General features: G+C 43.2%; 2 protein-coding genes and 1 non-coding gene across 3 annotated transcripts; 2 read left to right on the top strand and 1 right to left on the bottom strand.

Annotated features, from left to right (window-relative positions):
* The first annotated feature begins 56,155 nt into the window (after positions 1 to 56,155).
* LOC101602722 (protoheme IX farnesyltransferase, mitochondrial) lies at positions 56,156 to 192,122 on the top strand. Its single transcript, XM_004663111.2, has 7 exons — positions 56,156 to 56,281; positions 61,066 to 61,199; positions 61,718 to 62,039; positions 88,654 to 88,778; positions 155,504 to 155,574; positions 176,218 to 176,450; positions 190,257 to 192,122. The coding sequence occupies exons 1-7, from the start codon at positions 56,239 to 56,241 to the stop codon at positions 190,658 to 190,660; spliced, it is 1,332 nt and encodes a 443-aa protein (XP_004663168.1). The 5' UTR covers positions 56,156 to 56,238; the 3' UTR covers positions 190,661 to 192,122.
* A 53,340-nt stretch (positions 192,123 to 245,462) lies between these two features.
* Positions 245,463 to 287,512, top strand: Hs3st3b1 (heparan sulfate-glucosamine 3-sulfotransferase 3B1). Its single transcript, XM_004663110.2, has 2 exons — positions 245,463 to 246,408; positions 283,648 to 287,512. The coding sequence occupies exons 1-2, from the start codon at positions 245,855 to 245,857 to the stop codon at positions 284,264 to 284,266; spliced, it is 1,173 nt and encodes a 390-aa protein (XP_004663167.1). The 5' UTR covers positions 245,463 to 245,854; the 3' UTR covers positions 284,267 to 287,512.
* Positions 261,923 to 262,029, bottom strand: LOC123453853. Its single transcript, XR_006633030.1, has one exon. It is a non-coding gene; the product is annotated as a U6 spliceosomal RNA (small nuclear RNA).
* Positions 287,513 to 288,358: the final 846 nt, after the last annotated feature.

The raw sequence follows: 288,358 nt of genomic DNA, 5'->3' as shown, positions 1-288,358 counted from the left end.
TGCATCTGGAGTGTGTCTGCAGTGGCTAGAGGCCTTGGTGCACCCCTTCTCTACCTGCCTCTTTTCTCTCTCACTCACTCTTAAATAAAAAAAATTTTTTAAGTATTTATTAATGAAGTTTATTTTTCCAGCTAAAGCCATAGCTGAAACAATTTCTGTATTATCCCTCTGGAATGATGAAGAGTTTACTAGTTCAGATTTCTCTGAGTTAACAACATATCAAAGTAACTTGGCTTGTGTGACTCTTGCCTGTGGCTATGCACCTCTCAAGTGTCTGTGTGTCTCTTTCAGCTCTCTCCTAACTTCCAACGTACATGCAACCATAGTCTCTTTCCATGAGCACAACCCTGGATTTTTAAAGAACCATAATATCTTACCCTGCATCTTTGCGTGATGTGGTTCTAGTGGGGCACTATGCGTGGTAGCGTAGCCCATTTTCCTGCAAAGCCGGGAGCCATGCTTCTTCGCCATGAGTTTTGAAGCATGGGTATGACAAGAGTGAGGATTTAAAATAGGATGATAGTTAATGTCTAAGGCGAAATGACATTTCAGTTCTGTTTCTAGAAGTCTCTTAACTTCAGTACATTTCTCTGAGCATGCTAAATTTTCTCTCGATATCTTCTCCAATTTTTTCTGAATTTATTTCCACTTGCATTTTTTTAATTTGCCCTCTAATTCCTGGTGCAGAAACTTCTCATCCCTAATTCCGTCAGTCACTACTGACCACCTCCCCTCCCATCATTGGTTAACTCATGTAACAGAACATTCTTCCTGTTTCTATTTCCATGATGCCCATGTGCCTAATACTTCCACTGTTTTAGTGCCCTGCTTTGGAACCAAGAAATCCTTTCACTGCTTGCTGTATATGACCTTCCATGAAAAAAAAAAAAAAAAAAACAGAATTATTCTTGGGAAAATACCACGCCCTGTCATCTGCTCTGATGTTTGTTACAGCCCTGTTTTCCAGCCAAACAACAAGAACTCTGTCTTCTCTGATCAAAGACACCGCAGTTTATTTTGGGTCTCCTGCTATCTTGCCAACAGAAGCAGAGACCATGTCTCTGGTCAGTCCTCCATCTTTTCTACATGATGGGCACCTTCAAATTTGAATATACTTCAAAGACTGGGGAACATTTTTATGTGCCTGCTATTTACTACGCAGGCAAATTCTCTTAACTTTCAAGATGGAAGCTGCACTCCCCATTAGACAGGTGGGAAAAAGTAAATCCCAGAGAATTTTCTCAGTAGCTGAAGTGCGGTGGTCCATGCCTATAATCCCAGCACTAGGAAGGCAGAAATGAGATCACTGTGAGTAAACCTGAGTCTGTATAGTGAATTAAAGGTCTGTCTGGGCTAGAGCAAGACACTACCTCAAAAAATATGGGCTGGACTAAGCTGGAGAGATTGCTTAGTGGCTAAGGTACTTGCCTGAGGAGCCTAAGGATCCATGTACTACTCCCCAGATCCCATGTAAGCCAGACACACAAGGTGATGTTTGTGGAAGGTCACACGTGTGCACAAGGCGGTGCTCACATCAGGAGTTCAATTATAGTGGCTGGAGGCCCTGGAGAGCCAATTCTCTCTCTCCCTCCCTCCCTCCCTCTCTCTTTCTCTCTCATATACTCTCTCGCACGTGCACTCTCTCATAAAAAAGCCAGTCGATTGGGCTTGCCTCCAAAACAAACAAACAAAAAGTCCTTCCATAAATGGTAGTGTGGGGAATCACAGCCAAGATCTGTCTTTCTCTAGAACCCACATTCTAAATCTGGCTTAATCACTGAATCATATTCTTCATCTTGCCTTATTTTTTTAATTACGTATTTATTTGCAAGGATAGAGAGGGTGTAGAATGAGTGCACCAGGGTGGCTAACTAATGCAAATGAACTCCAGATCCATGCACCACTCTGTACTTCTGGCTTTCCATGGGGACTGGGGAATGGAACCAGGGTCGATAGTCTTTGCAGTCAAGTACTTTAACCAATGAGCTATCTCTCCAGCCCCATCTTGCCTTCTTTAAGCTACAATTCTCTAATTTGTATAAGGGAGCTTCCACCAGGCACTCTATATATCTTAGCATAGCATTTTCCACAGTCTATTAAAATTGCTTTGGAGTGTCCTAGTGGAGTCTTAGCACAGTGAGGGCCAGTACAGGGACGGATGTGTAGCAGAGATGTTTGCCTTTCTTCTATTGATATTTTTTAACTATTTTATTTTATATATTTATTTGAGAGAGAAAGAGGTAGGGAGAGAATGGGCTTGTCAGGGCCTCCAGCCACTGCAAATGAATTCCAGATGCATGGACCACCTTGTGCATCTGGCTTAAGTGTATCCTGGGGAATCAAACTTGGGTCCTTGGGCTTAACAGGCAAACACCTTAACTGCTAAGCCATCTCTCTAGCCCTCTATTGCCATTTTTCTGTCACTACCTAGGCGCTGCTCCTTCCTTCACTGCAAAAGGATCTTAGCGGCACTGTGTTTTAGAAACATCTGAATCATTGGGAACCTTCTGGATCATCCCAAGAGAGAAGAAGCCTTCTGTTTCTTAAGGTATTTTATCTTTGCAAACACTACCCTAGAAATAAAAATATGTGAGAAACACCTTCCCCAAACTTTGTTTCACTTAACATTATTAATTTTAATTTTTTTTCTAATCACATACTCTAGTTCTTGGTACAAATAATCAACATAATTTCTGCAAAAAAATTCAACTTTTATCTTTGTTTTTATTTTATTTTGATTTTCATGAAATCGATATCAGTACATTTTTTTTTTTAACTATTGCAATATGCTCACAGTAAAAATTGCCATGCCCAGTTGCTACATGCCAGGAAACAGTTTCATCTTACTGCTTTATATCAATTTTGTCTATAGTCATTATGTGATGGCTCTCTTTCTGGGGGAAAGGAGGTTTAGCTTCCTGAACTAGCCTCAGACGCACACTTTTCTCCCAGAACACTTCCTGCTGATACCTCTGCTCACTGTTTGCAAACGTGATTCACAGCTGATGCCTGTTGTTCATGGCATCTATTGTTCTTTTACCTTACACTTTCTGTTTTCCCTGCAGTTAATAATCATCTCATATTCTTGACTTAGTTTGCTTGACATGTACCCTAAAGCAGCCCCACAGTTTATACCCAAACTGGCAAGCCTTATTTGGTTTGGTCAATGCAGCAGGTATTTCTTGCTTGACCAGTTTGATCTTAAGAAGACCAATTTATTTTCAATGTATAAATTTGATTTTTTTCTCTGCTTTGATGAGGATGGATTTTTAATATATATACTCCTTTTTAAATGATTTTTTTTTCACTAAGTAATGCATCATGAACATCTTTCATGCCTAAAACAACCTATTTAATGGATGCAGTGTCTGGTTGCATGAACACACCACAATCCATTAAACTAATTGCCCATTGTGACACATTTATGCAGTTTTCAATTTTTCACTTTTACAAACAGTTCTAAGACTCACACTCCTGAGGCTTGATTTTGCCTAATTATTTGCTAAGATAAATTCTAAGTGTAGAACTGCTAGGTCAAGTGATGGATTACTTGGGACTGGAAGCAAATTTTCCTCTAGAAATAGTGCTGGGTTTGAGTAATTGTTCATTCTAGGCTGTTTTAAATAGCACCAATTTTAATACTAATTGTGGCAGTTAGCATTTCTTTAATAACCAATGAGAGAATGTATGTTTTCATGTGTAAATATTATTATGCTTTGATATTTTAGTTCTGTATTTTGTGAATTGCCTGTTTATATCCCTCGTTCATTTTATCCTTCACTGCCTCTTGGTTTATGCAGTTAAAGATGGCTGCCTTGTAAAATGTGGTCTTTGCCGTCTAGCTCTTCCAGCTTTTCTCATGCTGGTCTCACGGCTAGTATAAATGCCCACACCTTCTTCATCGTATTGCAAGAAGCTGGGTGCTCTAATGCAAGACAATATGGAGGCTCTGTGGAGTTTGCATCTAGAAGAGGGAGACAGACAATGAACATATAAGTAAAAACAAAAATATTAGCTAGTAAAGGTTACAAAGCAGTCATGACTAGGTACCATGTGAGTATTGGGTGGCCTCTTTAAACTTAGCAGTTCAGCTCTTAGAGGAGGCAATACTAGGACCACCTGAAGAACAACATTTCAGAAAGGGAAAGCAATTTGAGACAGGACATTTTTTATGGTAATGTTCTGATTCTGTGAATCTTTTTTGTTTTCTTTTATGCTAACCCACAGACAACCTTCTGTGGATTTACATGATCAGAACTACTTATCTGCTTCTTATATCTATAGTCTCTTGTAATTCATTTATATTGATTTTTAATATTTTATTTTTTAGATAACTCAGTTTCTTAGGGTTTAAGCACTACATGTCTATAGCACCAACATTGGCTGAAATACTAGTTGTTCAATAATAAATTTATGAAACCTACGTTTTTAGACAATAGAATACTCAGAAGCCATAGATTGTACTAGAAAATTTTCAATGCCAGGGGTGGGATACCTTCCAGGGAGTTGTTGGCCAGGGAAGACCCTGATACCTCCCAAAATATTACAGGCCATTGCCAAGGCCCTTGTTTTCCCACCAAGAATATATAGTAAAACCCTGTTGCTGAAGATTCCACATACTTGGGCTGTAAGGTCACTAAGAAACCCTGCTGGAGCTGAGCTGAAAACCTCCTCCATGTAGACCAGCTGGCAGAAAGCTTGAAGAAGCCATTCTTCATGCAGTTCAATGGGAGAGAGAGAAATCACCAGTGAAGATACTCAACAGTGGACACTGAAAGCCAGCCAGGCCAAATGACCCAACGGGCACAATAGTGGCACATCTGCTACAGGGGAAACCAACCACTGTCTAATTGGACTGGAGGCCTGCTCCATGGGAGGGAATACATCCCTGATGCTGGAAACCTACAACAGAGGTAGCCATGAGCCCTAGGGGTGTAACATCTGTTGCTATCTGGCTAAATGTATATATTATGCTCACCAAACTGCCCAGTAAGCACTTCTCTTAATGTTCATATCCATATATTAATGCTACTCTCAATTTTGGTTAGAGAACCTTGTCTTTTTGGATGGCAGCGACCTAGAGATGACTCAAAGGGCACCATGGTGCTGAGAAGAAGTGACAGAGGAGTGCTCAGCACTGCAATATCTCTATCACACCTTCCAAGGTTCAGGGTCCATTGAGGAAGAGGTTGAGGAAAGAATATTAGAGCAAAAGGAAGGGTAGGACTCCTTAAATCATGCTCCTCCAGACACAAAATGGTCTGGATATCCATGACCTCACAGTGCCTGACACTACCTACATAAGACCATCATAATAGGAGGAAAAGATCATGAGATCGAAATAAAAGAGAGACTGACTTGGGGGGGATATGATGGAGGGTGGAGTATCAATGGGCAAAGTGGGGGGAGGAAGGGAATTACCATGGGATATTGTTTGCAATTATGGAAGTTGTCAATAAAAAACTAATAATAAATTTATGTTTAATTTATGAGATTACAATCTTACCTGCTTGACATAGCACTGTTTATCTAAGTCAGTCTTCAAAAGCTTGTGAAAGGCCAATGACCTAAACAAATTCGGGCTTAAACAGGCTAGAAATAAGAAAAGATGTCTGTTACAGAGTCTAATAACCTCATTAAGTAGAACACTGAGAAGTTTACTTCCTTCTTGATAAAATTTATAGTCAGTAAGTAGAGGAAAATGTCCAGGGTCAACGTACATAACTGGTAACTCATGTTCCAAAGGACGCAGGTCGGTGTTGGGTTTGTCCAAGTGTGTGTATGCGTGTATGTGTGTGTGCACGGCGGCATGTGGAGAGCATGCAGCGTCCCTTAAATGCCCCTGCACGTGCTCGCAGGTATTGATGAAAAGGAAATAGCCATATGAAAAAATATGCTTCTTATCTTCAAGGACCATGCCATCTATTGGCCAAGAATAAACTCTAAATTTCTAGAACTCATAAAATTGCTAGAAACCTCTAAAACTTTCAAAACTTAATGTAATCAGTCTTACATTTCAAAGCCACAGAGTGCTAAACATACAGCTAGGGAAAAGCAAACAGATGGCCTGCCACACCAGCAATGGCAGGTGACTAATTGCACGCACACGTAGTGGTGTGTGTGTGTGTGTGTGTGTGTGTGTGTGTGTGTTCTGATGTATGTTGAACATGCTGGAGTTGAACTTCTACCCATTTTCTTCTCACTCACCTCATCATGAGACAACCCACCTGTTATTAGTATGTCATTGAACAATTTTCTGATTCTTTTATATATCTTTAAAATTTATTTGAGAGATAGAAAAAGAGTGAGAGAGAGAAACAGTCACATTCACAGGGAAAGAATGGGCCTCCAGCCACTGAAAACGAACTACAGATGCATGCACTGCCTTGTGCTTCTGGTTTATGCGGGTCCTGGCGATTTGAACCTGGGTTCTTTGGCTTTGCAGGCAAGCACCTTAAAGGCTAAATCATATCTCCAACTCAGCTTTCTCATTCTTCTAACTCCAGGTATAGTAACCCAGAGATATTTTTTTTTAAATAATAAAAAGGTCCAGAAAAAGGCCAACCATCCCCAAAATATTTGCAGTACACAGGAGTGTGAAAACATGCTCCCAAAATAAGAATTAGCATATGTATGACATGGTGATATGCACCTGTCATCCTAGCATTTGGGAGGCAGGAGGATTGCAAGTTCAGCATGGGCCACATAGAGAGACTCCATTATGAACTCAATCAAATCAAAGAATGAAGAAACTTCATAGCACTGGCCTCAGGAAACATTTATTATTTGTTTGAATTACTTGACTAACTATGGAACAGGATTAAGTGCTCAGATGGGATAAAGAAAAGAGACAGAGGACAATATGAACAGAAGCTAGTAAAGTAGAATTGTGATCTAAATTCTGTCTGGACTGGAAGCTCAGCTCCAGAAATTAATAATAGTAGGGGATGGTCAATTTAATTAAGATCTACTTGGTCTATTTTCTTATGTAAGAAAAGGTGATTCACTTAACAATCACTAAGCACCTACATGTCTCATGCTCTGCTTTAAGCGATGGGAATTGCTCTTGGCGCCACGTTGTGGTTGCCCTCTCAGAGGACTGTTAAGAAGTTAGTCTAGGGCTGGAAAGATGGCTTAGCGGTTAAGTGCTTGCCTATTAAGTCTAAGGACCACGGTTTGAGGCTTGATTCCCCAGGACCCACGTTAGCCAGATGCACAAGAGGGCACACGCATCTGGAGTTCGTTTCCAGTGGCTGGAGGCCCTGGTGTGTCCATATTCTCTCTCTCTCTCTCTCTCTCTCTCTCTTTATCTCTCTCTCTCTGCCTCTTTCTCTCTCTGTCTGTTACTCTCAAATAGATAAAAATAAACAAAAAATATTTTTTAAAAAATTTGTAAAAAAAAGAAGTTAGTCTATAAATGTAATGGAATGACACGTTATCATCATCAAATTTCCAATTTGGGAAATCAAAATTCTGAAATGACTTTTAACTTCCTTCTCCCTGTATGTTCAAAGGTTCAAAGGGAGTCACCCAAAGCCCCATAGTTCATGTCACAATTCATAGAATACTGTTTTTCAATATTTTGGTTTTATTTATGTATTTATTTGAGAGAAAGAGAAAGAGAGAGAGAGAGTGGGCATGTCATGGTCTCTAGTCACTGAAAACAAACTCTAGATGTATGCACCACATTATGCATATGTCTTACGTGGGTCCTGGGGAGTCGAACCTGGGTCCTTTTGCTTTGCAGGCAAGTGTCCTAACTGCTAAGCCATCTCTTCAGCCCCACACAGAATACTTTTGAATGTACTTTTAAATGAAAATTGCTGGTAGCAAAGTAATCAATTTTATCTTACTACTTTCTGGGGGGGTTTTGTAGATTTTATTTCCTACTTACATGAATTTATAGAGCTTTTAATTTGCCAACAATCTAACAAATTATTTTGACCAAACTTGTTTTACCACTTTTCTGTTTTGCTGTCAAAGGTAGCAGAGTACTTCATACACAATAGGCACTTTACTAAGTTCGATCATACATCCCTTAATTCAGGGATATTTTCTGAGAAATGCACAGTAGGGTGTTATTTTTATGTTGTGTGAACACAGCAGAGTATATTGATACAAACTAAGATGGCTATGACATCAGTAGGAGATATAATCTTATGAGAACACCATCCCATATGTAGTTCACCATAGACCAAAGTACTGGCACGTGGAGAGTGACTGTTAATTCACTCACTGGCTCAATAGCTGTACCCATTCTGTTTGTTCTTCCAGGGACAATACCCAGGTTTTCTGTTGACCAAAACAATAAACATCCTTACAGGACCAACTCATAGGTCAAAGTTTTCAAAGCCTTCCTTTCCATACCCTAGATGTTGTCACAAGCAATGCTATTTGTGTGAGAGCCTTATGTGCATGCACACAAGCAGAATCTTCAAAGACTGTGACCATGGTCTGTTAATTTATGCACCTTTACCGCATTTACCTAGTATCTCCTATACATTCAAAGAAACAAACAAAAACCAGCTTGTTGAATAAGTGGAAGAATGGGTGAGGACCTGAACAGAAATGGCCACAGAGGTTTGTTAAAGGTTTCAGTGCTTGAGGGAATCTCTGTCTGGTTTCTTCGAGGCTTTTTTTTTTCTGGGCGTTCCGTCATTCTCCTTAACTCCCCACCCACCTTTACACAGAGTCAGTCTGTGTTTAGAGTAATGTGATTTAAAGGTCACACTTATTAGCAAATAGCTATGTTTATAAACTAAGCTTGACAAAAAAAAAAGGGGGGGGGAGAGCCTTTGAAATTAATACTGTTTGCTGAAACCAGAAGCAGGTTTAATCAGCAGTGCACACTGGGCCTGGCTATTGAACGGGCAGCTAATATGGCCTTTACAGCCTTTCTCCCCTCCCCCTACCTTTTTCCTTTCTTTTATGGAATTTCATTTTGTTCTGAAGCTGGACCAGGCCTGTTGGCTGGGATTTACCAAGCCAGTGTTCACTTATGCTGTCCTGGGGCCCTGCTTTAAGAGCTCACTGAACACAAGAGGTGAATTCCCATCACCTAATCTGTGGCCTTACTGTGTTCAGCCCAGCCACACCCCAGAGCTCTGGTCTCTTGATAAAGACAGTCAAGAACACAAGTTGTGACTACTGGCTGGGGCTCTTGCTGGGGCTGCATTTTTGCCTCTGATATTGCCAGAAAGGTGACCTTGAGGTGTTGGTGGCCTGGCTCATTGGTATAGATCAAAACAGGACAGGGCGTGGTGGCGCACGCCTTTAATCCCAACACTCCGGAGGCAGAGGTAGGAGGATTGCCATGAGTTCAAGGCCACCCTGAGACTACAGAGTGAATTCCAGGTCAGCCTGAGCTAGAGTGAGACCCTACCTCGACCCCCCCCCCCAAAAAAAAAACAGTCTTTAAAATAAAACACTAGAAAGAGACCTGCGCTGGTTTGATTCAGGTGTCACCCATAAAATTAGGTGTCCTGAATGCTAGGTTACCAGCTGATGGAGATTTGGGGATTAATGCGTGGTGAAAGCACTGTATTGTTGGGTTGGGTTTACGGTGTTATAGCCAGTTTCCCCTTGCTAGTGTTTGGTAATAAAAATTTGTCTCATTGTACTGCAGCCCAGTTTCATGCATTTTCATGTCTTCTCTTTTTTTTTTTTTTTAATTTTTTATTTATTTATTTGAGAGAGACAGACACAGAGAGAAAGACAGGTAGAGGGAGAGAGAGAATGGGCGCGCCAGGGCTTCCAGCCTCTGCAAACGAACTCCAGACGCGTGCGCCCCCTTGTGCATCTGGCTAACGTGGGACCTGGGGAACCGAGCCTCGAACCGGGGTCCTTAGGCTTCACAGGCAAGCGCTTAAATGCTAAGCCATCTCTCCAGCCCATGTCTTCTCTTTTAAATTTATTTGACACACACATACAGAGAGAGAGAGAGAGAGAGAGAGAGAGAGAATGAGTTACCAGGGCCTTCAACCACTACAAATGAACTCCATATGCATGTGCCACCTTGTGCATTTGACTTATGTGTATTCTGGGGAATTGAGCCTGGGTCTTTTGGCTTTGCAGGCAACTGCATTAACCACTAAACCATATCTCCAGCCCTCATGTCTTCTCTTATGTTACCTTAGACCTTATACTCAGACTTGAATGAAGTATTCCAAATCTATTAATCAAAGTGTATTTAACCTAGCCATCTGTTGCTAATTTCTGCCTTTATATCTCCTTGCAAATAAAAAGAAAGACAAGTGGAAAGGCAAATGTAATAATAGAGGTATGGATAACTTAATCATACAAGAACAATAAATACAGAGTTTGCATAACTCTGTGTGGTATCTACCAGCCTTATATATATCCTATTTATAGTAGGTTAATTCTATAACTTTGTTTACTTTGTATTATAAAGGTACTACATATTTCCTAAAGAAAAGCCACCTTTCCAGCCCTACAAATGTATTTTCATATGTGAATAATATATAAAATAGATAATCTTTTATAAATGTACAAATTATATAATTTAATTATATAAATTTAATTTCATAGATTAAATAATTTAATTAGTCAATTTTTTAAAAAAATGTTTATTTTTATTTACTTGAAAGGGACAGACAGAGAAAGAGGCAGAGAGAAAGAGAGAGAGAGAGAAAATGGATGCACCAGGGCCTCCAGCCGCTGCAAACAAACTCCAGATGCATGCACCCCCTTGTGCATCTGTGGGTCCTAGGACTCTAGCCTCGAACCAGGGTCCTTAGGCTTCACAGGCAAGCACTTAACCACTAAGCCTTCTCTCCAGCCCTATTTATTTAACTTTTATATAAAAATAAATAATTTTCCCACAAGAACTCAATATCCTATGCCTGCATGTTTGTAGTTTTCTTTGTACCACATTCATGGTGTGAGAAATCTTTCAGCTAAAAAGCAATGTAAAAATGTCAAAATGAGCTTATGATGGCATTGGGTTGTTCAAAGTAAACAAAACCAAAAACACACTGGAAGGATTCTCTAACAGATTCCCTAAGGAAAATAAAGTCCTCCTTCTAATCCAAAGTCTTAGGAGGCACAAGTAAGTTACTCACTGTGGGTGAAAGGCAGCAGGAAAAGAATACATAAAACTACAGCTACAGGGCTGGAGAGATTGCCTAGTGGTTAACGTACCTGCCTGCAAAGCCAAAGGACTCAGGTACAATTCCCCAATATCCACATAAGCCAGATGTACAAGGGGGCTCATTCATCTGGAGTTCATTTGCAGTCACTAGAGGCCCTGGCATGCCCATTCTCTCTCTCTCTCTCTCTCTCTCTTAAAATAAATAAGTAAACAAATATTTTTTAAAACTACAGCTACAAAACAGAAAACAGTACAGCAAAGAATATGACATTTGAGTTGGGGAAGATGACCCCACAGTTCTTACCTTCAAAGCATATGGCCTGGGTTAAATTCTACAACCATTCATGTCAAGCCAGATACAAGAAGTGGCCCAAGTATCTGGCATGAGTTTCCATTTACAAGAGACCCTGGTGACCCATATATACTCACATGTGTGTGTAAACAATTAATTTTAAATAAACAAATAAAAGGTAGAGCAATAGTAAGGTATTAAGAGAAATCTGTGTGCATTGTCCAGCACGTAAAATGAAAGAGATCCATAACAGAAGTTGAAAGACATCGAATACAAATTTGGAAAACCCTGAATATACCTAGTAGGAATTGCAGCCTGACAGAAAAAGATGATAGAAAAGGAATATTTAGGGCTGGAGAGATGGCTTAGCAGTTAAGGTGCTTGCCTGCAGCCAAAGGACCCACGTTCCATTCCCCAGGACCCATGTAAGCTAGGTGCACAATGTGGCACATGCATCTGTAGTTCATCTGCAGCAGCTGAAGGCCCTAGTTTGCTCATTCTCTCTGTCTCTATCTGCTTCTCTCTCTCTCAACTAAATAAATAAAATTCAAAAAAAGAAATATTTAAAATAACAATAATTGAGAATTATGCAGATTTCATAAAACTAACTCCAAATTAAAGTATAGTCTAAGCAAAATAAATAGAAATAGGACTGGAGGGATGGCTTAGCAGTTAAGGCTCTAGCCTACAAAGCTAAAGGACCCAGGTTTGATTCCCCAGGATCCACATGAGCCAGATGCACAAGATGGTGCATGGTTTTGGAGTTGTTTTGCAACAGCTGAAGGCCATGAAGTGCCTATTCTCTCACTTTCTCTCTGTCTCTCTGTCTCTCTCTCTCCCTCTCTCCCTCTTTTTGTCTCTCAAATACAGATAAAAATAAAATATAAAAAATTAATTAAAAATTAAAAATCTTGAAGTGACATTATATAAAACCTAAAAGGACCAAATGTCCAGAAAGATATAGATATATATATATATATATATATATATATATATATATATATATATATATCATATCATATCTAGTAGAACAGCCACTTAAGTAGCAAAACAATTTCTAACAGTAGGAACATTAGAGTCTGGAAAACTCTATAATAAAATTTTCAAGGTACTGAGGGTAAAGAACCATGAACTCAGGATTCTGTTATTAGCTAAGCTATAACTGAAGAGTGAGAATAAAGTAAATGCATTATCATGAAGGGTCTATTAAAAGAAAGCAAAAACAAGAAAATAAAACCTGGCAATTGAGCAAGGACTATGGTTGATCAACCTATGAGTAAGTCCTTGCCTCAAAGCATTGACTGAAAATATTTTTTTAAAAATACAAAATTTGGAGGAAATAATATGAAAACAAAATTAATTGTACTGTCACTACATGCAAGTTGGTTAGGAGATAGAAACTAGGATGAAAATACTAAGATCCTTTTCTTCTGCCAAGTCACGATACATGTTAAAAGGGGAATAACTATCACATGGAAACAGAATCTAAAACTTCCAAAGAAAGACAAAATGCAATTTGGTTCAAAATGTATTCTGGGCAGTGGTATTCATTTTAATCACACTGGTCTCTGTTCTTACATGAAGAAATGGCGTAGTTCATGTAAATAAGCAAACAAGAAGACCTCATCAAGCCAGAAGGCAAGAAAATCAATTACAAGTTACATACTTCCAACACATAATGGCACAGAGTAAAAATTGCCATTGTAAAAACTAGGCATAAGAAAGAGAGACTATACCAGTGCAAGATCAATAGCCATCAGACATACACCAAGCATCTGCAGTCCCGAGTCCAACATCTCTAACCAGTGATGAAGGCTCTGGGTTTCCAATTCTGTTCCTTCCATTGAGCTGCTCACAGCCCAGGGATGGGGTGGGGGTAGGAGAAAATGGAGCAAGGCATGATGATGACCAGTAACAGTTTGGGCATTCAAGAGGTAGAGGTAGAAGGATAGGGAGCTTAAAGAACATAGTTTTCTTTTTAAAGTCTTTTTGACGGAGTTCTTTTCAACATTATTTCTACATTTACTTTGTTTTTCCAAATTCTTTCAAGTTGATTGTACTGTTTTTTTTTTTTCCTAATCTTGGATTTAGATACTAAGTCAGACCATTTTCAACTTTGCTTCCTTGTTTAATATATGCATCTAAAGGTATATCACAATCTCATGCAATGAAATGCTGGAACCAACTGAAGCTTATACAGCTTGTACAAACTGATTGTGTGTATTTCTTCCAAACTCTACACTTTATATACTTTAAAATAGATTGTGGTGGGTATTTACACTGTGAATATTGGTAAGTGCTGCCATCAGCTGCTCCCACCTCATGACACACCACGCATACTGCACTATCCTGGGGAACCTGTCAGGAAACATTTACCAGCAGGTCATTGCTTGCTTCCTAAATGTGACAGCACTTTTCCTAGGGTTTGTTTTTAGGATCCCATCATTTCTTCTTGTTGGTTATATAGAAGACTTTTTTTAATTTCCAAACATGTTAAAATTTGTCATTGTATATTTCTTCTCTTTTTTGTCATACTGGGGAGAGCTCTTTACAGCCCTTGTAGTTAAACTTGTTCATTGAATTGCTTAAATTTTCTATGTCATGACTATTATCTTTCCTGTCTTATTGATCAATTACTGGTCAGTGTAGATCTAAATGGTAATTTTCTGGAAAATATGGAAAATTTTATTAAAAAGGAAATATAAAATATAAATGTATACATCAGTATATATTTTTTAAAAACTAAATTAATTCCTCCAACACCCTCTTGTTGACTTCACCAAATGACAGTCTCCAAGCCTGATTGGTTTTACAGGTAAGTTCTGCCTTGAAGAAATATATGATTTTGTATCATAAAATTGTTTCAGAAAATAAAAAAGGGAGGAAAGAAATCCAGTTAATTTTATAAGGCTATAAAAATCTTAAAATAAAATAGACCTTTTTGTCCAATTTCATAATGAACAAAGAGATAAACATGCTAAACATTCCACTTTGGAAATACAGTCAGATTATTTCTTAAATCATTCTTAATTAAGATTTTCCCAGGAATGCAAATATGCCTTATAAATTCTATCACATCACCATATTAAAATAGTTGTTGCAACTTAATAACCATTCTTGAATTAGCAGATAAACCTTCTCAAGCTAAGTTAGAACATGTAGAAGCTTCCTTAACAGTATTCTTTCAAAAAAGTCTCACATCTATCAAAATATGTCAAAACAAACAAATAACCTTTATTCTGCTTTCAGTATAATGTAGTGTGTCCTGGTGAGTATAATAAGCAAATTAAAATGATTTTAACTACTGGAAGTGTTATAACAGTCATATGAGTAATGATCAAGATCTTCACAATACGCAAATGTCCACCACCAGGAGGATGAGGATGAGGCAGCAGGTGGTGTGTCTTGAGCATCTTGTGCAATGCTCCTCAGTTGTAGTGGAGTATGAATGCAGGTGGAAGCTTGAGTGAATCTTAAATTGACATTATGCCACACAAAACAGTACCTACTTTATATTTCATTTACAAAGTTCAAGGACAGGAAAAGCTAACTGGTTTTGGAGAGAGAAGACTGTTGGTTTCCCAAGGCAGGTAGATGGCAGCTGACTGCGGGTTCACACACAAAGGGCTCCCCATCTCTGCTGGGGGTGTTCGTTACACAAACCTGTAACAACAGCAAAGCTGACAGTGTGTGATAATTAATATACGTGCTGTTTTAGTGTGTGGTAATCATACCTCAATTTTCAAAAGCAGAATAGACACGAAAAGCTAAAGCTTGAGAAAAGAAAGGAATGTAATCGATAATATGATAGTTTATGTAGACTATACAAGAGCATCTGCAGATAAATATCACCCCTAATAAGAAAGTTCAGCAAGGTGGCTAGGAATCAATACACAGAAATCAATAGTTATTTTTTAAATGTAATATTTAAAAGGCCTTATTAACTATGGCAATAAAACTTTTAGATGCACATAAATAAATCCAACAAATGGTGTGTAAGGTTTTTATGGTGAAAGCAGCAAAACTTTATTGAAGGGAAAGAGCATTTGCCACATTTATGGGCGAGAAGGTTCAATATTTTAAAGATGAAAATTTCCTCCAAATTTTCTTGTAAGTCTAATGCAATTTCAATAAAACCCCCCAGTAGGATTTTGCAGAGAGTTTGACAGGTGGTTCTAAAATGCATATAAAAACAAAACTTGAACACCAGGCTAGACAATTACAAAGAAGCAAGAGAGGTGTGGGCAGAAGAGAAGAAAGAAAAAAAGAGTTTTATGCCTTTGAATATAATACTCTATTACCATACAAAACTAAGCTAATTTAAACAGTGTGGTATTCCTCCAGCGGAGAGTTCACAAATAAAACCACTTAGAGACAGAGATGACATCACAAATCATTGTTCTAAGAAAGTGTTCAGTAAATGATGTGAAGACATCACCAATAGAGAAAAACACAGAGCCAACTATTCATATGGAAGTGAGTAAAAGTGGGTACTTATTTCATTACACCCTCAAAAATTCTCTGGACATGAAAACAAAACTTTTAGGGCTGGAAAGATGGCTTACTGGTTAAGGTACTTACCTGCAAAGCCCAACAACCCTCGTTTGATTCCCCAGTGCCCACATAAAGCCACATGCACCAAGTGGAAAATGCATATGAAGTTAATTTGCAGTGGCTGGAGGCTCTGATGTGCCCATTCTCTATATCTCTGTCTGTGTATATCCCTCTATTCTTGTAAATAAATAAATAAATACATATTTTAAAAAGAAAACCAAATTTTTAAAAGAAAATACAGGAGATACATATGGGACCACCTGAGCATTCCCACGTCTTCATGGTGTTAACATTACAAACCATATTGAGAAAATGAAACATGAAGGCTGTACCTATGACAAACTAAGAATTTCTATACATGAAGGTAACAATGAAAACTGGATCAACAGGTACAGAGGACCTTGATGTGCATAGCCTGGTAACTAGTATTTTGCTTTCTGCGTCATTACCATGAGCAATATATAGATCAATCTGATACATGGTTATTGTGGATACATAACAGCATATTTATAGCAAGCACACATGATACAGTCATAGCTATATAGTGGTGCTATATGGGAAACCCCAGAGCTATACTGCCTGGTTTGGAATCCTGACACCCCCATTGACAAATGGTATGGCTTTAGCCAAGTTATGTAATAAATTCTTTATCAGTTTCTGGTCTATCAAAATGGGAACAATAATAACCTTAAAGAAATTAATGTCAGATGTCACTAGTAGAGACCAGAAAGCTAGAAAGGGCTACAAAGGAGGAGGGACGGGGAGGTGAATTTAAGGAAAGGATACAGTAGATATATAAGTAGAAGGGCAGAATATTGGGGATAAAATGTTCTAACTGGGGGTCAGGGGAAGGGATGACCCACAGGAAGGTGTGAGAGGAGGGTTTATCAAAATTAAAAACGTGAGACTAGGGCTGGAGAGATGGCTCAGCGGTTAAATACTTGCCTGTGAAGCCTAAGGACCCTGGTTCGAGGCTCAGTTCCCCAGGTCCCACGTTAGCCAGATGCACAGGGGGGTGCACACATCTGGAGTTCGTTTGCAGAGGCTGGAAGCCCTGGCACGCCCATTCTCTCTCTCTCCCTCTATCTGTCTTTCTCTCTGTGTCTGTCGCTCTCAAATAAATAAATAAAATAAAATAATTTTTAAAAACGTGAGACTAGGAAGATTGCTCAGTTCTTAAAGGTGCCTCCTTGCAAAATTAAAGATGTTATGTATAAGTTGTATGGAAACCTCCTTCTTCGCTAAATAGATAAGCTATGGAGAGAGAGAGAGAGAGAGGGAAAGAGAGAGAGAGAGAGAGTTGGGGTGGGGAAGAACAAAAATATCTTTTGTGGGTAGATAATGCTGTGCCCAGAAGCCATAGATTGTTACAAGAAGTTTTTAGGGACAGGGGTGGAATACCTTCCACCCCTCATGATACTCCCAAAACATTACAGACTATTGCCAAGGTTCTTGGTTTCCCACCAGAACTATATGGTAAGACTCTTGCTGAAGATGCCACATGCTTATGCTACAGGACACTGAGAAATCAAGCTGGAGCTAACATGGAAGCCTCTTCCCTGTTGACTAGCTTTCAAGATGCTGAAAGGACCTTTGGGGGCAGAAAAATTACCATGTTGGTTATAGGGAAACCAACTGCTCTCTGATTGGCCTTGAGGCCTGCTCTACAGGAGGAAATTCTTTCCTGGTACTGAAAAGTCTATACCTTGGGAGGTCATAAGCCTTTAGAGGGAAAACTGCTATTGTCTGGTTAAATGGATATATTATATCCACCAAAGTGCCTTCTAAATGCTTACATTTAGGCCCATATATTAATTCTACTCTCACTTTTAATTAGAGAAGTTTCTCTTTTCAGATGAGGTAACCACTGGGGTGACTCAAAAGTCACCATAGTGCTGAGAAGAAGTGACAGTGGAGTGCATAGCACTAAATGAGACATCTCCATCATTCTCTCCAAGGCTCAAGGTCCATTGCAGAAGAAGTGATGGAAAGAATGTAAGAGCCAAAGGAAGGAGAGGAGTGCTAACAATACTGTCTTCCAGACACAAAGTGGTCATGGTACTCATGACCTCACAGTGGCTGATATTACATACACAAGACCTGCATAATAAGAGAAAAAAGAATGATTACATCAAAATAGAAAGTCTACTTGGAAAGAAGGATTCAGTAGATGGGGGATTTGAGAGGAGGTGATAGAAGGGGGTTATGATATATCATCCTTATGAAGAGAGATCACCAATAAAAAAGTTTAAAAAATATATAATGTATATAAAATGCTTAAAATAAAGACTGACATACAGACAATTTGCTGTTCTGCCATCATTGTTATGATGGGTACCATCATGTAGAGAAATGAATATGATTATACATTGTAATATATTTAAAACTGCATTTCAATGCATGGCTGAGTTACTGAGCACACGGCCATTTGTCAAATAAGTTTGTGGACTTTGCTATGTATTTCAAATACTTTGCAGGTTGAAAATGTGTCTAATTCCAGAGACCATCTGTGACCTATGATGGAAAAATGCTTACAGAGTCTTAGGTGCTGAATGATCACAGGGTATTGTAGGAACATGTTTCTGTCTAAATGATTGCTAGCTAGCTACAAGCAACAGCAAGTTACAAGATATCTGAAGAAGGAAACCAGGCATGTTCAAAGCAATGTTTTCTAGGAAACTTTGAGATCCCAAAGCAACTGAGCAATGTACAGAAATGCAATCTAGTGAAGGCTTCCCCACTGAGGTCATTGTGGGCCAAAGTAATACTTCTTATTGATAGGTGTTCCCTAAGAATATTGATATGTAACCTGTAGAAAACATATTACTTTGAAATAGATACTTACTTGGTTCAATTATTATATATAGAAATTTTCTGAGTTTTTTTTTTTTTTTTTGGCCTGAGGTGGGCTTCAGCTATTATTTTAAAAGGAAAAGAAACTTGTATGCTTTTATATATGTATGTCACAATAAAGGGCTTTTGTGATTGTATTTCTGAAGAGTATCCATCAGAACTTCCCACAACAACAGCATCATCCACTTCTGAAGCGATAGAGGATTATTGTTCTCAAGCCTATAGAAAAGTCTCGCAGCAAGCAGTCTTGGAACAGTGGTTTAGCACACATAAGCTGCCTTGCTGATCTAATCTGATCTGCTGTCCTATGTGTTGGGATTTTTTCAGTCAAGGTCATAAGATGGTATGCTTTCCCACAAGCAAGACCTACTGCAAAAAGGAAAGCAGGTGGCAGACTCCCATCATCTCAGGTCCAATAAGATCAGAAAATCATTCCAGAGGTCCCCACGAGAAATTCCTGTATGTGTCCATGGGCCCACATGGGTCACACGTGATTGTGTAAGGTTCCTCATTCATTAAGTTTATAAATAGAAATTGTCTCTCTGTTTTGGAGACCAAGAAGTCCAAGATCAGTGAACTGTAGATCTGGTAAGGGTAGAAAGCAAGAGAGAACCAGAGGTTGAATTGGCAACCTCACTTTTTTTCAAAATTGGCATTAATCCATTTGTGACCTAAACACCTCTCCTTAGCCCTCACCTCCTTGTACTATTGCAATGGGGATAAGTTATGTGATGTGGGGGTGGATACAATCAAAGTGACTCAACCCACAGGTGTGGAGCCATTCTTTAGCATGTGGCCTCTTGTATTTGACCCAAAGCTGGGTTGTGTCACAAGGGAACTTTGGGGCCACAAAGAGGAACTTGAGCTGGTCTTTGCAAGTGGAAAAGCCAAATGCAGGAAACACAGGGCAAAACTGCAGAGGGTATGCTCTGCTTTCTCCAGGATGATAGTCACTTGAAGCAGACACTGTTGGCTGTGTTATAGCCATTGCCGACCTGTTATGATTTAAATATCATTTCCAAAGCTCATGTGTTGGGAGCTGAATCCCCTCTAAATCATCTCACGTGTATAAGGCACCTTTTTGGACGATAATAAGGCATCTTGATGAGGTGCACACAAAATGAAATGCTACTGACTATGGATGGGCTTCTTATGAAATAACGTGCGTGTGTGTGTGTGTGTGTGTACATGTGTTAAATACAATCCTGTTATCCTTGATTTTTTTGGAGCGTCATTATCATGAACATATCATTAACTGCTAGGATGAATATGTCACAGCTAGCATGAAATAGACTTTAGCAGCATTCATTACAGTGGACATTGTAGTTTCAATCCAACTTTTAAGGAGATTGGCAGAAGATTGAACAAGAAAAGTATAAAGTGCAGGATCCTTAAAATCAAGGGGTTTAATATTCAGTTGACAATATAAATTTAAATTTTTATATCAATTTAAGGGAAACAGGTAGACTATTCACTATCCACAACATCATGTCGCCATACATCAAGCACCATGTTCCCTTACCACACAAAACCCACTGGGTCCTAAATAGAATAGACAGACAGCTCCTTAGTTTTGTAAGTTCAGCCCTTCTTCTGTAATAGCCACTGACATCTGAGTAGATTTACTTTTTCCTGGAAAAAGCTGAATATTCAAAGAAAAAGATAAAATGCCCATTTTGTCACTTGAAGAAATGTCGTGAACAATCACCATGGACTTAGAATTAGTAGAATGTAAATCAGTGAGTCCTCACTACACTTGCATTTGAGCAGGCTGACCTTTGATGAAATGACTGTCCTTAAACTGCAGAAAGTTAGTGTGGAGATGGTAGATGCAGTAGGGAGAATGCCAGAGGCCAGGACGTTTCTCAGCAGCAGTTGGTAGAAACTGTTCCTTCATGGCAACCCCAAAGGGCATAAAACATGCTAAGCCGCAGCAGAAAGACAGCCACCAGGTGGAATGACTCCAATTTTGAACGTGTCTACCGGAGGATACATTTATTAAAACTCCATTTCAGGGCTGGAGAGATGGCTTAGCAGTTATGCACTTGCCTGTCAAGCCTAAGGACCCCAGTTTGAGGCTCAATTCCCCAGGACCCACATTAGCCAGATGCAAACAGAGTGCACGTGTCTGGAGGTCCTTTGCAGTGGCTAGAGGCCCTTTGCGTGCCCATTCTCTATCTATCTATCTGCCTCTTTTTCTCTCGGTCTGTTGCTTTCAAATAAATAAATAAATAAACTCCATTTCAGACTGTAACGGAAATGCATCAAAAAAAGCATCACTCCCACCAACTAAGTCAGGCTTGCTTTTCTCTGTTATATACCTCTTTTCTGTATGGGTAAGTATTTTCATTTCATTTTATTTTAAACTATCTAACTGACAAAAGGATAGATATAGATCTAGATCTAGATCTGGATCTGGATCTGGATATAGATATAGAGATAGAGATAGAGATAGAGATAGAGATAGAGATAGAGATAGAGATATAGATATAGATGTAGATGTAGATATAGACAGATATAGACTTAAAACATGCCACATCAAGGTTGGGTAGACATATACGTGGCATGCTGATTGCCATTGTCAAATGAAGTAACATGTTCATCATCACCAGCTACCGTGGGTGTGTGCTTAGTATCTGCTGGGGATGCTCAACACCCACCTTCTAATCACATTTCAAGTAGACACCATAGTATTATTAGCTTGAGTCGCCGTGTGTGTGTGTGTGTGTGTGTGTGTGTTATATTTTCCCAGCTCACCTATCTTAAAATTTAAGATCTCGTGGAGTAGCAGCCCTCCATCTTCCCACCTCTCGGTTCCCTGGTAAGTGTCACTGTATGCTTTGCTCATAGGACTTTAAACATTGGTATTTGTACATATAAATGAGCTCATACAGCATTTATTTTTCTGTGCTTGGCTTACTTCACTTAGCATAATGTCCTCCAGGTTCATCCATGCTTTTGCAAATAGCAAGGTTAGCCGGACATAGTGGCGCACGCCTTTAATCCCAGCACTACTTGGAGGCAGAGGTAGGAGGATCACCAGAAGCTCAAGGTCACTCAGAATACAGAGTGAATCCCAGGCCAACCTGGGCTATGGTGAGACCCTACCTTGAGGAAAAAGCAAAGCAAATAGAAAGGTTATCTTCTTTTATGGATGAATAATATTTAATTTCATATGCACATGTTATTTATCTGTTTCACCACTGATAAGCACTAGGTTGTTTCTATATCTTGGCTATTGTCAGTAAACCTGAAAGTGCAGATAACACTTGGAGACGCTGGAATCATTACTTTGGAATATGGACCCAGAAATGGGATTGCCTAGTCAAATAGTAGCTCCATTTTTGATTGTTTTAAAACAATTTTTAAAAAACTTCCATAATGTTTTTCATGATCCCAACTGATTTCCTGCCAGCAGTGTACAAGACTTCCTTTTCCTCCATGCCCTCAATACTGCCTATCTTTTATCTGAGTTTTAGTTTGATTAAAGAGTTATTTTAAGAGAGAGCAGAGATAAAGCAGAAGGGATCCCACCCTGAGAAGCTGAGTGAGATCCTGAGCAGGTGAATCTCTTACTGTTTAAGAATGGCAACAGGGCTGGAGACATGGCTTAGCAGTTAAGGTGTTTGCCTGCAAAGCCAAAGGATCCCGGTTCAGCTCTCCAGGACCCATATAACCAAGATGAACAAGGGGGCACATGCATCTGGAGTTTGTTTCCAATGGTTGGAGGCCCTGGCATGCCCATTCTCTCTCCCTCTTTCTCTTTCTCTTTCTCTTTCTCTTTCTCTTTCTCTTTTTCTTTCTCCTTCTCTCTCTCCTCTCTCTCTCTCTCTCTCTCTCTCTCTCTCTCTCTCTCTCTCTCTCTCTCTCCCTCTGTCTCTTTATCTCTCAAATAAGTAAATAAATAAATGAAATATATTTAAAGAATGGCCACAGTTACTTGTAGAAGAGCTAATATGCTGCTGAGTGCAGAATGGACAAGTGGTGGCTTTCTCTATAAGACCATTTAAAAGCTTTATGTTGTGGCTTTATGCATTTTCCTTTACAGAAGCATAGACTGACAAGGGCTGAGGATGTGACTCAGGGGTAGAGGCACTTGTCCAGTATACCTGAGTCTTGAGGTTCCTAGTACCAAACAACAAAACAAAACAAAAAACAAGGACAAAGTAGGCTTGTTAATAGAAACTTCACTGATGTAGAACTGTCACAACTTTCAGTTCAGCTGAATCGGCACTGGGAGCCTTTAACAGCGTTGGAAAGAGGATGAAGCAAGCAGGGAGGAGATGAAAATGGTTCACAGATGAAGGAGATGTTTGACTTCACAGAATTCTCAGCTCTTGAGGATAGTTTTACCACCCTTGTCTTTCAAGGAGCGTATATTCTTTGTATCAGAGACATGAGAAACCAGGAAAGAAGGAGAAGTTATCACATAGTAGAAAAGATATTTGGCATTAATTAAAAACTAAATGAAGTATGATATCCTGGGCTGAGTATTGGAGAAGAAAATGAAGATGAGTGGAATGACTGAGTAAGCCCAGATATAGTCTATAGTTCAGCTAGTCCTATGATGAATGTTAATCTATATGTTTTTGTTAATAAACTATAGTTATGTTACATATATGGCTTATACACAAAGGCATAGAACATACTGAGTACTCTATATCTTTATAGTTCTTGTCTTTAGATATTAAAATTGACTACACAAATATAAATTTAAAAATAAAAACTTTTAAGAAATTGTTTTCTGTGTGACAAAAAAAAAAAAATGTAATAGACTTTTACCCAGAGAAACAATGATAATTGCTGGTTATAGAACCTGCTTTGAAGTAGTCTTGGGAATTTTCTTGACTTTGTTGCAAGGTAAGTATGATGCCCACTCCATGGGCTGTATGGCCTAGCAGACATTTGCGCCCAGTTAATGGTAGTAGAGCTGATATGCTGTTGAATGCACTCTATTCTCTCAGCTGAACTGAGGAAGTGTACATTGGTGATACTTTACCAGTTATACATTTCCTATATGTCAATTCATTTCACAGCTATGTTCTGGGACATTTTGGGAGAACCCAAGAGACAGGCCATGAAGTCACTAGGTAGTGAGAGCTCTGGGCCTTGATTTCTCAGTCTTGTGCATATCAAAGCAGCTATCCTTCAAACTATTATTTATACATTGAGCTTTTTCATAAGATCTTATTTGCTTTTTTAAAAATCTTTTTAGGGACTGAAGATATGGCTTAGTGGTTAAGGCATTTGTCTGTGAAGCCTAAGGACCCAGATTCCATTCCCCAGTACCCACATAAAGCCAGATGCACAAAGTGGCACATGTGTCTGGAGTTTGTTTGTAGTGGCCAGAGATCCTGCCATGCCAATTCTCTCAATATCTGCTTCTCTCTCAAATAAATAAATAAAAATTTTTAAAGTTATTCTATAGGAATTTGTCCATGGGGACAAGGAGGAGTTCCCTTTTGTGTTATTTAACTTTTCTTACAAAAACTTGAACTATCAGGGTGGAGAGATGGCTTAACAGTTAAGGTGCTTGCCTACAAAGCCTGAGGACCCATGTTCGACCTCTCTCCAAATCCCATGTAAGCCAGACGCACAAGGTGACACAAGCTCACAATATCACACATACGCAAAAGATGGCACACATGTCCGGAGTTTGATTGCAGTGGCTGGAGACCCTGAGGCACCAATTCTCTCTCTCTCCTCTCTCTGTCTCACTCTCGCTCTTGCTGTCTGCCTCATAAAAAAAAGTTGAAATATCTACAAAATAGAATGATTCCATGAATTCCCATTCAGTTCCCATCTAGCATCAACAGTTTGCAACTCATAGTTCAGTCTACATCACAATCACTCAGCCCCACACTTCAGTTTCCACAAGATTATATTGCAGCAAATCTTAGGTATGACATCCTTTATCTGTAAATATTTCTGTACGTATGTATCTCTGAAAGATATTTGCTTAAAAACATTACCATGCTAGCTTTATCATACCTAAAATGTTAACAACAATGCCTGCTATATGAAATATCCAGGCAGTGTTGAAACTTCCCTACTTACCCATGATTTATTTTTTTACAGTTTATTTAAATGAGGCCTATGTTTGCATTGGCTTTTATGTCTCTTAATTATTGTATAATCTAAAGCTATCCCTTTGTGATGGGCTTTCCACACTGTTTTGTTGATGGATGCCCAAGTGGTTTCATTCAACTTTCTACTGAGCTTTCCTGAAACAGTTCCTTCAGTTCCCATTAGCAATCTCACTCCTTACTATGGTTGCATTCCCACCCTCCTGATATCTGCATACCCAGCTACCTCACAGACATTGCCCTTTCCTTTCCTTCCTTCTATGATCTTTCATCACTCTTGGTATTCCCTTGTCTTCAGGAAATGAGCCACAAATCACAAGAAGGTTCAAGTCAGAAAGACTGTGTCATCTTTGACTCCTCATTCTCTCACACGTCCTCTATCCCGTGCATTCTAACCATTATTAATTCAACCAGACCCATCTAATCCATACGCTCTTCTCTTTTTCCATCAATACTCTCACTAATTCTTAGCTGGATTGCTTTCACAGCATCCTAATTTGTTTTCCTATCACAATTTCTATCCTATTTTTTTTATTTTTAAATTTTCTTTATGCATTTGCAAGGACAGACAGACAGAGGGAGAGAATGGGCACACTGGGGCCTCTGGCCACTGCAAATGAGGTCCACATGCATGAGCCATCTTGAGCATCTGGTTTTATATAAGTACTGGGGAATCGTACTTGGGTGCTTAGGCTTTGTGGGCAAGGACTTTAACCAGTGAGTCATCTCTCTAGCCCCCTGTCCTATTTTAATTTATTGTTTTCATTCTGTATTAAGAATACTTTCTCTAGAACAAATCTATTCACATCCTCTTACTTAGAACCCTTCAGTGGCCCATTATTGCTTTAAGAACCCATACTCTGACTGCCTGTCAGACTTATGTATCTCCCTTTTTCCTCACTTCCCTCCGTGCAGGACCTCCTCCTGAATCTCCACAGATGCTTGCAGACCCTGGTGTGTCCCCCACTGTCCTCATACCCTTTCTCCTTATTTGCTTTAACCTGACTTGTGCTTGAATTTCTGTGAGGTCTCTTCACAACGCCTGCAGCATCCTCATGGCGGTGATGCTCCCCCTCACTTCACAGAGGCTGAAGGTCAGGGAGGACCGTTTGTTGCTGTTTCATGCTCGGACCTCACATGTTTCCAACATGTCCTAAATACTCAATCAATTAGCTGATCAATAAAGGAGCGTGAGGGCTGGAGAGATGGCATAGCGGTTAAGCGCTTGCCTGTGAAGCCTAAGGACCCCGGTTTGAGGCTCGGTTCCCCAGGTCCCACGTTAGCCAGATGCACAAGGGGGCGCACGCGTCTGGAGTTCGTTTGCAGAGGCTGGAAGCCCTGGCGCGCCCATTCTCTCTCTCTCCCTCTATCTGTCTTTCTCTCCGTGTCTGTCACTCTCAAATAAATAAATTAAAAATTTAAAAAAATAAAAAATAAAGGAGCGTGATGGCTGATTTTATGGGCCAACTTGACCAGGATATCCAAACAGCTAGGAGGTCGTTATTTCTGTGTGTCTGGTAGGGTGTTTTGGGAAGAGATTAGCACCTGCATTTGTGGATATAGTAAAGGATACCCTCCTTCGCCAGTCGGGCACGTTCCATCCAAGCCCTGTGCTGCTGGCTGGAACAAGATGGCGGAGGAAGAGCAAAGTCTTTGAACTATGCACTCTCTCCTGACTTCTGCTTGTGGTACTTAAACCAGACTCCCCCCCCCACCCGCCCCGGCCCACCACACATGCACACCCATGCCCCACTTAGTCCTTTGGCTTTGGACTAAGAATTACAGTATTGATTCCCTTCCTTCACAGACCTCAAATTCAGACTAAATCACTTTGCTGGGTTTCATCACTCTCCAGCTTGCAAATGACACATTGTGAGACTCCCTGGCTTCCAATAATCATGTGTGCTAATCTCTCTCTCTCTCTCTCTCTCTCTCTCTCTCTCTCTCTCTCTCTCTCTCCTTCCCCCCCCCCTTTCTCTCTTGCTCTCACTCCCTGCATCTTATACTTTTGTTTTTTCTCTTGAAACCTTCAGTAATATGAGTGACTGATGAATGAATGGATTAAATGAGTGAAATGTTCATGAAAGTGGCTAGTTCTACACAGACCAAGGCTAGCTAGATCATTCTAATTTTTAAAAATTTCACTCTAAAGAGGTCTTTTTTGTCTTTCCATAGACATTACTTAGATCCTGCCAATAATTAATACTATTATTATCTTTTCTTGCTTGACAGGGCTCTTCTAAATGTCTCAAAGGAAAGTTATAATGAGAGCACTTCTCAGACAAATGATAAAGTTATAACACAGCACATAAAATGTGATGATAAAACTATTGATGTACCTATCTTCTTGATATCTAGAAAATATAAGAAATTGAATATTTTAAGACATTATGGAAATAATGTCTAAAAATAAGAAGCAATGTTATATTTTTTCAAAAATAATGTAAGCATATAATATGCTATATTTGTAGAATATTTTCACTAATATAAAACTTTCCAGGTCAAATTAGAGTATGTCTCATTGCATAAAAGAAAACTTGTGATGAGCTTTTGTAAAACTAGTAATGAATACACATTTTAAAATTTATTGCCTAATAGACATCCATATTGCTAGTGTTTATAGATGAGCTTGGAATAAACCCTTGAGTTGTCAATAATATGACTGTGAAAGTCTGGTTGTCTTTGTTAGCTGTCCTGAGGTGAGAGTCCTTGCTTCACCCTCAATGTGGTCTCTGTGGACCTCATTGTAACACATGAGGCTCTGGTCTGGCCTGCAGGTCTGAAAGAGGCATTGAAAACACTGCTGCACTACACCTGAAAGTGAGAGGGGTGTGGCTCTTCCAGGGAATAATCCCTGGAGGTTTGTGTACTCCCACCAATAGGCTCATCCTTCACTAGCCCCACCTAGCTCATCCCCTTTCCCTTGCCTACAATGTGTGATCTTCAAGCATCCCGCCAGGAGGGCTAGAAGCAACTCTGCAAACTCCTCGCCAGTAGCGTATGCATGCATGTCAGAGGTCTTCACCAGGCACTGGCCAGACAGCACTTAGGCCCACTGCTGTAGCTTCAAAGTGAACTGAGACCCATGCTGAGGTCTTGGTCCTAAATGTGACAGTGTCAGGAGGTGATGGCGTCTCTGAGAAGTAATTAGGCCACAGCTCTGCCTTCCTGAGTGGATTAGCGTTCTCTTGGGTCTCCGTATCAGAGTTCCCAGGAGCTGGTTGTTATCAGCGAGCCTGCCTGGGCGTCTCTTCTGCACACACCTGCTCACCACTTTCACATAGGCTTCACCAGGTCATGTCACCCTCCACGTGGTGACCCAGCCAGAAGACCCTCACCAGATGTTGGTGTTCTGCAGTTGGAGCTCTCCAGCAGCCAGAATTTTTGGCCAAATAAATCCCTTCTTTCGTTCAGTACCCAGAATCAGATGTTTACTTATAACTATGCAAAATAGACTAAAGCAATCACCAACTTGACGTGGGTTCATATAGATTCTGAGTATGCCCAGTGACAAGAACATCCATAAAGATGCTCTGGCAAAGCCTGGCTCCGGTGAGAAAAGCTCTAGGGAAAATGGGAGAAGGTAAAAAGCTTGCTCTCATTAGTCACAGCCAAATAAGCAGCCAGGCTCCCTAATAAATGGGTTGAGTTGAAATTTTGGTCCAGTTATTCTCATTGTACTTAAGGTAGCAAATTTATCTTTGAACACAGCTTAATGTAGAGCCAATAAATCACAACATATAATTTTGCAATGGTTAATGTGGTCTAATACTTGCTATGGGTTATTTAGGTGCTCCTTAAATTGCTAAGGAGCTTTAATTTCTGTGTGCTTTTATACTTGTGTTGAAACTTTTAGGTTTTATTTGTAGTCTGCTTCCATATAATTCCTAAATTTGGATGCTGACTAATTTTTTGGAATCTCAAATATGAAGGACATGTCTAACTGTGTCATGATAGTCTTTTTAAAAATTTTTCTTATTCACATTTTTTTTGATCAAGTAATAGTGATTGCTTAAATGTGAGCTTTATCAGCTTTCATACTTTTCCTTCCATATTCCCATTTATTTCTTGCTGTGTTTTCTCTTCTTGAATTCTTTGCTGCTTTTTAATTTCTAGTTAGCAAAAGTTTTCAGGAATATTTTTTTTTCAGGGTGAGGCATAGATCCAAGAAATCATCACCAAATTCATGATCACTTGGATTTTCTCCTATGTTTCTTTTTTATTTTTAATATTTTTATTTATTTGTTTGCAAGCAGAAAGAGAGAGAGGGAGGGAGAGAACATGAGAATGTGTGTGCCAAGGCTCTTGCCACTGAATACAAACTCCAGATGCACATGTTGCTTTGTGCATCTGGCTTTTGTGGGTCCTAGGGAATTGAACTCAGGCTGCAAGACTTTGCAAACAAGTACCTTTAATGGCTGAGCCATCACTCCAGTCCCTCCTATGTCATTGTGTATAGGCTTTGTAGTTTCGTGTTTGACACTTAGGTCTATTATGAATTTTGAGTTCATTTTTATGAAAGGTATATGGCTGGTGTCTAGAATCATCATACCATGCTTCTTTTTTTTGTATGTAGCTGTCCAGTTATCCTAGTACCATGTCTTATATTTTCCAATATTTTAATTAATTATTTTGTCTCTGAATGCTATAAAATCCTGTTGTTATCCAACCACAATTACTAATAGCTAAAAAGAGAATATTTAATGTACAGAAATACTCCAGTTTGGACAATAAATTAAATAATCATTCTAAAAAAGGCTTAGTTTTCTGAAGGGTTTCATTGGATCATCTTTTCAAATACTTTTGTTTGTTTGTTTTTTGAGGTAGGGTCTCGCTGTAGCCCAGGGTGACCTAGAATTAGTCTCAGTCTGGTTTCAAACTCCCAGTGACCCTCCTACATTAGCCTCCAGAGTAGGTGGGATTAAATGGCATGCACCACCATGTCTGGACCCTTTGGAATTTTTAGAGCTAAAATAAATTAACAATCCCCTTTCCTTTTGTCTGTGCGCCCTGTACACACAGCTTATCTCCCCAGACACGACCTCATTTAATACTCAAAACCACCTTAAAGGTTAGAACTATCACTAAAAAGACAACTAATGCCCATACTTTTTGGGTAGGGACATCCTGAGCTTTTCACTTTCATTATGTACGGGCAGTTTCTCTTTTCACTTCACTGAGGAAATATCCTGTTAGGGGTGGGAAGAGAGCCCTTTGCCCCAGAGGGTACCTAGCAAAGGCAGCACATTCTTGATGACCTATACTTCTATTTCCTGGGTAGAACACCCAGCACAGGGCTCTCCACCTGTGAAGAATCCAGTGTGAGAAGGGGATAAGGAATGGAAACAGAGGCAGTTTCCCTCTGTGTGAGGCTAGGATGACTCTTATCATTTAGACTGAGTGGTAGTCAAGACTCCAAGTTGCTCAGCCTCACTGAGCTACCACTAGCTCTAGATGTTGTAGACCTGAGAGTGAGAGCTGCCTATGTGGCCATATCTGGGCTTATGACATGGTACAGGAAAAATCCAAAAGGCAGTGTGGATAGACTGGACGGTCTGGATATGCTGATGGTCTCGACTCGCTAAATACACACTAGACTCAGAGGCTGGACACAATGGCCCATCCATTTACATGGGTCTAATCAGAACTTGGTCAGCTCAGATATAAGCCCAGTGATGCCTCAAATTGATGACTCGAGGGAGTAAGCACCCTTACTACAATGAGTCCTGGACATACCTCAGGCCTGATACACAGAATCTGCACTATCCCAATCCACTAGCCAGCCATTGTCCACTGGCAACCTGAGTGAGTCCAGCAAGCCGACTTCTGGCACCAGGGAGGTCCCGTTCACTGGAGCTAGGGTGATGAAGATGGAGGAGGCCAAGCTGGTTTGACCTATAGTCCCCAGCCCAGAACTTGTGATCTTCATTTAGCCAAAGGAAACCCTGCTACTCAAAATGGGGTCCATGGGCCAGAAGCCTTGCCATCATCTAGGAAGGTTGTTAGAAAAGTGCTAACTCAGGCCTCGCACCCACTGAATCATCTGTATTTAAAAAGTTCCCAGGTGATCTGTTTACACTCTCCAGAATGAGAAAACACAGACCCAAGTGCTTCAATACATTTCCAGAAGTTTAAGCTGAGCAGTAAAGGATCACTCCAGCCAAGAACAAGCAGCCATCATTCATGTGAAAGCATGTCTGTTGACTTGTGAATGCTATTATGGACAGGCAACTGGACAAGTGAGAGGTGGTCATTTGTGTTATGGGCAGGCAGCCTAACAAGTGAATGGTGGTCATTTTTAAGTACAGCATTATACGTCTTGGAAGCCTTATTTTTGTTAACATTAAAAAGGAAATCTTGCAGCTGGAAGATGGCTTAGCTGTAAGGTCCTTGCCTGCAAAGCCAAAGGACCCAGGTTCAATTCTCCAGGATCCTTGTAAGCCAGATGTACAAGGTGATCCATGTGTCTGGAGTTCGTCTGCAGCAGCTAGAGACCTGGCATGTCCATTTTCTCTCTCTCTCAAAAATAAATAATAAATAATAAAATCTTTTTTTAAAAGAAATCTTAGCGTATGGTGGCACACGCCTTTACCCCAGTACTTGGGAGGCAGAGGTAGGAGGATTGCCATGAGTTAGAGGCCACCCTGATACTACATAGTGAATTTCAGGTCAGCCTGAGCTATAGTGAGACCCTACCTGGTAAAAACAAAGCAAAACAAAATCTTAGAATATCTGTACACTTCTTTGAACCTAATCCTGTGTCAAAACTGATTTATAAAAATGATACAGGCTTCTGAGTCTTTTCTAAGGTGCATGACTGGCCGACCCTGCCTGCCTGTTCCCTTTGAAATCTGATATAATCCTAGTCAGGTACTCCTTTTTCACTGCATTCATTAATTGTAGTTCCTGAGGGGGCCAAGGCTGATAATTATGTTTACAGTGAAATATATGGGCAATAAATGAAATACGCACACAGTTTATGAACTACCACTAGCTGTCAGAATGGCCTGAGCGTCCAGGTGTATGTACTTCCTGTAATTACCACATCTGCAAGGAGACTGCTGCGCCCGCAGCTTGCATGGTCTCCCTCACCGAGTTGCAGACTGTACACATTCTGACTTCTGTTTGCTCCTCTTGCCACCAAGAGAATCTGTTTGTCTCACATGGGAAACTGAGCTGAGCTTGGCCAACATTGCATGCATTTCCTTTCTAACTCCTCAGCCTCAGATGAAGGGAGGAAGACAGAGTTTTATATATCTGTGTCCTTTTTTTTTTTTTCTTCTTGGCTTTATTCCCATTCTAGCTGCCTTTAAGGACTAAGTCATGAACGGCAACCTCCTTATCACCTTCCTTCCTCTCACTCTACTGTATACATTCCAGCAATGGTCAGCTAGCTGGGAGAAGTAACTATTAACAGAAAAAAAAAAAAAACGGGGCAGAGGAGAAAAAGGTAAAATGAATCTCTTCCTAGGCACTGAGCTTTAAATATTTACATGTGTTCCCCAAACAGGTTTGGGTGAGACTTTTCTTCCCTCTTATGATGGACACTATGATATTTTACATGGCTGAATCCATCATGATCCCAGTGAGGAGGCCTTTCCTCTAGCATCAGATCCCTCTCCATACACAGTCTTCATGGCCACCTCCATCCACGGGGCCACGGCTATGTAGCTGGGCCATACCTACACAGTGGGCTTGCGCAATGCGACAGGCTGGCAGAGGCCTGTGGGGATTCTTGACAAAGGGATCTCTTCTACATGGGGAGTAAGGAGAGGAGGCAGAGTTGACAGATGTGGGCCACACTTCCCACAGAGTTTCCTGAGATGACATGAAGACCTTCAAGGAGAACCAGCTGCGGAGCGTGCTTGGGCGAGGAGCTCTCCGCTTCACACAGTTTCCCATGCCCGGGCAGGGGGCGGGAGAGCTAGGCAAAAGGCTGTACCTAGAAAGGTCTTAGGGAAGGACAGACGACAGTGCAGGAGAATGGGCAGGGAAGCACGGAGAGATGAGAAGTCAAGCCCAGCTCTCCAGTGTGTACTGCTTCCTGCCCTGGGCCCCGCTCCCTGGCAGCACACACCTCCTTAGATATGCCACCATTTAGGGGAGAGGGTGGGACCATCAACAAGGCAACAGACTCCAAACTGACCAAGGTGAAATTTCCTGCAACGTGGCATAAGAGAAACTTGGAATATCTCCAAGCTGTCATAAGGGAATAAAAGATATTGGTTCTAGCTTCCCTTGGCTGCAATAATGCCTGGTAGCAGACATTTCTGACACTATTAAGTAGGATGGTGTTTGTCTGTTGCCGTTGGTGCTGCAATGGCAGGCACTGAGCTACTCCATCATGCTTTCAAAAAGCCGTACATTCTTATTTTTGTTTTAACATTGCAAACAACATAGATTATTAGAAAGGGGAATTATTTTGTTAGGGTAGTTCTTGTTTACTTTTGTTCTTCTTTTTTTGGTAGGGGTAGCAATACTGGAGCTTCATGTATGCTAGCCATGTGCTCTACCTCAGAGCTATAATCCATCTTTTTTTTTCTTTTAAATGGCATGGTTTTTAAAAAGTTTTTAAAGAGTTCTTAAGAAAATGCACACTTGCCTGAAAAATATGGAAATATCCTGAACTCTTACCAGCTGAGCAGACAAAGCTTTCTAATAGGACATACATTTCATACTTTCTTGGTAAAGTGATAGTTAGTACTAAGTACCACTGATTCTGTCAAGGTTTCAAATATACCAACTCACCTCAGCTCTATAAATTTTTCCACTTTTAAGGGACAAATTAGTTTTGAGCTCAAATGAAAAGGTATGAAAAAAAATAATGAAATAAGATATTTTGACCTATTTTAAAAGTAGTCATCTGGCAAATAAACCAAGGCTTAGTAAATAGAGGTCTCTGGCTATCTTCTCTATGAAGCGATGGTTGGAAAGATGAACAGAAACTGTTTTAAGACAGTAATTTTCCTATTTGGCTCTCTTTCTAAGCTCATTTTAGCTTCACAGTATTTACATCAAACTTGTCCTAGTTATTACATGGAAAGATGCTCTTAATGTGTTCTAAGAAGTTTGTTTCCTAATTAAGATATACTTTTATTTTTCTAATGTGGATTTTTTTTTCTGGAGTTTTCCATGCTTAGATGCCTCTGCCTAGATTTATGTGATTTATACAAGAAAAGTATCTTTCTTGCCTACAAATGAAAATAAAGGAAGCTGATTATTTCTTCATTTTCTTTTTCACAAAAAGGCACATCTCACGTGCATGCAGATTCATGCATATGTCCTGAAATTTAAAGTCTGCAAGCTGAACACTCACTAAGCACTGTTATGACCTGGCAGGCCTTGACATTAACTTGTAACAAGTTAGAGACAACTTAGTTTGATATGTTTGCTTTTTGGTCTCTCTGCAGAGTCCCACCATATTCTTATAATTCCCTTCATTTTCACTACACAACTGTGTCATTCACCTTGAAATCAGAGTGTACTATGACCTTTTCTAGAAAACTGTCCTTAGGGTTGCAGTTCAGGAACCCCCTGATGTTTCAGGTACCCACAGTAAATAAGAGTGTGAAATAGTAAATGGGAAAAAAAATCACAGAACTAAAAAGTTAACATGCGATTCTGAAGAACATGATTCAATCTCAGGCTGGCCTGCTCCATCTAACCTAGACATGAGTCACTCCTTTGGCCAGCATAACCCCAAGAGCAGCGCCTGCTTGCCGGTCACTTAGGAGCCATTTTGTCTATAGAACTGACTGCCATCGTACCCCAGGACTTGTATCTAACTAACTCTTACTTTACTTATCCATGACTCCAGAGCACATCGGGGTGTGACTCAAGGGAGACACCAGGCATACAACAGGAAAGGACAGGTCAACTCTGGTACAAGGCAGCATATATATAAATATATGTTCTGCATACACTGCATATATACATGGCATATATATATATGTGTGTATATATATGGTATATTTAGGGTTGGTACTGTATGTGGCTTCTTAAGTCGTCCACTCTGGGTTTTGGAATATGTCCCCTTAAAATGGAAAAAGGGGCAACTTCAAATCATCCCCTTCACAAAGTCTCACTGCAACTTATTTCTAGTCACCCAAATCACATCAGAATTTCATTCAGTTAGGCTTGCTGTTCTACCATGTTCAGTTTGACACCCCTCTCCTGAAAGGTAGCGATACCATTTGGATCTCAGGATGTTCCTGAATTTAGGGATAGACACACTTCCCTGCTCTGTAGAATTAGATATTTATCTTCCAACATTTCTCTCTCCTTTTCTTTGTAACAAAACCCTGGGTTGTAACTAAATAAATCCACTTCTCCACTGCCTTTCAAGACAAGGAGGGAGAAAGAGGTAAATAGAAGCTACTTTGAAGGATTTTTGAGAAAAAAAAATCTTTAAGCCTTTCACTTGTCCTCTTCATTTTGTCTAGAACATGAAGCAATGATTGCAGTATGATGGCTACACCTAGTGATCCCTAAATAAATTTTTGCAGGCAGGAAGGATGGCTGAACAGAGGCAAGGGCCCTGGCCAGAGTCCCTCATACCTAGATAGGGCCATCACTCCAAAGTTGATCTGTCTTATTCTAGGTGTCAGTTAAGCATCCATCAGTAAGGCAGATCACTAAGGTGTGTGTGTGTGTGTGTGCGCGCGCGCGCGTGCGCACATGCACACGCATGTGCATGCGCATGCTCACATGCAAGTGTGTGTATTCTGTTAAAGGGACTGGACCTGAGGCAACAGTGATGGGAACTGGTCGAGCAGTATCTGTAACCCTATTGTCCATGTGTCTGATGCCAGCAGCTACAGACGGGTGAAAAAGACAGATGGGTCAAGCAAGGAGAGGAAAGCTGAAATCTGCATCAGGACCTTCACCACAGAGCTGATCACACACAACCAGCTAAAGAGGGACCCAGAAGGAGCAGAGCAGTTGCTGGCCTAGGTGCTGCCTCACGCCCATGAGGCTCATCAGTGATAACACACATGGCTGTGGGATGGCTGGGATTTCTCTCCCCTCCATATCCCCCCTAGAATCTCTCTGTGGGATGCACTCCAACTGGAAATCCATACCAAAGAGAACTCTGGGCTGTGTAGTATAACATCACGCCGCCACCACAATACTGATTTTCTTGTTTAAATTATTTCATGTGAGACAATCTGATGGAGAACCAAATGGAATTCCTAATGGATACTAAAGTGGCCCTGTGTAGACATGTTGATTAATAGCTAAAGTGGGTGATGAATGTGTTCTGTGCTTTCAGAGAATGTAAACACAGAGAATTCTTAGCTTGTTCATAGGTAAGAAGTGACTTTTAAAACCTTTTTGGTGTATTTTGAGAACTTTAAAGGAGCTAGGGTGATGCTAGCTTCATAAAAGGAGTCAGGGAGGATTCCCTGGTCTCTGATTATGTGGCCTAGTTTGAGAAAAAATGGTTTCAGTTCTTCTATGAAGGTTTGATAAAATTCAGCTGAGAAGCCACCTGGTCTTAGACTTTTCTTTTGGGGGAGGTTTTGGATAACCTTTTCAAACTCCATGGATGCGGTATATTTAACAAATTTAAATGGTCAAGGAATTAATAGAGAATTATAGAATGAAAGAACCAGAAAGAATACTAAGAAGTGACATAACAGTTGTCCATTAGATCCTGAAGGCCATAGACAAGAGAAATATGGTCTTGGAATATTAATTGCATGTGAAAAGAATAAGATCATAACGTCATATAATTTAAATAATAAAGTTGTTTTGATCATGACATAAATGGTTCCAATTTAAGCATCTAGACCTTCAGTGTTCCTCCATCTTGTTCATAGCAGTTCCTTGTAACTTCTGAATGATTTCCATAAGCAGGTGTCAGTGCCACCTGGGTTCTCTGGGACAGCAAGGCTTGTGAGCAGGTTCTTGGAAGGGGAGTGATGCTTGTGCATAGTAAAAGAGGAAGAACTGGGTGGGCACCATGATGCCAATCTGAAGTACACTCATGAAGGAAAGGAGCAGGGACACAGAATTGAGCACGAAAGCCTCAGGTTGTGGTGGAGGTCTGACAGAGTGTAAGCTAAGCCATGGAGAGCCCTGGAGCAGTGGTGGTCTATCAGAGGGGTCTTTGCATGAGCAGAAATGCACCATCACCTTCTAGGCTTCAACTCACACACTGGCCAGGCCCTTTCTGCAAAGGGTCAAGAACATGGCTTCAGCTCCAAAGCTAAATTGGATCCTAAGTTTCTGGAGCTGGAGGCTCTCAGTGTACTGTACTTGTTTCAAGGAAACCTCAAGGATCTCTTGGCAGGAGACTGAACAGCCAAGTGGACAAGAAGAATCATTACTGGGGCAGAATAACTCATCCCAGTGTAAAATATTTAGGAGGCATGATTAAAACTTAATTAAGGGAAATGTCTATTCAATGAAACAAAATTTCATTTAGACAGGAAGAATAAGTTGAACAGATCTATTGTAAAATGCAGTGGTGCCGGGCGTGGTGGCGCACGCCTTTAGTCCCAGCACTCAGGAGGCAGAGGTAGGAGGATTGCCGTGAGTTCAAGGCCACCCTGAGACGACAGAGTGAATTCCAGGTCAGCCTGGACTAGTGTGAGACCCTACCTCAAAAAAAAAAAAAAACCCATGAAAAATAAATAAGTAAAATACAGTAGCTACAGTTAATAACAGTTGGTTAACTTGAAAATAACTAGTAAGTATATGAAGTCATGTGTACCTAAATCTGAGTGACTTAGCTAATCCATGTGTGTGTGTGTGTGTGTGTGTGTGTGTGTGTGTGTGTGTGTATAATCTCAAAACATTATACTATAGACTGTAAATATATACAAATTTGATTGCTCAATTTTAAAACCTAATAAGGAAAAGGGAATGGATTGACTTCTTCAAAAGCATATTACTATTTTGTTATTGAGTTGGAAGGTGTCTCTGAGTTCACACAGATAGGAACATGTGCTGATGTTTATTCACAGAGCTCCTTAACCCACGCCAGTGACAGAACACCCTAGCTTAGGAAATTTTGTTCTTAGCTTTTCCAAAGACTGAGGAATGCCCCACCCTCCCAGCATCCCCACTGCACCTCATTTCCCTCTTTGTTAGAACATCAGGCTTCCTATCTCCTCCAATATCCTTGTTTCCCATCTGTTTTATATTTCCTTAGTGAATGGATAACAACTTTGTCTAAACAGCTAATTGACATCGATTGATGAGAGGTGAGTGATCACTTGATTTGCATCTACAGAATTAAACCCAGATAAATTGCTGGCCAGTGGGGAAACTTTCAATAATCCATACAGGCAGTATGGGTGAACATTTGGTTGAAAGTCTATGTATATTGGCCTTTAATGCTGGAAGGGCAACAGCCTCTCATTGCAGATAACAAATGTTGGGCAGTAGGTTTTATTTTTAATAGTCTCTCACTCCTATATGATGTTCTCAGCACATGGGTCAATCATATTTATCAGCCTCTTTGGAAATATTAACATTCTGGAAGATGTCTTCCTATACTTTATATTTTCTACTCTCAACATAAACATAATAAAATAACAATTAAGTTCCTTCCATTTACAAAGAATGACATTCAGTACTTTAGAAGCACCACGTGTTTAATTTAGTTGTTCTACCAATTACATTCTATAATTCCATTGTATAGGTGAAGCTTAGAAAACTTAGTTGCCTAAAACATCAACCAAATAGTAAATAGTAATCTGACTCTAATTTTTGTTTTATTTTTTCTGCCCTATAAGTCACATTACATATCAAGGTTTAAGACTTGTTTCTTAAGTTCCATATCTGTGGAATGAGGAGTTTCTAATGGTTGGTGTGGGAGAATAAGTGACTGACACTATGATGAAAAGATTGGTCAGGAATTGATAACTGCTAAAGCAATTATACTGGCTTATATTTAAAAGGAGTCTATATTAGCCATTCTGTTTTTTATATATTTGAAATTTCCTACAACAAACATAGGTTGGTACGAGATTTCATAAAGGCAGTCAATAGTATTACATGGATCAGCATCATCTGGGGCTGTGACTGAGTGGTAGAGCACTTGCTTAGCACACTGAAGGCTCTGGGTTCAGTCCCCAACACCACAAAAAGTAAAAACAAAAACAACACAAGAAAATGACTTAGCATCTAGCCAAGACCTTATGAAAGTCCTGCCTGAAATGAACACAGAGAGGTTGGGGAAGAGAGAGAAGAGTTTAAAACAGAGCATAAACGATGTGATTACAGCTTTGGTCATGAAGGTACAAAAGAGAAGTCTAGGCTGGAGAGATGGCTTAGTGGTTAAGCACTTGCCTGTGAAGCCTAAGGACCCTGGTTCGAGGCTTGATTCCCCAGGACCCACGTTAGCCAGATGCACAAGGGGGTACAAGTTAGTTTGCAGGGTCTGGAGGCCCTGACGTGCTTTTCTCTCTCTATCTATCTGCCCCTTTCTCTGTCTGTCACTCTCAAATAAATAAATAAAAATAAACAAAAAAAGAGAAGTCCAGAAACCTCAGTGTTTCTGACACATCACATAAGCAAATGTTCTCTTTCCATGTGTAAATCAAAGCATTCAGCTCCACTCACTGCCCCACTTTCATTTGCTTAAACCCAGCCAACCCAAACTAGGGATGCCCAGTAGAGAGAACTGCCAATGTTTGTATGTGGTGAGCACATCAGGAGAAAGTTCTGGATTTAGGGAGACATGGGTTATTGTGTGCAGATATAAATAAACTTTGTTCTTAGCTCAGGTTCTGTCAACACCCCAGCACTACACACAAATCCATTCAACGATGAACGAGTTAGTGTTACTCGTACCTAATGAGCCCCCAAAACCACCTGAAGGGCACACGCTGTACTTGGCTAAGCTTGTTTGCAAAAGTCCGTCCTTGGAATACAAAGCTACCACAAAGTATGCAACTAGCTCTGAAATACGTGTGTGTTTTCAGGCAGCCACGGGGCAAAACAGGCCTTCTCTTCTGTCGATCTACACTTCAGATTTTGGCAGTGGGATTTCCAGGTATCACACACTTTTTCCCATCCACTCTCTCCATTTTTCAGTCCCCAAAGATATGCTTATTATAGAATGTTTGCGAAGGCTTAATAAAATATTAACAACTACCTTGAATCTATCAACCACTGTTAATTTTGAATATATGCATTTAGAACATTTTTTTTTGAGGCAGGATCTTAGTCTAGCCCAGGCTGACTTGAAACTCTGTAGACTCAGGATGGCCTCTGTGATGTGATGGCCTCTCTGTGATCTTCCTACCTTAGCCCCCTAAATGCTGGGATTAAAGGCATGCAGTACCATGTCTGGTGTGTCAGGATTTTTAATGCATGTACAGACACTTCAACTTTAAAATTGCATAATATTTTAGGTAATTTGTTCACTCAAGTATAGCCTATGTAATTTTAATAGCCATAAAGAGCCTTCATAATGATATTTATAGTGTTTGCACATGTGTATATAAAATAATTTCTTAAGTCAATGTATTTTATTGGACATTTATCAAGAATTATTATTATAGGTGTTGGAGAGAAGTTAAGGTGCTTGCCTGCAAAACCTAGTGACCCTGGTTCGACTCCTCAGTCCTCACATAAAGCCAGATGCACAAAGTGGCACATGCATCTGGAGTTCATTTGTAGTGGCTAAAGGCCCTGGCTCATCTGTTCTCTATCTCTTTCTCTTTCTCTCTTTCCTTGGAAATAATTATTTTTTTCAAAACTTAAAGAATTATTATTGTACATTCAAGAAAATTTCAAATTTCTGCCTTGTAAACTGATCCTGTATGAATATTTTATAGATAATGGTTTCTATGACCCTATTATGCCCTTAATATAAATTTTTAGAAATAACATGTACAGATATGAAATTTTGCAAGCTTTTCAATCATTTTGTCTCCTAGAGATAGAATAGAATTTACATTATCCCATCAGCACTTTTTGTCTTGCCAACTCCATAGGTAGGAAGCTACATAATTGCATCTGTATTTATATTTCTTTTATTAAAAACATCAATAACATTTGTCAAACGTGGTGACATACGCTTGAAGCCCTTGCACTTACTAGGATGAGACAAGAGAATTGACACAAAGTTGAGGCAAACATGAGCTACACAGTGAATTGCAAGCCAACCTAGGCTGCAATGTAAGATGCTGTCTCAAAAATTTAAAAGCTATGTGATACTTGTGTTAACTTTTAAAATTCAGTTTTCAAATTTCATGTGTGTGTGCTTGTGTGTGTTAAGTGCAGACATATTTGTGTCACGGTGCATGCATAGTTGTTAGAGGGCAACTTTCAGCTCCATGTTGGCCTTCCACCTCCTACTGAGACAGGATCTTTCACTGTTGTTCACTGCGCCCTTCATGAACCTCCAGAAAATTCTCCCATCTCTACTTCCCTTCTCACCATAAGTGCACTGGGATTACAGAATCCCATCACAGCTTCTGGATTTTTACATGGCATCTGGGGATCTGAACTAAGGTACTCAGGGCCGAGAAGCAAGCTCTTAACCTACCGAGTCCCCTCCCCAGGTCTTGTGTTAACTTTTTGTGTTTATAAATTTCTGTCATAATAATAAATACTTGGCCAAATCAGTCTTGTGGAACACTATTCTCCAGGAATGACAAGACATTGCATTTAACTGTGATTGACTGATGTGAGACCTGCACATGATTTAGATGATTAACACTCCATCACAGAGGTGGGAGGGAACAGCTCATGAAGCCTCATTCCTCCTTGAAGCTTTGTGGGCAGTTATGTTTTGGTGTGAGAAAGACATTTTCTTCAGCGGTATAACCTCGTGTAGGCTGCCCGGGCTCTGTAAATAGCCTCTCATCCGTGTCCTTACATGCACCTCTAGTTAAATCCGTTGATTTAATGAGCTAGGCTTGGGTGGAATCATTACTTTGGTTTGTTATTGGTGCTCTTTCTGAGGTATGCAGATGTTTGTTCATCTCCACAGGACAACTTCACAAGATGCTCGATGCCCCGAATGTGGAGCACAACAGAAACAAAGGTGACTTGGGAAGAGTATTTGCATTGTCTCTGCTGTGGGTGATGTGACATGCAAATGAAGCAGAACTGTCTGAAGGCAGAGCACCTGTGGGGACAGTCCTCATGTGGCTATTCTGCGCCAAGTGGTAGGAGATGGCAGGCTTCCTTGCTCATGTGAGAGTCGTTATCTTCCCTGCTATGGATCAGGTCCAAGCAAGTGAGGCTGTTCCCTCCAAAAGTGGAGTGTTTGTGGAGGAATCCCAGTGGCCATCTTCCTCTCTGTGGCAGTGGGTGGCACATATCCTTATCCTGAAGTGCGGGGAGACCACCCCCCAAATGGCTAATAGACTAGAAAATATAATACACTTTCTGAAAGCAGCATGATGGAATGGGGCTGCAAGTGAGCTGTGGCATCAAGGTGAACAGCCCTTGCTCTAGACAGTAAGACACGCTACTGAAACTGAGCTGCCTACCCAGAAAAATCCTTGCCCATGTAAGGGAGGGGTTATAACGAGAAAAAAGAGACATGACGATGCTATCAGCTTGAGCTTCTGGACTGACAGGAATGATTAAAAAAAAAAAAAAGAGGGAAAGACAGAAAGAGAGCAAGAGAGGGAGAATCAGAATAAGAAGGCTTGTGTGGCTTGACATGTCTTATGGAAAAGAATACAAGTTAGATCCGTGCCTAACAGTCCCTCTTGTGTCCAACAATTGGAATCCGTAGAAAGAAGTGGACAAGGAGGAGTGTGTGTGAAGCAGATTGCTAGGAGATAGCCCTCAGGTTCAACCTTTAGCTCAGAGGAAGGACAGAACCATGCTACAGCATGCAGATATGGGCCTGTACTTAGTGGCCCGGGACAGGAAATTATGATCATCAGGCAATATTCTATCTTTGGATTGTTTGATAAGACTTTTTATTTTTTTTGGGGGGGGGGTCTCTCAGTCACTACTACAATCAAACTCGAGACACTTGTACCACCTAGTGTACATGTGTGACCTTGTGCTTGCCTTGCCTTTGTGCGCCTGGCTTACATGGGATCTGGAGAGCCAAACATGGATCTTTAGGTTTCACAGGCAAGTGCATTAACTGCTAAGCCATCTCTCCAGCCCTAAGAAAGACTTTTAAACAAGAAATGAGTGAGCCTCTCATAGCCTGGCTCATGAGGCTGTTAGAACATAAGAACAGATGGGATCAACTTGAGTTCTGGTTGAGAAAGAAAAAAAAAAAAAACACCATGAGTAATATAACTACTCATCCCTTCTTAAGACACAGGTGGCATAATCTGAGACAATATGAGGGAAATTTGCCCCTAATAAACTGGCTTATATGAGCTATTAGGGACTCCTGGTTTATCTCCAGCTGAGGTCTCCATGAATACCAAGGACTGGAGGACCATAGAGGAAGAAGAGACATTACTAAGGGAACTAAGCAGAGAGAAGTAGATTTTTGTAGACAGTGCACTGGACCAGATATGACTGCACTCACAGGACACATCAACTTTGGGAATGGTAGAGGGCTGTAGTGGCTTTGCTGAGCCCCGTAGTGGAGCATGATCTATATAAGATAAGAAAGGCTTTGGCAGATCTGTTGAACTCTTATCCCTAAATGGGATATCATCTTCTCCAAGGCTCAGGTGTGCAGCATTGTCCTTCAAGCTTGACATGGTGTTGTGGAACACTGTCCTCTGGGTATGGCATGGTGGTTGACCTCTTGAACTCTCAGCAGCTGACTCCCCACAGGAGGCCTGCAAAATTGGTCCCATTGAAGCTCTCTCTTTCTCACAAGAGGCCCTGCCCCTCTCTAAGGATATATGGAGAGTTGATGGGAGAAAGATATTTTCTTCAGTGGCATCGTCACTCCTAAGATGCCCATCTTCCTGTGTATAACCCTCACCCTTCAGTAAGTAAACCGAATAGAACTTATTGATTCACTAGATTAGATTTGATTGGAATCATTGCTTTGGTATGTTGTTGGTGCCCTATCTGAGGTGAATAGATATTTTTTTTAATATTCCCTAGGAAATATTCATACTGGATGAACTTACAAAAAGAAAGGTTTATTTTGGCTCATGGTTTCAGTCAGCTCTGTTGTTTGGGGACTGTGGAAGCACATCATAGTTGGAGCACTTAGTAGAGCAAAACCACTTTATGCCTGGAAGTGAAAGAGAGAACAAGGAAGGGGCTAATATTCCACTGTTCCCTGTAAGGGCATGCCCTCAGTGACTGAAAACCCCTCACTAAGCCCCCACTTCAAGTTTCCAACACCACCAATTCTCCTGATCTGAGGACCAAGCCTGTCACTGCTGAGACTTTGGGGGATATTCTAAATCCAGACAATAGCAGTACTATATATATTTTCTTTTCGAGGAAGGGTCTCACTCTAGCTCAGGCTGACCTGGAACCCACTGTGTAATCTCAGGGTGGCCTTGAACTGACAGTGAGCCTCCTATCCTCCTATCTCTGCCTCCCAAGTGCTGGGATTAAAGGCATGCACCACCACACCCGGCCTAATTTTTTTTTCAATTTAATTTATTAGCTTTCTTTTCAGTAAATACAGGCAGTTTGGTACCATTGTTTAGGCTCATCTGTGATCTACCTCCTCCCATTGGACCCTCCTTGTTGATGAAAATGGGTCGTGCATTGTGGAGTTAGCCCCCAGTTATTGGTATGATAAAGGTCTCTGCAAATCATGACCCAACATGTGACTCTGACATTCTTTCCGCCCCCTCTTCCGCAAAATTTCCCTGAGCCATGATGGGTTCATTTTTGGTCTGCTTCAGTGCTGAGGTGTTGGGGGCCTCTGAGGCTCTGGCTCTCTGATTTGGTAGCATTGATTCTTCTCTGTGTTGGTCTCCTTCCCCCTTGTGCTGGGTGATGTTTTCCTGTGAACTGGATACCTAATTTTTTTTTTTATTACAATTGTTGAACAGCATATAGCCTTTCTGTTTGGGTAATGTTACACATTATTTATCTGTAAGGCTGGTTACACCTAATGGTAACTCCCTTTTATACACATTGTCCTTTCAATCCTAATTTTAGTTAAAAAAAAAAAAAACTCAATTCATTTAGGAGAGCAGAGAAGCTTTTAAATTACAAACATGCATGTGTGTATCTTTATCTTCTTCATGGATTCTTTGATGTAAACTATATCTAGATTATCCATTCTAAACCTTTCTTTTTTTTCTTTTTCTTTTTGTTAATTTGTATTTTATTTTATTTGCAAGAAATGGAAAAAGGGAGACAAAGAGAGAGAGAGAGAGAGAGAAAATGGGGGTGCCAGGGCCTCCAGCCACTGCAAATGAACGCCAGACACATATGCCACCTTGTGCATCTGGCTTACATGGGTCCTGGGGAACCGAACTTAGGTCCTTTGGCTTTGCAGGCAAATGCCTTAACCACCAAATCATTTCTCCAGCCCAAATCTTTACTTTTTTCTATTAACTAATAATTTTAACTCATCTTAAATCATATTTTGGAGTATTTATGAAATACAGATGTGCCACTTTTCCCCTCTTAGTGATGATACAGTAGTCCCTTTGTTTTACATTGTTTTTACATATAAGCATGTTTTATATGGTGATTTAAAAGGCTATTACTATCATATGTTGTGATTGTTAAATTCTGTTGCCAACTCGATCTATTTAGGAATCCACAGACATTCCTCTTAGGCGGGTCTCTGAGGTTGCTTCCAGGAAAGCTGGCTTTCCTGGAAAACTGAAGGAGGAAGTCCTTCCCCCCTGAGTGAGCCCTTCCCCCAGAGTGGGCTGCCCCTCTCAGAGAGGGGCTTTATCTAAGGAATCTCTGGGAGAAAAGAATCCCTTTCTTCCCACCTGGCTGCCTGCTTGCTGCCTTCCAGCGTGGACTGAAGACCAGCGACTCTCCAGAAGCCTTCATGCCTTCAGTGTCAGATTGGGACTGTTGAGGCATCCAGCTCTGTGGATTGATCAGCTACCAGGTTCCTTGACCCTCGGGCTTTCAGACTGCTATTGTTGGACTGCCCTAAACTAATCCAATAAACCCCCTTTTAAATACAATTCATTCTATAGGTTCTGCTCCTTTTGAGAACCCTAATACCTATGCTTATGTCTATCTGGGATTAGTTCCAGGTCTTTTATGGCATAGTATTTGTATATAACATATGTATGTCTGGTATATGTACTATGGTATAGGTACCATGTCTGGTATACTTAGAATCATCTCCAGATTACTTAAAATACCTACTACAATGTACATGTATAGGAGTAGGTATTACATGGTATTGTTTTAGAGACTATGACAAGGAAAGCAATTGTACATGTTCAATTTTATTTCATTTTCTGATCTTCATGTGTTAAAATTGGAGGGCATAGAGTATGACTGTTTGATTTGGTCTTGAGTGATTTAATTTTATTCAATAATTTTTGCCTATTCTTGAGCAAGAACTATCAACTCATTTCAGCTATTGAAGTTTTAGATTACATTTCCTTAGTATAGTTTATTTTCTAACTTTTCTTGACTATTTATAGCTCATTTATTCTACCAAAACATCTTTAGAATCATGATATTGGGACTGTCTGGGATAGTAGGTTGGGAGCAGTAACATTAGTCAATATTATCTCCACTAACACAGAAATACATCCTTCATTTAATCCTAATCATTTATATCCCTGGAGCAGAGAAGTATTCACTTTTTAGGTCACCATGGTCTTATATTTCCCAGATGCTCTTAATGTACAATCACAATGGGACTATGTGATTAGTTCTGAACATTTGGCCCAAGGAGTCTAAGAAATGACCAAGAAAGATTTAGAAATTAAACCTTTTTAAGAATCATTCTGAATGTTGGTTTCACTGCATATAAAATGGGCATATAAATATCTCTTTCAGGGATGGAGTGATGGCTTAGTGGTTAAGGCACTTGCCTGCAAAGCCAAAGGACCCAGGTTCAATTCTCCAGGATCTACATTAACCAGATGCACCAGGGGGCACACGCATCTGGAGTTCATTTGCAGTGGCTGGAAGCCCTGGTACACCCATTCTTACTCTCTCTCTCTCTTCCCCTTTCTCTGTGACTCAAATAAATAAATAAATAAATACCTCTTTCAGAGTTAAAATAGCACCAGCCATAATAGTGATTGAATTACATTGTGCTGCTTACACACTATGTTCTAGTTACCAAGATAAGGAATATGCTGGGTTAACAAACTTAACTCATCACTTTTTCATTAAGTGACTAATCCACAAAACAAAACAAAACAAAACAGCATTGATCCAGGTACTGTAGTAGCCCTCCTTCAAAAATGAGCTCGCTGAAGGCACAGACAACTAAACATCTCACCAAGTTGCTAGTAGCGGGAAGAACTTGAACTTAGAACTTGAAGCTAGCTAGAACTTAGGCAGAGACGATGATTTTTCAAAGTATTATCTGTCATACTGCATAGGAAGTCCACATACATAGGAGGTGGAGAATGTGTGGATGTGAGGGAAGAATTTCATAGTTATTTAAGTACTGTTTCTGTTCTTGTTTATAGTTTGAGCTCATGTTAGGTAGGGCTCCAGGACCCATCTTGACAAAACCTCCCAGTTTTATCCAAATCCTGTTCGAAGGCAGCTTTGCCAGGGCCCTACTGCTCTCAGCAGAGGGAGGACCTCATTTCAACAGACTAGGATAAATGCTCCAGCCAGCTTCTTTCATTCACCCCCAATTCTGGCGTCCTGTCTCCCATGCCCACTAAGATTGTGAAGGGAGGTGTTTATTGAAGGTTACCTTAGTCTTGCTTCCTTATCCACAGGTAAATCTCATCTTTTATATGCTGTGAACCAGACTGATGTGATCTCATCTATACTAAATTTCCAGAAATTCTTTGATTATAGCCAAATGGAAATGACCCAGTTGTAGAATGCAGATCTGATCTTTCACAGGGAATTTGGGAGGGAGAGCTAATTAAATATGTAAGTCTAAGCCATCACTTTAAACATGGGGTCTTTTCATAGATATTTCCATGAATACTTGGAAAACATTAAGTGGAAAGCCAGATGTTGGCTGAGGGAAGTTATCTTCTTTCGACCCTCCACCATCCACTGTATGTGGAAGGGAGTAGCACAGTGAAGATTTATTTTCCCACTGAAACTCTCCGTAGAAAATGGAAATGATTACAGTCAGTTTCAAATACTATTTTTCGTTTGGTTGCATAAATCATGGAGTGCAAGCCAGAGCTCATTTTCAGTTTCTGTCCTTTGTGTTACCAGTTCCTGGGCTTCAAACCCTCATTCACGGGTGAGATCTTATCTATGGAAAAACGTTCTTCATTTCTCTAGGGCACACTGATATTAAAGATTTCTTTCATAAAACTAACATCCAATATAAATAGCTATGTGATTATATACTTGTATTATTTTTTGGCATTAAAATGACTTCTGACAAAATGATTACAGTAGATGGTAGTTTGATATAAACACCCTTACAATGTTAAGAGTTGGCAACTAATTCTGTTGGTTTCAAATTTATTTTTGAGATTTTTTTTTTCTGCTCTATATAATTCTAAACCCTATAAACCCCTAGAATGGATCTTCAAATAGTTTTTCAATTAGCAGAATAGTTTCCAAGCATTTCTGAGAATGTCTGCCTGTCTTGCTCAAAAACAAACTGCTGTTTGTAATGATCAAAGCTCATAACTCTTCCTTTGTACAACCCCGGGGAGTCATTTGCCACTTAACTGTTGCAGAGGGAATGTCTGAGGCCAACTTGAAATTTTGTTCTCTTATAAATTTTTACTGAACAGTTGATTTTCCCCCTCCTTACTATATTTCTCCCTGTCTAAAGGCATCATGCATATCTCTCCCAAGTATATGCCACTGTGAACATTTTTCTAGCATCTCCTAAGTTCATTTGGTTTTTTTTTTTCCACTTTATTTTCCACTATATCTTTGGGCAGAATTATGGGTTAACATCTATCTTTCCAAAAACATCTTGAAATTGTAATGCTCAGTACATATGAATGTGATCTTAGCTGAAAATGGGATGGAATCATATTAAGATAAGGTTGTTATAATGGAGTTGAAACCAACATGACTGAGGATCTTACAAATTATAGAGCTGGGCATGGTGGTGCATGCCTATAACCCAATACATGGGAGGCTGAGGCAGAAGAATCCTGGGTTTTAGGCCAGCCTGGGATACATAGTGAGGTCCTGTCTCAAGAGAACAAAAAACAAATGGGTTAATATTGGATAGGTACACAGGATGCCATGTGAATAAACAGTGGGAAAATGTTACAATTAGGAGGTGGCAGACATTGGGATTTTGCTGCCTTATGCCCCAAATGCCTGGGGACTTCCAGAAGGTAGAAGTGACAATAAAGGATATTGTCCTAAAAGGTGTTAAGGGCATGGCCCTACTGACATGTCTGGCCTCCAGAATGCAAATACAAATATCTTGTTTTAAGTCTCTTGTTTGTAGGGTTTTATTACAGCAGCCCAAGGAAATCACAATAGATTTCTCAGTTTTAAACTTCAGTTTTTTGTTTGTTTTAATGTAGACGAAATTGTCAGGCATGGCGGCACTTGCCCTTCATCTTAGCACCTGGGAGACCAAGGTAGGAGGGGCACCACAAGTTTGAGCCCAGCCTGAGACTACAGAGTGAATTCCAGGTCAGCCTGGGCTACAGCAAGACCCTACCTTGAAAAACCAATATGTATACAGTTGATTATTGAGAATAAATGTGATTAAACAGAACAAGTTGTATAAATTTGGCACATTCTATTGAACAGAAAGACAGGACATTTTTTTTTTTAAAAAACGTATTTATTTATTTGACAGAGAAAGGAGAGAGAAAGAGAGAGAATGGGCATGCCAGGGCCTCCACCCACTGCAAAAAAACTCCAGATGCATGTGCCCCCTTGTGCATCTGGCTAATGTGGGTTCTGGGGAATCGAGCCTGGGTCCTTTGGCTTTGCAGGCAAACACCTTAGCCGCTAAGCCATTCCTCCAACCCAGATAGAACAATCTTTATTTTTCCTTACCATCACTACTACCCTAACAATACCTTTTCTTATTCTCAATAATTTTCACATAAAGCTAGTATTTTTATAAAATGACTTTTTAAAACAGTCTTTATTTTTTGCATGTATAGTGTGGTGTGTACAGGCTAGAGGTCAATCTCAGGTCTTATCCTTAGGCACACTGTCCATCTCTTTTTGAGAAAGGGTCTTTCACTGGCTTGGAGCCCGTAATTAGGCTAGCCTGGCTGGCCAGGAAGCTCCAGGGTCTTCTTGTCCCTGTCTCCCTAGTGCATGCACCGCATCTAGCATTTTTATGTGGGTACTGGGGATTGAACTCAGATCCTCATGCAGGCAAGTCACTTTGTTCACTGAGCTCTTTCTCCTGCCCCAATAGTTATTTGTTTCCAGGCATACTATCAAAGATCTCTGATTCAGTAGAAGAGTGCTGCTGAAAATGTCCACATATGGGCAGCACTAAGTGCAATGCAGTTTATGTTGTAGCCCTATTACCAGTACCTTGTATAGTCATGGAGAACTAAGACCAAAGGAAATTAGACCCATGTCAGGAAGCATAGTCTTTTTATTTTTTTATTTTTCAAGGTAGGTTCTTGCTTTAGTCCAGGTTGACCTCGAGTTCACTCTGTAGTCTCAGGGTGGCCTTGAACTCATGGTGATCCTCCTACCTCTGCCTCTTGAATGCTGGGATTAAAGGTATGTACCACCATGTTAGTTTTTAAAGCTGACTGTCAATAACTTCACTGATTTGGTAAGATTGGATATTCTAAACTACAATAAAAAAAAGTCCAGATAACAAGGACTCCATCATATATAAAGTATGACATATGGTATAGTAGCAGGATTAGGAGCATTTGTTTTATAATCAAACACATCTAAACTCTAGTTACGACACTAGGAATTCGGGAAGATGAGTGAACTTTTTAAAGTATCAGGCTCATCTGAAAGTGGAAAGAGTATGTATTAGAGTTCCTGGAAAAAGTGAGTAAAATTGTCATAAAGTATGATTGGTCCAGCAGTACATGTTAAATAAATGCTATCTTGCAAGTATGTAGCTCTTCATGTTCTTTAAACAATCATCTTCATCTTTTGCTGTTGTCAAAGGTTCAAATACAAAGATGCTTAGTCTACTGATGAGAACTTTAGCTGACTGCAGACAAGACGAGATGGTGCTCACTTTCCCAGGAGCTTATAATCACTGTTCTGAAAATAACTTACCTGGGATTCTGTTTTCTAATTTACTTTTATAACATCTCCTTATACTTTGGGATTTTTGCTTTGTGTAAGTGCATGTACACATGTGTGCATCCATGTGGAGGCAGAGGTTGATGTTAGATGTCATCCTCAGTCATTGTCCAACTTGCTGAACCTTGTGCTCACTGAGATTTGCATTCTAGGAATAGTCCTGTCTCCACCTCTCCAGCACTAAGGTTACAAGTATATGCTACCATACTTGGCTGTTATGTGGTACTGGGGAACTTGGGTTCTCAAGTTTGTGAGGCAAACATCTGAACAATCTCCACAGCATTGGGGTTCTCTGGTTTCTAATATGGAAAGGCCACTTACCAGAACATACAAGGACCATTTTCCAAGAGTTGTGATTTTCCCAATCAATAGGATTTGTTTTCTGCTATGCTTGGAAAATTCCACTATCTTCTTCACTAGGCTCCAAGGTGCTGAGAATAAGGAAGGGAATCCCTTCCTGACATGGGACTGGGTATGCTGCCATCATCAAAGGAACACACAATAAATATCAAGAAATAAGGTAGGAAACAAATCTGTACAAAAATAGCTTCTTTTATTTTTCGATTAAAACATTATAGGTTCATGTGTATTACAAATAATCACCAACCCAACCGGGTGGTGGCAATGCTTGGAATTCCAGCACCCAAGACACCAAGGAAAGAGGATCACATGTTTGAAGCCAACCTGAGCTACATAGTTGAGATACTATCTCCAAAACAGCTACCACAACTGATTTTCTTCTTGCCCAGCTGATGTGATCTAGTTATTTCTTCATACTGTCTATCCTCAGCAAGCTTTGCTGCCAGATTGCTTGGCTCCCTGAGCCAGTCACGGAATATGTCAACCTGGATGCAATGAGCACCTAGGTATCACAGTGGGCTACAGCCCTAAATCCACACATATGCATTCCTGGCTCGGTACAGTAGCTCCACAACTTCCTCCACCAAGTGGGCTGCTGATGTGTCATGACTGCAAATGGCTGCTCAGCTCTAAGGATCATCCTCAACCTTGTTTCCTGAGTAAAGAAAGGCATAGAACACCTCCCCTTACATGTCCAGTTCAAAAGTAAACAAAATCATTCCCCCAAACTCATCAGCAGGCTTCCCCTTGTCTCTCTCCTATCTAGATAAAACAGAAACATAGCCAAGCTAAAGGCAAGTATGAGGCAATGTAATTGAGGTTATCATGGCTGACTTCAAGCAAGCATGACTCCTATCTTGGGACTGGGAATCTTGCTTCTCTTAACAGAATCAATGTTGTACCTACTAATTAAACAGGTAGAAGGCCACAGCAGTGAAGAGAACTTATTATAGTATATTTTCCTGGTGCCTTAAAAATTTTTTTGATTCTGAATCGCTGTAGTCTTCACTCTTGGTATTCCAAATCTCGTGCATGGACTTGAGACGTGGAGAGCAGAGATGGAAAAGTATGCTGCTAGGTTAAAACTGAGGTGCTATCCAGAATGATCTTGGAGGAAGAGCCTATAATGTTATCACATACTTTGCTGGCACAATGTGGACATCAAGCTCACAACAGGCTGAAAGTGAATTCTTATCTACACTTTTAAGTAAGAGTGGAATACTTGTTCTAAGAACTCCTGTTAGTTACCTCCTAGCTCATCCTACCATACCATGTTAGCATTGAGAATGTGCAAGCTACAAAGCTGCACACTCCCTGCTTGGCTCCACCAGTAAGGCCTATGATGCCACAGGACTGGGACAGGAAAGACTTTCTTCTCCCCATTTCTGCTTCTATCTATCTGCAGCTCCTGTAAATGCCAACACTTCTTCACTCTAATAGCAAGTGAACCTTGTCTGTAGTTTTCTGAGCACTGGCAAGTTAGCTTAGGGCTGGGGATATGGCTCAGTGGTGGAATGCTGGCCTAGGCTCAATCTCTGTATTAGGGAAGGTGGGAGAGGACTAGCTTGATTAGCTTCCACTTAATAGCCTTGTTCTTAACTTGTCTGTTTTGGGAAATGGGGTACCCTTATCTGAGGGAATATTATGTACTTTGCTGAACAAATTATGAGTGAGAGACTACTGTGATGAATAATGAGGACAAAGGGATCTGTATGGTCTTTAAGAACATTTCTAAGAAGTAGAATAATGTCTACTATTCAACATAAAAGATTTTATGTTTGATAAATTGGTACCAACTGTTTATATTCAGTGGTTTCATTCCAAAACAGCAGGAGGTACATACAAAGGTACATTTTGAGCTATGAGCCTGACACATCTACTCATTTAAGTTTAGTCTCAACCAATATTCAAATTAGTGACCCAGTAGTTTGGGTTGAACAATATTCCAAGTGGCAGAAAACCTAAAATCACACTGTATCAAGTTAGAAGCTTGTTTCTCCTTCGTCTAAGCAATCCAGAATTTGTATAGCAGTTCCTCAAGCAATTAGTATCCAGCCTCTGCCTATCTTGCTGGAGTACCTAAGTGGTCCAAAATGATGAATTTCCAGTTACCACTTCCGCATCCTGGCAGTGAGGAACTGAGCTCTCCTATTAAGGATACTTAAGTGGTAAATACAACACTTCTAGTTATATCCTATTATCCAGAATTAGTAAGAGTCAAACCAAACTGCAGTGGAGGCTGAGATATGTCTTTATTTGGGGCATTGATGCTTTATAATCTACAGAAGGGAAGAACAGCTGTTGGTAATGATGAGCAGACTTCAATAAAACCATTACTTTGGTCTCCTTGAGTAGATCTTTCTGACTCTATCCTCAAGCTTTTTTGTTTGTTTTTCTATTTAAAATTTAACAATAAATTTCATAAGAGTTAATTCACATACAATAATTCCTATTTAAAAGTGCAAATTTATTGTTTTTAGAACATTACAAGCTGTGTAACCAATGTCATAATCAATTTATGGACATTTTCCTCTTCCCCATACTAACATAAGCCCTGTATCCAGATGCAATTCCTCTTCTTTCCTCTACCCACTCTACTAGCTTTAGGCAATCTAATAAATACTCTGTCTTAAAGGATTTGACGACTCTTGACTTTTCATGTCAATGGGAACCACCCAATGTGCTCTTTTGTAAATGACTGCTTATTTACTATGTGTCCATGGTTCCCACACTTTATAGTACGTATTACTATTTTACTTCCATTTTATGGACAAATAGCAGGACACTATATGGATGTAACACATTGTGTCTGTGTGTGTATGTATACCAGCTGGACAACTGGGTTGTGTCTACTTTTTGAATATTATGAATTATGCTTCTTTGAAAATATTTATATACACACATATGTAAGTTTTGGGGTGGACTTTTTTTTAAATTTGTCTTGGATATATCTTTGGGGAAAGGAGCTGCTGGGTCATATGGTAGCTCTACTTTTAACTTTTTAAGAACAGCTTAATTGTTTGCCAAAGTTGCTATGTTGTTTTACGGTCCCTTCAAGCAATGTATCAGGTCTGAAATTTCTTGACATACTCATGGAAAATGATTAGTACTGGTAGCCATCCTAGTGGTGTGTAAAGGGGTATCATTCTTCAGTATTAAGACATGGATTTTAAAAGACAAATATGAGATGAGAAAAAATGCTGTATGTCTAGGTCAAAGTTCTATTGCTTGGAGTGAAAACACTCAATATCCTGTAGACCTGTTTTCACATCATGAAAAGGTCCAGCTATGTGGGTGTCTGAGATCTATCTCTCCAAGTCTTATTAATGATGATTAAAAGACAGTCCTGTCAATGTCATTTCCAAGGGAAACCTGTCAGGAAAGACAGACCTAATTAAGCAAGACAGATGTAAAAGAGACAGTCTGGTTTTCCTAACAATAAGCAAAATATTTCAGTATGAAGATATGCCAATCTCAAAATTATTTGTTTATATATACATTTCATCTTGTGTGTGCTTAAAGTAAGGCTTGCATTTCGTAATTCTCAAAACAGGTTCAATGGATGGAAAACAATGGGTTACACATAGTTCAACTAGACTCTTTTGGCTACTTATCCAAAATCCATTCCTTGCCTCTTCCTTAGTTTTAATTTCACTGGGATGCTGACAGGGCACAATGATATACTAATGCTGACATAAGCTAACCGCTGCAATCCTATTATTTACTTCCTCAATCTTCCTGGTATGATTGAGATGGGGGTGGGAGGGACTCTCACAGTTCCTTCCACTGAACAGAAAGCTTCAATCAATAAAACCTTTCAAAATCAACCATCTGGGTTTCTGCAAGACTTTCTACCTAACCTTATCATTATCAATATCGAGTCCTAGGTAGCCGCCTCTTCCCGGCCCCCATGCTCCCACTTTTCTCAGTGTCCTAGGATGCCCAGCAACGCTGGCTGCGAGGAAGCACAATGGTTATCACCTCATCATTTAAAACAGGCAGAAACCGTTCTCACGAGACCCAGCTACCGACTTCTCGGTTCTCCCTTTCTACTTTTACTCACGGATTCCCCCACCACTGGATAATGAGAGGGCTGTGCAAGATCAGCTGTGGCATCCACGGACACGAATAATAACTGTGCATGTGCACACACTCTGAAGGGCACTAGTCTCTTCTCAACTGTCTTACAAAACTACACATTACTATCGTTTACCGTGGTGCAGCTAAAGAACGGAGGCTAAGAGACTTACGCGCTTTCCCCCAACCAGGTTTACAGGTCGCGAGCCCCGGGAACCCCCTTGCAGAGTCTAAGACTGTCAGGGCGAGACAGAGCGACGCGTGGGCAGGTCAAGGTCATCCAGGCTCCCGTGGACGGCGCACGCCGTGACGCTGGGCCTCTGGACCAGCCGGGCGGACGGCCGTGGTAGCCGGGGAAGCGTCCGTCCGACCTGGAACTTTTAAACAGCCCGGCCCTACGCCGGGTCACGGGCGGCTCGGCTAGTCCACAGGCTGCCCGCCAGCTCCCGGGTCCCGAGGCGCGGCGCTTCGGCCGGGACGTCACGGCCACCGTGAGCTTCCCGAGCTTCCAGCACGGCCCGCACTCCAGGGCCCCACGGCGCAAGCGCGGCTCCGCCCCAGACCGGAAGTGACGCAGCGGAAGCGCACCGGCAGGGGCGGGCCCGCAAGATGGCGGCGCCCAGTAGCCGGTGAGGGGCGAGGACGCGGGTGTCCCGGTGGGGAGGCCAGGCTGCTGCATTATGGCCGCGTGCCCGCACACACTTTCTTCACGTCTCCTGACAGGTACTGTACCGGTCTCAGGCACAGTCTTTGGGATAGGTCTCTTCTGGAGCCATGTTCGCCGCCGTGGTTCCCGCTTGCCTGGCAACCTTGGGAGCCCTTGGCGAGGTCGGCTTGTCACCGGGAAGGAAGTGACCCTTGGGGTTTAGCCTGGGGCACAGAGGCCACGGGGTCGTGGACCAGCTTCGCGCTGTGGCCCACGTCGTCCGCAATGGGATCCTGCTCCCCTTTATTCCCTGGTGCTTTTGGCTCTCAGACAGTAGGAGAGTGGAGGAGAGGACAGAGGTTCAGGGCTCTGCAAGCCACCAGCCTCAGTTCTTACCCACAGGCTGGTAAGGACGAGGGAGGCACCTTGCTTTCCATTCAGAACCCAGCTTGTAATATAGAGCCACGATGACAACTTCGATAGTGGTAAGTGCAGAGTGAGAGCCTTTTCACTAGACTTCATCAGTGTGGCTCCTTATATAATTCTTCAGTTTGAAGGTCCCACATAAGACCTCACCTTTTCAGAGAGGGGGTCCAACCTGAGCACTCTGTCTAAAATAGAGGCTCTTACCCTTTTTTTCTAACATCACCTTATATATTCCCTCTCATCATGGTTAGTGCAGATTATAACCGTTCACACACACACACACACACACACACACACACACACACACACGATTTATTATGTTTCTCCCAACTAGAATATACTCTGTCTCTCTTGTTCACTGCTGTATTTTACAATGCCCAGAGGAGTACCTTGTGGACACTGCTCAGTAATCATTTCTAATGAATGAGATTTGTCCTCACACAAACATTAAAAAAAGAGATTGGGAGTTGTTTTGCCTACTGTTAATTTGAGATGATAACTAATTGCTCAGCAAGGAAAGTTTACAGATGGCTGTATTACAAACAAGATAGTAGAAGCTAGAGACTACCATTGGTCACATCCCAGAAACTTTCTACACCTCATCTGTCACATACAAGCCCCCTGAAGTATCTGGTACTGTTGACTACTGTGACTCCATGAACTTGATTTCTTCTTTTCCCATAATGTTATTTTATGAGTCTGTTCTGGTCTGTATGATCTCAAATCAAATCATTTGACTTTTCTGTAGTGGAGTTTACTTGTCTGTAAATGTGGTAATTGAACTAGATGATCTCAAAGGTCCCTTCTGACTCACAAAATAGAGCAGTGGTGGAAGGGAGTATAGTTAAAACACAGATAGGATTTGGTAAATATTAAAAGTAGGGAATAAGTTATGGAAGGCTCACTGTGTGTGTGTGTGTGTATTTAAGGATTATGAGTCTTTCTTGAATCACTTATTGTTGCCTTCTGCAATCCCTGACTGTGACTGTCCTTTGATCCTGACCCTTAGCACTTGTTCTGAGAGGACTCATCCCCATCTTTGTGCTTGAATTTTCCCTTCTGTGTGGAAGTTTATCCAATGTCTGCTCCTCAGATGGGCTGCTTTTCTACACTTAACTGCTCTGTATCCCCCAGTACTAGGACATTAGCTGCATGCAACCCTCATGCTACTAGTTGAGACTTTACAATGATGGAGCCGAAGAACTTAATACTGTACTTTCAGAAACTGAACATTATGGTGGGAAAAATCATTTGATCTGTATGATTAATTTGAAAGATTCACTAATTTGGTGGAAAGAGGTGGTAGAGAAGGAAAAGTAGGACTATAGGTAATTAACAATTGTCTGGTTTTTTTTTTTTTCAAGATAGAGTCTTACTATGTAGTCTCAGGCTGGCCTCGAACTCATGGAGATCCTCCTACCTCTGCTTCCTAAGTGTTGGGAATAAAGACATGTGCCACCACACCTGGCTGAGTTTGGTTTAACAATTTTTGGTCTCTATTTGATGGTGAGCAGTGTCTATGGTTATCTTTCTACGTTTTAAGATACCTCTTGTAAGCTCTGAGCATATTAAAGTTGACATTTGATTATCTAAGTGTTGAAACCTAGATGTTACTAAAGAAAGTGTTTTCATTGTTAAGCTGTTTTTAATTGTTGAAAGAATGTCCAGGGTGGTTCCAAGGCAAACACATATTTATGTATTTGAAAAATAAGTGTCATAATTAAGTGTAATTATTTGAGAATAGGTTTCGATGAAGAGGTGACTTATCTCTAATCGAATTGCCATGTATTTCAAAGGGCCATGATAGTTCTTTACAGTCAAGGCTACATGGGCTGTTCACTCATCAAATACTGTTTCATATTATTATGTAGGAAGAGTTCTGGTAGCTGTTATAAGAAAGCTAAGAGCTGGGCGTGGTGGCACATGTCTTTAATCCCAGCACTTGGGAGGCAGAGATAGGAGGATCACCATTAGTTTGAGGCCAGCCTGAGACTACATAGTGAATTCCAGGTCAGCCTGGGCCAAAGTGAGACCCTACCTCAAAAAACCAAAAAATTAAAAAAGCTAAATATAGAAGAGACCTTCCCATCAACGACCTAAAAAATTATGATGGCAGAAATAATTTGCATTAAGACTCATCATAAAATATGATATAAAGTGAGATAATAATTAAAAGATTCTTTGAAAATTTGTCAGGCAGAGTGGATTGCAAGCAAGGAAACAACATTAAGTCGGTTAAATTGTATTGTGTGATTTGTTTAGTGGACATTCACAAACTAGCATTGGTTTGAGGATGCCTTTATAGGTACAGGTGGGTGGAATATGTATTCTGGGTTTCAGGAAGAAAACTGCTAGTTCTTTGGAATGTGAATTGGAAACATAAGGGAATTACTAGAAGCAGGATGTCTTGACTTCTGTTATTACCATAGTCCAATGTAAGGTCATAAAGAGTCTGTGTCATTAGGAATGGAAAGAAGTGGGCAGATTTGATATGTGCTTTGGAGTTGACTGGACTTGCTGGTTGGTAGATGAAAAAGGAAGATTTCAAGATGACTGTGAAACCTGCAATTAGAAAGAGAAGTAAGGGAGACCATGAAATGGTCTGAAAGACATCCTGCTATCCATGTACATGGAGACACTATGAGCAATTAGATATGGCTTAATTACTCTGTAGAAATGAGTTAAAGATTAGCAGTTGTCCCCCCCCTTTTTCTTTCTTTTTTCTTTTTTTTTCCAGAGACAGTATTGAGTGTTCAGAACAGTGGGAACGGCTGTCTTGAAGTGACAGGCTCAGTGCTATGTGACTTCCTGAGGAGACAGGGATGTCTTACTTATCCAGAGGGCGTCAAGGACAGACCCAAAGAAACAACTTCATGCAAGTGTATCTTGGTGCACCAGTGTGTTTATATTGATAACTTGCAGGAACATGGATGAGGGGTTACTAATACAAATGTGGGAGACTGAAGTGCCTGCAGTGTTAAAAAGTCCATCCCCAAACTGGTGGTGGCTCAGGAAAGCTGCATCACTAGAGTTCCCTGTGCAGCTTGCAGGGCATCTTCTTCAAAGAGTCTCCTCCCCAGTAATTTGGGGGAGGCACTTCATGAGTCTTGTAATTCTCTGAGCTTCTGGAGTTTTTTAAAAATTTTAGCTTCCTGAGTCTTAGGAACATCTCTCCATGAGACAGTGTTTCAGTGAAGCAGAAATAGATTCATAGCAGGGACAGTTGAGGCACCATAGAAAACAGCAAGAGCAAAGCCAGGCATGGTGGCACACACCTTTAATCCCAGCACTCAGGAGGCAGAGGTAGGAGGATCACTGTGAGTTCAAGGTCACCCTGAGACTACATAGTGAATTCCAGGTTATGGAAACCCTACCTTGGAGGGGGGAAAAAAAAAAAAAAACAGAAAGAAAACAGCAAGAGCAAAAAGAAGAGAACCAAGAGCCTGTAGTATCATGGAGGTTGTGGTGGTTTGATTCAGGTGTCCCTATAAACTTATATGTCCTGAATGCCTGATACCCAGCTGATGGCAATTTGAGAATTGGAATCTTGCTGGCAGTGTGTTTATTGTTGGGGGTGTGCTTATGGGTGTTATAGCCACTTTACCCTTGCCAGTGTATGGCACACTCTCCTGCTGCTGTTGTGTACCCAGTGTTGGCCAGGAGGTGATGTCCAGCGTCTGCTCATGCCACATTTTCCCCTGCCATCATGGTATTTCTCCTTGAGTCTGTAAGCCAAAATAAACCCTTTCCTTCCATAAGCTGCTTTTGGTTGGGTGCTTTCTGCTAGCATTGCAATGCTAACTGCAACCAGAGACAGAGGTTGTGAGGAGAGACTTATGGACAAGAAAGTTGCATGTGGGGAACACTAGTGTTATATAGATGTTCAAATACTTGTCCAGGCTGAGGCCTGAGACAAGTGATGAATCAGTTAAGAGATTTAGTAAAACAATTAAAAGCCGCATTTGGATGCAGGAGAAGTAACTAGCCAGATAGTCCTACTTCATTGAAAATTGTTTCCTCTTCCTTTTAGTTGTACTATAAGTGACCAAATACACACCTGAAATTTGAATGCCTATTTCAGTTATTAACATTTACTGAGAATTGTGCCCCTTTTATTCTCCTTTTTAAATAGGAAATTGATTTTTTAATTTTTTTTTCTTACAACTTTCGGCATTTCTGTATTTAGTATAATAATTTGGCATAATGACATAGAAGTGAAAATTTCCCTAACTTTCCAGAAAAATTATTATGACTAACCCAGTGAGTTGTGCTGCCAGATTGCAATTATTCGCAGATCTGAATCAGATAATTTATTTAAGCTCAGTCACCACACAGAGCAGCTGACTTGGTTGGCTATGTTTCTGGGTAGGTGTAGACATTGTATAGTGAGAAGCATTAACCGCTTTAACACTTCTTCCTCTTCTCTCTGTTACAGGTTGGGTAGGAGGATGTGTCTGGTATCTAGAAAGAAGAACTGTACACCAGTCCCCCCACACGTTTATGCACATTCTCAGAAATGTCAATAAGCAGTGGATTACATTTCAGCACTTTAACTTCCTCAAACGAATGGTGCGTGCATGACCCCGATTCTGCTTCTTTCTGCCTCCACTTTTCTCTATATGAGGGAATTTCAGAGATTCCCAGTAAAAGAACGCCTTTAAGAAATATTGTTTGAAAAGGACTTTTATCTAATGTTCTCTTAAGTTTGTCCAAAACTTTAATCTCTTGTTTTGATTATTCTTCAGCCAGAATAATTCTGGCATTTGAGGTTAAATATATGAACCTGAACTTATTGATTAAGGTTGAATGAAGATTGAAAACTTCTGGCATATTTCAGCTAAGCTAAAATTGGGAAAAGCTGAATTTGTATAATGCATCTTTTCACATTCTTTGCAGTTCCATAAATATAATATAGAAATAATTGTTTAATAGTATGTACCTCTCTTATTTCTTTCAAACATCGGTGCATTTAAGTCTTTCAAAATACTTATGAGTAGGAATTAACTTTTTGTAATTTTTTTAGGCATTTTATAATGGCATTGATGCTGTGTTTTATAATAGCATGTGCTACTTGTTTGTTTGTTTAGTACGTCACACAGCTCAACAGGAGTCTCAGCCAGCAAGTCAAACCGAAGCCAGAGCCAGTAGCTTCTCCCTTCCTTGAAAACACTTCTTCAGGTCAAGCCAGAGAAGAAGTAGATGAGATGAGGTCTCTCTCACCTCCCAGCCTGTTGTCGTCCCAAAGGCCAAACACAAAGGAGCTGATGGAACTCGCATCCGTCCCCATAGTTGAAGGTGCCGTAGATGTGGGGAAAGAGGCAAAAGAAGAAAAGCAGTGGAAAGAGATGAAGATTCAGGTGGATGATTTGCCTGGGATTTTGGCTCGACTGTCCAAAATCAAACTAACAGGTACTTGACTCTTCTGATGCAGTTACTTAATTTTGTTTTTCTTTGTGACTGCATTTCCTGCCTCCAAAGAATGATTTAAAACTCTAGATTGCCTCAGCATTTTTCTCCTCTTTAACAAAATTCATGGGGCTTGGAAGAAGGCTTAGTAGTTACAGACACTTGCTTGCAAAGCTTAGTGACCTGGGTTTGATTTCCAAGTACCCATGTAAAGCCAGATGCATAAAGTGGAGTATGTAGCTGGAGAGTTTTCAGTGGCAGGAGGCCCTGGAGTGCACATTCATATTCTCTCTTTCTCTCATCCTGCTTGCAAATAAATCAATAAAAGAATTCTTTTTATTTCAAAAATTTATTTATTAGTAAGGTAGAGAAAGAGTCAGATAGTGAGTGAGTGAGAGAGAGAGAGAGAGAGAGAGAGAGAGAGAGAATGGGTGCCAGGGTCTCCAGCCACTGCAAATGAACTCTAGATGCATGTGCCACCTTATGCATCTGGCTTATGTGGGCAGGTACTGGGGAATTGAACCTGGACCCTTAACTTCACAGGCAAGTGCTTTAACTGCTAAGCCATCTCTCCAGCCCCCCAAAAATTTTTAGGAAAAGAATTCAAACTCAAGTTATATGCACAGATTTATAAATAGTATTACAATGTAATTATTGTACTAGAATTGATCTCACTTTAATTTTCAATTAAGGCAGAATACTTAGCCTGCTTACTTCTATGTACTTAGTATTTGTATAGTTACTTTGATTTAGACATGCAGTCCTAGAGTTCTGGAACAAAAAACATTGAATGCTGGGCTTGGCGTGTTCTTATGGTATCCAGAGGGCTTGTGGCTCCCTCTGTTTTGCTCTGTGAAGGACTTCTGGAGTTATCCCATGTGTGTAGAGTCTAGAGTGTTTTCCAGTAGTGAGACTGGGAAAGTTTCCTTTTTATGTTCTTCCTTTTGCTAACTTTTCATAGTATATCAATTACAGGCTAATATATAAGTAAATTGCATATACTTGTATATTAGCCTGTAATTAGGTTATTTGGATGTGTTAGCTATCTTACAGACTATATTATTTTCTTACTGCAAAATTTGGGCATAGTTTATTCCGTGCTGTTTTAAAAGTGTGTTCCAGGGTTTCCTAGACACTGAAGACCTGCTCTCTTTTTTGGATGAAAATAAAGGGACAGAATGTGACAAGTGCACTGTCTCATTAAGCCAAGTACTTTTGAGGTCCAAAGATAACAAACGAGGTTGAGTTAAGTGAACAGAGGAGACTGAGGCTTCTGAATGTAGAGAAGGATTAAAGAAAGAATAATTTTACTTGTTTGTCTTTAAATGTCTTAGACCTGAAGACATGGTAAAAGGAGGTACACCAGGTGCTGTCTTTCCTTAGTGACAAAATTCAGTTAGAGAAATCCATTTGGTGAGATGATCGATAGACAGGGGTTTGCTGGTGTGGTGGGTGGACAGGGGTTTGGTGAGGTGATAGGTAGACAGGGGTTGTGTGAGGTGATGGGTAGATTGGGATGCTGGGTAGGCAGGGGTTTGGTGGGGAGATGGGTAGGCAGGTTGGTGGGTGGATGTGTAGGCAGGGGTCTGATGAAGGCACTGAAGAACTATAATGAGACCTGTATAGTATAACGCTAAAGCAATGAGCCTGATTCAACATGGTGTCCTTAAAATCAGGTCTACACAGTTTATGGGAGCTCAGCAAGAAGCCATCCCATGTCAAAAGCAGTTAATCTTTTGTCATTTGCACAGGAGGTCTGAGTGTCATGTTGACATGTTAAGGATGACTGCAGATAACTTACGGTATAAGCACGTAAGACTTTCTCCAGCTGCAGCCTCTGAAGTGACCCCTGTCAACAGCAGGCTCTCCTTGTGCACAGCATTGTTAACACGCCTGGTCTGCAGATTGCTTGTCCTCTTATCATCCCCTTTCTGTCAGTCGTAGCAGCATTCTCCTCTCCCCGGATGAGAAACCTTAGAGGAAGTCTTAACTCTTTTCACACCATTCTTCTTTCAGCTCTAATCGAGCGTCTAAGTGTTATTTGTGGTGCCTCTAAGATCTGCTTTTATCTCTTTGCAACTGTTAATCCAAGTTCAGGTTGGACACATGCAGAGACAGATTTTTGCAGCAATTTCTGCCTTCCTTTGCCTTCTTTCTCCCCTACTGCAGTTTATGGGAAAGGCTGCTTTCCCAAAGTGCTGCTCCAATTGCTTTTCCTAGCCTACACAGAAGTATTCTGTTGTTTCTGCATATTGCCTCCTTCCTCAGCTCTGCCTGGTTCTACAGCAACATACCTTCTTCCATTCCCTGTCTTCCATCCTGTAGTGGAGGCTGTCCCTTGCATCTCAATGCACTTATTCCCCCAGCCACCATGGGAGACTGGTCTGCCTATTTTGCATCCAGCCATGTCCTCAAGGGCCACTTTAGGAAACCTGACTTTGGTCCCAGTTTAGAATTTTGGCTGTAACATTAACTCAGCAGTCAGATTTTAGGTCGTTCCTTTACCTTTTGGAGATAATTTCTACATATGTCAGAAAAACGATGCATCATTCAAGAATTACCTTATGTCAGAATCACCCAGTAGTGTGCTTGACACTGAAATTCTGAATAGTTACAGGTGAATATTTAATTGTTGACTTACTGTGTTTTCTGTTTTCCATGGAATTGTTTCTGCATGTGCAGGTTGTTGGGGTGAATAAGTATTTAAAGCAGGGGAAATGTCAGGGACCTTGTGATTAGTAGAAAATCCTTTGGAAAGACAGAGACAAATATACCAGATGTATCCCAGTGTTTTCAGAGAACTGATGGTGTGACCTGAGTGTCATGGGGGAGGTGTGTGAATGTGTGAAGAGCTGGGGGGGGGGGGTGGGAGTATGTTGTCATATGGCCATGTATATCTTGCTGAAGAGTTAGCTGTTGAACCACAGCAATGAAAAGTTGTCAGAGGTTCCTTAGTGACATATTGTTACCTGTATTTTGTTTTATTTACCTTTCAAGTGTCTTAGTTACTGTTAAATTCATGTAAGCAATTGTTTAAAAAAAGATAATCTAGAGTTTCATGTCTTAAACTGAAGAAAAGTATATGTTAAAAAGTTTTTTAGCACCCATTTTCTAAGATAGTGAGTTTTATTATGTTTTCATATATGTATTTAGTATAACATTTGCATTTGAGAGAAAACATGTAATATTTGTCTGTCTTAGTCTGGCTTATTTTATTTAATGTGGCAGTCTCCAGTTCTTTCTATTTTCCTTCAGGCAACATAATTGAATTCTTCTTCATGGTTGAATAATACTTCATTATATGTACATACTTATCCATGCCTCTAGTGATGGGCTCCAAGGCTGGTTTGGTAACTTGGCAGACATGGATGTATACCCCTCGTTATTGCATGCTGACTTATAGTCCTTTGAATGTATACACCACAGTGATATAGCTAGTTCATATGCTAGTTTTTAGTTTTCTGAGGAAACGCTATACTGTTTTCCATGAAAGAATCCTTTCCATAAAATTGTTACTGGAAATACAGCTTTCTCTAGATACACATATGCACATGTTGATATGGTTGTGTTTTGTTAGCAGAAATGGGATCATGTTATGTATATATTTGTATATAAATATATACACTTATATAGGCTATATACACACATGTATATATAACATACATATAACTTGCCATTTTCCTGTAATAATGTAGCTTTTATTGACAGTATTTACCTTACATATACTATTCCATTATGTGAATCTGCAATTATGTACTTAAGTAATCTAAAAGTACATATTTAGGATGATATAGAATGTTGCCAGGTTTTCTTTTTAGTGTTTATTTTTGTACATGACCTTACCATATTTTTCCCAAACTGTCTTGGAACTTGCTATGTAGTTTAGGCTGACTGCTCTCAGTCTTCCTCCTTCTACTTCTCAAAAGCTGGGATTACAGGCATGAACCACCATGCCTGGCATGCCTAGTTTTTTGCTTCTAAAAGCAATTCTGTGATTAATTTATATGTACATAAGTCTTTATATACTTATTTGAATCTGTATATAGAATGAATGCTTAAGAATGTAATGACAAGCCGGGCGTGGTGGCGCACGCCTTTAATCCCAGCGCTCGGAGGCAGAGGTAGGAGGATTGCCATGAGTTCAAGGCCACCCTGAGATGACAGAGTTAATTCCAGGTCATCCTGGACCAGAGTGAGACCCTACCTCGAAAAACCAAAAAAAAAAAAAAAAAGAATGTAATGACAAATTTTAAGCATTTAAGTTTCTTTTAAAAATAGACCAATTTGCCTCTAAAATGGTATTATTTACACCTTGCACAACAGCATATGAGTTTGATGTACAAAACACAAAATGAGGAAATAAGAAGACAGTATAGCATCTAGGTTGTATCATGCTTATTTCTCATTGCTTTTAGCTAGATTTATAGCGCCAAAAACCAGAAAGTGGGGCAGAAACATGTGAGAAGGAGGCAGTTATATGGGAAAGGAACATGAGCCGGTTGATTGCAGAGAACAAAGAAGCTAAGGACACACCTGCAGTGGTTGGTGAAGAGAATTCAGTACACGGAAGCCAAGAACTCTGCATTTGGACAGTACGCAAGATCCCACCCATCAGAGTTCCAGGGTGCAAAACTGAAAGCCCATTGGAAAGGACAGTGTTGAATAGAGTGCCACCGCAGGCATTCTGTGTTGGAAACAACCTTCTAGGGTGGTGTCTTCCCAGGTTCAGCCACCCAGGCACACTGGAGGCTCTGCAGCTATGGTGAAAAGGGGCCAGGCTACAGTTCAAGTTGACAGCAGAATTGGATGGCCATATCCTTCAAGTACTGGTTTTATAGGCCTGTGGGATGTAAGAAAGCTGGTCATGGAGGCTTGCACGAAACTTCTGAAAAGCAGGAGCCATGCAGCACTAGCCTAGCCTGGCGGAGCCTAGACGATGCCTCCACGAGCCCTAAGTATTAGACCTGGATTTACAGGTTTCGTGTTTGTCCTGATAGATTTCAGTTTTGCTTGGTTCAGTCTTTTCTTGGTATGTTCCAGTTGGATCCATTTTGGAATGGTAATGTTTAGTCTGCTTTGTATGTTGGAAGTTTATAAATTTGATTTAAGTTTACAAGAGCTTGTAGTTAAAAGATTGCCTTGAGTCTAAGAAGGTACTTTGCACTTTTCACTGTGGTGGAACTATAAGATTATGGGGCTTTTGAAGTTGGACTGAATGTATTTTGTTTTATGAAATGGCCAGGAGTGTATGGGGACCAGGGCCGGAATACTATGGATTCAATGTGAAATGACCATTATAGGCACGTGTGTGTGAATATTTGGTCCCCTGCAGGTGGTGCTGTTCTGAGAAGTTTTAAGACCTTTAGGAAATTGGCCCCACTAAAAAAAAGTGGGTACTCTTCCTGGTTAGTCCTCAGGATATGAGAAAGCTGCCAGAACATTTTTATGTTTAGTCCTCCTTTACAGAAAACATTTGCTGGTCTAGTGATAAAGAACACAGACTGATAAGAAGCAAGAATGATGGAAGACAAGTAGATAGCAGTACTGGGTAGAGTGAGGAAGTAGAGTAGAATCTTAGGTAGAGAACTATGAAGATGTAAAATGAAAGGTTGAGACCTTGGAGTTGCATAGGTTTCAGATTCCCTTAGGCAAAACAAGTTTCTCTGTACATAGTATCCTAAATGTTGCCCAACTCTAAGAAAACAACATGGCAAACTGTGGAACCAGGATCCTCCCATTCAAATTCTGGATTTTGCTAGCTGAGAGACAAGTTTCATAATTTTTATCTCAGATTACCCATCTGCAAAATAGGCAGACTAATAGTGCTTACATGGTAGGGTTGTTTTGAATATTAAATGAGTTCATATTGACATACTACATGTTTGGAGCATCTATTCATGCTTAGTTACAAAAACAAAAAAAATGAGAAACGTGGTGTTGCAGTCAGGTTCGCATTGTTGGTAGAAATCACCCAACCAAGAGCAGCTTGTGGGAAAAAAGAGGTTTATTTTGGCTTACCAGCTCAAGGGGAAGTTCCATGATGGCATGATCAGAGGGTGGACATTACCCCTTGGCCAACATAAGGTAGACCATACTAACAGGAGAGTGTGTCAAACACTGGCAAAGGGAAACTGGCTACAACACCCATAAGCCCGCCCCCAACAATACACTGCTTCCAGGAAGCGTTAATTCCCAAATCTCCATCAGCTGGGAACCTAGCATTCAGAATACCTAAGTTTATGGGGGACACCTGAATCAAACTACCACATGTGGTTGCCTTCCCAGGCACTGAGTTTGCTACCTTGCTCTGTACAATAATTGTAGACTTCTGTGTGGAGACATGGCTGGATGGTGATATTGATATATAAGAATGTAAATGCATAAGCAAGAAACAAGTTTTAGTAAAGTAAGTTTTAGTAAAGAGAGTTTGATTTTGAACAAGTGAGATTTGAATTGCCTCCAGCATATCTACTGGGCATGTGGCTGTGAAGAACAGGAGTCCATAGAGTTCTGGTCTGAGCATGCTAGGCATCTGCAGTCCAGAGTCACTAGCAAAGCCTGGCACAGAGCGGTGATCCGGGACAGGCTAAACAGGGCGGAGGGGGACCGAAGGGCAGGACTTTGGGCCTGTCAATAGAGCTTGCAAAGAAGTAAATGGTCAAAGGGAAGAAAACCAGAAAGGGGTCTGTAACAGAAGCCAAACACATAGGACCAGATCATAAAGAAAGTGTGCCACTGTCAGATTTGAGAGAACTTCTGGCAAGAAAGCACTTTATTTTCTTTGGCAGTTACAGTTGACTGTTTGCTAAATCAGGAAATCAGTGACATCCTTGAACATGATCAATGTTTCCTGTTCGTGTGTGTGTGCATGTGCATGCACTTACTTGGTGCAGATTTGAGATCCATTGTGCACACACGTAGAGATATGACCTATGGAGGACAACATGTGTCTGTCTACCTCATTTCCCTGAGACAGAGTTTCTCATTGGGTCTTTAGCTGACCATTTGTCAGCTAGACTAGCTCACCAGTGAGTTCCGGTGAACCTCCTGTCTGTCTCTGTCAGCACTGGGATTACAGGCATTCATGGCCATGTGCAGCTTTTTATGAGGGTGTTGAGAATCAAATTCAGGTCCTCATGCTTTCACAGCCAGCATTCTTACACACTGTGCCATCTCCTCAGCCCTGATGTTTCCTTTTCTTAAAAATCGTACATGAGGGTTGGAGGGATGGCTTAGCGGTTAAGGTATTTGCTTGCAAAGTCAAAGGACCCAGGTTCGATTCTCCAGGACCCACATTGGCCAGATGCACAGTGGGGCACACACATCTGGAGTTTGTTTGCAGTGGCTGGAGGCCCTGGTACGACCATATTCTCTCTCTCTCCCCCTCCCTTTTTCTCTATCAAATAAATAAAAATAAAATATTTTTAAAAAAACCTTACATGAGATACTTTAAGTAATTTTCTGTTTCTGTGTTCAGTTATCTTCATGTGTATTCATTAGGAACAAAAGAAGATATTTAAATCAGTTATATTTCTGACTTTATGTTCCAGATGCAAATTGTTTTACAATTTTTCTTACACTAAGTAGAAACTTGGATGCACACATCATGTGTTGGTACCATCATTTCCCTCCTCCTGGCCCCCATTTCACTGAGGGCCCTCCTCAGTGAGATTGCTGGTATTCGCCGTGGGATTGTGTGTTATGAGATGTGAGAGCAGCAGTCAGTCATTGTGAGGGAGGCAGTGCATCTGGACGTTCCCTCCTACCCTGTGACTCTTAAAATCTTTCCACCCCTCTTCCACAACATTCCCTGAGCCACGGTGGGTGTGTGCAACTTCTTAGTATTTAAGACATGGTGTCTCACAGCTATGAAATCAATCACTTAATGTTACATACCATGCTGTTTGGTGTGCACCACCTCATTAGCCCCTCATTGTCAGCGTGGTACAGAACATTAATAGCATGGTTCTTAGAACGGTGATTTGTGTCGTCTCTCCCAGGTATTGATCCCATAGGTCTGGAATGGGACCCAGAGATCTGCATGTTTGACATCAACACCACCCTGATACAGGTTGTCAGGACATCCTTTACCAAGCTGAAGGAGTTTGGAATCAGTGTCAGACCTCATCAGGGTCCTGCTGGAGGTGGAGGGTGTTCACCTAGTAAGAGCCAGCACTACTGGTTAGGACCACTGGCAGCAGCACAAGCACCTGTGCAGAACTGGACCACAAGATGGGCATGAGAATCAAGGTGGAAACAAGGAAAAGGGCATCGCAGCCTCACCTCCAGCCACAGGTGAAAAAGTTCCAAAGCAGTATACTTCCCTCATACCCATGCCTCAGGTTTTTGGATGGACTAGTGGAATTTAATCATTTTCTTCTGGTTGTGTTGTTTTGTTTTGTTTTGTTTTTCCTATTTAAGGAAGGAACACCCTTAATCATGTTTCTGACTTTTACCCTCCCCACTTTAGTTTATTATTGAATTCACACATCTTGGTGTCAGCAAAATTTTTTCGTTAAGGAAATTCCTGGTATGTATCAACTGATTTCTTTTGGACTTTTGATACTATAGGCAATTCATTCATAGCTAATGGTAGCTGAGGCAGAAGTTTTTGGGAGTCAGCATCACTTTGTAAATAGTCTTTCTTTGCCTCCTTTTGTTTAGAGCTATTATATGCCAAGGATAATTAACAGTGGGGTAAGGGAGAGCCGTGCAGTAGCCAGGCTTACATTATGCTTGCAGTATGTTAGGATGGCTGTATATAGCCTGGATCCTTGGTGTGTATACCAGGACACGGGCCAAAGTTTGCTTGTGTGAATATCATTTGTAGATATTTTTTTCTATGAAGACAAGTAAGACTTAGTGTACAAGGAAGGAAGGAAATGGCTCTTTTGAATTTGTCCTGCCAGCTGAGATAGTCACAACATGTTTGTAGAGTTTGTTGCATGCACCACACAAGAGTGAGGACATTTTATTTGGATTAGGATCATAAGAGACTTCACTGAGTCAACTGAGTTTGTACTTAATGTAGGTCAGTAAAAAGCATGACCATTTTCCCTGAATAACATCTGTGCTGCAAAGTTTTAACGAATTTACCAAGACTAGTACACTAAAATAGATTGTTTATTGGTACCATTAGATTATGCTGCAGATACAGCCTATGGAAACTACCATCTGTCAACATATAGATGCTTTTCTTGTGGTCCAGGATGCAGCTTTTTATTAAAGGGAATAAAATAAACTAAATAGAGTAAAATAAAATAAAATAGAGGATACAAATACATTTAGATTACTTGTATAGTTTTTTTTTTTTTTAACTTTCATTTATTTATTTGAGGGAGAGTAAAGCATGGGCACCCCCAAATGAACTGCAGACACAAAGAATAATTTTGTGCATCTGGCTTTACATGGTTACTGGGGAATTGAACCTAGGTTGCCAGGCTTTCCAGGGAGGCACTTTTAACCACCGAATCATCTCTCCAGCCCTACTTATAGCTTTGAAAACTCACCTATTAGCTATACCAAAGGGCTTCTATGTTTCCATAAAAATATTACTTGCAGAATTATAATTTCTTGAAGATCACATTTAAACTATATAATAACACACTTTTCATTGTGGTATTTTTGTCACATAAATATTAGGAAAAAATAGTGATATGTTTAAAAAGAGCTGGTATGGTGGCACACACCTTTAATCCCAGAACTCAGAAGGCAGAGGTAAGAGGATTGCTGTGAGTTCAGTGCCACCCTGAGATTGCATAGTGAATTCCAGGTCAACCTGAGCTAGAGTGAGACCCTACCTTGGGCAAAAAAAAAAATGAAATCTCCTTATAATTTCACCATATGAAAATAATCTTTTTTGGAGATTTTAGTTTATTTGCTTGAAGAACTTAATATCATAATCATTTTCTTGTTTGGTAACCTTATTTTTTTTAAGTTTTCTTTTTCTTTTAACTTTTTTTTTTTTTTTTTTAAGGCAGGGTCTCACTCGAGCTCAGGCTAACCTGGAATTCACTATGTATTCTCAGGGTGCCCTCTAGCTCACTGAAATCCTCCTACCTCTGCCTCCCAAGTGCTGGGATTGAAGGCATGCCCCAACACACCTGATTCTTTTAACACTTTTATTGAGAAATATAAATATATATATACTTGAGAGAGTGAGACAGAAGCAGAGAGAGAGAGAAAATGGGTATGCCAGGCCTCTAGCCACTGCAAATGAACTCCAGAAACATGCACCCCCTTGTGCCTCTGGCTTATTTGGGTCCTGGGGAATTGAACTGTGGTCTTTTGGCTTTGCAGGTGAATGCCTTAACTGCTAAGCCATCTCTCCAGCCTTAAAAAAAAATTCTTATTTATTTGAGAGAAAAAGAAAGAGAGAGATAAGGTAGTGAGTATGGGCACTCCAGGACCTCCTGCCACTGCAAATGAACTCCAGACACGTACTCCAGTATGTGCATCTGGCTTTACGTAGTTATTGGGGAATCAAACCCAGGCTTTCAGGTTTTGCAAGGAAGTACCTATAACTGCTGAGCCATCTCTCCAGCCCTTTAAAAATACTTTTATTTATTTGCACGCAGAGAGTGGTAGAGGGAGATAGAGAGAATGGGCATGCTAGGGCCTCTAGCCACTCCAAATGAACTCCAGATGCATCTGCCACCTTGTGCATCTGGCTTTACATGGGTACCAGGAAATCGAGCCTGGGTCGTTAGGCTTTGCAGGCAAGCACTTTAATTGCTTAGCAATTTCTGCAACCCCTAAATATACTTTTATTTATTTGTGTGTGTGTGTGTGTGTACATGAAGATTATCTTGCCATGGCAAGTTTTGTGTTTGGCTTTATGTGGGTATTGGGGGAATTGAACCCAGGCCATCAAGCTTTGCAGGCATGCACCTTTAACCACTGAGCAATCTCCCCAGCCCTTTATTGAGGATTTTAATACATGAACTATAATTTAATTGAATCTCCATCTTATTACCCTCTTCCCCATTCTGTTGAGCATCATCCTCTTTCCAAGTAGTCTTTCTGTTTTGATGTCTCATTCTTTTTGTTCTTCTCCATCCTCTACACCAAAATGTTGGTGGGCATCCAAATGATGCAGGTATTATGGGGCAACATCAACTACTGTAAAGTCACTAATTTGTTCATGTCCAGAGGCCATTGCTTGAAAGTACTCCTTCCTACCCTGTGGCTCTTAAGCTGTTTGTGCCCACTCTTCCACAATGCGGTTTGAGCCTTGGAGGCCATGATAGAGATGTCTCACTCAGTGTTGAGCTCTCCTCAGCCTTTTATTTTCCACTTTGTTGAGGATTTTGTTGTTGCTATTGTTTTTGTTTTTGACGTAGGGTCTCAATCTAGCACAGGCTGACCTGGAATTCACTATGGAGTCTCAAGGTTGGCCTTGAACTCACAGCAATTCTCATACCTCAGCCTGCATACTTGGATTTTGTTGCACTTACTGTCTACCACCATCTTCATAGAGAAGCTCCTCTAGTTAGTAATGAGAGTAAGACTTTTACCTATGTCCTTCTTGGCAATGTTCTTTGAGCCTTGGTGGGTATGGCAGAGATGACTCATCCAGTGCTAAGCACTGGGCTTATATGTACATTTAGAAGGCAGTTTGATTGGCTCAGTGTATCCATTTCTACAAAGAATAGTGGCATTTTCCATTCCAGGGCCCATGTGCTTCCCAGCCATAAGATTTTGAGTTGGTTTGAAGTACCAGCAGTGAATTTTGTCCCCCTGACCAGGCCTCAAATCCAATCACAATGTGAGGGAGTATGCGACGGAGGGGCTTGTCAGAATCTTCCCAGGGTGAACCCTTTGAAAGCAGAGACCACATTTGTCTTGTTGACTATGGTTTTCCCATTAGCTAGTTTAGTGCCTTGCATTTATATTTTTGCAAGAACAAATATCTCAGCAGGGGAAAATGTGTAATAAACTCTATCACCATTTGCAGAATTTTGCTCAGCTGAAGCTTTTAACTATAAATAATCTCTTAGAGTGATGTGTCACTTAGTGATGAGCTCATATTCTGAGGAATGAGCTAGTAGGTGATTTTGCTGGTCATAGAGATTAGGTACAGAAAACCTGGGTAGATACAGTGTTACTGAGCAGTAGCATCTTATAAAACTACACTGTAATCTGCTTTAGGATGAAATGTTATTATGTGGTCCATGGATATATTTACATAGGCTGTAGAAGTTTAATGCTTAGTGATGAATAAAACATACTGTTTCTAAACCCAGTGATTTCAGCCTGCTTTTTTTGTAGTTCTTAGTTTGCCTACTGCTATTGTGTCCTGAACTTTGCAATCTGCCACTTTTTTTTGTATTCAGCATCACTATGAGTATTGAAGATGGCTTCATTCTTTTTCTTAAATATTTATTACATTTGTGAAAACTGCCCCTTGAAGCTAAGGGAACATAAATGTTATCAGTGAATCAATCCATATTAGCTTGGCAAGGGATTGGTTTCCATAGTGTAGTGATTATCACGTTCACCTCACACTTATATGGATAGCTGTGCCAGTAAAGATATGCTTCTAGTTCATCATCTAAATTCTTCTTGTCAGAAACTTGTCTGGAATGCTTAGAATAATGGCATATGCAAATAATTGTTTCATTACCAGAAGTAAATGAATACTTGTAGTAACAAAGCAAATCATGCAACATTAAGTTAGGCATGTGTTTAAGATATAAAGAATTAGTGAGAGGGCTGGGAAGGTGGCTCAGCAGCTAAAGGCACTTGCTTGCCATGCCCTCCTGGCCTGGGTTCAATCTCCAAGTCACCCATATAAGTTGAATGCTAAAAATGCCCCAAATATCTGATGTTTGTTTACAGTGACAAGATGTCCTGATAATGCCCATGCATACACGCATATACACACATACACAAATAAATAAATATTTTTAAAAAGTATTGCAAGTCCATTTTACTGACATATTACATGTTTTGAGAAAAATAACAAGATACTGTGAAAATTAGAATGAAGACTTCATCTTAGTTGTATTTGAAATGCTGACCTGTTCCAGTAGCTGCTTTGTGGATGGCACACAATTCTGATAAACTCAGCTGAGCTTCACTATGCAATGAGAACTTGTCAGCTAACAATTTCTTCCTGTCACACTCATTGTGGAAGATGTTTCCATGTCTCAAAAGTTTTCCTTCTGTGTATTTTAACTTACAGAGGTGCCAACTTTATGGAAATGCCATTTAGTTAATTGAAAGTTATAAATTTCTGTCCATTGCATCTCAAAAGAAAAAAACTTGTGGTTTTACAGTATTAGTTCTTGAATATAGGAAGTACCCTGAGAAGAAACTTTTGGAAAATGCCTAAGAATAGGACAGCAAAGCAAAAAAGGTCTTGGGCTCAGGGCAGTATTATAATTGCCAGAGCAATCTAAGGGCTTAACTCTGGCATACACACAGATCTAATCTATGTGTCCACAGGACTGAGGGCGAATTCATTCTCCTCTTCTGAGTAGACTTTGTGCTGCACACCTGATGCTTCCTGGTGAACTCTGGGAGCTGTGCCACTTGAGCAGCAGTGGTCCTGTTCAGTGTGAAGTTGAGAGGCTTTGTGTGATCCTAGGACTCTGAGACTAGCGTGGTCATTAAGTATGGGAGGAGGGAGGGAAAGAAGAAGAAAGGGAGGGGGAGTATTAGTCTTTGCAGCTGTTATTTTATTAATTTGATTTTTATTTATTTACTTACTAATTTATTAGAGAGAGGTAGAATTAATGGGCTCTACAGGACCTCTAGTCACTGCAAATTGAACTCCAAATGTGTGTGCCACAATATGCATCTCACTTACTAGAGAATTGAACCTGGGTCCTTGGGCTTTGCAGGCAAGAATCTTAACCACTAAGCCATCTTTCCAACCCTGAAGCTGTTGTTTTAATCTCTATAAAATGGCTTCTCTTTAGCAGTGTATGGTGTGTGATCAGTAACTCTTGGTTGATAGCCTTCTTTGTGGCTAAGAAAAAAATATTGTCTGTCATCATTGACTTTTTCTCAGAATTTGACAGTCAGCATGAAAATTCTCACCTCCTTTGATATATGTGCTGGTTAGATGGCTATACTAGAAAGATCTCATAGTACTACCAGCCTATGAAGCAAAATGCAAAACAAAACAAAACAAAAATCTTCACTTAAATTAGAAATTCAACCATTTGAAGCTTAAGGTGCTAACAGAAATAAAGGGAGACATGGATGCATAAGAACCATTGGTAGTAAAATATATACTCATTTGCAAATCAGAAGACTATCTCCTGTCTCTGAACTGAGTTATATCAGTTGAACTTAGAGATCTACTAACAAAACATTACTTAGGGCTGGAGAGATGGCTTAGTGGTTAAGCACTTACCTGTGAAGCCTAAGGACCCTGGTTTGAGGCTCGATTCTCCAGGACCCACGTTACCAGATGCACAAGGTGGGGCACTCGCTTGGAGTTCATTTGCATTGGCTAGAGGTTCTGGCGCACACATTCTCTCTCTATCTACCTCATTCTCTCTCAAAACAAAACCAAAAAAACCCAACAACAACAACAAACAACAAAAAACATTGCTTAGACACACACATAAGCAAAACCACACAAGTTCATTAACTACCTATTCCATACTTAAGAGCCTTAAAGAGAATACCTCTTATGGGCTGGAGAGATGGCTTAGTGGTTAAGTGCTTGCCTGTGAAGCCTTATGATCTCGGTTTGAGGCTTAATTCCCCAGGACCCACATTAGCCAGATGCACAAGGGGGCGCACACATCTGGAGTTCATTTGCAGTGGCTGGAAGCCTTGGTGTGCTCATTCTCTCTCTGTCTCTCTGTCTGCCTCTCTCTCTCTCTCTCTCTCTGTCACTCTCAAATAAATAAATAAAGATGAACAAAAAATATTTTTTTAAAAAAGAGAATACACCTTAAATCTTTGGGAATTGCCTTGTAGTATTGCATAGTATCAGCTATCTAGAATGAGATAATAGATCACAAGGGTATTTGAAATGTATAGAAAATCTCAACAATCATTTAGCCAATGGTATTTATCTTTCTACCAAATATTGTCAGAATAGTTCATTATCCAGATTGATTTATCAGAGCTGTCTTTCACCTCATTCTTTTGGGAGTGAAAGCTAAAAAATAGGGTACCATTACGAGACACAGACAAGCTGGGCATGTGGCACACGCCTTTAATCCCAGCACTCGGGAAGCAGAGGTAGGAGGATCACCGTGAGTTCGAGGCCACCCTGAGACTCCATAGTGAATTCTAGGTCAGCCTGGGCTAGAGTGAGACCCCACCTCATAAAACCAAAAAAAAAAAAAAAAAAAAAGAGAGAGAGAGAGAGAGAGAAAGAGGCAGACAATAGGATAGTGGGATATAGCTGTGCAGATTTTCAATGTCATCCTTATGGTTAGTTAATTGATGAGCTGAGGAGGAAATAAAGTGCATCTGCTGTGTTCACAGACCAGGAATTCTCGGAGTAGTAAGCCCTTTAAAAATCTTGAAGTAGGGCTGGAGAGATGGCTTAGCGGTTAAAGCGCTTGCCTGTGAAGCCTAAGGACCCCAGTTTGAAGCTCGGTTCCCCAGGTCCCACATTAGCCAGATGCACAAGGGGGCGCACGCGTCTGGAGTTCGTTTGCAGAGGCTGGAAGCCCTGGCGCGCCCATTCTCTCTCTCTCCCTCTATCTGTCTTTCTCTCTGTGTCTGTCACTCTCAAATAAATAAATAAAAAATTTAAAAAAAATTTTGAAGTAGCTTTTCTCAGAAAGTCTCTTGCACAATGGAAGAGGCAAAGCCTTCTGAGTGGTTAATTGCTTCTCTGGAAACTATCTGTGAGGTTGGTACTAGGGACACCAGCCAGATTGGCACTACCAGTCCTGTAAAACTTCAGTGCAGTGGCAAATGAAGCCCCCTCTTTTGCACAGCTAACAACGTGAGTACTGGATCTTTTTTTACCCATTCCCAATCAGGGGCCTTCTCCTCTATGACACTGTCACATTCCCCCAAAGCCTGTGCCGCAAGGGGGCGCACACGTCTGGAGTTTGTTTGCAGCGGCTGGAGGCCCTGGCTCACCCATTCTCTGTCTCTCTCTCTCTCTTTGCCTCTTTCTCTGTCACTTTCAAATAAATAAATAAAAATAAAACAACAAAAATATTTTAAACCAAAGCCTGTTCCTTGTGCAGCACTGTCATGAGTCCTAGGCAGGGACAGGATCTTAGAGCCTGCTTGTGATTGGATTTGTAATCTGCTAGGCAGGTATATGGGGGTCCTTCATTTAGTGAGTTTTTATCTAGTAAAATGAGTATTTGGAGCACTTATTGAAGAATCTTCCATAAGTCAGAGAGTAAATATGATACTGTGTGATCCCTGGTTAGACCTGGATTGATTTCTCTACTGTGAATTTGCATAATTCTTCATATGTAACATCGAACAGTACTGTTGTTGCTTGTTTGTTGTTTGCTTTAGAGCAAGTTTCTCCAAAGTTGAATTACCTCTATTGATTAAAAATTATACATGTACATGTATATACTTATAATATTTCTACTATTTTGAACAGATATCATAGAAAACACCTAAATTTGTGGCCATTTGTAAAGAAAATCATGTCTTCTTGACACTGATATATTTACTGTAAGACATGCAAACTACTGAGCTTAAAAGAAAAGGCCAATGAGTAGTATGTATAGCTTGGCTGTATAGTGCTTACATAGCCTGCGTGAGACCCTGGCTTCTGCCCCTAGCGAAACTCCAACAAACTAAAGTAAGAGATAATTAAACAACAAATATAAGTAAAAGTTTTTGTATTTTCTTGCCAATTGTCTGAGGTGTCCATGCCCTATTAAAGAACTGCAGTGTTTTTGAAATTTAAATAAATGGGGAAACACTTTGGCATTAATGAATGTTTTTTTGGTGCTAAGTTTTTTGTTTTTGTTTTTATTTTATTTTTTAATATTATTTACTCATTTGATGGGGGGTGGAAAGAGGCAAATAGAGAGAAAGAGAGAATGGGTACACCAGGGTCCCCAGCCACTGCACATGAACTCCAGATGCACATGCCACCTTGTGCATCTGGCTTATGTGGGTCCTGGGGAATTGAACCTGGGTCTTTAGACTTCGCAGGCGTGCACCTTAACCGCTAAGCCATTTCCTCAGCCCTTGTTTTTATTTCTTATTTTCTCTTTCTCTCCCTCTCTCCCTCTCTTTCTCCTTCTTTTTCCCTTCATCCTTCCTTACCTCTCCCTTTTAAAATATTTCTTATATCTTAAAGCATTGCTATCTGGCCACTCCAGACTCATATTTCCCAGAGGGTAACAAATGATACATTACCATGTGGAGTGTTTTTGTTTTGTTTTGATTTTATATTTTAGATAATGGTTTGATATGTGTTGCAGTCATGTTTGCATTGCTGATAGAAATTACCCAACCAAGAGCAGCTTGTGGAAAAATAAAAGAGGTTTATTTTGGCTTACAGGCTCAAGGGACGCTCCATGATGGCAGGGAAAACGATGACATGAGCAGAGGGTGAACATCACCCCCTGACCAACATAAGGTGGACCATAGCAACAGGAGAGTGTGCCAGACACTGGCAAGGGGAAACTGGCTATAACACCCATAAGCCTACCCCCAACAATATAGGAAGCGTTAATTCCCAAGTCTCCATCAGCTGGGAGCCTAGCATTCAGAACACCTAAGTTTATGGAGGACACCTGAATCAAACCACCACACTATGTAAAGCCCACAGTGGCCTGAGCAGTATTTCATCTAGAATTCTAGGAACCACATTTTAAGAATTACCCAGAGCACCACTTAATTAATCCCTTGTTATTCACCAGCATTGAGCTAAGTGCTTTTGATACAGTGAAAACCTATTGTGACTCTAGAAAGCATCCTTCAGCATGGACAGGAGTCTGGAAGCCAAGTGTGGTTGGTTACCAGGGATACTTTGCTGAGCAGAGCACAGACTGGGGGATAGTTCCATGTGTATAATTGAATTCTTTTGCCAAGAAAGTGAAAGTTAAGCTAGCATTGCACCAGAAGACAGAAGGGGCACCCACAGGGAGATGTTTTCAGAAAACCAATTTTGACGACACGATAGGCAAGAGAAAGGTGTAGCCTCAGGGTGGCCTTGAACTCGTGATGATCCTCCTACCTCTACCTCCTGAGTGCTGGGGTTAAAGGCATGCGCCACCATGCCCAGCCAGAAGTAGCCTTTTGTTAGAGCATAGCAGTCTCTGAAGTGTGGTCGAAGGATTTCCTAGGCCAGAGGTGAGGCTAGTCAACCTTAATTCTTTTTTGCCTTTTAACTTTTTTTTATTCTTTGAGTTTGTGGATGATATTTAGGTCAGCTTCTATAACTGCTCATATTTATTTAGCACTGAAACTCTGAACTGGGTTTACCCTGTCACCGTCCTACACAAGCGCTTCTCGTTTCTTCCCTAGCATGCTGCTTGGCCTCTCAGTGTCTCCCCAAGTCCGCTTTCCTCTGCTGTGCAGCTGATGTCCTAGTCTTTCGTAAGCACCACTAATTAGATTTAGGCCAGTTCTTCTCGTTTCCCCTCTTCACAGTTGTGACATGTGGTTCCCACAAACTGACTTTGTCTGAGATGTTGGAATCCCAATGGTTAGGGAAATTGACTGTGCCTCTTGGCCCCAGGACGTAGGAGGGAATGCTACCTCCTCACCTCACTTCCCAAAGGTTCCTTGCCAGGCCCCTCCCTCACAGTGCAGTGAGCCCCTACCCCTGTCCAAAACGCCTTAGTCCCTTTCTTCCCTTAATCTGTATTCAGAAGACTTGTTCTCTGCACTGTGTGTGGACCCTCCCATTCTCTTGCCTGGTATTAAATAAAATCTTGGGGCGAACAGTTTGTCCTATTCTGAAACCTGATATTTCCACCACCCACATTACAGTATATGCTAGTTTTTTGATGCTTAAAAACAATTTAGCACAAACTTAGCAGCTTAAAGCAAATGGTTGTTATTTTCCTATTGTTCCAAGTTGGAAGTTAAGGCATGGTATGCTTGATACTCTGTTCAGGGTCTTACTGAGTTGATGGCAGGTGTTTGTTAGCTGACACTGTCATCTTCGTCTGGAGCTCAGGGTTCCCTTCCAAGCTGACTGCTGGCAGAAGCCGTGTTTTCAAGCCTTAGACCCGAGAGCACAGTTGTCCTTCTGGCTGCTGCTCTTCTTAGCTCCAGGAGGGCTCCTGGATGGAGTTTTTGGCATGTGGCTCTCTTAGGCCTCTTTGAACAGGGTGCTTGCTGGTCTTCAGGCCAGTCAGGTTGATTGTTAGAGGGAACACCTGTGGGAAGCTCTCCCTGGAGACTGCAACGAGCCTCATTAGTGATGGGCTGAAACCGGAGGCCTGGCTAGACAGGTTAGTCAGTGTTTACTCCAGAGCCAGTATTTGGTCAAGCCTGCTAAGTGAAGGCTGTTCCTGAATCCCTGTAAGGGGAAGCATGAAGTTCTGTGGCTGACCACCCACCCGGGAGCTGGGATGGGTCAAGCTCCATGGGGTGAGAATATTCCTTGGGTTTCTTCAGTCACCCTGGGCCTGCAGTGCTCTGCCTCCAGGCCTTTATTGGATGGGCTATGCTTCGCTGGCAGCATTGATTTTATGTTTATTTGCAAAGGGACAGAATATGAGATTACCAAATAAAATATAATTTCAAGAGTTATTAATAAAAGAATATATTACATTCAGTTTTAATGAGATTCTGGTGTTGCAAAATGGTTTCATGTAATGAATCCCAGGAAATCAATGAAAAGTTTAATTACAGTTGTGGCAGTGTTGTATGGGAATATTGCTTTGGTCAATTTTACTTGTACAATTTATCAGTCTCTCTGCCTTTCTCTTTTTAATGAATTGCTCTGATGAAGTAAGTAAATACATTCTGTGTTAGCCTTTGATCCTTTTTATAACTGTCTGAGGAAATTCACGTTTCTAGCCTGATAATAATAGTAGTAGTTACTATCAATTTTATGTGTGTTACAATTTTCAATTTATGTCTTTTACAGTTAGGGAGTATTTCTATTCTATAAACTGAATGATTGATTGTTACTTCTCACGAAAATTTGTCCGTTTCCTCTGTCAGCTTTTTGCAAAGCACTTACAGTCTCTTCTCAGGGTATTAGGTTGACCCCCTATTGTGTTTTCTGCATTGTTTATCATCCAGGCAAGTCTTGGATGAATTACTAAAAAACAAAAACAAGATGCCTCCTTTGCTGTTTAGCTGTTTTCTGTTCCCAAAACTGCATATCCTTTTCAACTTTAAATGAGGCAGTTCTTCTTTTAGAATGGTTTCATTTGGCAGTGTGGTGCCTATGGCACTTTCTTAACCACTGTGATGGCCCTCAGCTCTTGGTCTTCCTGTTTCAGCCTCCCAAGTGCCGGTATTATAGACTTGTGTCACCATGAAAAGTATAAAATATCAGTCTGTAATGTTTATTAGATACCTAAACTTGTTCTTTATTTTGCTGTTTTTTAATTTTACTGATTATACTTGAGAACATGCTAGTGGATTTTCTTTTGCTACTACAGTTATGAGGAATCTATTTTTGGTCAGGGTTTAGGACCTTAAAGTAGAGTCAGTAATCATTTTGACTCATTTACTCTGTGGCTCAAAGCAGTTTACATAGTGGAAGAGGAAAAACCTTGTAGTCTGTCTTTCATCAAAGCCTCTCATTGATAGTATCAACACTTCTTCTGTTTGGTAGTAGTCTTCATATGCTGCTGAGAAGTTGCTGTTGTTAAGGATCACCCTTCACATCCTCACTTGTCACTGACCGTGTGCCGCAATATGTGAGGAACCATCTAACCCATCTGGAGAGGTAGTTATGTGTGCAAAGCAAGACAGTCAGACCTATGTAGCAGTGGCCTTCAATGAGGGTATGCATTTGTTGTGTGACAAATGCTGTTTGAATATCCTAAAGGATACCTGTTTGCTCTAAAATGTTTCTGTTCTTGATGGTCTTTAAATGTACCCAGGCAAAGCTAGGTGTACTGTACCTGAGGGGCTGTTTTTACTCTACTGGCCCATCCCATGAGTAACATGCCCCTGTAACCCTGTAACCAAAGAAAACATGCTGTTTTCTTTGGGGCCATATGTCATTACAGAATCTGAGCTAAAAACTTCTTCCAGAATGTTTCCTTTGAAATAAATGTTCTTTGATTGCTGTCCTATTGTGGTGCTTGCTAACTGCTTGTTGGTACTATGTGTGCTTGAGTTATGACTTAACAGTGCCCTATGTGGGCCAGGTAGTCTGTACCCAGTAGGAGTGGTATTAAGTACTCAACTGCCTTATCATTCTGCTTTTTCTTAGGATGTGCCTGGGTGATTTCTGATAAGCCTCCTTTTGCCTTTAGCTCCTGGTATTCGGTCATTTTAGAATTTCATCCAAACCTTTAATCTCACCTCTGAACCTTGTTCCCTTTTCTGCTTAAATCTGTGCCTGTCTCTTGTCTGCAAGCCACCTACGCTCTGTGATACTCAGGTGCTAGTCACATGACCAAGACACATGCTCTTTAGAGAATTATAGTTTAAAGGATGCTACAGTTTGGATTTTAAGTATTTCCCAAAGCCATTTGTTACAGGATTGTTCCGCAGAGTGGCACTGTTGGGGAAGACGAGACATTTAAGAGCTGAGCCCAGTGCGAAGTCTTTGGGTCATTGTGGTTGTGCCCTTGAAGGGGTGTGTACGACCATGATCCCTTCTGTTTCTTTTTATCTTTTGTCCCTTGGCAATGAGGTAAGCAGGTTTGCTCCACTCCATGCTTCTGTCCTGATACATTGCCTTGTCACAGGCCCAAAAGCAGTGAGTAGACCTGTCACACATGGAAACCTATAACCCTAAGTTTCTTTTTAAGCTGCTTTTCTCAACGGTTTGGTATAGACAGAGAAAGCTGGCTAAAATGGGGGTTAATCTCAGCACATACTTCACCTTGCAAAGTGCTGTGGAACATAATCAAAGAAATATGGCATATCAAAAAGCATATATATGACCCAATATTAAGAAAGAACTTGTCCAAATGACTAGATTATAAAGGACTTCTGTGAGTTGCTGATAAGACTAGACTGAAGGATCTTCCAGCCATCTTAGGTCATGAGGAGGAGCTCTTCACCTCTAGCACGTACCTGCTGGTGTCAGCCACGGCACCTCCCAGTTCACACCCTTTGGCATCTTGCATGACTATTAGATATCCATGCTGTCCCCCTTCATGTGTCTCTGTGAATTTTGGGTAATTCTATTTTTTTTTGCACACTTCTTTTGTACTACACATGCTGCTGGCTGATGTCATCTACCTCTCAGGGTCAGTTGGGTTTGTAGGCAAGCAACTTCCGAGTATGTGCTATGTGCCTCTTGTCTCTAGTGTCTCCTGGGCTTTAGTTTCATGTACTTGCCATGTATCTCCACCTGGATGGCCTGTGCTTCCAGAGAAGCAGAACACCTTCCTCAGACCAGCGGGACACTGCACCTCTTGTGTACTTGCCTGATTTCTGTCTTTCTTCACCTCTATCTTTTTTATGATGTTTTATCTTCCTACCTCACAGTCACTGAGTCCTGACAATTCTCTAATCAGACATCCCCTAGGGCTGGGGAGATTAAGCCTGAGTTTCAAACCTCTACCCCACATCCAAAGTGAAAAGTGTGTTGGGCTTCTGTAATCTCAACACACTGACTGTGAGATGGGAGGGAGGCGAGATGAGTTTCTGCAGCAAAGAACAGCATCAGAGTGTTGTCAAAGAGAAATTCCACCTCAGAATGAGTTGGACCAGTGGGGACAGAGCCAAATGTGGTTCTGTGACCTCCACATATGCATTGTGGCACAATAGACACACATGCTCATAGTCACACGTGTAAACACAAGAGTATAACAAAATACCCTATAATTCTTAAGTCCCCCATTACTACGCTCATTCATAATAAGTGAATGGTGTTGGTACATGTTTCTCTGCAGAATCCTCTGTCCCTGTATGTAATGTCGAGGTTACTCTCAGGCTGAACATCCAGTCACAGATCACTGTTCTGAGTTAGATTCTCACCCGATAGCTTGCAGTCTGGTAGCTGTTGCCTGTTCTGCTTTGCTTCTGATAAATACTACTCTGCTGACACTGATAATCTTGAGGGCTAATCTTATAGCAACTAGAGAAGTAATTAACACAGAAAATTGGTGCTAAGAAGTGATGAACCTGAAGATGTGGTTCTTAAGCTATTGCAACTCGATTGCAGGAGGCATGTGGAAATGTTTGAAACATTGGGCTAGAAAAACCCTAGAATGCTTTAAGCAGAGCTTAATAAGCCATTCTGGTTGGATTTGGAAGACCAGAATGCTAAGAGAGTGGAGGCCTGGCTCAAGGTTTCAGAGAGGAACAAGGACTCTATTGGGGACTGGGCTAGAGGACATTGGAGTTGTATTCTGGCAAAGACCCTGCCTGCATAAGACTTGAATAATGCTGTATTTAAAAAGCAATGGGCTATTCTTTTTTTTTTTTTTTTTTTTTGAAAAGATATGATAGGATTCTGGCTGTCGGTGATCCCTGCTCAGGACACGACTCCAGGTCCACAGTGAGAGCAATGAACAGAGCAGAAACATACAAAACTATGTCCTTTGTTGGGAAAAGAGAGAGTTTAAAGTTGCAGATGAGTACCATTAAAGAGAAACTTCCTGTGCTGCACTGGGATAGTAGGAAAGGTGCCCTGTAGGACGACCACTCTATCTTGCAAATGTCTAAATTAATTTGAAAGGAGGGTGCCTGAACTGACTGCCACTCTGAGAGCTTCCTACAGCATGCACAGAGGTTGGTACAACGTTGGTCTGGGGAGAGGGTCAGGCTTCACTAGTACAACGTGGCAGGATTGTACTTGTGGGTTTTGCAGGCATTAAAAATGCAGGTTTGAGGTGGTCATGGAGTCTGGTATCATAATACCAGAGAGTTCTATGTTCAGTGTGTGGCAAGGTCTGGTTTCCTGCAAGGAGGCCCCAAGAGGACGTTGTGTGACACCATGAAGGTGAAGCCTGAGTTGCAGTGCAAAGCCTAGGTTGTCAAAGTTGCCAGGTCTGTGGACTATCTGTTGAGGAAAACTACAGACAGGTAGTGGACCTGGCCCAAGGGAGAGGCTCTGTGTGTTCTGGGCAGCAGAGCTATTGGGATGAGCTTACTACCCAAGCCCTTTAGAGCCCAGGGGATTCCAGCATGTGCCTCAGGTTTTACACATGGAGCTGCAGGATTTGGTGTTTACTCTGCTGGATTTCAGGCTCTCTTTGGTTCAATCATTCCTCGCTATTACTGCACTCTCTCTTTTTGGATAGGAGTATTTGCTCTGTGCTGTTGTACATTGGAACTTGATTTTGATTTTATTAGTTCAAATTTAAGGGATTACCTTGAGTCTCAGAAGAGAAATTTGGACAGTGCGGGGACTCCTAAACACCATGCAGGGTTTAGAAGATGGTCTAACTGCATTTTGTGTTATGAAATGGCCGTGAGCCTATTTTGGAAAATGGGTGGAAGGTTGTGGCTTAAAAGATCAAAGTTTGGGTGTCACCCTGACATGGGGTGAAGTATCTGGTTTAATAACATGATAAGATTTGTAATTACCATGGAAACAAACCTCTGGGCATGTTTACGAGGGAATTTCACTAAGGTGGGAAGTCCTACTTTAATGGTGGGCAGAACCGTTCTATGGGCAGAAGTCCTGTACTAAATGAAATGAAGAAATCAGAGCTGAGCACCAGCATTCATTTCTGTCTTCTTGACTGCAAATGCACGTGACCAGTGCTTTAAACTTTTGCTGCCATGTCTTCCCCACCATAATGTACAACAGTGCCCTGGAGCTGTGAGCCAAAATAATCCCCTGCTTCCTTAAGTAGCAGCAACAGAAAAGTCATCAATTCAGTAATATTGAACACATAGCAAGGGTCTGTACCTGCCAGGCCCTTGCCAGCATGGACCTCCCATGTTTCTGTGAGGAGCCAGTGTAGTAAGTGCCACAGAGAAGATTGAAAGGATTGTATGTGGCAGTGCGTATCTGGGCAATCCTACTTTAATATTTTGTGTATTTTTATTTATTTATTTGAGAGTGAAAGGGAAAAAGAGGCAGAGAGAAAGAGAAAGAGAGAATGGGCACGCCAAGGCCTCCAGCCACTGCAAACGAACTCCAGATGCATGCGCTACCTTGTGCGTCGGGCTCATGTGGGTCCCGGGGAATCAAACCTTGAACCGAGGTCCTTAGGCTTCACAGGCAAGTGCTTAACCGCTAAGCCATCTCTCCAGTCCGGCGAGCCTACTTTAAATGAGATGAGTTCTCCTTAAGAAAAGATATCTTATATGAGATAGGAAGTCTGAGGAGTTGGCCCTAGAAAGAGACATGGCAAACCCAAGTACAAGGGCCCTGAGGCAAAGAGCCTGGAAGGCTCAGACAACAGCCAGAGAGAAGCCCGTGTGACCAGAGTGGTGAGTGAGGGGTAGGGTGCGCTCGTTGGCAGTGAAAGAGTTTGTATTTTACGACTGGGGCACTACCAAAAGACTTTCGAACAGGCAAGGAGAAGGCTCTTAAAGAATGGCCAGGACTAGATGAGTATTTTACCGTCTCTGCACTAGGGACATTGGGCACCTGGAAGTTTATGGGCATTAGTGTCAAGCTTGTCTATGCACTAGGATGTGAGGTTCTACCCACCAGAAGACAGAAAATACCCTCTGCTCCTAGTTATGACAATCAAAATGGTTACCAGTGTTCCCCTAGAGAAAAACCACATCTGATGAGAACCACTCACTAGAACGTGGTAGAGGTGATGGTTTGGAGCACATTATAACACACAGTAGTAGCAGAATATAGAGGATGAGAAAGGAGAGAATTATCCCTACGTGTCAGACGGCTGCCTCCTCCTTTTTCTTCCTCCTCCCCTGAAGGTCCAAATCCCAATGCCATCTTGAAGCTTTTCCAGATTCAGCTCACCAATAGGGAGCCATCTTCATCTTACTGCCCCATGTCAGTTCCCTATGGAGATGGCCCTGTCAGCTTCTGTAAACCCCAGGAAAGAAGCAGCAGGGCTCCCACAAAGCAGTGGCCCAGGTAAAGGCTTGGATTATGTGTGTTTGTTTTGAATCCCCTGTCTTCCTTTAATATACATCTTCCTCTCCTCATCATCATATGTTTATAGGCAACCCCTCCACTAGGCGGGTGTGGAGTTTATCACAGAACTATGACCTTTTCTGTTTGCCATCAGATGTCAGTTATTGATGTATGGCTGTCATCTCTCTGTCAGGTTACTCAAGAGCAGGAGTGAAAAAAAAATGCTTATAACTTTATAATGCCATACTAGCACAGTTCTGGTCATAAATGTGATAGTCAATAAATAATGTTGAGCGTATCAAGTGAATCTGGAAGATCCATTTTATATTTCTTCCTTTGAGTATGATAGATTTAAAAGAAAACATCTTTCTATAATTTACACAGGTAATTTTTTAAGTCGGGAAGATGTGAATTTTTTTCAAATGAAAGAATATTAGCATGCAGATTGTATTATGATTGTCATCCGGTTTGGTGGGAGGTGGTCTCTTTGTCCTTGTGATTTCTATAGCTGGCTGCCTTGTTGGTAACATGATCTTGCTCCATTTCTTGTTGCAGCTCTCGTTGTGAGCACCACCTCGGCGGGCTTTGCCCTGGCACCAGCTCCTTTCGACTGGCCCTGTTTCCTGCTCACTTCTCTGGGAACAGGCCTCGCTTCCTGTGCTGCCAACTCCATCAACCAGGTCAGTTTCCCATCTTTCAGCTGCTCTTGCTGTTGTCACACTTTCCAGGGTGGTGGCACTGCCATGTTTTCAAAGCCTCTCCATGTCCTGTTCCATGACGGAAAAGCACTATACTTCATCAAAAAGCATCTGGAGGCACAGAGAGGGTGAGGTAACTCACACGTCATGGCTGCTGGAGGCCTGTGGGACACTTAGCCGAGGTTTGTTTTGTTTTGTGAGGTAATGATTTTCAGATAGGTTCAGGTGAGAGCATTAGGGTACATGTTAGACATGACTAGGATTCCTTAGGCTAAAAAGTAGTATAAAACTGTCACAGCTTTCTGCTTTTTGTGATTCCTTTATCTTAGAAGCATTCCTCCTGATGTTCTCATTGGGGTACACTATTGACTCTTTACTCTTGGTTTTATAGCTTTGCATTTTATTTATTATTTCTTTTTATTTATTTATTTTTACCATGGTCTCACTGTGTAGCTCAAACTGTCTTGGAACCCAGTATAGTAGCCCAGGTTGACCTCAAACCTCCTGCCTCTACCTCTCAAATGCTGGGATTACAGGCATGTGGTACAGTGCCCAGTTTTAATTTGTATTTTAAATCACCCCTGTACAAAACTGAATAGTCTCAAAGAAGCATATTGAGCTTTTAAAAAATCAGTCATTCGGTATTACTGTTAATTTTGTCTATGGAATCAGATTGTTATCATAAAATTAGTGTATTAGTTTAAATAAATTTTTATTTCTCTCTGTTACTTTAAAAAACCAAATAATTCTCTGAAATAGTCTCCCCCTCCCCCAGTCTGGTCACTGTGGTATATCCTAACATTGTGGTTTTTCATAAGCTTCTGTAGTGAAAAAGTTTTGGCTAAACTTAAGGAAAATTATTTTCATCACCAGAACACCCAGGAGGACTTGGCAAAGTTTTAAACAGGAATTCAAGTTACCAACAGGAAAACAGTTTGACTGAGTAGATATATTAAAAGGTATTCTAAAATATGGGGATTTAATTTGATATTGGTTAAAATTGTTATGTTCCTAGAATATATTATCTGCTGTATATAGGAAGATGTATGTTTCAGATAGTGTTTCTTATCGTTGTTATGTTTAATATCATAACATTATTACAGCATCCCCAGCACTACAAAGGAAAAGACTGAATTCATGGCCAGCTCTGGCCATTGAGACTGTCAAAAAAGAACAAAAACAAAATCCCATAATGAGGTTTGGATAGGCTTGCCACTCTTAATACTTCTGGTAAAGAGGGTTTATTTGGCATTACTACTTGTATGTAGTAGATAGAGGTAAGTCAGGGGGATAAGCCAGGGACACTTTTAATTCTAGCTTCCCTCTCATAAGTTAAGAAGCTGTAGTCTGAGATGCTAATTATCATGTCCTATTGAAATTATCTTCATTCAATGGAATTTTTTTTTTTCAAGGTAGGGTCTCACTCTATAGCCCAGGCTGACCTGGAATTCAGTATGTAGTCTCAGGGTGGCCTTGAACTCATGATGATCCTCCTATTTTGGCCACCTGAGTGCTGGGATTAAAGGTGTGCACCACCAAGCCTGGCTTGGAAATGTTTTCAAAATCAATATGTGGCCAGTCAGGAGAAGAAAGAACAGAAACCCTCCGACGGTCGGGAAATCCAAGTTGCCTTGAGCGGGAGCTGCTCTCTCCCCAGCACTCCTCTCTATTCCCCAGCCACCGCCTTCAGAAGTTAGCTTAAGAATTTTTTAATGAAAAAAACCTTCTCAGTTATAGCACAAAAGTGTCTGGAGGGACAGAGTAGGATGATGATGTATGTTTAGGCAGAAACTGACAGGAATTGAGCCTGGGCCAAGACTTTAGAAACTTGAAAAGGACCATGCATTTAGATGGCCGCTGGGTTCCCCGAGTCTATAGAAGCTTATTTGCTTTAGGGGCTAGTTGAGTTCTGTAAATTTTTTGAAATGCTGAAGAAAGCCACAGAATTCATGACAGAATTCTTTCTGGTACCAAGAAATTGTAGTGTCTGCCTCTGTGATGAGTGCTTCTCTGGTTGGTTTCCAGCCCTGCTGTGCACCACATTTGCACAGCTATCCCATTCTCCCCTTGCACCCTTGGCCACATTCTGCCCTCTGTGTCACCCCCCACCCCACAGGCCACCTCAGTGTTGAGTCGCATTTACTTTCTGTAGGCACTGTGCTGCTCACATTTAACAATACATATATGTGGTTTGTCTGTAGAAAAGTCCTTCAGCTTCATTAGTTCTGTAGGTTAAAAAAAAAATCATGTCTATGTTATAAGAAGATTCAAATAAAAATATGCACTTTATTTGAGCTGTTATTCATTTAGTACTGTATCTTTTTTGTATCCAATTTCTGTGATCTCTGAAACTTTAGAAAAAAATAAAGCTTTGAAAGCAATTTTTACATTTGGAAAGAAAATGAGATTCAGCTTGTGATGTATCAAGCAGTTGCTAGTGCATAAGGAGATAAGTACCAGAAGCCACTGACATTGAGACACTAGAGTAAGTCATGTGCATGCCATAATATGCTTGCTTCACTAGGCACACGCTGTGGCTTTAGAGTGGGTGTGCCTTCAAAGGATGGAAGCTGCTGTGAAGTGTGTTTAATTTAGTAGCTGAAAGAAAAATGTTATGTGTTTTGAGTGATGGAATTTCATGAAGTGTCAAACAGAAGAGCAAAATAAGTACAAGTACAATGAGCTAAGAATTTGAGAAAGATAAAAATTACGAGAATTATTTTCAGTGTTTGACCTAATAGACAATGTAATAATGATATTTTATATGCACAGTAGTCCTCTCTTCTTCAAGGTTTTGCTTCCTTTGTTTCAGTTAATCATATTTTACCACCATCTGAAAATATTAATTAGGAAATTCTATAAATAAGCGATTCATAAGTTTTAAATCACTGACTACTCAGGATGTTGTTAAGGCAGTTTGGTTTTATTATTAGTTCCGTTATAACTCTGGTGGTGCCTCCTTGGTGAATTGTACCTTTATCGTGACATCTGCACTCTTCATTTTTTTTTTCTAAAATTTTTTGTTCATTTTTATTTATTTAGTTGAGAGTGACAGAGACAGAAAGAGGGGGGGAGAGAGAGAGAGAGAATGGGCACACCAGGGCCTCCAGCCACTGCAAACGAACTCCAGATGCGTGTGCCCCCTTGTGCATCTGGCTAACGTAGGTCCTGGGGAATCAAGCCTCGAACCAGGGTCCTTAGGCTTCACAGGCAAGTACTTAACCACCAAGCCATCTCTCCAGCCCTTCATTTTTTTTTAATTTGCAAGCAGAGAATATGAATGTGGGTACAACAGCACCTCTTGCTGCTATAAATAAACTCCAGATGCATGAACCTCTTTGTGCATCTGGCTTTATGTGAGAACTGGGGAATTGAACCTGGGCAACCAGACTGTAGGCGAGTACCTTTAACTGCTAAACCATCTCCCCAGCCCCACTCTCGATCTTTAAGCATCTAGTAAGAGCCTCTACTATTCAGCATTTTTAAAGAGGGATTATGCCAATAAATGTAGATAGCAGTAAGAACATTTCTACATGATAAATTTTAATAAAGATGATACTCTATTTTATGGTTATTTATGCCCCAATTCTCACAAGCTGACTTCTAATGCTCCTTTTTACATGTGTGTATTATACTACTGTTTCTAATTGTATTTGAAAGACAGATTACTAGAAGTAAATTTGCTGATAGGAAGGCTACCAGTCAGAGCACATATGAAACCGGTTTAATTTTGGAATGTATCCTAGCAAGATACGGAATTTCTCATATTCATCAAGTATTGTAGAATTAGAGTATATTTACACATTATTATTTTTAAAAACCTCACAGCCTCTGAAGTAGGTGGCATTATTTCCTTTTTGGGAGGAGGGGAGAGTTTCGAGGTAGTGTTTCACTCTAGTCCAGGCTGACCTGGAATTCACTATGTAGTGTCTCTGGGTAGCCTGGAACTCATGACGATCCTCCTCCCTCTGCCTCTGAGTGCTGGGGTTAAAGGTGTGTGCCCCCATACCCGGCATTATTTCCATCCTTATGTGTAAAACATTATGATTTACTGTTGATTTACTTTTAAGGACAATGGTTAAAGAATTTTTTTTTTTTTTTTTTTTTTGGTTTTTCGAGTTAGGGTCTCACTCTGGCTCAGGCTGACCTGGAATTCACTATGTAGTCTCAGGGTGGCCTCGAACTCTCGGCGATCCTCCTACCTCTGCCTCCCAAGTGCTGGGATTAAAGGCGTGCGCCACCACGCCCGGCTGGTTAAAGAATTTTTTATGCAAATGTTTCATTGAAAATCATTGAGAAAATATAAAAGCAAAAATAACAATTTTGTTTTTACTTTTCTTCTATGCCAAGAAATTTTATGTGGGTTACAGTTACAGGACGACAAATCTCTGCCACCCAAACAGATGTGCTGCTAACATTGTAATTTATGTTGACTTTTCCACTCAAACAGAAACCTTTATGTTAGGGCTGGAGCGATGGCTTAGTGGTTAAGGCTTATGCCTGCGAAGCCTAAGGACCCTGGTTTGATTCTCCAAGTCCCACATAAACCAGACGCACATGGTGGCCCATGTGTCTGGAGTTCATTTGCAGTGGCTAGAGGCCCTGATGCACCCAGTCTCACTCTCCCTCTCTTCTTCTCTCTGTCTCTAATAAATAAATAAAGTCTTAAATAAAGGAAACCTTTATATTAATGCATACATAAATAGATGCACTGTTAGCATTGTAATTTATATTGACCTTCCCATACAGAAATCCTTGTATTTATGCATTCATACATTTCTCACAGAAATTATATGTAGAATACATACATTTGTTTGAATGAAACCTTTCTGTTGATGTATTGGGAGCATACTTCCATGTTGGCATTTAATACTTTAAGAGATGCACATGAATATACCTTGATTTGCTTAGTTTTCTCTGATTTGGCATTTCAGAGATTTCTGATTTTATTCATATTTTTACTTTTATACACAATGCTGAGCTGAAATTATTGTAGCTAAATCATTTATGCTTCCTTAATTCCCCAATTGTTTCTTTTGTTGGATTCCTAAAACTGCTTTGTTGTGTCCAAAGATGTGTTATTTTTGAAGTAAAAGATAAAAAATGAATATTTTATGCATGTGTATAGTGTTTATATGTATGTGTGTTTGTGTGGAGGAGGGTGCACATGTACAAATGCATAGGCCTGTGCTCACATGTGTGCATCTGGAGGCTAGAAGACAATCTTAGGTGTCATCTTTAGGAATGCCATCCACCTCCTTTGAGACAGTTATCTCATGGGCATGGAGCTCATCAGTTAGCTTGACTAGCTAGCCAGAGCATCCTGGAAGCTACCTGCTTCTTCCACCCCAGTGCTGGGATCATAGCCACTTGCATTGCCATGCTTGTAAAGCAAGCACTTTACTGACTGAGGTATTTCCTTAACCCTACAGATTCCATTTTAAGTGCAGGTACACATCTTTCAGTCCCTCATTCATTTGTTTAAAATGTACTTACTCTATTTGGCCGTGGCTGAGATTGCTCATTACCCACATTGTAAATTAGGAGCTCTCAGCTGAGTTTACAGAAAATATTCCCAGTATCCTTTGAATTCACAGGGTAAAACTAAATTTTTAGTGCTTCTTAGCACATTTGGGCTATCTTTTATCAATTGTTTGACTGTTTTTCTTTTGGGATATTTGCCTTTGTCTAAATGTTCTTTTGTGTGGAAATTGGATTAATTTTTTGTCATACAAAGTGTGAATGTTTTCTGCAGTTTTCTTTTCATTTTTTTCCATATGGCAACCATATAAATATACTTATATTCTTCTTGTGTAACTGCCCACAGATCACTGGGCGCAGGGTGGAGTGGTCATTTGTCTTGCTTTCCACCTGTGCTCTTGGTGAATTTCTAAGAATGCCCCTTTTACTTTCAAATAACCCAGTTTTAATAAGAAATTATGTGGTCTTAGGATTCATGACCAACTTATGCTTTCAGTCCTTCACTATAAGTAAGTTGTATTAGAAGTAACCAAGTGAAGAGGTCTTGGATTGCATTATGCCTTTTCTCTTCACTAGTGTGCCCCATTGTAGCACTTTCCTGACCATAGCCTACTTCACACAGGCAGCTTACGTCACCCTCATCTTCATAGCTACATTTGTGTTCCACTACATGTTTAATTACGGTGCTTTATACACAGACATGTACACACACATACAGACACACCTTTGATGACTATTCTGCATCTGTTATGGACCAATTGTTCTAGAATTTTGATCTTTTTGTGTTGAATCTCTGTCATTTACAATATTCTTGTTGAATCACTTTTGGCTAAGATCAAGTGTAGACCCTGTTCTTACATTCTTGGTGAATTTTCTTTGGATTTCTGTATGTCACTGATTCTTATGACAGCTGGTAGATAGTCTACATAATGACAGCTCTTAAACCTGTTCATAACTTCATCCCATTGGTTGTAGTTCTGCTCATTGGAGAAACTGGGTAGTTTTTCTTTATCCATGTGATATTTCCAGTGCATCACTTTCTAACTGGCTAATAGGCACCTGTGGTATTGCAATAAGTTACTCAATTGTATCTCTTCCTTAGGAGACTCTTTACTTCCTTGAAGCCAGTATTTATGGCTTATGTGTGTCATTCATCCATCACCTGTCCAAACAGCACAGGAGCAGGGCAATGTCAAGGAGTATGGAGGAAGATGGGCAGGCAAAGAAATATAATAATCACAGACAATACTTAGCATTTACTCTGTGTCAAATAATGTTCTAAGCATTGTAAATACATTAAACCTTGGTTGAGTGTAGATTTATGCAATTCTAAAACATGGCTCTTTTAAAAGATCAAATCAATGATGAATGAATTCATAACTTAGACTTACATCTTAGAAGAACCAGCAATGTTTTCAGAGACTTTATTTAAAAAAAAAAACATAAAAGAAAAGCATAAAACGTTAAGTAGAGTCTCAGTTCTGTGTGGTAGTTTATAATCAGAAAGGCAAATCTGATAAGGGTGTGTTATCTTTGGCATCTAGTATATGCATGAATATTGAATTCTCATGAAAGGAAATGAATGAGATCAAGTGGTGTGAATAAAAGAGTCAAGAAGAAACGTGTATTTTTTTTATTGTTGCTTTGTTTCATATTGACAATACTTAAGAGACTTTCATAGTTGAAATAAGAGAGAAAGGGCTTTGGGTAAAGAGCTCTGAATTATACTGTGGTTAGGGCAAAAAGAAAATTCACAGTCTTTTTAACTCTGAAAGGAGAACCAGGGGAAGACTTTTGTTTTCTCAGTGAATATGAGATTAATATCTAATGCCTCTTCCTCCATTTTCCCTCTTTCTGTCATTTCTTTTGTTTTGACTATGCAGTTTGCCTAAAGCACTAGGGATTGACTTTCATCTTCCATGTTGAACAAAAGTGGTTATTAAATCTAGAGTTGTATCATAGGAGAGTAAGACTTTTGTTAATGAATGCCAGTGATGTGATTTATGGAACATTGTATGTGTATGAAAAATCAATATGAGAAATACATTTTTCTTCTTGAGTGTTGACTTTGAACTTGCATTCATCCAGTGGCCTCTGTAACTCCTGACTTGTGGCTGATTCAGGTGATTCTGATTAGCTACTGCACTAGTAGATTTGCAGAGAGAATCCATGAATATCATTTGAGAAAGAGCCTTCCAAGTAAATATGGTTTTTATATACCAGGAGAATAATGGGAATTGCTGAATGTCAAAAAGAAAATGTATTTTATATGCAAAGTCTTTTTTCCTGAATTTCTGTAACCCAAAATAGTCCCCAAATTACATTCGATTCTCTTGTCCTGAATGATCTATCTAAGTGGAGCGAGAATAGCATTGGCATTCATAATCAAAATAATCCCAGGTGAAGTTCTTCCAGAAAATATAGAAGTGATTATTTGAGCATAATATTTATAGATCATTTTTTAAAATAATTTTCATGCCATATGTACCATTCATTATTTTATTTGCTTTTTATGATGATTCTGTGAGGTAGCTTCCCAGAACAAAATAAAATTGATTACACATTTGAAAATGGCCAAATGAGTACCAGAAGCTGTGGGGATCAGTTAATTGCTTTGTCTTCTTAGTTGAAATGTCTTTCTTTATCAGGTTACTATCTCAGAATCAGGATGTTCCTATCAGTGAGATTCCCTGCCATGAAGGAGCTGTGAGATCCTTGTTACCCTGTGCTGGAGAAGAGTTACCTAGTAGATATGGTTGTGTGTCTGTCTCCAGTGCACTGATACTGTATGCTGGAGAGAAGTTGCCTAGCAGGTATGGTCCTGTGTCTATCTCTAGTGCAATAATGTGTGGTGGAGAGGAGATAGCTACTAGATGTGGTCATGTGTTTATCCCTAGTGCAATGATGCTGAGTGGTAGAGAGGAGTTACCTAGTAGATGTGGTCGTGTGTTTATCTCCAGTGCAATGATGCTGTGCGCTAGAGAGGAGTTAACTAGCAGGTATGGTCACATATGTACCTCTAGTGGGTTGTTACTGCATGTTAGAGAGGAGTTATCTAGCCGGTATGGTTCTCTATCTATCTCCAATGGGTTGAGACTATGAGAGCACTTAATGCCCTAGCCAGACTAAATGTTTAAAGTTAATTTAAAACTAAATGTTAAAAGTTTTTATAATGGAAAAGCTTGCTCTGGTTTTTGCCCAAATCCTCCATATTTTCTGAATCTGGTGTCTTCCAGTTAGGATATTGATAAAGAATAGAAAGCAAAAATGTACGTATTTTTTACATTGTAACAAGAGACATGGGTTTTACAGGTTGAGTGTCCTGTATATGAAATACTTGGGACCAGAAGTGTTTTAGATTTTAGATCTTCTCAAACTTTGAATGTTAAGCTATCTTAGAGAGTAGACCCAAATCAAACATGAAATTCATTTATGTTTCATGTGCATGTTATACTAATCTGGAAGTAATTTATACACTTTGGAATATTTTTTTTTTATTTTGCTTAGAGCTTGTCGCACGGTGTCAGGTGTGGAATTTTCCTTGTGGAATATCATGTTAACACTCAAAAAGCTTCATATTTTCGAGCATTTTTAGTTTTTGTATTAAAGATACTTAACTGTGCTTGCAAAGTATAATATATGTGTGAAAATAAGTACTTATTTATTTCAGCTCTGGGCAGATGTACATGTTGATTTTTCATATTGGATGATGTGGTAGCTGAGGCCTAACAACCATTATTTGGTTCTGAAAATACTGTTCAAAAAATTGATAGAAAAAAAAGCAAATATTTAGTTGAGACAGAGCACAAATGGTACCCATATGCATTTTGGAGTTAGGATTCTTGGTTTGTGTCTGGTGTGCAGCATTTAAATCTGATTTGGGTGGTTTGCTTCTTTTCTGCTTATCTCCTATCACCCCCACCTAGCAGAGGTTAACCTAAGGTTCTTTCTAAATTATCTTTCTTTTCTTGATTGCTTTTCTCCCCTCCCCCCATCTTCAGTTGTGTTATGCCTTTCCTGTCAGTGGGTTCTGAGTCCCATTAGTCAGTGATTCTCTGCTCTGAACCACAGACCCTCCCTGTTTTCTTGGTTAGGGTGACTCTTGCTTGACTGATGACTGATGCCCCTGATAGAAAAGCGAGCTGTGTGGCCCATGCCTGGGAAACTCGTCTCTCTATCTCCTTTTCACTCTTAGCTTTAGAGACACCCACAGCTTTAAAGGTTAATACTGGAAAATTCCTGGTGCCTTGCTGTATACCTGTACTTTAAAATTGGAGTCTTGTGATGACTCTGGTAGCCATGGCAGAAATGGGACTGGAATGGAGGTGGAAGGATGGCCAGTGAAGAAGATGTGCTTGTCCCTGGGCCTGTCTCATTCACTTTAACCTGAGAGTGAGTGCTCGGAAGTATTCCTAACTGGTAATGTAGGTCCATACTGCTTTAGGCAAGCTATTAGACCTTTAGAATTTGGGTGTGATTAACTAAATCTTAACATTCATGTTTTCATGACCACCCAGTTTTGCTTACTGATTTTCTAAGCCGTGTTAGAAAATATTGTTTGGCAAGAAGGGGAAATGACTTACCTATGTGATTAATCTTAAGGAAAATTTCACAATGGCATTTCCTTTAGATCCTATGCCAGATTTCTCCCGGAAGCAATGATCACAGGGGAACAAAGAAATTCTAAACGATTTGAATGATGGAATGTAGATAGGATGGAACAAAAGAAAAGTTTGGTAGTTAATAAGATTTACATATGCTTACAACTAGAGTACCTTATACCTTAAAATATACTGTGTAAACTTAAAAGACTATGAAACAGGACATTTTTGCTTTTATTCTGATTGACATTTCCTTGGTACTGGAAGATACATATCTGCCAGCTTGTCAGAAAAGAAACTCCTGTTGAAATACAAGTCTATTGTCCTAAGATTCCTGTTACCTGAGTGAAGTTGTAATTGTTCTGGTTGTGCTTTTAGCAAAGCTGTGTGATTGATCATCTATCTACCAGCATCCAGTGAGTGTGTTGTCCTTAGGTGACCTCATTAAGGGTTAAGAAGTGCTGTGTGTTGTTTCCTCAAACAGCTGCAGGTACCCTGGACAAGGACCCTTCACCTAATACTATTTCTGCTAATTCAGGATAATAGGGATTAAGAACAACTGGAGACCTGACAAACTAGACATGTGGGGGCTGGGGAGATCGCTTAGTCAGTAAGGTGCTTGCACTGCTTGCCTTTCAAGTGTAAGGATCTCAGGTTGATCTCTAGAGCACATATAAAAATGTGGGTGTACTGGCAAACATTTGTAATCCCACTGCTGGGGATGCAGAGACAAGATCCTTGGGGTTTACCAGATAGCCAGTATAGTTTAATTGGTGAGGTCCGGGTCAAGGAGAGAACCTACTTAAAAAAAAAAAAAAAAAAAATAGGTGTGCAGTGTTCTTGAAGATGACATCTGAGGTTCTCTGGCCTTTGCATGTACATGCATGCATACATGCACAATGCACACATACATATTAAAATCTTAAGATCAGGGCTGGAGAGATGGCTTAGTGGTTAAGCGCTCTCTTTTGAAGCCTAAGGACCCTGGTTCGAGGTTTGATTCCCCAGGACCCACGTTAGCCAGATGCACAGGGGGGTGCACAAGTCTGGAGTTCGTCTGAATGGCTAGAAGCCCTGGTGTGCCCCCCCCCTCACTCTCACTCTCAAATAAATAAATAATAAAAAAAATTTTAAAAATCTTAAGATCAAATTGTTGTTATAAAAGTGTTCAGTGGTTTGTAAATTCGTAAAGGACAGAAATTGCTGAGCCTGGATTCCATGATTTTCACTTTCTCCTGGTTAACTGACTGGTGAGATGGCTGAAGGGCTTATTTAAATAACAATGAAGTTAAATTAGAACATAGGCTGGATCGTTGTCCCCTAATTCCAACTTTGGCGTGTTTGCCCACATGAGGGAAAATAACATGTACGTTTCCAGCAGGTAGGTATTTAGCCATCTAAGAAACTGGCTTAAAAATGAAGTGCAGTTACAATAGAAATAACCTCCTGTGTAAGTGCTAAGGAAGCAGGAAACATGTCAGCACCTGCTCTCCCCTCTTAGTAGCACAAGTTGAAGTGGTGGGGATGGGCGCCGAGGGCGCTTACGTGCACCCGCCTGTGGACCGGGACGAGAAAGCAGAGGGCTGAAATACTTGAAAGTGCCTGTGCTCTTGGCAGCCGTGCCCTGAGCTTTGTTGTCCGAAAGGATCTTTCTTCTGGAGAGAAGCTAACAGTGGCTTACAGCCCCAGGCAGGGCACCCACAGTAGGCTAAAGGACAATTCCACCAAAATTCACCTGGCAAACCAGTAAGTGTATAGGTTTTCACATCAGAGCATGAGAAAGGACTTACTTATAGGAGTGTTACCTATAGCTACTTATAGGAGGCCCCAGAGTAGTCATCGCGTTGAAAGGACTCATCTCACCCTGCACAATGACCTCCTGTAGCTACATAGATGGCACTTTCAGCCCGTTTATCTTCTACCCTCTCCGTACTCTGTCCTGCACTGAGCCCACAAGGCCTCGTGCATCGAGGTGTACAGCTAGCACTGATGGAAGCACCTGAGATTGTTGGACCCTCCCCACTGCTTCTGTGGGGTGACATCAGCAGGCGCAATCTTAAGGATCTCTTGTGAGTGAGTGGTCATTACAGTTCCATCTGATAACATGGCATTCATTTTTCTTAGAAAACAGTGCCACACAGCAGGATCCTTATATATGTAATTATTACTTCTGCTACAGGTTGGTCCCTCCCCAGAAACATATTGTAGTCTGAAAGAGGATGACAAGTATTTAGAACATATTGGTGCTGTGGTAGATTTCAGACGATGTTTTAGGTGTTAAAAAGGAAGGTGTAGGGAGTGGGCATTTTTGCTTGGCAGATCAGGAAAGGTTCTCAGAAGATCCAGAGGTTAATGATTCATTTTACCAGGTAGGCATATGTGAGAGGAAAACTCTGAGGCAGAGGGAACATGGTGAGTAAAGAAGGACCTAGAGGGTGGGAGAGATGGCTCAGTGGTTAAAGGCACATGCTTGCAAAGCCTGCCAGCCTGGGTTAGAGTCCCCAGTGCCCACATAAAGTCAGATGCACAAGGTGGCACATGCATCTGGAGTTCATTTGCAGTAGCTGGAGACCCTAATGCACCCACTCTTTCTCTCTTTCTCAAATAAATTAAAATATTTTTCAGTTATTATTTTGAATGGAAGGCAATTGAATTCCTGAAATTCCTTATCTACCTAAAATCAGAGCCTCCACAGAAACTCAATTGTTACAATCCCTCCCCCGGAGCAGCTCAGAGCAGAGTGTGCTCCACACACAGACATTGTCACCACAAGCATATCTCCTGCTTGTTTTCCTAAGGGCTCACTTAACCTTTTCTAAAATCCACCTCACTTACTGAGGTGGAATTTCTATTTTTAAATCTTACCACTCTCTGGAGTATGGAGTATTCAGTTCACTGTGTGACACCTCGACACATACAGGCAAACATGAAGGCTGGAACGTGGCCCAGAGGGACAGCGCTTGCTTCACATGCATGAGGGTAAGGGTGCTGGCACATGCTTGTAATTTCAGCCTTGGGAGACTGGGTAGGTGGTTGGTGAAACTAAGGCCACCTTCAGGTATGTACAGAGTTCAAGGCCATCATGGCCTATGTAGCAAAGCCCTGACTAAAAATTAAGTAGTCTGTGCTTTCCTCCCATGTACCCATTCCTGTGCTGGCAGTTGCATGCCCAGGACACCAGCTCCTAAGTCTAAGAGTCTGTACTCTTCTGTGCCACTCAGACAAGAGTCTAGTATTTGGAAGCATCTAGTTACTGTTAATTATTACTACTATTTTTTAATAAAAATACTGAATGAAGAAAGGAGAGGAGATGCATTTTCTGTAACAACGGTTTGAAGATCATAGTAATCTAGAGGAGGATTATTAGACGTTGAGTTGAAAAGAGTTGGTCACTAATTCCATGTCCTCATGAAAAGAGAAAAACTAGCATAATGTGCATTTATTTCTGACACCATTAAATAGGTGGAAAAGTGGTATTCAATTAAGCAGGGAATTGAAAAAAAGGAACAAGTCTTGGTGAAGAAATAACTTGGTTTTGAATTTTTTTTTTTTTTTTTCGGTGGATCTGCTATGTTTTGGTATGTCCAGGTGGAGATAATGTCCCCTGTTGGATCTCAGAGACTTTTCAGGGAGTGAGTGATGACCAGGGCTTCAAGAACAACTCCGTGGATGAGTTGACTACAAGTGAGTGAAAACGGAGGCACAGGAGCAGTCTAGAGTAAGAACAAAAGACAGAAAAATGCTGTAACTCTTGAACAAGGAGTGAAATTGAATTTTTGGTGTTTTCTGTGATGAACATATAAAGGTATTGGACAAACTGAATCTAGGTTCTACCAGGAAGGCACAAATGGGTCGAGTCCAATGAAAACTGGATTTCTCATGTCTGCAGCTCTGGGAGGTCTTCTCAGTGCTGCTAAACTTCTTCCTTGGGCCTCACCAACCTCAGCCCAGCTAGACTTCTCCTTGAGGTCCCTGGCCTTAACTGTTCCCTTGTCTTCTCACAGCCATCCCCATGGCTTCATTTAACTCTGCTCAGATGTCTCTTCCCCAGAGATATAGGTACCCTCACATCCTTTCCATTCCTGTCACTCTCCTGTGACATTTCTATTGTTTTCCTGGTCTGCTTTTCCCATTGGAATGTCATCCCCTTTGTAGTCAGAGCCTTCCCTAAGATTTAGATCTATAGGCCGCAGTAGGATCAGAATAGTGAATGAAGAATCCAGGCTGTTTCCTTCAAGTTTGGTGGGAGCTGTGGAGATAAACATAACATTTCCCCCTATGGCAGGTTGGAAGGCCTGTAGGCCACACTGAGGGAGAGAAAGTCTGACTCCCTGAAGGAAGAACTAGGAGATCTTTGGTATTCATTTCTCACTGTCTTTCCTGTGTGTAGCTTCCTGAAGACAGGAGAGAATTCCTGGCTTCAGAGCTGTCTCTGGACCTGCCATGTTCATTACTTAGTTCCAGGGGGCTACAGTTACATCTATAGAAAAGTAAAGAAGTGCTTATTGGGCTGGAGAGATGGCTTAGCAGTTCAGGTGCTTGCCTGTGAAACCTAAGGACTCAGGTTTGATTCCCCAGGACCCACGTTAGCCAGATGCAGAAGGTGCTGCAGGCATCAGAGTTTATTTGCAGTGGCTGTAGGCCCTGATGCACCCATTCTCCCTCTCTCTGTCTCTCTGTCAAGTAACAAGAAAGAAAGAAGGAAGGAAGGAAGGAAGGAAGGAAGGAAAGAAAGAAGGGAGAGAGGGAGGGAGGAAGGGAGGAAAAGAAGGGGAAGGGAAACGGAAATGATCAGTGGTTATTGGTGACCTTCAGAAAAGAGTTTTGGAGATGACTTTGCCCTTGCCTGGGTTTCCCAGAGTGATACTTTGTACTCTCATAGGCATGCCCTCAGCTCTCTAGGCATAGTCCCGTATGGACTTGTGGTGGCCGAAGTGGATTGTCTTATGAGAAGCCCTGGCTGATGGCAGCTGTTGGATAGGCCTTGGAAAATAAAGTCCCAGGGTTACTAGAGCCTCTAGGTTTTCAATACAAACTAGGTACTTAGTCTTCCTGTGAAATTTCATGATTTAATATTTAACCCATCTTTTTTCCCAAACATTGTATGTACCATACAACACCTGTAGGTGGCTTGGCTTTGCCTTGGGATCACTCTTCCTCATTTTATCTATGTTTTGAAACAGGAAACATTTTTTTTTTTACTATCATTTACAAAAAAAGGAAAGATCTTTCTATAAAAATCAGAATTCTTCACACTTGAAGGCTACCTTCTGCCTCCATGCCATAGAGAAACTCTCCTTCTTTACACTGAAAGAGGGGTGGGTGGTATATTGCTGTTTTAGCACTCAAAAGGTAAAGTCAAGGAGGGTCAACTCAAAATTGCTTCAAGAAACATCTGGAAATTACAAATGTGTTTACAATTATTTCTTTACTAATGGCGTTATGTTTCAGAAAGTATCATTAATTATGATAGAGTAACATGGAACTCTGTGAAATTTAAGTCTTTTGAATATCAGCACCTTCAAGGCTAATAAAGAGCCCAGCCTGCATTTATCTCTTCCCACATGAGGAGTTACTAGAACATGCAGTGTATCATTGCATGTGAAATGCTTAGGCTTAATGTTCCTTCTTTTATAGGCAGTAGGCTGAGGTTACTTTTCCATTTTGCAGTCTTCAGACAGCTGTCAAATTAAACACCAGAACTCTAAAGTTAATTTACATTTCATGCCATTTCATATTAGTATGCTTCTTGACTTAAGAACTGACCATCTTTTCCTTTATTATCCCTTTTTTTCCACAAATGTCCATGTATACATTAAATATGGCTAGTGAGTAAAGTGCTTGTCCTGCAAGCTTGAGTCCCTGAATTCCTAAGCCCAGGCCCAGATTTACAAGTGAGAAGCCATGGTGGGCTTCTGTAGTCTGCCACTCCCTCAGTGCGATGGGAGGCAGAGTCTGGGACAATCCCGAAATTCGTGGGCCAGCGCCATGGTGAGCTGTGACAGTGAAACAGAGACCCTGCTTCCAATTCGGTTGAAGGGAGGGCCAAGCCTGGAAAGTTCTCCTGTGCACTCCACGTATGCTCCTGTGCTCACACACACAAACACGGACACATACATGTGTACATGTCATGCATACACACACAAAAAGTTCGTATAAACTTTTTTCAAGACATTTAAGGTTTATATTTTTCATGTGATAATATGATTCCATATTTATCTCTTAATATAGTTCCTATGTGCAAATCCACATATTTATAAAGGATTCAGGTTACTCATGAAAGTCTATTGTGTCTGCAAAGTTTACATGTGCTTGCACTATTGCAGGCTAAAATGACCACAACTGTGCAACCTTGCCACACTGGAGAGTTTCCTTTTGCACTAGGAGATTGAGATAAACAGGAAAACATTGCCATACTGGTGTGGTAAAAATACACAGTAATTTTGTGTGTGTGTGTGTGTGTGTGTGTGTGTGTGTGTGTGTGTGCGCGCGCGTGCGTGCACATGAATGTGAGTGTGGCAGTGTGTATGCCTGGCATTCATGTAGCGTTCAAAGTAGAACTTAAAGTGCTGGTCTAGCAGCCTTCCATATTGTTTGAGGCAGGCCCCTCTTCTCTTTGTTCAAGACAGCATTGTGTTCCATGAAGTCATGAGGCATTTTTGCACAATAGCTAATTTAGCAGTCCTCTTCATGGGGAGGTTGCATGCCTGTTCCCTTATACCACCACCCCCCAGCCCAGTACCAGCTAAGTGAAACTGAGCCAGCCTCCCACCGAACACCACCACTGTGGTTTAGTGTCCAACAACTGCACACACAGCTAGAGCCTGGTTGCCAAGCAACGTACTGCCAAACACAAGTGAAACACCTAGGCACTTCTTGCCTCAGACTCTTGTGCCATCCTGGTGCCCAGCGGTGCTCGCTGTGCGCTGCGTGGAAGAAAGCACAGAAGCTTCATCATTCCTGTCTCAGTATGCTACCATTTCCATCCGGGAAACAGAAGGTCCTATAGTGTTGCTAGTGATTCGTTATCAAAGTCCACAATGTTTCAGCTTTTTTGAGTTTTTTGTCCAAGTACCCTGACCATAATCTCCTGTGTCCCCCTTCCCCCTTCCTATGACCTCTGAACCTTGTCTTCTTTCCAGCTAGTCCCTCGTCTATTTTGATTTTTTTTTTTTTTTTTTTTAGTATATCCTCCACATCCCTGACAACATGCTGATGGGCCTAGTATTATGCAGGTCTTGCACAGGCTAACAGCAGCCACTGTGAGGTCATGAACGCACTGGTCACTTTGTGTCACACACAGCATTCCAAAGGAACCCTTCCCATCTTTTGACTTTTAAGTTCTGTCTGCCACCTTCTCGTCAATGGTCTCTAAGGCTTTGAGGGTGGGACAGAGATGTCTCATTTAGTGGAGAACCTAACTCTACTGTCCCTTCTCAGCAGTTTGATGAGTTATGACTCTTCCCAGTAGTTACCTGCTATCTGAAAAGAAAAGCTTCTTTGCCATGTCCTGGGTTTAAAGGTTTGTTTTGAGATGAATATAAACGTTCTCATGGTTGGGAAAATGTTCATCCTGTGTGAGAAGGTTTCTCACCTGGTCCAGCAGATGCACTCAGCCTCTCAGGGACAGCCTGCTCCAGGCCCATAGGCTAGCTGCCTAGGGAGCACCTCATTCCACCACCTTCACTGCTGCTTGAATGTTTGAAGACGCACTTGAGCTGGGCACTTAGGCCATCACTGCTGCTCCTTACTGCAGAAGAGAGAATCAAACCTTCTGAAACCTGCCACTTTTCTTTTCATCTTCATTTTTTAAACATTTCTGTGGATTGAAATTTCAGTCATAATTGAGCATGGAGTTATTTTTTACATGTGGTATATGTACATGTGTGCATGTGCCTTAAGTGTGTCTGGGTGTGTGTACACACATGTGCATGTATCTCATGTGTTTGGATACATGTACACATGTGCTTATGTATCTCGTGTGTTTGTACACGTGCATGTGTCTCATGTGTGTTTGGATACGTGTACATATGTGTGCATGTATCTTGTGTGTGTACACACATGTGCATGTGTCTCGTGTGTTTAGACATGTACATGTGTGCATGTATCTCATGTATTTGGGTGTGTGTACACACGTGCATGTGTCTCATGTGTGTTTGGATATGTGTACATGTGTGTGCATGTATCTTGTGTTTGGGTATGTGTACACACATGTATATATATCTTATGTGTACAAGTATATATATCTTATATGTACATGTGTGCACATATCTTCCTTAATTGCTCTCCACCTTATTTTTTTTGATAAAGGTTCTCTTGCCTAAGCCCACTGAACCAGCCATACTAGGTAGCCAGCAAGCCCTAGCTACCCTCCTGTTTCTGCTTCCCCAGTGCTGGTGGCACACAATGCCGGGCAGTATTTGTACAGGGCACTGGAGATCGGAGTTCAGATCCTTGTGCTTGTATGGCAAGCACTTTACCAACCGAGCTGCCTCCCCAGGCCCTGAACATAGAGTTCATAATTGCTTTCTAAATGTCCATACAGGGTGGCATAATAACAAAATTCAAGAAGTATCTGATAATGAAGAAGAGATTGGGCAGAGCTGAACTTTTGCACACTGACTGGGCTTGTGTGGCAGGCCAGCCCCACAGAAAGGAGGAACACATGGAATGGCCTGTATAAATAAAAAAAATTTTAACTAAAAATGTTCAAAATTCATTTTTAATCATTCATTGGTAGAAGAAACATCTGTGGTTGTGCCATTGATACTTTACAATAAAGCATCCCAGGATGCCCAGGTGTTACATTGATATTACAATCCTCAGTGAAGTAGTCCAGCCCTGAGGTATTTGATAACTGGTACTGTTAGTAACTTGGCCAAAGAATGAAACGCATGTACACATAAATCTTGAGTATTAGAAAGAAACACCTAAAATGATGTTCTCTTCTTATACAAATTGGACTTCTTATGTGGTAGCACAAAGCCACCCTCAGGTTACTTTAACTTACATTTATGACTATCATTTTAGTCAGCTTGCTTTTTGTAAACTAGTAAGTTAAGTAGGGCTTGAGTGAACTTTCTCTGAATTTTGACATGATGTCCTCTGGAATTAGCAGCATTAATTAAATTGCACTCTAGTAATGTTTTTACATTAAATCATTAGCATTTGAGCCAGCCCCTCTTGGACTAGAAGAGCATATTTAGTTTATTTTAATTCCTAATATTTGACAAAGAAACACTCAATGAGTGACTACTGAACAAATGAATGAGGAAATAGCAAATGAAAACAGCCGTTAAAAGAGCCTAAATGTAGTTTACTTCATTTATCTGATACTCTGGCTTCATTAAAGCTGTCATTTTTAAAGATAATTTTTATTTATTAATTAATTTATTTATTTGCAAGGAGGGAGAGAATAAGCACACCAGGATCTTCTGCTGTTGCAAATGAACTCCAGATGCATGTGCCACTTTGTACATTTGGCTTTACATGCATACTGGGGACTTAATTGAACCAGAGTCATTAGGTTCTGCAGGCAAGCACCTTAACTGCTGAGCCATCTCTCCAGCCCAAAGCTGTCATTTTTAAATGACACTACATTTCACAATGTAAAATGCAACGGAAGATAGCCCTGCTGTTGAGCTCGTTAGCATTGAGATTATAGTGAAACAGTTTAAAATAGAATTGGGTAATAAAAAGGATCAGATAATGTCAAGTTAGAGTTAATGGCAAGGTAAAAGTTATTTATAACAGCAGGGTAGATTTTCAGATAATACCAAATGAATTTGTCCACTGATTTTATCGTCTTTGTCATTTGAAGGTTGTAAAGTAATTCCTCTTCCATTGGTATCCCAAAGTGATTTGGTGGGAGCAGAGTCAGTTACATCTATGTTCTGTGGCTGTTTAGAAACATGCCAGTGGTCACTGCTCTTCAGAACCTTCATTAGGTGAGGAGCATTAAAGGTAGATCCAGAGAGCCAGACATTCAGCATGTGCCACCTCCTGCCAACAGCTCCACGTGGAGTTCTGCAGCACAGGAGAAATAGCCACAGCTATAATCTTTCCTCCTGAAACCTGCTCAGGCATCATTTCTCAGCTGCTGTCAGTCTGGCTGCTGGTCACTCAGGCCAAAACCGCTGCCCTCAAACCCTACATTCCAGCCATCAGGGGACCCTGCTGACCGTGTACACATGTGCACGCGCTTGCTGGGGAGATCCTAAGCAGTAGCAGATGGTTGGATCCTCATCATTCTCTTCCGTGCCTTGGCTCTTATCTTTGTTTCTGTGGAGGAAGTGCTGCTTGTTCTTGTCAGCACTCAGGTGACCTTCTCAATGTGCCAGAACCTCCCAGGGACCACCGCGACCCTGGGAGCACTGTGCCCCACCCCCAGCCCCTGCTCTGCCCTCCCAGGTCAACCCCTTCTTTGCATCTTATTTATCCTTAATTTTGAGGAAAGGAAAATAAGTTTATGTTAGCTTATGTTTATGATAGCTTTCCCTAGAGTCATTTGTATTTACTTGTTCATTTCCATTTGTTCTGTCCTGTCTTTTGACCATGTTATTATGAAGACTTTTTTCCTTCTTTGGGGGTAGGGGGTGTTCGAAGTCATGTTTTACCCTAGCCCTGGAATTCACCATGTAGTTGCAGAATGGCCTCCAACTCAGGGCATTCCTCCTACCTCTACCTTCTGAGTCCTAGGGTTAAAGGCATGCATCACCAATCCTGGCTCAGACATTTTCTTTCTTTATTTTTAAATATTTTTATTTATTTATTTATTTATTTTGGTTTTTTGAGGTATGGTCTCACTCTCGCCCAGGCTGACCTGGAATTAACTGTGTAGTCTCAAGGAGGCCTTAAACTCAAGGTGATCATCCTACCTCTGCCTCCCAAGTGCTGAGATTAAAGGTGTGCACCACCACGGGCCCAGCTTTTATTTAAAATTTTTTTTTTTTTTCAGAGAGGGAAAGAGGCAGAGAGAGAGAGAGAGAATTGGCACACCAGGGCTTCCAGCCACTGCAAACAAACTCCAGATGCATGTGCCAAATTGTGCATCTGGGTTACTTGGGTCCTGGGGAATCAAACCAAGGTCCTTTGGCTTTGCAGGCAAGTGCCTTAATGACTAAGCCATCTCTCCAGCCCCATTTTCTTTTTAACTCATATGCAAGAGGGTGTGTGTGTGTGTGTGTGTGTGTGTGTGTGTACACGTACGTACCAGAAGCCAATGTTGGTGCTTCCTAAATGTTTTCTACCTTGGTTTTTGGGGATTGGGTTTCTCACTGAACATAGAGCTTACCAATTTTGGGTAGACTATTTAACCAGCAGGCCGCAGGGATTCTTCTGTCTTACCTTCCTCAGAACTGAAATGAATGAAGTTTGCTTCCCTACCTGACTCTTATTTGAGTACCAGGAATCTGAACACAGGTCCTCATGCTTGTATGCAAGCATGTTACCCACGGAGCCAGCTTCCTGGCCCCTACAATTAATTGTTTTTTTAGAGAGAGAGAGAATCGGTGCTCCAGGGCCTGAGGCAATGCAATCAAACTCCAGATGCTTGTGCCACCTAGTGGGCATGTGCAGCCTTGTGTTTGCCTCACCTTTGTGTGTCTGGCTAACTTGGGGTTTGGAGAGTTGAACCTGGCAAGCACCATAGCTGCTAAGCCAGCTCGCCAGTCCCCTAGGATTATTTCATAATAGAATGCATCCTGTTATAGTTTGAGTTTTTCTGCTTTACTAATTTATTCTGTTTCTACAGCCACATTTTCTTAGTGGTATCCACCTGAATACTTGAATACATGAAAATTACTTGTCCTTCCACACACTTATTTTTCAAGACTCTTTGGGGTTTTGTCAGTTTATTGTTTTAGATGTTGTAAAACTTTTTTTTTTTTTTAGTTCTTTTAAAAAATGCAATTAGAATTACTTTGTCCTTGTAAATTTACTTGAGTAAAGTAGGCATCTTTGTACTATTTGGTATTCTTAATCAAAGGTACTTTATAGATTATAAAGCCAGCACTTGAGGACAGGTGTACAGCTAATATAACACTAGACGACATGACTGCGTTCCTATTGATGAGGGAGAATCTTGATTTCAGAAGTATTAAAGTCTAAGGGTGTATAAGAGTCAGAGAGCATGCTACCTTTACCACGCAGGTTTTGTAATTCTCAGTGCATCATGGTTAAGATTTAAAGCTATACTTTTGTTTTGTTTTTGAGACAGCTTCTAATCTGTACCTCTTATTGGCCTGGAACTCACTATGTAGACCAGACTGGCTTGGGAACCTAAATCTGTCCTCCCTCCCTCCCTCCCTCTCTCTCTCCCTCCCTCGCTCCCTCCCCCCCCCCCCCCCCCGTCTCTTTTGGCCTGTTCATTGCCATTTCCATCCATTCTACCTGTACCTAGGCTGCTTTTTTCTCACTTGAGCATGTTGACATGTCTTATTAGCTCCTTTTTTCTGGTATTAATATAAATAGCAAGTGCTTTCCAAAATTTAATTTTGTTTTTCCCTGGTAGGATTTGTTTTTCTAACATTCTACTGACTCCTAGGTTACTTTCCTTTTTTTTTTTAGTGGTGGGTGGGTTTGACAGTGACGCTCACTGTGTTTGCTTGTTACCCCCAGTGCACTACCACAGGGATACCCGTCAGTCATGACATTCTTCCCATGCATCCCGTATGTAGACTTCTTTGGATCCATAGCACGTACAGGTTTGATGTTCTAGCCCTCCTCTCTGCTCTTGTGATTTTCAACAGCTGATATGTATCTATCTCCTTCCCACCTCTGATGTTCATGAGTGTTCATCTGCATTTCTTGTCTCATTTCCCATGACTGGAGTGGGGCATGAATTGTAATGCCTGCTTTTGTTGCTTCAGATAGTTCATGTACTCAGTTCTTGTTGGTCTGGATCTTCAGTCACTGAGTACTCAAAATGGAGTTGCAAGCAAAAGACTGTTAGGAGTCTTGCTAGGATTGAGGAGCCAGGCAGTAATGAGAATCATAACTTTTATTTCAACATTAAAGACTTGCTTTAGAGTGCTGCAGTTGAGAGGTGCTAGGCAACATTTGAATTTGTATAAGGAATAAAAAAGAGGCTGGACTGAAATTCTAAAACGCACTGTGCGTTTACTAGGCCAACAGGGAGGTGTTGTAGGCAAAGTGGATGTCTGTACATGGCCCTGTGGCAGGCATGAGCATGATGTAGAGTCAGTGAGAGTACTGGAACTGAATAGCTGGTAAGCGAGTAGTCATGGACTGGACCCTGAAGGAGGGGAGTGGGGTTAGACTGCGGATGCTGGTATAAGCTATATTAATATTCCACTATGTTATTTTATTTTTAAAGCATTAGGATGGTTGTGCTCTAATCGAGTCCTGATTGTTTTCAAGCTAGAATGGACACGAAGAAAATAGACATGAGGTTTTTGCCTTACCTTGGGCAAAGGTGACGATGGCTTACACCTGTGTGATACTTGGAGATTAGTTTGAACTAAAAGAGTACTTAAAGGTTGATTCTTAGTGGAGGAAACAGAAAATAATAGTGACGGGTGATGCCAACTGGAGTCTGGTCTGTCAGCTTGTTTGCTGATACTGGCCACTGCCCCAGAAGTTCTTACTGGCTCTGGTAGGACTTCATTGTAGCCACAAGGAAATACCAGGTAAACAGGTGGCTATGTTAGTCTAGAAGTTAAAATAGAGGAATGTTGGTCTACAAGCTAAAATGGAGGAATGTGTTTGTATACTTTTCCCATGGGGATATGAACAAGTGTTTTGTCACCCTAACTAGGGCACCAAGGACACACCAAAGAAACCTGCCTATGACTGTACTTTTCTGCTTATTTGGTTGCCTTTGCCATGAATCTGGGACACATCTACCCCAGTTTTGCTGATGGTCATGACAGAGGAAGATAGTGCTTTGCCCAATGTTGTAGAAGATACACACTTGTCATCTTCACGGAGACAGTAATGGGGTGAACTGCACTGTTCAACAGAAAAGAGAGTGGGCTGACTTGGCAGAGGACAAAAAGAAGAAACATGATGTCTGTGGTGGTTTGATTCAAGTGTCTCATGTAAACTTAGGTGTTCTGAATGCAAGGTCCCCAGTTGATGGCAATTTGGAAATTAAAGCCTCGGCTTATGCATATTATAGCCAGCTTCCCCTTGCTAGTGTTTGGAACACTGTCTTGTTGCCGTTGTCCATCTGATGTTGGCCAGAAGGTAATGTCCCCCTCTGCTCATGCCATCATTTTTCCAGCCATCATAGAGCTTCAGACCTCAAGTCTATAATAACCTTTACTATAATAAAACTTTTTTCCCCACAAGCTGCTCTTGTTTGGGTGTTTTCCTACCAGCAATGAGAACCTGACTGCAACAATGTCATAGAAATAGAAAAACACATTACAAGTAAGAAAATGCCATTGGAGATGATAGCTAAAGACTACAGAAGTCCACAGGATAGAGTGGGAAAAGATCAGTGACAGCCTTGGGAAGATCTCTTATTGGGCTGTTGGGTAAGGAAACCACAGGTTAACAGTGAAGTAGAATTCTAGAAGGTGACAGTCACATGGATAAAAATGAGTGATAATGTTGTGTAGTTAGTTAGGTATTAATAGGTTTGAAGGTCACTGATAATGAATAGACTTCTCCCCTCATAGTCATGAGTTTGTAAAACCAAGAACTAAAGCTGCAAGACTCTTGAGTTCTGGTCAGTAGGAAATACAGAGCACCGAAAGCCTAGAGGCATGTTGACCAGCTTGGGAATTATTACCACAGCCTGGCAACGACAGGAAACAAGAACTCAGAAACGTGGGGACAATGTGGAATGAGAAGGGTATTTGAGAAAATTAACTTAATTGAGGTGGCTATCATAGACTGCAAATGCACACCTCAGGCAGCCCTTTGATCGGGTCCCTTCCTGGTACAGTTCATGAGCCTGCGCCGTCTCCCCCACCGATGCAGTTCATGAGCCTGCGCCGTCTCCCCCACCAATGCAGTTCATGAGCCTGCGCCGTCTCCCCCACCGATGCAGTTCATGAGCCTGCGCCGTCTCCCCCAACGATGCAGTTCATGAGCCTGCGCCGTCTTCCCCACCGATGCAGTTCATGAGCCTGCGCCGTCTCCCCACCGATGCAGTTCATGAGCCTGCGCCGTCTCCCCTCCGATGCAGTTCATGAGCCTGCGCTGTCAAAGGTAAAATAGAAAAATATATCTCTGTATTTTTTTTTTTTGAGAGAGAGAGAAAGTGAAAGAGGGTGCAAGAAGAAGAGTGAGAGAGAGAATGGGTGCACCAGGGCCTCCACCACTGCAAACAAACTCCAGATGCATGCACCACCTTGTGCATCTGGCTTACATGGGTCCTGGGAAATCAAATCTGGGTCCTTTGGATTTGCAAGCAAAGGCTTCAACTGTTAAGCCATCTCTCTAGACCATGTCTTCTGTATTTCTAATTACAAGAAAATAATTGGCAATTTTTAAATTAAATTCAAAATTTATTTTTCATGAGATTCCTTGTACCAAGCTAACAGTTTCATCTTCTAACATTTGCTGCATGGAATTTTCAAAAATGTTGAAATTTGTGTATGTTACAGGTGAAGCAGATTTGGCTTGTATGATCATTTCTTACACATTCTTAGTAAAATTTTGAAACTATGGTATGATTGTTGTTGGACCATGAACTTTATTTTATTTTATTTATTTTTTTTTTTTTTGGTTTTTCAAGGTAGGGTCTCACTCTAGCCTAGACTGGCCTGGGATTCACTATGGAGTCTCAGGGTGGCCTTGAACTCATGGCGATCCTCCTACCTCTGCCTCCCCAAGTGCTGGGATTAAAGGCATGTGCCACCACGCCCGGCTCTGTGAACATTTTAATCGGTGCGTACCTTGAATCAACAACTAAAATAGACCTAATATGTCAGAGGCAGTGGCCCTTTCTCAAGACCATACATAGTTCTCTTCAGTTTAATGATGCCCAATAATCGGCCTCCCTCTTCTATATGATCTGCCATTAGATTGCTCCCTCCTCTACTGGAGCTAAATTAATACTGTAAATCTTAGGCAAGGAGTCATAATCTACCTGCCACTTGCCCAGGTCTCCTGCCCTTAATTTCTTCTAACTGCTGGTTCTTAGTTAAATGAACCATATTTTGAGCTTTCCATTTGATCTGCTTGAAGGGTAACCTTTCTATGTTTTGATTTATCTATAAAGTGGCATATCATGATCAAGTCATCTGTATCAGGTGCTCTCATTGGAGACAAGTAGATAAGACATTATTTCTGCCAGTGCTTTGAGCCATATCCTCTGTCTGTAACTGCAAATAATTGTGATGTTAGTAATTGTGATAATGATGATAGTAATTATAATAAGCAATAGTGGCAATGTCAATAGTATAATGATACTAAGTAATGGTGATAACAACAGTAAGTAATCGTGATGATGATAACAGTAACAATGGTGTCACTTTAGTCACCAGGTGCTTTACATCCCTCATCTGATTTTATCTTCATAGCAACCTTTGTGCTAGGTACTGTGTTATCACTGACAAAAGAGAAAAATGGGTGTTCAGGGGAGGTACACAAATTGCCTAGAGCCATTTGGTCAAATGCTGAGTGGGAAGTCATCCAGTCTTATCTGACTTTGTTTAGACTGTCTTACTGCCCCATTCCTAGCCTTGCTGTAGCCCAATGTCAACACAGTGCACCTGTTCCCAGACTCCTTACCCTGGTGCTGGCAGCAGCTGGATCTGACTATTCTCTGATGTTCCCTCTTTGTTGGTTTCAGCCTGGCTGAACCTTGCTTCCTCCCTCTGTTGTCTCAGGTTCTAAGTGAAGAACTGCCTGGAGTCTTCTGTCAGTTGCAGTGACTGTTGGGATACTCAAAGCAGGAAAAAGTGTTCTTGGCCAGCTGAAAGAATCCTGCCAGTTGGGGGTAGTGCTGAAATCTCAGAAACTTGGTCTGCTCAACTGCCACTGAAATACACAGGGCCCCCTCACTCATCATAGACGCCAGGCTACCAGCTCGTCCAGTAGAGGAATCTCATTGCTTCAATAAGCATTAGGTGAATATATTTTATTTTAAGATTTATTTATTTATTTGAGAGAGAGAGAGAATGGTCACACGAGGGCCTCCAGCCACTGCAAATGAACTCCAGACACATGGGCCACCTTGTGCATCTGGCTTACATGGGTCCTGGGGAATCGAACCTGGGTCCTTTCGCTTTGTAGGCAAGTGCCTTAACCATTAAGCTACCCCTCCAGCCCCATTAATATATTTTATAATTATGCATCTTCCAGAAACCAACTAAAGCCTCCATGTACTCAAAGAAACCAAGATGATATTTCTCCAGAGTTTGTCTTTGGTCGAGCTGCCAAACATCAGAAAGGAAAATAGCACCTAAGATGATGGGTGATTGGATTCAGAGAGGGAATCCCTATGTTTTGCAAGCACAGTACCAAGCAGTTACCTTAGTAGAGGTCTACCTTGGAGCCCAGATTGGGAACTTGAAGCTATGAGTCCCAGCACCTTGCCTCAGCACACAGAGTTTCAGCACTAGGACTTAAAGCAAAATTCTAGCTTATTCTGTCATAAAACCTACTGGTTTTGCTATACATACATACAGTGAACCTTTGATGTTGAGTGGTGATTACTTCAGGCTGCATATTTGCAGCCTATCATAATGATTCTGGACCCTTATTATAAATCTCTTCTTAGCAGCCATAACTCCTTAACTGAGCAACCCAGTAGAATGGACTTACATAGGCAAGTAAGTTATTGATGCATGAGCTATGAAAGTGAAAACGTATTTTAGGAATTCAGGATTTTTCCCTAGTGTGAATAAAGTAGCTGTCAGCATGATGAAACACATGAAACTAATTTATCTGATTCAAAAAACTTATACAAATCATAAAATTAGGAAGGCAGTTTATAATCAAAGGCATTAACTAGAAAATGTAAATGTTATTTCTGTGGTCTATTTGGTATTATGTTTTAACATTAATAATGTATCCCCAAGAAACTGTGAAATTGATTAATAAATCCACTTTCCCCAGTGCAGGCCATGTGAAATGGAGTCAGTCAGAGTTTTCCTTCCATGGCAGGAGTTCTCACGTTCACAGGGGTACAGAAGGTCCCCCAGTATGAGGACAACAGGTGCCGGCAATTTATGTTCATGTTCACGAGTACTTTAACTCCCTTTAATCAGCCCGTTTTAAGTCAAACCATATGATGTTCAAACCTAGACATTTCCCTTTCAGCATCCAGCACTCTCCCTGTTCTTAGTGCTCAGTGAGAAAGTGTTCCACTGTGAAATAGGCTCGCTTTGTAATGTGAAAAAAGATAAGATGTTTACAGCAGTTACAGTTGATTGCATAGTAGTTTGTTCTCCATCTCCCCCTCCTGTCAAGGTGAAGTGGATCTCTGAAGAATAAATCAGGATACCTGACTTGTGTTCTGCTCAGTTCAGCTATAAGTAGGTTGCTGATTGCATCAAATACTGCAGTATGACCAGTCTGTGCGGCTTGATACTTTATTGTTGTTGTTGTTGTTTTTTAAGATTTTATTTATTTATTTGAGAGCGACAGACACACAGAGAACGACAGATAGAGGGAGAGAGAGAGAATGGGCGTGCCAGGGCTTCCAGCCTCTGCAAACGAACTCCAGACGTGTGCGCCCCCTTGTGCATCTGGCTAACGTGGGACCTGGGGAACCGAGCCTCGAACCGGGGTCCTTAGGCTTCACAGGCAAGCACTTAACCGCTAAGCCATCTCTCCAGCCCTTTATTGTTGTTTTTAAGCTAATAGAATTGTTTCATCTTTTCTACTGCACACATTGTGATCAAGTACCTTCAAGAGACTGGTATTTTCAGCTGACCACAATTGTTTGTCATTCATCAAAGACAGACGTGGAATCTTTTACAAAGAGAGCAGTGTCAGAAATGTTTCACACAAGTTTGTTGTTTTTTTTTTTTTTTCTAACTTCCTTTAACACAAAATTAAGGGATTAAAAAAATCAAGCTCCCTAAGACTAACTCCAGGAGATTCGTGTTTCTTCCTTCATTCAGCTTGAGTGTGCCCATCAGTTCATTGTCTATCATGGTGTGTGTCTTTATAGTTCCATTGCCCATGAACTTTGTTAATGGGCCTTCTGGCAATTAAGATGGTGTATTCATTTCATAACACCTGGTTGTTAGATTACCTGTAGGATTACATAGGAGGGGAAATGGCCTGCCATGTTCTTGCCCTTGATGGTCTATCCTGGGCAACAGCCATAGGGTGCTCTCCAGGCTTCAGGGTACAGCTCCGTGCCTCTTCTTTCCCACACCATGACCACCTTGTGATGGTTGGTATTTTAATGTTATGTGAATGTGGTAAATGTTTGGTCTTATCTGTCTAATGGTGAGTCAGTTATAGGTTATACTTGAAATAAATGTTCCCTGTTGTGTAAAATGATTTCAATCTCTTGATTCTCCCTATCGTTTTCCCAGTTACACTTTGGCTTGAAACCTAATAGAAAATGACCAGTAAAAGCAGTTGACAAATTGATTTATGAGATGCTAGCTGGTTTTCCTGCAATGTGAACAATGAAATGTGAGCTTCATCTTTGACTGTATTTTCACAGGTTGTCACTACTGGATGCACATCATGAAGTAAGGCAGAATGTTTTCATCCTGCCACCTCTAGTTGAGACGCTTCATGGAGGCTCTAGTTTTCACTGTGCTCTGAAAACAGAAGTCTACAGTCAATAGGCAGTGACAGCATGCCGACTTACAGTGTTGTCATTTTATTAGTAAAAATGGAATAAAGCCCTACCACTGTCCAGAATGGAATCTTATGTGTTATTTGTAATGCTTGCAGCATGAAATTCATTCTTTGACAGCTAGCCTTATCCTAAGAGGGTTCATTTGCAACTGACAGGGAAAATTTTTGACAGTTAAAAAATGAGTTCTTTTTTCTTTAATACTAAAAACCACATTGTAAAATTGAGAACATATTCGGAGGCCTGCATTCAAAGGTAGTCTATGTGATAACAGCTCTTTGGGAGGCAGCTAAGTTTGAGAATATTTCCAAACAGAATGCTGAGGAGTTTAGGAACTAAAGCAGGACTCCTCCATGGGCAAGCAGTAGACCCTGGGTGTATTCATCCTATTGTGGGCCCTCTGAGAGACCACAGCTAATGTGCTGGGGAGTAGACAGCATCCCATTCACGTTCGGTTTTTAAAATACATGTCCGTACTTAAGTAGGGTAGACAGCAGCACTAATCATATTAAGCACAGTGTCTGAGCTCCCAGTGAATGCATAATTAACGCATTGTTTTAGAGGACCTAATATATTAGTCAAGGGCAAGAGCTTCATGCCTTGCTTGTTCCATGGGTGAGGAGCAGAGCTATTCCACGGTGCCGCTCACAGCACTACGGCTAACTCTGCTCACTAAATCTGTTTTGTTACACCTCCCATACGAGCCAAAGCCACCAGACAACCTCCATTAAAGTGTTTGCCACGGAGAACTCTCTCTGGGATAGTAAATGCTAATTCAGTGTCAATTAGAAAAATGCTTCTAACAAAACACTGAGATTAATAAGGGGTACTTGTGTTGATTCATTGCTAGCAGTTTTTTTTTTTCTCCAGTTCCTTATAAGGATGTATCTTTCATTACTTTCTATTTATTATTTTAAATATGTTTAGTTTGAAGGCACTTTACCATTTCATCTTTATTTTAAAATGGACCCGAATGTTTACTTCTCTATCAGTATCCATTTAAACTTAAACCATTTGAGTCTTACTAATTTAAATTCCTTTAGTCAAACCATTGAATAAAAGGTTCAGTATAAACTCTTGAATTATTGCATTGAAACACACTTTTAGAAGTTTCTGATTTCTGTAATCCTCTTCTTAGTCTTGAAGAGTATAATATGTACTTTAAAAATAAATCCCGTCTAAATAAACATCCTGTTACCACAGATAATTAACAACCCAAAACTAAAACTTTTCTTTGCAACTTTCAGACTGTATGCTGAAGTCGTACTCAGGTTTTTGTGTGGCGTTATGGGTTTTGACGTGCATGTGTTTTATGCTGCCTGATTGAATTGTGTGTGCTTCATGGTGACAGTGGTCATAGCTCCGTATTTCTTACTACTTTTATGAAAATCATCTTTTGTTGTGCTTATTCATAGAAGGGTAGGAGCACGGAGTGCTGCTTGTTGATGGAAAAATGCTGGAAGTACAATGGGACTTACTTATCTTCCTGTGGAAACTTGGTTTACGTTTAATTCTCTTTAACTTGTGAGAGCATTACTGTCTAGTTTTTTCTTGGGGGAGGTTGCCTTTTTTTGCTGTGTGTCTTGTTTTGTTAGGGTTTAAATTTTATGAGGAAATATTTACCTTAAATGTTAAATTGAGAATTATTATCACATGCTAAATCATAGGTTTGGTCTTCAGGATGTCTTTAACTTTCGAAAAAATAGATTGGCAATAACTCTTAACACATTTTCTTATATAATGGCATCATAAATTCTAAGCAGGATGGGATGTTCTATACTTCATATTTAATCTTTAAACCTAAATCTTAAATAAAATAATTTAATTAAAGAAGTGGTATAATTTGGGCATTTTAAAGGGAATTCATCTTAAATCAGGTTATAGAGCAACCTGTATATTCAGCAATTTGTTCTTGTTACTAAGCCAACTTTTATTCTGTAGGTAAATAGTTTCTTAAATTTAATCATTTGACTCAGTATTTTTTGAAGGATTTGTGTGTGTGTCTGCGCAGCACAGCTATAGTGGGAGGCATTGGGTAGGGTCAGCCACTGATGTTTCCACTGTGTGTTGTCCTTAATTCCATGCTCAGAGTTATATGCTATGGCAGAGAGAAAGAGGCAAGGTATATCTATTTAAAATCTTGACTATCAATAAAAATAAGCCATAGTTTACATTTCCTGTCCTTACACGTATTTTTAAAATCACTTAGACAAATCCAAGTATAGCAATAATTTTCACTTACATGTGGACATGTAGGTCAAGGCTAAGAATAATATTACCCTACTGATTTGTATAAAATAAAACTTTTATTTATGTGAATGTGCTGCATTGATAAGCTATGCACTCGCTTTTGTTAAATGCACTGTTGTTACTGGCTTTGTGCTTTTAAAAGTAAAAGCTGAATCCTTTGCACACTTAGCTTTCCCAGCTGAATGTATGCTCTGGGGAGTTAGAGGTTTGCCCTCAAGGACACATCAAAGGGAGCAACACCTTTGGAAATGTGTTCAAGTTTTTTCAAAAGTTGCATTTTTAACAGTAATTTGAATCTTTCTAAGAGTTTATATGTGGGGTTGGGGGGTGCTTCTAATTATGGCCTGGAACCTTGAAAGCCTAGCCAGTACTTCAAATTTGTTGCAGATGCTGTTTATAAATTTGATTTATCTTTTTCTTTTTACAGTGTAGACATTTTGTGTAATTTTGCTGTTATCTCTAATAGTCTAGTCTTCACATTTTACTGAACTTAATTCTCAGTAAAAGAAAGAGAAACAAGCGGTCTGCTGCTCATAGACTTGAAAATATGAATGCATTATAAGAATCTTGTTATTTTATTGACATTTTAATGATGCAAATTTGAATATTTGCATTTCCAGCTGCAATCTATTTGGGTTTGTTTTGTTTACACTTCTGAAAATGAAACATTGGCTTTGAGCATTAGAAACAAGGTTTATTTTACAAAGGCAGTATTTAGTAAAAAAAAAAAAAAAAAAAAAAAAAAAAAGACCTAGTAGGAAGTGTATATTTTGGCATATCTTTCATCTTCCTACATTTCTAGGTGGGAATGTACCTTCTCTCAAATATTCCTTTGGTTAATAACCCATTAGAATTTAGTGGCTCAGGGTGCAAAATTATCCAGAATTCTCCTAGTAACACGTGCCTAAATATGGTAAGGATACTATCATTTTCTGCAGGTATGAATCCTTGTAAAAATACTTTCACTTCAAATATTTAGATAATTAAATAAAAAGGATATTGGAGGAGGGGGACAGGGTGCTTTGAGAGGGAGAAGATAAGTACGTTGTGGCTGGATTTATGATTGTACAGCTGGGCTGAGTTACAGCAGGGCCGTAGAACTTAAACAAGAGCGTAACTCGAAGAGAGCCTGTCACAAAGTGAAGTGCTCAATCTTTGTTTCCACATTTAGTTTTTAAACACCTAGTTTACACTATTAAAAGTCATCTTCCTCTGTAGTTACAGATAGTGCTAAGAATATTTGAGTTGATTTTATAGAAATAAAATTTTCTCTCTGATTAACACTTTATATTTCAAGATACTTATTACAGATGTATTAGTTCCTTTAGCTCACAAGCCCCCTGCCACTAGGAGCTATTTACTATTGTCTCCACTTTTCCTACCTGAATTTCTTTGTTTTCCAACTGTGTGCCTGCCAGAATCAGCTTAGAACTTCCTATGCTAATTACATCTTTTATAATCTGATCTCCACTAAGTTCTCAGTTCTCATATCTGAGTTGAGCAGCTCTTTCAAGCCTTCCATTTTTGTTTGTTTTTACACTTTCTTTAAAGCCCCTTGAGAAAATGCTTGTCATTTTCATCATTGCACTGTGAGCATTGTAATCCATGCATTCTGTAGGGAAAGATAAGAGATGCAGGCTGTTTGAGGTTGGCAAAAAAAGGACCTCCTTACCTTGGAAAGCATGCCTGTCAAAAATGTAGCTTCAGCATATTCTCTAGGGAAATCATTCCTCGTGTTGGTGGGTTGTTTTGTTTTGTTTTCATTTAACACAACTGATTTTCTCTTTTGTCTGCCTGTGACCTGGCTGTCTAAGAAACATTACAGTCATGTTAGGACGCCCACATCAATTAGCCTGTGATGTCCATTATCCCCAGGTGTGTACCTGTGAGTCCTGTGCATCTTCTTTGCTCTCTTCTGGGAGAGTAGAAGCCAGCCAGTGCCACTCTGGTTTTAGTAAGACCCTAGAAAGTACCATTGTCCTTGAGAAATGAAAGGGGAGTCTGTACTCTCTAGTTAAAGTCACACTGGAGCAGTTAAGTAGCCTATGGGTGATTGGAATTGGCCTTCCCTGAAATACTCCTCCCTTCTAGGAAAACATTGCTGTCATATTTGCAGAGTACTTTACAACTGCATTATTGCCTCGAAGATAAAATCTAAACAGAATGAAAGTGACTGGATAATTTGTAGCCCATTACTGCCACCAAGGTTCAGTTTCCTGGGCAGTTAAAATTTCCCAAGCATTTATGGTAGTTATGTGTAATGGGTAGAAACTCATATGTGGGTTAAGGTTGCAAGTTTGAAAGTGGAACAGGCTGAGTCACATGCTAACCCTGCTCATCAGGATCTTGTGTGTAATTCCTTAATCTTACTCAATCATAGTTCCTTCATATGCAAATGGAGTTTGAAACATCGACTCTGTTAGGCTTTCAAAGAATTACACTAGGTCTTTCATTTTGAAGCTTTCTCTCAGCTCATTGTCTTTCCCTCGTCCTTGTTTGGGGGCGGGCGGGGGTTCTGTCTTCCCCTCATTGCCTTCACCACAAGCAGCTCCCTGGCATTTCCTCAGCACATCTTAATCATGCTTTCTCTCCTGCTCCTCCTCTGCTGTCTTTCCTTCCTCCACTTTTCTCTCTTACTCCTTTTATCCCCAATTAACTCATCCCATCATCTCCTTAGAACAACCTTTCATAACCATTCAGGACCTTGTGACTCCAGAAACACTCTTGCTGTGCCATCATGAAATATTAGCTCTTCAGAACCAAGAGCCTTGTTTACCACTCTCCCTCCTGAAGCACAGAATATATGTTTGATAAAGGTCTTCTCAGATGGAAATTAATGATTAAGTTCTAATTATGGAGCATAATTTGAATATATTCAAGTCACTTGAATGGCCAACTGATCCAGACATCTTTAAAGCCCAGTTTGTTGAAGAGGAAGTTAAAGGACATGTCTACATGGTTACTGTCATTGAGGAGATTAGTCATTGAGCTACTTGAGAGAAGCCACAGAGGATTGCTTAAGTACTTATGGATGTAGCTATGGAAGGAAATACCCTGTGGCCATTACAGAAATGGAGGTAGATCTGTCTCTCTAGTGTGTGTCTCTACCATTGGACTGTATCATCCATCTTCTCCCAAGTCTACTTTCTCTCTATCTTATCTAGGTCTTTTTTTACACAAGTCATGTTCACTGTAAGTTAGAGAACTATATAAGAAAACAGTGTATATGAAGATATATGTGATCCTTTTCCTTTTTGAATGGCAGTACTAGAGCTTATCACTTCTTTCATTTTTGGTGTTTATTGATGTTATTATAAGAAAACAAACTGAAAATAGGAAGTGCTCACAAACACTGCACAACCTGCGCATTCTCCAAGTTCTCACTCAAAGAGCATATTTTTTTCCTCTTTTCCCTTTTTATTTTCTTGTTCTTTGGATGTCAGCTGAAGCCCTAAGCATTCTTGCCTTGACACTTTGGGGCTTTCCTACATTTTTCTCAATAAATAAGATTGCCTTTCTCTCCCCCCCCCCAGAAAAAAGACAGTTGCCTTCTGTATTAAATTAACATATAAATGTCCCAACTTACCTATTATAAGAACTCTGAATCATCAAGCCTAAAATTATCATAAAATAATAATTACAGATTATGGTTTACAATTCAAACACAATTTTGGTGGTATGTTTTTGTTTTTTAAATATTTTAATTTATTTACTTGCACACATCGAGAACAAATGGGCTAACAAGCACCTCCAGCTGCTGTAAAGGAACTCCAGAAGCATGTACCACTTTGTGCATCTAGCTTCATGTGGGTATTGGGGAATTGAACCCAGGCTCTCAGACCTTGAAAGAAAGTGGTTTTAACCACTGAACAACCTCTCCAGCCCCAGTGATATGTTTTCAGAATTTTGTGTTAAAACATTTTGACTATGTACTCCCCAATCAAATATATCATCTCTGTCTCCTCCCCCCATGCCCTGTCTTAATTTCCTTATAAATTGAGCTCAGGAGTTGGTGCTTTGAACACAGCTTTTCTTTTGCAATGTTTTGGTAACTAGTACTTATGTTTGTATTTTCCACTATCTACTCATTTTGCAAACTTGATCGTATTAACACTGTTGTTCGGAAGAAGATGGTAGTGCTTCACATGTAAGGAAAGGGCCACTGTGTAATCACTTAGGTGTTTATTTGTTGGCTGATGTATAAAAGACAATTTATGTGTATTTAAATGTGTCATGTATAAGAAGGAACAGAGGGGAGTCAAAGACTATCTAGAAGGCTAGAAGAATAAGTTTTCAGAACCCATTTTCACAGACTTTGATAAAATACAACAGTCCAATTTAAAAACAGGTACAAATTCCCTGCATGGTGGCACATGCCTTTATTCTCTGTACTCAGGAGGTAGAGATAAGATCTCTGAGTTCAAGGCCTGTCTCAGACTAAATAAGTAAATTCCAGATCAGTGGGATCCTAAAAAATAAAAATAAAAAAAAAAAAAAAAAACAGGAACAAAAACGAGTACAGGCCTGAGTCACTAGCCCCTAGATATGAAAATGGGTGTTGGGAAGTAGTCATTGCCCCAGCCTTGCCCAGATCCTCCTGAGACCTCTCAGACCTGGAGCTGTGGTAACAGCCAGGACCACATTCCTTTCTCAGTGAGCCCTTGCTCCTTGGTGGTTAAGCATTCAGGATTTGTTTTGATTTATGTGTTTCTTTTATTTTTATTTGGAAGAGTTCACTATTTTGGATCATTCCTACCATTTATTAGTTTTGTATTATAGTTTAAAATATCACATCAGTTTTCATTTTGCACCAAAGACATGATTTTTTTATGTGTACCTCAGCCAAAGGTGGGGGGGGGGGAATCTATAAACAACATATGGGACTATGGGGGGGTGCTGGTTGGCTCAGTGATTTCATGTAAAGCCAGATGCCATAGTGGCCATTAGTAATCCCAGTATGCCTATAGCAGCACGAGAGGCAAGGAAAGAGAATCCCCCAGAAGCTTGTGGGCTAGCCTACCTGGTGAAGAGCAGAAAGCAGAGTCCCTGCCTCAAACAAGGTGGAAGGCTAGGACCAATCCCTGGGGCTGCCTCTGACTCCCCCACTTGTGCCTGTACTCACACACATACACACAAAAATATAACGAAAAATCACTTTTCAAGTGAAATCATACATGTAAAAGTATATAAGCTTTGAAATAACATTTAGGACCAGCCAACCTGTTAAGTGTGAGACCAAAGAATTTAAAATGTTCATGAAAATTGATGGCCACTAATAATCTGTTGGGTGATAATTATAGGATGCTAGTGAGAACAATACTTCATTGAGTAATTAGAATATGCCAGGTGCCTTTGTGACTCTGTTATCCCTGGACAAATTTAGGGGACAGTAACAATTTCTCTTAAAGAACTGACAAAACAAGTTAGACAAAACATAAGAAACCCTTGTGTTAGCTTGAATTTCCTCTGTTTCCAGGCTGACTTATATGAACTAGAGCCATTTTGCCTGTTCTTTAAGGAAACTAAGGAGATGTTGAAACCTCCCCCACATCTACCAGAACCTTGCAGCAAAAATCTAGGGGGCTAGAAAAGGGCAGGGTTCTGTTCTTGACTACTTTCATTGAAGAAGGTGAAGAACCCTTGTGAGGAAATTTGTTCAGGCCTTGGTTATGTGTGATGAGATAATGTTCGCTCAGTGGGTGGACTGCATAATCCCATGACACTGGAAGAGTGCTGCATAGGGCCACAGAGCAGACTTCATTTCACATGTTCTCATGGCATTAAAATCAATGCCCTGAAAATGGAACTAGAAACTATTACCAAGCAGGCATTTCTGCTTAAAATCAACCATTATACTGTAACTCATCTTACTGCTGTGTGATAGTGCACGTATGCAGGAATATTTTGGAGCTGACAAAGTTCTCTTTGGAAAAACAAACAACAAAAGCCTTGTACTCTGTGTTATATTGACATACATCTTGTGTATGGAAAGTAGATGGCTTAGCAGTTAAGGCATTTGCCTGAAAAGCCAAAGGCCCAGTTCAATTCCCCAGGACCCATGTAAGCCAGATCACAAGGAGGCACATTCATCTGGAGTTCATTTGCAATAGCTGGAGGCCCTGGTGTGTGCGCGCTCTCTCTCTCCTCCTTTCTTTCTCTCTCTCTCTCTCAAATAAATAAATAATATTTTTTAAAAAGAAAGTATCTAGAAGACTGTGAAACTTAAGTTCAGTAGCTTTTTGATAGTCTTTTTTCAATTATTTGCGTCTTCTAACTAAAAAATGCCAGAGAGATTAAATTATAAAATGGTGGGGAAAAAAAAAACTAGTGTATATGGGATGATTTCATACTAACTACATTTCCTTTGATTATATGTTCATTTTCATCATTTATGTCTAAGTTGAAAACACTTAAATTTGCTTTTATTTGGGCTTGATTTTTCAATCATAGTTCTATACCTATGTTGGGAATTAATCACACACCAAATGCCACATCATTCCTCATCTGAGCATCATGAAATCATTGCCGATGAGGTGAGGAGATAAAGTAATTGGATTAGAAATGGGTGGTTTAAGTTTACACTGTTTTTATTATATCAGGAATTTTTGATATTTGAGATGTAGCTTTCCACAGCTGTGCGATCACTTGTGTCTAGGATACATATGTAACACCGAGTTCTATAACTTTCTGCTTTAAATTCATCAAGCTGTGTCTGCAGTAAAACAACTGTTGTTGCAGTTCCTGCAACAGAGTGTGACACAGTGCTAAGTGTTCCTGGCCTTGACTTTGCAGTTTAATACATGGATGGTGGTGGCATTATAGAAGCTTGACAGTTTGAAGTCTCCCATTTTCTACCTGTAATAGTTTCCTAATTATAAAGAATCTGTGCTTTGTAGAAAGTTTTACAAATTCATTACCCTAACTAGAATGTTTATATGAACTATTAAATTTTCTGAAGTATATAATCATTATTTGAACCTCTGTTTAAACTATTTGCAGAACAACGAAAGAGAAATGTGTATGTAACATTGAGAAAAATCTATGACATAGAGTGCTCCTGCTTATTTTTTTCTTTTCCTGTGTTCATTTTGAAGCTATATCATAGTTTGCAGTTTAACTTAAGACAAAATATAGTAATAAAGAAAAATTATATATTCTTCCTTTAGAAATTTAGTAATTAATAACATCCAAAGAATTGTGTCAGATTTTTAACTATTGATATTTTAAGTTTAGTTCAGCTTAGATTTATGTAATTTTGAAAGGAAAGAGTACAACTCATTCAATTTGGAAATTTTGTTGAAATGTTTAACTTAAAAACTTGCGATGTGGTCACGTGTGAGGCTTTGTGAGATAAGGTATTGTGTTTGGGAGGTTTCTGACTAGCTGTTTAGTTAGTTGATTTGATAAAATTATTTAGATTTCTCCTAGATCTATAGAAAATAAGCCAAATTTATTTGAATAAGTCATGATATTTTTAGAAATGATGTAGTAAAACTTGAAAAGTTTGTATTTTAGAAATTAGGTTTAATATTAATTTAGTAAAATTGAGCCAAAATCAGTTAGTATACTTTCTATGAAGTCAGAATGCATTGACTCTAATTATCTTCAGGTTTTAATCACTGAAAGTATTTTAGAAGTTCATATCTAAATCAAGACAAAGGAATTGTTTAAAAAATTCCTCTGAGTTATTCATTAAGGGAAATTTTGAGAAGACCTCTAGCTGTCCATAATCTGTACTGTTTTAGCTATCGTCAAATTATACTAAGTTAGACTAATCAGATTTATGAAGAGTTCAATTACTGGATATTTCTGAAGAAACTATTGTTTTAAAAGTTGAATTAGAAGAATAAAGTCCTCAAAGAGTTTCTTACTCTTAAGGGTAATCTTTGAGTATGGTTTTTCTGTGTTTTTATATGCCTGATAGGTATAAGAGTATAATTTATTGCATTTAATATGTGATATAAAGCACATGTTGGTAAAATATGCTTGAAGACACTTAAACAAGCATATAAAATGCTTGCCATCACTACTAACACCAAATATATTCAAACCATTGAAATTCCATTCAGCAAATGAAAACTATTAACAAAGTGGAGGTTACTTCCATCCTGATGTCAATATGAATGATTAAAAAAAATCTATAATTACAAAAGTGTAAATAAGTGACTTTTATAATAATTGAAATTAAGGAAATATTTCTTTTAAAATTGTCTTTGATTCAGATAATCTAGTGAGATTTAATCTGCGTCAGTTTACATTGCAAAATAATGAGATTTTATATAGCACATAGAAATCCTTTCAGCTTGCAAAATATGTTTAATGTCACATATGATGAGTGAGCTTGCTTTTACAGAGGAGCCTTAATATCCATAATAGTCAGTGCTTGGGGGCTCTTGGTTCTTTTTTGTTTGGGTATTAAAATTTTTCTTTTTATGCCATACACAGTTTTTTATAGTTACTTGTAACTAAAATGTTTTATGAAGTAGACCACATAATGCCTTTTATTCCACAAAGGTTTGGGCCTGAAGGAAAAGGAAATGCTTCTTCACACTCCACTAAAGATCCATATAAATCTTTAAAGAATAGAGTTGCTCAGGTTGTATCTAGTTACCTCATAATCATGACCTTTAGGAATATTAATAATTATGTACTTAAATGCTCATTAAAGTGTTATTAAAGAATGTGGAGTGACAAAAATGCAAGTTTATCTTCTGTACTGCCGTTTTGAAAAGCTGGTTCTCAAGAACTAGTAAACAATTGATGGTAAAAAGAACTTGTTTTCAAAAAAAAAAATGTGCTTTGTTTTCTGGAAAATATACCTGGGTCTTGAAGGGCTGTTGTGGCCATTCATGTTGAAGCATCAGCGTGCCCACATTTGTCGTACATCTTTCTGAGCCCTGGACAACCATGAGAGGTGCTGAATTCGGCTGTGTATGTGCGACACCGATGTTTTTACCTCCATAAAGGGGCAGCAAGCCATAGAAGGAGATTAAGCGTGCTCCCCAAGAACCTGCATGGTATAATATACCACTGGAGATTTTGAAATCAATTAGTTTAACAAACCAAAACCCAGCAATGTCTTTTGGCTGCAATAGCGAAATCTCTCTCCTTCCCAAGTAATAGTCCTTTGACTAGACGAGGGAAATGCAGTTGCCTTGGTGAATTTTTTAGTTAAAATATTAAGAGAGCATCATAAGCTGACTTGCAGTAGAGGTCCGTTGTGCCCTTCCCACAGGCTTCCCCAGTGCTGGCATCTCACAGAGCTGTGACAGTGTCACTAGCAGGCCAATGTAGTAAAGATGTTACTTGAGTCTGTCCAAATGATATTTATTTTTTTGTTTCTTATTTTTATTTTATTCTCAATACAAAACATAGCTACACAACTACCTACCTATCTATCTATATACATATGTATGTATATATGTACCTGTCTTTAAAATTAATAAACATGAGATTTCTGTCAGTATTGTGTGGGTAGAAATATTCATACTCTGAAGCTGCTCATTTTTAAATAGGTGGATCTTAACAAATTGAACAATGGAGTACTCTTCATTCCTGTTCAGTTTAGTTTAGTGATTCTATTGACAGATCTGATTTGAATATTTTTACTGTATTAGAGTTGTGTATAGATTTTATCAATTTGAAATCTATGAATAATTTTGTTAATATTTCAAATATCAAAATTTCTTTGGAACAAACATACTCGTTTTGTTGAGAAAGTGCATTCAGTAGCACTTTCACAAATAAAATTTTCGACTTTGTTATATCTAAGTTAGGAACCCCCTAGGGGCAGGGGCCCGACTAATATTGCAAACATCTGTCTCCACTTGGAGACCTTCTGTCGTAGAGGGTTGAGAGCATGCCGCAGGAATCAACATTGACAATTATACTCTACTGCAGAGGATTCTTGAGCTGCTAGTTCCTAGACTGTCCTCAGAAAAAACATTTTAGGCCGGGCGTGGTGGCTCACGCCTTTAATCCCAGCACTCAGGAGGCAGAGGTAGGAGGATCATCATAAGTCTGAGGCCACCCTGAGACTACGTAGTGAGTTCCAGGTCAGCCCAGGCTAGAATAAGACCTTACCTTGAAACACCCCCCCCCAAAAAAAAATAAAAAACATTTTAGTAGGTGTGGAGGCTTGTTAACATTATATTGTCAAAGCAATAGAGTGGTGACAGTATGTATGAGAATATCATTTTTGTTTACCGGTTTTTATTTAAATACAAAATCACTACTTCTCATTGGAATTTTTAGATGTGAGTGTTGGCGGTTGCATAGCACCTGTGTTCCGCATTTGCGAACCCTTGGCTGGGAATTCACAGATGCAGAGGGATGGGAGCAGTGAAGAGGCTGAACTGCACTGTGTAGAGCTGTTTGAACAGCACTGCTGTCAGATGCTGCATGTAGTCAAGAGAACTTCCCGTGTTCCGGTTGTTTTGTTTGTTTTACAAAGCCTTGAATTTTTTTCTTTCTAAGTAATGATTAAACAAATTAAAAGTAAGTTAGATTAGAGATGAAGATGGGGAGGGATAAAACATTGATATAGAACTGAACAAGGAGAAGATGAAGGTAATTCATTTTGAAAAACTCAGGAGTTTTGGATACCAAGGTAAAGGCCATCTGAAATGGATAACAAGGCAAGAAATGTTTAATAAATCATTTTGAAAACTCAGAAGTAGGAGAAACTTAATTTTATAAGTATTTGTGAATTTAAAGCAGAAAACGACTTCATTTTTCTCAAACATTCATTTGGACACAGTATCTTATTTCCTAGAAATAGTAGAAAAATTACTTAATTGTTTGACTTTTGAATATTAGGTGTCTTTCTAAGGAAAATATAGATAATTGCATGTACCGTTATTTTGAGTATTTTTTCACTACTAAATAAGGAAAGGAGTATAGATTTTTTTTCTCTAACTATTTTACATTTGTCTTGGCTGCAGCATACTGAAATATTTCAAAAAATTTCTTACCATTAATCAGTTTTGAGATTTAATTGTTTATATTTTGTTTGTTTTTTAATTGTATTTATTTATTTGCAAGAGAAAGAGGCAGAGAGAGAGGGAGAGTAAGTAAGAGTGAGTACAGGGCCTTCAAGCACTGCAAACAAACTTCAGATGCATGCATCACTTTGTGCATCTGGTTTATATGGGTCCTAGGAAATCAAACCTGGGTCCTTTGGCTTTATAGGCAAGCATCTTAACTGATAAGCAATCTGTCCAGCTCAATATTTTATTTGTTTATTTGAGGGAGAGAGAGAATGAGGTAGATAGAGAGAATAGATGTGCCAGCTACTGCAGATGACCTCCAGACGCAAGCGTCAACTGGTGCATCTGGCTTTACACAGATAATGAGGAATCGAACCTGGGTCTTTTGACTTTGCAGGGTAGTGCCTTAACCACTAAGGCATCTCTCCAGCTCTTGTTCTTGTTCTCTTGACATGTACATATCAAAACTTATAGCTAATGAGTTCAAAAACTATTTTTAGTGCTTGGTTGTTTTATTGGTATCTCATAAGGTTAGCAGAATAAAAAGTCTTCTTGCATCCCAGTATTAGAAATAACTACATTAAAAGAAGACAGGGGCTGGAGAGATGGCTTAGCAGTTAAGCACTTGCCTGTGAAACCTAAAGGCACCAGTTTGAGGCTTGATTCCCCAGGACCCACATTAGCCAGATGCACAATGGGGAGCATGCATCTGGAGTTCATTTGCAATGGCTGGAGGCCCTAGCGTGCCTATTCTCTCTCTTTCTCTCTCTTGCTCTCGCTCTCTATCTGCCTCTTTCTCTGTTGCTCTCAAATAAATAAATAAAAATAAACAATAAAAAAAAAAAGAAGAGAGAAGATGGGAATAAATTTGTATATGTTGACTGCTTCATTTTAAAAGCTATACTTTATCAACTTAAAGATTTTTCATAACATGACAACTTACAGGTTTTAATTTATATATTTTCTCATTGTTACTTGTCTCTTTTATTCATTTAAAATTGTTTGAACTTCAAGTTTACTCAAATTGTCCTAAGAATTTTTAAAATATTGTTATTTATTTGCAAGCAGAGAGAACTAGAGAGAAGACAGAGAATGGGCGGGACAAGGCCTCCAGCCACTGCAAATGAACTCCTGATACATGTGCCATTTTGTGCATCTGGCTTTACGTGGGTACTAGGGAATTGAACCTTGGTCATTAGGTTTTGCAGACAAGCACCTTAACCACTGAGCCATCTCTCCAGCCCTGTTTTTTAAAATCAATGAGAAGGATATTCGAGGCTATACGAGGTACCAGACAATTTAATGGGAAAAGATATTTTAGGTGGGAGTTTTAACTTTTTAAAATTTAAGAAATGCACTTTGTTCGAGTCATTATGTGTATAAATAATTTATGTATTATAAAATGTTAAAATCTGGGACTGGAGAGATGGTTTAGCAGTTAAGGTATTTGCCTGCAAAGCCAAAGGACCTCAGTTTGATTTCCCCAGAACCCACATAATAAGCCAGATGCACAAGGGGGAGTTGTTGGAAATTCTGTTCTAATTTGTAGCCACAATTCATGGAGTGATTTTTTTTTTCTGAAAGTCAAGTCATCACGTGAAATGGCAATTTTTTAAATTAAATATTCTAGTGTAACACAACCCAGTGATACACCAATTTTATGCTTAGATGATGGGAGTGATACTGGGAAAATGTAAATGTCTTTGTTTTTCTTAATTGGCCATCACATTTCTATAAAAGCTGTTGTAGTTGCCTTTGTATTGCTGGGACAAAACGCCCAGCCGAAAGCATCTGATGGGGGAAAATTTGTTCTGGCTTCCAGTCTTAAGGGGAAGATTCCTCATGGCAGGGGGCGGGAGGTGGAGCAGAGACTGGATGCCATTCCTTACCACAGCAAGTGGCATTAAGCAGCAAGGAAGTGAGAAGCCTGCCCCCTCCCCAGCACAACACCTTCTCCAGGGAGGCTCCATGTCCCAAATTGCCACCAGCTAAGGACCAAGCATTTAGTACACATAACTTCATGTACACAGCTCATAGCACACAGCACTCTTGAATTTTGTCTGACGCATTTCAGGTGACATCTGTTGGTGCTGTGCAGCCTGAGGAGTGTGCAGTGCAGTGACCTGTGTGCATTTATAACCAAGGTCACAAGAAAGCTAAAGCATGCAACGTGGCTGAGCACTGCCAGAAACGTGTCAGATTCATCACACGTTGGATTTTCAATTACTTTTTGGTTGTTGCTTACAAACTTTTACTATTACCAATTATTTTTTATAACCCCTGCATTCAGCTCCACTCCCTGTGTGGGCTGTTGACTCCATTTAAGAAGGTATACAAGACATACAGGGTAGTGAGGCACAGAGGCCAGGGACTCAGACTTCCTGTTGTCAGATCGAGCAGTGTGACTGTTGGTGAGGTTCTGTAGGCCTTAGTTTCATCATCTTGAAAGCAAGTGGAGAACAGTGCTGTGGTGAGAGCTACATGAAATCGTGCACAGATGAGCGCCTTCCGTGCAAGTACTGAACTCGGCAGCAGTAGCTAGCAATAGAAACGTTTCTGATTGGAAAGTAGTAAATCAGGGCACTGCTATAACCTCTCAGTATTAAAAGCACTATCCTGGCCAGGCATGGTGACACACACCTTTAATCCCAGCACTCAGGAGGCACAGGTAGGAGGATCACAGTGAGTTCAAGACCACCCTGAGACTACATAGTAAATTCCAGGTCAGCCTGGGCTAGAGTGAGACCATACATCAAAAAACCAAAGAGAAAAAAAGAAAAGGAAAAAAAAAAAAAAAAACACTGTCCTATTGTTAGTCTGCATTTCACTTACCTTTATATTCATCCAGCAAGAAATTAGCTAGATTTTTACTACTTTTGAACTTATGAATGCTTATCATAAGAAGTTCACATTTTAATTCAACTTTGTATTAGCAGCATCTAATGAATTGTTTGTTCATAACAAAATTGCCAGTTGACTCAATAGGAATAATATTGCCTTAATTACACAATCCATAACTGAGAATATATGTGATTTTTTAAGTGGAAAGCTGATGAAAGTAAAAAAAAAGAAAGTTAAAATTTTATTACTGAAATTTTTCTAAAAAACTTTCAAATGAAATAACTGCACTATATTTTATGCTTCAATAAATAAGATTTTTTGGCAATGAGATTAACCACATGAAGGGATAAACTGATTCCAAGCTTAGACATTTCACTCATGAACATCAAAGATTAAATTGGAAAGAAAGATGTGCAGATTCGAAGCCTTATGCTTACAAAGATCGCTGTGCTGCCTCTAAGGCTTCGAATCAAAAACTGTTTTTGTCTTAAAATTGTGTATCAGATTGCCAACTACTTTGCTGTACTGTGAAACTTGAACAAATTACAGAGTACAGTAATAATCATGGACGTGAAGCACAGGCTCTGAGCTACACGGGCCTGAGCAGCAGCCATGGTTGAACTTGCTCTTGGGAAAGGGTTTTCTGCCAGGAGGTAGGTGTGGGTGTGGGTGTGTGTGTGTGTTTCATCCTTATAACACTGTCCTCACACCAGCCCTCAAAAAAGCTTGGGAGGAAAGTTTCACATGTTTTGGAAAAGTCTCAAAGATTTAATGTGGTTCAGAAAAATATAATGTTTAAGAAAAAATTTCCACACCAAACCATGTACAAATCTTTTCTAAACAAAACACATAGTCACATCCCTAGTATTCTTTATTACTTGTTTCTGACTTGTCTCCATTTTATTCTAATAAAGGGAAATTTGAAAAATGAACAGGAAACAGTAGACCTGCTACTCTGAGCTGGCCGCTAACATATAGGTTACAGCATGAGTGTGAAGGCCTTCTCCAGATGATTAAAGTTTTCTTAGCTTTTTCTAAAGTCTGCCTGATGTTTCATATTTTTACAACATTTTAACCATTCCTCTAGTTTTCCTTCTAATTTAGCCTATCTAAAGCACTACTGCACAAGACACACTTTTCATAAGTAGCATGTAGACTTCTCAACTTCTGTACTGTTTCCTGCATGTAGTTTTGCAAGTAGAATCTTTTAGAAACCAATGACTTCTCTGCGCTCCTTTCTGTCCTTCCTAACTACATTTTCCTCATTTACCAATAAATTACATTGAGGCAGTACACTCTTAGGTTCTTACTCCTGGTTTTAACTTTAAGAGTTTTGGGTGGTTTTTTTTTTTTTTTTTTTTTTTTTTTTTTTTTTTTTTTTTTTTTTTTTTGGTTTTTCAAGGTAGGGTCTCACTCTAGCCCAGGCTGACCTGGAATTCACTATGGAGTCTCAGGGTGGCCTCGAACTTATGGCAATCCTCCTACCTCTGCCTCCCGAGTGCTGGGATTAAAGGTGTGCGCCACCACGCCCGGCAAGAGTTTTGTATTTTTAATAATAATCTCTTTGACTTGTAAGGAAGAAATACAAACCCTCGATGGTGAACTCTGTGTTAATGCACGGGGTCAGTATCGTCAGTCAGTGATCTTCAGTGAACCTGTTCTTCATTAAACTCAATGTTGCGTCTGATTTCTTGGTTGCATAGCTATCATTATTTTGACTTGTGGTAATTTTCTTATTTTTTATTTTAGTTTTTAGTTGGCAAGTAATTGTATGTATAATTGTATTTTGATATGTGTATATATTGTGGAATGTTCAGACCTGTCTAACATACTCATCACCCCAAATACCTATCACTTCTTTGTGGCTGGACCACCTAAAATCCTCTCTTTTAGCTAGTTTCAAATAGTTGATATATAATTATAAATTACAGTCAACATGTATTGCAATATATGTAAATTTTCTCCTAAAAATAACTCTTAGCAGAATTAATGACATCACATTATGATAAATGATCAAGAAAATGATGCCTCAAATATAATTAATTGTTAGAGCTATCATTTTGAAAAACTACATTAAGTTAGTTTATACTGTATTTTCTTTCACTGCCATTCCTCATATATTTTTTAACATGTTTATACATGATCACTGCCTGGGTTTGCCCTAAGTTGCAGTCTTGATTTATCTGAGTCAGATCACAGGTTATATTAGAAAGTTTAGAAACAATCATTACTACATGTCAATTGAGATTTGTATTTTACTTGTAAAAGCTGACTGCCTTTTATAAGAATAGGGTTGATTGTAGTTTTAGTTCATTCTCTTTCTGGAGTAAATGTCATTGTAGTCTGGACATTTGTAGTGATTGTCACCTCAGACTATGCTCTTATTAAGGCATTTATTTCCTAGCATGGTTTTATATCATAGCTTTTTTAATGATCTACTTATCTTTTCATTTGTTTTAGATTTTGTGGCTGGGATGATTATTGTTAATGTTTCTTCCAGACCTGTATAATTTAGAACTTCACTGACTCACATAAGAGAAGCAGCATATAATATGGAAGATTTTTACAAATACAGGATTTTATCAAAATGAGAATTGTACTTCATGTGACATTCCTAAAATAAAATCTCTGATGTAGTCACATACATTTCAAAATGTTTATCTGTAAAATTTAAAATGGGGAGCAGTTCAAAAGTTAGGCTGGGATAAGCTTTTCATTGATTTTTTTAAAGATTTTTATTTATTTATTTATTTAGAGACAGAGAGGGAGTGAGAATGGGCACACCAGGGCCTGTAGCCACAGCAAATGAACTTCAGATGCATGTGCCCCCTTGTGCATCTGGCTTACGTGGGACATGGAGAATCAACCAAGGTTCTTAGGTTTCACAGGAATGTGCCATAAGTGTTAAGCCATCTCTCCAGCCCTTCATTGATATTTTAAAGAACTCATTCTTGGGATGGAGAAATGGTTTAGCAGTTAAGGCACTTGCCTACAAAGCCTAAAGACCCAGATTCAATTCCCCAGTACCCATGTAGCCAGATGCACTAGATGGTCCATGTGTCTGGAGCACGTTTGCAGTGCCTAGAGGCCCTGGTTTGCCCATATTCTAACCATTCTCTCTGTCTCTCAAATAACTAAAATATTAAAAAGAACTTACTGCTAATATTCAACATTTACTCTTCTCCTCCCACCACAAAGGAAAAAGAGACAAAACAAGAGCATCTCTCTTAGAAAATTCTTCTCAGCTGGGCCCCTGGTGCAGGCTGTAATCTCAGCTGTTTAGGAGCCTGAAGCAAGAGAATACAAGTTCAAGTTCAAGGCCTGTTTAGGTGACAGAACAAGTTTAAGACCAGTCTGAGCAACTTAGTGAGGCTCTGACTTAAAATTTGGAAGGGAGAAAGAGAGAAAGAAAGGCTGGAGCTATAACTCATTGGCAGAGTGTTTGTCTTCATAAAGGATCCACAGGCCCTGGGTTTAATCCCAGCAGTGAGCAGAAGCATCTTCCCTTGAGCCTGAAACTAAGTGCCCAAAACTCAGTGATAACTGTCTTCTTGGCCCTTTGGCCAAGAGCAAGTATAGTGTCTATTTTGATCAGTCAGAATATTTTATATATTTTTTTGATTGTGTATTTTACAACCTGGTCCAGAGTGATGGAGACAGACACTGAGGATACTCAAAATGCACCAAAACAAAAATCCAGAAGCCGCCGAGAGCTCAACACTAATGTAGACTTAAGACACATCTACCAAGGCTCAGGGAAGTTTGCAGAAGAGGAGGCAGGAAGAATGTAGGAGCCACAGGGTTTCAGGGACTATCCAGAGACATTGCCATAACCCACAACTCCGTGGTGAATACCAGCAGTCCCATAAAGGAGGGTCCTCAGCAGAGTGGGGGCGGGGAGGAGAGAAATGATGGTACCAACATATGATGTGTCCATTCAAAGTTTCTACTTAACAATAAATTTTTAAAAAACTTTAAAACTAACAATAAAAATGAAAGATTAGTTTTTTAAAACTACGTGTGTGGGCTGAGATGACTTAGCAGTTAAGGTGTATGCCTGCAAAGCCAAAGGATCCCAGTTCAACTCTCTAGGACCCACGTAAGCCAGGTGCAGAAGGGGCGAGTGCTTCTGGAGTTCGTTTGCAGTTGCTGGAGGCCCTGGTACACCCATATTCATTCTCTCTCTCTCTCTCTCTCTCTCTCTCTCTCTCTCTGCCTCTTCTTCAGACATAAATAAATAAATAAAATAGTTTTTTAAAGAACTGTGTGGCGGTGGGGAGAGATAGAGAATGATGTGCCACAAGTACATGTGGAGATCAGAAATTGGATGTCAGTCTTTGCCTTTTACCTCTTTTGAAGCAGTATTTGTCTCTCTCATTGTTTATTGTCACTACTGTGGTTGTGTGGTTGCCAGCTAGGTGGTCTAAATGAGCTTCTGGGGAATCCTCCTGCCTCTACCTCTCATCTTGCAATTAGCAGTGCTGGCTTCTGGCTTTAAAATATATGTATGTATGTATGTATGTATGTATTTGCAAGCCGAGGACAAGAGAATAGGCCTGCCATGGCCCCTTGCCACTGAAAACGTGCTCCAAATGCCTGTTCCACTTTGCATCTGGCTTTACATAGGTCCTGGGGAATTGCACCAGGGCATCAGGCTTAAGCGAGCACCTGAATCACTGAGCCGTCTCTCCAGCCCAGCTTCTGGCTTTTATGTGGCAATCTAAACTCATGTCTTCAGGTTTTCAGCAACATCTCCCCAGCCCTTGATCAGTGTACTACCTGATATGTCCTCAGTTTGAGAACAATATATTCAGTGGAATTTTGGAGCTGAGATGGAATGGAATCTTGTTCAGTTGACTCCATGCATAGTTGTGATATTGCTGTACCAGTGGCACAGCCCTTTGGGGAACTTAAAGTAGGTTTCCGTAAAAACATAAGTAAAATTCAAACAATTACTAGCTCCTAAAACCTTTTTATGTAGGAGTTATTGATGATGACATTAACACTCTTCCTTTTACATGTTTGTCACAAAATTGATTTCTGTTTTATACGCTTAGCTGTGCAGGAAATGTCATGTATATTTTCTGCATCCTAAGAATTGTATAAAGGATAGAAGTCTGGCACAGACGGGCAACATCAGTTGCAGTTCTCCTAATGTGATTTGTTAACCAAATGACAGATAGCTAAACTGCATAATCATGCAAAAGATAATCAACATGTGTCAGTTATACCATGGGCACTTAAAATTGCTTGGCTGCTTTCTAGAAAATTAATATTTGCCAGAAGAATTAGAAATACATTCTTTTTATTCCATTTTTAATTAGTTGAGTTAAAAGTTTTCTGAAATAAAAGTAAGCCACTGAAAATTCGGATTAAACTTCTGATCCTTAATATGTTTTCTTTCTAGAAACAATAATTTGTAATTTTATCCACATAGTTGATAAATACAAATATTTCTTGCCAGGTTACTGTTAACAAAAGGCTTAGAAATAGTTCAGCTGTTTTCTAATCATTTCTCCCATTGATTGGCGCCTTGCTCTGTTCTGGTCTTTAGCGCACCAGTGGCGCTATCCAGCACATGGGACCATGCTTCTCCCACTCACAGGTTCATGCTTCGCTTCTTGGGAAAGAAGCTGTATACTTAGAAATTTGAGGATGCTTTGGCATAGTTGCACATGACTTCAATTCCAGCACTTGGGAGGCAGAGGTAGGAAGAACACCAAGTTTGAGGCCAGCCTGAGACTGCAGAGTAAATTCCTGTTCAGCCTTGGCTAGAGCAAGACTTCCCCAAGAACAAAACAAAAACAGGCCAAGTATATTCAACTTTATTATTTTATTATAATTATTTCAAGGCACTAGCCATTGCTCTTATTCACTATTCTAATTTTTTTCTACTTAAAATCGCAAGGAAGCACATTTTGTAATTGTTGCAGTCAGGTGTCTCTTTGCTGGTAGAAATCTCCCAACCAAGAGCAGCTTGTGGGAAAAGAGGTTTATTTTGGCTTATAGGCTCAAGTGGGAAGCTCCACAATGGCAGGGGAAAACGAAGGCATGAGCAGAGGGTGGGCATCACCCCCTGGCCAACACAAGGTGGACAATAGCAACAGGAGAGTGTGCCAAACACTTGCAAGGGGGAGTTACCTATAACACCCATAAGCCCACCCCCAAAAATACACTGCCTTCTGCAGGTGTTAATTCCCAAATCTCCAGTAGCTGGGAACCTAGCATTCAGAACACCTAAGTTTATGGAGGACACCTGAATCAAACCACCACAGTAATAAATTCTTGAAAATACACATTCTTTATACATGAAGAGATAGTTTCCTCATTTCAGAATACATTTTGGGAATCAGGAAGAGGATGCCTTAGTGCCACAAGGAAACTGTACAGAAGTCTGGGGTTTGAAGTGTGTGGAAATTGCGCGTGGCGCCACTGCAGCATCCCAGAGATGCATTGCTGAAGTAATTTCCAAAATACTCTTGTCTTCATCGTAAACACAGCCATCCCCTTTTCAGCTGTGTAGGAGCTGAAGTGCAAAAGCACACCACGGTGTTTAGAGAAATATATTAATCTTTCAAGGTGTTAGTGGAAACTATAGAAAGCCTGCATGACTATTTTTCAAAGGTCACATTGTCTTCATACTGCATTCTCAGACTGGCAAAATGAGTAAGACCTCTTTCCCTGTGCCCCACTTCTTCTGCCTCCTTTCTCGCCCCTCCCTCTGTAGCTAGAGTAACGAACGCTCGTGTGGTTGATTACAGCAACAGGTGCCAGGGGGGGACAAAGCAAGCTGGCTCTGTGCCACATGCTCACACTGGAGATCCTGTGTCTCCCAGGTTCTGGTGTATCACCGTGTCCTTCTGGGAGAAAGGATAACCCAGTTGAAATACATACTGCAACTCCTGAGGGATTAAGTGTTTCCTTTGCTTTATAGTACAGAATTTGATAGTTTCTTTGTTTGGGAGTTCTCAGATTGCTTAATGATTTCTCTGTACCCCGCCCCCACCCTACCCCACTGTGACCAGATGTCTATTATAGCAGCATTTGAACCTCTGTAGATTTGCCAATTTTATTGCTCAACATGTGGCATAACCTTATTTTTTTTTATTTTAAATGATGGCATTTAAACTCTTTGTAGTATTTTAGGCCACTGACTCAGGGGGTCAAATTGTTGTTATATTATTTTATCTCATTAATGCCTGGAAGCATGCCTGTGTTGTATTACAGTTGCAGAGAGATCTGCAGAGTGATTACTAATTATAAAAGTCTTGTGCCTACCCATATTAGATTATGATGAAATAGCACTAGCTAAGGATTGTTTTTCTAATCTTGAAAGTGGCTTGTTTGTTTGTATTGCAATCTTCTCTGTTCTTATCAGTAACTTTTGGTAAGTTTTCGTGCATTTAGTATTGCTTTCCAAGACTGGCCTTCAGAATTAACTATTTTTTAAATGGACTTTACAAAAAGGGAATTACAGCCCTTGGCAGCTGCTTGAATAGAAAGCGCTTTGTGCTATTTGGAGATGTTAGAAGGCTGGACACCCCTATTAACTCAGCATGCTGAGATGTGAGCTAGCCTTCATGTGCTTAAAAAGAGACCATTCTGTCTTTCTCAAATGCTATATAACCTTGTCCTCAAATGGATAATGCTGTTGGAAGGCAAGTATGGGTCATTAGGGAAAGGTTGAGGTGGAGAGAAGTTAAACATTTTGATGTAGATGAGCATAATACCAGTTAAAGCTAAAAGGCAAGAGCTCAGTATGCTAGAGGCATCAGTCATCGAAGGGCTGAGTGTCCTGGAAGGTAGAAGGGACAGGATTTTCAGCTTAGGTGGGGATACCAACCAGCCTTAGATTACTGGGGTAGGAGAAAAGGTTGCACATTGATTGCTGGGCGTGAGAGTAATAAAATAACATGTGTCCTGGTAAAGGGAGCCAGTGTCCCATACCATGTCCAGTATTGAAGTAGAGAGAGTCGAAAAGCATTGGGTGCTTTGTAGAGTCTGGGTTGGGAGACCTCTTGCAGTCAGGAGCAGCTGAGTTGGGAGATCCATTTGTAATTGTTGAGTATACATGAAGGCCGATGAACCCCCTGCTCCTGCAGGACATCTCTTTCCAGCAAAGCTGTCCTTCCCAGGCACAAGCTGAAAATTGCAGAAGCTAGAGTAACCCACTAAGCCAAGCAGTCACAGATGGGGGTGGGTTCCCTGAAGGTCCTCACAGGCAGGGATGGCGTGCAGAGTGCTGGTTCAGAACAGAGTGTGTGCACTGAGAAAGAGGAAGAGCAAACGAAGGGCTCATGCAGTGAAGAGGGGCAAGAGCTTTGCCTGCCAGTGTAATCTTTGGACAGTGAACAGCCATTGAAAAGTATTTTGCTGGTTGGGAACGTGGACAGATTTGCCTCTGAAAAGATCCCTGAGTGTTGTGTGCAGAATGGAAAGAGGAAGATCAGAACTGAAGGTAGGAGTGCTAGGGAGCCATATAAGCTGAGCACAGAGAGTGAGGAACTGACTGTGTGTGAGAAAGATTTAGAGTTGTTGTTTCGTCTTATGGCGATTTCCCATAATTGGCTCCATTAATGTTAATTTTGTACTAGATCTGTTTAATAGCTGTTTAAAACTAAAGAGGAACTGTCCAGATTTTATATCACATAAAATTATTTTATTTCATTTTATTTTTGAGACAGGATCTCACTATGTAAATATAACCAGGCTAGCCTCTAACTCATGATCCCCCTGCCTCTACCTTCTAAGGCTGGAATTATAGGTCTTCACCAATATGCTCAGCTTGGAAAATTTTTAATTACCTTTCTTGTTTCCTAAGTAGAAAAACAGCAGCTTTATAGACAATTGAAAAATATAAGATAAAATATAATAAATCACCCTGCTTCGCATTACCCAGAGACAAGTATTGTAAATATTTTGATTGCCTTCCATCTTTTTTCAGCAAGCAGTGTTTACAAATTGAAATCCTTCTGGCAGGAAAATGGATCCATTCCACATCAGTGATTCTTGAAAACAGGCAAAGCCACTGTTACTTTCTGACTTTTTTTTAACTTATAGATGTGGTATTTGCTTGAAAGATGGCTTGAGTAACCTGTTTAGAAGAGAATGTTGCCCAGTCACCACATGGGCAAAAAACCACTTTGGGTGGATGCCAGGGCACCCCCACTTGCTACTTCAAGTGCCTCCTAGGGAGAAAAATAAATGGGGATGATCGTCCTTAATTTGTTTACTCTAGGTAGAGCAGGAGGACATTTGTAATAGGAAAGAGTGATGACTGGGTGGATATCTTAACTGGTCTGCAAATTCAAAGAATGGTATGTGGAATCCTGCTGAATAAGGTGCCCTACCCTGGACTGTATTTATTTTTTTTTTTAGCATTACTTTTAACCTGGTCTGAGATTGATTGTGGCGTTATCTTGGACTATTGGAAGCTGTGAGCCTGGCTGGAATGACAAACACTTGTTGACAGCTGTGAGAAGATGGATGGAGAAACAACCAACAGCCTCTGACAGGCTCCACATGTTTGTGTTTCTATTGGGTCTTTAAGAGCGTGCTGAACCTCGGGATCAAGTTGGGCATTTTCTGCATCTTACAGACATCTGCAAAATAGTTCTCTTTTTTGTATAGGGTATAATTAATCATGGTAGAAGTAGGAAGATTAGCAGTTGGACAAAGCCATACTTCTGTCTACCTTTGTGTCTGTCATTTCAGCTAATAAAGTTCAGTGATATCATAGTCTACATTGTCTATGAGAAGAAATAATAAGTATATTTTGTCTCTGAGCATCAACTGTTTGGATTAATAATAATTATTTGATTTAAAATCTTGACTAACAGAAAAACTCAAACCTCAGAACTGGCATATTAAAAATAATGATTAATATAAAGATGTACTATGTTTATAATACCTAATGTCTATCAGATACTTAAATGAGAAATACTCTTTCTACTGTAGATAACTTCTGTGGAGGTATAATGTATGATACATGAAATGATTTGGGATTTTAGCTTTACACTGTATTATGAGTAATTTCATGGGATATATTTGTGTAACGTTTTGCTGCTTTGTTCTGACGATAGAATTTTTCTTATATACAAAGTATTGCATGTGTGTTGAATAGGAATAGCATGTCATTCCGTCTTTCTACCTCCTGTGATTAGTGGATAGTCCCCCTGGCATGTTAGTTCTGGACTACCTCCTGAAGCTCTCAGGGACTTACCTGCTGCTAAAGCTGCTGTGATAGAATGGGGGAGTGCCCAACCTACCTGCTACCTGGAAAGAGCATGTGTTTGGGACTCAAGAGATAGAGAGCCAAGATGGTGATGACATCATCTGAAGCAGAGTCCAGTCATTCCTAAAGGCAGGTGCAGTGCTGGTGCAAAGGCTAATACAGCCCCCTTCCTTCTGGGCTAGTTAGAGTTTTTCTATATTTGCCACTTTTAAGAGTGAAAACACTACAACCGCCCACACTGCTGGAGGGCAGGATGGGGAGCATAGTGACTGGGGGAAGATGATAAAGGTGTGAGTGTAACCAAGGAAAGAAAAATTCAGGATAAAGATTGGTAGATTTCTATGAAAAAAAAAAACAAAAACGAGGGAGTGAGAAACCTGTTGTGAAAATGTATCCTAGGGCTAGAGAGGTGGCTTAACAGTTAAGGTGATTCCCTGCAAAGCCCAAGGATCCAGGTTCAATTCCCCAGGACCCACATAAGCCAGATGCACAAGGTGGCGTATGCATCTGGAGTTCGTTTGCAGTGGCTGGAGATCCTGGCATGCCTGTTTCCTCTTCTCTTCTCGCTCGTGCATTCTCTCTCTCTCTCTCTCTCTCTCTCTCTCTCTATCAAATAAATACATAAAAATAAAAGAGCCAGGTGTGGTGGCACACACATTAAAAAAAAAAGGAAATATGTTCTAGACAAAAAATAGGTTGTTTACAGCAGAAAATCTAAGATATTTATTACTCTATCATTTAAATTTTCTACTGCCATCATAAATTAGGAAACTGGAATAAAGGGACAGACTCATGAAGGTTTTACTTAAATTAGAAAGGGCAGGAGTGAGAGCCTCAGTCCTCTCCTGGCCCATGGAGTCAGCATTATTTTGACGCCATTTTTATTTTCTCTCTATGTCATTTCATAGCCACATGCAATGAGAAGGGAGCAGGTCTTATTTTCCTGGGCTCTGATTTGCAGCTGGCCCAGTTTGGACCTTAGAGGACTAGTATTGTATCCTGGAGCAGGGTAAGGAGCTGGTTGTACAGCCATGTGAGACCGTGAGTAAGGGTTTCTGCGGGAGGGATAGCTCTGGCCCAAAACTGCCTGTAGAGGAGTGGTCTGGCCTAGAGAGCATCAGAGTTTGTCCTTTACTGCATACTCCTGTCAGTGTTCTTTGAATTAACATGGCAACAGTTGACCCTTAAGTTCAGCCTCCAAGTCAAAACTATGTGAACAACAACAACAAAAAAAAGTGGCTGTACTGAATAAAGTGCCTTTTTCTTCCTTGTCCTAAACCATACATTGTGACAACCATTTTCATATTGTAGCAGTTACTTTCTCAATGCTGAGGCACAATATCTGACCAGAACAGATTAAGGAAAAATTAGTTTACTTCTGGCTTACAATTTTGAGGGGAACTACATCATGGCTAGAACAGCATAGCAGAAGCACAGTGTCACAACCACATATCAGTGTGGAGGAGGTACAGAGAGACAGAGCAAAGGAACAGGGTTTGACTGTCACACCTCCACCCCCTTCTTCCCCACCCCCCAGTGACATAGTTCCTCCCAAGGTTCCACAGCCTTCCCAAACAGTGCCACCACCTGAGTCTATGGGGGTCATTTACATTTAAACCATCATGTTCCACCCATGAACTCCATAAACTCCTGGCCATCAAAATACAACCAGTTAACTTTAAAAATCCCCATAGTTTTTCTCAGTCCCAATTCTATTCAAAAGCCCGAAGTTTCATCTGAAACTCAAGTCAGTCTTTAACTGTGAGCCCTATAAAATAAAAATAAAAATCGCATACTTCTAACATATAATAGCACAAAATATATATTTCTATTCCAAAAAGGAGGGATGGGAGTATAGCAAGAAAAGATCAGACCAAACCAAAACTGAAGACCAGCAAGACAAACATTCAATCCTGTAGCTCCCACATCAGTTACTATGCTGGGACATAATACCCAATCAGAAGCAGCTTTAGGAAGGAAAGGGTTCATTTTCATTTTTCAGTTTCTAGGGGAAGTCCATTTTTGGCAGTGAAAGCTTGGCAGGAATAAGCCAATCATATTGTTACATCCACAGGGAGGAAGAAATTGAGACGTGGATGTTGATACTCAGCTAGCTATCTCCTTTTCCTGCAGCCCAGCAGCCCAGCCCATGGGGTGGCATTGCCTCTAATTAGAGTGGGTCATCCCAACTCAGGTAATCTAATCTAGAAAATCATAAGCATGACCAGAAATTTGTTTTCATAGTGCTTCTGAATACTATCAAGTTGACTGCCAGCAATTAAGCCTCATACATAGCATTTGCATTATATTCAGTAATATAAGTAACTAGAATTGACAGAGCATTATGAGAGTATGTTTGTGTTATCTGCAATCACTTCACCATATTTGTTGTATGGGACTTTAAGCATCTGCAAAGGTTGATATGTGCAGAGTCTTAAAATTGATCTCCCCTAGATACAAAGGGACAACTATATATGAAAAGGGGGTAAAACCATGTATCCCGAGAGTTGATATTACAACATTTGTCTTTTATTTGCAACACAAGTTGAAAGAATTTGACTTGACAGCCTCAGAAGTAGTTAGAGCCAACTTAAATGATAACATTGTTGAAAAAAATTACAAAGCACTGGGGGAAATGTGAGTAAAGCCAGCTATATATAAGATCTACAATAACTGTTAAACTGTTTAAATTTCTCAAAATATACTGTGCATTATGTTTTGGAAATGTGGTTTAAATATCTGAACCAGAGCAGTAACCTAACTAAAACACATTCTAGAAAATGCATGAAAAACAGATTCAAGTAGCATGAGCTCTCTCTTGGTTCTCAGATGGATTGTCACTGAAAGGAACCATAATTCTTGGTGGGCATGGTATTTCTGCCCAGATGTTGCTTGTCCTAATAAATTTAAGCATTCATTGGAATCCAAAGCTGCTGCCAATTTGTGGCACCCTGGAGTTCCTTGATACATGCTATACCTCAGTTGCCATCTTGGGATGGCTGGATGGATGGTTCTCCAGAAATATCGAAACAATTATACCCTTTCTTATCCAGATGAAATGGCTCACTGGAACTCCTGAGTTAGGAGCAAGTATGTATGTGCACACCCTCCATACAATTTACAACTCCCAAGGTGGTTACTTATCCACAGGTTTCTATGTTATAGCAGATATGTTTTAACCATATACAGAAAATAATTTGTAATTAAAATCCTCAGTCCTTTTAAATCAAATTAATATTTATATTTCAATTATAAAGGAAAGGTTATTTCTGATACCTAAAGAAACTGTTTGAAAATTGGGGGAAGGGAAGTGGAGTGACCATTTACCGCAGAACTTTTTTAAACTGACTTCAGCTAGTTCAGCATAGAATAGGGACTCCACAGACTGACAAGTAAAGGGTTGCTAATACTTGTAAATTGCATGTCACTTCTAGCTGTTTTTATGCAGTTCATGCAGATAAACATGATTAGTTGCCTGATGGCTCATTACATAAATTATTTATCACTTTCATGTTGTCACACTGTTTCTCTTTAACATTAAGAATTATGCATTTGTGCCAGGTGTGGTGGTGCACGCCTTTAATCCCAGCACTCAGGAAGCAGAGGTAGGAGGATTGCTGTGAGTTCGAGGCCACCCTGAGACTACATAGTGAATTCCAGGTCAGCCTGGGCTAGAGGGAGACACTACTTTAACCCCTCTCCCCCTCCAGATAAAAAAAAATTATACATTCATATCTCAAGAAGTCTGCCATTTGGATTGATAGAGAATATATTGACAAGTCATATATGCTTATTAAATAGTGGTTCTGTTAAAAAAAAAAAAAGAAAAGAAAAGGCTCCTGTGTTATTGAGGGTTTGCTCAGCGAGTGTCAGAGTCCTGTGAGGGGCATAACGGTTGTATTACGGGGATCTGTTGGTCTGTGAGCCTGTGAACTACCCCAGTCATGAAAGGGTTTTACTTTGTGATTTGGTGCTGAGCCTAATGCAAGGCAAGCCATCAACAGAAAAATAAAGAAGAGGGGGAGCCACCTTGAATATGTGAGGAGAAAAAGAAAGCTAAACCTTATGATCATGGACTGGACTACGTGGCTGTCTTTGCGCTTCTGTAGGCTGCAGACGTGTGCTGTAGGTGGCATACCTACAGAAGAGCTGGAGCACATTGCCAAGGAGCTGTGCACAAACTTGGCCCAGATATGAGAAGTGGGAAGAACTCAGGAATCAGCTGCAGCCCAAGGAGATCTGGCAGGAGCTGGAGAAGCATCAGGCCCACTGTTGTTGGAAGCCAGCTGCGTGCTCCGCCAAATCCACACCTGAGTGCTGGATGCAAATCATCCCTGAAACGATGCCAGCTTTCTAAGAATTCTGCAACAGTGCTGCATGTCCACTGGCAAACCTCTGCCAACCTTCTCTGCAGCTGTCCCTGACCTACAACTGTGCAGGAAGGGGAATTGTGGGCAGTATAGTCTCAGGACAACCAAACTATCACAACACAAAGTACCACAGTTTATCCTTCTGTGGTTGGCACCCAAGTGTAGCCTTCATACCTAATGTACTGGACATGATTAATTTACCACTCTTACAACAAAACCATTCATCTACTCCTCAAGAGGAAAAAAAAATAGAATTACTTACTCATTTCTGAGTGCTATTCCTTTTCTTCAATATCCTTAATAGTGTGCAACTTCTCGTAAGTAAGAAAGAAAGGGGTTTCTAAATACTGTTTCTCACAGGTTAGATGGTATGAGATGAGAAAGAGATGCTGCACTAAATACTGTTAACCACATGTTATATTAGATGTTATGAGATGGGAGAGAGATGTGGAAATAAATGCTTGTTAACCACATGTTTTATTAAATAGTATGAGAATGGGAGAGAGGAATAAAAAATTGGGTTATTGGTAGTGCGCCCACATTATCCCCATAGTCAGGTGGCAAGGGAGAAAGATGGTGGGTGAATTTAAGGCCAGCCTGGGCTAAACAATGAGATCTTGTCTCAAAGGAAGCAGAACAAAAGTTGGGTTTACATTACATAAATTGTGGTTATATCAAAATAAGAAAAACTTCCCCTAGCTCATATTCTTTATTTCTGCCCCTGGCCATAGAGTCCTGGCTGCTATATCCACGAAGATACTACTGCTAACAACCTCGCATTATCTCCTCTGCCCTTGGCAAGCTTTGGATGTGTATAGTTCCTCACCACTTAATTACAAAACGTAGATTCCAAAAACTGGGAACCTGGAACTTCACAGTGCTGTGGTAATGTAGAATGGTACTGTCACTTGGTGCAGCCATTCAGTAGTTTCTTAAGCAGTTCACACATTTCTCTATAATAAGCTCATGCATAGTTACTTTTGGAATTAAGAACATATCTCTATACAAAGATATACACAGCTATTCATGGCACTCTATGGTAATCAGAAACTACTATAGATATTCTTATGTCAACCTAAATATCAGATATCTGTCAACAAGTCAGACGGTGGACAGATCATGATACTAGCATATAATGGTATATTACCCAATAATTCACAAGCAAAGAGGAGGGCTGGAGAGATGACTTGGTAGGTAAGCACATGTCTTGTGCAAATGTGAGGGCATGAGAGGTCCTCTGAAAGTGCCTCAAATCTCCAGGTCCCACCTAAACAGCTGGGCATGGCCACAAATGTCTATAAACCCAGTTCTGTGGGGAACAGAAACTGGAGAATCACTGGGGCTATCAGATGGCAAAAATCAGTAAGAGACTCAAATACAAGGAAGAAAAAGAAAACAGGTGAGCTAGTGATGGAATGGGACACCTGACAGTCTCCTCCAGCTGCCACAGGCAAGCTTACATGGTGCAGCATCAGCATAAACAAGTGCATGCGCGACACACATGCGCAACAAACAAAAACGGTGAAAACTATTGATGTACTCTGTAGTGTGACAGCTGTCAGTTATTAGATAAGTGAATAAAGTCTAAACAAAAGCAATATATACCATGTAATTCCATTTACGTGAAACTCTGGAAAATGCAGACAGTCGATAGGGACTCAAAGCAGTTTAGTACCTGCCACATGACGAGAAGTAAGTGAAGAAAGAAGGCCTCAGTGAGGCATTTGGGGTGGTGGATGTGTACAGTGTCTTGACCGTGGTAGATATATGTACATATATCAAGACTAAATTGTATACTTTAAATTTCATATTATGTTGGTAAAAATGGATTGACCTTATAGTGAATAGTCAGTACTTTAATTGATCAATCATAATGACATTGCTGTGATTTGAAATCATACACAAATGTGGTCAATTGATCTACCTTTTAGAGTATGCAATTCTCGATACACATTTATTTGGATTATTTTGAATTTTTATAATCATATGCCTGTGGTTTGGACAAGTGCTGGGGACTGAAACAAAGAAGTATCACATTAGGTTAGCAGTTAGAGCTTCAGTTGAATTTGAATTTAATCTTGAAGCTCCCAAAGACTTTGGGAGCAGCAGTCAAATCAGTGGGTAAAGATGCAGCTGAAAATGAGTAGGAGCTCTGTTCATGATATACCATCGTGCCTCATGGGACTGTGTCTTTAATTCTCATGGTACCTCTGATAAAAGATGGGTCTCATTTACTATGGAAAGTTAAGACTTCAGACTTTTCCTTCATCCTCAGAATCAGAAACTATATGAGTCTCCTCCCTTACCAAGTTTGTTATGATGTTTTAAAGAATTTGGATATTTCTGAGTCCATTGGAGAGAGATGAGGAAGATCATTAAACATTTGTGAGCAGATAGTTTTATTATGATTTCCTAATAGTGCTAATCATAGAGGATCCATGAGGGTGGATCTGAGTGATAATGAAGTCCGATTTATTAGGAATTGGGGATGAACTGAGTATAGCTGGCCAGTAACTAAAGCCAATCAAAACAAAGTCTAAAAATTTTAACCTGGGTTATAGAGAAAAAGTTTTATGTTTGACAAAGATATAAAGAACTGTAGGGAAGTATCAGATCTTCATGGAGTTGTGCTAAACTCGATTGGGGACATACTGTGTTTGTGATTACATTTTACCATGCAAATGAAAAGTTTGGAAAAGAATCAAGTGACAGTATAATGCTAGCGGTCAGGAGAAAGTCAAGGTTGCACACAGGGAGGTGATGGACAGGAAGGAGGGTAAATACAGAGGCCTGCAGTCTGTGCTGTGGACAAGCTCACCCACTGTGTCAGCGGCACAGTGTGATGCTGGTTCGGGTTCTCTCCACCAGCACTGCCTTGTTCAGATCTCATCATTGTCTGTCTTTCCTGTCAGAACCATTCTGTAAATGGTTTCATAGGGATCAGTTAAAAATATACATACACGATGGGATCCGGTGTATTGGCATAGCGTGAGGTCCTCAACCGCCTCCAGAGCGTCACCACTGGCCAGCCATGCACACCACTAGTAATGGCAGTTAACTTCAGCATGAAGCACCTTCTGTATGCCAAGCTTTGTGCTCTAGATATACTATCTTTAGAGTATGTCTAGTGGGCAAGCCTTCCTGCCAAGAACAGAGCTGTGAATGTCTTCAGCTCTGTGGCTATACGTTCTGGGTGGCCGCTTCCCCACACTGCTGAGATGCTATGAGCCACTGTGGCAGTGTAGCCAAGTTACATTAAGCTTTGTTTGTGGACATTAAACTTTGACTTGCAGATGATTTTTACTTGTCACAAAATTATTTTCTTCTTTTTCTATTTGTTTCATCTTTTTTTTTTTTTTTTTTTTTGAGGTAGGGTCTTACTCTGGCCCAGGCTGACCTGGGATTCACTATGTCATCTCAGGGTGGCCTCAGACTCACAGTGATCCGCCTACCTCTACCTCTGCCTCCCAAGTGCTGGGATTAAAGGTGTGCACCACCACGCCCAGCTCTGTTTCTTCTTCTTAATATCATTTGTGGTTTAGTGTGTGTTATCATATAGTCCAGGCTGGCCTCAAACTCCTGGTTCTCCTGCCAGGAATACAGTAGGGTGCCACTACTCCTGATTTCAAAAGTTCTTTTTAGTTTATTTTTCTAATCATTCAAAAAAATGGGGAGAAAAGCCATTGCAAGTCTTAAAATGAGGGAGTATTGATATCTTGAAAGCAAGTACTGACTAATTGAACATTATATACATTGTGTGGCAGATAGGGTGCTCAGGAAAGTTGATGAACTGAATTATGAGTGTTAACAAAGAGCTTTAGAAGGATATAGACACAGAAACCCCTAAGTAGTGGGCCCTAGGGAGAGAAGGGCCTTTATTTCAAAAGGAGGAGACTGTCCTATGGGATTGTCAGATTACAATAACTGTAAATATATGTGGACCCATGTTTAAGACCCATGTGTAAAATGCAGTTGGATAAAAAAAAGCAGCTTGAATACTTATCAGTATGCAAGTGGTTTTATGGTATACCTAACAAGTAGAGTTGCCCAAGGACCTGGAATAGGCACTGCCCTCTGGTGTCTTCTCATGCAGCCATGGGTGAGTCGAACCAGGGATACAAAGGAGTCCCAGAATTTCGTTGCTTTTTGTAAATTCGATTTCTGTTAATATGTATTAATTATGCATATTAATGGTGTTCAGTGTGTTTACAAAAACGTACTAAACAAATTGGAGTGATTGATAGCTCTTGTCATTTGTTTGTGTTTGGAGCTATCAAGCTCTTCCAGGTGTCCCCTAAACAAAATAGGTTATCTTATTCATGGAAGTCTTCTACATGTTTAGGACATAAGAACTTGGTCCTGCTCTGTTATCCAACCTTCTTTTGTTCACCCTAATCCCACCCTTCCCAGCCTGTTACAGTCACTAGTCCAAATTCAGGCTGACTGGTTTAGCTTCGTAACTGAGAGAACTCGCAGTGTTTGTCTGTTGTATCTTATTTCATTTAACATTTAGTTGCTCTGACTATAGCCACCTGAAAGAGACCAGTGAAAAGGGACAAGCTCCTTGGGCATCACTGTGTTTAAGATAATATATTAAGTCATAGTAGAAAATTTGAAACTAAAGGCTATCTCTGAGTATAGTGCAGAATGTAAGGAAAATATCTGTTTGTTTTTTTTTAATTTTTTTATTTATTTATTTGAGAGCGACAGAGACAGAGAGAAAGACAGATAGAGGGAGAGAGAGAGAGAGAATGGGCGCGCCAGGGCTTCCAGCCTCTGCAAACGAACTCCAGACGCGTGCGCCCCCTTGTGCATCTGGCTAGCGTGGGACCTGGGGAACTGAGCCTCGAACCGGGGTCCTTAGGCTTCACAGGCAAGCGCTGAACCGCTAAGCCATCTCTCCAGCCCAAATGTCTGTTTTTTTAAAAAAAAAATTAAGGGTAAACCAGCTTGCCATATATACCATGTATTAAAAAGATAAATTCTAAATTTCTCGAATTGCTCAAAATGAAATTTCCTTGATTTTTAATGTGAACTTATCAGTAGATAATAATGATTACTTGTTTCTTCACTGTCTTGAGCAGTGGTAGTTTTCTTACCTGCATAGAACTCAGAAAGCTTGCAGTGCACTGCACATAGAAGAATGATTACTGACACTTAAATACACTCAGGCCAGACATGTTTTTCCTTTAAAAAAAAAAAAAAAAGATTTCATGCTCAAATAAGTTTTGGAAACACTGGCTAAGCAACATTAATTAAATTTCTTCACTTTGGTATTTCTCAGAGCCCTTATCGTACAATATGATTTGAACATTGAGTCATTTTGGAACAGCTCCAAGAGTTATTAAGAGCATAGCTGGAGATATACTAATGTCTATTGAATTATTGCTTCTTCTACTGATTGGTCTCAAGCCTATTTAGTCCAAGATTTTCTCAGATTGCCTGACCAGATTTTGGATTACTCTGCTATACAAAAAAAAAAAAAAAAAAAAAAAAAATTGAAAAGTAAGAGGCATTGATAATAACTTTAAGAACCTGTTTTGCAATTGTCAAGGTTTGCGAAAATGATTCCTCATCCCCTGGACTTGGTCTTTCGGCAGGTAATAAACAAGTGCACTTCACTTTTAGGTGATGTATGAGTCCCTTGTCGATGCTGCCAGACTGAGAGCTCCTCGTGGCACTGCCAGGAGACCTGGCTTGTGATGGGCAGAGTCAAGGGGCTTTCTAAGTGCATCTCACCCAAACACCTGTGCAGGGTTTACCTGGCCTTGATTCCTTCAGCACTGCCTCTGGCTGGCTGCACTAGCCTGGCAGTTGGATTCACAGGGAGTGAGATGTGTGAAAGGCTCTGAGGTCACTTACAGAAAACCTAAAACAGCACTTAAAGGATTATAACTGCATATTTAACAAGTGATTTTCAAAGTGGATAAAAGTCCATATTCCTGACGATGCACACTGTCTTAAATTTTGTCTCTCCCAGAGAATTTTTCTTCAAGAAATGCCAGGGTATTCTCGATGATATCAAAGGTGAGATGAGCAGGGATGTGGCTCAGGCCAGTGGGGAGGAAGCCTCTAGACCCTGTCCTCAACCCCACCCAAACAAGAAAGAAAGATGAAGTTTACTGTGAAAAGTGTTCATTACTAAAGCACCAGTATTGTTTCATATTGTAGTCAATCTTTGCTGTCGTTTTTCTTTTACAGTTTTTTGAGGTGCCATTTGACTCAAACATGAACAGAACAAAAAACAGGCCTCTGGTTCGTGGACAGATCAGGTAAAATTATGAGTATTATTCTCTTGCACGTTCCACAACATTCACTGGCTTGTTCATCCCAAAGCATTTCCCAAGCTTTGCCTCAAGCTGTAAACAGAAAAGAACACTTATTGTTCAGAGGGACAAATTGGTATGGATCTGCAGAACGCCCCTACTCTGCCCAAATGTGCCCAAAGCACTGAAGATATCACTAAGATTTACAGGGGCTTTTGCGGGAATGATGTGATAGTGGTTTTTATTATTATTATTATTAAATTCAATTTTGCATCTTAATCCTTGTTTCTCTTTAGTGCTGAAAAATCAAAACATTGCTGTAATACAAGTGATTTTCAGACAGATCTATATACAATCTCTGAAGGACACGACCGAAACCTAGTTTTTCAGATGAACTGATAAAGCTGTAACATACTGTCTCCATTACCCTCCTTTCCACCAAATTCAATTAAGTAGAACTAAAAGGCACATAAATATTTTAATAACACTAATGGTTAATAATTAAATATTTTATTTCCTGGAGACCCATGAATGAGGATTTAAATTCTTTTTTGACTCTAATATATATCGTAGTCCAAAGAATAAAAAGGTCAAATGGCTTACGCTGACCATTCTAAAATCAGTGAGTCTCTCTTATTTCCAGTCAGTGCCTCGTGGAGGTTATCATGTAGAGAAAGCAAATAGCAAGTTTCCAGGACGTTCCTTCATGTGCACCAGACAGATAGGAGGAGACACTCACAATGCAAACCACTGTAGTGGGGAGGCCTGAGTGTGTAGGTGGACATCACAGCCCAAGGACGTGTCTCTACATGTGGGTATGTAGTATGTAGTCATGGCTGTAGTGGGGAGGCGTGAGTGTGTAGGTGGACATCACAGCCCAAGGATGTGTCTCTACATGTGGGTATGTAGTATGTAGTCATGGCTATAGTGGGGAGGCGTGAGTGTGTAGGTGGACATCACAGCCCAAGGATACATCTCTACATGTTGAGCTAGGCAGGGCTGTTAAATCTGGGCACTGAAAGGAAGAGGACAGGTACTTTCTATGATCAATAGGAGCATGTCCTGCTGTGGGATTTGATTGAAAATGGCCTAGGGCTAAGGCGAGCCCAAGTAGCTCTACATTTGTACCTGCAGTCAGCTAAAGGTCCCAATGGTACCCTTTGTCAAGTTCAGCATCTCCAACTTGAATGCCACCTGTATGCCACCCAGATTAAGATAATGATGATGATGATTATGATACCAGCCGAATTCTTTTATTGTTAAATGCTGTTTCCTGCCATGCCTCATGGCTGATATTGCCTAGAAAAGGAAAAAAAAAAATCCACAGCTATTTTTCTGTTATTCCTAAAATTCTATCTAGTTATTCTTACTATTATGGGAAAAAAAAACTCAGCTACCTGTTTGGTCATTTCTTACAAAGGTACTATGGCTGTAAATGATTGCTGTCAACAGGAAGCTGGGCTTTGAGCTTCTTCCTGTCACGTCAGAAACTCACACTGAAGGGTAAATAACCACACTCTATAAATTGAATCTGCCCTTAAGGTGAATATCAGAGAAACATAATGTACTAGAAAGACTGAGTATACTCCAACTTCATTTGGCACTGGGAAAAGTTCATTAATTTTATTTCAATTTATTTGTTATTTGAGAGAGAGAGAGAGAATGGATGCACCAGGACCTCCAGCCATTGCAAACATACTGCCGATGCATGTACCACCTTTTGCATCTGGCTTTATGTGGGTACTGGGAACCTGAGTCCTTAGGCTTTGCAGGCAAGCACCTTAACCATTTAACTCTCTCCCTAGCCCTATTTTTTTTTTAATTTCTTATACAAAAACATCTAGTTGGGTCTTCAGATATTCTTAACGTGGTAATGCCCAGCTACTGGAAAATATTACCTAACTATAAGCTTAACATGTCATTTAATTAAACTTTCCACACTGCTGCTTCCTCAATGTTAAATGGGATCATTTCATAATCTTATGTATCTGTTAGCAGTACTGTGGAGATAGTAATTACAGGTTCAAGGAAATGATGCAGCTAAAATAAAAGTGCCCCATAAGGAAGAGCTCAAAACTTCTAGAGAAATGTTGTCTTGTTTACAGAACTTTGTTTTCACAGTTTGCTGTAAAATAAATATTTTGTTATTTATCAGGTAATAACATAAAAAGTAAAGGAAGAAAGGGAGGGAGAGAATATGGAAGGAAGTTAAGAAGGAAGAAAGGGAGGGAGGGAAGGAGTTACTTTATTTAACTTTTTTATTTAAAAATTCCATAAATACAAACAACATATGATGATTATAATATCTCATACCATCTTCCTTCTTCCCCTCCCAAATCCCCTCTCTACTGATTCCCTTCTTTTTCTAAATAGTCTCTCTTCTATTTCGACCTCATTATGCAGGTCTTGTGTAGGTAGCATCAGCCACTGTGAGTCTGGAAGAGTGTTGCAAATCTCTCCTCCCTTCCCATTGACTCCTATGTTCTTTCAGCCACCTCTTCCGCAGTGGTCCCTGGGCTTTGGAGAGTATAATAGATATGTCTCACTTAGTGCTGAACCCTCCACTATCACTTCTCAGCACTTGGGTGAGTTTTAAGTCATGCCAGTAATCACCGCCATCGGAAAAGAGAATCTTTTTTAACAAAAATGAGAGTAGCATTACTATATGGGCATAAACTTAAGTATTTAGAGAGAAATTTAGTGGGCATAATATATTCATTTAGCCAGACAACAGTAATAGTTTCACCCCTAGGGCTAGACCTCCCCAACCACAGGCTTTTCATTAGGTTTTCAGTACCTGGCATGAATTCCCTCCCATCGAGAGGGCTTCAAATCCAGTAAGAGAGTGGTTGGTTTCCCCCATAACAGACATGCCACTATTGCACCAGTTGGTACTTTTGGCATGGCTAGCCAGTTGTAAAACTTTCAGAGTCTACTTCTGGTTAAGACCATTGATAACTTAATAACTCTTTCTATCATCCTTACAGCTAATCAACAGGAAACAGGCATCCATCTCAGCTCTGGGTTGATTTCTCATGCAGCCCAAGCATGTGGTGTCTTTGGCAATAGCCTGTAATGTTTTGGGTGTGTCAGAGGCTTCCCTGGACAACAGCTCACTGGAGGGTTTCCCACCCTTGGCACTGAAATTTTTCTACCAACAATCTATGGCTTCTGGGTATAGTATCCACCTCCACAAAATGTTACTTTAAAAGAGAGGGAGAAATAAATTCTGGCAAAGATGAAAACTCAGAGCGAAAGCTCTGTTATCAGGACTGAATCAATAGCAGGAGCTGCTCATTAGAGATTTGACAGGTAGGTTACTGGTCCTTTTTTCTTGCTGTCACCATAAGACCACATTACAGAGAATGTGATCTGTGTAGAAAAGTATGCTATTTCCTAGAATAACAAAGAGGAAAATTACATGATATTCTCATCTTAGAATCACATGGAAGTGGGGTTAGAGGGATGCCTTATTAATAAAATGCTTGCACCAGGACCTGAGTTCAGTCTCCGGAACACACATTTTAAAAGCCAGGCATGGTGCCTTATCCTTGTAAGCTCAGTAGAGAAGTAAAGAGAGACAGATTTCTGGGGTTCGCTGGTTAGCCTACCATACTTGGCAGGTCCTAGGCCAATGAGAAACCCCATCTCAGTGGAAGTAGACAGTGCTCCTGAGGAACGGCACTGCTGGTTGTCTTTTGGTCTCCACGCACACAGGCACACGAGTGCACATGTACCCCACAGAGAGAATCACACTGAGCAGATAATAACACTTATCTATGAAGAGGACACTAAGTACTCTCCAAGGTATAGTTCACTAGTCTTCAATGTGCTTACCACACAGGCACTGTGGTACATCCTGAGGTGTAACAGTGACTATGACACACTTCTGGGGCTGTCAACTATTGCATCATCTTCCAGAATGTGCTGCATTGCCATAGGACAAGTTCTAGGTGACATGTGGACACAAAGAAGAGTGCCTGGCCCAAACACAGGAAGAGGTCATGGATAACTCATCTGAGGGAATGAAGACTTGAATTGAGAACTAAAATATGCTTAAGAGACAGCCGGTTCTGGCTGTCATTTGCATCTACTTTCTGTTCTATCTCTTCTGTCTGCTCTTTGATTGGTCGTCTTTAGCCTCCCTCTCATCTTCCCTGCCCTTACTCTCTATGTGGTCTATTCCTTCAGCCCAGATCACTGTTCTGAGTCCAGACCCTTTGAAGGTCTCTAGTGGGGTGCCCTTCAGCCTTCTCCCCCTCTGTGTGTTTCCCAGTCTCTTCTTTTCTATACACATTTTCATGTATATTCTAAAGCCAGGACCCCATGAGCCATTGTGGGCCTTCTCTTATCATTCTGAGACTATTCAACAAACCATGCCTTTCAGCCCCTTGGACTATGCTAGTCTCTGTGCCATCGCCACCGTGCTGCTACGAGCCACCCTCAGTGCTCTGCAGGCTGTCCTAAGCCTCACTGTCTGCTGTTCCTTTCCTGTCACCCCTTTCTCTTCCATCCAGCTGGTAGATGGCTTCCTTAAATGATCACATTAGTTTCTGGCTTCACCCTTTCCAACCAAACATATTTAAGGTAAAATATGGTCTAGAGAGATGGCTTAGCTGTTAAGATGTTTGCCTGCAAAGCCTAAGGATCCAGGCTTGATTCTTAGGTACCCACATAAGCCAGGTGCACAAGGTGGCACATATATCTGGAGTTTGCAGTGGCTGGAGGCTCTGGGGCACCCATTCTCATTCTCTCTCTCTTTCTCTCTCTCTTTTTCCTTCTCCTTTTTCTCTATCTCTGTCAAATAAATATTTTTTTAAAGACAAAATACTTGGTTTTAATTTTTAATTGTGTCATACAAGGCCTTTTCAGAGCTGTCCCCTTCCAAGCCTTATAGTCTCATCCTGCACTGTGTTGGCTTGTTTTCTCTTGTTATTTTGTGTTAACACTGTGGCTACATGGAGCTGCTTGTTTTTTTTAGTGTTCCCACTTTCTCTTCTCTGTACTTACCTTGCCTTTTCACTGTCTGGGTAGCTCACCTCCTTTGGAAATGATAGCTACTCAGTGATCCCGACAAAAGTTTGTGATGATTTCAAGCATATGTAATATATATCGTTAATGACGGCCCAGTGGATGGACCAATGAATGAGACAGGTGGACGGAAAGGTAATAGAGAAGTAGAAATGACTGAGCGATACAAAAATAGAAATATTTCTTGACTGTCACCGCTGCACACATGACCTAGGCTATTCAGGCAGTGAGCATGCCAGGAATCGAAGATGAGTGGAGAGCCTTGAGATTGGGGGAGTGCACCTTAGCATACCAAAAGACTTCACTGGGTAGAAAATAAAGCAAACACCATGCAAGGGCCTAAGAAAATGACTCAGTGGGTAACGTGCTTACTAAACAAGCATGAAGACCTAAGTTTGGATCTCCAGCATCCATGCAAATGACAGATATGGTATACATCTGGAATCCCAGTTTTGGAGACATGAGAACAAAAGAATTCCTGGGGTTTGCTGGCTAACTATACTGGCTAATTTGATGAGCTCTAGATTCAGTCAGAGACCCTGTCTCAGAAAAATGAGTTGTAGAACAATTGAGGAAAATACCTTACATCTACCTTTGGGCTCTACACACATGTGCACATACACAACCAAAAAGATCATGGCCAACACAATGGACAATGTGGTCACAACCCAAGGAACAGAGAGAGGTATCAGGTGAAATCAGAAGTAACCATGTTACTGGTTTGAATCCAGTATAAACTGGGAAGCCAGAGGTGAAATATGAGTATAGGACCACTAGGGCCAGGTTTAAATCGAAAGAATCCCTCCACTACCCTGGGGGAGAAGATCACAAGAAGAAGAAAGCGACCATCACAGGTCTCAGTAGAAACGTATGACAGTTTGGCTTTAGACAGGTCACCGGAGAGTGGAAGTTCTCAACTCAGAATTCAAGTTGCTACATCCATTACAGATCAAGCTGAGAGGGTAGGGTGTCTGCCTTTTAAGCCTCTCCCTATTCTTTTAGGGATCCTAGTCTCCCACAGATGAACTCTGCTCATCCCACCTCCCTCCCTCACCCCCTTCCTTTTTGCCTATTTCTCCCTCTTATCCTAAGGAGTTTGAATTCCCAGCTATATCCCTGGCCTTTTCTTTTGTTCCTTCCTTATATTTAACTGGTTACTCTCAAACTTTAGTGAGCATAGTCATTATTTTCCAGACTTGTATAGATGTAACCTTGCATGTTCTTTGTGGATGACTTCAGGGGATTTTAAAGGATAATTTAGAGCATAATGCATTTCCACCTTAGGGCTGACCTACATAAACTGAATAAACTACAGCTCCACAGTGTTTCAAAAAGATGAAAACGCATGTGGACCTATTATAGCCTTCATTACCAGCCGGGTGCTGCTTGACTTTCTTTGCACTGTGCGGTCTTTTGTCTGGCTTGATTCAGATGTGGAGAAAGTGACATGAAATATAGCTAATAAATGGTAAGTTGATTGATTTTTCTGAATAGTCATCCATAATAAAAGCATATTCCTTGCATTTTAAGCAATATAGAAACGTAGTGTTATTTTTTCTTTTAATATCAAAGAGGGAAGCATTTACAGTAAAATTATAATGAGAATAAACTTATAAAATTGTAATATTATTTATCTCATGTTTCCAAGAAAATTCCAATAAGGCTTGGTGACATAGACCTGTAGTCCCAGCACTAGAAGAGGCAAGGCGGGAGATTTACAAGTTTGGGGACAGCCTGTCTCAAACCTTGTCTTAAAAAAAAGGGGGGGGGGGGAGGAAAGCCCTAAACAAATAAAAAATTATTGCCCTTACCCTGTTTGGAAAATACCACTTTTCTGTTTTCAGCACTAGGAAAAAAAAAGGTGTCCCTATGTGAAAATGGTATGTCTGAACTCATGCTAATATGTAGGGAGACGCAGAAGTCATTTGTGGTAACTTCTATGGGGTGCCTATCACAGAGAACACTGCTGTCTTACTATAAAGGCAGACAGTTAATAGAAACGTCCTTTTGCAAGTTCTACTTACCAAAGACAATTCCTGTGGAAGCACTTGACCCCATGACTTTCTGCTTTTTACCTCGGCTCTGGGACCATTGTGGTAGAATTATTTATCAGATCTTTAATGGCCTGGGGCCACTTGGTGATGGTGAATATGAGTCCTGTGTCCCACCACTCAGGAAGCTTCCCAGGGGCAGAGAGTCTGGAGTCAGGGTGCCTTTGGCTAAAGAGCTCTTGAGTCTGCCTCCAGGGAGGGAGGAAGTCTGGAGAGAAGTGCTCCGGGGGTCTTAAATGGAAATGTCTTAACCTCTGCCATCAGCTCCTTACCACAGAGCTTGGTCCTATTAACTTGTAGCCACACCACCACCACAGTTCCCCAGGGCTGCATGTCAGGTCAGCCATGTTCCAGCCGGAAGAGTTGTGGTTGCAGGAAGTTTGGCCACTTATGTTCAAATGGGGATTTGTTGTATGTGAGGTCAAGAGGAGACTTGCTTCTGAGGTCTCTAGGCCTCCTGTTTCTCTGCTACTGTCATATTCTCATAGTAACTTCCTTCCATGCCACATAGGTGTCCAGTATCCTTGGACTACTCCTCCTGGTAAACCTGCAGATCTCTTTGTACCTGATCCTAATGGAATGAAATAGATTTGGTTGTCTTTAAAGGTAGCTGGGCCAGGCATGGTGGCACATGCCTTTAATCCCAGCTCTCGGTAGACAGAATTAGGAGTATCCCCATGAGTTCGAGGCTACCCTGAAACTATATAGTGATTTCCAGGTCAGCCTGGGCTAGAGTGAAACCCTACCTCAAAAACCAAAAAAAAAAAAAAAAGCAAGGGAAGGAAGAAGGAAGAAGGAAAAAGGAAGGAGAGGGAAGGAAAGAGAAGGAAAAGGGGAGGAAGGATGGAGGGAGGATAGAAGGAAAACGAATGAACGAACGAACATACATACATAGCCAGAAGGAGAGGTCAGGAATGGCTAAAAGTGAATATCTTCAATATTTTCCAATATTCACCTCAGTTCTAAGGAAGGTAAAAATCAAGAGCTTTCCACAGCAAATTAGAGCTACCAGGGTCTAACAGCTGTTTTGGCAATTGTCAGGGAGCAGATCTGATTCCAGCCAGAAGGTATAGGCAGAGTAGTTTGAGCTCTGGGTTCATGCTTGCTGCTGTTTGGTATTAGCTGCTGTTCTCGCTGTTCTCTCTTTCTCTCTCCCTCCTTCCCTCCCTCCCTCTTTGTTTCTCTCTCTTTCTCTCTCCAGTTGGATGTATGGAAGGAAATAGCTTCTTCCACCATTGATGGAACTTCCCCTGGGTCTGTAAACTTGAAATAAAAACCTTCCTCCCATAAACTATGGTTTAGAAGTTTGTTGCAGCATCTTGGAGGTGACTGTGACACCTGTCTACAAAGTGATCTTCTAAGCTGTGGAGATCAGCTTGTCTGAAAGCAGGTTGTCAGCTTGGACTCTGAAGTATCTCCTAAGACCTCCAAACATGCTGCTGTGGGGTTCACTCTCTTCTGCCTTAGCATCTGGCCAGGTGGGTCTTCTCTCTTAAAAAGGTTAAAGTCAGTGATTCTTGTGCTCCCATCAGAGAAGTGGCCAATTAGTACTTCCTGCGGCAGCCTGGCTTCTCCTATAACTACCCATCCCTGCTTTTCTCAGTACTTCATTTCTCACTCTGAATATTGGCCCTTTTCATCCTCTTTTACTTAAATTCACACATGGTCAACATGGTAACCACAGCCTTAATCCCTAAAGTCTTACAGTTCAGTTCTCTTGTCCTGAGTTTAGAGAATATGAACTTTGATAGCCCAGATGGGAGCCTGATTGTTTCATTCATGATCCACAGGTCCCTGAGGCAGAGGCAGTCCACATAGTGACCGTTACACATCAGGGGAGGAGAGAGGGACATCTAAGCTACTGGATCTGGGATGGCTTGCACCTAATTCTAGCTTGTGCAATATGTTATGTCTCTATTTCTGATCCTTCTTTGTAACCTTCACAACGTAATCCACCTCTCCCCCAGCACACACCTGGAAGTCTTTGTTTCATAGTTAAGATTTAATGAAGACTCATAGGTGTTATCCCATCTTCTGCTTTTTCAGCTAGATTCTGTAGCCTCTGCTCTTCCCTCTCACTGTGTTTGGCAACTCTTCTCTACAATGCTGGCATGTTCTATTAAAGCTGGGATTTTTCTGGGTTTCTTATTCTAAGAGAGGACAAAGCGATATAGGCATCTTTAATCTATAGTCTTTATTAAACTTGACACCCATCCAAATTAAATTTCTAATGTGCCTTACATGTGTATTTTTTAAATACACATTTTTCCTAGTCTATTCTAATCAAAATTCATCTTAAGAGTGCCAGAGCAGGTCTCTCAGGAGGCTAAGGTAGGAGGACTGTTGTGAGTTCAAGGCCAGCCTGGGGTTACAGAATGAGTTCCATCCAGGTCAGCCTGGGCTAGAGTGAGACCCTGCCTTGAAATATTCCTTTCCTCTTTCCCCAAAAAGTGTGCCAGTGTCTAATGTTTCTTCTAAATGTTTTAGAATTCATCTATTTTTCACACTTATATAACTCGTTGGGAATTTATTGACCACTTGTGATGTTATCTGCACTATGTGGTTTGTCTGAGGCTGGGTGCTTTTGTCATGTGAGTACTAAGCTCATCAGATGCACAGAATGCTGAGCAGACAGACTGGCAGCCCATACATGGCAGGTAAATGAAATTAATAAATCGGTACAAACAAGAAGGTCTCTGAGAGGTCAGAAGAGAAGATACTGATGAGGACCGGGTAGAAAGCTCACACTTCCTGCAAGAGGAGCCCTTGGACTGGGCCTTTTTGAAAGAAGTTCATATTTTGATTGTGTCGCTCTGAGTTTTCCATTTTCCAGCGTGGTGGTGCTGACAGGAAAATAATACATGTCAGCATTAGTTTTTCCAACTTAATGGATCAGATGAGAGTGAATTGTGGCTTGTAAGCTGAGGTGTGGGCTCCAAACGAGAGGCTGCATGATAAGAGCAGAACAAATGGTTATTTAGGGAGGATAAATTGAAACACTTGGAATCGGGTCAGCCAATACCTGGTTTTAAAATGAATGATGAAGATTGAGTTTTAGAAATGAAATGAATGGACTGTTTAGTTGGCATTATTAACTTAAAGAACAGGCTTTAGCTTAAGTATTATAGGGATTTTCAGAAGACATTTTTCAAATTTACTGAAGGTTTTACCAGTAAGCACTTAAGCAAATGTAAACATTCTGTGCACAGGGGAGCGTGGGTATTATTCATCCCCAGTCACGCTGGTCTGCAGACGCATACAGGACCAAGCAAAAGCTCTGCAGTTTCTCAGAGCTGTTTTGATTAGTCTCTTGCTGTGTGTATACTGCTAATGTAATAAGAACATAAACATTTTATAAGTATGAAAATTTCTTTTTGTAATGTTAACCAGTGATTTTAAGTGGCAGGAAGAATAAATTTGGTCTCAACTTAGTAACAGAGGTGTTAAGGTAGAGAAGTTTATTCTTGAAAATTCAGGAGTATGAGCAGGAGTATGAGCAGTCGACAGAAATTCTCCATACGTTGCAGGCCTTGTCATTGGGGTGGGTGGATGAGAGGAGACTGGGACTCTGTAGGTACACTCCTCGTATAGTCACGAGAAAGAAGAAGGAAGTGGTCACAACTGTTGAGAAGTCCCCTGAATTGTGAGCATTTGTTGACATTAGTGCCACTGGTGATGAATTCAATTTCCCATGTCTCTTTCATAACCAGAAAATATCCTTTATTACTTTTTTGTAGCCACTTGGAAAACATGCCAAGAGCAAACACTGTTACCAGAAATCTAGGATCATATAAGAAAATGTTTGCTTACTCTGATAAGGTTCTGTGAAAAGCTTGGGCATGCCCAGATGATGGAGGGAGTGGTCATCAGGGCATTGTTTTCTCTTCCATGCTTTCTTTCACATTCTTCTGGGCACCGTCTTTAGGTACATAGAACATAAAGTTGAATGCTGCAGAGTCACTGCACTGAAACATAAGGCACAGGGGATGGAGAGGTAAGGCAGCAGATCATGAGAGCACCAGGACCAAGAGTGCCTTGAGAGTCCCAGAATAGACGTGGAAACACACTTCCAGCCATGGAGGGGCTCAGGAGGAGAAGGGTGACGGAAGATGGTCCTGGAAAAGTTCTGTTGTTGTCATTATGTTGTTTGTGTGTCTGTGGTGGTATTGGGGATGGACCAGGGATGCAGGTATGCTAGGCAAGCATTCTCACACTGAGCTACACCCCCAGCCAAAGTTGGGTACTTTCTCTCCAGAAGAAACCTTTTCACCTAGACCCAGGAGAGCAAAACAACAGCCATCAAAGTCCTGGAGAGACCTCTTGGTGCAGCACGATGTTCTTTCTAGGTTTTTCTTAGTTGCCCACAATTAAACATAAACGTACATCAAAACCCCAGTTCTCGGGCTGCTTTAATGCACTCCCACATTATGTCTACCAGGCAGACTAAGTAGCGCCTCCACCTCCAGCACCGTTCCTCTGAAGTGGGCCCACGGACTTCCTTTCTGTTGCCAGCCTGCTCCCTGTAGAGCTCTGTATTTGCAAACTGCTGTCTGTGACCAAAGATTCAGTCCCCGAGGAGAGGTAGGGAGATGGCAGTCAGAGGAAGCCCTGCCTCTCAGGGCAGCACACCCCCACACACAGCACAGCTCCCACGTAGTCTCCAAACTGCAGGGAGATAGCTTTGTGTCTGGGCTTCACATTTTATAAGTTGTATTTTATTAAAGCTTTGCAAAGACTCTAAAATTTATTGGCTCTATTTTGTATAGGTGAAAAAAGCTGCTTTTTTATAGAGACCTATAAATTAAAAACTGAAAGGAGGGTAAGAAAATTAAACCGTCTGGTTCAATAGGAAAAAGGAAAGTGTGCATCCTCATGTGGCAGGCCCTGTGTATTATGTGAGCGAGGAGGAATGGGGGTTTCTGTGGGTGGCCCCTGCCCTCGAGTGGTTTGAGAAACAGATTATGAGATTCAACTGTAGCGCTGGGACTCTGGTTTTCATGGACTGGATCAAAGCACGAGAAACACCTCTGAAATTCTAAAGTCTTTGCCCAAGTAGCTTCCCTTCGTTTATAAACTGAGCTGGCATAGTATAGTTCGTGGTGGTCGTGGTCCTCCTCTCTCTGCCTGAGGAGGTGCTCGGGGCACAGCGCCCAGGTAGGGCTCACTGGGGTGTTTCCTTAGGGATTCATTGGCATCATTACATTCTTATCTTGCTCCTAGATTAGTAAGTTTCTTTCAGTTGATTTTCAAAATTGTTATTTAGCTCAGATCTACTGTTTTCTACCTTAAAATGCTTTATTATAATATTTAGCCCTGATATAGTAAATAATAAATACAAAATTTGCTATTTCTTGCATTCTTCTTATATGTGTTTTAAGCTTTAATCTTCTTCTTAAAATGCATACTGTGTCCCCATTTTCCTTAAGTTCTGATGCCACGTCAGGTCTCTGTGGCCTTGCAGTGCTGCTGACTTGAGACTGGCTCAGAAACAGTGTGTAATAAGATTCAGGGGAGGCATGTGCAGAACAGAACAGTTATCTGTGGAGACATTCTCAGAAAACTCATTTCAAAGCTCAAATGTGGGGCTTATGCAGGAAATTAAAGCTAAATTGGCTGGGTCTGATGAAGGTTTTAGGTTTTCTTTTGTTTTTGAAGAAAGAAAATTTTATTTTGTGATTTGAAAATCATCTATCCAGGAAGGGTAACTAAGAAGTATGAGATTAATTTTTATATAAACCAATTACCTGCAGAGCTACTCACAATACAGAGTTTTCTCAATTTCATATACCATTTCATAGACTTCCTGACACACTGCTTAAACAGAAAGACCACACTTCTCTAGGAGGTTTTGTAAAACTCAGGTAATTTAGATTACATTTATTTACTGCAATAACTAGACATTAGATTAAAGCTTGTATTTTTCTTTGTTTCTAATATTTACCAAAAAAAGTCTGTTTAATTATATCTGCATTGGGACTGATGTTTGGGAAACCAAGCAATGTCAAGGGAAGAGGAAATAATTCATAGAAATGTGTCGACAAACCCCCGCTGATGGTCTTAGTTTCTCTTCTTCAGTACCTTGGGCAGAAAGGCAGAAGCAGAAAAATCCCATGCAATGATGCCCAGTGGAAAGATACCTCAAGTTAAAATGTAATTCAGTTTCACATATGAGTTTTGAAATAAATCATCATTCAACCCTCAGCATGAACCGTGAATCTATTTGCATGAGTGAGTGAATGACTATAGAATTTTTTTTTTAAGTTCAGGAACAATCACTGGGTCCTCTTCTGCCCATCCTCTATCACACATTGCTGTTTGCTTGTTCATATTTATTCTGAATTTTGAGTTATTAGGCAGTTATTGAGTTGTGTCACATGTTGCTTTGTCACACCCTATTCACATGCACCTCTAATATTAACAAAGGCCCTTATAGCTGCTGTGTGGAGGGCTGAACCACTAACATATAAAGAACCATCTAGTTTTAACTGCGGCTCTTTTTTTTTTGGTTTGATATATCAAAATTAAATTCTAATGTAAATTGCAATCAATTGCATATAAAAATAGCTTATATTCATAAGTCCATAGGTTTGAAAACTAACCCAGGGCAAGAATTTATGGGCAGTTTAAAAGGCTTCTACTTCCAATTCCAGTTCAGTGAGTCCTCCTCATTGAAATACTGATCTCCTCTCAAGTGCTCCTGTTCACGTAGCTAATTTTATAGTCCTTGTGTTTCTGTGTTTGATGTCTGTCTTCCTTTCTAGATGAAACACCCCCATGTAGCTCCAATCACTTGCCACACAGTGTGTGGTTGACTATATAGGCAGCAAGAAATTTGAATGAATAAAAGAAAGAATGAGTAAGTGCAAGCTCTTGTGCCCAGGTAGTGAGCACTCTGCCAAGTTCATATTTACATCTTTCTTGCATTTCATTCTTTAGACAAGTCTATGATGTATCTCTGCCTTCACAAAGGAGGAAACTAAGACTATATCGTAAGAAGTTTGTTCAGGAGCTGGGGCAGCAACTCAGTGATGAAGTGCTTGTCCCAGCACCCATGTAAAACTGTCAGCCAGGTGGCATGCACCTGTAATCCCAGCACTGGGGAGGAGGGAGACAGGTGGACTCCTCGGGCTTACTGGCCAGCTAGTCTCGTTGAATCAGTGAGCACTAGATTCAGTGAGAGACCTGTTTAAAACGAAAAATAGGCTAGACAGTTACTGAAGACACCTGAGGTCAACCCCTGGCCTCCACATGTACACAGTCACCCCAGCACACATACACACAGGCAAAAAGCAAAAAGAGAAAGCAGTTTATTCCAGGTAGCATGAATAAACAGTGCAACAGGATGCTAGGGGTTCAGGATAATCCTTGAGCCCTAAAGCATAGGTCCATACCTACTTTTAAACAAAGAATAGAATAAAGAAATCTTGAGAAAGATCATTAAGAATTATTATACTTATTTAGGGAAGTACAGAACCAAAGAAAGACACCCAAGTGGCCTGCAAACCCATGTGGAAAGCCTGGAAAAACTGTGGACAGAAAAGAAAAAGTTCCAAGAGCTCCTGCCGTGGTGGGGAGCTGGAGGGGGTGAAGAGCCCACATGGAGAGTAAGGACTATGGGCTTTCCCCTTGGCTTAGCCAGGCTGGGCCTGGGTGGAAGGGAAACTTAACAGCAGCTGGATGTTCCCAAGTGGTCAGGCAGCTCAGAGAACGTGCCCTCTCCTCACAAATGTATTTATACCTTTATGGTGGTGGGCCCTACTTTCCAGCTCAGGTGAGCCAGAGAGGGCCAAGTTCTGGGGTCTGAGCTTGATCAACAACACTGTTAGGATTAGATTTAAATCCTAGGGAACACCTTCCTCCCAGGGAGGTGCTCAGGTCTAGAAAAACAGGTTTAGGCAACTAGGCTCTAGCGATAAGAAGTTAGATCATCCTTTGATTTCTAGCAAGTATAGACCATCCTACCTTTTCACTTTCAGGGGTCACCCTAACTGCCTAAAAGAGCTACCAGACAACCTCTCAAGAGGAGACCCTCTCCTTCCCTGAAGTCTTGGTATTGAGTCTTTTACTTAGTAAGTTTGGAACTAATGACCAGAAAGATTCTAGAAGGTATCCTTCCTTATCACTAAATAATATAATATAATAAATGCTTAGTCATACTAACACTAGAAAAATGGGATATAATAATACTATAAAAAATAGTATGACATTTTATTTATTTTCCCATTTATGTGCATGTGGGTGTACATGTGTCCTAGCAGTGATTCTCAAGCTGGAGCCAGCATCCCAGGGAAGCTAGATATGGATCTCAGCAACATCTACCCTCCCAGGGATCCTACATGCACATATCAGCTGTATCCACCCACCCAGGATTCCTAGCAGTGACTGTCAGTGGTAGCCAGCCTCCCAAAGTTCCGAGCAGTGGTTCTCAGCTATATCCAGCCTGTCAGGGTTCCTAGCAGTGGTTATCAAGCTATATCCAGCTCCCAGGGTTCCTAGCGGTGGTTATCAAGCTATATCCAGCTCCCAGGATTCCAAGCAGTGGTTCTTAGCTGCATCCAGCCTCCCAGTGTTCCTGGAAGTGGTTCTCAGTTGTACCCAGTTTCCCAGAGTTCCTGGCAGTGGTTCTCAGCTGTAGCCAGTCTCCCGGAACTCCTAGCAGTGGTTCTCAGCTGCATCCAGCCTCCCAGGGTTCCCGGCAGTGGTTCTCAGCTGCATCCAGCCTCCAAGGGTTCCCGGCAGTGGTTCTCAGCTGCATCCAGCCTTCCAGGGTTCCCGGCAGTGGTTCTCAGCTGCATCCAGCCTCCCAGGGTTCCCAGCAGTGGTTCTCAGCTGCATCCAGCCTCCCAGGGTTCCCGGCAGTGGTTCTCAGCTGCATCCAGCCTCCAAGGGTTCCCGGCAGTGGTTCTCAGCTGCATCCAGCCTTCCAGGGTTCCCGGCAGTGGTTCTCAGCTGCATCCAGCCTCCCAGGGTTCCCGGCAGTGGTTCTCAGCTGCATCCAGCCTCCCGGGGTTCCCGGCAGTGGTTCTCAGCTGCATCCAGCCTCCCAGGGTTCCCGGCAGTGGTTCTCAGCTGCATCCAGTCTCCCAGGGCTCCTAGCAGTGGTTCTCAGCTACATCCAGTCTCCCAAGGTTCCCGGCAGTGGTTCTCACCTTCCACCTCATCCACTGTACACCCAGAGGGCTTAAGCTTCTTGTGCTTCTCCGCTCTGCCTTCTTACACACTGCCCACCGCCCCACTGCTCCCACTGCCCTCACTGCTCCTGCTGCCCTCACATTGTCCCCTGCTCCCACTATTCTCACTACCTGAATTGTCTCCACTGCCTGCATTGTCTCACTGCTCCACTGACCTCATGGTCCCCAGTGGCTGCATTGTTCCCACTGCTGCCAGTGCCCTCGCTGCCTACATTGCTTGTCCCCACTGCTCCCACTGTCCTACAGCTGTCCTACAGCCCGTCCACCCCGTGCTCCACATCTCCCATCCAAGCATCAAGTCTCTGTTTAAGCTTCTCCTTGCAACATTTCCTGTAAGTCCTCCTAACAAAGCCCACCAGGATAGGTGTCCCACGTTGTCCTATTTCCTATATTGAAATGCACTCACTTGTTGCTGCATAGGTCACTATCAGAAGACCACAGAGCAGGGACCACTTCTGTCCTCTCACCATGTCATAATACGCATCTCTCCTTTTCTCACCCCCCCCCCACACACACTTAGAGCTTCCTTGCTGTGTTTGTGTCAGGGAATGAATAGATGTACAATGAGGAAAACTGAAGGGACATAACACAGGAAGCCATTCCCCAGATGACAGATCCCAGCAGACCCAGGAAATGAGATAGGCAAGTCATATTACAGCAGCATACCTCACTTGCCAGTGGGGAACTCTGAATTAAATTAATGAGCCAACAAATAAATTCAAATAGAGGTCCTTCTGCCAAGATATTTTACTTGCATTTAGTCTGTTTCTCATCAGTAAAGTGAAAATAATACTATCTCAAACTTGTTTTACTTTGTTAATTTTAAGATTTTTTTGAGACCTATAATATTGCTTTTCATCTGTCCTATTGGGAAATTTTAATATTGTTTTTCTTTGTTTTTCACCATACCCAGTGTTAGTATAGGTCCTGGAAACTCCTCTATGCAGTCTGAGTGCAGTATAAGCTGGAGTATATGTGGGCAGTCCCTTAAAATCTGTTTGTGTCAGTAGTAGAGGGCCATGGCATATGCCCTCAGGAGGCCAAGGCAGTATTGCCAGTTCAGGGCTTTGTCTGAGCAATAACGATGGCTCTCTCTCCAAACATACAACAAAACCAGCGCCTGTCATTGGACAGAACATCATCTAGGAAGTTATTCTCAGAATTTACCTTAATTGGAACTGTGAACAAAAGTCTCCCAACGTTATTTTTAATTTTTTAAAACAGGAAAAGATACCAAACATCCAAAAATGAGTATGTTAATTGAAATAATTTTCATGTACCCACAGAATAACCACTATGTAGCTATTGATGATGTAAAAAATACTTAATGACATGAAGAAATTATCAAGATGAGTTGAAATTAAGTGATGTCCTCATTTATTTTAAAGTAGATATAATATTTTTAAAGGCTAGAAAGATGTGAACCAGTATGTTTTTATGAATAACTCTTCTTTGCGGCTTTATAGTAGCAGATTTTCTGAATTGAACTTATATTGCTATGAAAGTTTTGGGAAAATGCAACATGGCTGAAAAGTAGTCATCCCAGCTGGAAATTGAGCGCCTTTGCCCCTGCGCTGAGAAAACACTGCCGCACTGCAGTCTGCCAGTTCAAGCCTCTCCCTGTCTCAGGTTCTGTGGCACAGGACAGCATCCTGGGTCAACATCTCCATTCTGTTTACGTGTCTGGTCAACCTCCTCGGCTCTCATTCATGCCCCTGAGCACATTGACTTCAATGCCGAAATTGAGTCTTGTGATTTTCTGTGATTCTAACACAGGTCAGAAACTAAACTTCCACCCAGAATTGCCTATCTTGATAAATTAAATTCACGTGTGCTTTTCTGAAAGGGCTTTTCATAACACTAATTCTTTTGAGTCCAACTAGCTTCCACAGACCTTGGAGAAGAAGGGAACACCCCCACCCCTGTTTTTTACACAAGGGCCAATTCAGGAAAAATAAATGTGTTTATGAGCCACATATTTCTCCCACCCAAAATAAAGCTAGCTTTTTAAGAGTTCCATGTGGGGGAGACCTCTTCTTAGAAACTGTGGACGACCTTAGTGGGAGAGTAGCACAGATGTACCCCACTTCTCTTTAGCCATTTGCAAGCTCCTTTCTAGGCACATGAGAGGCAGCCCTGGGGCGGCCTCCTACCCGTCCATCTGGGACATGTGCTGTGTCGGAAAGCTGGGCAGCTCCGTGTCCCAGGATACACTGTCACTACTGTAAAGAATTCACATTCGAGAATAAGATTCAAAGGGCAATGACAGCTAGGAAGCTGCAGGATATGGAGGTGGAGGTAACTAAGGTGTGTGAATTCCACTGCATTGGGGTCTTGAAGACCAGGTTAACAGTATTTTAGCTTGGGGAAAACAAAAATAAATGTATGAGGTCAGTAGATAGAAGATAAAATTCAGATTGTGGAGGAAATTATCGAAGAGCAAGAGTAGAATCTGTCTTTAAAACATTTTTAAACATTCAGTTTTAGATCAAACATTTGTCACTACTATGTAAGAAGGAAGGGAATCTGTTGGGAGCAAGAGTGAAGTTAGAGCCTTCAAAAGGTTGGAGACCAGTTCAGGGCCCACTAAGGTATAAGGAGGTACAAGGATGGACAGCAACCCCAGCTAGGCACTGGCACTGTTAAGCCATCCTTCTGAAATGAGGCGACCAGCATGTTTCCAGGGCCTTTCCTGGCAGGAGCAGAGCCAGTAGGTACCAATAAGGAGAAGTGTTAGGATGAACATGAAGAAAAGACAAGACGGTCTGGAAGACTGAGGATACCTGAGTGACAGCTTCCAAGGTAGCTGACAACGGGTCCAGATGAGGCAGCCCAGTGGTGGACGGGTGGAAATTCACTCAGGCCTCTGCTGTTTTCTGCCATGAGTACCTTAGGGCAGAAACAGGCACCTGTGTGTTCTGTGCTCTCTTTAGTCTTCCTGGCAGGGTGGCTACAGGCCTGGGAGAAAATAATGCCCTCCTGTGATAGTCTGAACTGGAATTCTCCTTCAGGTGCCCCAGCCCTCACATTCTGTCCCCTGTTGTCACTTGGTACTTTGAGCTTATCATCCCACAAGTTAGCCTTTTCGGAGGGGCTGACTCACAGAGCAGGGTTCTTCTCACATATGGGAGCCCTGCAGCCCTGAAAATAGGAGGTACAAGCTTGTGTGTACCATGGAAACTGGCCATTTACTCAAACCAGAGCTGCTAGAAGCTGCTCACTGGTGACTTGAGATTTCCATGAAAGCACATTGTGAGCCTTGAGTTGAATGGGTCAGTGAACGCTGCTCAAGCATTGTGGCTTCTACAGGCTAACATGGGCCTAAGCAACCTTTCACTTCCTAAAGAAAAAATTCTTGAGTAAGCATATAAAGCACGTATTGAAGGATACGTCGATACAATTTATCTAGACTCGTAAAGTCTTTCATAGGGGCCCATACTGTCTGGACTGAGAAGTGGCCTCTGAGAAACTGAGTTATTTATACACATCATCATCATAGGGTTTTTTGTGTACACATGACATGTGGGGGCTGGGTGCATAGTCATATATGTAAGGGCCCACGCTTGTGCAATATTGGGTGTCTTGAGTCATCTTTGCCTTGTTCTCTTGCTGAACCTAGAGCTCACCGACCCAGCCAGTGTTGTTAGCAAGCAAGCCTTAGGAATTTTTCCCATCTCTGCCTCCCCAGTGCTGGGAATACAGGCAGATGCTTCCAGTCCCCATGTTTTACCTGGGTTCTGGGGATCCGAAGTCAGGTCCTCGTGCCTGCGCAGTATGTGCTTTACCACTGAGCCAGCCCCTTGGCAGAGTTCTTTTACGTGTATTACATTGTGAGATTTCTCGCTGAAAATCTAATATCCACAATCAAGTTAGATCACTTGCAATGCACCAGTCACCGCATATTCACGATTCTCATAAGCCTGTAGTATACTATAGATGAAGGCATTCACCCATGTGGCTATTGCTAGTCATCGTCACTAATTAGATTGAAGATAAAGCATAAGTAAATGGGTAGAAGTGCTTCTAGAAGTGATCATTTTGGATTATTGTATTCTAAGGAGCTTGCTTAAAACTGCCTCCTATTTAACACACAGTAGCCTTGTCTCATTTAGTCCTTCCTGTATCCTATAAGGAACAGGGAATGAAAGTAGTAAAGACCAGGAGACTGGTAGCCTGGAAGGAATACAAGGGACTTTATCCTCCCCCTAAAAGTCTTTACTTGCTGCCCATTGCTGACTTTACATTTTCTAAAGGACTCCCCGCTGGGAAAAGCTTCACTGGGTATGAAGACTGCAGCTCTGCATTAGCACGGGTTCCGGGCAGTCTGCGGACCTCGATTAGAACATGATCGCATTGTATTCTCTGCTCTCTCCCAGCCCACTGCTAGCTGTGTCCTTTGCCACCTGTTGTGCTGTCCCAGGAGTGGCCCTTCTGACCTGGGGGGTGAATCCACTCACAGGAGCCCTGGGGATCTTCAACATCTTCTTGTACACCTGCTGTTACACCCCACTGAAGAGGATCAGCATTGCCAACACATGGGTTGGAGCTGTGGTTGGGGCCATCCCACCTGTCATGGGCTGGACTGCAGCCACTGGCAGCCTCGATGCTGGTGAGTGTCTCCTGATGCGACATTGTGGCTTCTTTGAGCAGATGGGAGATTGGGTGCCAGAGTGAGGGCTTATGGGTCTCCTGAGTACACATGGGCACCCGCTGCTCAGAAGCTGTCCTGCCAAAACCACAGTGCTCAGTACAGTTCTGTTCTGCCCAAATGATTCCTGTGCAGGTGCTGTTAGGCAGTGTGAAATCCTGGGAGTGCAGAGCTGAGGGGACCATGACACAAACTTTCCTTGTTGAAAAGGCCTGAGAGAAAGTGAAGTCTCATGATGGCCTCAGCTATGACTGCCTACAGAGCGAAAAGAAAGTCCCTGCAGCCACAAATCAAGTTAGAACTAGGCTGGTTCCTTTGCAGTGTGCCAGCTCATGAAGAAGGGATATGGAACTGGCCTCTCGTCTGCTAAATGGGTGTCACCTCACTGGCAAGCCTCCTTCCTTCCCCTAGGACCAGGGTTATTTTCTCCTTTTATGAAAAGACAGATTATTTTCATTAGTTTCTCATTTATTTTTATATGATTTGCTTAAATTGTTCATGCTGTCTATAATAAAACCATTGAAACACTTCTACATTTTTTTAGTGGTATGTCACAACTGAGTTTGTGGGGTGAAAATAGCTTATTTTTACCATCTGTAAGGGAAGTTTCAGAGTCTAATTAGTCAAGTAATTAGTGTTTTGACCGACACTTAGGAAGGAAGTGGTGAGGTTTCCTGTAGTATATGTAAGTACATATTTTTTACATGAGAGATCAAAAGGCAGTTGGCCATAAACCATTACCCTGTAAGCCACATTTCTGAAACTTTTCATAAAAGCTCATACACTCCAATTTGGCAAAAGTACAAATGTGATTACACCTTTACCATGATCATCTCTTAGAATGGTTTTAATATCCTGTAAATGGTAGATTTTAATGAATCTACAAATACAGTATTCTCAAAGTTCCGTGTCTGTTTGCACCATGATAAGCTGTAGGTCTGAGCCTCAGCCATGTGGGAGGCCACAGAGTGAGCAGCCTTCGGAGCAGGCAGAGCCACGGCGCAGCCAGGCACCTGGGCGCGCCAGCTTTCCCTTGTTAGCTGTTGACCTTGGAACTGAACTTGGCCTCTTCCTGCCACAGTCTCCCACACTGGCTAATGATGGTCTCTCCTCTTGCAGTTGTGAGGATGAAGCGGTTGTTATCTTAGTCTGGTCTGTGCCAAACCAGAAGACTACAGATTGAGTAATTAACTCAAAATGGAATTTATTTATTTCAGTTCTGGGGGCTGGGAAATCCAAGGTTAAGAGCTCACCATCTAGCAAGGGCCCCTGGACTCAGTCCACAAAAGAAGGGCAAAAAAGAGACAGGCAGAATACACATTCACGCACGAGATCAAGCTCACAGCCGCAAGCCCTAGCATGACCAGCGTTGATCCACTCGTAAGATTGGGATCCTCTAGGCCTACCTCATAAGCCCTGCTCCCAACTTTCCTGCATTGGGAAGTAGATTTCCAACACATGCTTTTCTGGGTCATATTAACCCAGAAAAGGTTATATGTGCCATTTGGGGCCATCATAAGGACTCAGCTTGGAAGACACTGCTGGTCTCATTCCAAAGGACTTTTATACAGAAGGGTTGATACATGTTAAAAAAAATTTTTTTTTATTTATTTACAAGCAAGGGGGCCGTAAGCATGCCAGTGCCTCTTGCCACTGCAACTAAGCTCCAGATGTATTCCCCACTCTGTGCATCTGGCTTTACATGGATAGTGGGGAACTGAACCCAAGCTGTCAGACTTTGTAAGCAAGCACTGAGCCATAGCTCCTGGCCAAGGATGACTTTTTATTTAGCACAAAAACTGAGCAATTCATCTTTGTTCCCTAGGTACTGTTGTTGTTTTTTTTTTTTAAATAAATCCCTTTTTTTGTTTGTTTATTTTTATTTATTTGTTTTAGAGCGACAGACAGAGAGAGAATGGGCATATCAGGGCTTCCAGCCACTGCAAACGAACTCCAGATGCATGTGCCACCTTGTACATCTGGCTTACGTGGGTCCTGGGGAATTGAGCCTTGAACCAGGGTCCTTAGGCTTCACAGGCAAGCGCTTAATCACTAAGCCATCTCTTCATCCCCGCCTCCACCCCCCAGCTACTGTTTTGAAGACTGTAAGGTGCCTATGGCTTGGTGGAAAGAGCACTGGGTTCATTAGTGAGCTCTGTCCTTTGAGGCAGGGTATCTGTTTGGCACCGCTGGACTAGATAGCACCCATGATTTTACCTTGGTTTACAGGTTATTGTCAAAGAGCTCACCATAGGCCACCAGTCCTCCCACTCCCACCCATACTCCCCCTCCTTTGTTCCTCATAGAGCACTAACCTCGGCTTGACCCAAACTCTCTCTCCGTCTGTAACTCAAGTGGACTCGTCCCTCTGGTCCTTCCGAAGCTCTGTAGCAATTGCACAGACATTTGAGATGGAGACCATGGACGAAAGTGAGTGACTGCTTCAGCTCAAGGGGGGGGTTCTTCAGACCCTGCCCAGACACCCTGTGCTCTGCCAGAAGTCCTGATCCCAGTTTGATTTCGTCTCACTTGACATAAAAGAACAATACACCAAAAGCCACCTTTCTATCTGAGGAATCCCAGGTAGAGCCAGGGTCAGGTGAGGGTCACAGCTCTAAGAGAGGTGACAGGGTAGCAGGTGAGGGCAGTCTGATCCAGAGCCATAGGAAACTTGGCTGCCACTGTTGTACACAGTCCTTGGCGGGGACTGGGGTCTCTTGTCACACTTTCAGTAATGTACTGGTAAAGAATTGGAGCCACAAGTTAGTGTGGCTCCCCAGAGGCCAGCGAGGTAATGTTTACAAAAGTTCTCACTTAGGACTGTGTGTGCTGGCAGGAACCTTTTGCTGTTGAGGGACAGCCTGGATTCGGTGAACATAGTCATATTTAATTGTTTTTGTTTTTCTGAGGTAGGATCTTGCTGTAGCCCAGGCTGACCTGGAATTCACTATATAGTCTCAGGGTGGCCTCAAATTCATGGCAAACCTCCCAAGTGCTGGGATTAAAGGCATGAGCCACCATGCCTGCCTAAATTTTATTTTATACACACACACACACACACACACACACACACACACACACATACATTTTTGTGATTACAGAAAGAGAAAGACAGAGATTGAGAATGGGCATGCCAGGGCCCCTTGCCACTGCAAATAAGCTCCAAGTGCATGTGCCACTTTGTGCATCTGGATTTACATGGGTACTAGGGACTTGAGCCATCTCCTCTGCTCCTTTAATAACAAAAAAAATTTTTAAGTGTTCAGTGTTAATATTTCTTCTTTTGGTCTTTATTGTTGTTTGTTTGGTTTTTCAAGGTAGGGTCTCTCTCTAGCCCAGACTTACCTGGAATTCACTATGTAGTCTCAGGCCACTCACAGCAATCCTCCTACCTCTGCCTCCTGAGTGCTGTGATGAAAGGTGTGCCCCACCACAAATGACTCAGTGTAGTCCTTCTGTAATCCACATTCATATGCAGATCTATTAATAATGGGCAGCTGAGGGCCAAGCCACGCTTTGTTTACATAGGTGCATAGTTGTCTGTAAAACAGGACCCGTTATCTACCAGAACAGAGTCTGGTATAAAACAGGAAGGGTTCTATAACCACGAGAAGTTCCCGTGGCAGTTTTTGACATTGTCTTATGTTAAGACTTTTGTCTTTAAATGAATGTGTGTGTGTGTGTGCATGCACACACATTTGTAGGTGCATGTACATGTGTGTACTTGGCTTGTGTGTGTTGAGGCCTGAGGCTAATGTAAAATGTCTTTCTCAATCACTCTGCATCTTATTTTTTGAGATAGGGTCTCACTGAGCCCAGAGATTACTGACTTAAACTATCCAGCAAACCCAGAGATCATCCTGTCTCCTTCCACTCCCAACCCTGAGATCAAAAGCTTTTATCACCATACTTTTTATATGGGTGTCAGGGACCCAAATTTTATATGATAACCACTTTACCTTTTCTCCACCCATTTTCTTTAAATCAAGATAATATTGAGCCAGGTACAACAATTCACAAATGGAATCCCAGAGGCTGAAGTAAGAAGGCTGTAAGCTGTGTCCTACCATAACAGAGATCGTCTCAAAAAGAAAAAAAATGTATATTGTAGGACCATAGTAACAACCTAATTTACTGACCCCAGAATTCTGATTTATGACAGATCATATCATGCACCTAAACCCTTATGAAGTTTATGCAAAAATAGTAATAATACTTTACATCATAATGCTTTAAACTGCTTCCAAAAAGCAAGCAGCATATGTCTGAATGAGCTGAGGCAATGAGTCAGGGAACAGTGATCTTCTGTCTTAAAGAGAACAGAATCTAGGAGTATGTATTTTAAGGATTTGTATTGCTGGCATTTTAAGGACTGAGTTGGATATAATTTAGTACAGTGTTGTTATTCCTCGCAGGCCCTGTCCATGATGGTAGCCACTAGCCACAGGTAGCTATTTAATTTTAAATGAAATAAACTTAAATTTGGCTCAAATGTCCAGAGCCCCATGTGGCTAGTAGCTGCTGTGTTAACAGCCCAGGGCATTCATTTTGTTAAGATTTGGATCTGGAATGTCTTCCAAAGAAAGGTTTGCATGTTGAATAAGGTCCTGGTCCCTTGCTGCTATCATTGCTGGAAATGGTGGGAACTATAGGCGGAGCCTAGCTGGATAAAGTCAGTCATTGTGAGTGAGCCCTTGACAGGCTCTGTCACAGCCCTGGCCCCTCTCCTCCCCTGTGCTTCCTGGACACTCTGGGTTAGCAGGGTCCTGCCCCATACTCCTGCTGCCCTGATATACTGCCTCGACGCAGGTCCAGAAGTGATTGAACCTTCAGACCTGTGAGCCAGAATAAATCTTTCCTACTTTTGTTATAAGTAGTTCTTTTTTTTTTTTTTTCAGTGATACAGAGCTAGTACAGTTTCTGTCATTGCAAAAGTTCATGTAGAAACTACTACCAAGAAGCAGAGAAGCCTCAAACTGTCCCATCCACCTGTGTGTGAGAGAGCCCTTCAGTACAGGCCACGGTATAGCCTGTCTCACTGGTTCACAGACACGGTGCCCATTCACATCGCTTGAAGTGCTGTTGTGACATGAGTTCCTGGCCTGGCCCCTTAGGTAGGGTTAAAAATATTCACATGTAACAAGTTACCAGGTGTTTCTGAGGCCCCTGGTTCAAGAACTACACTGTAATAATTCACAAAGAGATGCAAAAAGAGCTTCAGCTTTTAGATACTTTGGAAATGCGTAGAGTGGGATGGATGGTATTTTTCAGAAAGTTCTAATATCTGTGTTATGTACAGGGGTTATATCTCATCTGAGTTCTTATCTTAGGAGACATAACATGGCTGGAAGGAGCCCTTCTGAATAAAACATAATGGCCTCAAAGAGAGTAGCTCCAAACCATTTATTCTTTGAATGTCCATGTACTAATGACTGTGGAGAAGCCTATGTGTAGGGAAGTCTTTGAAACACCATCCTGAACTATAGTAACCGTAAGGAGGCGATAGAAGGTGACATACAACACATGAAAGGAAGCAAGAACAGCTGGGAGACTGTCACTCAATTACATAGCCCAGGCTGCACACTGCAGAGTATCCCACCTTAACAAACATGTCCCCAAAGCTGGTTTTGACCTAAAACTGACTAAAACCCTCTCCCTCTCATGGAAGCCATGTCTGAGCATCTTCTGGAAGAGGCAGATGAGTAATGGATGAGCTTTTGCAAGGTGTCTTGGGAGAGTGTGGACTTTCTGTCTGTCTCCAGATAGACTTGACAATGATTCTGGATGAAGCCGTGGCCAGTTGACTTAAGGAGGGCGTGTATACTCCACGAGGAGGCAGAGGAGGAGTGGCAGAGCTATACAGTGTGGGACAGGGAAGGGATGGTAGATGAGTGGCCTGGAAATCATGGTGCATTCAGAAACAAAGAAGACCTGGTGGTGCTAGAAGCAGGCAAGTAGCATCGAAGTTTAGGGCTATTTAAGCAAGAAGTATAGCAGCTTCTCCTGTGGGACTGGAAAATCAGGCTGCCTTCAGAGCCTGTGTTCATTTCCTCCCATGCCCGGTGCTTTCCCTCACATCCTTCCCCCCCACATACACACACCTTATGTCTTGCCCTTCTCACAAGAATTCTGCCCAGAGTAGACCTGCATCTCTCCACCCCCTTGTCTTTTTGCCTTCCTTGGTCCTTACTTCTCATACATAGTTAGTGAAACATCGGTCTGACCACCATTTGAAAGAGGAGCTTGTTAACACCAGCAGTCAGAGGATGGACAAGAGCTATATGCTTTAGAGCACTGCTCAGGCCAACCATACTCCTTTCCTTTGCCCCACCCAAGAACCAGAACACAAAGCAACCAGCACCAACATTCCATGCCCCTGACTATGTGCACTTTTGCAAAGGCATTGGCTGGAGCTCAGGAGGTGGTGGCCAGGATCCAAGGGGAAGCAGCTTGGGCCAGTACCTGAAGTGTAAATCCTGCTGCCTTTAAGCAGCTGTGTGATTGGAGGAAGGTGTATAGCGTATAGCGTGTGAAGACAGTAGGTACAGAAAGTGCTGTGTCTGAAGCGCTGTATGTGTAACTGTGACCCACAGAGAAAGGCCACGGATTTGTCCTCAGGGCTCCTTCTCCTCCTTGGCATGGACCTCTCTGTTGTTTTGTGGCAGCTACAGGACCAGGTGAGGCCCTCCTAAGGGCATTCATTGAGCACTGATGTGGTTACCCAGCCTCCACTTTTCTTGTAAGGACATGAAACGTGAAAGGGGATAGCCCATGGGACGCTGAGCTTTTATCCCACAGCTAGTTCTTTTCAAATCAAAAGTGGCGAGGAACCTTGTTGTGGGTGCCTGGGCGGTGAGTCCTGGGCAGGCACTAATCTGCCCTGCTCCCAGCGTGGGGTGAATGCAGTAGGACTTGTGGGGAAGTAAACAATGTAAGAGTAGCAGACTGGAGTTGTGGGATTGTGAAAGCTAGACAAATGTCGGTTGTTCTCAGTACTTGCTGTTTTATTGCTGCACCAAAAACTGTGAGCAGCGCAGCTTTTCTCTCCCAACTGCAGTGCCAGTAGCTCCGTCTGCGGCTGTCATGTCAAGGCAGCGCGGGCTGCGGCTGGCTGCCTCTGTATGCAGGAAATGCCTTCATCTTACAAAGCCCCTCTGTCTATAAAGGGAGTTGTTATACCAGGATTTTACCTGTGTCCACTTTCCTCGGGGCCTCAGAGGTGGGTCTTTTCCTCCCACCTGCCTAATTATCTTGCCTTTAATTTTACTATTTTTTAGATGCTTAAGTACTATTAACAGGAAACATTAAAAATGCTTTCCAGCTAAAACTCAGGAAGGCAGAGCAAGAAGCTTGTTTCTAGTTCCCAGTCTAAGAAGCTTGTTGTCTCAGGAAGTGAAGCACTTGGTTTGATTCCACACACACGGGACCAAGGACCACAGTGACAGAAGTGACCTGCTAGAGCCCTAGTTCTGAAAGGGGGTCTTGGCAGATAAGTGGCTGCCAGCTGCCATTCTCCCCCCAGTGGGCCTGGAGCCACATGCATTAGGCTGTCCACAGTGTTGCTCTCCAGAGGCTGTTTTGCTTATCTCCATGTAGGTTGAGCCCCTCCCCCTCCTCCTTACAAAAGCCACCTTCCCATTGCTCCTCTGCCTCGTCACCAGCTTCTCAGACAAGCATAGATTCTTTGTTGTCATCTGCCTGGATGTGAAGAAATGCTGTGTGGGAGGCTGCTGCAGCCCTCACGGTGACCGTCTTCCAGAGTTGATTTGTCAGTTGTCTTTGGTTTGTAACTCAGGTGTTGTGTGGTAAACATCAATTATGTCAGCCAAACATTCTGTTACAAACAGGTCTCAGAAATGACCTCTTATCAGGAAGTGACTTTTGGTAGATGGATGGCCTTAGTAACAACAACAGAAAAATTGTTTTAACCTCAGTTTATAAACTTCAAACATTAAATACCTTTTTACTTTATGTACCTTTAGTCCCAGATGAGAAAAAGTTGAGCCAGAGGGAATTAGTTCACTTATTCATTCAACAAATATTTATTGAAGGTTTACCATATGCCCAGTACTGTTGAACCCAAGCACTTTTAAAGATTTCCTTTAAAATGCTGCCTGAGTTTCAAATCAAACTCAAAAGGGAATATCTATGTTCAAGTGAGATTAAGCTCCAGCTTAATTAAGATAAGTGACATCCTAAAAGGCAAAACAAATGAAGAATTTGTGGAAATGCTTGCAAATAATATGTTAACCAATGATTAAAAAAAAAAAGTGTGGTGGCACACGCCTTTAAACCCAGCACTCAGAAGGCAGAGGTAGGAGGATTGCCATGAGTTCAAGGCCATCCTGAGACTGCATAGTGAATTCCAGGTCAGCCTGAGCTAGAGTAAGACCTTACCTCGAAAAACCAAAGGAAAAAAAAAAAAAAAGGATAGGGGTGTGCTGTGGAAGAAAGTAGTAGAAGAAGGCTGTTGGTGAGGTGATTGTAGACAAGAGCTGGGAAGGATGCTCAGTTCCTCTGTGCTGCACATGTTCCCTGGGATCCCTGGCTCTCAGGGCAGCTCCGTGCCTCCTGAGGGAGATGGCAGACACTACTCAGCTGCTGCTTCTGGGGGGTCCTCTGCCTGGTACGTCATGCACATGCACGGTGAATAGCTACTGCCCAGTGACAAGGTGACTATTTCAGGGGATAAAAATGGGAAGGCCTTCCTATTGGAGGTAAACTGGTGGAAAGCATTTGAATTTCTGAAAGAATCCCCAGGGGCTTGAAACTCCTGGGGAAATAGTAAGAGAGGGAGCCTCTTTTCCAGGATCAAAGCATTGTGCTTCTTCTACTCCATCTTTCCCTTCAAATGAAGCCTCCACAGATGTCTGTTTGATGACAAGAAGCACACAACAAGGTGAGGGACAGGAGTGCCCCCAGGCTTCACCCATAGGCCCTCATTATTCCCAAGTCACTTTCCAATGAATTCTGCAAGGGCAAGCAGTGTTGCCCACTCTCTTTCCTGTTTTCCAAGGACTTTTCATCTGTTCTTTTGTCTCCTGGGCAGTTGATAAACTGGTCTCTCCTTCTCCTCCCTTTATCTGCAGCTCCATAGAAGTCCATTGCACTGTTGTGGCTGATCTGTTTCACGAGCTCCTTTGTGTTAACCCTCAAAAGAAAGGCTTTGAAATCCGTGACCATGAAGCTCTGGGGTTGGCTCTCCTTCAGCCAGTTTATATAACTGTGTAACCCTGAAAGCACTAGTATGACCAGCCATGGGACAGATGAGCTTTGTAAAGCCACGTTTAGAGAGGAGCTGTTGTGCCTGCCACCAAGGCTCACTGGAGCTAGGAGTCTTTATCCTTTGTGAGGCTATGTACGGGTGGTGAGTGACAGTGAATGGGTTTCAGTGGGGACAGTCAGAGAAAGCAAACTAAAGCCATTGAACTAACTCCATTTCCAAAGGGAATTTCTTTGGAAAAGCCCTTACCAAGAGTCAGAGCCCTGCTCAGCGCCTCCCTCTCTCTCTGCTCTGGCTGGGTACCATTTAGCTAGAATTGCCTTATTTTGTCCACAAAGAGATGGATGCGCACTGAGGATGAAGATTTTGGAACTTTGACAGGGATGGAAATGAGTGAAATTCTACCTAGTCTAGTTGTTGAAGAGAACAAATGACTGCTAGATGTTTTAAAGGGAATTCAGATAACTGCAGCGTTACGGGAAGACACTGCTGTGGGCAGGACCCATAGTTAGATTGTCGTCCCTTCCAGTTGCTCACACACAGCTTTGGTGGTGCTACCTTGTCTTCTGAGGAGGGAGGGAGGTCAGCGATGCCCTGGAACCTGGATTCCCGACTGCTTCCTATCTCATGACCTCAGGCTGCACCCTGGAGTACGGACCTAGTTCATAGATTTCCAGTATTTTATACAGTCATACACTAGAAGGTGATTATTTCTTCAAGATGAGATTAAGCCAAATACCTACAAAAATTTCAACAAGTTAAGGAAAATGAGAAGGTCCATTTAAAGGAAGCAGAAGGACAAAGAGGATAGCTGTCAATAAGGAGCTTGCCTTGCAAGCATAGGACGTGAGGTCAATCTCCACTGCCCCTGTAGTTGTCAGCCATGGCAGTATGTGCCTATAGCCCTGGTGTTGGAAAGGTCGAAATAGTGGGCTCGTTGGCCAGTCTAACCTAATTAAAATTAAATTGCCCTTTCATTCCCCTCCCTCAGAAGAAAGGCTTTAATATCTATCTCAATGGAGGTAGACAATGGTCATGTGAGTGACAACCAAGGATGTCCTCTGGCCTTCACATGTGTTCACTTATGCATACTCACACACATACATACGTGTATGCATGCATGCATTGTGCACACATACAAAAAAAAATCACACATAAAAAAGAAGAAAAAATAAAAGGGAGAAACTGTACATATTAACCTCATGTCTGTAGTCCCCGAACTCAGGAGTCTGAAGCAGGAGAATATTGAATTCCAGGCCATTTGGGGCTGAATGATACCCTGTATAGAAAAGGGAAGGGAAGGAGGGAGGAAAAATGTGTGTGACTGGGTTGAAACTCAGTCTGCAAACTTCTTAGGAAGCCTTCCCTTCTCAAGTGAGCGAGGTGCCCTGCTGTCAGGCCTGAGGTGACACGGGCTGTAGTTCCATGTGTGTTGTCTGCCTCCCCGGCCGGAGCGTAGCAGTGAACCCTGGGAACAGACACTGCCCTATGGAGCAGGTGGTCAATGTTTGCTGTAAGGGAAGACAGCGTCAGTGAAAATCAAGGAAGTGCGCAGAGCTGGTGAATTCGCTAGAGGGGCTTTGTCTACCCCACCAGGAAGTGCACCCCAGCCCTGCACTGATTCAGGCCTTCCTGTCCCAGTTCACCTGATCTTGATGAAGAGAGCTGTTTGTTTACCGTCTTTGATGTGAGCAGAGGCTGTTGAAGCTGAGTGGAGCTGTGTGTGGTGGTGGTTTTCTGATTATAATCCATTAAGACTAAGCTGTGATTTCTGAAGCTCTTTCATTTGTGACATTAGCCAAACCCATATTCAATTTCCTGTTGCAGACAGCAGCAGCATGCTACTCCTATGAAAATGAGGCATTTTCCAAGGCATGTTATTCTAAACAGAAGCATAGCCAAAAATTGTGTTGAACAACACAGACTACTCCAGTTGGCACAAGAAGAGAGCTTCCAGAAAGACAAGAAAGTCCACGTTTCAGGCAGCCTTCTAACCAGTCCACTGTTTGCTCCTTCTTTGCCATTGCTAGAACAGAATCCACTTGGGTCTCTGAACCCGCCACCCCTCTTCCTACTCTCCTGTCCCCTCCCCTGACCCTCCTTCCTCCAAGTCTTCTTCCCCTCCCCCTAGTCCCTCCTCCCATCCTCCTGTCCCCTCCCCTTGAACCCTCTCCCTGCCCCCCCAGCCCTCTTGCCCCTCCCCCAAACTTCCCCTCCACCACATGTTAACTCTGCTGTGTTTTTCTTGACAAGACACTTAATCGCTCTTGTCAGTCCCCAGTTTTTGTGGCTGTCATCACTACAAACTTAGTTCAAACCCTGTGCTTTAAGGCAACAGGTGAGCGGGGCAGGGGGAGCAGGGTAAACTGCTCTAGACGTGGTGTTTGGGAAGCTTAAGGTCACCCTGGGCACTGAGCACCTCTGCAGAGCTCCCTCCACTTGGTGCCTTACATCCAGAGATGATTGTCATTTCCCATAAGGGCACGCTGCCCAGGGCCAAGTCTGACTCCTTCAGTTGCAGCTGGGTGGTCCAGCCTGTCCTCGACTTCCTAATTGCCCAAGAGGACTCCCTGCCAAGATAAAGGTCCTGGGTTTGTTTGTCACTGAAGCTGGTATCTGGACTCTCGTCATAATAAACTGGAAAACGCTTCTGCGGTTCCTCTTTCCAACAAGCCTCCTCCTGCTCAGATCTTTGGACACATGAGTGAGAACCCAACTGTCCCTGGTGTGGACTGCTCTGTGTGAACAGCAGCATCCTTCTATATGTGCTGGTCACTGTGTGGCACTACTGAAGGTCACAGGGAATATGAATGATAGTTGTCCTCCCCATCCTCAGAATGTCCCAAGGTGCCTCCTCATTGATGCCTGAACCTGCAGACAGGGCCAAGGCCCTGCCACTGGCTGGCAGCAGTCTGTGAACCAAGAGTGCTTAGTGCTCAGCATGAGGGCAGCATGGTCACTGGGCACACCGGATGAGGTGACGGCCACCTACTGAGAGAGCCAAGCAGGCTGCGAGAGTTCACACTACTCAAAATTGCACACTTAAAATTTACCAATTGCTCATTGCTGGAATTTTCTATTCAATATCTTTGCACTGTAGTTGACCACAGGTTACTGAAGCCTTGGGTAAGGAGAATTTCCATGCTCTTTTGTACATGTAAGTGATGGTAGGGTTGTGCATTGGAAGTATGTGTACAGTTCGTCTGTACACCCACCTGGTATGACAGCCACAGGCATGCCAGGCTGGATATCAAGTAAGCGATCAAATACCCCAAGCCCTTCATGACCCCGCTTTCTCCCTGACCCTGCCTCCTCGCCGTCTCCCCACGGTCTCTTCTCTTATGCACTATGGGAATGCCCTTCTTGTCTGGTTTCCAGGTGCCTCGCCAGCTGCCTCTTAAAAGCCTGCCAGCCTCCCTCCAGCTTCTGTGCTGTCTCAAAAATGTACTGTTCCCAGCATCTGGTGGTGTTCCACATCCAGGTATTGGGTCATGGCCTAAATACTACTTATGGAAAGGCCTTCCCTGAGCAATCTCAAGTCAGCCATGTTGCAGTGTCCTATTTTAAGCCCTAATTTAGCACACGCTGGTTTGGTGCTTTCTGCTTACACCAAATGGAAAGTGGTGAGAAGAGTTTGCTAAGCTCCTGCCCTGGAAACTTGGGCTGTCTGCTGGTACAATAGGCAGCATGTCAGCACAGCCCAGAGGCACGCTCAGTGCGGGCAGGGAGTGCTCCCGCAGGAGGCGTGTGGGCCCAGGGGCCTATGTGGCCGCACTGCTTTCATGCTGCGGCCAGTCCTAGCTGGAGCTCCAGCACAGCCTCCCAGGCAGGCAGGACGAAGTCACTACTGAACCCCTCCCAGTGCTCACAAGTGCGTGCACAGGGCCCTACTGTCACCAAGTGGGGAATTATGCGGGGTGCCAAGGGGGCAGGACCACCGGCACTAACTGCTCTGTAGTAACAGAGCCTCCCTGTGAGGGTCTCACTCAGCAGCAAAGGATCTTGGAGCAACTAGCCTTTCTTCCCCCTCCCCCTTGCCTGACTTCTCCCCTGAGGCTGGCCTGATGGGCAGAGAGTAAGGACAGAAGAGGATGTGAGCTGGTCAAACCTGGACCCCAGCCTCCAAGGTTCGGCCAGACTCCGAGGACCAGGAGAACCCTCCTTCGAAAGTCTCCTTGTTTGCTTTATTACTTTGGGGTGGGCACACCAGGGCCTCTTGCTGCTACAAAGGAACACCAGACATTTGCACCACTTTTTGCATCTGGCTTCCATGGATGGCTGGGGAATTGAACCAGGGCTAACTGGCTTTGCAAACAAGCACCTTTAACCACTGAACAATCTCTCAGCCCCTTGGCTTTTTATTTATTTATTTATTTTAGGTCTAGCTCAGGCTGACCTGGAGCACACTCTGTCCCAGGCTGGCCTTGAACTCAGTGATCCTCCTACCTCTGCCTCCAGAGTGTTGGGGTTATAGGGTGTGTGCCACCACATTCAGCATCCTTTTGAAGTCTGTTCACGCTGTGTCCCTCTTCTCGTCTGTACAGGAGCACTTCTTCTAGGAGGAATCCTGTACTCCTGGCAGTTCCCCCATTTCAATGCCCTGAGTTGGGGCCTCCGTGAAGACTACTCCCGGGGAGGTTACTGCATGATGTCTGTCACGCACCCCAGCCTGTGCCGGCGCGTGGCACTGCGCCACTGCCTGGCCCTCATCGCCCTGTCCACCGCTGCCCCCATCCTGGACGTCACCACGTGGGCCTTCCCCGTCATCTCTCTTCCCATCAACCTGTACATTTCCTACCTCGGCTTACGCTTCTATGTGGATGCAGACCGCAAGAGCTCCAGGAGACTGTTCTTCTGCAGCCTGTGGCACCTGCCGCTGCTGCTGCTGCTGCTGCTCACGTGTAAGCGGCGGCCGGGCGGGGACCTGCAGGGAGCGGCTCCCAGCTGAGCACAGCTCCCCAGGAGCAGCCAAAGCGGTAACGCGGACATGCAGTCCTTCCCCTCTGCTGTTAGCCGAGGATATGCTGTAATTCTGATGCTCAAGAAGAGAAATGGGTGGTTTTAGTACTGAACTGTAAAATCATTTGGTGCTCAGTGATCACTTACCAGTTCTTTTTATATGGATATACAAACTGCTTCCCAAATAGGAAATGAGCTGGCTCAGTCAGTTAATCCAAAGAAAGAACATTTTTCTCTTTGATGTCTTTATGCAGTTTCCTTCCACCTCCACCTCCTGTGTTCTTCTCACATGGCTGTACGTGCACACCTTCCTTCTCTGCCCTGCCCCCCACTTCCCGCCTGTCATCACAGTGCCCACTTACAGTCACATAGGTGAGTGAGACCTCCATAGGCCGCCTCAGAGGAAATGCACACTGTGGCTACAGCTCCCCTTCCTCACATGAGTAAGCCCCACCCCAGCCTTCTCTTCCCCACGCATATTCTGAGTATTCCCTCAAGTTACAGTACTTGAAATGGACTGCGCACAGCACTGGGAGCAAGAGTTCCAAACAGCAAGTCACAGGCTGGACTGCCAGCACCCACTGCCACCCATCCCGCCCATGACATACCAGCATTTTTTCAGAAGCTCCAAGGAAGCAGGAGAGTGCATGTAAATCATTTCAAAATGCAATCAATTCAAAATGCAAAAAGCATTCCTTTCTGGAAGAGCAGCACCACACCTACTTCCAGAAACCCCCAGCTCTGCGCCTGTGACGGCACCTGCCTCAGCTTAGTGCAGATGATCCGCTCCTCTGCTGCTGGCTCGCTCAGAGCTGTGGGAGAATGGAAGCCGGAAGAAAGGGTGAGATGAGCCACCGGCACACACAGCTCATGTCCTTGCCTCTTTCATGCAAATCCCATGTCCATCCTGGTACCTCCTGAGTTCAGAATTCACCTCCTTGTGTCTAGTAGTATTCAGGCCCAGAAGCCCAGCAGGGCCCTCAGTGGGGTTGGGTACAATTCTTAGAGAGTGGCCTCTGGCACCAAATGGTTATTTATGGGGGTTTCATCCCTGTCTACGACTGTGCAGGTTTTCAGAGTCCTCATTGCCTGAAGGAGTTGGAACTCAGTGGGACACTTTAATTACTTAGTTTCCCAGAGTACTGTGCCCTGTCAGGATTCACTTAAACAGTTGTTGCATTTAGGACTGTTCTGTAAAAAATGTTGAAGGCAGGGGGTGTGGCCCAGTGGCGGAGTACTTGCTTGGCTGTGCTGGGTGCTCAGGCACCACAGCCAAAGTATCTAAAGGCATTGCAAATAGTGCTCAATGCCAACTTCTACTTGGCTGTTTCCATGTTACTTACTGTGGCCATATGGCATTAAAAGTCTGAAATGCATCTACACCTTGCTGCAACCCTTAAATTTGTAAAACGTGTTGATTCTCCTGTTGCAATAAAACAGTTACAAGAACAGCAGCATGTGACGTGGCATTACTTACTCGATCATCTTGGCTGAGTTTGCGCTGTCCAACACAGGATTCCTCCTTCCAGAGCCAGCAGTAAATTGCACACCATGTGCCATTTTCTTCCTTTTTTTGTTAAATTGTAATTTGACATATTATACTTGTAAATATTTAGAGAATACAAGGCAATGTTAGGATTTATGAATCCAGTGGGGGAAAACAGCACACCACTTTCAAAGGTAACCCCATCAGAATTACTTCAGACTTCTCAATGGAAACCCTGAAAGCTAGAAGGGCCTAGAATGAAACTCTCCAAACTCTAAGAAACTATGGCTTCCAACTCAAACTACTCTACCCGGCAAGAGTCTCCCTTACAATAGATGGTGACAGGAAAACTTTCCATGGCAAAACTCAGCTTTACAATTATATGAACACAAAACCAAACCTACAGAAAGTACTCCAGGAAATTCTCCACAGAGAAGAAACAAATAACCAAAACACAAATGCCTACAAGAAGCAGATCACAGCAACCAAACCCAGAGTAGATAGAAAATAAATAAATAAATAAATTCCATGGAAATGCCAACACACCTCTACCACCACAACATGACAGGGATCAAATCAAATCTCACATTAATGGCCTTAATTCACCCATCAAGAGACACAGGCTAACAGGGTGGATCAAAAAATTAGACCCCTCAATCTGCTGCCTTCAAGAAACCCACCTTTTTCTCTTTATAACAGCTCTGGTATTGGTTACAGTTATGGGACGCTGACTGATGCATACCTTCAGTTTTCCTTGGGATCCTCTTAATTTGTCATTCTTACCCTGACAGAGACCCAGTGGCATGTCACATGCAGACATGCTGAAGTCTAGACTTCTGAGCACTCAAGACCCAGTGCTCTCTGGGGTTCTCAGCAGCTATCTTCGTGAGGCCACCTCACCAATGCAGGTTGCCTCATGGCTCCCTTGAGGTGACCCCACAAGGATAGCTGCTCACTCTCTCAGACACCATGGCTTTTCTCCCATGCCCACCTTCCTGAAGACTCGGCTTTCAGCATTTCAGAATTAGATGAAACTTTTGTCTTCCAAGTGTTCTTCAATCTAATACCCAGAGAAGACTGACCTCTAGAGAGTTACTGGAAAGTCCCAAATAATATGGACATAGTAAAGTCCCTGGAGACTTCAAGTTCCAAACAAATAAAAATGGCTGGCTTTATTTAAGGTAGAATTTTCCAAACCTTCTGGACCTACAACCATCAACCTGTATATGCAGCCCAGAGCGGTCAGGGCTGCAAGAGCCTCAAGCCAGCAGCCTGTGAGGGTTGCACCTGTGGCAGACTGCTGGGTGCAGGTGCCGCCACCCAGTGGGAGAGAAGGGCCGTGGAGTTTCAGCAGAATTGACCGTGCTGTTTATTCTGTAATACAGCAGCAAACCAAGGCCAAGGAAAAGGGACATACAAAAAACAAAACAAAAATATCATGAGCCTGGCATGCATGGTGGCGCAAGACTTTAATCTCCAGCACTTGGGAGGCAGAGGTAGGAGGGTTGCCATGGATTCAAGGCCAGCCTGAGACTACATAGTGAATTCCAGCTCAGATTGGGCTAGAGCAAGACCCTACCTTGAAAAACCAAAAAGTTAAAAACTCAATTCTTAATATAGGGCAAAAGGTCCCAAACCTGTGATTATTAAACTTTACTACTTCCTTTGCCTTTACCGCAATATGAAAATGATACACATTGAATAAGATTTGTACTTGGAAGTTTGAATTTTGATCTGCTCCAGGCTTACTGACATGTGGTCAGATCTCTTGAAATGGTGGGTGGTGAGAGCAAGTCTCAGCCACGTGGCAAAACTGCAGACACTGAGCCCTTCATGTGCTGTGCCGACAAGCATGCTCACTGCTTTCTTGTTGCTACAACAAAATAACTGGCAAAAGCAACTTAAGGAGGAAGGGCCACTTTCCCTTTACTCTCCAGGGTACGAGGCAGAGAAGGCACGGAAGCAGAATGAGACAGGAGCAGAGAGCGATGAATGCTGCTGCTCAACTCGCTTCTGCCTGGTGATTCAGCCCAGGACTCCAGCCCACAGGTACTTAGGCCTTCCCACCTCGGTAATGCAATCCAGAAAATTCTTCACAGACACGCCCAAAGGTTTCTTTCCATAGTAATGCTACATCCTGTCAAATTGACAACTGAGATTAACCATCACAAGTCCACTCCTTGTCATCTTGATACTCAAATGCCTAACACATAATGTTCCTTCCCATATCCCCATAGGAGCATAGTCTTCTCATAATGCAAAATGTATTCAGTTTAACTTCAAATTTTCCCATAGTCTTCAACAGTCCTGACATTGTTCAAAACTGTAAATGCACTCTCTTCTGAATCTCAGACAAGATACTTAACTGTGAGCTCCTAGCATATCAAAATACATAAAAGATGTATCTATTTTTTTTTCCAACATGCAATGGCACAGAGTAAACATTCCCAATCCAAAAAGAAAAGCACTGGGGTCATTACAAGGAGAAATTAGACCAAAGCAAGACTGAACCCCAGCAAGACTCAACAGGGAATCTTATAGCTCCATGTCTGGTATCTGATTCATGAGCGATCCATCCTTGCTCTTAAGGGCCTGAGTAGCCCCGCCCCTTCAGCTCGGCTGTCAGTGGTACACAGAGCCTCTCTCTGGAACCGACTCCTCAGCATTCTTTAAAAGACATACCAAGGTTCTGGCATCTCCAACATCCTGGGGTCTCCATAGCAACTTAGGGTTCACCTTCATGGTTTCACATAGTGGCTTCTCAGGGACTCCAAGCCTGATACACATTGCTTGACCTCCACATTTCTCTGGACCCCCCTCCATCTTATATCTTTCATGCCTCCAAAAGCAGTACGAGTGGACGGCACAGCCAGGTTTTTCTATCAGCTTGGATTGCACTCCGAGCCTCTTGTACCATGGTTGTAGTTCTGTCCATGTGCATTTGGCTGCTAAATTTGTGAAAATACTGTCTAGGCAGCTATTTGTGAGTAGAGAACCCCTTCTGTGGCATTCTCCTCCATATTCTCCATTCCAGCGCTTTCTGAAGAATTTGTATTCTCACAGGTTAGAGTCTTCGTTGGATGGGGTCTTGCCCTCAAGGCACCTTTTCAATTGTCCCAGAGCAGAGCACATAGTTTCTGTATCACACTTACAGCTGCTTTCTCAGTATTCTCCTGGTAAACTTCTTTAAATGATTAGCATTCTTTCCCTTGCCAAACTTCACATTTTTCATATCTTCCTGCTTCCTTTGCTGCTCTCACTGTAGTTCCGGTTAGGAGTGGTCAACAGTAGCCATGCCACAGCCTGAATGCTGCCCCATCTGGAAAATTTTCTCACCAAACAAATTACTATTGCCTGTAAACTACCTCACTCAAGTTCTCAGGACAAGGGGAGAATGCAACCAGATCTTTGCCAGCCCAGTTCCTACTCAAATCCTTATTCCCCTATAAAAAAGTAAGGCCTCACACTTAAATTTCCCTTAGCATTCTGACCATCCAAATTCCTAGTAGAATAGAATGACCCATTACTCTCTGCTTACAGTGTTCTTGGACTTTTCTGGCCCAAATGTTCACACTCTTGTCAGGCATGCACAACCTTGGTCTCCACAGTTGCCTGGGACTCCTTCAGGGAAACCAAGGCCAGGCTCCAGAGGACCCAGGAACCCACAACACTCCTTCACATCCTTCCCACAAAGCAGTTTCAGAAGCTTCTGAACCACATGGTCGGATTTATCGCAGCAAGATCTCCATTTCTTTATTAGTTACCTTTCTTGTTGCTGTAACAAAATATCTGACAGAAGCAACTTATGGAGCTTTTGTTTTGACTTAAAGTTCAAGTTCAATCATGGGAAAAGCAAGGCAGCAGGAACATGCAGCAGCAGGTCACAACGTGCCTAGTGACAGTACTGGGGTTCAGTACTCTCCTCATTCAGTCTGTGTCCACAGCCCATGGAATGCTGCAAGCCACATTTAGGATGGGTTTTCCCACCTCAGCTAACCTAACCTAGAAAATTCCTCACAGACATTCACAGAGATTGGTTTCCATAGTAATTCTCAACCCTATAAACTTGGTAGCTCAGATGAACCATCATACCAAGCTACATGTTTAGAATGGCAGGTGCACATGATACATTTCCAATTTAATTGTGATGAATATATTGGGACATGGCTCCATTATAAGTTGAGGAGCATGTGCATTCCTTTTGTCTAGGAAAATTCTAGAAAAGAAACTTCCTTTTGTTGTAATAAGCTCAGCCTATTAGTGAAGCATAAATGCAAATTTTACCAAAGGATGCTCTGTAAGACCTCAGCTGTGAGAGCTACTGGCCACCCCTAGTACCAGGTTTTGTTGTTTTTTTTTCAGCCTTAAAATAGAGTATGCCTCACATAGTAGAAAGAGCACTTCACATATGTCTTGTGACCTCCACACCCTAATTCCCGAGGAGCAAGGCAAACCTGGGAAGCTGGACTGTGCTTTGCTCTGCGTCTGCCTAGGGCTGAAAGATCTGGTGGTTTCCCTCTCTTCTGCACTCCACTGCCCATCCATCCTCATTTCCTGTTGGCTCTGATAGACAGCAGCTGGGACTGTGCACCACTTTGCCCAGTGAAATGCTGGGGACAGAGCAGAGCTTTTTCTGGCTTGCTGGCCCTCTGATGAATGCCACTCACCTGAGCACTGCAGGAACTAGGACCTCAGTCCCCTCAACACCCTCCCTACCTTCTCCTCCGCTCCCATCGCTTCGATGCTCCCGTGCCTTCCAGTGACAATGAGAATCAGACCTCTATGTACTAAGAGGCCAGACACCTCCCTTGGTGTGAAGGGCGGGTTTAAGATGCCAACTTGGCCCTTTCCGTGGAGTGGAAGAAGCTGGGGAGCTCACACAACGCCTCTGTGAGTGGCACGTGCTCATCGTCTGTCTGCTACAGTCAGTGCTGTAACTACACAGAATGGAAATGGGCAACAAACAGGACCTAGCGAGTTGCTGGGACATCGGGCATGGTACTTTTGGTCTTTTCCCACCAGCAATGATGCTTGCTAAATACAATTACACCTACTAATCTTCCTCCTAGAGAGGACATTAAGGGAGAACAGCGTGCCTGCTTCTTTAAAACCCAAATATAAACGACCTCATGCTGGGCAGATTACACTTCCCAGCACTGTGTTTGCCAGTTTGCTAATCAGCTGCAAGAAGTGGGATCAAAGGGTTTGCAGCACTCGCTTCTTAGGTCAGGTTCAGTCACTTAGTAGCTGGATCCCTCCACATACACCATATCTGACAGTATATGAAAACTTGGACTGGAATTCTGATTGGCCCAGCGTGGGTCATATCTCATTCTGCTCCCATCACTGAGGCCCATGGAAATAAGCACCAAATTTGACTGCTGTTCACAGCTTGGTTTAGCCATCCTTCCCCCCATGACACATGCCTACCAGCCTCCTAATAAGTCTCCCTCTTTCTACTCTTGCCGTAGTCCTGCCTGTTCTTCACACGGCAGCCAGAATGATCCTTCTGAAACCCATCTGACGCCCTGCCCCTGTGCTGTGCGTGCAAGGACTTCCATGGTGGGAAGAAAATGCAGACAGCCTGCCACAGCCCATGAGGCTCCATGAGGTCTGGCCACATCTCCCGCCCATCTCAAAACTGCCTTCCCGCCCCATCTTCCAGCCAGTCCATGGGGCTCCTCCTAGGTCCTCCCACTTCCCTCATCTCATAGGTCACTCCTAACTTCATTGAGATGACACCTCCTCAGGAATTCCTCAGCCCTTTTCTCAAATAGCACCCCAGTCACACCCCAACACTGATGACCTGGCTGCTGTACTTGATCTCTTCTTCCTAACATTCAGCACTGTCAGACATTATCTTTATGTATTTTACAACCTCTTTACTGACTATTTTTTCTCTGGAATAGAAGCTCCATGAAGGCAAGGATTATATCTTGGCATCACCTTGCCTCAGCATCTAGAACAATGCAATAAACAGGTTTTATTTATTTGGGGTTTTGTTTGAGAGGTACTAACTCACACATCCTAGGAAAGCCCTCTACCACTGAGCTACATCCCCAGTCCATTTCTACCTTTTCATTTTAAGGCTGGACTTCATTAAGTTTCCCAGTCTGGCCTCAAACTCATTCTGAAGCCCAAGCAGCACTTGAACTTTGGATCCTCCTCCCTCACCTTCTAAAGAGCTAGAAAAATGGGCCTCTTCCACTGTAATGGGGGCGGGGGGCTTGGAGTTCTGGGATGTTTCCTGGAACCCCAAGCCCTGAATTCTTACCTGCAAACTAACCAAAGAATTGGCAATTCCAGGCTTAAGAAAATAATTTTTAAAAATAAACACATTTTATTTAGGGCTTACAAAGATGTGGGGAAGGAAGAAAACTGGGGGATAAGGAAAGGAAGGTGTGGTGGCTTGATTCAGGTGTCCCCCATAAACTTAGGTGTTCTGAATGCTAGGTTCCCAGCTGATGGATATTTGGGAATTAATGCCTCCTGGAGGGAGTGTATTGTTGGGGGTGGGCTTATGGGCTTTATAGCCAGTTTCCCCATGCCAGTGTTTGGCACACCCTTCTGTTGCTGTGGTCTATCTTATGTTGGCCAGGGGGTGATGTCCACCCTCTGCTCATGCCATCGTTTTCCCCTGTCATCGTGAAGCTTCCCCTCGAGCCTGTAAGCCAAAATAAACCTCTTTTTCCCAGAAGCTACTCTTGGTTGGGTGATTTCTACCAGCAATGCAAACTGGACTGCAACAGAAGGTCAAGTGGGGAGAAGGAAGATATGCCATGTGGAACTCAGGAGCCCATTTACATCACATGTAGTCCAGAAGCCCACATAAATGAACATGGATCTTAGAAAAAACATGAAAAGGGACTTTTAAGATGTGCACTTCTAAAAAAGGTTAAAAATAAAGACAGTAGTAAAAAGTATCTCTTCTCACCCCATGCCGTGGTGGGAGAGAGATCTTACCTTTCTGAGTACCAAAGAACATTGCTGCCTTTCTGGAGAGGGAGAAAAATGGGTTCTTGTCTTTTTGGATCCAGGATGATATACTTTAGAATTTGCACCACCATACCTGGACATACCTATACAAGGTGTCCCAGCCAATTGGCCTGGGCTTAGGTGAGAAATCCCCTCAGACCTTGGTAGAGTGCATACTCAAGAGAGAGATCTAATTGGATAGGATGAGCAAGCACTAAATCCCATCACTGACATAGGCAGAGTGAGCTGAGATAGGTGAGGCCAACTGGAATAGGCATGGTGGCAAGCGTATGACGTAAGATTTCACTGAGGGCCATCATGCCCAGTCAGATCTTCCCCAAACACTGCACCAGATCTGGCCTTCCCACCAGATTTATACTCTGTTGGTATGAGAGTGGCAGACTTGTGAGCCCTGATTTTTGGGTCCCTGTCCTTTTTTAACAAAGAATTGATAAAAATGGACTCAAGAAGGATAAATTATGAATTACCAAGTTTATTTAGGGAGAAACTAGGAATTGTGGGATTTATTTAGGGAAAATCGACATCTATGAAGAAACTAGAGCAGTCATACATGCACGTGGAAGATGAAACCTAGAAGCCCATTGAAAAAGGTTTAGAGGAACCATTCGTAGACTCACATAGGAAAAAAAGCATAAAAGCATCTGCCCTGTACCTCACATAGGAGAAAGTTAGAAAATTAAGTGGTGATAGACCCAGATCTTAAGGAAAAATAACAGATGGAAAGAAAACACCAGAGCATTCAGCCGGGTGTGGTGGCGCACACCTTTAATCCCAGCACTCAGGAGGCAGAGGCAGGAGGATCACCATGAGTCCAAGGCCACCCTGAGAATATGGAGTGAATTCCAGGTCAGCCTGAGCTAGAGTGAGACCCTACCTAGGAAAATCAAAACCAAAAAGCAACAAACAAACAAACAAGCGCCAGAACAGTGACTAGGAAATCCAGACACCAGAAAAATGAGAATCAAAACGAGAAAGCACCCCGAAGAGAGATGCAGATAGAAGACAAGAAGGGAAAATACCCAGGCCAAGAAAAGTGCTCTCCCCTTCCCAGCATGGCTAAGAATTGATGGCATGGCTGAGAGGAGGAGAGACCAACTTACATGCATGTTCAGAGGAGAGAGAGGAGGTTACTACAGACAAGTCTTGATAGTTAATGAGGATGGGTTTCTGTCCTCAGATTCAGGTATACAGGGAAGAGATCTGGTTGGCTGGTAGATTCATGGGTCTGACCCCAAGGCTAGCCCAGCTATTTAGTGTACTAGTCTGGGGGCCGGTATGGGGCACTGCAGCCACTGTGAATAAAACTGAATCGGACACTGAATCCCAGTTCTGCCAAAGCCAGCAGAGTGACTTCTGTTTCTTTGGGCTCCTGCCCATGGCTGACTGCCTGGGAGAAACTAGCTTTTTCCTGTATTTTTCACTATCACCTCCTGAGAGTGGCTGACAGCCAGTATCATGGGAGTGGCTGAAATGAATGGTACCATCCTGGTTCACTGATTAAGGAGCTTCTAGGGAATAGATGCCAAGGGAATGGGATCCCAGAGGATAGAGGAGTCAGGAAGGCAGGTGAGCTCCCATTCATTCAGTGAAAATGCAGGCTGCCCAGCCTACCCACCACCTCGGGCACACACCCCTGCCTTGCCCTGGCACTTAAGCAAAAGCTTTCATGGTAGGACTAGCTAGTTTCCAGACAGGGCACACAGACCGCTGTGAAGACTAGCTGCCCACAAATGACGCTGCCTGCCTTCCAGCTCACAGCATTGCCCTGGACTCGCCTCTGACTGGTGCCTCCACTTAAAGCTTCCTGGAGGAGGACCTCCTCGTATTCCTCTAACCCATCCACTTAAGTCCCTCTGATACAGGAATTTTCGAGTTCTTGCCAATGCGCCAATAAAATATGCAATACATCAATAATTTTGGGGTGTCCCTGGATTCTTGTCTTACGAATTCAAAGAATGAAACCCACAGACCAGAGGATAAGGTTCAAAAACATTTCAATATAGCCTAGAGCTTTTAGAGAAGGAAGGAAGACATTGCTAGCTCAGAACTTGAGCGCATGAAGGGAGATAGGGCTCTTGTCCGAGGAGGCAGGAGGGGCTTTGAGAACCCATCTTAAGACACAGGCGGGGGTTGTATGAGCCCTCTGGCTGGGCAGCTAGTTTAGCCCATCCGGTCCTGGTGTCAGGTGTCTGGGGTTAGGGTTTCTGGACAAGAGCAATCTTTCCAAAAATCTTAATTCTCCAGACAGGGCCTTCTCAGAAGAGAGTGGAAGAACTCCCTAAAGGGGCAGAGATAAGGAACCCCCAGATCCTTCTCACATTTCTGGCCTACAGTAAAGGGTAATGACCTAGATTTCCCCCTGCAGCCCAAAGACAATTAGTCAAGGAGAAAGCTACTCATTGTGGGATCCAGTCACCCTATGTTGCCTGGCCAGTTTCTATCTCCTGTTCTATGTTTCTAAGCTGAAACACCCATCAGTTAATTCAGCCAGAGCATGTGTCTGCGTGCATCGTCCAGATAGAAGGATGGGAGGGATCATCTTAAACGTGCCTAACCCATGATCTGAACAGCCACTCCTCACAAGAAACTCAAGAAGTAGCCAGTTGATGGGCTGGAGAGACGGCTTAGCGGTTAAGCGCTTGCCTGAGAAGCCTAAGGACCCCGGTTCGAGGCTCGGTTCCCCAGGACCCATGTTAGCCAGATGCACAAGGGGGCGCACGTGTCTGGAGTCCGTTTGCAGAGGCTGGAAGCCCTGGCGCGCCCATTCTCTCTCTCTCCCTCTATCTGTCTTTCTCTCTGTGTCTGTCGCTATCAAACAAATAAATAAAAATTAAAAAAAAAAAAAGTAGCCAGTTGAGTACCTAGGAGATGCTTGATAACATGAGCCACTGGGGAATGCAAGTCAAAACAGCAGTGCCCCTCTAGCTCAGGAGGAGCGGCTGGTCCCGAAAAACAACATGTGCTGGACAGGGTATGGGAGAATGGCCCCCTGACTTGTTGTTAAGGGTGTAAATCTGCACAGCCGTTACTGAAAAGCAGGTCCACCTGAAAGTAGGAGCGATGAGTAGGAACTGGGAAGAAACCTGAGGCAGAAGATAGAAGAAGTTTGGATGAGTGGGGTCAGTGCAGGCTGTGTGCGTTGCTTGTGTGCAAACATCAGAGTGAACCCCACTCATTTGTACAATTAACAAATGTTGTTGATAGTTTCCAAAGCTGACCCAGATCGTGGCTGAGGTACACGTTCCTCACATGGCCATTTGGAACTTCAAAACATGGGACTCTGCCCAGATCCAGAATAGGAAAAAAATTTCTCCCCAGGGCCAGGCATGGTGGTGCACACCGACTCTGGAGGAGGTGGAGGTAGGAGGATGGCCATGAGTTTGAGAGACTACATAGTGAATTACATGATAGCCTGGGCGAGAGTGAGACCCTGCCTTGAAAATCCAGGAAAAAAAAGAAGAAAAAAAATTCTCCCCACTAAGTTTATTGTCCTTGTAAGCTCACCATTAACTAGGCTTCTTGTTTCAATATGAACTCATAATTGCACATGACAGGAAGTCCAACCTAAACTAACTAGTCAAGAAAAGGTGTTAGTTCTGATGGTTGAGAGGTGGAGAAGCAGCTGGCTTCAGGTCCTTCTCTGTAGTATTCTTTTGGCAAGCTCACTCTCCCCCTTCACAACTGTCAACACAACTGAAACAATCATTCCCTCGCTCACCTACCTCTTTTAGATGGTTTTAAACTTTTTTATTGACAACTGCCATAAATGTAAACAATATAGCATGATCCTAATCCTTTCCCACCACCTGCCCTTCCTCCTCCTGAGTCTCCCTTCCACCGAATCCCTTTTGCTTCCCAAGTGTCTCTTCTATTTTAATATCGTCATTTTTCCCTCCTATTATGGTGGGACTTGTGTAGGTAGCTTCAGCCGCTGTGAGTTCATGAATATGAGGGCTACTTGGTGTCTGGATGACAGCATCCTCCCTTCCTTTGGCTCTTGCATTCTTTCTGCCACCTCTTCCACAATGGTGCCTGAGTCTCAGAGGACAGGACAGATATGTCTCACTTAGTGCTTGTTGCAGTTACCTTCGTGTTACTGCACAAACACCTGACCAGAAGCAGCTTATGGGAGGAAAGGGTTTATTTCAGACTTACAGATTCCAAGGTAAACATCAGCAGTGGCGGAAGAAGCTGGCTCACTTGCCTAGATGCATAGCAAAGAGACAGCACCAAACAGCCAGCATGAGCAAGCAGAGCTTAAAGTACCCTGAAGAAACCTTTGGCTGGACTACAAGATCTACCCCTCATCCCTGCCTGAGACACCTCCTCCAGCAGGGCTTTGTCTGCTGAAGACTCAGGGGCAAGCTGAATCAAAAACACCTCAGGCTATGGGGAACATACAGTCACATTCCAACTACCACCGTTCTGAACACTCCACTGTCCCTTCTTCTCTGCACTTGGGTGAACTTCAAGTCACCCCAGTGGTCACAGTCACCTGAAAAGAGAAGCTTCTCTAACCAAAAGAGATGGTAAATTAATATATGGGCATAAATATAAGTATTTAGAGGGAAGTTTGGTGAGCATAATATATAAAAATTTAGTCAGACAGTAGTAGTTGTTTCCCCCCAGGGCTTATGATCTCCCAAGAAATATAGGCTTATAATTAGGTTTTTAGTGCTGGTCAGGAATTCCCATTGCTTTTGACCTCCCTTAGGCCAGGTACTCTTCTAGGTACTGAGGATGCAACCCATCTTTCTGACTAAAATATCTCCAGAAAAAAATGCCTCTGTGTGGGAAGCTGGAATGTAGTTTTCCGTCAAACCAATTGAGAAAGAGGAAGTCATGCAGGAGCAACAGGTCTGAATCAACCCAATTTGGGGTTCATGCTCATTGACTGAGCCTGACTAATGTCAGTTAGGGCCTGCATGCAGTCATTTTCACATGACCGAGAGGGGCAAAGGAAGCCAAAACACCCCCCAGGTTGGTGTTTGAAGGGTACTGGGTCAGGAGCTCCGAGGAAGTGAGCCCAGGAGTCCCCAAGCCTTGGGGAGCTAGGCCAGCGAAGGCAGGGCCCAGCTGCTCCTTGACCCTCCGACTCTCCAGCCACAGCCATGATGACAAAACGTGTCCTTTCCTGCCTGTGGGAGAAATAGGGCCAGAATAAGGTGAGCCTGGTGCAAGCCACTGATGATGGCTCTGCTATTTGCCGGGATTTCCAAAGCACTATTCAGGGAAGACAAGGCCAGTCCTGAAGGTCAAGAGCCCTCGCACCAATGCCTTTGAACTTCAGTCACTTTTCTCTCTGAACAGTGTTGCTAGGAAGCAAGCAGCCTCTGCTTTCTTCAGAGCCTTACAGGACACTCCTCAGGATGCAAAGCTGTCAGTGAGCCGGCCAAATCCACTCTCAGTTGTCCTGTGCCTTGAATTTCCGTGACAAACTCCAGGAAGGTCACCAAGTGCTCTGTGACCACAGCCTGCGGGGAACTCTCTTGCCCAGACCCTCTAGGAAGGAGGGAATGCAGCTGCCTTGAACAAGACCGCTGGGCGGAAGTGGTCTCTGCTTCCTCATCTAGAAAGGGACACTTGGCATTCTTCATGAGCTATTTGAATGCTAATGTGTCTAGTCAAAAAGAGGAGGCCAAACCAGATGTGGGCCATTTGGCAGGGATGTGGTTCATTTGTTAGCAAGCATGAAGGGTTGCTTGGCAGGATACTAAATATTACCTCGGCTGATGGCAAACACTTCATATTTCAAGAAGGGCAGGAGGTGAGGCTGCATCTGGTCAATCAACCTTCACTGCAGAGGCAGAAAGAGGCACACATTTGATAAATCTGTGTCATTGTGTGGGAGATCAAAGGCCCCAACATATGTATTTGTGAAACTGGCATTCCATCAGACAGCTAGAACAGACTCGGGCCTGGGACAGCTGGAGACAGAAAGATTTAGCCAATTCTCATCACTAGCTAGCTGGTCCCAGGAGTAGCAGATGAGGGTTAGTAACCAACAGGAAGGCTCGAAGGTGAGGGGCTGGGTGGGAATGGACTCCTTCCAGACCCTCCAATGAGCTGATGGTGCCATCTGAACCTTGAACTTGTCCCAAGACCTTGGTCACTTCCAGACACACCCAATCACAGATGACCACGTTAACCCCCCCAGTGTTAAGAGGTAAAATACATTGAATGCTAGCCACAGCCTGAGGCCAGGGTGGCCGACTCCGTTTGTCCCAGATTAGCCCAGGACACCACTTCAGTCCTCATGTTCTCATGCATCCTCATTCCTGCATTCTCTGCCTCTCCTCAGTCTGCATGGCGGATGCTTCTGGATTTATGTAAGTCAACCACGGCAAAGTCCTGGATAGCCCCATCCAATAGCTCTTGTTGGTACCTAATGCCCCACAGCATAGCTGTGCCTGATTCACGTGGCCTCTGTGGTGATAAGACCCATGTGCTGGTGCTGTGGGGCAGAGTAGACCCACATGGCATTTGTGTTGAGCTAAGGATGGAGATTCAGTGGTACACGGAGCCAGGAAGATGCATTTCAAGGGCACTGCATTGCACATGTCCCTTACACAGTGAGGGGGTCAATGGAAGGAGCTGCTTTCTTTCCCAAATGGGCAGGGTGGGCCCCTGTTGCCCACTCCGCTACAGCACAGCGCATGCCCACCCAGCATGCCCCTGGGGCCTGCAGCTGTGCACGTCATCAGGCACCCTGGGCAGGGACCTCAGCCCTGTGGAGAGCTGACTGTCCACTCACATCTGCACGCAGGCCAGGCTCATGGATCTCACGGTCAAGGACTCAAGCCCAGGTCTGAGTGCTTGGACCCCATCTAGATCCTGGTCCCTGGGTGTCCACCCTCCTCTATTAGCTGCCTGTGGCATCCCTTCTGTAGCTTTTCCTCTCCCAGACCCCCCTGCATCGGGCCTCCGCTGTACTAATCTGAAGCCAGTCTTCAGCACGTCATTCCCTGCCTTCTCCAGGCAGCGCCGGCTATCCCCCTTCTCCCTCTGCTTTTCCAAAAAGCATGCGGAAGTTCTATTTTTTTCCCATCTTAAATATAAACAAGACAACCTTATCTTAGGCCACTTGCTCTGCTGCCTCACCTAATTTCTTTGCAACAGAATTCACGAGAGTTGTCTACACTGCCTAGACTCGGGGGCTTTCATATTAGTGTGGAGGTTGCAGGTAAAGCAAAGCGACAGAGCACTTCTCCAGCTTCAATCTGAAGGCTGAAGTCCAGGGTCAAAGTTTCAACTGTTGTGTTTCTGATGAAGGCCCACTTCCGGCCACAGAAAATCACCTTCTCAGACTGTCTTTCAGATGACCCCTCAGCACTGTGTGCCTAGGAAAAGAGGGAGGGAGATCTGGTCATCTCCTCTCTTAAGGCCACTAATCCTATTAGATCAGGGCTCCATCCTCATGATTTCAATTAATCTAAATTACTGCTTTACTCAAAATATTTTTGGAGTTGAGGTTTTAACAGATTCTGAGGAAAAGGAGTACAAACATTTAGCCCTTGGTAGCTTCCCATTTTGTTCTCTGAAACACACCAACCAGACACTGTGCTGTAGCTGCCCTCACCAAGGCCACCGGTCACCTCCACACGGCTAAGTCCAGTGGGCAAGTCACCACCTCGTTCTGCTTTCCTTTCTGCAGCATGCTGGGACCTCAGTGTGCTGTTCTTTTTTGGTCCACACAGCATGGCACTTTTATTTTCTGAGGAAATGGCAAGCAAGCACTTGCTCCTACAGGCACTGCTTAGGGTCCTAGTCCAGCTGCCTGCCAGCCACGTGAAGACCTGCTGTCCTTCCACTCCTGCGGTGCTGAGCACACTGCCCTCTCCTGGGCCACCCCACCATCGCGTCCACAGCTCTCTGCCTGTGAGTCCTCCAGCTCACCCTGCCTGTGGGCTTCTCCCCTGCTGCCTGCCTCTCCCACAGTCCCCTCCTTCCACACAGCTTCCCACCAAGGTTCTCCATGCCCTGGTTCATTCTCAGGAGAGCAAGCCCCTGCTGGGTGGAGCAGGAGCCCCCTGACTTCTGGGGGTTCCAGGTTGCCATCAGACCCCATCTTCACTGAGTTGTGAGATGAGGGGGCCCCTCTGGGAGCAGGGGAAACTTGAGTGACAGCACAGCCCTCCTCTGGGGAAAGCCTGGACAAGGTGAGGGCCTAGCGAGTTGAGAAGCGTGAGCCCTGGAGGTGTGGGTGAGCCATGAGGGAGAGATTCAGTTGCCTTCAGGAAGAGCCTAGAAGAGATGGAGCCATAGCCAATGGCTTCTTCACGCAGCACACAGCCTTCTAGAGTTTTGACAGAGAGCACAGAAGGGGTGTTGGGGGAAGAGGGGACATTCAGCGTCCTCCCCTATTTCTCAGCGTCAGTGTTCAGACCCGCCTTCCTTCCTCATGCCCTCCTGCGCCATCTTTCTCCTGTTGACTGTTCTGGACACTAGGGTATTGGAATATTGATCGACTGGGGTAATTAGCATATCCATCACCCTAAACTTTGATCATTTCTCCACGGTGGGCACATTCAGAGTTCTCTCTTTCTGTTCCCTGATATATAATACATTATTGTTTGGTTGATTCACCCCACTGTGGCACAGAACATCTATGCTTTGGGAGGTAAAAACTCCTACAACTTTATTAAGCATGTTTCTTTCATGCCGCAATGGAGTAAGCTTTTTGAATGCCCAATAACAGGCTATTTTTAATATTTGTTAAATGACAAGAAAGTATATGAAATGAATATACTAAAGTAGAGGCACATTATATAAAGGGAATTAATGCCACTCTTACTTATGTTTCAAAAATTCTCTCAATGTTGGGTTTTATTAGCATCAGGACTATTATAATACTTGGGTGCATGGCTGTAATGAAAATTATTTGCTATCACATTACTAAGATGACAATCGTTCCTCCCAGCTAAGCTTTTTCCCAAAACCTCTCAAGAATAAAAAAGTACTAAAATCTAACATGCTCTCACATCAGTTTTATTGGGGGTTAGTTTGAGAAGCAGGAATAAAAGAGTTCAAAAAGGTAATGTTTCAAATATTTAAAAAATTTTCAAGGCCTACATACAAAATTTCAAAGATGCCATTGTCTCATTTCTTCTCAGTCATGGTACATATTTGCTCTTGAGGTAGGCAGCATATTGCTTTCATTACACTAGAAAATATGCCACATACTTGGAGAACCCATGTGTCTCCACGGCACAGGCCTGAAGTTTCTCTCACTGTCTGAAACCACTGTCCACTGTTCAATGAGAGGTAGTGCCCTGTTTGTGAGCGAACTCTGTTCACAGCAAGAGATGTGTCCATCATGCTGTGCCTGGGCAGTGGACATGTCGTGTTTCTGTTTGCCAATTTAATTTCCGGCTTCAGAAAGCAAGAGCATAATACGAGTGTTCAAGAAGCAACTGGCAGAAAGCAGTGGAAAGCCATCTTGGTAGTTTCAGAAGTGCCATCACCTTCATGCATGGGGCTGGCTGCTCGGCCACCAAAGCTACAGGGATCATTTAAAATCTTTAGTTGGGTCATGCCACTTCTCAGCTCTGTCCCCACGTAGCTCAGTGCTAATGACCTACAAAGCCCTACATGCGTGCACTTTGTTTCCTCCCTGGCCCCATTTCCCACTGGCCTCCCTTGCTTTCTATTCTCAGCTGCACTGCCTTTTATCCCCCAGTGCACAGAATCTCATGTGATTGCCGGTTCCCATAGAGTGCTAGAGCTCCAACCAAATGTGGACCACAGCGAGCTGAGGTTGCCACTGCAAGACCCAGACTCCAGCACCCAGATTAAGAGGCCGTCATTTTAAATGTTGCTGCTGTCTGTGTCAAGGGAAAGAAAAGCCTAGAAGGCTCATGTTTGCAGATAATGCCCCCCTCACAACCACTCAGAATGTCCCACCCATCTAAAAGTGAGCCAACATGTATGTCAGCGGTCCTTTCGTCTCTGTGCCTGGGACAGCTAATGTATTTGCCACTATAGTGTCATGGCTGGTTAAATGTCACCCTTGAAATCTTGGAACTTTGCTCATAATTTTACTGAAGCAGAGTTTTGAGCTACTTTTTCAAAAACCTGCTAAAAGACCAAAGTTTGTTTAAATATTTTATTTATTTATTTATTTGAGAGTGACAGAGAGAGAGAGAGAGAGAGAGAGAGAGAGAGAGAATGGGTGTGCCAGGGCTTCCAGCCACTACAGACGAATTCCAGATGCGTGCACCCCCTTGTGCATCTGGCTAACATGGGTCCTAGGGAATTGAGCCTTGAACCAGGGTCCTTAGGCTTCACAGGCAAGTGCTTAACCACTAAGCCATCTCTCTAGCCCTTTATTTATTTATTTATTTATTTATTTTTGGTTTTTGAGGTAGGGTGTCACTCTAGCCCAGGCTGACCTGGAATTCACTATGTAGTCTCAGGGTGGCCTTGAACTCATGGCGATCCTCCTTCCTCTGCCTCCCGAGTGCTGGGATTAAAGGCGTGCACCACCACACCCGGCTCTTATTTAAATATTTTATTAATTTATTTATTTACAAGAATAAAGAGGAGAGAGAATATGTATGCCAGGACCCTTTGTCACGACACACTCCAGATACATGCACCACTTTGTGCATCTGCCTTCACATGGCTGCTAGAGAATTGAACCAGGGCCGAACTTGGGCAGGAAAGCTTTTACAAGCTAGCACCTTCAACCATAGAGCCATCTTCCCAGACTCAAAGTCTTCAGAGAACTCTGATTTTGTGTGTGATACTGGGAATCTGACCCAGAGCCTTGCACGTGTGAGCCAAGTACTCTGTCACTAAACGACAACCCCACCCTTTAAAAAAAATTGTTTATTTTTATTTACTTATCTGAGAGTGACAGAGAGTGAAAGAGGCAGATAGAGAGAGAGAATGGGTGCGCCAGGGCCTCCAGCCATTGCAAAGGAACTCCAGACCCGTGGGCCCCTTTGTGCATCTGGCTAACATGGGTCCTGGGGAATCCAGCCTCAAACTGGGATCTTTAGCCTTCACAGGCAAGTGCTTAAATGCTAAGCCATCTCTCCAGACCACCCTGGTCTTTTTGAAATGAATGCATTTTTTATCAGCATGCAAATAATTAAGTTTTGTTATGTTGTATTTCAAACAATTGTGAGTTTTCTTTCCCTTTCCCCCGGCATCCCTCCCCCAACATAGCCTCCTTTCCACTTTCAAACATGTTTCCTTTTATTCTCCTCCTCCTCCTCCTCCTCTTCTCATCACCTCTTGTTCCCCTCTTGTGATCAGTCTATCTCAGTTCCTAGTCACTCACTCTTACATGCCTTACTTATTTATATGCAAGCATTCAAAGTTCGGACCTGCATATGAAAAAGAACATGAGATTTTTGTCTCATGTTACCTCATTTAGTATATTTCCCCAATTCCATTCTTTTTCCTGTAAATATTGTAATTTCATTTTTCACTTATCTATTCATAAGTTGGTGGGCATCTAGGTTAATTCCATTTCTTAGCTATTATGTCTAGAGCAACAACTAACATGGATGTGGAAGGGTTTTAGTGACAGGATATAAAGCCCTTTGGGAATATACCCAGGAGTGATATACTTGGTCATATGGTAGTTCAATTTTTAGCTTTTTAAGAAAGCCCCACACTAATTTCAATAGTAGTTACACCAGTTTACATTCCAACTAACAGTGAGTAGAGTTCCTCTCTCCCCACAACATCAGCAGTATTTGCTGTCATTCACTTTCTTGACAGTGGCCATTCTAAATGGGAAGAGATGAAATCTCAAAGAACTTAAAAAATATTTTATTTTTATTACAGACAGAAAGAGGGTGAGAGAGAGAGAGAGGATAGGCACACCAGGGCCTCTAGCCTCTGAAAATGAACTCCAGATGCATGTGCCACCATGTGCATCTGGCTTACATGGGACCTGGAGAATTGAAGCTGGGTCCTCAGGCTTCGCAGGGAAGCACCTTAACCACTAAGCCATCTCTCCAACCCTCAAAGTACTTTTAGCTTGTATTTCTCTGATGGCTAAGGATGGCATAAGGGTAATTTTGGCTTCCTAGAGTGAGTTGAAAAGTGTTTCTTCAGGGCTGGAGGGGTTGCTTAGTAGTTAAGGTGTTTGCCTGCAAAGCCAAAGGACCCAGGTTCGATTCCCCAGGACCCACGTTAGCCAAATGTACAAGGAGCTCATGCACCTGGAGTTCATTTGCAGTGGCTGGAGGCCCTGGTGCACAGACTCTCTATCTCTTTCCCTCTTTCTCTGGGAAAGAAAGGAAGGAAGAGAAAAAGGAAGAAAGAAGAAAAGAAAGAAAGAGGAAGGAAGGAAGGAAGGAAGGAAGGAAGGAAGGAAGGAAGGAAGGAAGGGAGGGAGAAAGGAAGAAAGGAGAAAAGAAAGAAAGAGAAAGAAAGAAAGAAAGAAAGAAAGAAAGAAAGAAAGAAAGAAAGAAAGAAAAAAAGAAAGAAGGAAGGAAGGAAAGAAAGGAAGGAAGGAAGGGAGGAAGAAAGAAAGAAAGAAAGAAAGAAAGAAAGAAAGAAAGAAAGAAAGAAAGGAAGGAAGGAAGGAAGGAAGGAAGGAAGGAAGGAAGGAAGGAAGGAAGGAAGGAAGCAAGCAAGCAAGAAAGAAGAGTTACTTCTCATTCTATTTGGTGGAACAGTTGGAGAACTGTTGCTATTAGATCTTCCATAAAAATTTGACAGAATGTAGCAGTAAATCCATTTTGTCCTGGTCTTTTCTTTATAGGGAATCTTTTAACCACTATTTTAATCTCGTTGCTTATTATGGGACAGCTTATTTATAACTTCGGGCTTTACTTTTGGGAGGTCAGAAGTAAATCAGGAAGCCAAGAGCAAGAGCCCCGCTTCCACGGCACACTGCAGGACCGGGCAGCCCCAAGCCAGAAGTGAAGAGGTGGGAAGGCGCCAGGAGCTCTGCCCTCCTCCCTCTGAGTGTGCACCCTCCGGAGCAGGGGATCCTGGAGTTGGGGACCCAGGAGCAGGTCAATCAGGAAGGCAGAGCAACAGGCCTGCTTCAGCAACATAGGCCCACAGGGTCCAGGCAGCCCCAATCCAGGAGCAGGAGTACCAGGACCAGGAAACTGGGGGTGGGGGAGGAACCTGGAGCACTCTTGAGTGGAGTTTGCTATACAACTTCTGGCAGGGGACTCCCTGTCTTTAAGAAACAGGGCACCTCCTCTTGCTCTGTGGAAGGGATTCTGTGGCTATTGCAGACAGGAACAGAGCAGGGAAGTCTGTTGCAAAACAAAGCCAGAACCTTGGGGCTTCATGTTAGCCAAGATAATACAGCATTGCTTTGCTGTTAAAGACAGGTTGAGTGGGTCGTCCGTCAGTCCTTGGTAGCCAGAAACACCCAAGTCGATACTATGAAGGGGAGGCAGGTCCTTTACCTTTTGTCCCACTTCCATTGTGCCACTGGGAGCCCCAAGGAATGTAGATGCCACGTTTACGAACCAATGCAGGCAAAAGGACAACAGTACAGGTGGGAGGGCAGCTTCCTCCAAGCACTGCGTGGTAGAACGTGCGGACTGCTGGGCTGGACCTCACAGAGGCCATCACTGGCCAGCGTTCACCATCTGTTGCATAGTTTGTTGCCCATGATCTTGACTTACAGAGAGCCCACTAGGACGTCCACACCTAATTGCTTTGAATCCGAAGTGGTCACATCAATGATTACCGATCCTGACATCTAGATGGGCAGGGCTGAAGTTTAGCTCCACAGCTAAGGGGAGCAGGGATGGCTGGAGCTTGTCCTCATTCTGAAGGACTAGTGTAGATTCCCAAACCAAAGGGGCAGGGATGTGTGCCCTTCACACAAATCTCTCGCTCTTCCCCTCCCTCTCCTCTGTCTCTCTCTTTCTCTCTCTCTCTCTCTCCTCTGTCCTCTCCCTCCCTCCCTGACACAGATTTTTGAGACTTTGTGTGCCCAGGCTGGCCTTGATTCCACACCAATCCTGCTTCAGTCTGTCAAGTGTTGGCATTACATATGTGAGCTACCAAGCCCTGTTTCTTCCTCTTTTTCTGATGACATGAGTTATGGCTTTCTTTGTTTAATATTTGTTTGTTTAAGAGAGAGAGAGAGAGAGAATGGGCTGGCCAGGGCCTCCAGTCACCATAAACAAACTCCAGATGTGTGTGGCCCGTTGTGCACCTGGCTTACATGGGTCCTGAGAAATAAAACCTAGGTTCTTTGGCTTTGCAGGCAAGTGCCTTAACCTCTAAGCCATCTCTCCATCTCCAAAGTTATGGCTTTCTTAGAAGTTTTTTTTTTTTTTTAAATCTTATTTTAGAACAAGGCTTCTCATTCTCAATATTCTCAACATCTTGTCCCAAAGAATTCTTCATTAGGGCTGCTGTCCCATGTCCTCACCACACCTTCCCCGACCCTCAGAGGCACCATCCTGCTATGACAGCAAACATATTTCCTCTCCTTCAGGACAATATTACTCTCCAGTGATAACCATTATTGTACAATTATTCTCAAATAGCGACCCTTTTTTTTTTTCAACCTAGGTAGTGAACATCCTGTTATTTTTCAGCACTGAGCTATCTATTCATATTTATTTTGTTAAAGTCACCCTGCCTTTCCAGGACTTCTTTGTAACTGTGACTCAGTTGGCAGGGTTTGGAGGGAGCTGACATCAATCAATACCATAGGTGAGATACTACATGGGATTGATCAATGGAAGTACAGTGTCCTCTTGTTCACAGGGATCTGGCATGTGTTCCAATTATTGATTGTGAGAGTCCCAGTAGGACTTCCACATGAATCTCTGGGCTTATACTTAGTAGACCATAAGCCTGGAATTGATGGCTGCCATCCTGCTACCCCAAAGCAAGAGCCTCTCTGGGAATGTAGCTGCGGTGGTTTGAGTCAGGTGTCCCCCATAAACTTAGGTGTTCTGAATGCTAGGTTCCCAGCTGATGGATATTTGGGAATTAATGCCTCCTGGAGGGAGTGTATTGTTGGGGGGGACGGGCTTATGGGTGTTATAGCCGGTCTCCCCATGCCAGTGTTTGGCACACCCTCCTGTTGCTGTGGTCCACCTTATGTTGGCCAGGAGGTGATGTCCACCCTCTGCTCATGCCATTGTTTTCCCCTGACATCGTGGAGGAGTTTTTATTCTCAGCTTTCTTGCTTCTCACAGACTGAGACTGAAGCTACATCATCAGTTCTTCAGGGGCCCCAGCTTGCCAACTGCAGATGTTGGGACTTCCTGGATCCTAAGACCACATAACCCAATTCTTGGTTTTTTTTTTGTTTTTGGTTTTGGTTTTTTTGAAGTAGGGTCTCACTTCTGGCCTAGGCTGACCTGGAATTCACTATGGAGTCTCAGGGTGGCCTCGAACTCACAGCAATCCACCTACCTCTGCCTCCCAAGTGCTGGGATTAAAGGCATGCGCCACCACGCCCAGCTAACCCAATTCTTTATAATGATCTCTCTCTCTCTCTCTTTCTCTCTCTCTGTGTGTTTCCCCTACCATGATCTTTCTCTGGTGAACTCCAAATAGCAGGTATGTTTTGGCAGAACTAGTGAGCAAGCAGGTCCTTTCCTGATCCAGGTGTTATCTCCTATGTCTATTAAGACTTCTCCAAGGCAGATGAGGCCCCTCTGCTAGTAAACTTTTGCCACTTCACTGGACTGAAGAATTAATATTGTGACAATATCAATCATAATCCCCATATTATTCATTAGAAACATTTTTTAAAATACCCTTAGAAGTCATATAGAAATGAAAGGACTCCAGATAACCAAAGCTTCCTGAGAGAATACTTCTGGAGTCATCATCATACCTGATTTCTAGCTATACTACAGAGCTGTTGTCATAAAACAGCACCAACGCAGACACATGGACTAATGGTATAAAAGACCCAGTTATAAATACATGAACCACAGCCACAAGGTACCAAAAATACACACTGGAGAAAATACCAATGGTGTTGGGAAAACTGGATATGTACATGTAGAAGAATTACTCTATTACCCTTACTTCTCACTGTGCACAAAAATAAACTCCAAATGGATGAAAGATATCAAAGTAACACTTAAATCTCTGAAACTGGTAGAGAAAGATGTAGGGAGTATACCGCAAAATATAAACATATGTAGTTACTTTCTAAATAAGTGTTCAGTCATTCAGGGCCAACAAGACCAGTGAGATCTTACAAAATTAAAAAGCTTTTATGCACCAAAAGAAAAAGTCATTCAAGTAAAGAGACATCCTACAGAATGTGAGAAAACCTTTGCCAGCTACACTTCTGACAGGATTCATAACAAACAAGCAAGCATCGTTTGGAGTGGGGGTGTTGCCCAATGGGTAAAGTGCCTGCCTAGCATGCACAAGGCCCTCCTGGGTTCAATCTCCAGCAGGCCATTAAAATGGGTGTAGTGGCATATGCCAGTAATTTCAACACTGTAGAGGTAGAGGCAAGAGGATCAGAAGTTCAAGGTCATCCTCAGATAGATAGTGAGTTCAAGGCTAGCCTGCGCTCCATGAGATGTCTTAAAAACAAAACAAAGCGAAACATAACAAAATCCCTACACCTTAAAAATAAAAAAGAACAATCAAAAGAAGAAATAAAAATAACTAATAGATGTTTTCTAAAGTGTCCAACACCCTTATCCACCAGGAAATTCAGAGTGCAGTGACTTTGCGATTCCATCTCAACCCAAAATGGCTGTGGTCATCAAACCCCTGACGGTGAGTGCCGGGGAGGTCGAAGGTAAGGGCAGCCCCGACTCACCATTGGTGGAAGGATAAACTGCTGCAGCCACTGTGGGAATCAGCGTGGAGGCGTCTCCAAAAACTCAAAATAGAACTAACATATGACCTAGAAATGCCACTCCAGGGCAATACACAAAGAACTGTATGCCCTCTGACAGAGATGCCCAACCACCCATGTTCATTACTGCTCAATTCATAGCAGCTCAGAAACGGAATCATACAGTATATATAACCATGGATTTCATTTTGACATTTTCCCCTATGGACACAGGGTTATTTAATTTACCATACTTACTCCCTCCATGACCCCGTCCGGTTCCTCTCCTGTCAGAGACCACCGCCCTACCTGAAACTGTGCTGAGAGCAGCTTGACTGAGCGAAGCACCGCAAGTCAAGAATGTTTACTATAGGGCTGGGCGTGGTGGCGCACGCCTTTAATCCCAGCACTCCGGAGGGAGGCAGAGGTAGGCGGATCACCGTGAGTTTGAGGCCACCCTGAGACTACACAGTGAATTCCAGGTCAGCCTGGGCTAGAGTAGAGTAAGAGACTACCTCAAAAAACCAAAAATAAATAAATAAACTAAATTAAATAAATAAGAAATAAAAAAGAAGAATGATTACTATGGCACATCCGATGAGTATACATCTTACATATCGTTGCAAGTTTGGGATGCAGCGCCTCTTTCTTCCAGATGGATGAGGAGTTTGTCCTTGCAGCAGCAGGTCACAAAGTCCTGCTAGCCAGCTTACTTCTTCCTCTGAAAACGTCCGCTTTCTCTCAAAATAGCACAGCAAGTAGTGTCATGAGAAAGTGCTCCTGTGATAATCTATGCTAAGCTAGCAGTTAATAATTAATGAACTTTCATAAGCCGAAGAACAAAAGCATCATGGGCTAAGGCTCCAGGCTTCTGCCCTCGGTGATAGAGACCCCTGGCTCCCCCACTTTAAAAGTAGCCGAAGTGTCTAGTGTGTTTACTTAAACATGCAAGACCTTCTACCCTGACCCTGCTAGGCAGGTAGCTGCACACACCCATTCTTCCTGGTCTCCCCCTCTTTCCAGCTGGTCTCCCTTCTATTTCCATGGCTTTTCAGGTTTTTATGTTGGTCAAATGACTTTCATTTGGGTTGTCCAGAGGAACTTGAATGAGGAATTATTGACAGGAGCATGGACTCCTTACCAGAGGTTATACCACTGAATAATTAGTCTTTATCCCAGGATGCCAGACCAGTAACTGCCTAGAGATACTCAGGGAAGGATGGAGCCTCATGAGTCCCTCCCTCTCCCCTAGCTACCGTTGTCTGACCGTAAGTCCTCAGGAGGGGGCAGGGTTCCATGGGTTCTTCTTCCCATGATGGGATGTTGGTAGGCTCAATCTTGTGCCAGCAATTATAACTGCTGTGAGATCAAGAATGCTCCAAGAGATCATTCCACCTTATACCGCTCCTTCCTCTGGATTTTACATTCATTCCACTCCCTCTTCCCTGAAGATTTCTGAGCCTTGGAGGGAGGTGTTATAGATGTCCCATTTATGGCTGAGCATTGACAGGCCTTATTCTTAACCCTTAAACCAGTTATGAGTTTCTGTGGTTACCACTGCCCACTGCAAAAGGGAGCTTCTCTGGCAAAGCTTATGGCAGCATTAACCCATGTGTATAAACATAATTATTGAGAAGACAATTTGATGGGCACATCATGTCCATTTAGCAAAACACCAGCAGTAGCTTCTCCACTAGGGCCTATGTCCTCCCCAGACAAGGGCTTTTGGCCAGGACCTGCACTGCCCGACATAGGTTCCCTCCAGTGGAGCAGGCTTCCATTCCAGTCATAGTGGTTGATTACCCTCAGTAGTGACATACCACTATTGCGCCAATGGGCACATCTTGCCTGGCTGATAAGTAGTGTAGCATGTAGGGACCACAGGTGAATAAGGCTTTTGATGACAATTCTTTGTCAGTAGCTAGCATAACACCTTCTAACACTCTGAGAGCTAGATAACAGGGAGAAAGCTTCTATCCCAGTTCCAGCTTAATTTCTCTATGTCCTGTGATCAAAGCATGAGGCATCTTCAGCCATAGGATCTTACCATCTAGTTCTGATGGACATCCAAGCATAGCAAATGCCTGCCTTATTTATTTTGGGGGGAGGGGCTTCTGAGGCCTCCCTAATCAACCACTTACAGGGTGCTAACTGGGTGCAGGTATTCGTAATAGACTTGCTCTCCCCCTTCATAGTGTGCGAATTCCCTGTAGCATGTCAGTCAGATGGCTTCAGAATATTTAAAGTGCAAGTGGATCCATTCAGCCTGCATCCTGATGAAACAAACTATGCCTTCAGAGCAGACCCAGAGGAAACCTCAAGACAGAGTAGCATTAAGGATGGTGCTAAGAAAACAGATGTATATATTAAGGAAATCAGTGCTTTAATGAGAAGTTACCTGGGACAATAGCCAAGGTATCCTGAGGGCAAAACCATACCCATTGGAAGATACATCTTGTGAAAATCCAAATCCACTTGAAAGAAGACAGCCTAAATCAAGGGAGTTCCCAGCCCCAACACAACTGGGAAATGTTTCCTCAAGGTCAGCCTGGAAGGCATAGAGATTTGTACAGCTGTTGTTGTTCAAGGAAGCCAGGCTTCATCCCTCAACGTCCACAAAATAATGATTTTGGAACAGGTAAGATGAAACACTGAGAGTGTCATGGAGTGTTCACCTCAGTACCAGAGAGCTGCTGAGGCTAGGCATTGTAGGGCAGTGTTGGAGTCTCTGCGGATAAGCCCCGAGAGGCCAATGCATGAAGCAATGATGATAAGCACTAAGTTGCAATGGAGACCCCAGGGTGTTGAAGATGCCTGGACTATAGGATATCGTCTGAGGAAAACTGAAGGCCCAGAATGGAGCCAGACCAAGAGAGATGCTATGAGTGCTACAGGCCGAACTGGAGGGGTGGGGCTACCTGAGTCCTTTGGTGCTCTGATAACGTCATCACAGGTGACAGGTGACAGACATAGAATTGCAGGATTTTAGACCTTGTCCTTCTGGGTTTCAAGCTTGCTTTGGTCTGATCATTCCTCACTATGACCCCATTTTTCCCTTCTGAACTAGAAATGTTAATTCTGTTATGATGCAGGATGGACATGTGGAAGGAGATCATAGTAGAAATTGCCAGAGTGGCAGAAGAGACTACACTTACACTGTTAACCAGTGTTGGAGCTGTTAAAGACTACGGGGACTTTCGGAGTTAGGCTGGAAACATCTCTGCGTTGTGAGATGACCGCGAACCTGAGGCGACAAAGGATAGAAGGTGACGACCTAAAAAGTGATGTGTTTGGTCGTCACGTTGGAAAGAGGTGTATTTGTGATGATTTATATTTGTCAGCTGGACAGGATCTAGACTTTTTCATGCAAAAAAAAAAAAGCTTTATATAGGCTTGTGAGAGATCTTCTTGGTTGGGTCAATGGAGGTGAGACAACTCACAGTAACTGTGGGCAGCTGGAGTTCCAGGCGGTGTTAGAAAGGGAGAGCTGGCTGAGCACCAGCATAACTCATTCTCTGAGCCTGACATGGAATCAGCGTAACCAGCTCTGCTTCATGCTCTGCCACCATGATAGACTGTAACTTTAAACTTCAAGCCAAAGTCAACCCTTCTTCCTTTAAACAGACTTTTCTTGCGTATGCTATCCCAGTAATTAGAAAGGTAACTAATATTCTATCTACCCTATATCTCATATGTATATGTAGACATAAACTGTATGTAACTATTTTTACATACAGCTCTATGCAATATATAATATATATGTATATCTTTAAAAAATGTTTATTTTTATTTATTTAGTAGGGACAGAGGCAGAGAGAGAGAGACAGAGAGAGAAAGAGAGTAAGAATGGGTATGCCAGTGCCTTAAACCACTGCAACTGAACTCCAGATGCATGTGCCACCATGTGCATTTGGCTCACGTGGGACCTGGAGAATCAAACCTGGGTCCTTAGGCTTTGCAGGCATGTGCGTTAACCACGAAGCCAACTCTCCAGCCATGAGTATCTTTTATATGTGTATATTTATGTATGTATAGTCACATGTAAATACATAGATACATGCGTTCATTTAGAACCTTCCTTGGATAATCCAGAAAGATTATATGTAAATAAATAAAGAATGTATGTAACTAAAAGTCATAATGTCACACCTTATTAGTGGACCACTTTCCTGAAGTTTATTTTGGCTAATGATTTTGTTGAGTTACTTTTTGGTAATGGAAATTGAACCCATGGCCTCACGCATGCTAAGCAAGTGCTCTACCAACGATATATTGCAGACCTTATTTTATTTTATTTTTTAAATTTAATACAGGGCCTTACTAAGTTACCCAATCTGGTCTTGAACTCATTCTGCAGCCCAAACAGATCTTGAGTTTGTGATTTTCATACCTGAGCATCTAGAAGAGATGGAATTACAGGCTTGTGCCATAAGGCCTGGCGGAGTTAACCAATTCTTTTGGCCTCATGTAAACACAGGTGATGTAAAATAAGATTTTTTTAAAGAATATTTTTATTTATTTGTGAGCAGAGAGAGGGAAAAGAGAAAGAGAGAGAGAGAGAGAGAGAGAGAGAGAGAGAGAGAGAGAGAGTATGTGGGCTCAACAGAGCCTCTTCCCACTACGAATGAATTCCAGATGCATGTGTGGGTACTAGGCAACCAAATCAAGACTGATAGGCTTTGCAAACAAGCCCCTTTAGCTGCTGAGCCATCTAGTCATTCCTATAAGACTTTTAAAAATCACCCTTCCGTATTTGTAGGACATAGGTGCACGCATGTGTTTGCGGCTGAAGCATGTGATTACCCTTCCTTGTTTGCAGGCCCCGCTCGTTCCATGCATGCCCTGCTCGTTCTAGGCATCTCGCCCTGACTGTTTCTGTTTGACACTATGCTCATAGTCACCCACTGTGATGCCCTTCGTACACTGATTCCTAAAGTGGATCCAAGTCTTCTACCTATGCTGTTTCCTTAACACTATCACTGTAGCATTTTAATTGTTTTCTTATTAGCAAATACTCATTTTACAAGATGATGGGTTTTATTATAACATTTCATACATGTATACCATGTGCTCTGCTCACACTCATCTGCCATTACCGTTGTTATCCTCTAAATCTTCCCACATAATAGTCCCTCTTCTATTTTGCATCTATCTATCTATCTATCTATCTACCTATCTATCTATCTATCTATCATCTATCTACTTGTCTGTCTATCTACCTACCTACCATATAGATAGATATGTATACATATGAAATACATATATAACCTATCTTTAGATAGATAGATAGTTCTCCATTTCTTTATATGACAGAAAATCTTATAGCTATCTTTCTGAGTCTAGATTATTTCTCTTAATATGATGTTCTCCAGTTCTACCCATTTTCTTTAAACATATTTTTATCCTTTATGGCTGAATAGAACATTTTTTTCACATTTTTATTATCCAGTCATCTGTTGATCAATATCTGTGCTGGTTCCATATCTTGGCCCCCATGAACAGTGTAGTGAACTTGGGATGTGCAGGTATTTCTGTAGCATGATAACATAGTCCTCAAGGTATGTACCCAGGAATAGTATTCTGAATCCAATCATAGTTCTATTTTTAGTGTCTTAGGAACCTCGATACCAATCTCCCTAGCAGCTTCACTAACTTACATTTCCCACTAAAAGTGTATAAGAACCCATTTTTTAATGGTGGCCTTTAGGACATCACATTTCTATGTTTTTCAAGGGACTTCACTTCAATATATCTAACTATTATAGAACATGTCTGCTGAACTGAATTGTTAATTTCTTTGACTTTCTTGTCCTTCCTTTATACCTCTAAATTCTCGTTCCTGCTTACAGGAGCCATGGTTTGGGCTACCTAATGAGGCCTTACTTCCTCCCTGGGTGAAGAGACACTCCCTGATTTATGCTGGGTTGTCTTACCGTTTGTTGACTTCCTAAGGGTGTGGAGGTGGCAGGCACTCATGGGAAAGCACGCTTTGAGCTTTTCTGAGGCTGGGTGTGCAGGTGTGGTGCTCTCTGCTGGGCACCGAGCATAGCTCCCTGTCAGTCACCAGATCACATGAGACACGACCAGTTCTCTTGAGTGTAATGCCCTGTTGAACTGTGGGTTCAAGTGTTCTGTGAACTGCAGTGTTCTGTGGGTTAGGTGCTCCTTATACCTTTGCTGTTCACGATGGGTTTATTGGCTGTGAGCTCAGTGTAAGTCAAGAACATCCATGTTCAATTCCTTGGGCTGCAATATAAGTGTGTTCTCTCATCACTGCTGGCCGTGTCACCACCAGTGTCACTGAGCCGCAATCAAGAAATCAAGGTGTTGATGGGGACAGCCCCCTTCAGAGGCTCTCGGAGGAACGCTCCTTACTTTCTCCCGTTTCTGATGCCCCCAGAGCTCCATGACTTATGACCATAAGTCACATTGTCTTCTCCTGTATGTGTGTATTAATTCTCCCTCTAGCTCCTCCTCACTACATGAAGACATCTATCTCTATTTAGAACCTCCCAGCTAGTCCAGGATAACCCACCATCTGAAGATTCTTAATCACATCTTTCACTACATAACGCAATATCCCAGTGCCTGCAAGTTTAAACTACTTGCCACACTTTGTAGTCCAAAGCCAAATTTAAGCACTCCTGTCTCTCCTTCCCCTGGTCTCAGTGGAGGCCACATTACATTGAAGGCAAGCTACATCACCCCTTAAACTTCTTTCTGTCTCTTGCAGCCCCAGACCATAACTGAACCATCCGTAGACTCCTCATCTGGGGCAAGCTCTTACCCAGTTTTTTTGTCACAGTCACCTGAAATTCAAGCTATGCACCTGTTCAAATCTTGACAAGTCACCACTGCTACCATTCCCTTCCTCTAGAGCTCATCCCTCCCTCAGACCCTTTCACCTTGTATTTATCCTTTCTCTCTTCCACAGGCTCCTGTAATCCCCACTGAAAACAACATCCATTTTTAATGAACCAGTGGCTCCCTTTGATCTCTCAGGCTCAGCCTGTCAGCCTTCTTGGGTTTCCAGCTCCACTCCCCACCTGCCACCCACAGGCAGGGATGCTCCTTACAGAGCTCTTGCCTCCACAGGGGCTAGCGCGGGAGTCACGTTAAACAGACAGGAACGTAGCTCTCCCTGCATGCTGTCTGCTTCTCCCTTCTTTCTTTCTGCAGACACCTGCGCCTTGTCACCTCCTCCTAGGTCTTCTGTGGTCTCTGGAACACACTGCCACAATTTCAGTGACGTGAAACAATGAAATTCTTTCTCTCCCAGCTCTTGAGGCTGAAATTTTGAAATCAAGTTTTCTCTTCAGGCCTGAGTGACAGTGTGTTATTCCTTGTCTGCTCCAGGTTTGGGTGCCTCCAGGGGTCCTTTGGCTTGTGGCAGCATCACTCAAGTCTCTGACTTCACAGGGCTCTTTTCTCTGTGCCTCCCCATTTCTCTTAAAGGGACCCTTGTCACTAAAATCCACCCTAATCCAGAATGGTCTTATCTCAAGACCTTTCACTAAATTATATCTGCAAAGATGCTTTTTAAAATGTATTTGGTGTGTGTGGGGTGTGTGTGTGGGGTGTGTGTGTGTGTGTGTGTGTGTGTGTTTTCAGAGAAAACTTTCAGGTAAGTCTTTGCCTCCTCCTTGCTTTTTGAGGCAGGGTCTGTGGTTGCTCACTGCTCCATTTTGGAGCCTCTGCGTAATTCTCCTGCCTCCACCTTTCTTTTTGCTGTAGGCACACTGGGATTGTAGAAGTAAGGTCACGTTCACAAGTTTTGAGCAGCCATTCTTTTGGGGACCGCCATTCAGAATACAACAACCCCCTATTTTTAAATTTGAAAGACACATTCACATGGGACTTAGTGTCCAGAACAGTCAACAGGAGAAAGATGGCGCAGGAGGGCATGAGGAAGGAAGGCGGGTCTGAACACTGACGCTGAGAAATAGGGGAGGACGCTGAATGTCCCCTCTTCCCCCAACACCCCTTCCGTGCTCTCTGTCAAAACTCCAGAAGGCTGTGTGCTGCGTGAAGAAGCCATTGGCTATGGCTCCATCTCTTCCAGGCTCTTCCTGAAGGCAACTGAATCTCTCCCTCATGGCTCACCCACACCTCCAGGGCTCACGCTTCTCAACTCGCTAGGCCCTCACCTTGTCCAGGCTTTCCCCAGAGGAGGGCTGGGCTGTCACCCAAGTTTCCCCTGCTCCCAGAGGGGCCCCCTCATCTCATAACTCAGTGAAGATGGGGTCTGCTGGCAACCTGGAACCCCCAGAAGTCAGGGGGCTCCTGCTCCACCCAGCAGGGGCTTGCTCTCCTGAAAATGAACCAGGGCATGGAGAACCTTGGTGGGAAGCTGTGTGGAAGGAGGGGACTGTGGAAGAGGCAGGAAGCAGAAGCCCACAGGCAGGGTGAGCTGGAGGACTCACAGGCAGAGAGCTGTGGACGCGATGGTGGGGTGGCCCAGGAGAGGGCAGTGTGCTCAGCACCGCAGGAGTGGAAGGACAGCAGGTCTTCACGTGGCTGGCAGGCAGCTGGACTAGGACCCTAAGCGGTGCCTGGTTTTCTGGGCCTGCTCTGTCTACTGGGGCCTCACAGTAAACTCCAGTCACCCGAGGAAGTGATATCAGCCTGAATATTTTTAGTTTATTTATTTTATGAAAGAAAGTGAGAGGGGCAGAATTGGTACACCAGGGTCTCTAGCCACTGTAATCGCACTCCAGACACATGTGCCGCTTCGTGTGCATGCATAACCTTGTGTGCATGCATCACCTTGTGTGTCTGGCTTATGTGGAGAGTTGAACCTGGGTCTTTAGGCTTTGCCAGCAAGCACCCTAACTGCTAAGCCATCTCTCCAGCCTCATCCTGAATTTTTAAAGGGAGGTCCCTCTAAACGTGTTCCTGGCATCATTAGCTACCCACTTACTCCACCATGACACCATGATGCATTTGCCATCTGTCTTTATGCCACTGTCTGGTCACAGACTCAGAGGATTTGTAAAAATAATTTTACTTATTTATTTTATTTATTTGAGAGAAGGAGAGAGAGGAAGAGGCAGAGAGAAAGAGACAGAGAGAGAGAGAGAGAGAGAGGGAGAGAATGGTTGTGCCAGGGCCTCCAGCTACTGCAAACGAACTCTAGTTGCATGCACCCCCTTGTGCATTTGGCCTACATGGATCCTGGGGAATTGAACCTCTGTCCTTTGGCTTTGCAGCCAAGTGCTTCAAATGCCATCTCTCCAGTTCATTTTAATCATTTTTAAATGTCTAATTCACCCCCTACACCTATAAACTTTTAATGCATAACCATCACCACTATTTCTGGAATTCTTTCATCACCCATACAGGAAATCTGTATTTAGGGAATGTTAACTGTCCATCCTGACTACTCGCCCGCCCCCCACAGCAAAGAAAAGCTACCCTCCGCTCTGCTTTCTCTGTATGTCTTGGCCTATCTGTGTACAACAGGGAAGTGGCCTTGTGTGGTATTTGTTCCTACGGCTGGCCTAGAACACAGACAACTGATGTTTTCAAGGTGCATCCAGCTTGTGCCATGTGTCAGAACTTCATTTGTTCTGCGGTGGATATAGGGAGTGAGTATCACATCTTTGTGTGAGTGTGTGTGCACGTGCATGCGTACATGTGTAATATAATTTATCTATCTGTTGATAGACAATTGGATTGCTTTACCTTTGGCTCTTGTAAGTAATATTGCCATGTGACGTGGCATACAAAACCCAAATATCTACCCGAGTCCTCGCTTTCAGTTCTTTTAATTTTTATTTATTTATTTGAGAGCGACAGACACAGAGAGAAAGACAGATAGAGGAAGAGAGAGAGAATGGGAGCGCCAGGGCTTCCAGCCTCTGCAAACGAACTCCAGATGCATGCGCCCCCTTGTGCATCTGGCTAACGTGGAACCTGGGGAACCGAGCCTTGAACTGGGGTCCTTAGGCTTCACAGGCAAGTGCTTAACCACTAAGCTATCTCTCCAGCCTGCTTTCAGTTCTTTTGAGAGCAAGAGTAGTGGTAGAATTGCTGATTCATACAGTAATCCTAAAATTAGTGTTGCAAGGAACCATCCAAATGCTTGTGTTACCAGTAGCAGCATTCCCACCAGCAATGCACAAGGGTTCCAATTTCCTAACACCTGATGCTTTGCAACGTTTTGGAATCTTGGCTTTGAAGGTCCATATATTTCATCAGTGTGGGCCACTCATAGCATGATATGGTCCGTCTTTCTCTCGTCTTCTCATGCTTGGATCCCTCTTCAAAGTGTCCTGCAAGTCCCCCATGCCCACAATTCTTCATGCTTTTTAATTTCAGCTTCTAAATCAGCAAGTTTATTTTCCATGTATTAAAGCATGATTTTTTTTTTCTTTTTGCTTGTTCTAGTCTATACTTGAGTTAGGCATGGTGGTGCATACTAGTAATCCCAACACTTGTAACTGGAGGCAGGAGGCTCAGCAGTTTGAGGATAGCCTGTTTTAGCCTCAGAGAAGAGATTAGCAAGAAAAGAATGGCAGGGAAAAGACAGAAAATAAAGGGGGGAAAGGAAAAGAAAGGAAAAAGGAAAGGAAGAAAAGGAGAGATATTTTTGAACCCCCTTCAAAACTTTCCATTTCACTTCTTGTATTTTCTGCTCCAGGATTTCTGTTTAATAGGTTTTTTTTTTTTTTTTTTTTTTTTTTTTTTTTTTTTTTTTTTTTTTAGTTTGTTTGTTTGTTTGTTTTTTGTTTTTCAAGGTAGGGTCTCACTCTAGCACAGGCTGACCTGGAATTTACTATGTAGTTTCAGGGTGGCCTCGAACTCATGGCGGACCTCCTACCTCTGCCTCCCAAGTGCGAGGATTAAAGGTGTGCGCCACCATGCCCAGCTCTGTTCAGGTTTTATAATTTCTTTCTCTCTCAGGACATTCTTATTTAGTTCATGTGTTGTTTTCCTTTGGTACTTTCTCCATGATCATATAAAGACAGGTTTTTTTTAAATCCTTGTCAAACAAGTGTGATTCCCATGACTCCTTGGGGATAGTTCTGTCAGTTAACATGTTCCTTTCAGTGAGTCATAGTTTCTTCTTTTCTGTATCCCTTGTGACTTTGTTGTTGTTGACAACTGAATGCATAACTATGATTGTGTTGTAATTCTAGATGGAATTTTCTCCCTTCTCTTGGGGTTTTCTGGCTGGTTTGATTGGGGAGTTTTGTTTTTTGTTCATTTGCTTTGATTATTGAAGATTATGATTGTTCATTTAAAAATATTTTTCCAAGTCATTTTTGCAGACTATTGTGTGTAGACATTGAGGTCTCTTCTTTTTGTTTGTGCTTAGCTAATGTTTGACATAGATTTCCTTGAATGCCTGGAAGTAAACATGTACACAAACTTTCCAACATACAAAAGAGAAGAGGACCTATCATCTGTCTCTACATATTGACTTTGTTCTGGGTCACACCTTCAACATGAGCTAGGCTAAACCAAAGGATTAACCTCAAGTAATCTCTGAAGATATTCTTGCTCTTTTCCAAACATTTAGTTAGCCCAAGGCACATGCATAGCTCTCTAAATTCTCCCTCATATGCGCAGGTTTGGATGCACGTGCACCCATCTCCAGACCTTGGGCCGTCTGCCCTGTGTTCTGACCCATCCGAGGCATCTGTGAGTCTTCAGTTGTTCGGTTTTATTTATCTCCTTACTTAGTTTTGGTGTGTGTGTGAGTGTGTGGACATGCATGTCATGGAAGCCAGAAGGCAGGTGTGATTCCTCACCTCGTACCTCCCCCTTTGGCGTTGTTTTGTTTTGTTTCTTTTGAGGTAGGGTTTCACTCTAATTCCAGCTGACCTGGAATTCACTATGCAGTTTCAGGGTGGCCTTGAACTCATAGTGCTTCTCCTACCTCTGCCTCCCAAGTACAGGGATTGAATGTGTATGCCACCACTCCTGGCTGTAGCTCCCTTTGAAAGCAGGGCCTCTTACTCTCATTGTTTGCCTCTGCATACACCAGACTTTCCCATGGGCGTCAGGAAAATTCTCTTCTTTCCACCTCCCTCCCTGCTGCAGACATGCTGGGATTACAGACACCCACCATAGCTTCCAGCTTTCACATGGAATCCGGGGACTGAATTCAGGTCCTCAGGCTTTTACAGCAAGGACTTTATCCGCTGAGCCATCTCTGCAGTCCTGGTGGTAGGATTTTTTGTTTTGTTTTGTTTTGTTTTGTGTTTTTTGTGAGGCAGGGCCTCCCTCTATAGCGCAGGATGGCCTCCTGCCTCTGCCTCTCTGGAGTGATGGTATCACAGGTAGTAGCAGCACACCTGGCTTCCCTGGGTCTTTGCTCCACCTCCCAGGGTTAATGAGCAATGCTCATCCTTCTTCCCTCCTAAATTTCATGCAAGGTGAAACAAAGATGAGTGCCTTGTATCTCTCCTTCAAGTATCCCCAGACAGGTGGTAACAGACCGTGACTTGCAAACGACAGCTCTGGTCTCTCTGGTTCAAAGACCCGGAGCCCCGGTGGGAGAACACAGATTGCTGCTAGTTCGAGTTCAAGCCGGCCAGGGTGCTGGGGAAGAGCTCTGAAGAGTGCGAGTGAAACACCACAGCCCTTTCCTACTAGTCTGGTGATGGGACGATGACCATGATGATGATCGTCAGTCACGAGACCAGTACAGACAATTGACCTTTTCCAAGAGTTCTGGGAAAATCAGTTCTGCCTGCTTTTGCTTATGTTTCCAATATTGCTGTGGAGGAATGAGCTTGAGGCATGCGAGTCTGCAGGTCTGCTCTGCCCTTCCCTCGGGAGTTTCCATTCCTTCACGTGAAGACCCATGGCATTGTTAGTGGATCTCCTGTGAGGCTCCCAGGTGAACAAGAGATGCCATCTGTGGTCAGTGTCTCTTCCAGGTAACTGCAAGTTCTAACGGCCCATCGATGGAGCTAAGTCTACCACACACGGGATGACTGCGCTGCTGGAGGCTGACAGAGCTGTTCTCCGGGGATTCCCAGGAAAGCCTCCCTGGCATGGATATGTGTGAAGAAGGTGAAGAGGTGGCAAGAGAGCAATAACTATCCTGTCTGCCTCTCTTCTCTCTCTCCCTCTCCTTGCAAATAAATAAATAGATAAATAAATATTTAAATTAGTATGCCAGTAAGCTGATCACCCTTCTACAGTGAACAGATTCCTTTAGAATATCCATTTTTCATGGCATTAATGTTACTCCATGGGAGCATGTCAGGATGGCCGAGTGATCCAAAATGCCAGACTCGAAATTACTCTGTAGGTCATGAACGGTTTAAAGCATGGCTTTGGTCTCCTTTGTCTCTAGGAGTGACTGTCGCTTGTGTGCAGCCCAAAGACTAGCTCAGTCAAGGCCAAGTGAGTAACTTAATGAATGCATGATGGCTTTAAGCTAGTGGAGGATCCAGAATCTCATTGACTTTTCAAGCTGTGTGGTCTGCAGTAGACTAGAAACACTCATTGTAATATCAGGGTTCAGCGAGCACCCAGTTTGTGCTGTGATGCTGCAACCCCCAGATACATAAATGCTTTCAGTCCCAGCAACATGTTGGGAAGCACTGTAGGTCAGGTCTTTGTAAGAAGGGGGCAAGAGTGGAGGGAAGTTTATACGGAGAAGGAAAACAATCCCTAGCAGTGAGCTAAGACATCTATGTAAAGAGGAAAGCAGACCGCCATACAGAAGTAGTATGGTCCCTAAAGGTGATTCACACGGCTCCCTGAGGGGTGACTTCTGGTGCCAGAGTCCCCTGGGTGGTGGGAGATGCCCTGCTGAGTCTGACTGGCTGAAGGCCAGTCACTTCAGCATCCAAGTCAGCATTCTCTTTATGAGAGGGAAGGTTCACAGTCTAGGAATGCAGAAGTCCTTCTGGTTCCAATAACCATGTTTCCTCCTGACCTTCAGGAACTATCTGGAAGGAAAAAGGTCTACGTAGGCCAACGATTGAAGGTTGTACCACTGCAGGTGGCCTCCACAGTGTACATGGGTGTCTGGCTAAACCATAGATGGCCCCAGGGCTTTTGTCAAAAACAATTTTAAAATTGCAGTACTTAAAACCAGCTCCTATTGAAACTACAGGTGACTGCATGTAAACACGGGCCTGACAGCTGCAGGCATGGAGACTGCCACGTTGGCTTGCCTTGTCGTCACCTCAGCCTCACTATGGGCCTCGTGGCCTTTCTGAGCTCAGGGAGGAGGAGCTCCAGAATTATCTTGCAGGCAAGTGACTCTCATGGGCAAGGATGTGGACATTGCTCTTGGTGGGGGAGAAACACAGCGAGGGTTTCAAACCAGACATTCAGATGGCATGTTCTCCCCACTCCCTCAGCTAAGAGTCATTGGAAATCACAAGTGACAGTACAAAAGCATGCTGTATGTGAGGTGAGAGATGATGAGAGGAGCCATGTCTGCGAAAGTCCTGCCTGGGTGTGGTCCCGCTGACAGGGATTTAGAGGCTTCATCCACCTTATATTACACATGGAACGTGAGGCACAGAGTTTGACAACTTCCCACAGAGCCCTGGGAGGGCAAGACACAGATCTAAATAGTCTCATTCTAGGTGAAGCCAGGGTGTCCAAGTCCAGGTGTATACAGCCAAGAATCCCTGTGTGTTCCTGAATGGGAAAATGACAGGCAACATGGGCTGCTGATGAACTAGTGTACTGTGGATGGGCAGAGAGGGCCTGGGGCTGTGTACTAGCCCAACTGATGATGGGGCTGGAAAAGTAATTTCTAGCAAAGTGCTTGCTTGTCCTCTTAACCTTCTCCTTAAAAACATTTAAGGAAATCAAATAAGAGGCGGCTCTGAGTTTTATGAGTCAACCTTACTTTTGGTGGGTTTATATTTGCACTTTGTGTGCCTACCAGATAGAAACAGAGCTGAAAGTCTGATCATGGCCTCTGGAAGTTGAAAAGCTGGGCCAAGTGCTGTGAGACAAAGTCTGCCATTCAGAAACGTAACTGGCTTTCACGGATGGCTTATGAAAGTCAGCATTATTATTTAATACTTACACACTTACCTCACAAAAGTGCCAGGCGTCCCTGTGTCAAGTGGGTTTCCAAAAAGCTCCAAGTGAAGGAATTCAGAAAGTGCTAATGGAAGTCAACAGGAGAATCGTATCGCAGTATGGCCAACATTTCCATAATGCACTTAGCGAAGTGCGGGAGACGGGTCTAGCATTTATGACGACAGGAAATTCACTTATCTGTTACTTCAGCGTGCTTGGTTACTGCTGGGAATTGAGAATGAGAGATAGGTTATAGAGGTGATTTCCAGGGGGAGAAAGAGTGGAGACATGGAAGTGAGCAGTCAGAAGTGAAAGGGGAGAATACATCTCTGGAGAACAGCATTTGCAGTGGGAATAAAGGGACAGCCAGTATATGTAGAAAGTTCTGGATCTGGCAGCACTTTGGATAAGAAAGGGAACCTGCCTTTATTAAAATCAAGCTAGGTCTCTGGGGGTGGAGCTCAGTGGTGGAACACTTGCCTAGCATGTGTGAGGCCCCGGATTTGATGCCCTGCAAATCAAACACACACACACACACACACACACACACACACACACACACACGCACGCACTCATATCAAGTTAAGAGAACCTGATAGCTCCTCACAAAATCAGGATAACAAACACCTGGCTGCAGGGGAAATTCCAAGGCGAACTCATTTCAAGGTTCAGAAGGGTGCCTTGCGTTATAAATTTCAGTGGATTTGGTTAGTCTGGCAATTAGTCAAAAAAATACAATGGCCAATAATATCTTTCCATTTTAAGAGGAATCAGATTGGAATGTCTGATACACGTGTTCAGACCTTGGGGAGATGTGTTATAAGAACCACTGGTGCCCCAGATACCTCTGAGGATTTTCTCTTCGATTAAAACACCAAGATTCCTTTTTAGCCAATAAGTAAATAGAATCTGGTTCAAAGACACTCAAACTGCCACCTGCTACTTCAAAAGCTCTCTCAATTCCCGGAGCAATTTACTGAGGCATCTGGACTCCTGGGTGTGGCTTTCTCTCTGTGAAGGAAGAGTCCCTGTATGAAGGCAGGTTTTCAGGTAGCGATCTCCTAGGAAATGTCAGCTTCTGTGTCAGCTATGGTGGAAGCAGGAAAAGGGTCTAATTTTAACAGCTGAAAAAATAGGTAGGCCAGAAATTTAAGGGCACTGACAGTACATTTGGCTTACAGTAAAATGTCTAAAACTGAGTGGTGAAATGACTAAAAAAATGCTTCATTGGTCATGTTGTAGATTAGTCTGATAGCTACATAAAATCATGCATAGGCTCCGGAGTTTTTAGGGAACATGCAGCCACAACGAGAGGCCTCACACCCACGAGGACGGCTGTTCTCAAAGAAACAGAGAATCAGGGTGTGGTGGAGCATGCCTGTCATGACAGTTTTCAGGAGCTTGAGGCAGGAGGATCAAAAGTTCAGAGGCATCTTGGGCTATCTAGCCAGTTCCAAGCTAGAATAGACAAGTTAGTAAGACTGTTTCACAACAAAAATTAAAAAGGTGTGGGTACATAGCTAAGTAGTGGAGCATTATCTAGTATGCACAAGGCCCTGGTTTCAACCCACAGTACAAAGAAAAGAATAACAGAGTGAAAAATAAACAGAGAGAGCAATGTTGATGGCCTATGAATAAAATAAAACCCTTGCATGCCATTAGTGGGATTGGAAAATGGTGTAGCCATACTGAAAACAGCAGGCAGACCTTAAAAAAAAATTAAAACAGGGCTGGAGAGATGGACTGGAGGTTAAGTTGCTTACCTGTGAAGTCTAAGGACCCAGGTTCAATTTCCCAGTACCCATGTAAGCCAGATGCACAAGGTAGCACATGTATCTGGAGTATGTTTGCAGTGGCTAGAGGCCCTGGCATGCTCATTCTCTCTCTCATATGCTTCTTACTCTCTCTCTCTCTCCTTCCCTTCCTCCCTTTCTCTCAAATAAAAAAAAATATTTTAAAAAAATTAAAATAGAATTACCATAAAATTCAGCAATTCTACTTCTGGGTATATAATCAGTCAATCCCAAAAGCTGATATCAAAATCAAAGAGGGCTGGAGAGATGGCTTAATGGTTAAAGTGCCTGCCTGTGAAGCCTACGAATTCCTGTTTGAATCTCTAGGTCCCATGTAAGCCAGATGCAGTGACACAAAAGTGCAATGTTGCACATGCACACAAGGGGGCGCACACATCTGGAGTTCATTCACAGCAGCTGAAGGCCCTGGCATGCCAGTCTCTCTCTCTCTAAAAAAAGAAAATCTCAATAAGATATTTGTTGCCGTGTTTCTAGCCACATTATTTACAAAAGGTAGAATGTAGAAGCAACCCAAATGCCAAGCATCCATTAGGAAGAATGGAGAAACGTGCTATAAGGGTTGGAACTATTGCACAGTGGGAAAGTATATGCTTTGCATGGAAGGTCTTGGGTTCGACCCCTCAGCTCCCAAAACAAAGACCAATATGCAACAGGATTTTAAATACCCTTGAAAATCAAGGGCATAATTCTGACATGTTGCAACACGGATAAACTTGAGATGGTGCTAAGAAAAAATAATGAGTCACAAAAGGACAAAAGCAGCATGATTCCACTTGTGTGAGGCACATGGGGGAGTAAATTCAGAAACACGGTGGTGGTTGATAGGCTGGGGATGGGAATCAAAAGTGATTAGAGTTTTGGTTTGTCAAGGTGAATAGAATCCGGGAGATTGAGCAATGTAAATGCGCTGACACTGAACTGTATAATTACAAATGACTAAGACACATTCTAGAGTTGAGGGTGTAGCTCGGTGGAAGAGGACTGATTAGTGCACACAAGGCTTAGGGTTCAGTTCTGAGCACTGAGGAAAAAAATGATAAATCTTGCAGTTGCAGTCTCACTGCTGGGACAGGCATGTGGTGTCTTTATCAACAGGGTTGTACCATCGAGTTCTGGTGGGCCACCAAGAGCCTTAGCAATACTTGTAACATTTGGGGGACACAAGGAGGCCTCCCTGAGCAAAAACTCACTGGAAGCTGGAATTATCCCTGGAACTGAAAATTTCTCGGAACAATCAATAGCTTCTGGGCATAGCACTCTACATCTCTACTCCATTGGGATAATTTTCCCAGACTCTCTTTTTCACCCTATATATTTTTCTTCTGCCCATTCTTACTTGAATCAGGATATCTTACTGACACTAGAGCTCACTGTTTTGTGTTTTTTTTTTTTTCCCAAACCCAGGCAATTCCATTGTCTCTTCTTCCTTTCATAGTACTGGGGTTACCGACACACCTGGCCCTATGCAATGGCTTACATGGGATCTGAAGATTTAAATCCAGACAGTTTCTGGCCCTCTTGCTTATACCTGAAGCACACTTAACCACTGAGCAATATTTCAGGCCCTAGTCTATTATTCCTAAATTCAACTTCGCTCAAATTCTCAGGTCATGTGCAAAACACAGGCAGAATATCATATGAAATGCTTCTAGCCTTGTCCCCAATAAATTACTTTTTCTCCTCTGAAACCTCATAAGATGAGCCTCCACTAACTATAGTTCTTCCTGCATTTAGGCCTTTCAGCATCTCATTGGAATGGTACATCAAGCTCTATTTACAGCATTGCAAGACTTCTCTCATTCAAAGATTCAAATCCTTCCATATTCCACAAACCAGTTCCAAAAGATGAAATGTCATATGGTCATGTTTGCAATAGCAATGGTCCTACTTCTCAGTACACCAATTATCTGTAACAGTTATCTTTTCATTGCTGGAAAAACATGTGATCAAAAGCAGCTTATACAAGGAAAGAGTTAATTTTAGTTTACCATTCCAAGGGAAGTTTCATTACAGTAGGAAAAACATAGGAGAGTAGACAACTGAGCATCACATCTTGTAACAGCATCAGGGAAAGAACTACTCTGGGTGAAGTAACTCTAACCACCCAGTGGGCTTGTGGGCTTGACTAATAAACCTCAAGGTCTGCCCTCAGCAACATGCCTGTACTAGGGAGACTCCACTTCCCAAAAGACCCACAACTCCCAAACTGCCACCAGCTGAGGACTAAATATCCAAAATGTATAAAGTTATGGGGGACATATCACATTTAAACCACCACAGTAAATTATTTTATTGACATTTAAAATGAAAGCAAACAAAACAAAAACTTCAAAATTCTAAGCAGATGTAAGGACATATCAGAACTTACTAGAAGCCTTGCAACTTAGAACACAGACAAGTTGGGCCCTACAAGGCATTTTTGGAGTGTCTCTAGCAAGTTCCCAGGCGGGGCTGATGGGTCCAGGTTAAGGACCACAATTGCAGAGCCATTACTCAGAGGGTTCCTAAAAGTATATCCATCTTTTCTTTCAAAAACAATGAGGATTTTCATAAACAATTTAAACCACCTGTGGTAGTTTGACTCAAGTGTCCCCCATAAATTTTGGTGTTCTGAATGCTAGGTTCCCACCTGATAGAGATTTGGGAATGAACGCCTCCTGGAGGCAGTGTATTGTTGGGGGTGGGATTATGGGTATTATAGCTAGTTTCCCCTAGCCAATGTTTGACATATTCTCCTATTGCTATTGTTCACCTGATGTTGGACAGGGGGTGATGTCCACCCTCTGCTCATGCCATCATTTAGCCCTGCCGTCATGGAGCTTCCCCTTGAGTCTATAAGCTAGAATGGATCCTTTTCTTTTCCCCAAAAGCTGCACATGGTCGGGATTTCTGCCAGCAATGTGAACCTGACTCCAACAGTAAAGTTGGTACCAGAGGTGTGGGATTGCTGTTAGATACATGACTGTGTGGCTTTGGCCTTTTGGAGCTGATTTTTAAGAGCAATGTGGGAAGATTTGAAACCTTGCCCTAAGAGACGCCTTGTAGTGCTGTAGCTTGATGGACTATTCTGGTCAGAGTTGAAAGACTTGAATGTGGTAGGAACTACAGACTGTGAGTTTTGGCTTATGAGGATGAAGAAGAGCTTTGCCTGGACTGGGTCAGAAGCAGTTTATGTGAGAGGCTTGCTATTATTATGCCCATGTCCTGAGAACTCGTACAGGGTTACTTGGCATGGAAACAGACTGATGTGAGCAGAGGGAAAGGAAATCTTTGGGCCAAAACTGCTGCCTGTTGAGCTGAAATCCTATGAGAGACTGAAACCTTCGATATTGGGCCAACTGACCTGCATTGGGGCAACATGAAGAATGTAGCCTCTTTTGAATGGGGCCTGAATGCTCAAGCAGTGTCCCATTCTTCAAAGTCTGCTTTATTTCCTTCTGGATTAACAAACTGGCACCTCACCTGGTATTATGGAATATAAGAAAAAGGGCTTGGGAGATGGCTTAGTGGTAAAGTGCTTGCCTGTGAAGCCTAAGGACCTCGGTTCAAGGCTTGATTTCCCAGGACCCACATAAGCCAGATGCACAAGGGGGCACATGCATCTGGAGTTCATTTGCAGTGGCTGGAGGCCCTGGTGCACCTATTCTCTATGTGCTGTGCTCTCTCTCTCTCTCTCTCTCTCTCTCTTGCTCTGAAATAAATAAATATAAACAAAAATTTTTAAAAAAAGAAATGCAGGAGAGGGTCACTGAGTTTGCAAATTGGTCTTGTGTTTTGGAAATGGCAACGGGCAATGCAAAGCAGAATTGCCCACATGGAGATAGAATGGAGCTATGAGGGTGAACCGTGGGTTGAAATGGAGACACAGTGGAGATGTTGAGACCATGAGATGGCTGCTAAGGAAAGCTGCTGGCCCCAATGAAGTTTTCCAGGACTTCAAATAGCTTAGCTGGAGGAGTGGAATTGGAATTCCAAAGACTTGTTGCTGGTTAGAATTATTGGGTGTGGAGACTTGTCACTGGCTAGATTTGCTAGACTTGGAGCTACAGAGTTTGATGTTTGCCCTGTTTAAATTTTGTATTGGTGGAATATTTCTTTGCTATACCCAATGCCATATATTACAGTGTGAATGCTTATTTGGTGCCATTATGATGTTTTTGCCATTATGGCTCCATTAAAAGATCTTGGGCTATGAGGATATATGAACATCATTAGGATTAATAAAAAAATATATATGGGGACTTTTAAAGTTAGGTGAATGCATTGCATTTTACTTCATGTATAGTTATCAGTTTATGGGGACCAGGGGCAGAATGTGGTGGTTTGATTCAGGTGTTCCCCATAAATTTAGGTGTTCTGAATGCTAGGTTCCCACCTGATGGAGATATAGGAACTAATACATCCTGGAGGCAGTGTATTGTTGGAGACGGGCCTGTGGGTATTATAGCCAGTTTCCCCTTGCCAGTACACTCTCCTGTTGCTATTTTCTATCTTATGTTGGCCAGAGGGTGATGTCTACCCTCTGCTCATGCCATTGTTTTCCCCTGCCATCATGGAGCTTACCCTCAAGTCTGTAACCCAGCATGCCCTTGTTTTACCAAAAGCTGCTGTTGTGTGATTTCTACCAGCAATGTGAACCTGACTGTAATACCACCTTTGTAGAAATGGCCACATCCTATATTAATTTAATTATTTCTAAATTTGTACAGAACACTGAGTGTGTTATTAGTCACCTTAAAGACATTTAGAATGCTCCTTCTCAAATGAACCTATCCAACTAAGATACCCTGAGACACTGCATTTCAGGCCACTGTGCTAGTTCAGTGATGACCAAAGTAGATATGTCCCAAGAAAGATGGTACAATGGGTAACAACACAAGATGACAACTCAGTTACAGATCAGCCTAAGTATGAAAGGAAAAAGTTAAGTCAAGCTACAGAACACCTGCTTCTAATAGGACGACCAGAAAAGGACCCAGAGAAGCATCACAAACATGACCCAGGCCCAAGTCTGCTGGAAAGAACAATTATAAGAATAATAGCATATGCAAAAGCCCAGTGAGTGGGGAAAACTTGGGTCACAGGAGGGGTTGACAACAGACCAGTACAATGGACTGTAAGTGGTCAGATAGTATGCAGGTAAAGTTGGGTTTGAAGGTCAGTAGGAGCTAGGGCATGGGCTAAAGTGTGTAGAGAAGATGCCAAGGACTTGCAAGGAGCACAGGAAATGGCCTTGCTGTGGGTATCTCCTACTAGACCCAATGGCAGTGATGGGGAAAGGAAAAAGTAGGTAGACCAGTTGAACCTAGTGTCCAATATGGAGAGGAGAGAGCCTTAATTGAGGCCAGAGGACAGAGAAGCCTCAGGTTGAGTGCTCTAATAGAGGTAACCTGACCAGTCAGTTGGTTAAACAAAGACAGGGAGAGGAATAAAGTCAATAACCGCTGATTGCACTAGGTGAGGGCAGGAGAAGGGAAGCAAACTTGGGGTGAAGTCAAGATTCCCATCCTGAGCATGTAAATTATTTTTGGTAAGAATTCCACTTGGCATTTGTTTTAGTTACCTTGATGCTGGGACCAAGCACCAGCTCAAAAGAAGCTGATAAGAAGAAAGATTTCTTTTTCGGCGTACAGTGTCCAGGGGAAGCTCATGATGGCAGGGAAAGCATGGCATGGGCAGAGGCTGGACCTCACCTCTGCCACAGCAGGTAGGAAGCAGCGGGACACGGAGCTGAACTCTGGCAAGGGGGAATCTGGCTATAGCACTTGAAAGCCGACCACAGGCAGCACACCTCTTTCAGCAAGGCTCCACCTCCCAAACTGCCATCAGCTGAGGACCAAGCATTCAAACCACATAAGTTTATGGAGGACAGCTGATTCAAATCAGCACATTTCCCCTTAGCTCCTACAAACACACAGTCATACATGGTGTAAAATTCAATGCATTCAGTTCAAGATTACAAGTCCTCATAGTCTTTATCAGTCCCAACACTGTTTAAACACCCCAAAGGCTTAATGGCACAGAGTAAATATTCATACTGCAAAAGATGGCATTGGGCATTGCAAGGGAAGAATGAAAGATCTAAAACAGGGCAAACTTAAAGTCCTGTATCTTCAAGTCTGACATCGGTAGCCAGTGATGAGATCTGTGGGGTTTTGACCCTTCAGTTGGGCTGCCCACATGGGAAAAATGCTATCCTAAACTAGCAGCTCTTCTTGGCCATCACAATGTCCTGGCATCTCCAAAATATCCTGGGCTCTCCACTGCAGCCCATGGGTCATCCAGGCCATGGCTCCATCGGGTCTCCATGCAGGACTCCAATAGCCCTGCCTCACATTGCCTAGTGGCCATTTCAAAAAAAAAAAAAAAAGTGTTGCAAATCTAATGATCCCAGCCTTCCTGCATTTGTTATACTCCATAGTACCAGGCCAGCTACCAAATTTGTTAATCCAGGGTGAAGTAAAGCCAACTTTGAAGAATCAGACTGAACGTACTTTCAAAGGGATCAGCATTCTTCCTCCAGTCCCAATGCATAACACCTGGCCCAATCTCAGCAGTGGCGATCTCTTAAATAATTGCAGCTGGAACAGGCTTATACCTCCAGCCTGAAACTTTCTTTATTTTTTTTCTGTGCCATGTCCATCTGCTCACATCAATTCATTTCTTATAAACTCAACCCTGTTCAAGTCTTCACCACACAGGCTGAATGCAGCAAGCCTCTCACACAAACTGCTTCTAGCCCAGTCTGGACAAAGCTCTTTCTTCTCCACATAAGCCAAGCCTACATAGTCTGTTCTGTGGTTTGGCATTCCAACTCTGTCCTGAATAGGCCGTCAAACTCTACTTTACAGCTCTACAAGCCATATCTCAGGCCAAAGTTCCGAATCCTTTCACATCCCTCCCACAAATTAATTCCCAAAACCCCAAAGCCACATACACAGGTTTCTACTTGCAATGACTCTACTTCCCTGCAACCAGTTTTTCTGTTGTAGTTCTTTTCATTGCTGAGAAAAGCACCTGATCAAAGGCAGCTGATGGCAGGAAAGATTTTATTTTGGTCTACTGTCCGGAGGGAAAGTGTGGCATGTGTACAGACAAAACATTCCTTCTGCTACAGCAGATAGAAAACCATGGCATTAGAGTGAACTGAATTCTGTCAAGGGGAAGCTGGCTATAATACCCAAAGCCTGCTCTTCAAAACACACCTCCTCCAGCAATGCTCTACCTCCCAAATTACCACCACTTGGGGACCAAGAAACACATGAGTTTATGGGGAGAGGCATATGGTTCAAGCCACCATTGCATTTCTGGTAATTAAGTTGATTGGGTGAGTCCAAACCTCAGGAAACATGCACGCTAGGGTCATCAGAACATGGAAAGTACTTAAAGCCAGTGGACTAGGCAAAATCATGCAAGAGAGGGCCCTAACTTCTCACCATGGACATCTGTGGCCAGACAGTCTTTCGCTATGGTGGGTGGAGGGGAGACTGGCTGGCCTGTGCCTTGTGGCACGTTTAGCATCTCCACTGGTCTCTGCCCGCAGATGTAACAAACTCTACTTATGAGAATCAAAGATGTCTCCAGACATTGTGAAAGACCCTCTGAGGAGGGGATGCAGGTAAAGTCAGTCCTGGAAGATGGCAGAACCAGGAAAGAGACCTGGAGGAGCTGTGAATAATGTCATTTAGAGGCTTGGTTAAAGGTGAGGAACAAGCACTGGGATGAGGGATGGTGAACAGTAAGGTAGGAGAGGGAGGAACAAAACATCAAAAGTAGCAAATACACAGGTTGACATAGCAGTCAGCTGAACCTAAGGCTGCCTCCCGCTGGCGTGCAATTGAATAGAAATGTGTCTGCCCATGATTGGGATTCTGGGGAGATGGTCTCTTCCAAGATAAAATTTTTCAGGCTCTTATCACCTCTGAGGTTTAACTTCAAACTCCTTCTAAAAGATAAGGAACAGGGTTGGGGTATGATAGCTCAATGGTGAAGTAATGGCCTAACATGTACCAGGTCAGGGAGAGAGAGAGGATGGAAGAGGAGGAGGAAGAAGAGGAGAGAGAGGGGGGAGACCGAGAAAGGCTGACTCACTAAATGCAGGAAAGTTCCATCTGTTCTCATGAGATGAACAGAGTGAACTGGTGGTCCAAGTCCTCTCTATCCATGTTGAGTCCAAGAACAGTCCAGCCGCCATGCTTTTCTGTAAGAGGCTGGCAGCATTGCCTCTTTGTAGGCACACAGGGACAGAGACTGCTGTCCTTGTCACCACTCAGGAGTGCAGGTGATAAACTACAGCTATCACAGCAGGGGCTAACCCCACTGAGGGGACATGGGGAACAGGACAACAAGCTAAGGGGGGCCCAGAAGCCAGAGAGAGGCAGAGCAAGCAGAACTGACAAAGAGAGGACAGTAAGACCACTGAAGAAAGTAACGCCACAAGATTGTCCCCCGATTTCCACAAGTGTGCCTTAAGCAAACAAATACAAATCAACAAACAAAAACTTGCAACTATGATGCAGCAAAGGCCGTGCGGGCTCCTAACAGGGGAAAAAAAAACGGCACCTTCCAGTAAGGGAATGTGAACAGAGTATAATCAAAGACTCGTTTGCCAGAGGGCAACAGGAGGAGAGGTCACACAAGAGACCAGAGCCACTGCAATGCTTTGCAAGGCACAAGGTATCTTCGCAGCCCTTCAGCCTCAGCACGGTCCATTGTCTGTCCCGGCCTCCAGGGACGTGGGCACCTCTGGCCCAGAGCCTGGTACAACAGCAGAATCAGCGCACCACAAATAGTCCACACACCCTAAGCACCAATCCAGTCTGGGCTTCAACCTTCTTTTACCTCTGGAATAAGGATAGAATCTCTAGTGTGTCTTAAGGGGCGGGAGTTCTTGTAAATTTAGCAGCAGAGATGCTGGAGGAGCTGCGGCTGGGAGCTGTTTGGCAAGGAAGGGTCCCCTCCATGCAGTGGAACCTCATGGCCAGAGGCCTTTCTTCCCTCTGGAAGAAGCTCTAGCCACTTCAAGAATTCACCCCTGCGGGGCCATCTGCTTGTGCTTCATAGGGGCAGAAGCACGGGGCAGCCTGTGACAGCCTGATGCTGCCACAGGTCCGGATCCTGAGCCCAGGGCTTTGAAAGCACCATCCCAGGGCATTGCGGAGACCAGCTGGCCCTAGCAGCTCGGGTCCCTGTCACCGAGCCAGCGCGCTCCCTGGCGGGCGGGCAGGGGAGAGGCCACCTCGCCCACCACCCTCGGTCTCCCGGCGCGGAGGCGGAAGGCCGAGCTGGCTGTCAGCTGCTAAGCCAGGAGGGGCCGCGGGGCAGGCTGTGCGCGGAGCCCAGGGTAGGGTTCCGGTGGCAGGAACTGGGGCTTTGGGGCGCGGGTTCAGGCAGCCCAGGAAATGCCTGCTCGGCAGTCCCGCGGGGACTGGAGGTGGGATCGCGACCAGGAAGGCGTCTTGTGGGAGGTGGGGCTGGCGGGAGCAGCTGCTGGGGCTGGCAGCTTGAGCGCTGGGTTCAATAGAAACGCACTGCACGGATCTTTGGGTTTTCAAGTCCTTCATTTTACAGATGTGAAATCTTAAAGCCCGAAGGTGGCCAGATTGGGGTCGCAATAGGGTGTGACAAGACCTGGAGCAAGAGGGCAAGGAGAGCCTTGCAGATCAGAACCCTTGGGGACCTTGGTTGTGCGTAAGTAATCAGGAACCAACCAACCCAAATAAAACCATGAGCCTCGCAGATGTGCTGAAGTCGATTGAGTTCTCCCTCTTCCATATTTTCTGAAGGCAAATGTCGCGGATGAGTTTATCATAAGCAAACTCTTCTTTGGTTTCGGTGGTGGCATTTATCTGGTCCCCAGGTGCCAGGCATGGAGGAGCCCCCACTGCTGAGCGAAAGATTAAAAAAAAAAGGGGGGGTGCTCCAGCTGGGCTCACCCGGTAGCCCAGCTCGGTCCAAGGTCGGGCCTCGGGCTTCCCCTACCTGGGACTGTGGCCGAGATAGCATCTGCCCAGGCTGACCCAACCCCCCCCCCCCAAGGAGAATTTCTGGGCATCTGGACTGACTGTGGGACGACAGCGGGGTGGGCAAAGGGGCCAAAGAGTGGGGTCGCCGCACGGTGGCCCAGGCCCGACCCATGCGCTGACCTTGGCTGGCAGAGCCCCCTCCGCGTCCAGCGCACGGAGAACTCGCCCATTGTTCTGGTCACCGGGTGGGCCAGGCGGCAACCTAGCCCCGGGGCGCTCGGCTCGGTGCCGCACTCAAGGCAATTTCCGACGCCCACGTCTTTGCTTCCACTCTAGCTGCCTTCCTCCCTCCACCCCCGGAAAAAGAAACCCCAAATATATCCGGCGGTCTCGATTGGTAATCGCTCTCTGCTCGATGGCCTTCGCTCACCTACAGGACAGGACCCTTCAGGCCCGAAGGGAGCCACAAGAGAGCTACAATTCACTCCTTAGAAATCAGCTATTTCCTTCTCATCTAAATAGTGTGAATCTGGAAACAGAAAAACGAAAGCCAAAACTTTCAGAGTACACGTACTCCTCAGGTTTCAAAACAAACAAACAAAAAAACTTGAATAATGCTCAGAAGTGTATTTTTTTCACATGTATCAGAAGTTTAAAAATCAATGGATTAATTAAAAATGAGTGGTTGAATCGCTGGGAAGAAAAAACAACCTCTCAGAGAGGGGAAGAAGGAAAAACTGCAAGTTCTCGCTGCCACAATAAACACAAGGAAAGAAAGTACTCTTCTCTCTCTCTGATTGATTCCCCTCCCAACAGTTTTGTAAGAAATTGTCTGGAGCCCCAGGCAGTTGCCTAGAGGTGGCGCAGAACCCTGCGGGGACGCGTGTGTCGTCAGCACCCGCCCTGGTCCTAGCAGTGGATAGGAGACACTTTCAAGTCCAAGGTGCTAGACCCAAACTGGCCTTCCCTGCACGGCCTCAACCACAGGGAACCAGACTTGGGGGCGGGGCTGCAAGGACTGGAGGACACTTGGGGTCAAATACTGCAGAAGGCACTTGCGCAGCCGGCTATTGACACACCTTCTTGGTAGCGAGACAGAAGCGCGCGGGGCTTCAGGTCGGTTCCGCTGCGCGCGCCCGCCGGCGCCGACGCTGAAATGCAGCGCAGGCGGTGGCCCGGGCTGAGTCACTTCGTGGGCGACGATAACCCACTGGGGCCCCGCGCAGGAGTCAGGTCGGAAGGAGAGTTCCGCCGCCTGGAGCCGGAGGCTGACTGACTGTGCTGGGTCTGGGTTGCAGGCACGGAAAAGCTTCCAGACAGGACCCGGGAGGAACTTGAAGATCCAACCTTCCTAACTCCAAACGCCTGCGCAGGGATTTAGCGGCGTGGCACCCCGGGGCCGCGCTTCCCTACAGCCAGGGTGACAGTTCCTAGGAAGATCCTCTCCCCTGCCCCCATCCCTGGAGGGTCGTTGTTGTGAAAGCAGGAGATGAGTCTTTTTCAAGTTGCATAAAGTAATGCAACTCATGCACTACTCGTGGATTTGTTCCAAACTGACGTCTTTCTTACAAAAAAAAAAGAAAAAGAAAAAAGAACGATGCCTACGAATCAGTGTCGTGGGTCAGTAAACCAGTCTCCTAAAGGGGGGTGAATTCTGGCTTTATTATCTATTCCAGAAAGGGGGAACAGCGCGCCGTCTCAAACCCACTGTCGCCAAGAAATGCGTACCCACATCAAACCTCTGTGTGACTGAGGTTTCAGCCGGGAAACCTACAAACAAAACATAACACCAGACTCAACCTTCCGTCAATTTCTCCCCCTCTCTGCCCACCTTTCATTCCTTTATCGGGCAGTTTGGAAAAGTTGCAGATTTTTTTTTCCTTGAGGGTAGTTTACACCTAAGCCACCAGGCGCAGAATCACTCCCAGCAAAGATTTATTACAGAAAAAGGAATGACCAGAGGAAAAGTTGTCAGCGACTCCCCCCACCCCTTCAATTTCTTTCTTTTTTGTTTTGTTTTTCGAGGTAGGATCTCACTCTAGCCCAAGACGAACTGGAATTCACTATGGAGTCTCAGGGTGGCCTCGAACTTATGGTGATCCTCCTACCTCTCCCTCACTAGTGCTGGGATTAAAGGCGTGCGCCACCACTCCCGGCAAAATTTCATACATAAGGTCTATCCTGGGGCTCCCTTCTGACCCTCCAGGGTGGGATGGGTGGGTTCAGGGGCTTAGAGTGTATCTCCCCTCGGCTTTCCTTCCTCAACACCCTCCCTGCTGTGCAACACGCACCAGGAGCCCGCCCGTGGAACATCTGGATAGGGAGTCCCGTCCTCGCATCTGGGCAACTATAGCCAACGCTGACGCCCGGGAGCGAGGGCGGAAATGCGCCTGGGTGCGGGAAGGGCATCTCCCCATTGGGTCGGACCCGGCGACCGCTCACTCCAGCATCCTTCCCACCATCTGCTCCTGTCACCAGCCACTGACTCCGCCTCTCTGAGTCCACCCGTTGCATCCTGCAGCCAATAGTAACCCCAGCCGCTCTCCCCCCCTTTCCACACCCCCTTGTCCCCCAAGACGATTGGCCGTTTAGCTTTGGGCTAAGCACCGGTATTTGCATGGCATTCGCGCTTCCTGGTAGGTAGAGAGGCCCGTCACTCCGGAAGCCAGGGCCCGCCCACTCCACCTCGGTGCCGAGCTCTCTTCCTGCGCAGTTTCTCCTCCGCAGCCTGTGCGGGCGAGTGCCGGGGCTGCTCTCAACCTCTGGAGCGCGCGGAGGCAGCCCCGGGCAGCGGCCGTGCGCACCGGCCGGCGGGTTCAGGGTACCGGAATTGCGTGCGGAGTTCTCGCAGCGCCCCAGCCGCGCGTCGGCCGCCCGTCCCCGCAGCCCGGGCTGGCGTTCCAGTTGCGGCTTGTGGCGGGCAACATGTCAAGAGCCGCCGCCGGTCCAGCTGCCGCCGCCACCTGGGGACAAGCAACAGCAGCGGCGGCGGTGTCTGCGGGCACGCCGAGGCAGTAAAACCGAGGCCACCCCTCCCCAACCCCGGGCATAACGCGGCCCAGGGGACGACCCTCCCCGAGCTCACGGCTCCGGCGAGGACTCTCGCGCCATGTGCTGAAGCCATGCCCCTGGCCGCGCCCGCGGGCAGCGCATGGGGCAGCGCCTGAGCGGCGGCCGGTCCTGCCTCGATGTCCCCGGCCGGCTCTGGCCGCAGCCGCCGACGCCACCGCCGCTGGTGAGGAGGAAACTGGCGTTGCTCTTCGCCATGCTCTGCGTCTGGCTCTACATGGTGCTGTACTCGTGCGCGGGTTCTTGCGCCGCGGCGCCGGGGCTCTTGGTGCTGGGCTCGGGGTCCCGCGCCGCACACGCTCCGCCAGCCTTGGTCACAGTCCCGAATGTGACATCTCCCAGGCTGCCTTTCCGGGAGGCGCCGGACACCGCACTGGCTGCGGGCAAGGATGAGCTGCAAGGCGCCGGGAACCAGGAGGAGATGAGTCCCGAGGCGCCGGACTCCCCGAGTCCCATCTCTAGCTTCTTCAGCGGGTCCGGGAGCAAGCAGCTGCCGCAGGCCATCATCATCGGCGTGAAGAAGGGCGGCACGCGGGCGCTGCTGGAGTTCCTGCGCGTGCACCCCGACGTGCGCGCCGTGGGCGCCGAACCCCACTTTTTCGACCGCAGCTACCACAAGGGCCTCGATTGGTACCGGTGAGTTCCCTCTCCCGGGGCGGAGGTGCCGGCTCTATCCGCATCCTGAGCGAGGGGAGCGGGGTTGGTGTTGGGGAAGTGGGACACTACTTCGGGCCACCGGGGGTCGGACAGGGATGCAAGAGTGACCCCGCACTGCAGGCGAGAAGCCCAGAGAATCCTGCACCCGCGAGGTCCGGGGTGCGCCCAGATAGGCTCTGGTCACAACCTACAGAAACTTGTCGCTGAGCTCTGGCGGCTCAGTGGTCCTTGGCGCCATGGAATCTGTTAGGCAATCTCGCCAGCAGAGCCTCGGAGCAGCTACCGGGAAAGCCCTTGGCAGGGGGTCAGAGAACCCTCAAACCGTGGCGATAACCCACGCAGGCGATGTCCCACGCGGAGTCACTCCAGGGGTGCTAGGATTTTCTTTTCTGTCTGGGAGCCCGGGGCGCTGGAAAGGAGTGTGGTGCGCTCCTGGTATGCTGCCTCTTCCCCGAGTCAACTTCCAGAGCTGCTTCTGCTGCCCAGATGGGAGAGAGGGCGAGGGCCAGGGCGCCCAGCCAAGGCGGGGGAGAGTCTGTGAACTTTTTTGTTACAGTTCTTGTTACCGGAACCCGAAGGGGGCCAGCCCCGCTTCCCTGGTGAGCCGCTGGGGCCGGGGAGAGTGTCTAGGTGGCTTCGCTGCCTGCGGATCGTGGAGTGGTGCTGGTCCCTGTCGGGCAAAGGCGCGAACTGCAACCGGCCTGAGTGGTACCGGACTTTGAAGGCTTCGGGAAGCCCCGGGGCGCAGCCAGCGAGTTGCTAAGTCTCAGGCTGGGATGCTGGGAGGGCCAGGGCTCGAACGCGTGTCTCCGCCAACTGTGAATTAGTCGGAAGGCAAAGAACATCCCGGGCCCACTGAAAAATGAGGGTTGCTTCGAGGTCGTGGCTTCCGGAAATTCTGTTTCAAATCGGGAGGTGAGGCCAGTTCCAAAGGGACAGCGGCTTCGGGGTCATCATGCTGACCTCTGCCCGCTGCATCCCGCCGACTGCTGGTCTTAGGTGTGAGTTGTTGGAGAGTTCACCCTCCCGGCAACCCAGCCTTCTCCCCATCTCTGGGGTCACCACCCAGCCCTGGTGACTCCCTGAAGTCCGGGTCCTCCAGGCCCCAATTACTTATCAAGAGGGTTGAGACTCAAGAAAACGAGGCGAGCGCAAACTGGACCTCCTCCTCCCCTGCACTCCCTTTCCCCATTTTACCTTCTAGGACCCGGACGGGATGGAGCAGAAAAGGGCCTGACCCCGCGGATTAAAGGGGCTCCTTTCCTAGCCTCGCTCTCTCCCTCCCCTTTGTCCTTTATGTTTTTTATTATTGTCAGAAGTTGCCCAAGTCTTCAGGTTTAGCCAGCCATGACATCCACCCTTCTCACTGTTCCCAAGGACTTGGCTTGTTTAAAATGGGGGGTGGGGTGTTCTGGGGTGCAACTCCTGGAGTCTCATCATTGGCTTCTGTGCTCTCACCAGCGCACTGGGCTGAGAAGGCCGAATGCCTGGTAAGGGCAGTTGCAAGGGGCGGCCATGGGGGCCTGTCTAACTGTTGGCTGTTGTCATTGATTGTATTGATGTCGTTACTTCTGCCCCCTCTCCCGTGATGTTGGCGGGGGTGGGGGTGGAGGGGGTGGCTAAGTGGCAGGCTAATCACTAGAGCGCTTAGTGGAGCCTGCACCGCCCAAGCCAAAGCAGCCGGGCTTTCGGAGATCAGAGGCGTTTGGCGCCGGGTTGGCCGGAAAGGGAAGGAAAGTTCCTGCATCCCGAGCTCGGGCTGTTGGAGAAGCACCTGGGGCAGGCCGTGGAAATCCCCACGGGGAAGACTCACGCTATATCTGGCTGCTATCTTCCAGCGGCCACAGTCCCAGAGGTTGACGAAAAGACGAGAGTAGCGTCCTTTGGACGCCCCGGCGGCGGCACATCGGCAGCGGCAGCGGCAGCGAAGCGCACAGCCCCGGAGCTTCGCGCTGGAGCCGCGCCCGCTCGCAGCCGCCGCCCGCAGCCGCGCCTAGACCTGCGGGCAGCGGGGCTCGGCCTTCCCGCGGGGACCCGGTGCCTTCGACTTCTGGGAGGCACAGAGCCCGCAGCGGTGACAGCCACGAGCAAAATTAAGTGCCTCCAGTGTGTAGTTCTCGATCTGTCCCAACAGAGCCTGGAGCGACCATAGTTAAGGCCCTTTTTAAAAAAAGGATAAGTATTCTAAATACTGTCTGAATTAAAATTTCGATACCATTTTATACTGTTCTGAATGTTTGAGCAACTATATGACCGTCACGATTGACTTGAAGGTGGCCTTGTAAACTTTAAACCCAATACTTGTGGGGACATTGGCCCAGAGTTCTGTACCTAGCCGGTGAGTTCCTCTCCGCTGGCGTCTCTGCTCCCAAATCCTGCCAAACTTGGGGTGCAAGGTCTCTCCTGCTCTGTTGAGAAGATGGGGGCCAATTGGAGAACAGTATAAATAATAATTAACCAGAAAGCTGCAGTGCAGCCTCGTGGTAAAAACAAGCCCTCCAAGCCAGCCAGTGAGCCAGGGGAGACATTTCAAAGGCATTTGAGGCAAAGAAAAAAAAAATAAATAAGGAGGGAGGGAGTGTATATATATGGTTGAGGAGTCTGAGGGTCAGCAGGTAACCCCTTGGAGGAAGGTCGTGGCTTTGGTGAATGAGTCATTAATGCGTTTAATAGATTGATACACAGTCCAGCCAGAGACCTAATCAGAGAACTAGGGCCTGGCCGATCGGCATGGTGTTTGTCATGGAGGGGAATTTGATGTTTCTTTCCACTTGCTTGTCGAGACTCTATGCATGATGTAGAGGTGATGGCAGCCCAGAGCTGACTCTGCTACTTGCCAGCAACTGGAAGCTGGTAGAACCCCAATCCCCCCCCCCCCAAATCACAAGTCTTGTGCCAGGGGGCTATTTGCACTGGGCCTCCACAGTGGGTTCCAGCCTGAGTTGACTTTTCTGTTCCTCTGTTCTGAAGCCATACTTAGCAAGTGTGGATGAGGCGACCCAGCAAAGTGGTGTATGGGGCCCACCTGATGAAAGTGGTCTTTCCCTACTGGTCAGGGGTGTGATGGCGTTTGAGGAATACAGGGCTGGAGACTGGAGTACAAAGAGGGCCAGTGAAGTAAACATCATCTAGGACCTTCAAGCTTAGCATCTTGCAGGAGCCCGGTGGTCAAACAACAGTTCCGCAGTTTTTAAAATTGACACGAGTCTCATGCCCTCAGTCTAGGAATTAAGTTAGCCTCACATTGTGTAACTGTGAACTGTCATCTGCTTTGGACTTTATAGTTAGGGAACTCCTTCCACACCCAGACTTCACTTTTAATTTCTCTATCTCCACCTCACTGCCTCTCTGTCATTCTCTTCCTCTGGTTTAACAATGTTAGTACCTAGCCCCATGCTGAATATTTTCCCAAGGATTAGCAAGTTTAATCCTCTTTAGAGTCCTGTGAAGTTGATAGTAGTACCAATGAGGAAACACAGGCACAGAAAGGTTAAGGAACTTGACCAAGATCTCATACCTGAAAAATGGCAAAGAAAAAAAAAATACTGTACCCACAAGAGGTCATTCTGTGCCAGGGTCCCTCAATTAAGTGACCAAAACATGATGTTTGTTCGTCCCATGGGAGGATTCGGAAGGGTGTTTGCTCTAAAAGGGGTTGACAGTTTCCTGCCTGTCTCCAATGATCCTGGTAGATTGTTCACTTTGTCATTTACTTTAAAGGCCTTGCAACTTTCAAACAGTTTGAGTCAGTGCTTTCCTGCACTGATAGGAGCTAGAGTGAGGACAATCACACCACTCTGACATTTTTATTTCTCCGTACAGGCCAGCTTGAATCAAAGGAGCCATTAAAATGACAAAAATATCCTTCAAGTAGAGCTGCTGAGAAAACAGCTAGTGTCCCTCCCAAGGAAGTTTACTTTCTGCCATTTGCCCCCTTAAAAGGAGGAGGTATAATTGACATGCATGAAATTGCTTGGTATGAATTTATTTATTCATATAAAAATGAAATGCTCTCAAATCACTGAAGATCCATCCAGTGCTTGATCTGTCTTTATTAGCCAGAAGACAAATATAAAATATAGCCAGAACTTTTGAGACTTCTTTAGAATGGGGTTCTGAAGAGAGATGGCAGAAACATCTTTCCGTGGCTGATCACTGGACACAGCAACTTCCCCTGTGTTTTTAGTTTCATGACTGCTGAGAAAATTGATTCCCCAATTTTCCTGGTCTGCTTCTAAAACAATGGTAGCCTAGCCTGCTTCTGACTTCACTGGGGAATTGGAGATTAGATCAGATTGGGAATAATCTGTTTTGAAATAATTTCACTCTCACAGTCCTGGAGTTTAAACTAAGTGTTCCGCTCATTTCCGGCTGCTGGGGTGAACATCAGAAATCTGCATTTATATGCAACAATTTGAAGTACAAACCATTATGTTACAGAGCTGTCAAGATTTATTAGCAAGACAGTGTAGCATGTGTTGAACTCTGTTTTTAATTAGGCACCTAAATTAGACCATAAAATGGTTGATTAATCTTTTACAAGTTGAGGGGAAAATATAACATAAATTAACCTAATCATAAGTGTTTTCCCAGATGCTCTGAGTTAATAAAATTGTCAATATTTAATAACAATCTATTTGTTTTAGATAAATAAAATGCTGAAATGCGTGAATTAAATTACACTTACTGTTTTCCAAATGATATGCTGTTACTGAGCAGTTCTGAGAAAGTTAGAATATGGTCCATATCTTAGGAAATTTTCATATAAGATAGGCTACTATAAGTAGGAAATAAATGCTGGCTAAACTAGATTTTTCTGTTTTAATAGAATTTTGTTATTCAGAAGTAGTAATTTCCTATAGGCTAACTTTTATGTGAGATATTTTCCCAGCTAATGTTATCTTGTTTGACATTGCAAAATCAGATGTCACTGCTTCTGTTCTAGTTTATTTTTTGTTTGAGGAGAACCTTTTGATATTTTGAAAAATCAATACCTACAAATCCTTCCTCTAAATACAAATGCTTTGTTTTAAGCCCTTTGGTTTAAAACACTGTTTTTCTTGTTATACAGAATGACTCTTTGAATCACTAACATTGCCTGTGATTAAAAGTGCACTAGGAATTGAAATAACTCCTAACCCAGCAGCCAGCCAGCTTCATGAGTCAGGGCGATGGCACTTTTGAAACTTGCTACCAAGATGGCTGCTTACTGCCTTTTGTCAGTTGTTTCTTGAACACTTGTATTATGCTCTTACTCTATGAAGCCGGAAATTAAACTGACCAATAGAAACACGAAATGTCCACTCCCCAGGCACAGCATAATGAACACATCTCTTGCTGTGAACAGAGTTCGCTCACAAACAGGGCACTACCTCTCATTGAACAGTGGACAGTGGTTTCAGACAGTGAGAGAAACTTCAGGCCTGTGCCGTGGAGACACATGGGTTCTCCAAGTATGTGGCATATTTTCTAGTGTAATGAAAGCAATATGCTGCCTACCTCAAGTGCAAATATGTACCATGACTGAGAAGAAATGAGACAATGATATCTTTGAAATTTTGTATGTAGGCCTTGAAAAAATTTTAAATATTTAAAACATTACTTTTTTTTTGAACTCTTATTGCTTCCTCTCAAACTATGCCAAAGTAAAAGTAATTCCAAATAAAATTGATGTGAGGGCATGTTGGGTTTTAGTTCTTTTTTTCTTGCTGAGTGGTTTTGGGAGAAGTTTAGCTGTGAAGAACAATTATCATGATAGTAAATTATGATAAAAAATTATCATGCTAGTAAATAATTTTCATTACAGCCAAGCACCCAAGTATTGTAATAGTCCTGATGGTAATAAAACCCATCATTGAGGGATTTTTTTTTGAGACATAAGAGTGGCATTGATTCCTTTTATAATGTGCCTCTACCTTAAATTCTTTAAAGTATGCATTTCATATACTTTCTTGTCATTTGACAAATGTTAAAAATAGGCTGTTATTGGGCATTCAAAGAGCTTACTCCATCGCAGCATGAAAGAAACATGCTTAATAAAGTTGTAGGAGTTTTTACCTCCCAAAGCCTAGATGTTCTGTGCCACAGTGGGGTGAATCTACCAAACAATAATGTATTATATATCAGAAAACAGAAAGAGAGAACTCTGAATGTACCCACCGTGGAGAAATGATCAAAGTTTAGGGTGATGGATATGGTAATTACCCCAGTTGATCAATACCCCAATGCATACATGAAGACATCACACTACTTCAAAACTAACTATACATATGTCAATCAAAGAAACAATAAAATTTAAAAACCGATTGCATACCTATAGAAATAGGCATGGTTAGGGTATTGCTAAAGAGTTTTTATTTTCTTAACATTTGAAAGGACACACAGTCATTGTTAGACTATTTTCCGTATAAGCCTGGCAAACTTAAGCCTGTGGTTGAACGTCAGGTTGACTATACACTTCTGCCCAGCACGGGCTACTCCTTGCTCAGGGCAGTCCTTTAAACCCCTTGGACTAGACCCTGACCCAGACACGTCAGGCATGTTGGGGCTCAGGATCCAGATCCGCTGTGTTCTTGCTTTTGCACCAGGTTACTGGGTGAGGCTTCCTCAGAAAGAATGCTTAAAGATGGTTCTGGACAATGAGATCGGGAGAAGCAAGTGGAGAATGTAAAAAAAAGTGGAGTGGGAGCAACTTCCTCCTCCCCCTCACCCCTCCGCCCACCCCTTCTAGGTCTGGTGACAGAAGTGTCCAACGTGACCCTCCGCCGCCACGTGTGCGCTTCTTGCTGGCCGCGGGAGCGCTCCGGGGACCCCGCACACGGGCGGGCAGGCCGGCCTCAGGGGTCAGTCGGCACGGCTGCGGCGTGATCGCGGGCGATCATGGCATCTGGCCCAAGGACCGTCGATCCAGGGACAGATGGCAAAGCTTCTCCGTGGGGAGGGGGCGGGGCCGAGGCCACGTGACCCGCCCGAGCCGCTTGCTCACGCCTCACCTGTTGGGCAGTTCCTGGGCCGAGCAGCCGCGCTTGCCGTGGGCGAAGGGGGGTGGGGAGTGAGGGAGGAGGGCGCAAGGCGGAGCTCGGCCCAGCGCCGATTGGTTCAAGCAGCTGCTGAGAGACCAATGGTGTTCGTCGTGCGCGAGAGCCCCGCCCACGAGGCGGACCGAGCACAGTCCCGCCCCCTTCGGCTGGCCTGTGGCCCCGGGTGGATTTCGTGCAGAGTGGGTTGGGTCCTGCAGGGCTTTCGCTTTCAGAATCGATCTCGTCTGCTCCGGTCTTCTTTTCTCTGTCCTTTCTCTTCCCTCAATCACCAGCTCCCCTACCACAGATGTCCCTGCTCTAAGCAATGGGACAAAAAACGGTCTCACTTTCCCTGCAGCTCAGCGGTGACTTGGAGGTCGTAGACCGGCAGCCTTTCAGGCCCTTGTTTTAGCACGGGGAAGGCTCATTTGCGTATTATTGTAAACGATGTTGAAGAAGTACAGGGTTTGTTCCAGAATTACATGAAAGTACAGTCCTCTGGGCTGGCTGACACCACGGAGAGGTCTGCAGGGCCTTCTGCCTAGGGGCCTCTGAGGATGAAGGCTGGTCCTGGCTAGGCCCAGCGCTTCCTCTTGGTGTGCTGTTTGGCTGGTCCCTGGTGCCCTCCCATCTGACTGTTCCAGAGTCTCCCGGGCACTTAGCATATGCCAGCGCTGCCAGTTAACACAGCTACACAAAAGAAGTAAACATCCCGTTCCCACCGAGGAGCTGTGCAAAACCTCCAGTGGGTGTGTCCATGTGTGAAAGGGGAGGGTGGAGCACAGAACATAAGGTGGGAAGCCATGGTTATTTTATCATTCACTTGAAATAGTGCCAGCAGCTAATGGGGACAAGCTTGTCGTTTTCGATAACAAATGGATACGACTCCCTCCTCCCCTGCCCACCAGGATTGGAGTATCTTGCATGGTAGGCAAGCTCTCTTCCTCCCCTTGCTCTCTTTCATTTTACTTTCAGACAGTATCTAGCTAAGTTGCCCAGGCTGGCTTCTATCTTGGGATCTTTCAGCCCCCTGAATAGCCGGGATTATAGGTTGTGCACTACCAGGCTCCATGAATAATGCATCCTAATAAACCATGTTTACCTTAGTTCAAGGACTTATTGAGCACTTGCTTTATCATAATTACTTTATTTTCTGTAGGTGTTTAAAGCTCACATCAAAACTAAGAGAAGCACAGAGACTTCCCATGAACCCCCATTCCTTCCTTCATATCACCTCCCATGACTGCCATTTCTCACCAAGAGGAGCATTTGCTATAATGAATGAGCCTATGTCAACACACATCATCCAGGGGCCATAGTTTTCATTGCTGTTCAGTTGGTGCTGTGTATTCTGTGGGTTTGGGTAAATGTATGTCTTCCACTAAGGTATCATGTCAGGTAGCTTCATTGCCCCCATTGCCCCACAGTCCTGTGTGAGCATCGACAGTGTCAAGTGCTTTGAGGCACTGAGGAAGCGCAAGAGGCAGAAAGCTGTCTTGGAGGAGCCGGGATTGCCTGAGTAACACTCCACAGACACATCACCTTCTTGGGATATCATGTCAAACCTAACATATGTGTAGTATGGAAGATGATCAATGCAAAATGTACAAAAGACACACACAGGGGGGTGGATGTGGATGAACTGGCCATAGTAAAATCAAAGGCTAGGGTTAGAAAGGGTTTTCAAAGCTATCTGAACATTGGATTAATTTCAAAAAAGCATGGATGTGGGGATACTGCATAATGGTAGAGAGCTTGCTTAGAAGTGCCCAGTTCTGCAAAACAAACAGACAACAAGCACCAGTCCTGCCAAATCATGGATCGATATAAAAGTCACTCTTGGGGAAAAGAGGAAGCATATTAAACATTTTACTGTGTGGGTTTGCATGTTGCTTTGTCAGTTACTGTGGGACGCATGCTATAGGCCAAGGGGAAAGTCTTCACTCTTGGAAGCAGCTTATTCTGAACAGTGATCCTTGATCCTTTGGTGTGTTCATCTTTTGGAAGGAAGAAAACCCACAAGGTTGGGCCTAGAACTCATGATTCCCCTGCCTTAGACTCTTGGGTGCCAGGATTGCAGGCCTGTGCCTGGTTTTTGAGGAAGGGTGAGAGCACGTGCACACACTGCCAGGGTGGACAAGTGGAAGAGCTCACAGAGCAGTGTGCATCTCCTGATGCTCGAGTTAAAGGTCTGACAGTATTGCCTCTCAGTAGCTGCACCAGGGGATGGGGCACAGCCTTGTTTGCCCTCTTCTCCCTCCCTGTCCATTGTCCTCCTACACATGCCTCACTGATTCATTCCTTGGCAGCTTGTAGAGGTCTATGCTGCATTCCCACATCAGGGGTGAACAATGTCTTACAGCCATATTTCCTCAGTTCATTTCATTTCTTTTTCTTTTTTTCTTTTTGGTTTGGTTTTGCGAGGTAGGGTTTCACTCTAGCCCAGGCTGACCTGGAATTCACTATGGAGTCTCAGGGTGGCCTGGAAATCATAGCGATCCTCCTACCTCTGCCTCCCAGTGGTGGGATTAAAGGCATGTGACACCACGCCTGGCCTCCTCCGTTCATTTCCTCAAGGCTGTGCTCAGTAGGTTTTGCCATTGCTCTGACCTGTTTCACTTCCTTTTCATTTCACCCCTGTGGAGCCACCCTGGGAGAGACTTAGCTCAGGAGATTAAACCCAAACTCACCATCCACAAGTCTTTTTCAGCGACAAAATTCTCCTATCTAACTTTTTGGTTCCCTAATGATGGGCTCTTCGATCTATCCTCATCCACTGCAGGTAATCTCTAGCTCAGTCTTTGGTGCAGACACTTTGAGACCTTGAGCGAGCCAAGTCTCAGTAGGCATTCAGCCCAGCAGTATTGCTGAACCAATGCTCAGCAGACTGCTGGGGGTCCATGCTTCCCCAGGGCACTGTGGACCAATGTGCCTTGTGGCTGTGGGACCCATGCCTGCGCCTCCTAGCATGTCTCCAGCAATGGCCATATTGGCCTGTTTGCTATTCAGTGAGCCTCTCTTGTTACATACAGCTCTGTGTGTTTTTAGCAATGTCTATTTACTATAATAGCTTTACAGCCTTTTGCTCAGGTTTTGTGTGTATATACTCTGAGACAGTTTGTCAGTAGTCTATGAACCATGATTTGAAAATCACTGTGCCCAGCTTTATTTTAGTAAATAGAAAGTTCTAGAAAGCTTAGTAGGTGATATATATGAGAAAGAGAACAAAAAGAGAGCTTCATGTTAGCATTTTAAGGGCCCTGAGAGGTACTGGCCCTAAAAACAAACAAACAAACAACAAAAAAGCACATTTGTTTAATTTTGTTTGTCTTAGCATTTTCTCTTGAGCGTGAGTCCTCTTTTCATTTGTACCAATCATTATCCTATGGAATGATGTTTGTACAGACAGCAATTGGGACAATTTGAGTTTGAGGCATGTTGGTGACACATGTCTCTTAAGTTTCTTGCAGTTACTTTCTCTCTGTCTCTTCTCTTTTCTTCATCTCCTTCCCTCTTTTCCTCTCTCTCCTTTCTCTCCCCTTCCCTTTATCCTAAGAACAGCTTTCTTCCTATTGCCTGAGTAACACTCCACAGACACATCACCTTCTTGGGATATCATGTCAAACCTAACATATGTGTAGTATGGAAGATGATCAATGCAAAATGTACAAAAGACACACAGAGGGGGGCGGATATGGATGAACTGGCCATAGTACAATCAAAGGCTAGGGTTAGAAAGTTGCTGAGGCCAGGGCGGGTAATCAGGCTTAAGTATGGGATGAGGGTTTCAAGTCAGGTCTTCCTGCCAGCTTCCGCAGGCTTCCCTGGGATATTCCCTCAGTGGGATGACTGCAGGTTCAGCTTTCTTGTGAGTGAGCAGTTCGGTCTGCCTGCCAAGGAAAGTGCTGTGTGTAGGGGTGTTTACAGAGCAGGATGTTTGCCTGTGTTCTCCCTGGCCCCTGTCACACCACAGTACTCAGGACTCAGGTGTATTTTCCTGGCCTTACGATCATGCTGCTTTTAGTGGTAGCACTGAGGTCCTCTTTAAATAATCTGAGGGACACACAAACATTGGCAGCTTTGAGCTGAGAACAAAGTCAACAACACACACACACACACACACACACACACACACACACACACACACTTTGCTCTATTTTTTTTTTTTTTGGTCTGTGTCCAAGATGGATGCTGAAAGTGTGCTGAGTCCCAGAGCACTGGAAACAGAGGAACTTTGAGATTAGGTGTCTCTGAGACAGGAGGCGAATGGAACCTTTAGCTGATGGAGATGGGTTGATTTACTGTTGGTGTAAAACTCAAGTTACAGGGGGTATCTACAATTTTCCTCTAAGCTGGCCAAGCAGGCTAGGATGATGCCATCTCTGCGAACACTGTCTTATCGTAGGCTCCTCCTACTTGGGGGCATTCTGACACCTGCCTAGAAGTCTCCCTTATCTGGTTCCTACTCAAGGGGAGCTGTTGGGCAAGGGTATCCTGGACAGTCGAGAGGTGGGCAGCCCCACCCCTCTGTGGGATCTCTTATTGCATGCTCTCTCCTACTTTTTCACTCTTATCACACTTCCCTTACTATACAGTTACATACCTTTTACAGGGATATCCAGTGCCTATCTTCTCTTTCTGTGGGGCCTGTGAAGTCAGGCAGTGACAAGACAGCCTTATAGATGTCACAACTAAGAGGACACTGCTGATGGAATAAAATTGGGCACTATTGTTCATTCATGATTTTCTCCACACATTCTTTGAACACCAAGAATGGGTTTATCAGTAGGCAGGCGCTTAAGAAAAGGAGATGTTAAGCCATTCTCAGAATCCCCAAGGAATTTACAGTCATGGGAGAGGGCCACTATGAGAAACACACAGAGAATGAGAAATACTATGTGCCCAGATAAGGACACCATCAAGTTGGGCTTTTGAGTGTGGATAGGAATTTGTTGGCAGATCAAGAGATTAAGGGAGTGAGGAGGAAAAAGAAGGAGTGAAATGGCTGATTGGCATGACACATGCATAAACAGAAGTAGGGTCAAGGTGATGAAATAGGGTCAGCAAGTATAAAAACCTATCTGCATAGGACAGGACTTGGACTGGGAGAGGTTTCAGAGTGGACACAATCCCAGAGTGAGGTTTTGATGAATGAATAGGAGTTCACTCAGAACAAGTGAAGAAGATGATCTTGGCAGAGACGGTGCCAATGGAGGGGCAGGGAAGGGCGCCAAGTGACAATGTGAGGTGGAAGAGCATAGGCCGATAAGAACTTTTGAGACTAAGTGACACGTTGTGACTGAAAAGGGTGTCTTTCCGTTTAAAGGTGAAATGCTTTCCACAGGCTCGTGTGTCTGGACACTTGGTCCCCAGTTGGTGGTGCTGTTTTGGGGTGATGTGTGAACTGTAGGAGGGGGCGCTTTGCTGGAGGAAGTGAGTCACTGGGCACTGGCCTTGAGAAGCCGCAGACTGGTTCCACTTCCTGTCTTCTGTCTGCTTCCTGTTCTGCCATGTACACACTTCTGCCACCGTGGGGCCACCTGCCACCATGCCTTTCCTGCTGTGATGGACTCTATGGTGTTATCATCATTTTGTATTATAAATCCTTCTTCCCTTCACTAGCTTCTTGTCAGGTATTTGGTCACAGCAACTAACTCAGTGACTAAGGCTGGGTTCCACAAGCTTGCTTCCCCCCCCCCCAAAGTATTTCAACTTGGAAGTAGAAATGACAGGATCCTTTTAGATAGTGTTCAGCAGGATTGTTTTTGTGGGTGACCAGAAAAGATGCTGCTCGGCACGAAAGGCTAGCCCGGGGACCCTTTCCGAATGTGTGAGAGACAGCATATTCTTGAAGCAGTCGCTTTGGCGTGGGCAGATGGAGCCCTTCATTAAGGGAAAGCCATGTAATTAGGAATTCCACTCTGCAGTGCCTCAGGCCTGTGGCAGCCTGGGACACTCGGACAACATTCCTGGATGTTGAAAAGGCCAAGTACCAAAGCCACACCTTCCTCTGCCAGTGACCAAGCAGGCAGATCTTCAGAGCCCAGCCATGCTGAGTGTGTGAGCATCACCGTGCCCCTCCTTTCCGAGACCAGCTCTGCCGTGGCAGGAGCCACAGTGTGTGTGTATGTGTGTGTGTGTGTGTGTGTGTGTGTGTGTTGTGACGTCGGTGGGGGGCTGCCCTCATCCTTTCTTGTTCTTTCTGCCCCACTTCCTTTTCCATCTTTGTTTTTGTTCTGAACATTTCATTTTTTGTAATGTAAAAAAAAAAAAATTCTTTCTGGGGATTGAGCCCATGGCCTTGAACATACTAGGCAAATATTCTGCAAACACTGATCTAGCTCCCCAGCGCCTTGATGCCAAATGTCTGGCCACATTATCTCATTAAGAAGCTTACCTCAGAAAGCTGAAAAAAGAAAGAAAGAAAGAAAAGGAAAAAGCCACCTCTTAAGCTGGGTGTGGTGGCGCACACCTTTAATTCCAGCACTCAGGAGGCAGAGAGGTAGGAGGATTGCTGGCCGTGAGTTCGAGGCCACCCTGAGACTACATAGTGAAATCCAGGTGGGCCCTGAGCTAGAGTGAGACCCTGCTTTGAAAAACCCAAAACAAACAAAACCCCCAAAATACCGCAGCCACCTCTTAACCAAGAGCAGTGGCGCACACCTGTAATCCCAGCTTTTGAGAGACAGAGACAGTAGAATCACAGTTTCCATCGCCAACCTGGGTTACAAAGTGTTTGAAGCCCTGTCTCAAAAACAAACGAAATAGCGGGGTGTGGTGGCGCACGCCTTTAATCCCAGCACTCAGGAGGCAGAGGTAGGAGGATTGCCATGTGTTTAAGGCCAGCCTGAGATGACAGAGTTAATTCCAGGTCAGCCTGGACCAGAGTGAGACCCTACTTCGAAAAACCAAAAACAAAAAACAAACAAACAAACAAAAAAACGAAATAGAAGACACCGCTTCATTAAAATGGTACCTGACACAGCCTCAAGTTACTCTACTTTTGTCTGACCACCAAAGGAAAGGCAGGCCAGGGTGTGCAGAGCACACAGTGCCTAGGTTTTTCCCAGGATTACTGGCTCATCAGACACATCCCACTTTGCACCCCTGGTTTATAGCTAAGCTAATTGAATTTCCAGCTGAGAGGCCACGCCCCACGTGATAGCAACCTCAGATAGTTAATGAGCTGGAAGGGGACCCCACTGATGGGATGGTGTCCTGTTTGGCTGCTCAGTGGCTTAGCAGGACTGATTTATGAGCTGTTCATTCGTGTTGCGAGTGCCCAGGCAGCCAGGTTCAGCTTCCCTGCTCCCCCTTCTTCTAAAGATCGAGCTGCGACTTCTGCATTAGCACTTGGACCTTTCTCTTTCCTTTCACGTCCTGGGTTGAGTGGAATGGGAGGGGGACAGCCCAGGGCATAAAGCCCCAGAGCACCTGAGGCCAGCCAGTGCCAGGGACCCTCCTTCTGCTCTCCTTCCAAAGGTGTGTGTCCCGCTCCTCCCCTGAGCAGAGCCCCACTCAGCAGCTGTGGCCTGAAATCCTGTCCCTGCGTCTGGTCGAGTGTTAACCTTCTGTGAAACATGGGCACCCTCGAGACAAGAAGGGTAAGAACTGTGGCTGGGCAGAGCTGATGATAGCTTCAGTCAGCCCTGACTCTTGGCTTCAGGGAGACTTGAACTCCCTCCATGCAGGCATAAAGGCATTTTGCTTCTGCTTTTCAGTGTCTACATACCACGCCCATTTAATGATGATGTGAGCAATGAGTCTTTCTGCACTGCCATAGTGTGAACAGCAGTCTGCTTACACAAACCTGGGCCACGTAGCTTATGCACACTGAGGCCATATAGAGCCATTGTCACATTGAGGACTGTCCTTGATGCACCATATATATAGATGATGCATTTGTGTGTGTGTGTGTGTGTGTGTGTGTGTGTGTGTGTGTGTGTGTATCTTATGGGTACAAATGTATAATTCAATTACATAACTGAAGTACTGTTTATTTCAGAATAATATATAGTTCATGTAATTCTGAACATCATTAGTTCTATATTTATTCGCTTCGTTTGGTGTATGTGCATGGTCACTCTGTGAGTGCATGTGTGAAGGTCAAAGGACAGCATCCGGTGTCCGTCCTCACCTTCCACCTTGTTTGAGGCAGGGTCTGTCATTGTTCCTTGAAGTCTTCGCCAGGCTAGCGAGCCTGCAAGCTTCCAGGTGATTCTCTTTTATTGTAAAGCTTTATCTTATTTATTTATTTATTAGAGACAGAGAGAGGGAGAGAGAGAGAGTGAGAATGGGCACGTCAGGGCCTCTAGCCACTGCAAATGAACTCCAGACGCATGTACCACCTTGTGCGTCTGGCTTATGTTGGACCTGGAGAATAGGACATGTGTCCTTTTGCTTTATAAGCAAGCATCTTAACCACTTAGCCATCTCTCCAGCCCTTCCAGGTGATTCTTTTTTTTTTTTTTTTTTTTAATATGGAACATTTCAGGAATTTGCATGTCATCCTTGCACAGGGGCCATGCTCATCTTTGCTGTATCATTCCAGTTTTAGTATATGTGCTGCCTAAGCGAGCACCCAGGTGATTCTTAATGCCCTGCTTCACCCTGAGCATGCTGGGATTACAAAAGCTAGGGCAGCCAGCGTCATATGGGCTCTGGGATCTGAACTCAGGTTCTCAGGCTTGTGTAGCTAGCACGTTATCCACTGAACCACCTTTCCAGCCCCCAACATTCATTTCAAACCAAATGCTTTTATTTGTGATTGCTGGGCAGGGAGGGAGGAGGCAATCTCTGTGGAAAGGGGGCGGGTGACAGCACATGGGTCAGAGATGTGACAGTGACTATGTTTGTCAGCATTTTAATCTTGGAGGTTTTTAGAACTGTAAGTAGACTTCATTTGGACAGGGTTCTAGAGTCTAAGCTCCTGCTCATCCATTGCCCAGTATTGGTTTTGAGGCTCCCGAGTCTCAGCCTGTCTCCACCTTTAAAGAGAAGGAAAGAGCTTCGTGCAAAGGTGTTACACAGAGCCAAGGCTATCCCACGTGTCCAGGCCTTCTGTGTGTTTGGGACTCAGAGGTGAAATCTTCGTGGCCAAGGTAGAGGAGAAACACCTTGCTAACAAATACTTTATTTATGTGTGAAGAGAGAGACAGAGTGTACCAGGGCTACTTGCCACTCTAAATGAACGCCAAACACATGTGCGACTTTGTGATTCTGGCTTAACATGGGAATTGGGGAAATGAACCCCAGCTAGCAGGCTTTGCAAGCAAGTATCTTTAACCACTGAACCATCTCCCCAGTCTGAAGACATCTTCGGATAGCAAGGGAACTGCTGACCTCAGAAGACTGCCATTTCTGTAGCAGAAATCCAAGCATCTCCCTGGGCAATGTCTTTGAGATGGTCAAAAGACATAGCCCACCATCCTGCCAGCTTATCCTTGCCATGCTTAACAGAATACAAAGCCCCAGGCATTGGTTAGGTGGTTCATGCAGAATATCAGGGGATGAGCAGAGGTCCTGGGGCTCAGTGCACTGCTAACCCCCTGTATGAGTGGAATCTAGAGAGCCCAGGTGAAACCATGTTGACTCTGCCCAGCTTGCTGACCATCGCAAACAAGCTTTTGGGCAGTGGCCAGCTGGTGGGCAGACATCAGGAACTTTGAACTTGAACTGGTTGCACCCATGAATTTGAGAGCCAAGTTCTTTGCATATGATGAAAAGGCGCATCTTGCTACAAAGAGGTTCCATCTGCTTGTTCTTTCAGGTTTGGCAGCTCCAAAGAGCTGAGGAGCTTTGCCCCAAGGGGTGCTGGTCTGCATGTTTTTGGTTTGATTTGGTGTAGTTATTATAGTGTTGAGTTGGGTTGGATTGTCTTCTTTTCTTTTTTGCTTACAGGTAGGGTCCTTGAACTTGAAATCCTCCTCCTTCAGCCTCCCAAGTGTTTGGGTTATAGTTGTGCACCATGCCTGGCTGGATCCCCCTGCTTCTTGCAGTCAGCTGGGGCAGCAGTGCTCTGTTGTGACATGTAACAAGCCCTGTTCTGTCTTGCACAAGAGGATGAACCATCTGCCACGGGCCGCAGCTCCTGCAGCCATGGTGGCATTCCCTCAAACCGTGAGCCAACATAAACCCTTCCTTCCTTAACTTCTTCTTGTCAGGCACTTTGTCACAATAACAAGACAAGTGCCAGACAGCTTTGTGGAGATGGGGTTACGCTGGCACAGAAGTTCCACACAGCATCCGGGGCCTCTTCATTCGGTGGTTGGTCCTAGGCTTGTGGTTGCGAGCCCTGAGTGACAAGTGACTATGTATTTAGCGGCTGCAGGAGAGGTGTGAGCTGGATTAGTTTCCCAGGCATGCCGAGGGGGTCCTGACAAGCAGCTCTCTGGCTCTTCACTTTAGTAGCGTTTGCTCACGGCCTTGGGCTGTGTGTGCTCCAGGCCAGGGACTTGGAAGTGGATTCTCAAGAGAGAGCAGCAGCTTAAAGGTCTTGATTTGATGTCATGAGATCAGAGAACACCACCGAGGATCTCAGAGAAGGTAACCACTGGCTCCCAGAGAACAACCCCACCCCACCCTGACCTGCTCAGCTACCCTGCCGGCCTCCCAGAAAAGCTGGGTTAGCCTGGAGTTTTGAGCAATGCTCACCTCGCATCCATGTCTGCCTGTGCTCATGCATGGACCATAGAATCTAAATCCTTTGCTTTGTAACGTTTTTGAATGGGCACCTCAACTCTGCTCGGCCCCACACAGTTCCCCAGGTGCAGACTGTCTTCCATGGATGGGGTCATTGCAAACAGGGCCCACAATCTTCTTGTCAGCCTTCCTTTTTAAGAGCCCATGCCTCGCCCCTACCTCTCTCCTCCTAGCTCTCCTGTTACCAGGTTTACTTTTGTCCTCTCAAGATAATTCTGAGTGAATTACCTTTTCACCCCTGTTATCCTCTCTCTGTTCCCATTGGCATGATTTCATGTGTCTCACATGCCTTACTGGAAAAGTGCTTAAGGTGTTTGCATTTTATATGCATAACGTGCAACAAACATATCAAATAGGATAGCAAGAGCAGAAAACCATCCCTAGGGATAAAAAATGGAGTCTGTTACTGTCGGCCTTATGTGACTGTGGATCCCACTTCTTGGGGATTTTGAGGAAAGATAAACCTCTGTTGTAGGCATCATAGAAGGAGCTGTTTGCTCAGAGGAAAGTGACTATTCCATGATATTTAGATAGTGACTGGCCACTAGCATAGCAGAGTCTCTCTGTCAAGATTTACTGTTCAACGCTTTGACAGAGGAAGGGAGAAAAGGAAGGAGGGAGAGAGAGAGAGAGAAAACGAATAAGAATGATTCTGTATAGTGCTTTCTGTGATTTCTAATGTTGTGAAATATCCCAAAGGCAGCTCAAGACTGAAAACAGATAACCTGGAAGGAGCACTCATAGCAATGCAGATTTCCACTGGAGATATCTATTAATGTCTTCTGATTAATCCAGAGTGCTTTCTTTTTTATATGCCAGTGCTTAGCAGTCCCGCGGGGCTGATAATCAGCTAAAAGCCCAATCTGTTTTAAGACATCTGCTGGTGTGTCTCCCATTCCTTAGACAACATTTCATGTCACTAGCTTCTATGTTTTATGTAGAATCTAATTAATTGCTTCTCAGGCCAAAGGCAGGTTCACCTGGCACTTGTTTATTTATTCATTTAGCTTCCATTGTTATAACAACCATTTATTTATTTTTTGTCACAGTGCAAGTAAGGAACAGCCTAGGCATCATGTTCCCTGAGGACCATCATGGATGACAGATAAAGGTTATGATGAAGGGTGTGTGTGTGTCTGTGTGTGTTCAGGGAGGATGTTGATTATGAGAAGGGAGCTGGGTTCATACAAATTTATTACAAAGACTATTTCAGAAGCAGGGAGGCCCATGTGGAGCAAAAGACATGACATGTTGGAGAAATGGCATCTGACTGGCCATAGCTGGGGTGAAACCGAGTTGGGAGGATCAGCTGGAAAGGGAAGGACAGAGGAGCTCAGAATTTACTTGGTGAAAGGTCATATGGCCAACAAGAGTTTACAGGTCATGCGTAACAAAATGAGATGCTCAGAAGGTTTTTAGATTTAGTTTTGGCCTTTAGCTCATTAGATGGAAGAGTGAGCAGGGCCAATGAGAGAAACCTCAGCCTGCCTCCCAGTGTTGATGCAAAATAACAGAAGAGTCAGCTCTCACTCCAAAAGGAGTAACAGATTATTCTTTGATGCTGTTATGGTAGTGAACATCAGGAGGCTGAGGCAGGAGCATCATGAGTTCCAGAGCATCTTGAGAGAGAAGGGGGGGGGGGAGGGAGAGAGAGAGGGACAGAGGAGGAGAAAGAGAGAGAGAAGGAGGGAGGGAGGGAGAATGAATGAAGAGGAAAAGAAAAGACAAGATTATTCTATTCTGGTCTGAGTGGCCATGACCAGTGGACAGGACTTCAGGTTCCATTGAATGACATCTTCCACCATAGAAAGCATCACATAAACTTTTTAGTTACAGGAGAAAGTCATGACTTGATGCATTTACCAAATATATCAGTGGGGGGACATCAGCAAAGTGGGTAGGGTAGGAAGCTCTCTGCTATAGGCCTCAGATGCTGTCTGATGACATTCTTAGATTTAGGGTTGTGGTATGTAGTGGTCTACTAAAGCTAATGTTCCCAAAGGTTTTATCTGATGGTGAAAAGGACATCCGTTCAGATAAGAGGGGGGTACTAGATGGCTACTAGGGAAACTAAGGACAGCTCAAGATAACTGGGTCTTGATCTGCAGCATTCCAGCTCTCCACATTCTCCACATTCTCCTCATTTGGAAAGTTCCAGTCAAGGAAGCTGCAGAACCTTTGGCATGTGGTGGCTTTTTCAGGGAATTAACTCAATTTCCTAATATTTCTCAACAAACTTTCTGTGCAGGCAAAGTGATCTAGTCACTGTCCCCTGAAGTGGGTTTTGTGCCTGGCCTCAGGTAATTTTCAGACTGGCTTCTTTACTTCCACCTGCCCTTGGCCCTGGCTGAGGAGGCAGCAGCTATCCCACTGAAATACCTTGTGGGTGCTTTACCCGCTCATTACTCATTTCAAGCCAAGTAGACATTGTGTAGTTAAGCTTCCTGGGTGTGGGATGGCGCTCCCCAGCAAGGGTAAGTTCCTGGGCATAAGCGTCAACCACAGGAGCACTTTCACTGACCCCTCCACCCTCCATGTGAGCATCACACTAAAATCCAGCTTGTGGAACTGGAGAGATGGCTCAACGATTAAGACACTTGATTGCAAAGCCTAACGACCTGGGTTTGAATCCCCAGTGTCCATGTTAAGCCAAATGCATAAAGTGGTGCACACATCTGGAATTCGTTTGCAGTGGCTGGTGGCTCTGGTGTGACCATTATCTCTGTGCGTTTCTCTTCTCTCTATTGTTCCCTGCTTGCAAATAAATAAATAAAAACCTGTTTTTAAAAATCTAGCTTGCTCTTAAAGTTGTACTTCCCCAGAGACATCTGGGGCATTTCAGCCTCCCATCACTTGATGGGTGCCTGGAAATGCAAACTAATGTTAATAATGATTAAAGCAGGATATTCGTTGCAGTGTCTCTGCTCGGGACAGCCATCTTCCTCATAGTTATTAACGGCAGTTGTTTATTGGGTTGAACCAGAGGGCTTGGTTTATTACTAGCCACCAGTGGCAGGGCATCCCAAGTTCAGTGGTGATATTTGCTTGTTTCTTTCTGGTAGTGACATGAGGATCTCTGCTCTTAGAGCACACCCACTCTTGGCTTTTGCTTAGCATTTAAACTCAAAACCTTTATGTCTATGGCATCTTAATGGAATTGTGCCACTTAATGTAATGGGAATGGTGACATAAACGTGTCATCTTTGGGTGTTAGAGGCTGAGACCTCATGGTAACTTATCATTCTGGGTTGCCCCCAATTCTCTTTATATATCTGCACTGTGACCTCCAGTCCTGAGCTGGATACACAGCTGGTTGATTCCTTTTCATTCAGTCATTCACTCATTGAACAGATATCTTCAAAAGGCGTCTTTAAAATTCACAGTTCAAGTAAATACAAAGTCAAACACAAGAAAGATGTAGTCACTTACTTTGTTCTTAGACATAGGCATTAGGAGACTGGGAGATGGCTTGGCATGTTTTGTCTTTTTTGTTTGTTTGTTTTCCCATCTAAAAGTACACACAATTTATTATGAGTTTCTTTAAAAAAAAGTCTTGTTTTTCTCTTAAATCTTTTTTTTTATTAGTTATGTATATAGTGTATACGCAGCTATGATGGTACCACCGTTAGCCTTCTCCCTGTCATCCCCCCCCCCCCTGAGGATTGTGGGTGTTGCATTGTGGGGGTGGCCTTCAGTTATGGGGGAGAGGTAATGTCTCTGTGCATAATGACCTAACTTATGGCTCTAAGAATCTTTCCACTCTCGCTCCTGCGAATTTCCCTGTGGCTCAGCATTTAAAGATGCTTGCGCCACAAGACACCCGGCTCCCATATAATTCTCGATGCAGAGTGTTGCAGACATCTATAATCCAACTTGGCCTGGAGAAACAGCGGCACAGGACCAGGAGAATCCAGAAGTTTATGGGCTAGGTAGTCTGGCATTCCCAGAGGCAAGAAAACAAGAGAGACTCTCTCAAGCAAGGTGGAAGGAGAGAACTCACACTCTTACCTTGTCACACATATTTGTATGTTTACACACACACACACGCACACACAAACAAGAGAAATAGTCACTGGGCTTTTTAAAAAAGTTATCGGGGACTGGGGTAATGGCTCAGCTGTTAAGGTGTTTGACTGCAAAGTCTAATGACCAGGGTGGGTTCAATTCCCCAGTACCCATGTAACGTCAGATTCATGGAGTAGTGCATGCATCTGGAGTCCATTTGCAATGGCAGGAGGCCCTGGCATGCCCATAATAACTCCACCCTCTTTCTTTCTTCGTTTCTCTCTGCTTGCAAATACATAAAAAAAAATAATTTTCAAAAGTTATCAGGTTGGTTTTTCAATGGGGCTACTTCAGGGTAAATTGTGAACCCCAGTTGTAATTGAATTCACTTGTAGTAACCAGTTAGTTAATGTGATTTGCTTAGGTCTTACAGTTTTGTTCCCTTAGGGGAACAAGATGAGGATGATTTATCTAAAACACAGAAGGGATGATGGGAACTTTATTTGAGGAATCACCAGTTAGGCAACATCATTTACCAGAAAATTCTCAAAGAATTTAGAAATGATGATAGGATCATGTGTAATATTTGCCAGAAGTTTTGCCCAACAAAGCTTTCCCTCTGTCTTACTTTAGGATGTCAAATATGCAAGGCAAATTGGAATCTGAGTAGTAATCTGTTGCAAATTCATTGATCTTTTAGAAAATGTGGTTGATGATGGCAATGAGAAAGTGAAAAGGGGGAGAGGATGGAGGAGGACTTACTTTTTTAATGTTTGTTAATGTGTTTATGTGACAATTTCATACATATAAGTGATGTATGCCAGTCATATTCACCCTATACTGCTCTCTGGTACCCCCCACACACCTGAACCTCTTCCTCTTCCCAACTAGTTTCCTCCCCTTTCATAGTTTTGGGGTTTTTTTTGACCCAGTGAATTTAAGTGTAGTTGCTTGCATGAACATGGGCCACTTACCAGTAGTTACACCACTGAAGAAGGTGTTTCTCCCAATTCCAGCAACCACCAACTGCCCATAGCTCCCCAGAGACGGGGTCATCATGATTCCCTCCCCTATCCAGACGGCATGCTGATGGACCCAGTGTTGCACAGGCCTCGTGCAGGTAACCTAAGATGTTGTGGTCACGTGAGTGCGATGGCCTGGCTTGCCCAGAAGTCAGTGTTCCTGAGCACTCCTCTCCCTCCTCTGGCTTTAATATTTTCTCCACCCTCTCCTCCAAGATGCTTCCTAGCCTTGGAGGGGATGTTATAGATATTATCCTTAGGGCTGTGCCCTCAATGAGGTTTTACCTTTTTCTCCTGCTGGAAGTTGACTGTGGGAAGCTTCAAAACTAAATAAGCTGAGAATTTCGGAAAAAGACAGGAGTTTGGTTAAGACTTCCAACATCATAGTCATGTTGTGGATTTTCTTTAGTCACGCCCCCCCCCCACGCCCCAGTAGCTTCAGGCCATAAAGAAATAAGTACTGATAAGGAAGACCGGATGTGCAAAGCAAGCAGTGCTTCCTTTCCTCGGTGGCAGTGTCTCCATGTTTTATACCTTCTAGAATGTTCTGTATAGTTAAAAAAGAATACTTCTTTCTGGGGCTGGAGGGATGGCTTAGCTGTTAAGGTGTTTGCCTGCAAAGCCTAAGGATCCAGGTTCGATTCTCCAGATCCCACATGGGCCAGATGCACATGATGGTGCAGGCGTCTGGAGTTCGTTTGCAGTGGCTGTATGCCCTCATGTGCCCATTCTCTCTCCCTCCCTCCCTCTCTCTCTCCTCTCTCTAATAAGTAAATAAAAATAAAATTTAAAAAATACTTCTTTCTAAAAGGTTCCTGGGCTCTTTTAAACTTGTGATAAGAAACGTCAAGGTGTACTTATATCCTTTCATTTTAGTTTAACCAAGAGTATGTCTTGAGGTTTTTATTGACCTGCCTCACTTAATGCAGTTTTTAGTTGAGAACTATACTCAGGGGCTCCATAGGTTGGACAGAAGGGAAGCAGAGGGCTGGATGAGCCATTGTCACAGACTTAACTTTCCTCTTGACTGGGATCCCAGTGGCCCTGTGAGGCGGGGCCTGCATCAGAGCTGGTGTCTGCTCTTTCCTCTGTACATCTGTGGCAGCGGTTGGCTTAAGGCTTCTCACTGTCTCACAGGGTCTCCCGTCCCCACACTGTGGCTGTCTCTCAGCCCTATGCTAACAAAACAAGAACAAAGTCAGTTATATTTGTATTAAAATCTGCATCTTTTCCCATGTCTTTGGCTGGGATCATCTTATTAATTTAGTAATGCCAGCCCAATGGGGAGTTTGGTTTTTCTTTGCCTTCCAGTGTCCGTGGGTTACAGAGAGAGCGCAGAAAGAGATTCTTCATGGCATAAGCCAGAAGTTACAGGAAATTAGACCCTTTCAAATGTTTGTCTTTAAACAAAACCTTTGAATTTAGGAACCCTTGGTGTCTGTTTCTCCTTAGCAGCATGTCCGTAGGAGCCTGTGCCAGAGGAGATGTGCAGAGGGGCAGGAGCAGGATCCCTCCACTTCACCCTTGGGGAGAGTTCTGCTTTTGGAGCTTGCTTGCCTACAAACTGTAAGATCAAAAAAAAAAAAAAGGAGGGACAAATGTTTCATTTCACAGATGAGGAAAGACAACACAGCTTGCCCCAAGCCACATGGTTGGAGTAAGAACTTCACATCCCACATTCTTTCTGCTACAACTGGGCTACTTATAAGCACATGCCTCGTTTCAAGGTACTTTCACACTGGCCTATCCTCTCCTCGTGGGGGTCTGCACAAAGTGAATTATCTTGTAGGTACTGAGCTATTGGGAATTTGTACGGTTTAGAGGCTTTCTCAACTGTTTCAAAACTACTGGGGGCCACAGGAGGAAGGACGTGGGGAAATGGGGGCGGAAGGGGTCCCCGTCCTAGAGCTTCAGAACTGAGGAACACCTGTTTAAGCCAATCCACTCATTTTCACATCCAAATAACAGCCCAGGTCTTGGAATGCCTGGTCCAAGGTCCTTCTGCCGGCAGTGTGTGCTGAAAGTTTCCTATGTGGGCATTTGTTTTCATGCTGTGTGTAGAAGCCCCTCCCTGGTCTCACTTCCTCCTGGCTGCCCTGTGTGCCCAGGTGAGATGAAGTGTTAGCGGTTTTCATCATCCCCGCATTGGCTTGGAATGCCCGCTGTTCCTGAAGCTCTTGCGTGAGAGGGAATGTGTTTGTAAACAGGTGTTTACTGTCAGCTGTCTTGGGATAGAGCGAGGAGCTGGCCGGAGGGGGCCCGGGAGAGAAAGCACAAGGTCATGTGGAAAACATGAACCAAGGCAAACTGCTTAACCCCTGATCAGGAGGTAACTTGTACTGGGCTGGGCTTGTATCCATCCACCTCCGAGGTGCCCAAGGTCTTCGGGCAGCCACGTGGGCCCAGGCTGTGCTGAGAGCCTGCAGTGCGGGAGGAGCTGGGCATCTGCTTGTAGACCGGGAGCCTGGCCTGTGTCTTCCTCCTGAGTCTTGCGCCACTGCTCTCCTCACCGTCCAGGCTGATTTTACTTTCTAAAATGTGTGCTGGCTAAAAAACTCTGTTTTCTTTTTCTTAATAATTTTAAGGTTTCTTCTTCTAGGAACCAGGACTCATATCCCTCTGATTTCATAAGACCTGCCCCTCATGGGCCACAGTGAGGCCCAGCAAACAGAAGGGGGTGGAGGAAGAGCCTGAACACAAAAGGCCACTAGCTTTTCACTGAACCCAGCTCCCTGTCCCCCAGCATTTGTATCCAGCCCTTTCCCTGAAGGAGAACTGGTTGCTTTGCGAACAGGGCCTAAAACCAAGGTGAAGGCTCCAAGGAAAGCGGGCTCTGGCTGGTAGGGATAGCTAGATGCACTTTTGGATCCCACCCCAGCATGGCTTTCAAAAGCTTTGATTTCGGAGCAGCACTGAAATTCCAGGACAAAGGAGATCAAATCCTTTGGCTGGGGTTGGGACAGAACTGGAGAAGACAAAGCCCGGGAAGACAATCTTTTATTTTGTCTCTTCTTTCCAACCCATTATCTGGAGAAAAAAAAAAAAAAAGGCAAAAGGACCTATATACTTTTTAAGAATCATGACATCACTTCCTCAGGACTTGAAATTGAGAGCCACAACTATTTACAGTTTTATCGAAATTATTTTAAGCCCTCCCAGAGGAGTGCTTTGATATGCAAATATCTACCCCCCACAAAGGGAGATCCTTATTTATGAAGAAGTGGCCCTTTGAAGGGGTTCAGCCTGGTGGGCTCCAGGCCTCTGAGGAAGTTCGAAGGCCCATGGAAGGCCACTACTGATAGCATCATCCTCTTCCCACCAAATGGAGCCTCCTGGGAAGAAAGCGGCTTTAAAGAACAGTTCGGGTTACACCTCTCCTCTGTCATTATCAAGGATAGTGTCACATTTCGGAAGAAAAGCTCCTATGCCTGGCCCTGGCTAGGCGTTTAGCTCTGGGAGTGGTGGGGTGGTGGGAGAGGCGCTATTATCTTCTATTCCTGAGGATCACTGTGACTTCCAATGTTATCAGGTGAAAAGACACCAGGGTATTTTGGACGTGCCTACTTAGGGTTGGTGGACTGGCCTGGGAGATCATGATTTGAGTTCATGCCTACCATGGTAGCATATTCTAGGACAAGCACCACTTGCCTTTAGCCCAAACCTTCATCTTAGCCTGGAAGTGTCTCCCCTCTCATCCCGTCTGACATAAACAAAGGTGTTTCCACTCCATCTCCCGAATTGCCCAACCTTCCTCTACCCTGTTGAGAAGTGGTGGAAGTTTTAAGAGGTTAGGTCTCATAGAAGGACGATCCATCAGAGTGGGTACATCCTTAAGTCAGAGTGGGTACGTATTGGGAACTTTTTCTTGCCACAGATCCAAAGGCAACAGGGCTCAGGAACTAGGAAACAGAACCTCTGAGACAATGAGCCAAAATGGATTTTTCTTTATAGGTTGTTTCTCTTGGGTATTTTGTCACAGCAGTGGAAACCTGGATAACATAATTTACACCCACCATTCTAGTGTCCTAGAGAAAAGTTTCCCTGCCCTGAAACATACTAATCATCCTTCTCCCCCTGGGCATCTCAGTGTGTTTTTAGGACAGCTGATGGAGTCTATGGGTTTACCAAACATTCAAAAGTGACACTCGGGCTGGAGAGATGGCTTAGCAGTTAAGGTGTTTGCTTGTAAAGTCTGTTGATCTGGGTTCCATTTTCCAGGACCCACATAAAGCCAGGTGTAGTGGCACATGCATTTGGAGATCGTTTGCAGCAGCTGGGGGCCCGGGTGCACCATTCTTTCTCTCTGTCCTTGTAAATAAACAAATAAAATATTTAAAACTTTAAAAAAGTCACACTTTACAAAAAATGTATTTGAGAGCAACAGGCAGAGAGAAAGGCAGATACAGGGAGAGAGGATGGGCAGGCCGGGGCCTCCAGCCACTGCAAACAAACTCCAGATGTGTGTGCCACCTTGTGCATCTGGCCAATGTGGGTCCTGGGGAATAGAGCCTCGAACCAGGGTCCTTAGGCTTCACAGGCAAGCGCTTAACCACTAAGTAATCTCTCCAGCCCAAATGTCACACTCTTTATGTACTTTATACTGTTAAAGGTGATGGTCTCATTGTCTGGACACTTCTGTCACTATACAGTTTTGAGGAATCAGCTCCCCCCCCCCTTGGGAAAAAGTTTGGGACATAGTATTCCTAGAAACCTTGATTCTCCTGTTTGTCATTTGCATTTCGTGAATTGTCAGAAGCTGGGCCTAGACTTCTTGGAAAAGCTGAAGCTAATGGGACATCCTGGTGTCTGGCCTGTGCCCTTGGGATTCTGGTCAGAACCATGAATCAGAACAGACAGGCTCACTTCCTCCTCTGTTAGGCTGATTTAAAAGAGATGGAATCCAAGACCTTGCAGTTTGGGAACATGGCCAAGAGTATGTGCCAATTAGAAGCCCAGACCTTCACAAAGGTCATTATTTTTAAAGCTACAGAAAACATGTCACAATTTCTAAGTTTCTATTGACCATTTTCTCATTTCAGTTGTGTTTTCCCTAGCATAGTATCAGAACAAGGATTTAGAGGCTCTTAGCCCTTTATTAGGCACCTGTCAAATCTTGATGGGAAAGGGTAGGAGAAGGAAATATCAGGTTATGACAGATTACTCTTGGGGGCAGCCGTAGCTACTTAATATTTACTTTTGTCAAAATTCTTAGAACTGGGCTTGAGTGAGTTTTCACTGCATGTAAGTTAAAAAGTAATTTTTTTTTTCAATAAGGGAAATAGTCTTTGGGCTGTTCAAATATATGGAGTATTTCTGCAACTAAACAAGGAACTGATTTTCCCAGTGGAAGAGCTCAACTCTCCTTAGTGGTCCTGGGATGTGGGGCCTAGCCCTTGTCAGCGTGGTCCACAGCCGCTTCCCTCTGGCGTTTTTCTGACTTCTCTTAAGCCACATCATCTGTTTTGTGTCAGTGAGCAGCATTGGTCTGGCTGTAGTGCGTGAGGTCGCACCCATTTCAGCAATCTTCCTTCTTAGTGTTGTTGATCCCAACAGTCAGTTCGGTGGTTGTACCATCTGATTGGGGTAGTTACTTGAGGCAAAGAGAGGAAATTAGGGCGGCATTTGGTCCTGGGACATAACCGAATTAGGGGCTTCTACAGAACGTTCGATTCACTCTACTTTCCCACTTCTTCAGGCTTGAGGGCTTGTGTTTAATAGTTGGCTTCTAACAGGCCATACCAGTAGGACTTGGTGTACCCCGTTGTGATCTCTGGGCTGAGACAAGAGGGTGGCAAGTTCTAGACCAGCTTGAGTCAGTTAATGAAACCTGTTTAAAAATAAAAGAAGGCTTGGTAGGTATCTCAATGGTGCCCAAGACCCCGGCTCTAGTCCTTAGCACCACCAAAAAGAAAAAGGCTGAAATTGCCTAGTGGCCTCTTCTTGCTTTTTCTCCCTTCCCTTTGTCCCTCACATTCCTTTGTTTCCTCTCCCTTCCTTTCTTCTTTCATTCCCTCTCATTGTGAGCAAGACTCACAGTGTTCTCAGACTCACAGCCATCTTCCTACCACAGTTTCCCAAGTGCTGGTATTACAGGCATGTACCACCATGCCAGGTTTGATAGACATTATTTTGGTCATTAATTCTTAGTTCCATGGAATTTTTTTTTTAAGTCACAAACATGGACAGAAGCCTGAGAGATGACCGAGTGACCCAACATTTAGTGAGGCGAGGAGGGGATGCCTTCTTTGTGGCATGGGTGCCTCATCGTGTCTTTCTGGAAACCTAAACTGTATTAGAAAACTACTGGGAGCGGTGTATGTGTGTGAGAGAAGTGGGTGGGGGAGAGGAAGGAGGGAAAGAGAAGGAATATATGCGTAGAGGCAGGAAGTATCCTTTTCTTCTGTTTACATTAACCCTTACTGTGTTTTATATGCTGTTTGTAGACCACCCGGACACACAGCCTCCTCACTCCTTTGTTCCTTTTTTTTGTTGTGTAGTGGCTTCTCCAACCTTACTTAGAGGTCCTTGACTCAAATATTAAGTCTTATATTCACCAAACAACTTTCATTAGTCACTTTCCACACTTATTTTTCTTTTTTTGTTCCCTTCTCTTTCCTTCCTCCCTCCCTTCCTTCATTTTTATTTTTATTTATTTATTTGAGAGAGACAGAGTTAAGAGGCAGAGAAAGAGAGAGGGAAGGAGAGAATGGGCAAGCCAGGGCTTCTAGCCATTGCAGATGAACTCCAGATGCATGTACCACCTTGTGGATCTGGCTTATGTAGGTCTTGGGGAGTTGAACCTGGGTCCTGAGACTTCACAGATAAATGCCTTAACCAGTAAGCCATCTCTCCAGCCTTTTTTTTTTTTTTTCTTTTTTTAAGGCAGGGTCACACTTTACAAGTCAGGCTGTTCTCAAACTTAAAGTCCCGCCTCAGCCTTCTGAGTACTGGGATTACAGGTGGGTCACCACCTCTGTGTCCCCTTCCTTCTATAATGATTCTGAGTATACAGATAGTGATTTTACGCAGGTGTATGCATCCATCAGCGGAAAAAAAAAAAAATTCCATGACGGGGTCCCGGGCCACAGATGCCCCAGCACAACAGCTTCCCAGTTTGGCTACACAGGACAATCATCAAACAGATTCCAGTGTGGAGCCCTACCCAGCCAGGGCCTGCTTCCATGTGCCTGGGCGGGAGCCTAGGCAATTAGTTCTTGTCGTAAGCAGTCAGGGTTGCTCTAATAATGCATCCTGGGGTCAAATCTGGCTGTCTGGGAGGACTTCACATGGCTTTCTGGTGAGCATCTTCAAGCCAGGTCAAAGCCTGAAGTGCCTCTCCAAGCCCGCCTGTCTCTCAGCATCCTGCTCTGTGGCCCAGCTCTTCAAGGTCATGGTGTCTCTGAAGGTTCACTGTGCTTGCCAGCCCCAGGCCGCAGTGGGTAGGATGGCAAGCCTGCCTTACCCTACAGGACTAATTGGAGAAGTGGCTCTTTTTTGCTCTCGGTCATACTGCCTCTGACCAGCATGCATGCTGGTGGACTCAGGCTGTCCTTGGGGACTGTCTGGAGAGATACGGGTGGCAGCATGTCTTGCTTAGCCTTGGATTGAGATGACCTGCACGATCAGCTTCACAAGCATATCTTAGTAGTGCGTGCCAGGTTTCTATATGTCCTGTGTCCAGAGAGGCATCCCTTCTTGTCTGTGCCCGTGTGGCAAGGGTGGGAGAGGGCGAGAAGGGCTGGGCCAGGGCTGCTGGAGGGCAGAACTGTTATAACAATTGGTAATTTTCTAGATGATATAAATGCAAGTAACAATGGGAATATGTGAACCAAAGAGGTTTATTGTTTCGAAATCTGACTCCTATTTGAACAATTATGATCAGAGTAATTTGATTAGCTCTGAAATACGTGCCATTAAGATCCTAATCTATGAAGCAGAGGAAAACATACAGGTATCTAGAGAGACATTCACAGCCCTGTGTGCGCTTGATCTGATTAAAGACACAAGAAGGGCCAGGAAGGAGAGGACCCTGAAGGATGGGAAACAGAGTCGCTGCTCTATGACCCGCTGGTGGCCAGGTTCCATGCGGCACCCTCTCCACTCCAGCCTCAGTTTCCTCATTAGAAAGTTGGGTATGATTATGCCTGCCTCAAAGGCTTGTAGAGAGGAATTAGATCAGATAATGTGTGTGAAAGTTTCCTTGAGAGCTCCAAAGAGCAGTATAATTATTAGCTATGATTATCCATTTGAAAAACTGGCTTTCATAACAAGCGGCTCAATTACCCTATGTGATGCGTTTCTGTAGAGGCCAGCCTGGGGCTGGGGTGGCTGGGATTCATAAGCAACCACCTGCAAGGGTACGTATTGTCCTTGGACGCCACCTCATCGTTGCTCCTCTGAGTCACTGTCAAGCTCACAGAGAATAAAGTAGGTGTGTGTGTGTGTGTGTGTGTGTGTGTGTGTGTGTGTGTGTGTATACAGAGAGTGGAAGAGAAGGATTCTGGGAGCTGCTGGTGGCTGTGGAGTTGGGTTGGGGTAAAAGGACACCTCCAGTGGAAGAAAGGGACTTTCCAATAATTCTCTAGAAAGTTCCATATGAAGAGTTCTTCATGTACTTCTCAGGTGGTAGTGTTGTGTTCCCCTTGTAGTAGGACCAAGATTTGCTGGTAGACCAAACTTCAGCCAGGCATCTGAGCCTTAAGCTAGGCCCCACCTGTGCACATGGTTGTAAAATCCACTTTTAGCATAGAAGCACACTATCTGTTCTGTAAGACCCTCTCACCCCTACCCCTTTGATCACTTTCAATATCTTATCAGTTCCTCTTCCTTCCCCTCTCCCAAGGTAGCACTTGGTTTCCCTGGCGTGACTTCAGTCTTGGTAGGTGGGATTCACCAGTATCCCTTTACTTAGCCATGATGTTCCTTCTGGTCATTTTAAAAAATTTTTATTTTATTTTACTTATTTATTTGAGAGCGACAGACACAGAGGGAAAGAGACAGAGAGAGAGAGAATGGGTGCACCAGGGCTTCCAGCCACTGCAAACGAACTCCAGACGCGTGCACCCCCTTGTGCATCTGGCTGACATGGGTCCTGGGGAACTGAGCCTCGAACCAGGGTCCTTAGGCTTCACAGGCAAGCGCTTAACCACTAAGCCATCTCTCTACCCCCCTTCTGGTCATTTTTCATGCACTGACTGCCACCCTGCTTTTTGGCTCTGCTTTCTGCTTGCCTTATTGTACTTGAAATTGAAGCTAACCTCTTGCTTGCTATGAGACTTCATTGCAGACATCATTGTTGTGGCTTCTATATCTATCATGATGGGTGTGAACAGTGTTCCTTACAATGACTTAGCTACTGTCATTGGGTTATGTTTGTTTTCTATATCAGATGGGTCCCTGGAGGTGTGCTGGGGGAAATGACTGGTCTCTTGGAGCTCATGCCCACTATAATGAGCCCTGAAGTCTGCAGAGAGGACTCTAGGGACATTTAGTGGACTTAGCCTGTGTGGAGAACCCAGTTGCAGATCTTGCCTCTGATGGCCCACTGTCTTCACCAAGCACATCAGGAGAGCTTCCTCGACATCTACTAGGCCAAAGAGGAGGAATGGCCTCACCATAATCACCACAGCAGGTCCCCTGGATCCATTATTTTAACAAGCATCAAAGAAAACCCTGAGGCAGAGGAGTGCTCAGCTCTGAAACGTCTCTATCACCCTTCCAGTGCTCAGCATCCCTTGGTGGAAAGAATGTAAGAGCCACAAGAAGGGTAGGACTGCTTACAATGCACTCTTCCAGACACAGAAATGGCCTGTATATCCATGACCTCACAGTGTCTGGCACCTACACAAGACCAGTATAATAGGAGGAAAAGATGAAGACATCAAAAATAAAAAGAAAAAGAGACTTATTGAGAGGGGGAGGGAATAGGATGGAGAGTGGAGTTGCAAAGGAGAATGTGTGTGTGGGGATTACTATGGCTTATTGTATCATGGAAGTTGTCAATAAAAGAGAGGGGGGGGGAATAAGTAAGTCCTGAGGCTTGATAAATGCTCTTTGAGGCAGCTCAGACCATCCTGAGGAGAGGGGTCCTACCAGAGTCAGTGGTCCATAGTGTTCTAGGGAACCAGCATTGACCAGGTATGGTAAACCTGTTCCCAGCTCACTGGGTCTTTGTTTATAGTGAATCTCCCATTTCCTTTTGCTTGGTCATATTACATGGTTTCCTTGTCACAGTTACCAGTTGAGCCATTTTGTCCAATTACTACCAAGCCCTTTTTTATGGATGTTGAGGTTCTAAGAGGGTTGTGAACTCCAAGCAGTGAGAGCAGATCTGAGTGTACAGGAAGTCAAGCCCCCTCCTCATTGCTCCCTGGGGTGGGTTGGGGTGGGTAGAACCAAGAGAGTGACTGGTCCGCTGGGTGCCGATTCTCCTTCCTTATATCTTTGCAAGATCCTGACAGCAGAAGGTTGAGATGCAAAGTTCATTTCCAGAAGGAATGTGGAATGGCCATGGCCATCTTTGGTTGATACCATGTTCCAAGTGCCAGTGGGGTACCAGTTTTGTTACCAAGATGAGCTTTTCTATTTCTCTGAAAACCACTGAAGGGGACACCGTCCTTGCTGTCAGTGTTTGTGAGGAAAATGTAGAACACACAGGCTAAGTGACCTCTCCAGGCTAACACACCTCAGTAAACGGTGGTCCCAAGAGCCACATCGGTCTGGGCCACACTTCAAAGTCCATGCTGGGTGAATGAGTCTCTGAAGACAGACCGGGTGTGCACCCTTCATAGTGGCCCTGGACAATTGTGGGAATTGGATTGTATTCAAATATGGCCCTTGTGTTTTCCTTCAGAGTACCAACTGCTCACAAGCTGTCCAGTTGCAGGTGGCTCAACACAGGGAGAAGGCCTGGCCTGTATCTGAGTCAACCAGCTTTTCTGACAAATACAAAATAAGTTGAGAGCCGGGACTCTTAAATCCTTGATCACCTTAGCCTGTTGGTGCGGCAACGCTGTTGTAAGTGGCTAATGGGTAAAGTGGGTCAATCTGGCCTTAATGCCCTGCAGAGCTGGCCGCAGGGCTGCAGGAGCCTCCCTGTGCTCTGTGCTTGTCCCCTGAAGGAGCCCTTGCTCTGGGAGACACACCCTTTATAAGCTCATGAAATAAATGGTTTATTAAAACTGTGCTCTAATTATTGTTGAGTGCATTAAGATGTTTTAAGGCTGGAAGTTTAAAATGTTGGGCTGTGAAGCAAATATCTCCTAAAAAATGGGATGTAAAAATTATTTTCTTTTTTTTCCACAAGTGAGCCCAGGTGAGAATCAGTTAAAAAAAACTCTACCCCATAGCTAATAGGTGATTTTCGGTGTGTGTCCAGTTACTATTACATCTCCTTTTAATGTAACCACACTGGTTAAATACACAAATACATTTAATTTTAGTTCTACCACGGGCCCTAAACTGTGTATTGTGAAATCAGACGTGGTGAACAGATGTCAGACATGTTCTCAGCAGGTTGTGATCACTGATTGTTTTAATCCTCATTAAACTCCCACAGGGTAGGTATTGTTATCTCCACCCTCACAGATGAAGAAAAGACACGCAGAGAAATAAATCCTTCAAGGTGATGAGCAGCAGAGCCAGAAGTTGAACCCAGGCAGGCCCTGGCCCACATTATTTAACTGTTAAGCTAAACCATTTCAACTCTTCCATCCTCATTTAATTTTCTTAAATGAACACAGATGGAATTATTTGAATTTCATATATTAAAGTACTTAAGCTCAGAGAGGTTAAATAACTCATCTGGTCACATAGCTAGTAAGTGCTGGAAAGGGATTCAAAGCCCAGCTCATCACACTAAAGCTCATACACTTAGTCCCTACTATTTGGGGTTACCAATCAGCCAGGCCACTTATCCATCATTGTTTCCACATATATTTAGTGGACACCTGCTGTGGTTCTCTGCACCATGTTAGGTTCTAGGCTGGGACCCATGATACCACAGCTTCTGCTTTCATGGAACTTTTCTAAAACTGCCCGCACATGTGGACGTCTCTCATCATGGGACACATCATCACCAGCACATTTTCTGTATCCTTTAGTTTGCCACCTGTAGGTAGCAGAATCTTAACCCAAAGGCACAATGTGTGTGTGCCGAACATCTCCCCACATCCAACACCCTCCCTCTCCTGGGCTTGTCGGATTCTTTCTTTCTAGTCTTCCCACCTCACCTTTGCTTGTCTGGTTCACTGATGTTATCTCTGCTCCGTCAAGCCCCCTCGGAGTTTAGAGGGCTGGAGGGATAGCTTAGTGGTTAAGGCGCTCCCCTGTGAAGCCAATGGACTCATGTTCAACTCCCCAGGTCCTAAGTAAGCCAGACGCACAAAGTGACACAAGGTCGCGCATGTGCACAAGGCGCTGCAGGCATCAAGAATTTCATTACGCCGAGCGTGGTGGCGCACGCCTTTAAATCCCAGCACTCGGGAGGCAGAGGTAGGAGGATCGCCATGAGTTCGAGGCCACCCTGAGACTACATAGTGAATTCCAGGATTCCAGGTCAGCCTGGGCTAGAGTGAGACCCTACCTCAAAAAACCAAAAAAAAAAAAAAAAAAATTTCATTACAGTGGTTGGAGGTCCTGGCATGCCAGTTCTCCTCCTCCCCTGACCCCTCACATTAAAAAAAAAAAAAAAAGGCAGTCTTCTAGGCTTGCTCAGACAAAAGTATGGAGTGTGGACTGGCGGGACCACAGGCTGCTGAGTGTCAGATGGAGGACTCTGTCCCGCCAGCCTCAGTTTAGCAGCGACTATCGCTTAGTCATATAACAGAATTTATGGGATAACAAAAATATTGTGAAGTTATTTTATAAGAGTCAGCTATTCCACCTGCCTTTTTTGTTTTTTTGTTTTTCTTTTTACATCCTTTAAAGTCCTTTATTTTAAATTTTCAGTTAGCACAGTCTGTATGCTTTATCTCTATGTTTTTTTTTACGATTAGATACGGCCATATTTTGTTTGTAAACATCACATGTTGGTACCATCCTTTCCCTCCTCCCTGCCCCTTTTCTGAAGAGGCCTTCCTTACTGGGGATGCAGGTCAGCCCCAGGGGGATTGAGAGGCATGCATTATGGGGGCAGCAGACAGTTATGGGGGAGAGGCAGTGTCTCTGTGCAAAATGATGTCCCAACTTGTGGCTCTAACAATCTTTCTGCCCCCCACTCACACAAAATTCCCTGAACCATACTGGGAGCATTTTAAGTTTACTTCAGTGATGGGCACTTAGGAGCACCTAGATGTCTGGTTTGGTAGGTGTTGAGTGTTGTCTGTATCTCCATCACCCTTGTGCTGATATCAGCATAATTAAGAGGGCAGTATTCTTGCTCATTTCCCCAGTTCCTGCTGGGGCCAGGGTGGAGTGTGCTGGGTCATTTATCGCCCCAAGTCCAGTTCCCATTCCAGACTGCTGCAGCTGCCCACACACTGACCGCTCAAGGAACACAGACCAGAGAGGAGGTGGTCCACCTGCCTTTTGATTTCATGTAACCAAGGTGTCAATCATTGACTTGTATAATCAACATGACTTATTGCCAACACAAAACTGATTTCTGATTCAGATATCATATCCTAACCTGTGTTGATTGTAAGTGGCAACAGAACTACCCAATGCTCTTTAAAAAAATTTTTTTGTTTATTTTTATTTATTTATTTGAGAGTGACAGACAGAGGCAGAGAGAGAGAGAGAGAGAAAATGGGCACACCAGGGCCTCCAGCCACTGCAAACGAACTTCAGATCCGTGCGCCCCCTTGTGCATCTGGCTTATGTGGATCCTGGGGAATCAAACCTCGAACTGGGGTCCTTGGGCTTCCCAGGCAAGCGCTTATTCTCTAAGCCATCTCTCCAGCACCCCCCCCCCCAACCACACTGCTCTTTTTTAAAGGAATGTGGGCACAGAAATCTTAGAAATTGTTTTAATGGAATCCATAGTATTTTTTGGAAGCATCTAAAGTTTGTGTCTTGGGGATTCCCATGTGGTGTGATTTTGTCAGTTGAAAGTCGGCCGATGTCACCACATCAGATGCTCCCTGCTTTGTGGCTTATTGGAGCAAAGCCATTTTGCCAAATTACAAAGTGGCTGGACCGGGGATGTTCTTTTTCTGGTGCTGGCGGACATCTGGGCTTGGTGGGCATTTGAATGACATTTATGGGCAACAAAGCCTGAGGGCCCAGCCACGTTTGATGTTAGGGGACGTAATGTAACGGGTGCCTGAGGAGTTTTGGTGGCACATGTGTGGGGTGTGGGAAGTTGGATACGCTTGAATTAAATAAGGCAGAGGTGGCACCCGTAGGGGGAACATTTCGTGTCTGTCCTTCTCCCAGTCCTAACAGAGCCGGGATAGACGCAGGCGCCTTGAGGCACAGGGCCAAAGAGGTACAGCCTTCTGACCCCCAGATTGTTTTCTCTGCTCCCGCAGGGACCTGATGCCCAGAACCCTGGAGGGGCAGATCACCATGGAGAAGACGCCCAGCTACTTCGTGACGCGCGAGGCGCCCGCGCGCATCTCGGCCATGTCCAAGGACACCAAGCTGATCGTGGTGGTGCGCGACCCGGTGACCAGGGCCGTCTCGGACTACACGCAGACGCTGTCCAAGCGGCCCGACATCCCCAGCTTCGAGAGCCTGACGTTCCGGAACCGCAGCGCGGGCCTCATCGACACGTCCTGGAGCGCCATCCAGATCGGCCTGTACGCCAAGCACCTGGAGCCCTGGCTGCGCCACTTCCCGCTCGGACAGATGCTCTTCGTGAGCGGCGAGCGGCTGGTCAGCGACCCGGCCGGAGAGCTGGGCCGCGTGCAGGACTTCCTGGGCCTCAAGCGCATCATCACCGACAAGCACTTCTACTTCAACCAGACCAAGGGCTTCCCCTGCCTCAAGAAAGCCGAGGGCAGCAGCAAGCCGCACTGCCTGGGCAAGACCAAGGGCCGAGCGCACCCGGCCATCGCGCGCGAGGTGCTGCGGAGGCTGCGGGATTTCTACCGGCCCTTCAACCGCAAGTTCTACCAGATGACCGGCCAGGACTTCGGCTGGGACTGAAACGCCGGCCACCCACCCACCCCGCTCAGCTGCGCCACTTCCCACGTGGCTTATCTATTGAGAGAGATTATATGTATGTAAAATGTACAGAAATCTATTTTATAATAATTTATTTTTAATTAATAAGCAATTAATTCACTAAGCTGCCTAGCCACACTCTTCAGAGCGTTAGTGTCAATGATGTGTTAACATTCCAAAGTGTTTTAGCTCAGATGTGTTGTTCTGTCCTTCACAACTATGGTGCTTCCCCCCCTTCCCCTCCCCAGCATATTTAAAAAGAAGAAAAGCACAACTTGAGATTTTTGTTACGGGTATTCTGCGGTCAATTGTCAGCTGATTGACTCCTCGCCTGCTGTCTCCTCAGGTTGGGGGGGTGTCTCAGTTGGGTCCCTATGTCTTTTCCTGCATGTGTACCTGGTTGGAGTAATGAGCCTGCCAGTGATCTCATTTACATAGCAGATTCTTCAGGCATGTGGTGCCAGGGTGGATTTCTCCCACACCCACAAGACGTGGGGCGGGGGACCATCTCCCTTAGGGAGAGATCCACGTTCTTTATTTAGTCTGCATACTTTAGCTTTTCATGTTTGGAGGATGGCCCTGCATCATGCTCCGTCCCGTTCCCTGGCTCACGTAGCAGCTTGAAGTATATGTAAACATTAGTTCCTCTTCCTCGAGTCCCATGCGTGAGACGCATGGGTGCTGCTTTAGAAATAAAGAAATCTCATTTGCACGACAGTGCACCGTGAAATCCTTTCTCCAGGCAGAGAGTTCTGCTGTAGCACACCAAAGAATCCCCCGGGGTTGGCAGAGCTATCGGCACAAACCCCAAGGGGTTGAGTTCCACGGGGACTCAGGTGCCTCTCTTGCCATCAGCATCTACCAAGGTGTTACTAGGTGTAGCTAGATACCAGTGGCACTGAGCAATCGTCTCAGCCTCGATAGGGAGAAAAGACGAAGAGCCCAAGATGACAGGCAACCTGGCGGTGGGAGGGAATCCCTGGCGATGCAGCCGAATGTCTCTCTGGAATTCCTAGCTCATCTCAGAGTGACGGCATGGAATGAAGAGTGGCCCCTGGTAACGACAGGCGGGGAAGCTGGCCCGCGCTTGCAATCGACACTCAAGTCTGACGAGTGTGCAGCTGTCCCCGCAGAAGTGGAGCCTTGGAGGAACGGTTGCCTGCATTGCTGCTTTTGCACCGGCGGCTGTCACCCCAATCTCTGGGTAGAGAAGGCAGTGAGGGTCTTTCATGAGGACTGTTGGGCAGCAGCTGAGTAGCTATGTGGTGGTATCACATAATGATATATTTTAGCTACTCCTCCGTTTCCTAAACCAGAATGCTTCCATTCCAAAAGAATTGCTCGTTATCAAGGGAAGGCATGCAGAAGGTCAAAATGGCAGCATTGTGACATTTACAAAGATTTCTGTTGTGTGTTTTTAGTTAAGGATAACTTGACGTGGTAATACCAGTTCCAGGAGAAGAGGAGGAGACAATTCATCTCTACAAACTAGTGAGGCGATGTCGCTTGTCCATCGCCGACATTGTGATAATCTGGTTGTAGCCCAGTTCTAGCGAGCTTTTGCTTGGCAGCCAAGCTTCCTGGGAAGCTCTGGAGTGAGCAAAGTGGCCCCGGCTCCTCAGATGCTTCATTCATTTGTTTTCCTACTGCAGTACTGGAGTTGGAACCCAGGACCTTTCACAGACTAGACAGACACTGTACCACTGAGCTGCAACCCCAACCCATTTCGTAAGAATTTTTGTTTGTTTGTTTTGCTTTTTTTTATTCTATCTATATGAAGTAGTATGTAGTGTGCACTTAGGTTGGCACCATAACTCTAGCATGCTTTTCCATGCTGGCTGCTTGGGTGTGAGGAAACACCTGCACTAAAGTGTGCCCACTGGGGGTGCGTTTTTCAGTTTGGAATGCTGTTTGACATCTAAGCAGGAACACCTCTTCTCTCCCACAGCATGACCTTGCTTGCATTCAAGGGCAGCACCCAAGGCCTTCACTAGACTTGCCTGGTGGTTTTCTGGCTGCTCTTGGGGTCTCATGTGACTCATGATGTAGGGACTGCAGAGAGCTCAGGGACAGCTATCCGGCAAAGGCAGAGGAAAACGTGTGGGACCTTTCCTTCTCCGTCAGCTCCTTGCCCTCCTTCCAAGAGGAACAGCTTTTGTTTGTTTATTCCTTGCTTTAAAATAAAACAGGACATGTGAAGATAGAAGGAGGGTCACTTAGACGTGAGCACTGAAGTAGGGCACAGTCTATTCTGGGTCAAGTCCTTGAATCCAAGCAGATGTAGACAATTAGTGCTGATGCAGCTGAGGGAGTTGTTCAATGTAAGACAAATAAATCAAACACCACGTGTGTCTTCTCACTGGGCTCCAATAGCCTATAGGTCCTTACTGACCCGGACACTGCATCTGCCCCATAATGATACCTCAGCATGTGATAACTGTTACCAGCCTGCATATCCCCTTCTTGGAGAAGTTAGGGAACATGGAAAAGTAAGCCTGGGTCTCTTCCTGTCCTGGCCATTTGCATGGTCACTGAGTTTGCCTTCTGCATTGCTAGATGACAAATAGCAGTCCGTGTCTGGCAGTCTGTCCCACCACCACATGCTTGAGGCTTCTTCAAGTCAAAGGAGAAGGTCTGGTATTCACTGACGCATATTATTCCTTCCAGCATTCTTCCTTTCCTAATTTTAAGACAAAGCTGAACAAAAATAGATTTTATCAGTCCTCTCTGTCTTTGAGGTGTTTGTGTGCAGTGGTCTGCGTTCACTTTCTGTGGTATCTGGAAAGCGTGACTATGGAATATTCTCCTGAATGGTGCAGGAGAAATTGTCTCATGGGAATCATTTGGAGTGCCAGATACACTTCAGACCTTTGGAGACATCTGCCTATAGATCCTACAGGAATGTTCTTCTCACAAAAGGGGGGGATGGGAGGTTAAACTAGAAATCTTTCAGTAGGTATCCAAGATGACACAGAAGTCAATGTCATTTCTTGTTTCGGTTTTTCAGGAAGAATGGCTAATTTAAAAGGTGTGGTTAGATTTTTTTTTCACTTTTGTAACATTAATTTATGTCTGAGTTTTCATTCAACCCAGTAAGATACTTTGCAAATCTTAGTGGTTTTTCTTCTATAACGTGGATGTTAGAATAGCCAATATGTACAAAAAAAATTAAATCAAGTATTTTGTCCTATGTATAACACAAATTAATTTTACACAGAGAAAGATGTTTCTAGGAAAATGAAATTCTAGTAATTCATACTATTTCTTTGTATGAAAAAATAAAATATATTTTACCAACTTGTGGGGACATTCGTATTTTATCTTGTGTGGCAGAGGGAGAAAGTAGCAATACTTTATTTGATAACTGATTACGTATGCACACACACACACACATATATATACACAGTCATTCTGAGGTAGAGCTGTTCTTTTTCAGATCATTTATTTATTTATTTGAGAGATAAAGTGGCAGAAGAAGAGAGAGAAAGAGAGAATGGGCACACCAGGGCCTCCAGCCACTGAAAACGAACTCCAGATGCCTGTGCTACCTTGTGCATCTGGCTTACATGGGTTCTGGTGAATTCAACCAAGGTCCTTTGGCTTTGCAAGCAAGTGCCTTACCACTAAGCCATCTCTTCAGCCCTTAAATACTTTATTTATTTGAGACAGAACAAGGCAGAGGAAGAGAGAACACTTTTTTTTTAAATATTTTTTGTTCATTTTATTTATTTGAGAGTGACACAGAGAGAGAGAGAGGCACATAGAGAGACAGAGAGAGAATGGGTGTGTCAGGGCTTCCAGCCACTGCAAATGAACTCCAGATGTGTGCGCCCTCTTGTGCATCTGGCTAACGTGGGTCCTGGGGAATTGAGCCTTGAACCGGGGTCCTTAGGCTTCACAGGCAAGTGCTTAACCACTAAGCCATCTCTCCAGCCCACTTTTTTTTTTTTTTTAAGAGAGAATCTCAAGCTGTAGCCCAGGCTTATCTGGAATGTACTGTGTATCCCAGGCTGACCTCAAACTCACAGCAATCCTCCTGCTTCTGCCTCCTATGTGTGGGAAGTATAGGCATGA

The sequence above is a fragment of the Jaculus jaculus genome, chromosome 12 (assembly GCF_020740685.1).
Source record: "Jaculus jaculus isolate mJacJac1 chromosome 12, mJacJac1.mat.Y.cur, whole genome shotgun sequence".
NCBI classification, from domain to species: domain Eukaryota; kingdom Metazoa; phylum Chordata; class Mammalia; order Rodentia; family Dipodidae; genus Jaculus; species Jaculus jaculus.
The sequence above is the reverse complement of the archived record's forward strand: the minus strand, read 5'-3'. Positions and strand labels throughout refer to the sequence as shown.

Excerpts from the sequence above, each read along its gene's own strand:
- LOC101602722 (XM_004663111.2), top strand. The coding sequence starts at position 56,239 with ATGGCCGCGTGCCCGCACACACTTTCTTCACGTCTCCTGACAG. Across the intron at positions 56,282-61,065 it reads TTCTTCACGTCTCCTGACAG|GTTGGGTAGGAGGATGTGTC; the intron begins GTACTGTACCGG and ends TCTCTGTTACAG. Across the intron at positions 61,200-61,717 it reads TTAACTTCCTCAAACGAATG|TACGTCACACAGCTCAACAG; the intron begins GTGCGTGCATGA and ends TTGTTTGTTTAG.
- Hs3st3b1 (XM_004663110.2), top strand. The coding sequence starts at position 245,855 with ATGGGGCAGCGCCTGAGCGGCGGCCGGTCCTGCCTCGATGTCCCCGGC. Across the intron at positions 246,409-283,647 it reads AAGGGCCTCGATTGGTACCG|GGACCTGATGCCCAGAACCC; the intron begins GTGAGTTCCCTC and ends CTGCTCCCGCAG.